This window comes from Kogia breviceps, chromosome 13 (assembly GCF_026419965.1).
Source record: "Kogia breviceps isolate mKogBre1 chromosome 13, mKogBre1 haplotype 1, whole genome shotgun sequence".
Classification (NCBI taxonomy): domain Eukaryota; kingdom Metazoa; phylum Chordata; class Mammalia; order Artiodactyla; family Physeteridae; genus Kogia; species Kogia breviceps.
This window is the reverse complement of record NC_081322.1, coordinates 59,385,918-59,674,275: the sequence shown is the minus strand read 5'-3', so window position 1 is coordinate 59,674,275 and position 288,358 is coordinate 59,385,918. Positions and strand designations below refer to the sequence as shown.

The window sequence follows — 288,358 nt, the reverse complement described above, 5'->3', positions numbered from 1 at the left end:
TTAATTTATTTCCTAGTGTTAAACAAGTCCAACTTTAGTGGGTTAAGCCTAACTTATTCATATCTGTTATCTTTTTAAAGATTTTGTAACTATGTTCATGAGTGGAATTGACCTTTAATTTTCCTTTCTGGTAGTGTGCTGGTCAGGTTTTTCTATGAAGGTTATGTTAGCATACTAAAATGATCTTGGGGGGGGGGGCTTCCCTGGTGGTGCAGTGGTTGAGAGTCCACCTGCCGATGCAGGGGACACGGGTTCGTGCCCCGGTCTGGGAAGATCCTACATGCCGCGGAGCGGCTGGGCCCGTGAGTCATGGCCACTGGGCCTGCGCGTCCGGAGCCTGTGCTCCGCAACGGGAGAGGCCACAACAGTGAGAGGCCCGCGTAACACACACACACACACACACACACACACACACACACACACAAATTATTTGGGGAATCTTTCTCATATGTAAAATTATGTTTAAGAAGATAAGAACTTCAAATATTTGATAAACTCACATTTGGAGTCATACAGATCTGGAGATTTTTTTGGTGTGGAAAATTCTTTAGTGATTCAAATTCCTTAGAACTATGTGAGAACTATTTTAGTTTTCTATTTCTTCTCTAGTCAATTTTAATAAGATGCATTTTTTTCTAGGAATTTGTATAAAATTTCAAATTTATCAGCATAAAATTGTTTATATTTTCTTATTAACTTTTTAATACATCTAGTAATATGTCCCTCTTCATTCCTGATAGTAATAATTTAATTCCTTCTCTCTTTCTGTCACACACAAGCGTGCGTGCACACACACACACACACTCACATTCAGTAATAATAGAATTTTGACAGTTTAATTAAACTTCTTGAAGAAACAACTTTTGGCAGAGTTTGTCCTCTTTATTGTGTTTTCTATTTAATTAGTTTCTGTTCTTATCTTTATTATTTTCTTCCTCTTTTGAATTTATTTTGCTGGGTTTTTTCTATCTTCTTGTAATAGTCTTAATTCATTAAATTTCAGCCACTATTTTTCTAATATATACATTTAATTTTATACATTTTCTTCTAAGAACTACTTTATATTCTATAAGAATTAATTAGAAGTGACCCATGGGTTTGTTTGAAGCATATTTCTTAATTTATAAGCATGGGAATATTTCAAATACTCTTTAAAAAATGATTCCTAGTTTAACTGGATGTGATTAGAAAATGTACTTTAAATTATTTCAGTCCTTTGAAATGCGATGAAACTTATTTACGGCTCAATATATGGTCAATTTTTGAAAATATTTCATTTGTTCTTAAAAAGACTGTATTAAACAATGGTTAAATTTTTGTTTCTTAGGTCAATTTTACTAATCTTATTTTCCAAATCTTATATGATCATATTTGTATTTTTTATCAATTGCTGAGAGAAGTGTGTTAAAATCATGTGGTATAATTGTTGATTTCTCTCTTTATTTTATTTAATTATGGTTTATGAATAATAGAGTTTGAAGCACTATTATTAGGTGAAGACAAATATAAAATTGTTATATCATCCTGGTAAGTGAAACCTCTTAATAAATATGAAGTAGTGATCTTCTCTCTAGTAATGTATTTTGCTTTAAAATTTGTATTATAAATGCTTCCATGGTATTTCTTTTTGCATCCCTTCATTTTTAATCTTTTGTATACATGAGCTATGTTTTTTACCAACATCATGCAGTTGTATTTTTTATTCTTTCTGACAATCTCTGTCCTTTAAAATGGCTCATGTAGTCTACTTACATTTGATATAACTACTGTAGATATACCTGGTGTAAATTTAGCATCTTATTTTGTACTTTCTATTTGTCTCACATATTGTGTTTATTTTTCCTTTTCTTTGTTTTTTTGAAATCGATTGTGTGGGAATGTGTATTTAAATCACTTTGTACTCTTTTTGTAACTTGAGATTTATTCACTCTTTTCCTTTTCTTTTAGTGGTTACCTCAGAAATTTTAAACTGTGTACTTAATATCAACAAAAAAGTAATCACTACTTTTACCTTCCTTACAGACAATATAAGACCCTTAGAACATTTTAAACTGTTTACTTCATCCTGATTCACATATTTTAGTTGTCATTTTTTTTACATTTACCTTTAGAAATTGCAGTATTATTATTATTATTACAGTTATACTTTCAATACTCATGTAGATTTATTCACATATTTACCATTATCTACATTCTTCATTCTTTTCAGTACCTAGGCCTACTTTCCTTATGCTGAAGTACATCCTTTAGAGTTTTCTTTAGCAAACGTATACTGGTAGCAAGCTTGCACTGCATTTGTCTGAAAATGAACTTATTTTGCCTTTGCTCTTAAAAATCTATTTTCATTGGGCTTAAGTTGGTAGTCACTTTCTTTCAGCGTATTAAAAATATCATTTCACTATTTTTCAGCTTCTGTTAATTCTATTGAAAAATCAGTCTACCATTGATCTTTTGAAAATAACCTAATTGTATTGGGTTTAATGGTGTTCCTTAAAGGTTCATGTTCATCCAGAACCTCAAAATGTGACCTTATTTGGAAAGACGGTTTTGCAGTTGTAATAAATTCAGGATCTCAAGACAAAATCATCCTATATTGGGGGTGGACCCTAAATCTAGTGACTTTTGCCCTTAGAAGAAGAGGAGAGGACACACAGAGCCACAGAGAGGCAGATGCCATGTGAAGCAGGAGGCAAGGATTGGAGTGATGCAGCTGCAAGCCAAGGAATGCCACAAATTGCTAGCTACCTCGGGGAGCTAGGAGAGGGGCACCAAACAACTTCTTTCTTGGTGCTTCGAGAAAAAAGTCAACCCTGCCAACACCTTAATTTCAGACTTCTGGTCTCCAGAATTTTTGGAACTGTGATGGAATAAATTTTTGTTGTTTTAAGCCACTCAGTGTGTGTCAATGTGTTATGGCAGCCCTAAGAAAACGAATACGCTTTTATTTTTATGATTGCTTTAAGAATTATTTTTGTCTTCAGTATTCTGCAGCTTCACTGTGTTATATCTAACTATGGGCTTCTTTTGATTTATCCTGCTTGGAATTTATTGAGTTACTTCTCAGGGTTCCCATTTTTTATTTGGTTTTGGTCTGGAAGTTTCATATTCCGTTATTTTCCTTTCAGCTTTAAAGAGATTGTAAAAGATATTTTTTCTAGATGTTTTGACTGTTTTTAGTGGGAGAGTTGGTGTAATTATGGAAGAGAAGTCTGCCAGAGTGATTTTTTTTTTTTTTTTCGGTACGCGGGCCTCTCATTGTTGTGGCCTCTCCCGTTGCGGAGCACAGGCTCCGGACGCGCAGGCTCAGCAGCCATGGCTCACGGGCCCAGCCACTCCGCGGCATGTGGGATCTTCCCGGACCGGGGCACGAACCCGTGTCCCCTGCATCGGCAGGTGGACTCTCAACCACTGCGCCACCAGGGAAACCCCAGAGTGATCTTTTAATAACCAAATCAGATCATGTCAATATTCTGCTTAATAGTCTCTAGTGGCTACTTATTATGTTTATGCTCAAACCCCAAATCCCACCCCAGATCCTGGTGATCATGGTGGGGGCAAGTTCTTCCTTCTCCTCCTCGAACATTCTCTCCCCGGCAAGCTCTGCTCCCTGCCATGTTCCTGTAATATCTACAGTGTGGCTGCAGAGGCTGTTCCCAGTGTAGGGAATCATTTCTGCTCTCTCTGTTATTATTTTCCCAGCTAAATCTTAATCATATTTCATTTTTTAATAGTAGGATTCCAGGAGAAACAAAAGCTTTTATCAAAGGAATTAAGAATAACTGGTAGAGTTAATATTCACGTCAGAAAAGTTTCTCTATCTCTCACATCACGCCATGCAAATATAATTGTTTCTACCTCATTCAGTAAGTTAATTTCAATACATATTTATTGAGCACCTCTATATAACAAGTATTGTGCAGGAACTGGGGGTTCAAAGATGAATACAAAATGACTCTTTCACTTCAAGGGCTTCACAGTTTGTTGGGAAAGACAGATGATAAGCAAATAATTTTAATAACTTTTTGTTCAATAAAGGTCTGCAGAGAGAGTTATGGATGCCCAGGAGAGGGGAAATTAGCCAGCTTGGAGTTTTAGGGAAGAATTTCTCAATACCTTTCCACTAGGTCCTGTGCAGTTCAACATCCCTGGAGTCTAGAGATGAGTTTGTTCTGACTATACTGGGTAACAGGAAAGGTAATTTTAGAACTAAAGATGGTTTTGTCCTTTGGCAAGAACATAATCATTTATATTACTTAATTTAACCAAGAGCTTTATTTTTACACACAATAACTAATGAGTTGTCCATCCTGTCTCAACAGAGCAACTTATAAAATAATGATATTATTAGGTCTATTGACTGGAAAGTGGACTTTGATAAACTTGTAAAGCAAAGTCCCCTCCATCTATCTCAGAAAAGAATTACTCTGCTGACAATAGACTGATCTTCAAATTGGAGTCTGTGTGCACCTGGGAGCACCTGGAAACTTTCCAAGGCCCAGGAATAGAACTGTGATTTTTAAGGAAATCAGTTTCCAGATCTTCAACTTCCATATGTATGCTCTCCAAAAACTCTGCTAAAACTGTCTCTGTGCTTTCCCATTTTCCATGTCTCCTTTTATCTTCCCCTTCTCACACTTTCTGAAAGAAAAGTAAAGGACTCAACCTTTCCTGAATTGAAGTTTTCTCTATTGTATTTTTCTTGGCTGAAAAACTTCACCAATAGAAAAGGAAGGGACAATTCCAAATACTGGTGAAAAGGTAAATAACTCAAATGATTGGTTAACAAATCTGTGTAAATAGAAGTTTCCTTAAAAAACTTTTTTCATCAAAATTAAATGAGACTCTAACAGAGTTCCTAATCAATAGATCATTAAAAAGTAATTTTTGATGATAGATCATTATGGATACAGTATATTATGTAACTCACGAGTTCAAAGAATTGAATAACAGGGCCATAACAAATTCCCTTCCAGTTCTGTCTACTTACTTAACTGAACTGTGTTTCTCAGTGCTTACATCTATAAAAATGAAAACTGGAAATATAAATTTTCCATTTTAATAATAAGTAATATTCATACATATATATGACCTCATTTATCTCATTAAAAGATGTATTTCTGAGAAATTTTTAATGTTTAATGCATATTTATCAAAATTTATAGTAAATGTTGTTTTGATCATTTGAACACTAATAATCAGAATGATAACTCAATACAGATGGAATTTTTAACACTTAGAGTTTCTGTTCACAAAATTTTAAAATGCAAACTATACACATAAAGTGTTATAGACTAATAAAAGAATTCCAAGTATAAATATGCATCATAAATATATATGTTAAAGTTCTCATGAGGGAATTAGAAATATGTTTTGGAAGAGAAAAAGGAAAAAAACTAGATCTCTCACACTTAAGGAACACTTTGTTTATATTTTTTTACATTTATATGGGTAGACAAAATTGCTTTGGCAAAAAATATTCCAATTAAAAGAGCAAAGTTTTTTAACTTTGCAGAGCAAAGTTAAAAAAGTTAAAAGTTAACTTTTAACAGAGCAAACTGTTTTATTTTAAAAGGTCAGTGATCTCATATGAATACTATATCCTCTGCACTTTAAAAAATTTTTTAAAAAATTATTTTATTTATTTTTGGCTGCGTTGGGTCTTCGCTGCAGCACATGGGCTTTCTCTAGTTGTGGTGAGCAGGGGCCACTCTTCATTGCCGTGCATGGGCCTATTGTGGTGGCTTCTCTTGTTGCAGAGCACAGGCTCTAGGAACGTGGGACCAGCAGATGTGGCTTGCCGGCTCTATAGCACAGGCTCAGCAGTTGGAGCAACTAAACACGGGCTTAGTTGCTCCGTGGCATGTGGGATCTTCCCGGACCAGGGCTCGAAGCCATGTCCCCTGCATTGGCAAGCAGATTCTTAACCACTGAGCCACCAGGGAAGCCTTGTCTTGTACCTTTGAAAGTAGCTATGAGAGTAGATCTTAAAAGTTCTCATCACAAGAGAAAAAAATTGTTAACAATGTATGGTAATGGATGTTAACTAGACGTACTGTGGTGATCATTTTACCATACATACAAATATTGAATCATTATGTTGTACGCTTGAAACCATAATGTTGCATGTCAATTACATCTCAGTTAAAAATGAAAATAAAAATAAAGTAGAAGAAAAACTGAAAAAAAGAGAGGAGGGAGAAAATGTTCACTCTCTTGATAGTGTTTATGGTTTTTAGCAGGATATGCATATGGGGAAACTTGTCAAAAGGGATACTTTAAGCATACACAGTTTATTGTATGACAATTATATCTCCATAAAGCTGCTAGAAAGAAAACTAAATAAAAACTTATTGACAAAATAAATAAATAAATAAATGTATTTGAGAGGATAGAAATATTTTCAAAATCGGCTAAGGACATCCATGAACAAAAACTTTGAAGTCCCTGGAGTAAATGATGCCTCCTGACATGTTCCCTGCTTCACCTTGAGAAAGTCAAGCTTTCCAGGTACTGAAACTAGGTGCTGTATACAGTTCTCATCTTTTCAATATCTGAAAACTCTTTTGGTTAATAAAATGAAGTGTTTCTGCTTGTCTTTATACTAAGTATCAAATCCTGGAGGAAACAGATAGGAAGGTCAAGGGAACCAGTTTTTCAAGAAAGTGTAACTCAGATCCAGTTTATATTTTAGTATGTGCTTATTTCTGACATAGAAATAAAAGACAATCAATACGTTCTTTAAATCTACTCTATTATTCTAGGCTGAAAACATTTAATGCTACAAATATATCTGCACTTTAAATTACTTAGTGGTAATGCAGGTAAGACCTCACAAATATCAGTGTTTAAGGGAAATAGAAATTAAAAACAGAGTAAAGGATTATTTGGAGAAATGTCTATTTAGGTCTTCTGCCCATTTTTTGATTGGGTTGTTTGTTTTTTTGTTATTGAGTCTAATAATTCATTTTTATTGTATTTCCTGAAAGTATTAGCCCATGACTCATTAGGGGGAAAAACACACCAAGAAAAAAGGTCCTTAGCCACAAATGATTTGAAATCACTGAATTAAGAGATTTCCTGAGCCTCAGTCTCCTCTCCTATGAAATAGGAACCTCAATACTTTAGAAATATATTGTATGATTAAATAAAATCATAAGTAAAACCTTCTTAGACTATAGTAGTCATTCAATAAATGAAAGCTTTTTGTACATACATTTAGACTATTTTAATAATGATGTCTAACCACTATGATGCAATGTACTGTTCTATATTCTTTATATTTATTAACTCATTTAATTCCCCAAGCCCTCTGAGAAGGGTAATGTTATTGGCTTCATTTTATAGGTGAAGAGACTGAGACCCAAAGTCATTGTAAGAGTCAGTTTTCACTGGGTAATGTTGTGATAACAAACAACCTCAAAATTTCAGTAGCTTAAACAATACCTACTTATATCTCACTAATATTATATTCTGCCAGAATATAGACATTTTCCTTAGCTCTTCTTATGAGTCTTCTCAGTCCAGACCCTGAGCTGAAGGAGTAGCCAGTTCTTACTGAGGACACATCATTTTCTTGGTAGAGGGAAAGATCAAGGGAAATGGTGGAAACCTACAACAGCTTTTAAAGCTGCTTGCTAGATATGATATGCATCATGTTTCCTCACATTCATGGTCAATCCCGAGATCAACAGTGTGAGGAATGTATTATCCTCTTACAGAAAGGGGAAATTATTCTTTTTTTTTTTTTTTTTTTTTTTTTTTTTTACATCTTTATTGGAGTATAATTGTTTTACAATAGTGTGTTAGTTTTCCCTCTACAACAAACTAAATCAGTTATACATACACACATGCTCCCACATCTCCTCCCTCTTGCATCACCCTCTCTCCCACCCTCCCTATCCCACCCCCCCAGGCGGTCACACAGCACAGAGGTGATCTCCCTGTGGGGGAAATTATTCTTTAAGGATAATACAATCTACCACAGTTATACAACTTGTAGGTAGTTGTGCTAATATCCAAACCTGACAGTCTAGCACCAGAGTCTGCATTCTTCAGCATAACATCATATTTCTTATTTCTAAGAGGGTCAAATCAAATGGAGAAATAAAAACCCTAGGAGTACTTTTCTCCTTCTGTATTCAACATGCTATAGACATTGATAATCATATAGAATACATGAAGCCAGGCAAGAAGCCCTAGGACAAGTTCAAGGTCACTCAGGGCTATAGTGTTTTATCATTAATGTATCTTCAACCATAGAGAAGTGCCTTACTTGGAGAGCACAGATAAGGTAACAGTATATGCCCGTGTGCCAATTCCACAACAATGACAAATGTTAGGTTTTAAGACCAAATATCTGCTATCTTCATTGTTCAAAAAAAAAAGATTTCACTTAAGACAAAAGAAAGCTCAATTTCTCAGCAAGTGCATTTGTCACTCTTTGTACCATTAGGCTTATGCTTCCTTAATACATAGATGATATTGTATTAACCAGATATTTTGCACTGTCTAGTGTAATATGCATATATGATATAGTGTATTTATAATTTTCTCTTTTGTATTATTCTATGTGTAGATTGTTTGCCACCTCGTGGCAGTTGTTTTCAATTCAAACGTTAATATTCATGACCAATTTTAATTAGTTTGGCAATGTGCTTTTTTTTTTTTTTTTAAGGAAAGATCCCAAAGTCATAAAATGATTAAAAATGTTGACAATGACATTATTCTGCTCTAGCAAACTTAAAAAAATACCTTGCAAATTTGGTTCATATTTAATCCTTGACAATGACAGATGAGGCAGTGTATTCAGAAGTCATTTCCTGTTGCAAGAAGAATGTAGAGAATGATAAAATGAACATTTCAATTTTTAGTAAATAATACTAAGATGTTCTTTGGATGTGGTGGTTTTCTGTTTTGCATTCAACATTGCTTAACAAAATATACACACACAGTTGCAAAATTCATTGATTTATCACATGCACATTTTGACCTATGTAACTCTAAGGATTTAATAATTGCTCCTGGTGGTCATGTTTAAACTTTTAATATTTTATTAAAAGTTATTATGCAGTCAAAATCTCATACAATCCTGGGCATTAGGGTTAGAATAATTCTCAAAAAATTGCAAATAAAAATAAGATATTAATTCATATCAATCAGACTAGTAAATGTTAGTATCTGGCTAGTGAAAAATGTTGTGCATTGCTGGTAGAAATGTAGATCAGTGCAGACATTCAAGCCAGCAAAATAACAACACTTAAGTATATGTTTATTCTAGCTTTTGCACAGCAAAGGAAACCATAAACAAAAAGAAAAAAAAACCTACAGACCACGAGAAAATGTTTGTAAACAATGTGACTGACAAGGGATTTCCAAAATATACAAACAGCTCATAAACTCAATAACAAAACAACCCAATCAAAAAATGGGAAGAAGACCTAAATAGACATTTCTCCAAAGAAGACATCCAGATGGCCAATAAGCACATGAAAAGATGCTCAACATGACTAATTATTAGAGAAATGCAAATCAAAACTACAATGAAGTATTACCTCATACCGGTCAAAATGGCCATCATTGAAGTCTATGAACAATAAATGCCAGAGAGGATATGAAGCAAAGGGAATCCTCCTACACTGTTGGTAGACATATAAATTGATGGAGCCACTATGGAAAACAGTATAGAGGCTCCTTAAAAAACTATTACCGTATGATCCAGCAATCCCATTCCTGGGCATATATCCAGAGAAAACTCTAACTCAGTAAGATACATGCACCCCAATGATCATGGCAGCACTATTGACAATAATCAAGACATGGAAGCAACCTAAATGTCCATCGACAGATGAATGGATGAAGATGTGTGGCATATATATGCAATGGAGTACTACTTAGCCATAAAAAGAATGAACTAATGCCATTTGCAACAACGTGGATGGACCTAAAGATTACCATACTAAGTGAAGTAAGTCAGACAAAGACAAGGAAATACCATATGATACCGTTTAAATGTGCAATCTAAAATACGATACAAATGAACTTATTCACAAAACAGAAAGAGACTCACAGACATAGAAAACAAATTTATGGTTACCAAAGGGGAAAGGGGGTGGAGGAGGGACAAATTAGGAGTTTGGGATTAGCAGATACAGACCACTACATATAAAATAGATAAACAACAAGGTCCTACTGTATAGCACAGTGAACTGTATTTTTTTTTTTTTTTTTTTTTTTTTTTTTTTTTTTTTTTTCGGTACGCTGGCCTCTCACTTTTGTGGCCTCTCCCATTGCGGAGCACAGGCTCCGGACGCGCAGGCTCAGCGGCCATGGCTCACGGGCCCAGCCGCTCCGCGGCATGTGGGATCTTCCCGGACCGGGGCATGAACCTGCGTCCCCTGCATCGGCAGGCGGACTCTCAACCACTGCGCCACCAGGGAAGCCCAGAGAACTGTATTTAATCTATTTAAGTAGAATAGAATAGTTGGGAAAAGGAGATGGAATTGGGAAATGGATATAAAAAGGAACAAGTGAAGGGATGAATTAATAACTCAACTAATAGGAAAGGGCCTTGCAGGGATCAGTGATGATAATGTGATCTTAAACTGAGAACCAGTGATGATGAAGATCAACTCAGTCTCTGAACATGAGGTCAAAATAATAATGATGCTTGTGTCAAATTTAAGATCAAATTTAAAAGCAGTTGTTTAAAAAACAAAATTTTCTCTTCTAAGCAAAGGAGATATTTCTCTCAAGTAGAAGTGATATTTATTTTAGCTGGATGATTTTTGTTTTGGGTTAATTGTAGACACCTGAAGCTATTTATATTTTAAGTTCACTGGGCATTGAGATTTTGAATATAGTTATTAAATGAACAAAGTTTTGAGCTTAAGAGTAACAGTCTGATACAAACACTTGGTGGGGTATAGTGGGAAGAGAATAAAAGGGAACAGAGATTTTTAAAATAGAGATATTGGGCTTTCCTGGTGGCGCAGTGGTTGAGAGTCCGCCTGCCGATGCAGGGGACACAGGTTCGTGCCCCGGTCCAGAAAGATCCCACATGCTGCGGAGCGGCTGGGCCCGTGAGCCACGGCCGCTGAGCCTGCGCGTTCAGAGCCTGTGCTCCGCAACGGGAGAGGCCACAACAGTGAGAGGCCCGCGTACCGCAAAAAAAAAAAAAAAAAAAAAGAGATATTTAAGGAGAGAAATAGTTTAGGTCAGCATTTCTCAAAATTTGAGAGTCCTCTCTCGAGTGGAAAACCAATGCTGGCCTCGCTCTATAGAAAAAGATGGTGTTGTCAGAACTACATTTACTCTCTGCTTTGCAGACTCACAGGGAACAGGAGCACATTAAAGCTGCAAAGATATCCTGTGTTAAACAAATAAACCTGTTGACTTCACCTAACTTCGTGCTTCTCAGACCTACTTGACTAAGTCATCTGTTTCTACGAAAGAAAGCCATTAACATCTGCCAGATGTGCCTTGCATGGCCACTTGGGAAAACACTAGCTTAAGCAAACTGCCTACCACTATCCCTTCATTTTAACCTATATTTTCCAGTTCACCAGTCTTTGTAATGCTTATAACTTATACCGGCTTCCTTACAAATACACACACACAATGGTAAAAGTACATGCTTATTGAAAATGTTTAAACAATAGAGAAGTAGATTTTGTCTCAAAAATGAGATCATACCATACAGCCGGAGCTGTATTTCCCTTTTTCCGTTCAGTAGTAGATCCTTGTCAGTATATTCACACCCCGTATTTTGTGCTTTTTTAACAGCCACAGAATGTTCCAGAGTAGGGATGTAAATGACCCGAGGGCAGGTTTTAGTACCACGACGGGGAACGGGGCAAACCCAGCTCATACAGATAGCCCTTTAGGGTAAGGACCTGACGAAAGCTGCATCAGGCTAAGGGACATGTGGCCCTGGACAGCGAGAGAGAGTCACGAGGCAGCTTTAAACAGGAGCGGGGGGGGGGGGGGTAAAGCTGTGAAAAAGGCAGTGAAATGAGAAGCCATGGATATTAGGAGTAGACCAGGGAGGAAAATGATACATGTATAGAAGCAAAACAACATTAAATATAGTTTTTGAATATTTGCAGTATACCAGGTACTAGGCTAGGTGCTTTACATATATATTTTTTCTTCACTCTTCAGCACTCCCCCCTCAACCACATCTTGTGAGATAGGTATTAATATCTCCATTATACCTGTGAGGAAACCAAGGATTCGAAAATTCAAGCAAGTCGGTGGAGGTCGTGATGCTAGCAAATGGCAGGCAGAGGTGACTCCCGAGTCTGTCCGACTTGAGCAGGCAGGACCCCACTTATTACCGTGTAGCTCAGCACACACACACCAGGGGAGATGAGGCTTTAACTGCTCCTTCTTGGTGGGGAGGGGCTGGAGCCACAGCTCAGGACCGCACACGAGATGAGGGTGAGGGGTGTAAATAACAAGGTGGGAAAAATGCCTCGATGCCTCTTCCTGCGCCTAGAGGTGGTTTTCTAATCTCTTTCCGTCCAAAGCCAGCTGCAGAATGTTACAAAACCATGTGGCTTGAAACTCTTTAAACTTACATTCTTCCAGTGTCTTCTCTACACACCCTCACCAGCTTTCTCACCCTTCCGCAAAAAATAAGTCACCGGCCCTCTAGCTTCAGGAGGGGGCTTTCCCTTCTCCAGCTTCCCACCGCGTGGAGCTCTCAGCTGCACCATCGGCATGGCCCCTAAGCATCTTCATCTCGTTAAACGGTGAGCTCCTGGAGAGCGGAAAGAGCGACCTACTTTGTGCACGTAGGTGCAGTGCTTCACCCTTGCTCGGCTTGGCACAGTGAGTGGGACAAGGGCAGGGGCTCAGAAATGATTGTTGAATGGACGGTAAGACACCTGGCCACATTCAAGGGGGGAGGGGAAACAGGTGTGTAAGATGCACTTCCTTGGTTTTCATGGGAATGACATGAATGCGAAAGGCAAAATGATAGGAATGGACATAATGCTAAGATAAAGCAGCTAGAACGTGTGCAGCTCACTTTACAGAGTGAAAGAAAAATAACTGCATTTGTCTATTTTCAAATGTTTTACTCAATGTTAGCCATCAGCAGGTCAGGTATAAAGTAAAAATGCAACCATATACCTTTTATATATACATACATGCATTTGTACACAAATACACATAAAAATACATATGCATATACATTTTATCTTACAAATGTCATAACTATATATAAATATCTATATTTAAACACCTATATAGAATATACTTTTTTTTTTTTTTTTTTTTTTTTTTTTTTTTTTTTTTGCGGTACGCGGGCCTCTCACTGCTGTGGCCTCTCCCTTCGCGGAGCACAGGCTCCGGACGCGCAGGCTCAGTGGCCATGGCTCACGGGCCCAGCCGCTCCGCGGCATGTGGGATCTTCCCGGACCGGGGCACGAACCCGTGTCCCCTGCATCGACAGGTGGACTCTCAACCACTGCGCCACCAGGGAAGCCCTAAACACCTATATAGAATATACTTTATAGGCCTCTAAGAAGCTTAATCATCTGTGTAGAAAAATCTAGCTCTAACTCGTATATATGGTTATAGTCATTGACATATCATGGTTTTATTTTATGAAACACTTCATCATAAATTAGTCCCTTCCATATTGAGGGAAGATTTCCCACATTGGTGACTCATGCTACTCTGGTTTTATAACCTTTTGAGTAATATTATAATAGTAATGCTTAATTTGCATGTGCCTCTACAGACTTCTGAAAATCACCTAGGCAGTGTGGAACAGCAAATAGAGGCTTCTGAATTTTAATTCTAGCTATACTACTTCTGAAGTATGTGCATTTGGGTAAGTGCTAAGCTTTCATCTCTCTCTCTGTGTAAAGTATCTACCTTAAAACAGCCATTTTGAGGATTAAAGCAGGTAATCAACCAAAGAACCATACTATGCTCTCAAATGTTACAGGTATTTCTATCCTCCTGCTTTTCTTCTCAATGACAATGAAAGTTTTAGGAACTAGGCATTGACATTCAATTAAGTTAAACCATGGATTTATATATTTTGGCCTATTTTTATTGATTAGCAAAGTGAAGCTAAGATCGGTCGCCCAATTAGATGGTCTGTGTTGAAGTCAAGACTTGAATTTGTGTTTATTGTCGAGGGTCTTCTGTGCTGTATACTCTGACATTCAGCCTTCCCTGCGAGGAGAGGTGAGGAGAGGATGAAAGCAAGAAGCATTTTGAGCCCTGACATCTCACGACATATTTGGGGGTAGATCATATTGTGTAGATGATAAAAGCAAGGCACAGAGAAGTCAAGTTAACTTGCCCGAGGTTATAACAAAGTTGGAAAGCACGAGTGGATAAAATTGGAAAGCCAGTTCTTTATGTTCCAAAACGCTCTGTGGCTTCCTGTTATTGTAGTGACTTGTTTGACTTCCTATGGTTTGTATGCTGTAGCGATTTGCAACAATCCAGGGAAGATAAATTGAAGGCCTATCTGTGCCAACCTCCAAATATTTCAATTCAACCAACATTTCCTGAGCCCAAACAGCAAATGTTAACTCCCATTGTTTCCTCTAGTCTACTCAATGCTCCCCTTACTCTTCTTCCTGATTACTGAAAATCTACCACTGGAAATTTAAACTTTGGATTAATGGTTAGCTCTTTGTTAAAATGCAGACATTTTTTTCCCACATCAGTATCTATTTTTTTTTCCCACCGTATCAGTAATTTGTGCCTTAAAGTGAATTAGCTTGCCAGATCCTTGCCTGCATTTTATAATGACAAGAAAGGAATGCCACAGGCCAGAAAAAATGAAAAGGAAGGTTGTGGAAACATTGTACAGGTCTGCCTCAAAGGACACCCTGACTTGATTCTCTGCCCAACTAGGCCTGTGTAGTCCCATAAAACATTTCGAGACGGCTTCCCTGGTGGCACAGTGGTTGAGAGTCCGTCTGCTGATGCAGGGGACACGGGTTTGTGCCCCGGTCCGGGAGGATCCGCAGAGCGGCTGGGCCTGTGAGCCATGGCCGCTGAGCCTGCGCGTCCGGAGCCTGTGCTCCGCAACGGGAGAGGCCACGACACTGAGAGGCCTGCGTACCGCAATAAAAAAAAAAAAAAAAAAACATTTCAAGAAAGGATGTGGTGTGTGTACTTGGTAGAACATTGTGCAGTTGTTAAAATCATATTTTCAAAGAAAACTTAATGAAATGATAGAACACTCCTAATTATATCATTAACTTAAAGGAATAGAATCAAAAAATTGTGTTTACCACATGATCATAATTTTGTAACATATGTGTATGTGTGTGCACATGTGTGTCTGGGCATGTCAGTGTATGTGAACATGTGTGTGTGTGTGTGTGTGTGTGTTAGTATTTTGGCTGAGTCAGAGAAGAGACGATGTGAGCTTGGCTTGCAGTGTTCAACCCACCACCACCTGGCAGAAGTCCTCTGTGAGTTCAGGGCAAACCAGTCTTCTGCCTGTCATGAAATCTTCCAGGAGCTGTTGCTGATGAAATAGAAATAAAAGAACTCGAAACTGTACAGATGAGTGAAGATTAAAGGGTTCTGAGACCATCTACCTCCTTTCCAAATCCCAGAGGTAAACTCAACATTTCTTGGGGTGGCTTCCAGAAATGTATCCTCATGCAAGTATGGATCACACCCCTATCATTTTTTTTAGGTACATGGAATTACACTGTTCTGCATCATTTTACTTTCTACTCCATGGACTCATGGACTTTAATTTTTCATATCTGTATTTGTTTTATTTCACAAACATTTATATAATGCTTTCTATGTGCCAACCCATCACCTAAGCACTCTGCAAACATTGAATCATTTAATCCTCATAACAACCTATGAGATGGGTACTGTTCTTGTGTCCATTTCACAGACAAGCAAAGTGAGACATATAGGGATTATGATACCTGCTATAGATAACTTCAGGTGTAAATGGTGGGGTCAGGTTTCAAACCCAGGTATGGTTCCACAGTCTGCACTGAGGCTCCAGAATCTATTTCTAATCACTAAGCTAAGCCTCTCTTTGGTATGCACAGTGTAAATAAATCTTGGTGTATATATAGATGTCATCCTTCTTAACAACTGGGTGATATTTCATTGCATGAAAAACCACAATCTATAAATCTAATCTCCTATTTATAAGTACTTGAGTTGTCTTCAGATTTTTATTATTATAAAAAGTGTTACCAAAAAATCATTGCATTTATCATCTATCTCTGTATAAACATGCAACACAGCCTCAGGATAAATCGTTGGCAGTGATGTTGCAGAATCAAAAGGCAAATTGTTTAAACATTTGATAAATAATACCAAATTATTTCAGAAAAATTTGTTATCAATTTTTCTCTTATTAAGTCTATGAGGGACTTCCCTGGTGGCGTAGTGGTTAAGAATTCGCCTGCCAATGCAGAGGACACAGGTTTGAGCCCTGGTCCAGGAAGATCCCACATGCCGTGGAGCAACTAAGCCCATGTGCCACAACTACTGAGCCTGTGCTCTAGAGCTTGAGAGCCACAACTACTCAGCCCGTGTGCCACAACTACTGAAGCCCACGTGCCTAGAGCCTGTGCTCCGCAAGAAAGAGAAGCCACCACACTGCTACTCTTCGCAGCAATGAAGAGTAGTCCCCACATGACTCAACTAGAGAAAGCCAGCATGCAGCAACAAAGACCCAACACAGCCAAAAATAAATAAGTAAATTTATTAAAAAAAAAAAAAGTCTATGAGAATGCTCATTTTCTTCACACCCAAATGCTTTGGTTGCCAGTTTATCAACAAGGAAGGGTGGAAGCTGAGATTGGTTTCTCACTATTTGTACTTGCATTTTAAAAATTACAAGTGAGCTGGGCATATTTTGTATTTTTATGGAACAGATAATATTTTTCTTTCTATGAACTGCCTTTTATGCATTTTATCCTTTGACAATTTCTCCAGTAAGTTCTTTTCTTATTGAGTATCAACTGCTTTTTGTTTCTGAAGGCTATTAGCCTTTGTCTGTCATACATAGTGCATATATATTTACCCAGGTTGGAGGAAATCAGTGTCAGCCAAGTGAACATTGTGGAATCAGTAGTTTGAACACTTCCAGCAACATGGCATCAAGATGGGCAGTAACATATAATGAAGAAGTCATGGTAGCCCCTAGCATGTAAAAGTGCAGAGCTGAATATGTGCAGCAAGGCATCATGCCCAACCCTCCCAGAAGTTCCCAGAGGGGCTATGTCAGAGTTTCACCTGAGGAAAAGACTGAGCTTCCAACTAATCAAGTACGTTGAAAGAGGTTTAAGTACACTGAACATAGAAGGGTTTCTAACAAATGTGAAACTTGTTCTCAATGGTAGCACAGAGCAGTGGCAAGACACATACTTTCAAGTCAGTCTGCCTAGACTGAAACAAGAGCTTACATATGATTAGCTCTGGGCCACTTATATAGTCTCTCTGTGTCTCAGTTTCTTCACTCATGGTTGGTGGGTGGAGGGTAGTTCCCACCCCTAGATGTGAAGATGATGTGATAGTGTATGGGAACTGCCCAGGTCAGGGCCTGTACCTTGGAAGTACTCAGTAAAGGACGGCAGATGGCAGCAGGGTAGGCCAAGAGGTCCATCTGATGCATGGAGACAAGCTATTAAGGAGAATGACACCAAAAGGTTAACAGCAGGTGTCTCCGGCTACTGGGATTGTGGGAATTCCATTTTCTTTTTTTAACTTGTCTGCATTTTCATTAATGAATAAACATATACTTTTATCATCTGCATAAAATATTACTCTTAATAACCTTTTCCCTCCCAGTAGACTGTTTATTGACCTCAATCAACTCTGATTCCTACCATGTTCCTCAGATTTATCAATCATATCTAGCTAGCTAGCTGCCTCTCCAGCCATGACCTTTGTCTACAAATAATTTCTTAAATTCTAAACTGAAAACAGGTCCAGGGGAGGAAAAAAAGAGAATACAATGAAAAATACATGTAAGTATGCCCTAAGATCCAACAGAGCTGTTATATTTTGAGAACAGTTTTGGCTCTGAGCTCCCAGGAAGACAAAGCAAAAAAAAGAAAAAAAAAAAGATTTTATTGTCTTTAGAGGAGAAAAAAAAAGTTCCCTGGGGAACTTTTCCCAGTTGAAGAGGCAGTAGGAGATAAAGCAGTCACTATTTTCAGAAATGGCAGTTCATACTAGTATTTCTTGAAATGTCTCTCAGTGAAAAGCAACGTAACAACAAAACCCAGTTAAGACAATTTGGTAAGTCAATAAAATAGCATGGCCCAAGAACATGGCTTTTGGATAGTCAGAAATGATTAGAATTAGACTATATAGTGACATGGAGACATTGCTTGTCCTTCAAAGAAACCCACGTAATTAGCATATTGCAACTCCTTCACCATAACGCTTTCATCTTTCTAGTTTTGAGATATTGGCTTGAACCATAAATTTCATATATGTATGAATTACCTTGAGAACAAAATTATATTTTCTATTTTTGTTTTGTTATACCACACATAATACATTCAGCAATTTATATCTCACTAACTGCTTTGATCCAGCATCATATATATATTCCTTTTCATCTTTAGCTGTTGATATATGAATTTCAAACAGTTTATTTTTAGTTTTGATAGAATCAATTTGACAGTTTGAATCACATAAAGCTTTATGAGAAAATGTTACAGGTAAGGTCCTTTTATTGCATGAAATTCAGAAACGCTTTACTATCAAAAATTGGGATTGAAATGTTCCTTTAACTTATGTCTTTTAATCACTTTGCATATTAGAAAACACTTCAAATTGATGAGGTGCTGTCCTCATCAGATGTTTGATGTTAAAATTTAGTTATTGCTCTGATTTCCCTACATTGTGTGTTTTAAATCTGCAATTTAAAATAATCCTCAAGTTTACTTAGATATGATAAAAAGGGAGTTAAAAATACACAAAATCACCCCTTTTTACTTTCAGTTTGAAGCAAATAATCGTAAATTACAGCCACTTCAGTAACTCACTTCAGTAATGAACATTACAATATTTTGAAGAAAAATCTATTCTTCCCTAACCAAGTAGGGGAAGGGAGGATTGATTTTTTTTCCAGGAATGGTTTTATTTCTTTATCTTGTTGATATAAATCCAAAAAACCCCCCACAACTTCCTAAAATACCGCAAATTTGGGAGAGTGACAGATTATCTTTTTATCTCTGGTATAATTAGATAGATAATGATAGAAGATAGATAGATAGAGGTGAAAGAAAGACGAAAGACATAAAGAAAGAAAGAAAGAAAAAAGAGATTTATTTTGTATCTATTTTATTAATTGCCACTCCTTCATCAACTCAAATAATGGAGCCTTTTAAGGCCTTATATTATGGTTTTCTTTTTTTCCAAATAGGTCTTTAATCAGCTCTCTAAGATGTAGAAAGAAAGTTACAACAATGTACTACAACTAGTAAATACTTATTTGGTTTGTTAGTGCCTTGTATTGTTTTAACATATTTCCTCTTGACTGGAAGACTATTCCACCATCAGAATACTATAACCTGTGCAGGGCCGTATCTGAATTTATATTGACAGCTTGTTACTTAATTTGACTTTTATCCCATGAGAACTGAAGTAATTTAAGAGGTGGTATTAAATTTTGGATACTAATACAAATTCTTTTTACATTAACAAAAATTCTTTTTTACACCAAAGCCTTGCTTCTTAGTCCAAGTGCCCTCTGAGAACAGCTAAGGGACCCCTTCAGGGTGAATCATGTTGTAATGAGGCTTCTCTGCCTTTCTTGACAACTAACCTCCCTTGGAGGCTGACCCAAATGTAGTCACATAATGTTAAATTTCACTGCAGTAGATTGTGTAGTCTACATTGTTATTAACAAAATGTCTGATATGAATCAAAGTAATTTTTTAAAACTAAGGTACACGTTTTAGGCTCTCATGAAATTTGAAGCATGTTTTAAAAGCTAATTGAAGAGTTGTCTCATTAATACACGCAACTTTTTCAGTGTTTTTCGGAAAGCAGCTCTGAAACAAAACAAAGATGAAATGAAGGTCTCTCTAGGTAGAAAAAGTTAGAAAATGAAGCAAATTTAACAAGACATCAACAAATCATTACTGCTAGTAAAGATACCAAGCTAGACTAAATAGCTCTCAAATAGATGCAATAATAACAGTAGTCCAAATAATTCCTAAACTAGACGAATTGAAGGGTCTCATATAATAAATTTCTACCACACTATGATGAGTATATACTATTGACAGCTAACGGTTAGTGGGTGTTTGCCAGATGACACACAAGCCATATCATTGAATTCTCACGTAAACTCTCAGAGGTAGATGCTATTATATTCATGTTATATGGGTGAGGAGACTGACATACAGAGAGGTTAAGCAAATTTCCCAAAGTTACGTGGCTATTAAGTGGTATACAGCCAGGATTTGAACCTGTAATCAGGCATCATCGTCAAATATCTTAATCACCATATAGGCTAACCTGGCTCCTATCTATATATTTTTTTTTTTTTTTTTTTTTGCGGTACGCGGGCCTCTCACTGTTGTGGCCTCTCCCGTTGCGGAGCACAGGCTCCGGACGCGCAGGCCCAGTGGCCATGGCTCACGGGCCCAGCCGCTCCACGGCATGTGGGATCCTCCCGGACCGGGGCACGAACCCGTGTCCCCTGCATCGGCAGGCGGATTCTCAACCACTGCGCCACCAGGGAAGCCCCTCCTATCTGTATTAATTAGTGGTATTTGCTTGCTGTAAACATAAGTTACTACATGACAAACTAAGTAACTGTGGACCAGAAAGGTTAAGGGAATCATCCCAAGTCTTTTGATTAGTTAGTAGCAAAGCCAAGCATCCTGGTTTCCCTGTTCAGTGTGCTCCTCAAAACTGTGCTGCCTCCCAGTTATGTATGTGAAGAAAGCCAGAAAGTAAATTTAGAAAGATAATCTGTAAAATGACCACAGGATAATTCAACATCACCAAAGTGATTCAATCGAATCCGCACCCAGGTTTTCTATTCATCAGGGCATTTTTAAAAGCCTCAAGACACTGATCTGACTTAATTTCTTAGACATGTGTCATTCTGCCACCGTCCTGAGTTATGGCCATGGAGCGGACACAGTTGCAGCTCACTCATGAATGATTTTCTTAGAAGCATGTTATTGTTTGGATCATAGAGTAAGAAGGTAGGAGGAGCCTTCCGAGCTACTTATCTGACATCTTTTAATAATTTTAAATTAACCTAGAAATTAAAGTGAGTTGCTTTTACTAGAAAGAAACATTGGTTTGGTAATTATCTGAATAGTCACTGGCTTGTGTTTTATTCTCAGATCGTGGCTTGAGTTGCTTATATAACCTTCAGAAAGTCGATAAATCTCTCCTGGTCTAAAGATGAAAATTATGAAGTTAAATTTCATCCTGCTTTCGGCCACTTAGCACTGCCCAACAGTTCTCCTGTGTGTAATGTGTTCCCCTTATCAGATGATATGGGATAAGCAGAGAAATCTGAGGAAGCATGATTGCACGCAAGTTTAGCTGGGCTTTCCCCTTTCCACCCCAAATTCTAGGCCTTGGGTACTGTCCCTTTAAGACCCAGTGAGGCACAATTACAAGGAATGGGGCTGAGACCTTGAAAAAAGACCCACCTTGCTACACTGTTGGTTATCAGTAACATAATCTTTCTATGATTATATGATTATGATCTAGATTTAAATGTGCAAACCCACAGGCCTAGCAATTCCACTTTTAGTAAGTCACCGTATACAAAGATTTATTCACAATCATAAAAGAATTCAAATCACAGCACCAGTTAAAATAGTAGAAGAGCAACAATTCCAACCAAATCTGTATATGGCAAAAGTCTAGCAATAAAGGATTTAAGTAAAATGGTACTTCCATACTATGCAGTATTTTATAGCCATTTTAAATATAGAATAGTTGTTGGCACATAAAAATGGCAATAAATAGTTCACAAAATATCATCTCTATTTTTATAAATGTTATATTCATACTCTGAAATTTAATGAACATTATAGTTGAGGGGTAAAATTATTGGTAGATTTTGCTTCCTTCTTTGTGAATTTCCATATTCCCTTAATTTTCCTAAATGAATCTGACATATTTCCCACTCTTATCTCTAAGTACTAACTGAGTTACCACTAAATTCAGTTCATTTCTTGTCTAGATTCCCATCCTGGCCAGGTGCTACTGCCATGACATCTGTCACAGGTAATGGTGACCCATCGCTCTTTCCTGGTCTCAGTTTGGCCTGTTTTGTTTGGGTTTGGTTTTGGTTGCCATTGCTTTGTCAATGTTCTCTTGGTAAGGTCAACGGGAAGGCCTGATTGAAACCTTTTTTCATTTCAGTAATTCCTGAGCGTCTTACTCACCACTGTGAGTTAAGCGATTAATAATTTATCCAAAGCAAAACTTTGGAGTAACAAAACAGGAGAAATCTTTCTCAATCAATATTACTAACGTTATGTATGTCAGAGTACATCATGTCACAGGGATGATCAGGCCTGTGAATGAATATTTATATAAACATTGACAAAGAAAGTGGTGTGTATAATATGATGACTTCCTCCAAAGTCTCCTTCTTACATAATAAATGTGCTCCCCAAGCTAAGCAAGCATAAACAACAAATTGTGACCTTGTAATTGCAAGAAGGGACAAAAAGCTTCTTACAAGACAAATATCCATTTGTAAAGTTTCTGACTGATAAGTTTAAGTCTCACATATACTAAACATTTAATGTCTTAGAGAAGGGTACAGGAGAGCTCTCTTGGAAGAAACTGTTTATCTGAATAGCTTCAGTTTTGCATCGGTTCAGTTTCATGCAGTCAGGTTTCACTTCCTGTAATAGATTGTTATTTTTTTAACCCATGATGAAAAAACTATGTCAGTTTATATCACAGCAATTTGTTCAAGCTAGCCTAATTTAATTAACATATCAGACCTGATCACACCTGGGGTTTTTATGCAGAACTTCAGATCGTCCAGGAATGTCATTGCTATGTGCAAACATAAATGTCCTGTGTTGGCACAAAACTTTCTATGTAAATTTGTGTATATTCAACTGTGCTCAAGAGCTATTATGATTGAATTTCACAAGAACACCAGGCTGGAAATGCAAATACAGAACTTGTGGACCTATTTATGGAACACCTGTCTGCTACGTGGCTGTCTCCAACAGTATTATTGAATGGTTCTTTTCATAAATTTTGAATATGCTCAATTCTGTAAGATAGTATCTATGATAAATCCAGTAGTAGTTTGGGCTCATTTATTTCCAGGTAGTTTTCAAATGCTTCAAATTTGGTAAAACTCAAAAGAACTTCACCAAACATCCCCTACTCCCACCCATCTGGAAATACTCTTACCTCGAAGGGTAGCTGAATCCTTCTACAGATACTTGCTAAATTTGTAATCAAGTTATCAGGGTGTTGTTTTAGCTGCACTATTAATTTCTAAGAAGCTGCAGAACTTATTTCTCAAACTGCTGCTGCTCTTTCTCTTCCTCTCCTTCTTTCAAACTACTGGCAAGATGTTCTCCCCAGTGCTAGGCAAAGCAAAATCTGGAGAGATCTGGAAAATTTGCTTTATTCTGAACTTAGATTCCATGAGGTTTTGCATGGGCCTACATTTGGTCAAACCTGTTCTCTCATTCCTACCGTCAGCTTGTTTCAGAGTCATCTGGACTTGATTTTCAGAGAAGAACCTGGAGATCAAAATTCAGCTGCACAACTTATGGTCAACCCAGTGCTTTACAGGGTTGTGCATATGCATGTGGTATGTGTGTGTGTGTGTGTGTGTGTGTGTGTGTGTGTGTGTGTGTACATGCTAGGATGTGTCTTTAAATCAAAAACTATACATTAAAACTAGTGATTATTCAAATCAAGTTTTAAGGCTCCTATCCCACCTTCCTTACTAACTCTGGGTTTGCACTGGAAGGAACAGTGGAAAACTGTCAGGAAATGGGTCTAAATGTTCCAAAAGTTTTTTTGGAACTATTTTTTAAGGCAGCAATCTATGCAGAGTCATTCCTTTCTGTAATTTCTTGGTCAAAGCACCAATACCTTTACTGGCCTAAGTTACTTTTGAAAAGAGGATGACAAAAATCATTTCTTCACAGCTACTTTTGCAGTACTATGCATATAGCAGTTATTCAAGAAATTTTAGTAAAATGAATGTTTGGCTAAATGAATGAATGACCTTGTCTAAAAAGATACCTGGAATTTTTTATGATTAGTACAATTTTGTATTCCTGTATATAATTAGACATTTTGATTTTAAAAATAAAATTTTATTTAAAATTTAAAAAAATTATACAAAATATTTTTCAAATTATATTATTGATTGCTACAAGTGATTCATTTTCCTTAACTTTAGTCATGGAAAAAATTTTTTTTGGTCCTTGGGTATCCTCTAAGCATGTTATCTACCCCAAATGCTAATATTTAATGATATTTGCATTAGCAAGCCTCCAAAATGGCCCACAATCATCCACATCCCCTGGTATTCACATCCTTGGGTCATCTTCTCTTACAATGAATCCAGGCTGGCCCTGTATCACCAACAGAGTTCAGAAGTGACAGTGTATACCTCTCAAGGTTGTCTGATCTCTTGGATCACTCACTCTGGGGGAAGCTAGCCACATATTATGAGGACACCAAAGCAGCCCTGTGGAGAGGCCCATATGGAGAGGAACTAAAGCACCTGATCAACTTGTCACACCTGTGAGGGAGCCACCTTGGAAGTAGGTCCTCAAGCCACTGTGAAGCCTTCAGATGACTGTTGCCCCAATCTGACTCCAGTTACAAAAGAGCTCTAAGTGAGATCTAACCAACAGTGCCTTTCTTGAATTACTGACCTAGAATTTGTGAGCATAATAAATCATTATTTTATGCCATTAACTTTTGTGGTAATCTGTTATACTGTCATAGTAACTGGAACAATATTTAAATGTATACATATTCAGCAAATTTATAGATTTAATTTTCTCTTTTAAGAGTATAGAAAACCAACAGAATTTCCAAGATCAAGCATGCACTTTAATCTTCCAACAATCTTCTATCAAATTTCTCTTCTTAGAAAAGTTTCTATAGGAAATGTATTCAATTCTGGACCATTTAAGTTCCTGGATGGGCTTTTCTAACCTTTAACTGCTTTGGTGGACTTACGTCTTATCCCTTTCTGAAGACATGCCCCTTTTTCCATCAATATCTATTGGCGCCCTTGGGTTTGATGAACTACATCTACTGAGTGAATGAATAAACGGATTAGTGGATAATGGGTGATAATATATAAACCAATGAGCAGATCTGGGTTCCCAATATGTGTCAGGTACGGTGTTAAATGTTTCACATATTATGTTCCATGTTTCCACTTCCATTACCCTTTTGTATATGTGCAGTCATTTTTGCAGTATTTCACATGTACTTTACCTTTCCAATAATCCAATGTATTCAGGGAACAAAAAATACTCTCATGGACAAAGGGAGTTTGTTAGCATTTAGAATCTCCCTGACATGATTTTCTTTTTAAGGATGTAATCAGCTTTTGGTTTGTGGAAAGAAAATCTGAGAACTACCCGTTAACCAATAGCTTCCACTTCCCCAAGAGACACAGGCTCCTTCTCTCAAAGAGCTTCATGCTTATGAGGAGACTGACAAATCAACAACCAAAAGGAAAATTAGTACAGAGCGATGACTTCCATGCAGAGATGCAAAAGAAGAGGGATGGTTGCGTTAGAGGACAGGGAGCCTGAGATCTGAAAAAAAATGTTGGCATTAGTGACAAAAAGCATGGATCTCTTTAAAATGATATCTCGAGACAAAGATGGATATCATTAGGCATGCTGACAGCAACAAGTTTTAGCCTCAATGGTTTCTCAATGAAATCTAAAGCAGTCAACGGTGTATTCAACATTGAGAATACAAGAGAATTAAAGACTGTATTAAATGGATTAATGTACAGTTGAAAATTCTTTCTGAGAAAAAAAGAGGAAAAGAAAACATTACAGGCAGGAGGGGCACAGCATTAAGACCGCCAGGTAGGGAAGAGCTTGGCGTATTGCGGACAAAATGAAGACCAACAGGAAAGACAAGGGTGCACAAGGATGGTGTAAGATGAGGTCGGAGAGGTAGGCTGGCCCAGTCAGGGAGGCCTCTGTGCAACAGAATAAGAAATCAGAATCTTTTTTTCTGAAAACAATGAAAAGCCAATGAGGACTTTTAAGCCAATGACATATTTCTAAAATATCCTTCTGGCTGCTCTGTGGTAAATGGGATACTCTGCGGGGGTGGGGGGGGGCAAAAATCAAAGCAGGGGTTGTTAGAGGAGACTCGTATAGCAGGATCAGGAGGGATGATGGTGGCTTGACCGTGGAGGCTGTAACACGGAGGAAAAGAAGTTGATCTATGCGAGGCATGCTTTGGAAAAAGATTCCGAGGAACTAGCTGATGGATTGCATGTGGGGGTCTATTGCTGCCTGCCAAACCTCAGCTGTTTTGGCACCATCACCTTTCTGGCCTCTACAGCACTGTTTGTACAATCATTTAAAGCTTCACTAACCTTTCCCTTATTATTTTGTAAAAGAAAAATTGGAAAAAAATGAAAAATGTTGGTATTAGTGATAAAAAGCATGCATCTCTTTAATGTGATATCTCGAGACCAAGATGGATATCATTAGGCATGCTGACAGCAACAAGTTTTACTCTCAACTGGTTTCTCAATGAAATCTAAAGCAGTCAACAGTGTATTCAATGTTGAGGAATACAAAAAAATTAAAGATTTGTATGAAGTGGATTAATGTATTCTTGAAAATTGTTTCCAAAAGAAAAGGTACACTTGTACTTTTTTGACCTCTCGATCATGTTTAAGTCCATTGCTCAACATTTGTACATTCTTGATAGCATTCATGTTTTCATGCTTTCAAATCTACATAGCCCTTTAGTAAATATCACATCCTAGTAAAAGACTATATATATTGAGTGTTACCCAAATACATTTATTCATGTATTAAAACATACTGAGTTTCTGCCTTGTCCTGGGCACTTTTCTATGTACTTCAGTTATAGACATGAATAAACGAGGTCAAACACAGTCCTTGCCTTCATGGGGCTTATAATCTATAGGATATAAAAATAAGTAAACAGGCAATCACAATGGAAAGTGGCAAGAGCGGTGATGGGCAATGTTCAGGTTGCCGTAGGAACACGGGTAGAAGCATAAACTAAGAAGGTGGGCGACTTGGGGTAGGAGAAAGTATTGGAAAATCCCCCTAGAGGAGGTGACCTCCACGCTGCAACCCCAGTTCTCATCAGTAAGAACTGGTCACCTCCCTAAGAATGAGCCCAGCCATTCATTCAGCAGCCACAACTCCATGTAGCATCTTTTCTTCCTCTAACATGGCACATGCAGGAAATCATGTCAGACACTGCTAACATGGGAAAGAGACAAAAAAATCTATTTATTTTTAAAAACAGGCCCTGGAAAGAAAGTCAATTGTCAAGGCCAAAGATGGAGGTGCAGATGGAGCAAACTGGTATAAGAAATTCATGGCTTTTAGCCAAGACAGAGAAATCTCTGCTATATTGAAAAGTGGTATATTGGGGTTCGCAATGGCTCTGCTCTACAAGGCAACTGAGTTCCCTGTTGAGCGCTACATGGAAACACATAAAAGCAGACTGTAAAACGGATTCAGAAAGTACCAGAAACATAAAATGTACTTATCAAGTGAGAGAGATAAATCACTATGTGTCTGAAAAGGTACATAGATGTTCACTTGTGGGTTTGCTTTTGTTTTGTGGGAAAATAGTATATTATGGTAGAATTTGCAAATTTTGACATTCACAGAGGGCTCAGGCTCTCCTCCTTGGAACCAAAAGGCCTTTATCCCTTTCAACTGGACATGATATTTTCCCTAAAGAAAGACTTACAGAAACCCAGCATTTGCATCTTCGGTCTCTCTTCCATCTTCTGAGTGAATCTACCTACTTTTGCACTGTTTGTCATCTCCAAGTTTCCCTTCCCTGCATATGATATGATAGTACTAGAGTTAAGCCAGAGGGACTGACTTTCAAATATTTCAAATGTTATTTATACAACTAATTTAGTTTCCCTAAGTAATAATGTACACACCCAGCAGGATCTGCTCTGTAAATGACTCCCCAGTTCACGTTTGGATCCCACTTAAAAGCTGCCCTTATTACTAGCTTATTAGTCAGAAAGTGAAGAGCTTATGATAGATTTTATTATGCTCACAGGAGCTTTCCTTCTGGGGAGTTAGAACCCATCTGCAAAGTAAGAAGAAGTGAGTGTACTTACCCGGGGTCAAGAGCAAATCTGGAGGAAGTGAAGGTTTCTAATGTCCTTGCTTGTTTCCATAGTGTAAGTTTAAATTTTAGGTCCGTGGATTAAATACCACAAAGATTATCATCCTTTCTGGTCTCCATACCCATAAAAGCTCTCACTATGCATTCTATTCCTCTTCTTTACCTCTCTTTACAACTAAACATTGAATATTTAGAAAATGTCTGTCTTTATATAGTACTTACTTCCTAAGCTATTATATGAATGTAGTTATTGAATAGGATCTTATATGAGTCCTGTATGAATGGGATGTTAGGATTTGATCCTCCAGAAAAAGGCACGGGGAAAAAAATGTTACACTAAGAACTTTGATAAGGCTGAAAAATATTTCATACAATGAAAACGACAGAACTGAGATTTTTTAAAACGTATTTTCCTCGTAAATCATTTTGTTGATGACTTTAAATGCTTATAAAGCAACTTGAAGCTTATTTTGACTTGTTAAAGTGCCAAAGTTTATATAAATCTGGCTCTGTCTTACCTGATAGTAGAAGTGCCAGAAGGCTCTTAACAGCGATCTCAGTCACAGAGTATCAGTTTACCGACATGCTGTGTAAGAAAAAACCAAAAAAACCAAATAAACAAAAAGCTAGTAATGCATACAAACAGGCATCACTGTGTGTTTTTCTTAAAATAGTATTTTAGTCGTTGTTGTTGATCTTAATTTCCTTTAGGTGAGTGAGAAAAATGGCCAGCAAATAATACATTCCCTCCACAGCCTCAGCCTGTGCTCTGGCTATATCTGTGGGCCTAGAGCATTTGTAGTCTGCAGAACTATTGCTCCTGTTTGATGGAGATTTGTTCTTAAACACCCATAGCCTGATCTCTTAAAAAGCTGGTGCTTATCTGCAGAGCTTGCTAGTTGCTGTACAAGCAGTATCCCATGTCTTTGTTAAATTACAGTTAGGTCATTTTCTTTTCTTTTCTTTTCTTTTATTGTAGTGCAGTTTATAAAAATGAAAGAATTTGGCACTGTTTTGTGTCTACCAAAGCACCTCAGATTATTTCTTGAATGTTTTTGGTTGGATAAAATCTCAAATGTATCTTGCCAAGTGCCCTTTTCTCCATGACTTCCAAATCCATGCAAATTTCAGGGAAAATTTAATCCGTATGTTTCTGATTCATTCACTCTTAACTCATCATATTGTTGTTTTCAAAAAACAATTTTATGTCCAAAAAACTCTAGGGGCATTTTTTTATATATATATATAATCTGTTTTTAGTCAAATTTCTCCCCAATTAGAGCATGGAAGTTGTGTATTTTCAAGTATTAAGTATTGAACTTGAACTTCCCTCCACCCCCATTTTAACTTCAAATTATTCTTGTAAGAGGTAAGTTGCAATCAGAATATGGAGAATGTGAAATGACTGCACATTTCTGCCAGCAGCTGCCTTGCCAGAACCGAGCTGACTCAATCAGCCAGAGCCTGCTGAACAAAGCCAAGTTCACCCCTTAAGTCTCAGGCGAAATTCCCTCTGCTGAGTCACCCCTTAAAGAGTTGCACTTGTGGATCTGAACCTGCCATTTTGTAAAAAGTGCGAGCTTAGGCACGTCTGAACCCTTTTGGAACAATGGAGTATCATATTTGGTAACCATTATCTCTGGAAGAGGGAAAAAGTCTTTCTATAAATCATGTACTCTGCGTCTACCACAGTATTGTTTGTTTACTTTTTTACACACCATTTTAGGGTCATCAAATCACAGTACAGAGGACTTTAGGTTTCATGCAAAAACACCAAAATGCTGAACACAGTAACAAGTAAATAACAAATACATGTTTATGCATTGGCTTCTAGTTGAAGCAATCTGTTTGGCATTTTCTCAAGGGAGTTATTTAAATTTTAAATGGAACAACATCTCATTTAGATTTCTGCAAATATGCGAGGGCACAGAAGTAATTTATATGTACATGAAACTCTTCACTGAAGCACCTGGGTACTTGACAATAATTAAAATACAAAGTAGACTTATTAACTTTTCCTTTTAACTTTCTACCTTTTTGCTTCTTCGGGGAGAGTGAAAGGAAATTTCTAGAGTAGTCTGTCAAGTACCTAGAGGTCCTTTTTCCTACCACCACATAATGCCTGATGGCATTTTGCTCCTACATCTCTTTCTGTTTCATCCTTCAAAAGCCCTGCTCTGATCTTCCCTTATACACCCACTGTCTATTTTCAGAACCAGTTTTTTATTTCTTAAGCTATCAGTCCCTTTTCCCCAACTGCCAGAGACTGAACATTTACTTCACTTTAATGTCAGCAATATAATTAAGACAACAGATGAGAGAGGGTATAAAAATGATGGAAAGTGCTATAAATCAGAAATTTCCACAGCATAGTTTTTCAACAATGACCTGGGTATGGATAATTCCCATACTTATATTGTTGGCCTCAGACCTCCACCCTTACCTCCATCATCATTAATTGTCTATGAGGATATGCCTTACAGAAGTGGTTCCCAAAGTGCAGTACCCAGAAACACAAACACTGGGTTCATCCCCAACCTGTGGAATCAGAAACTCTGGGAGTGGGTTCCGGCAATCTGTGTTTTATTACCAAGACTTCCATGTGATTCTGATGCTTGCTGAAGTTTGAACTGGCCCTGAAACTTAATGTGTTGAATCTAACAGTTTGCTTCTCATTTCCTATTTTCTTAACCTCACCATTTTTACCAATAGTATCACAATCACCTTAATTTGTTGCCATCAAAATCTTGAAGTCATTTTTACTTTTTCATTTTGCCTTCTTTTCTAGTCCTCTATCATGAAGATGACCCACTTCTGTACCCAAGGTATTTTTAAAAATCTATTCCTTCTCACTTCTTCTAGGCCCACAAAAACCAAATCCCAAGCCTTCTGCAACAAGCTAACCAACATCCTCTCTGTGGTCTTTTATTCTATACTGCTATTAAAGTAATTTTCCTCATATGATGATTTCATCTGTCACATGACTGCTCAAGAACACGGCTATTTTATTTTGAACCAAAATATAATTCTCTTGTCTGTCTTTTGAGGCCTCCACCAATAAGCGGTCCTCCACTACCTTAGTCTCATTCCTCAGTTTCTAGCAAAGCAGATCTCACTGGCTTGTTCTCACTTCCCTTGTGTTTTACATTTCTCTTATCTGGAATGTTCTCCCTCTCTTTCCCACCACTCTGTGTTCTGTTCGTATTGGAAATCCAATGCGCATTCTTTGAAACAGGACTCTAACTTTATCATTCAGTATTTATTTTTACTCTGTGATCATTGTATTAAATTTGCCCTAACTTGTATGTTTCTTTCCCAGGCATTGCTTCAATTTGATATGATGTATATACTCTTCAGCTCTTTTCTATAACCTCTTCATGTTTTTCCACCCTGTACTGCCCATTTCAGGCCCCAAACTGTGGCTAACTGGATTAAAAGTAGGTAAAGTGAGATACTAAAACTCAAGTGTCCACATTTGCAGTTATTAGTAGCCCTGGCTTAGGTTCATGGGAGGGAGCGTGAAAGTTACCATCTAATAAGGGTTTAAATATTCATAACTAATTGCCCATGCCAACTGTTTTTGATTCTGTGTCATTACTGTTTAGATGTACTGTCCCTTATTGTGACTTTATCTTTCAAGACATAATTTGTTACTCCATAAACCTGAAACAATGAAATCAGTGTGTACTTATATGTGTAGACATAGATTTTCTTTTCAACATGGACCCAAACCTAAAGGAAACTCCATTAAGGCTATAAACAGAAAAAATTCACCTCAGTTTTGATTGGTATTTCCATGGCTCCCTGAAATAAAATAGAGCCTGTGTGTTCTTAATATTTTTTATGATTTAGTGATATCCTGGAGAGTACCATATTTTAATTTCAAAAAGGCAGTGAACAACAGATATGGTAGAAGGCCAGGAAAGGGAGAAATGGGTTAAAAGAAGCAGTCAAAACTAAAAATACACAGCACTGGGCTTCCAAAGCAAAGCCAACTATAATAAGAGGAACAGAAAGCATTAGTGGAAACCGGTTTCATTCAACCCTGGCACAAGAGGCAAAGAATTTTACTTTTTACTTCTTACTGATAATTTGACTTTGTTAAAGCACAACTTCATCTTCATCATATCATTTAAAATTTTATTTGGAGTTCTATCATCAACACCAATCTTCAGATTCTTATGATTAAATTTGTACAACTCCACAGTTTGTTAGCTATAGAGCCAAAAATCTAAAAAGTTCTGAAAGCTAATTATTTTTCCAACTCTTACGGTGGTAGAAAATTACCTGACCTGAATTAATTTGGTGGCAAAACCTTACCTGAACTGACATAAAATTATTTACTCTTTTTATTTATCCCGCTTGAAGTGAATATTCATACATTTTGCTGCTCAAACAATGCATATGAATACAGAGTGAATCTCCAGTCCTCTTGGGAGTGTGATGTAATATATTATATGGATACTATTATCTGCCTAAAATTCAAATTTTTCTAAATTTGGAAACATATCTGGCCCCAGAGACTTAGGATTGGTGATTGCAAACCTGAACTAATTTTCTCTTCTGAATTTCTCCTCTGATTTTCTCAGGAAGAAGTTTTAAATTATTTACTATTATTTTGAGAATATCTCTTTAATACCTTGGTTTTTTTTTTAATGTCTCTGCTATGAAGGACGTAGCTAAATTAGGTTTTAACAAAGGAGAACTCTGGATACAAGTTATACAAAGGGACTAAAAACACTTTAAAACAAGATCAAATGTCAAGGGGCACAATTTAGAACCCAAGAGTGTAAAGAGTTTTCCATATTTTATTTCTTAACTTCCATATGGGTGTGCTGAATGAAAAGAAATATACATATGCACATGTACATATATACACACATACATATACACATACAATAGGTACACATGCATATATTTTATCAATCTAATGGCAGACTTGAAAAACAGAATTAGAGCTATTAAATGTGTATGTATGTGCATCTACATAATGCCATATTCTCATGATAGATCATATCAGTAGTTCAAATAAAAGATATTTATTGTTGCAAATGCAACCACACACACACACACACACACAGTTTCCATACAATGTACTCTATTGGTCACTTAATTTTTCTAGTATAAATTTCTTGTAAAAAATTAGTACTTTTCAATATTTTATCCAGTGGGATGGTTATAATAAAATTAGTATTGGTTCCCAATGTATAGTGCCAACTTCCTGGGGGCATACGTTTGGGGTGGATACTACTGAACTAAATATTCCGATGGAGTCTGAGTTGTACACAAAACATTCTGAATGTGTTGGGAGGAGAGCAAGTGAACACAGGGCCTTTGCTCTGTACTGGGTTATGACTCCCTGCCCTCTTTAGGGAGAAAGGCTGGCTGGCTGCTGTTACAAACAGGGCAAAGCTCTGGATTCAAACAGTGAATCAACATTTACTGAAAGTCCACCATTTGTCAAAATCTGAAGCAGACAGTGGGAGCTGTTCCAAAGTTACCAGCAGGCAGAAGAGCCTTTCTCTGCAAGAACTCACAATGTAAGTAGAGATGCAGGGCAGCCACATATTAAAGGAATCATCTAAGGCATATTAATAAGAGAGCACTGATAGTGTTATTAATATGCATTATGAGAGTCAAACTTAAAACATTTCCAGAAGAAAAATATCAAGTACTGGGCTTGCTAAAGATACTCTTTTCACCTTTACCAGAGCCATACTTCTATGTATGGGGATATGTATTGCATAATGTGATCTATACAGAGGTTAAAAAGATACTGCAATGGGAAAAGAACTACAGAACACAGTTGAATTCCCATCTACAAGTGACCGCCAATCAAAAGATGGAGGGATGAAACGTGGTAAATGCAGGACTGGTTCTGGAGCTTTGGGGCACAGAGAGACATGGAGTTCTAGTACTGACTGCATCTTGGCAGTTCTTAAAAACATTTCACTGACTGTATAAAAGCCATTATTTTGGAGCACAAAATTCCTTCTTGCTCCCAACAGAAAGTGAGAATTTTTATACTGCTTTGTCATGATGTGAAAGGGAGTAATGATTTCTTTCTCCATCAGTCTCTGATCTTTGCAAATGAAACAGAGAGGACAGGTCATGCTTTAACACGGAAGGCAGCAGCCTCCTCTGGATTCAACCTCAGGACTTCCTAAGTGAAAAGCCATGTCTCTAATTTAAGTATGAGACAGTAATTACTCTCACAGCCAGGGAGAATTTCAAGTCCCTACCTATTTGCAGCACTGTCTAAAAACAATCGACTCCCCTTTCAAACTTGACCAAACTACAAATGGTATGAGAACTCAGTCGCTTAATAAAGATGTTCATTTTGGCACTCAGCAGCTTATGCGTGGCTCACAGATGGCTTCTGTCTCATTTTTTTGTGTAATCCAATCATCCTGAACTACTGCGTCTCACAGTCTACAGTAGTAATTGCAAAGCTCACCGTGACAACTGTCTCTCCTTCCAGATGTCGTTGATATAAGGAGTGTGGCTTTCACCACCTCTTTGACACAGAATGTGTACATGGCTCTCCAGGTCAGAGTGGCACCCGGCAAGGTAAAGAGAAATGACGACTTTGCATTGCCTTTGAGTTACTGCCTAGCACTGGTATGAGCAAATATGTTCTATAAATGGCCTCTCTGTCTGTAGGCAACTTGTTTCGCTTTTGGCTGAGTACCATGCAGAAAACACTCTGCAGTACCGCTCGCATTGTGTGGTAATGGTGGCAATATAGAGGCACCCGTGCCCAAGAAAAGATTCAAAAACATTTAAATAGGGGCTGTTTCGGAGGTACCATTTTACTCACAGGCAAACTTTCTAGTATTAACACCTGCACTTCCTGCTATCATTTTCTGAAATCATGACAGTTTGTCCTCAGTCTTTTTTTGGCAGGGGGTGGCTTTTACTTTTCCAACTTCTAAAGGATGTACAAGATTTTAAAGGCAAAATATTGAAACATTTTAAGCTGTAGGTTTGTTAGTTTCTTTTTCCCTTGAGGCTGGTGTTAATAGTTGTGTTTTATTTCAGTATAAAAATGCCCCTTTAAAAAAAAATCAAAGCACCTAAAACAAGGAAATATGCAAAGCCTCAAAACAGCTGTGTAAATTCACATAGGCTTTGGGCCTATAAACATTCAGCCTTAAGGGAATGACACTCTGGAAAGTCTGATATTTACTTAAAAATTGAATTATGATTATGAATTAGTGCTACATTCATTTTAGTAAAATATCAGCACTGTGTGTATTTCCTTAAGCTTTTTCTGCTTACTGCCATCATCACAACATAGATCATCAGTAAGAAATGTTAAGTGTGGCAACAGCTAAGAAAAATTTTCTACGTCAGTAAAAACAATATTTTAGGCAAAATATTTTCTAAAAACTTATTTTTAAGAGTATTTTAAACTGTTCATAATTTATGCATAGTTTTGGATTTGAACTAGCAATAATAACTTTGCTGTAGAGATAAAAATTAAGACAATATCCTTTCCCTTAAGTAGCTTACATAATGAATGAAGACTCTATATTTAGTCTGGGCTTACACACACACACACACACACACACACACACACATTCTCTCTCTCTCTCTCTCTCTCTCTTTCTCTCTCTCTCTCTCTCTCTCTCTCTCTCTCTTTCCAGTGGAAATATCCAGGTAATTGCTGCAGTTATTCACTCTTTTAGAATCCCAGAGCTTTATACATAGAATCACGGCCTTAGAACATTAAACCAATAGTGAATACGTTCAAAATGGGAGAGTTGTTGAAAATCTGAATTCTCATCATAGATTCCTGTAAATTATGAGTTAACTTTTCTTAAGTCCTTGTTCACTGTCAATATTATCAGCACAGGAATTACTGATATGCTCATAAATTAATAGTAATAGCAAAAGTGACCTTCGTCTAAAGAGAATTCCAAATCTCAACAGACTTTTATGGAGTGCATGCAATGTGCCAAGCATTGGGCTAATTAAATCCCTCCTATCTCTACACTTTATATGAGAGAAAAGCTGACTCAAGGGAAAGAGTTATGGCCAAAGGCCATTTAATTAATTTGTTGTCTGGGGAAATAGCACAGGAACTGGGAAGAAAGCCCAGGTATGAGAACTGCTAAGTTGTTGTTCAGGATACACACATTGTTTTTCAGGACTCTAGTGGAAGACACATTTCAAAACTATATTCAGCTAATGTAAAACTACAATTCTAAAACAAACGTTGCACATAAAAAATCTCAGAGGTACAACACATGCCTGCATTTCCTTATGGTTGTTGACCTCAATTGGAGAATTTCATCCCTACACACATTTTCAGAGTGAACTACCATCAATAGGCTGGAAACTGTGCTTTGATACTACAAACAAGAGATACTACAGACAAGAGAGAAATCTCGTGATTTCTCTAGGAATTTTCCAAAGAGCCAAGCAGCAGGCTTTCACATGGGGACAAGTTGAGCACATATAGTACTTAATGCTAGGAATCTTACTTGTGTTCTGAATACAAAACCCCTATGAGATTTTACCTATATTTTACAGATGAGTAGAACAAAACAGAGTAACTGGCCAATGTTACATACATGCCAGTGAGAAACTGGAAAAGAACCCAGGTGTATTTGATCCTAGAGTCTACTGCTTCCCACTGAAGTGGGCTTTCATTGTTTTTTTTTTTTCCTTTTCTTCATTCATTATTATTCAAAATATATTTCTTGAACACTTACCAAGAGCTAAGCAATATTTTGTGGCTGAAGGATCAAACATGATTAAATTAGTGTCTCTGTCTTTGAGAGTCTAGAGACGTGGTCACCTCCATAAATAAGTATGCTACAACACGTGATCAAATCTGTAAGACATATGCATAATGCTATGGATGTAAAAGAAATAAGGAAGGGACTTCCTTCGTGGCGCCGTGGTTAAGAACCTGCCTGCCAATGCAGGGGCACGGGTTTGATCCCTGGTCCGGGAAGATCCCGCATACCGCGGAGCAACTAAGCCCGTGCGCTACAGCTACTGAGTCTGCACTCTAGAGCCCGCAAGCCACAACTACTGAGCCCGTGTGCTGCAACTACTGAAGTCCGCACACCTAGAGCCCGTGCTCCCCAACAAGAGAAGCCACCGCAATGAGGAGCCCGCACACCACAACAAAGAGTAGCCCCTGCTCACCGCAACTGGAGAAAGCCCGCACGCAGCAACGAAGACCCAACGCAGGCAAAAATAATAAATAAATAATTTTTTTAAATAAATAAATAAATAAGGAGGGATTGATTCTGTCCTTGAATGAAGGGTGGAGTGTGAATATGATATATGAGCGAGACCTTGAAGAATACATAAGACATTTGCTTTGTAAAGCTGCTGGTTGGTTGGAACATTCTGCTTTGTAGAATCACATAACGTCTTCCAGTTTTCATAGAATAAATGGGGAAGGTTATTATAAAAGGACTAGGCCCAGTATTCACAAGGGAATCCTCCCAAATCTGCAAAGATAGTATACTCTCAACTTACTTAAATTATTTCTGAGTATAGAAAAAGAAGAAAAGCCACAAGATATTTTTATGAAACAAGAATCATATTGTCTTCTAAACCTTATAAAGAGAGCACAAAAAATAAACTACAGATCAATCTCACTTATGAGTATGGAAGTAAAAATCTAAATAACATATGAGCAAATAGAATCCAAGAATTCATCATAAAAATTAAATAGCATGACCAGGTGATATTATTCCAAAAATCTAAGAGGAAAGTCATATGATAATCTTCACAGATGTTAAAGTGGCCTTTGACAAAAATTAACAACCATTCCTGATTATAAAAACTTTGAATAAAATGTTGAATAGGAGCTGAACAATTTCTTCTTTAGTGTTAATATATGATTATAACTACACACACACACACACACACACACACACACACACAATGCAGTCCTAAAGTCAGTATGTTACTTACTAGCGAAGACTAGAGGCATTCACATTAAGGCCAAAAACAAGGCATGGGTACCCACTAACACCACTACTATTTAAAAATATATTAGAGGTGGCTGGTGTGTGTGTGTATGGCGGGGGCGGGGAATCAGTGCACCGCTTTGGTGGACACCGGAGCCCTGGGTCGGGTTGCTTCCCAGGCGGCTCGTAGGCGTCCAGCAAGGAAGGAGGAAGAAGAGACTAGCACCAACCTCTGCGCCTTTGTAGGAGCAGCGACTCCGGCCTGGCTGCGTGCTCGGCTCCGCACCGACCCTCCTTCCTCCAGGGGCCTGAAGGCGGCGCCCTGGGCCTTGCGTGCCTTTTACACGCGGTAAACAGAGGCTCGGAGCGCAGGTCAGCCGAGGTCACGCCCCGACCAGCGCCAAACGAATGGGGAGTCCACTAAGCTTGAAGGCCCCGCCCCGGTCCCGCCCACTTCACAGGGTTGGCGGGCTACAGTGAGCTGGAAGCTGGTGAGTGGGTGGGCTTCGGGCTACCAGCCACTGGGACCCTCGTCCTACTAGCCTCCGGGCCCGGATGTAGAGGATGCTGTCGTCCTAGGACTTTTCGCCTTCCACTCTCTCTGCACTAGAGTTTGGGGTACCGAGAGGTGAGTCATTCTTGGCCCATGGTCCTCCTTAATCGAGACCATGGATTGTGTGGAGCGCTTCTAATTTCTGGAACCCGACAGTAGGATGAGGTAAGGAAGGGTTTCCAGGCACAAGAACTAGCATGTGCCTGGGCTTGGATGTCATACTGAACCGGGAAAGTTCTTGAAACTGCAAGTCTAACTGTGTCTCTTGGGACCAAAGAGCAGGTGGGCGGGCATCAGCTGTGGAATGGCACCTGAGGAGCTGGGCCTTCTGAAGGTGGTGGGAGCCATAGAAAGTTTATTACTGAGGAGGGAGGTGGCCCAACTCAGGTCTTTACAGGCTCTCTCTGGCTGCAGAGAGGAAAACAGACTGTGGGAGTGAGAGCTGATTGTTTCCCTAGTGTTCACTCAGCCATTTTTTCCTCTAACAAAATTCAATGATGCATATTTTATTATTTTTATTATTTATTATTTTTTCGGGATTTAATTTGCTATATATTTTGTTAAGAACTTTTTCACCTGTATTAATTAAGACTATAGTCCTGTACTTACTATTTTTTGTATTCATTAAAATTTTATATCAGTAAATAAATAATAATAAATAAAAGTGTAGTAGAGGCACTAGTCAGTGCAATCAGACTCAAACAACAGAGCCATGAGAATTGGAATAGAAGTGAAACTATCTCTATTTACAGATGATATTGCAGTATATTTGGAAAAATACAAGACTGAAAACACTAATATAATTTTTAGAAATTCAGTAAAAGTAACAGAATATTAAACTAAAAACAAACATCATAAGCCTTTTTATACGTAAACAATAGCTGATTAGGTGATGTAACAGAAGAAAAACCTTCAGTTTACATTAGTAGCAAAAGGAGAATTCATTTAAAATAACTTAATAGAAAATGTGTAAAATCTATGTCAGGAAAAATTAAAATACTTCTGAAAAATATAAAATAATTTGCATAAATTTGGGGATTTTTCTTGTTTTTGGATAGCATGAGTAAACATTATAAAGCTATCATTTATTCCCACCTTATTGATAAATCTAGCATGATCATAATAAGAAAAACAAAAGATTATGTAGCTATTCAAGTAGATTTTTGAAGTTTATATGGAAAAATAAACATAAAAATAGCCATGAGAAAAATGAACAATGAGGGATGACTTTATTAAAACATACTATAAGCTTCTGTAATTAAAACTGTGATATTGATTCTTGAATAGATAGAAGGAGAAAGTAATGGGAGAGAATAGAAAGCTCACAGGTAGATGAAAAATCACATGGAAATATAGTAATGATAAAGGCAGTATCTCATTGGAATGTCAGATTGTGAAGGAAAGCAAAGAAGTACAAAGAAAATGATGGGGATACATAAAATGAACACTGGAGATATAGGTGCTCAAAGTGGTCAATTTGGGACAATTTTGGCATCAACAAAAATCATGGTATTAATGCATTTTTGAAAATATAAAAAAGAACATGTTACCAAAAATAGATGAATAATAAATACATAAGTTCAAGGGTAAGAAGGGAAGTTATAGACAAGTGTGTACTAATATGTAGAGGAAAAAAATAAAATGAGAAAATCACTATTTTACAATACCAGTGTAAATAATTGATTCAGACAAGGTCTGTCAATAGATGTGAAAAACTAATGGGTAAAAGTTTTGAAGAAGCAAGGCATTCACATAGTCTCAAGTGTGGCCTTACAGATTACTTATCAAATGCAAAAGATTAACTGTACAATTGAAATAGGGAGATCTGGCAGACATCACCTTTACCACGTGATCAAATTGACCACCACTAATAATGAGACAAAGTGATATTATGTATCTCCTCATGAGACACTTGGGAAATACACAATGTTACCTGTGTAGAATTCTTCCCCAGAGACTCTAATCATGAGGAAACTATCAGACAAATTCAGAATATGAAACTAAAGAGCTATGGCAACCAAATGTAACATGTGAAAGTTCAGTTGATTCTAGGTTCTTCAGATTTTGAGGACAATTGGCGAAAGTTCAATGTGGACTCTATATGAATCATATTTTGTATCCATGTAAAATTTCTTGTGTATGATAATAGTTTTGTGGCTATATAGGAAATGTCCTTGCTCATCTGAGAGTTTGGGAAAAAAATACTTAAATTCTTTGAAAATTTTATTTTTACTTTTTACCATTGAGAAATAAATGTTTCAATTTCACTTTATCCTCACATATTAGCCCTAGTCATCTTTTTTGCAAAGGCTATAGTTAAGTTTTGAGCCATTTAAAGGGGAAGATATGAATATTAATATAAAAATAGATTTATTTTGAAAATATATTTTTGTGTGAAACACAAAATACCTTGGTATAATATAGTTTGAGATCTTTGTGCATAGATGAATGTTGCGCTACACCCCAGTACCTATTGTTTAGCATCTGAAATATCCGTATCAGGAATCTGCACTTGAAGAGGTTATCAGGCAGTTCAAAAATTACTATTAAAACCTATCCCAAAGACTTTGTTAATGAAAATAAGAACAAGTTATTTTTTTCCACTGGCGAAATGAGTGTTGTCAAAATATGCAAAATTGAGCAGGCCTCGCTATCCTTACCTGAACAAGGTAATGGAATCTGGGAAGCTCAGTAACCTAAATACCATCAGAGAAGCACCAAGATCTAGAGCTCCATGTTCTTGCATGGAAGTACCCCTACTTCCTGGAGGAATCTGTCAACTGATCTGGCCAGGGTAGGTATTCTGGCTTCAAGATGTCACTGTGACTGCCTCAGAGTAAAGCTGACAAATCCAAGGTGTTTGTCAAAGAGACAGAGAGTGGAACTTCCCCAAGTTTTCAAAACAGGTTGCATAAATATTTTTTGTTTGTTTGCTAATAAATGCCAGTATATTTGGCACAGTTTTAAGAAGGACTTGCTATTATTGTAACATACAGAAATCTGGGTTTTCTCTTTCATTAGAAATTTATGAAATACAGAAAAGGGAGAAGGGAATACCCATGATTTCCACATCTAAAGACAAACACCATTAAGACATTCACGTTTCCTATCAGATTTATAGTTTCTAGATACTGAATTGAGGTTATGGGAGAGAGGCCTAAGGCCTCCACTGACTTCCAATCGCTGTAAGCTACAGATGTTGACCAAAAGAATTGATAGCAATTTGTTGTTGAATAGCAGTTTAACCTAGATTTGTCTGAATCATGAATTATGGGGTTTTTTTTGTTTTTTTGCTTCATGTTATTGTTTTCCAAATTTCCCACAATGACTCTTAGGTTGACAGTCAGATTTGTTTATATTTTTATTTTTTTACCAAATACTTTGGGGACTGAATTAATGAATGTATATTATTTAAATAATCGCTAGAAGTTAGAAAATCAAAGAGGCAGCTGGGGCCTCTTTCGTATTTTAGAACTTTTTGAACTTTAGAAGCTAGGAAAGAAATTGTGAAGACCTGAATTGACTGAAAAAACTGCTAACCAGTACATGAAAACAAGAGAATTTACTTCATCTTCCCCTACCCCCCAGAACTACCTCAATCTTGATAACCAACACCATCATATAGTTTTGTGTTTTTGTTTTTTTTGCGGTACGCGGGCCTCTCACCGCTGCGGCCCCACCCCCCTGGCACGCCGCGGAGCACAGGCTCCGGACGCGCAGGCCCAGTGGCCATGGCTCATGGGTCCAGCCGCTCCGCGGCACGCGGGATCCTCCCAGACCGGGGCACGAACCCGCGTCCCCCGCATCGGCAGGCGGACTGTCAACCACTGCACCACCAGGGAAGCCCATCATATAGATTTTTAAAAGTCAATATCTAACCTTGTTTTCCAGATGTTTGACTTACTAATAGTTTAACAGCAGCAAATACATGAGAGGCCTGCTGGTTACTCTGCCAATTTCTGGGAAGTGTTCTAGGTACTGTCCCCATTTGTGGGGTACCTATTACATAGGTTGCCATGCTTCGTATGACGTGAACTCTATAATTGGACATGCCTGTTTGCTTTAGAGAAGTTCATTTGACTCAAAGACAGTCCCATCCACAGCCCAGCCAACTACCCACTGTCCGTCAGCACCTGCTGATAACGCTCAATCCAACCAGGCTCTGCCAAAGATCAGATAGTGATTGGTTTATCTAGTCAGATTCTCTCTCTTTCTTTTTTTTTTTTTTTTTTTCGTATTTCCATGAGAGGGAGTTGATTAGTTGAGAGAAGAGTTAAAAGGAAAAACACAGAGAGAAACAGAGACCAGAAGAGTTTAGTCCTAAGCATGTACTGGGTCTCCAGTGCCACTATGTGCTTATCTTCTGAGTTGCTGTAGGTCCTGAATGATGGCAAAGTATAGTTGAGCAGCTACTAAAAGTTTTCTCAATTGATTCTGAAATTTTTTCAATTATCACTATTAAGAGGGCATGCTCTTTCTGTTCCCTACAACTAGAGAAAGAGCCTAATGAACATAATGAAATTTGAAATATAATTTAAAATACTATCCTACAAATAATATTTATATAGCTTGCAGCATTTGCCATAGTTGTTTATATGATAAGTACGTTGATGCTTTCTTTAGTTCTTCAATGGGGATGGAGATGATCTCTCCCCTACAGAATTTTAAATGCACTTAAATGATGCCTGTATAGTTAGAATTATCCTTCAAGATTAGGAATTCTTAATCTGGGATCCACAGTGGGCTTCTGAGGTTCTTAACAACATTGAATTTGCACACATTTTTTGTGTATACGTGAGCATATTTATTTTTCTGTATAGTCCATAGTTTACATTAGCTCTTCAACAAGATAATGAGTGCAAAAGGGTTAAAAACACCACTGCCTAATTTTACAGATAAAAATATCACTGAGAAATTTGCCACAATCTAGCAATCTGTAACTGCTAGAGACTAGGTTTCTTTCATTCTTTCATTTAAAATTTATAAAATACAGTAATAAAAGAAGAAATGCTTTTACCATGTAAAGACAAACACCATTCAGACTTTTTGTTTCTTACCAGAAATATATATTTGGGTTCAGAATCACAGTATGTATTTTGAAAATACCTATTGATATGTTGCTTTCTAATAGACTTGCACTAAATTCCACTCACATCAGCAGTCTAGAACAGTGAAGGTTTTATTCACCAGAACAAGTTATTCTTTTTCAAAAAAGAAAACTATTTTGGCTGACTTGGTAGGAGCTCAGTATTGTCTCATTGTTTTCGTGTGCGTTTTTTTATTAGTAGTGAAGTAAAAGATTTTATTTTTTTATTTCCATTGGAAATTTGTCTCTTGGCCATCTTGTCCATTTACCTCAGGAACCCAGTTTTCTTAGCTGTCCATCCAATTCCCATTAAGAAATCCTGCCTCAGGAAGAAACTACAGGAGAAAGCTAGGTTTCTATTTATCACCTGGACTCATGCCTATGTCCTCAGTAGATCTTTGCATTGGGATCATCTGAGAGATTTGTTAAAATGCATCTTTGCATTGGGATCATCTGAGAGATTTGTTAAAATGCAAACACCTGGGTCCTATCCACTATCTACAGAATCCGAATATATAAGGTATGGGGTATGAGGAATTTGTACTTTTCACATGCAAACACTTTGTATTTCTTAAGAACAATACAATTTGAGGACCACTTAAAGGACAGGTAGGCTGATATTAAATATGAAGAGTGTGGACCATTATGATTCTTACAGTCTATATCTTTATGAAACCTAGGTTATCTCTCTTCTGTGAGGTAGTTTTGCCCTTATAATCATAACCATAAAGTTTAATTTCTGCCTCAGAGTTAATAAACTTGATATAAAATCGCAACTCTACCAGTGACCAGCTTTGTGAATATCCTTAATTTCTCTGAACCTCTCTTTATCTATAAGATTATAATCCTACTTCATGTGTTTATTTTGAAGGGTGAGCTAATCTATACAGTACAAGTATACTTTAAAGGGTCATATATTGGATATATTTGCTTGTTCTGAGTGTTTACTGTATGATAATTTTGTCTGCTTCACTTCCTTTGTAATGCCAGAATGTCTGAAACAGCTTTGGGCACAATATCAACACTTGATAATTATCTGCTGATTGATTACTATCTCGTTGTACTCAAAGATTGCTTTTATATGAGGTGGTGTTCTTTGCGGTCTGAGCTCTGACTAATAATAATGGATACTCCTTAAACAACTTGTGTGCAGACTGGAAATCAGCCATGCTTCTATTAACCCTAAGACCGTAATGAGTCGTTCATTTTATTTCCTTGAGTACCTACTATGTGCCAGGTACCATGGCAAACACTAAAAATACATTAGTGAGTACAATGGACACATCCCTTCCCTCCCAGTCCCTCCTAGATGAAATGGGGTATTGTAGAGCAATTAGGTAGCATATCTTTTAGCAATTCCTTGAAGAAATTCCATAAAACAGCATGTGGAAGACATCCCATCAGAGTGTTATCAAATGGACAATAAGAGAAATTTAAGAGACAAATGAAGAGAAGAGTGAAAGGTGGCTATCAGTCGGAAGGATGGAATGAGTAGGTTTTCTTTTTTGAATTATTCCCAGTCAAACCAGTATAGGATCTGGCAAGACAGTTGAGTGAGTTATATGCAGTTAGAGCATTCAGGCTCCACTAAAGTTCTGAGTCCTCAGGGAACCACCTGCACATGCTCTGCCTGGTCCCACTCTAGTCCTTACAAAGACGCTGGCCCTGGCAGGATTCTGAAACCTCAAATGAATACAACTTTCCTCTGATAAATCCCCAGGTACAATCAATTGCTACCCATATTCACACTAATGAGGGCTATGTTAGGGACAAAGGAGTGTTAGAGAGCACCCAACACAGAATAATAAGCCAGGGAAAGCTTTTTGGAGGAAGTGAGGTCTCAGCTGAGACCTGACAAGATGAGTGGGAGTTAGCTTTCCAAAGAGAGGAGGAGTTAATTTTAGACCAGGGGATATCATTGGACTTCCCTAGGAACAGAAGGTATCCATACTTAAGTATGGCTAGAGTGCCAAAGAGGAGGTGAACACAAAGGAAACAGCAGTACCTAAGAGTGACCTTCACAAAGGTACAAGACAATATTGAGAAATGTGTGTGTGTGTGTGTGTGTGAAACTGAAGAATTAGGTTTGCTGTAGCAGGAATGCAATCACAAGGAACATACAACGTTTAGCTAAATGCCTCCTCATTGCCTTGGACAATCCAACAGAACGACATGCCCTCCAGTCCCTGGGACTTTGCTGAGTCTGCGGAACTTCCCAGTGACCCTCTTCCCCACGTCTCAATGGTCCAGAGTACATTCTCATAAACCCCCTGAAACCGTGGTGTCCTTGACCCCAGAGGGGCACACAAGGCAAAGTGCCAGCATTTTTTTTCTTACCATAAATTATGGATAAGACTTCCTATTGGGCAGTGTTGTGAGGATTAAAGGAAACGAGGTTTGCAAAGCCACTAGCTCGGCTTCTGGCACATATAGATATTAAACAAGGGTGACCCCCTACACCATCCCCTAGGGAATAGGGATGTTCCTCAATTTTTTTATTAATAAAATCATATTTTAAAAGTCTGTATAGATGTTCACTGGTTAAATAAATTTATTGAGAACTTTTTACAAAATTATTATGAACAAATAGGTGTATTCATGCAAATGTAAAAATAGAATGAATTCCCTTTATCCGTCACCAAGCTTCACAGTTATCAACCAAATTCAATCTCGTTACATCTACATCCCCACCTATTCTCCCATCTTTTACTTCGAAGCTAACTCGGAAATCATATTATTTCATCTGCAAGTATTTGTGTATATACCTCTAAAAATAAGGACTCAATAAATAATCACAATACCATGATAACACTTTAAAATATTAACAAGAATTCTTTAACATTATCAAATATCCAGTCAACTTCAAATAGCCCAAAGTCACATAAATATATTTTTAATAGTTTGATTCAGGATCCAAATATATATTTTAAAAGAATAAATAGGGCTTCCCTGGTGGCGCAGTGGTTGAGAGTCCGCCTGCCGATGCAGGGGACACGGGTTCGTGCCCCGGTCCGGGAGGATCCCACGTGCCGCGGAGCGGCTGGGCCCGTGAGCCATGGCCGCTGAGCCTGCGCGTCCGGAGCCTGTGCTCTGCAACGGGAGAGGCCACAACAGTGAGAGGCCTGCGTACCGCAAAAAAAAAAAAAAAAAAAAGAATAAATAAAAATTTTGGCACTAGCTATATATTGAGACTGCTACAAATTCTGGTTCTTATATATTGGATTTTCCTAAAGTGCACTAATGATATTTGTATCAGAATGAAGTTATGTGTTCGGTCATTTGGGCAGCACTATTAAGTGCCTTTCCTTTGGTAATTCAATACCATTTTTTTCCTATCCCACCTCTGGCACTAAATAATGGTATGACCTTGGGCCATTCACTCAACCTATCCAAGTCTCAGTTTCCATAATTTTAAAAAGAAAGTGTTGAACTAGAATTGATTATTCAGCATGCTTTTATTTCAAGCCTACCATGTGGAAGGCAAGACAGCCCAGGGTGAAGAGAGTTCTGATACCCAGCAAATCTGGACTGGAGCCCTGACACATACAGGCTACATGAGCTGGGGTAAATTTAACCTCTCTTTGCCTCAGTTTCTAAATCTGTGAAATACAGATGATAGTTACCCAAATCCATAATGGTGGGGTAGGGGGAGGGGTGGATAAAATGAGAAAATATGGGTACAGTGCTTGGCACATACTAATCCCACAATAAATAGTAAGTGCAGTTAGACTCTCAAGTGTTTGGGGCAGGGTTGAGGGGATAAGGCTGGAAGGAAAGGCAATGGTTAGAGCCACATTGTCTAATACAGTACCGACTGGCTACACATCGCTATGGAGCACTTGAAAAGTGACTAGTTCAAGTTGAGATGTGTTGTAAGTAAAATCCACTCCGGGATTCTAAGATGTACTGTGAACAAACAAATATCTCAGTAATAACTTTTAATATTTAAAATATGTTGAAATATGTTGGATATATCGGGTTAAGTAAAATTTTATTCAGATTAGTTCCATCCTTTTTTACTTTTATGAAAGTGGCTAATAGAAAAATTTAAATGACAAACGTGGCTTGCATTATAATATCTATTTATTTATGGAATATGTATGATTTATTTATAGAAATCTGTTGGATAGAATGGGGCTAGATCGACTGCCCCTCTCCCTTAACCTCCACAACCTGGTGATTCTCTTTCCTCACTAGCTCGCACATTTGTCTTCTTCTCCATCTCCACCACTGGCTTAGAGTATTACAAACCCATTTACTTTATTTTATGTTTTGCATTTTTAATCGAGATATAATTGGCATGCAACACTGTGTTAGTTTAAGAGGCACAACAAGTTGATTTGATATATTTATATACTGCAATATGATTACCACCGGAGCATTAGCTAACACCTCTATCATGTCACAAAGCTATCATTTCTTTCAGTGCTTAATGTCCGCTCTCCAGTCTATACTGCTCCTTCTTAAATCTTTCACAGTCTCCCCTTGGCCTTCAGAGACATTGGAAGTTCCTCATCACGGCATAAAATTCCCTTCATGATCTGACCCCAACTCTTTAAACTCTCTCCCTACCCTCCCCACCACCACCTCTTTGCAGGTACTTCTCCTGCCTCAAACAGAACCCCTCGCCCTCATCCCAGCATAATTGTGAAGAGTTAGAGAGCAGGCTTTGAATCCCAGCCCTGCAATTTACTGACAAACTTTGAAAAAGTAACTAGACCTCCCTGAGCCTCATGATTCTTCTCTAAAAAAAAAAAAATAATAATAATAGACTTGAACTAAATGAATAGACTTGCCTTTCAGAATTTTTATGAGGATTATATGAGAATGCATAGATGGTGCCAGGTACATAGCAAGCCCTCAGTGAACATTACTGCTGAACGTGTTCTCCTGGAGAAGTATTCCTTGCCATCCTGCCTCCACACATACTCGTCTCTCCCTAGGGTTTCCACAGTACTGTGTACACTCCTCACCCCTAACGTTTCTCTCAGTGTTGTAGCTGTTCACCGTTCTTGCCTCTAGATCAGTGGTCCTCAAAGCTTCATCCTAGAAGCAGCAGTGCTAGCAACCCCTGGGACGTTGTTAGAAATGCAAATTCCTGGAGCCCACCCCAGAACTACTGACTCAGAAACTCTGGGGCTAGGGCCCAGAAATCTGTTTTAACAGGCCCTCAAGGTGAGTCTGATATTTATACATTTGAAAAACACTGCTACACTGGGTATGTATGCCTAGGACCACATCCAATTCATCTTACATTGCCACCCAGTCCAGTGACTATTTGTCAAATGAAAAAAATGGATGAATGAATCCTGATGACAGGGTGAAGCCATCCAAGGATAGCCAGCAGGGGAATGTCATGGTCTGATTGCGTTTTAGCAAGTTACTTTTGTAGGCTGTACAGAGTACAGATTATAGGCAGAGGCAATTGCCTATACTGGCTCTTGTAACCAGAGGCAATTGAATTTGCTTATAGAAAAATTATGATTTGAAAATCTAGATTTATTATTCAGGCAGAAAAAATAATTATTTACAAAAAGAGTGCCTTGTTTTTCAAAATATTCCTTTCAAAACAATTTTAAAATGCATTATTATATCATTCTATTTATATATAGTATTTTATAAATTTGTTGGGAAAAGTAGGTACATCTATATGTTGAATTTGTCAATAAATACATTCTCCCACAAATTATGATTTCATTTAAAAAAATAGTTCCAAATATCTTACACATATTTAGTATTTGTGGGTTTTCAGAGTATGTAGCACAATCCTCTTCTTGGATTATGAAAGCAAAATTCTATAGCAAGTGAGTATATTTAAAGATTAAAAATGTTATTTAAATTTCAGTATTAACATAGAAATAAGAATAGTTTCATGTTTGACCGTATATTAGTATAGAGATATGTATTATTTATCTTAGTTTGCATGGAAATGCAGTAAGCAATCATCTAGAAATATTTCAACTAGAGGCTATTAATGCCCAAATTAAAAGAAAAACAAATTGATATTAATGTACAGAATAAAGAGTAAAGCAAACCAAAGACGTGTGACCCTCCAGAAAATTATAAGGCTGCAAAAGCCCCAAGGTTGCTCCCTGTCATAATACCATATTCCTTCAGCAGATTCTCATCTCAATAATTGGGCAGGAATTCATCCAACTTAAATATGGGCACCGTATCTGGACTTTCAACTCAGGTAAAACTTTCATATTTTCTCTTGACCTCTAAATCATCTTCTGTACAAGTGAGGGCTTTTTGTTATTTCCATTTTGATTCCTCTGCCTGGAGGACACTGTTTGTTGCCCACCCCACAGCACACCCCTCTTTTCTTTCTTCTTCTTTGCTAAAAGAACTAATTTTTATTAAGGCAGTAGGTGCCTATCTCTGAGAGCAAAGTTCCCACGTTCGAAGCCTATCATGGTAAACTGCTTTTCGCTTTGCCTGTGGTAGTTCAGGAAGGGAGCACATGATGAAGTGGAGGTCACTGAGACATCACGGAACATCTGATGGGGGCTTCTAGGAAAGATTTTTTATCCTCCAATGAAAGACAGAGAGCTGTGGGAAGAAGGTCTCCTTTACACTCATTCTTTTACTTCTTCCCTTAAAAAGCGTTGTGTCAGCTATCATGAAACCACAAGGCTATCCAGGTCTTAAAAAATAAATGAGGTATTGTTTAAGGGTACACATTTACAGCTAATAGTAAATAAGTCCTAGAGATCTAATGCGCAGGAGAGTGAATATAGCATCATATTGTATTATAATTGTCATACTTGAAAAGAGACCAGATATTAATTATTCCAGCTACACACACAGAACTGATAATTATCTAACATGATAGAGGTGCTAATTATCACTACAATGGCAATCACATTACAGTATGTAAATGTATCACATCAACACGTATACACCTTAAATGTACACACGGTTAAATGTCAAATATATTTCAAGAAAAATAATAGTAAAATAAACTTTAAAAGGAAAGAATGAGGAGAAGAGGAGACTAAGAATCATGAGGGAGGAAGGAATAGGGACAAGGAGTGGGAAATACTAAAGAGCAAAGAGAGGATGAGAATACTGGGCAGAGAGAGAAGGGACTTGCTGAGCAAAGGGGAATCTACAGGCAAAGGGTAGGAGGGGCTGAGAATGACGTGGGGATGGCGAGAGTAGGAGTAGGATTCTGAAGGTCTCAGAACCCTGGAGTCTGGGTTTCTTATGGCCCTCTTAGGCCTAAGAGACAACCCATTTTTAGATAGTTGGAAGAAGTGAGTTCTTGGTAAATCTGTAAATTTAGTCCATTCAGCCAGTTGGTTGTGGTGTACTCTGTGCTAACTTTCTTCTCTTCTGGCCTTTAGTGGAGGGCTCCTTCTGTACCCCGGCCAATTAAAAGACTTGGTAAAGTTGGTGAATCGGTTATTCAGAGAAAATGAATAATCATAAAGTGTTGACTAAACAAGATGACTTTTTAAAAGATTCAAAAGGAAAAAGAGGGCTTCCCTGGTGGCGCAGTGGTTGAGAGTCCGCCTGCGGATGCAGGGGACACGGGTTCGTGCCCCGGTCCGGGAAGATCCCACATGCCGCAGAGCGGCTGGGCCCGTGGCCGCTGAGCCTGCGCGTCTGGAGCCTGTGCTCCGCAATGCGAGAGGCCACGGCAGTGAGAGGCCCGCGTACCACCAAAAAAAAAAAAAAAAAAAAAGGAAAAAGAATAAACTGAAAAATTCCGATGTGAAATGCTAACATATTTATTATATTCACAAGACTGTATTTTTAAAAGATTAATAGGTCCAACACATTTTCAATTGCTCATTGGCTTTTAAAATGTTTATTCTCATGAACTGCCTATTTATATACTTTGTCACTTTTTTCATTGGTTTGTCTTTTTTATATTCATATGTGTTTATATATTGTATTGAATAGATATCAATCCTTTGCCTGTGATATATTTTCAGGCAGATATTTTCTCCTGTTCTGTTTCTTGGCATTTAAGCCTTAAATTCATTTGAGGTTTATTTTGGTGTCTCATGCAAGACTGGAATCTAATGGGATTTTTCTATCTAGAAGTTAAACAATTTTCACAACACTATTTGTTGAATAATTCCTCTGTTCCCCATTCATCTGCGAGGTCTCCTTCTTCAGTCTCATATGTGGTAAGATCCATTTCAGGACCATCTATTGTGCTTTAGCCAATTAGTCTGTAAATGCTTGCACGGGAGTTTAACTGTTGCTGTGTAATTTTATGTTTATACTTTTCAAAATTTCTTAGCTGTTCTCATATTTTTACTATCATGGCAGCTGAGATTTAGAATCATTTGGTCAAGTAAAAATATAAATATTGGCACTTAGGAACTTTGTTGTGGTAGATGGAGAGCAGGTGGTGTGGATTTATGTACTGCATTAATCCTTGCTACAAATATGTACTATGCCAGCCTCTCCCGTCAGCAACACTTTCATTGTGTACTTTGAAGTCCTTCCCACCCCGTGGGTCTCCAAGCAAAACAAGCCTAGCCAGCGCTATCGAGCAGTCATTCATCGTCTTCTGTTTGTCAGACTCATTACCAACAACCATGTGAAAAAGCCCAGGCTTTTGGAGCTCACCCCTGTGTTCTCTTCAGGTTGTTTTGCAGAACCTTCTCATATGTGTCATCCTCTTCTACACTGTGTACTATGTAGCTCTGGGCATGTACTACATGATGCTCAAGTAAGTAGCACATCGCCTTCAAGCAATTCAGAAGTTCAGATCCAATATGAAAGGAGTTCATACTGAATACTCAACATGTCTTTATGGAATAAATGATGCAAAATGTTTTAATGGTATATTTTCTTAATTTGTTTTTCAAAGTAAAATAAGCAAATGTGTCCCCTTTGAAAATGGTAAAAGTAACAATCATGAAATGGAGTGAATAGAACCAGGCAGGATTGTTCCTCTTACTTCTGGAGGATGATCATAGAAAGAAAGTGAAGCTATTACTCCCTGGGCTGATGTTGAATTAGAGGACGTTTGAACCAGAAGGGAATTTAGAGATAATCTACATCCAATTTAAATATTTTCTGATATATATTGGAAATAGCTTTGGACTGTGAGTCAGGAGATCTTGGGCTTCCCTGGTGGCGCAGTGGTTGAGAATCCGCCTGCCGATGCAGGGGACACAGGTTCGTGCCCCGGTCCGGGAAGATCCCACATGCCGCGGAGCGGCTGGGCTCGTGAGCCATGGCCGCCGAGCCTGCGCGTTCGGAGCCTGTGCTCCGCAAGAGATCTGCGTTCCGGCCCAGGTTCTTACTAATTTCCTGGATTATCGTGACTAAGCCAGAGAGCTTCTCTTACTTCAGTTATCTTCATTTGTCAAAATGGAGGTAATAATCCAAAAGAGGGTTATCATGAGGACAAAGTAATACATGTATTTTAAAAGATATTTTTATGTAAGTGTGAGGCATGTTTACAGGTAATTTTTCTTGTCTTGCTATGGGTGAATTTTATCTTTACAAATTTAGCCTGCCAATATGTTGATTTCCTTGAAATACATTATGTATAGCTACAAAGAGTTTCCTAGCAGTTGATTGTTTATACAACTGAATGTTATTGTGTAAGCAGGGAATTGGGGCCTTTCAATTTCAATGTGCAAATTGGGGCCCAGAAATGATGATACAGACTTTCGCAATGGGAATAATGTTATGAAGCTTGCTTACAGGCAAACCCACTGAGGAGGAGTCTGGTTTTCACCCACAGTTTCAGCCATTGCCTGGGACTGGAGATGGCGAAGACAGTACCCAGAGCAGGGAGGGGCTGAGAATATTCAGGGTTCTCTGAACGTGGGATTTCAAGGGTTTGTAGTTAATGGGAATCAGAGGTGAGGAATTTGAAGTAATCGGGCCTTAAAGCTCCAGGAGGCAGCTGACTGACCAGCTGCATGCAACTACAAACTTGGGCAAGGTAGGAGATGTGTAGTTTACAGATTCAGATTTAATTTTCATTTTCCTCCATTCTTAAATCGTTTTATTTATTTTTTTATTGAAGTATATAAAGTTGATTCACAATGTTGAGTTAGCTTCTTGTGTACAGCAAAGTGATTCAGACATATATATTTTTTTCAAATACTTTTCCAATATAGGTTATTACAAGATATTGAATATAGCTCCCTGTGCTATACAGTAGTAGGTCCTTGTTGTTTATTTTATACATAGTGTGTGTATCTGCTAATCCCAAGCTCCTAATTTATCCCTCCCCCACACTTTCCCCTCTGTTAACTATAAATTTGTTTGCTACGTCTGTGTAGACTCAGATTTTAGAACAGGAAGGGATCTCAGAGATCAGTTGCTTCAAGTTATAGATAAGAAACTGAAGCCCAGAGAGGTTAAGCAACCTGCCCAAGTTCATAGTTAACAGCACTTGTCAGGATTAGAACCCGGATCCTGTTGCTTCCCAGTCTATGCCCTCATCAAAGTATTAGTTTTTTCTCCCACATTTGATAGAAGGTCCCTCCAAGACTACAGCTGAGACCTCAGATACAATGAAGTCCACTTGGAGAACAAAGTAGACTTAATTGGACAAAGAAGACAATGTGGGTAAAGAGGTTATTTGGCTGCCATTCAGGTCGGCCAGTTTTCAAATGTGCCACAAAATGATTAAAGCTGATGACTTACCCTTGTGTGGGAAGACTCGCCATGCAAAACCTTGACATGCAAAGTTGTGAGCTGCCTCCTCCAGAGTAAACTGTGTTCATTTGTAACATCTTCAGGGTGTATGAGTTGGATGTCCTGGCACCGTCTGATTTCAAAACAAATCCCTCATGGCTCAACACAAATTATAAAGGTAATTGGTTTTAGTTTTCCATCTTTGTTCGTTAGTGAACTAAATGCCTCCAAAAATCAAAATAGTTTTTGTTTTATAAAAATTTTAAAAATATCAGGCCTTCTTCTCAGCCATCTGTATCCTATATCTGACTCCAAAAGTGTGGAAACCTGCCATCAAAATTTTTTAAGTGACTATTCCTAAAAGATGGAATAGGATGAAATAAATGGATAGTTTTACTCTATGAATTTTTATTTAGTGATATTATGGGTAAATTTTTGGTGCTTTAAACATTTTTCAAAGGAAAGGAGGAAGAATGGCTTAATATACTGATGTAGAAAGATATTTGTGAGATATGAAATGGAAAATGAAGACTATGAGACACTTCGTGTAGTATAATTATTCATTTTTGTAGAGTAGAGTAAAATACATCATGTCAGTGGTAAGAAATCTGGAGAATTATGCAACAAACTGTTATCTCCCAGCTGGAATGACAGAGGACTTTCATTTTCTGCTTTGTATATTTCTGCTTAGTTTGATTTTTTTTCCTTCCCCAAAATAGTATAAAACTTGTTGCAAAGGAAAAATGATAAGAAAGAATATACTAGGAAAAAATTAATCTCTTTTAAATTTACCATTTTGTTGAAGAAATAATTATTCTTAACATTCTGTTAAATTTCTTCCCACCTTTTTAAAAATGAATTTGTGGATTCTTCAAACTGTGCAATTCTTTAGAAAACCACTGGGCATCATTTTTTGGAACAAATATGCAAATATACAAAAATTGCCTGAAGCCAAATGTGACTTGTATAGGAAACTTGGTCAGCTAAAACTACTGAATTTAAATAAAAAGCTTCAGAACAGCCTCCTCAAATGGGTAACCTTGTTTTGTGCCATTATTGATTCAATTTGGGACAGACGAAGAGTATGTTAGGACAAGAAACTTTCCTTCTAAGGAGATACAAGAGTTCTAACATTCTATCTTAAATTTCTCTTCATGCATTTCCCTATTGAAGATTGAATTAACTTTTCTCTTTCAAGCCTATTCACAAATGATAAAGAAATAGTCACAGGAGAGAGTTAAGTGTGGGTTGTGTGTGTGTTTGGGGTAGAGGGACAGATTTTAAATCCAACTGTTATTATTTAACTCTTGCCTTTGAGTCAGTCAATGAAAGATAGGACAATGACACAGGCTTATTGGAGAAAGCTGTGTTTTGACATAGCAGAGATTAGTGAAGAACCTCAGGATGCCTGGCGCAGTTTATATCGTTCTTTCCTCTCTCAAAACAACTAACATTTGTACAAAGATATCAATAAACCCTTAGCCTATTAGATCTTTAGTTTTGGGCTTGAAGAGATAAGTGCCATAACTCTTCAAAGTTATTACTTTGAGAATCCAGACTTGTTTAATCTTGGAGATAAAATGTAAGAGTAATCTCAAAGCCTTGGGCATGTATTGAGGGTCAGGGCTCTTGTCTGTTTCAACAATTTTGTTACCCTGGAGATCAGGCTTAGCAAGGACACTGGAAAGTATGAGTCCAGTTAGGACATTTGACTACTAATATCTTTCCCGTGCATCACAGAGAATAGATTAAAAACTGCTTTCATCTTAAAATAAAATCCTCTCAACAATTTTTTGAGGTAGATGAGATAGTACTCCATTTCCCAATTTATAGAGGAAGAATCAGACTAACCCAAAGGTTAAAATCTGCTCAAGGTCATATCATTTAAGCTATAAGGTGAGACTAGAACACTGCTATCCTGACTTCAAATTTTGTACTACGTCCTTTAAATCGTGCTGTCTCTCATATCATAGACAAAGCATAATGCTTCTCTATCAATATATGCAAATACAGCTTGTTCAAGATTTGTTCGCTATCTCTAAGTAGCTTCAAGTTAACCTATAAAATCTGTAAATACTGGTAAAGGAGGCATCTCTATTTCCCTATAATAACATGGAAGCTCTGTGAACCACTGGTGGAAGCAGGAGTGGAGATGTGAGGGGAAGAGCTGGTGTCAATACGATACTGCCGTATAATTCCTTCCACAGCCTTGATTTAGAGGGCGGACATACTGAAATTGTATTTCCATATGGTAGAAAAGGAGCTAGTATGATTTCTCCATTCAACTTTTGAAACCTGTTGAGTTGAATTGAATAGAATTGAAGAGGAATAAGTGTGAGGTCTTTTAAAAGGCTGGCACCTGAGACTTGCTTACTTGCTTCATGTCTTGCTCACCCACTAGGCAATTGCTGGCATGCCATTCATAAATTACTTATGCACAATTAAACATAACGTGACTATTTTACTTTTTGCTTTGAAAAGTATGGAGTTTGCCTGCCTAGATTGATCAATTCCTAAATTATATGAACATACCAATCATTTGCTGTGTTTTAAAAGGAAAGAAAGGTAATTTTTATGGAAAGTGATATCATTATAAAGGGACCTTGGTGTTATATCACATGTATTTGTCATTTTAAAATTTGATGGATCTCATCTTTGGAACCACCATAGCCTTAAAGATCCGTATCAAAGTACATGACTCTTCACATGTTCAAGGCTCTTAGAGATCTGTGGCACTGACCTGTAAAGAACTAACTCAGGGACAGCACTCTGAAACAAATGACTCACATGAGTCATTTATGAAACGTTCTTTCATCCATGGTTATCCGTTATGTTTCCCAGATGACTATCTGAACATACCACTTGATCACAAAGACACAAAGGAACTCATTTCCAAGTTAGGCAATAACTGGTACCAAAGAAACGTTATTGTTCCATAAACTCTTAACATTTTTCTTCTGAAAACACAGAGCTGAATTTTTCATTAGTTCTTAATATATCTTCAAATGAGATTTGCAATCTAGTTACAGATCGGCGTGCATTGATTACATTGTAACTTTTCTTTATTGTATGTTACCTTCTAAAATGCTAAGTATAAAGAATATAAAACAGAAATTATGTACTGTTATTTTTCTATAAGTTCAACAATTATTCAGAGATGGAATATTTTAAAAGTTCTTATTCAGGTATGAGGAATGTTAAGAGATGGAACATTAAACATTTCTTACGAAAATATTTTTGCAGAATAGGTTGTAGTGGTTCTGTTATTAATTATATTCAGAATTATTAGTAGCTCTAATCCCAAATAATTCTATCCTTCCTTTTATTGCACTTCTTTTAGTCTCATCAGAGGTCACCTACTTTGTTTCCGGATTGCTTTTTGTTCTGGTGGTAGAAGAATGGGTTTGGGATTATGGTATTTCAGTAACTATTCTTCCTGTTACCATCACTTCAACTGGTAAGCAAAATAAAATAAAGGAAACAAAATGTATTCAATCTGGATGTTATATCTAAATCGATTCATAAGAGTAGAGCTTTGTTGTATGCGTGTACTCAATCTGGATGTTGTACCTAAATCGATTCATAAGAGTAGAACTTTGTTGTATGCGTAGTGTCCTCTGATGGCTAAATAATAAAAACGAAAGATGCAAGTTCTTCAGCTACTCCCGTCACTCCTTCTCCCCCACCAAGTTCTTCTACCCTTTCCTCAGAGAGATTTTAATTAGCTACATCTTCCAATTCAGAAGTGTGCTGAAATGTAGCAGTTTACTATTCTCCTTTCTCATTCAACTCATCATCAGTTGTACAGGGTTTGCCTCTGTTAGAATGCTTTCCCTCCAAATCCTTTCTTGAGGCAGAAATTGGCCTAAGACTGAGAACTGGGACCTGAGGAAACGTGTATTTACAGGCTTGCAAACTTCCCAACAACTGTTTTAACAAGAATATCAGGTTCTAAGACTAAAGCGTTTTTGTTTCTACTTGCGATCTTTGGAGTCAGAATAAAATGGATTCAAATTGCAGTCCTAACTTTTTATCAGGTGTGTAGTCTAAGGCAAGGCACAGCATCCCTTCCATTAGTTACCTCCTCTGCAAACTGAGGCATACCTAGTGAAATTTCAATGAGAGTGAGGAAGTGTCTGACACGGTGTCTAGCCTGTAATAATTACTGACTAACAGATAGTTTCATCCATTCCTTCATCCATTTATTCAAAATTTACCCTTCTATTGTAACTTTTTCTCTCTTACTGAATTCCATTATTAAAAAAAAACTAGTCAACCTATAGGTGGTAATCAAGCACAAGTTATAATTCAAAGTTATTATTTATTAACTACTTAAATATCACTCATATTTTCAGTGCCTGGATCTATTGATGGGTATAATCAGTCTCCAACTTAAGAACACACAGTTTTCAAATAAATTGCCACGTCTCAACATCAATGCTATTAGAAAATGCTGGTGTATCAGTCTCCTAGCATCAGTTTCCTCAGACACAAACACTTTTAGTAGCTTGGAGAACCACTTAACCCCATCTCAAATTCTCGATTTTACTTTGGGGCTTAAGTATTCCTGGAAGACAGCCATGGGATAGTTGCAAAAAGGTTTGGGAGCCTACTGTGGCTCTGTCTTCAAGGTCAAGATAGGCAGTAGGTTTTCTGGATCCAGAAAAGTTACAACTTGATTGTCTAACACCTGGCACATAGAAAACGCTTAACAAGTATTGCTCAATAGATCTGATATCAGAGTGAAGTCGCTGAGAGCTCCAAAGAGAGCCAGGCACTGAGGATTCAGGGCGGTGTTAGGATTATTCCTGCTGCATATTACTTCAAGCCGACTTTGTGAGCTGATCTGAGAACCTGACAATTCATGACCTCATTCCTAGGAGAGGAGTTTCAAATACCTAACTTAACAAATGACCTTTCTAGACAATGACTTAGGTACAACTTCGGAGCCACTTGATTTCATGAATATGGGTAAGATTTCTCTTTGTTATAGAGATATGAATTGACCAAACATAAGTATTTCTTCATGAGTAAAACAATAATATATGTTTCAAAAATGAACAAGACCTTTTTTAAATTTTCTACTGCAGTTATGTTGGAATTCCCTTTGATATCACATTGGTGGGCTGCTTTAGGTGTATATGTATGATATCCATATGTGTTATACATATATATGTATATATGATACTTATTTAATATGAATATATATTTATATATAAACTGGGGGCATAAAAATATTTTTATGTGGATCAGATAATTGGGCCAGAAGACTACTCAAGGGTTTTATCATTCTAAAATTATAGGGAATGATACACTGGATATATATTTGTGACATATTCTTTTGGTTCTCTTTCTACATGAATAGTATTACTGTCTTTATAGTAGTACAAGAAGAAGGGAAACTATTTTATTTCATTCACTCTTTTCTGTCCACCAGTTGAACAACTGAATTCATCAATCACATATGTAGTAAGAAAATTAACCAAGTGAAAGTAGGCTTTTCTAAAGCTTTTTCTTTAGATTAAGCCAGACACTGACCACAAAATATTTTTAGATTTCCTCTTTTCAGTAAACTTGGCAGTAGTTTTTATCTAATTATTGTCATGCTTAGTGATGAGAAATGGAAATGCAGCACTTTACCACATTCTTTTCCTAAAGTCGAGTTATCTGTTTTTAGTACCAGTATTATTTATATTACTTACTACCCCCCTTCACTCGAGTTTAATTCTCCACTTACCTTGCATATCCATAATTCTCCAATATTGTTTAGTGCATACAGAAAACACTTGTGAAAGTAGATGTTTTATATTGCATAAGCCTTCCCAAGATGTTGATTTTTAATAAATCAGAAAAGTGATACTAAAGAAATGCTTTATGAGCCCAAGTGGAAATCATCTTTTCTCTATGAAAAACAAAACTTCTCTCTTTTGGGTTTTATTTACAATACCACAAAATTTATTGAGGCCTAGGCAACTAAGTCACATATCAAATGCAACCCTGATGACAAGGCAAGTCAACTTTGGCATAATGAAGTAGCTAATAGAATTTGCTAAAATAGTTGGGTAACAATTTCAGTTTCAGTAATCAGGTTTGGATTCCTCAGAGGACAGTTGCCAAATGATATCTGAGGTAGCCGCCTTTGATTTTTTTTTTGAGTTAACAATTTAAAAATAAGAGAATAGTGGCTAAACATCTTGGAAATTCCATCTTGTGGTGTCACATTGGATGTGCGTCTTTGTGTGAGGAAGTGGTCCTGTCAGGCCTGATTCACTAAGGGCTCTTACCTCAGGGACTTTTATCTTTCATGGGAGTTATGCAGTTACTACCATGCAAGGAGCAACAGATTTATGGAAGCCCTGTAAGGCCTGACTAATATTTTAAACAAGAATCATTGGGCCAATGAAATCAGCGCTAAAGGCATTTTTTATAAAACCAAATAGCTCAGGTAGGTGGAATTCTTGTTTTCAAAATTTTTCGATACTCAGAAATATTTTCCACATTAGTAAGCATGTTTTCCTTTTATAATTAGAGGGGGAAAATTAGTAAGCATGTTTTCCTTTTATAATTAGAGGGGGAAATACCTTATAAAGAATATTTTTAAATAGCAACAACACAAACAAATGGCAGGTCTCAGGGGCTAAAAGAATTGAAAATTGTAAATTCCTTGGCATGTGCTTTGACTCCTTGCCTTTGAATTTCTGAGTTTTAAGAGCTCCTTACTATTTGAGAGAACCATGCACCTATTCCCGAAGGAAGTTTTGAATTTCAATAATTTACCAGCACAGAATATATACCTACTCTCTTTTAGCTGAATCTATAAACTCCTCTATTTCAAATGCTATGTCAGTTTCAGGGACATTATTTTAGTCATGATGATTGTTCTTATTCATAATCTCACCAATGAATTATTCATTATTAGTAGTTAACCAAAACTTCCCTTTCATTACTTGCAGGATTTGGCTTAATTTCAATGATATGTGGAGGCCAGATTTTAGCATACTGTTTGTTCAAAGATAATCTTATCTATCCAGATCTGGATGATTTTTAACAGAACAGCTGATTCTGTCTATGTTATTACATACATTGTGTCCAAGTTAAATTGTATTTTTTGTTCATACCTATGTTCGAGGTTGAATTTATTCTGGATACTTTTTAACTATAAAAAGAAACAAGAGCAATTAATGGAGAGCAGAAGAATCCTAGTAAAGAATTCATGAGCAAAGTCATAAAATCCAGTGTATCCCAAAGTGTGTTCCATAGAACCCTAGTTCTAAACAATGTGGGGAGTGCCATGTAAAGTAAAAGTTACATGTCGAAGTATTTTAGTAAAACAGACTTATTTATTTAGGACTTCTTAGAATCTTTAACATACTATTGTGAACGTGTCATCTCTGAGCAAGTAGTATACCCCGTGTGCTGTTTCTCAAAACATATTTGACCAGAGACACACTTTAGAAAATGGATGTATCGTGTGGAAACTATAACATAGAAAAGGGCAGATTCGAAACTACTGCAAATCCCTGTAACCAGAATTAGATTTTATTATTGTTCCAGAGTATTTGTTAGAGCTTCTCTTATGAAATTACTGCCTTTTAAAAAATATTAGTATCTGTCTTTCCTTATATTATGGTGTTTTAACATAGTATTTCTTAAAATTTAATGTGCACTCGAATCACCTGGGGATTTTGTTACAATGTGGATTTTGGTTTAGAAGGGCTGGAGTGGAGCCTGAAATGATGTATTTCTAACAGTTCCTGGGAAATGCCTGTGCTGCTGGTCCACGGACCACACTTTAAGTAGCAAGGTCTAAGTGGTTGGAGTGATATATTTTTTAAGGTTGTATAGCTCTGTACTGCCAGTCCTATGTTTTTTTATATCATGGTTATTCAATAAATGCCTGTTGAACGGTGTTAAAACTGAGGTGAGTTAAATTTATATAACTGTCTTAAATATTTCCCACTTTTTAGTATAGATAAAATATCTCCAGATATAAAAGAAATGCACAGCATGGTTACAACTAAAATATAAGTATAGGAAAAACGACAGGAAAGTGCAACTCTCCCTTCCCCTCCCACCCTACCCACAACACACGCACGATCCCACACAAATATTTTGGGAAACAGAAACTATCTCTAGAATTTTTTCCGAACTGAATCTTTTTATCGTAAAAGTCTATTTCTCCATAAAGACGTGCATTCAACCACTAAGAAATGTTACGCTAATTGTATGTATTCCAGGTAACCTTCCCAAAACTACTTTGTGTTGATCAGTTACTGGTTAGATAATTTAAGCTTCTTGTGCGCATGTATGAAAATAATGGTGCTGTCTCCCTTGCTTCTGTCTCACATTTACTTATTCACACAAACTTTTGTTTTCCATCCATTATTCCCATTCTCCTGTTAATTTCCTTCAACATGTTTGGTTATAGAAGTATCAAAATCTGTAACTCATTTAAATCAGCCAAGGGACTGTAGATTTCAATTACCAGTAACGATTTTTTTCGTCTTTAAAGGAAGGCAGGATAGGGTAGCTAGGAAATGGTCAGCATTATGATATTTGATTCCCCGATTAAAACCCCATCGACAAGCACAAAGAAAGAGTATCTTGTTAGTGATACAAAAAACAATCTTGCTCTGTGAAAAATGCAAGTATCGAACAAACCATAAATACACTGATGAAAAAGACGGCCCCATATTAGCCCACACTTGGAAGAAACTTACAGAAACATTAAAACTGCCTAAGTAAATTTGATAATTAAAAAAGATTTGGTTGATTAAGCACTTTTTTTTTTTTTTTTTTGCGGTACGCGGGCCTCTCGCTGTTGTGGCCTCTCCCATTGCCGAGCACAGGCTCCGGACGCTCAGGCTCAGCGGCCATGGCTCACGGGCCCAGCCGCTCTGCGGCATGTGGGATCTTCCCGGACAGGGGCACGAACCCGTGTCCCCTGCATCGGCAGGCAGACTGTCAACCACTGCGCCACCAGGGAAGCCCTATTAAGCACTTCTTAATATAATGAGAATTAAGTTACACTAGTAAATTGGAATAAGGATGTCTCCAGATTCAGAGGACCCTAATATCTTGTCATTCTGTAGTGTAGCTTAATTACCATGTTTATTTCTAGGATTAGGAATCCATCTGCTCAGGTAATTACTATTATGTTAATCTTTCTCTTTTTTTTTTCTCCTGATCACAAGAATAATCTGTGGTTTTCTTCTTTTACTCATGAAAATGATTCTCATTATCTATTTGACAACACCACTTAACACAAAAAAATTAAAAATACAATTAGGATGCGTATGTTAGTTGAAAATACTATGCATCTGACATATCAACTAAATGTTCACTTTAGTTTTTATTGCTTTATACTATATATAAATTTCTCAGAGGTCAAGAGTCATACTCATTTTCTTCTCCAGTGTTCCACATAGAATCACAAGTTGGTAGAATCCTATCTTATATTTTGATGCATATTTTTCAGGCAAGACTGATACTATTTTCATATTTTAAATAAAATATTTTCTTATAACATTTTCATAAATGTGCTCTAAAGTTATTATACCATGGTGATATCTTATAAATTAATTCACATGTTTTAAAATAATGTTTGACTTAAAAGAATTATTTCTTAAATGAATGAAACTATCTTTACTTTTGCTGACAGTGATCCCAAAATATATATGAGGACTAGTTTCACATCTGCAGTCTAAAGATTAAACTCCTATCTAAAATGTTATGGGTTTTGTTCAACTGATTTACCTTAGTAGCTGAACTGATAAATTCAAAAGCTGTTTGGTATCACTGTAAAGCTGCAGAGATTATCCTATAGAAGTGAGAACACATATACTGTATGATAGAGAATTGTATAACAAGCATCTTAAGGTAAAATAAGGGCACTTCCTAAAGTTGTTGCTTCATAAACTTTATATACCTGAATTGCCAGGTAAGTAAATCTGTAACGAAAGCATCCATACATGCTTTTTGTAAAAGTTATCAGAAAAGAGAGGAAATACAATTTGGTTCATATGAAGATAATGTATTCTTCTATAGGTTTCTACTACAGAAAAAGGTCTCATAAAAGATGTAACATTTGGGAATATTCCACATTTTTAACAGAGGACAATACAGTTATAACTTTTCCAAGTACTATGCCTTAACTTATGTTAGCTCTTTCGTTTCGATTTGCCTTTATTCTATTTAAATGTTCCTGATAGTTTAGTAAAACTATCTCTAACTAAATCTTCTTTAAAAACAGAGATAATTACCATCTGACATTCTTCTTGGTGAAGAATATTCACCCTTCCCCATGTGCTCAATACTTCGAACAGGAAGGAAATATTATTCCAATAACTATCTTAAATGACAACTGCACGAAATATCGGTTTATTAATCTAGCCAGTATTTTCAAAGCTGGTATCATATTTGGTTGATTATCACAATAATATGTTTAAACATGTTGTTAATGGTTGTATATATCTCTGTAATATAAATGCATTACAACTTATTTAACCATTTCCATTTATTGATGCTTAAGTTTGTATAATTTTTTCTCACATTAAGTAGGTAGACATTAGATAGCTCTTCAGATTCTCAGATAAAATGGATCACTAGAAGTGAAATTATTAGGCCATATGGTATCAATATCTTTTAATTATTGAAAAATATTTCCATATTGCTGTCTACAATGTTTGACCCAAAGTATTCACCCAACAAAAGTATGAGAGTACCCATTTTACCATACCCTCCAACACTAAGAACTATCATTTTTACACTGTTAATATGCATCTATTAAAATGATAATTTTATAGCACATATCAACTCCTAGGCACTAGGAATGTTCAAGTGTAACCTAGGTAAAGCATCATACCTAGTAGTTGTTTTATCTCTAACTAGCTGTTGTTGAGTAGATATTGTTGGGTAGGACATTAAAGGGTAAGGGATTTAAGCTATTTGAAAGCAGGGATATGGTTTTGTTCAATGCTATATAACCAGCTCCTAGAACAGTGTCTGGGTTGTATCAGACATATCAGATGCACAATTAAATGAGGAGGAAAAGCAAATACATTTTTTTTCTTGCTTCAAAGCAGTTGGCTACACTCCTTCAAATTAGTTGCACATTGGAAGACTCCCCTGGCACACCTGGAAAGGGATTGATTGTTGTACTGATCCATCCAAAGTCTTTAGTATCATAAGGAAAAGAGGAAGCATAGATTGCCCCTGGAGAAAGAGGATACCCAGTAACAAGGGAGTAAAATGTTAAACTGCATATAATTGGACACATTGTACCTTCATCATACTCATATTGAGAGCAGACTCAGCAAAAACATTTTCAGCTCCCAAAGCACTGGTGAGTAACGCATATTTTACACAAGATTTTTAGAGGAAATAGAGGAGAGGGTTGCATTGCACTCACCGCAACACACTTATCTCCTTGTCTCCTCACTAGACATCCTGGCTTTCTTCTCTAGCTGCTGCCAACAGCCGGGTCTCTGTTCTCTTCCTCACTTTCTCTCTATACAGCCTCTAAAAATACCCTATATGTTCCCAGCGAATCAGATTCTGACCACAGCTAATATATACTAGTAATCTAAACAAAATCCTTACATTGCCTGAAGGACACCCATTCTTTGTTCTCCAATTATGTCCCTTCAGGGTATCACCCTAACCTATCCCAAATAACTTTCCAAAAATATTTACCTCATCAAAAGATATCTAGTCTCTTCTCAGAGCTAAATTTTGCCACTGGAATGGAAATAACTTTTTGTATGTATTTCTATCCAATAGAACTTTCTGCAATGATGAAGGTGTTTTGTATCTGTGCTGTCCTATACAGTAGCCACTAGCTATATGTGGCTGTTGAGCTCTTGAAATGTGGTTACCATGATTGAGGAACTGAATTTTAATTTAACATTAACTTAAATTTAAAACTAGCGGCTACTGTATTGGACAATAGGGGAAGATCTCCTCATTTACCAGGGAAAAATGGTACCACCTGCAGATATTATAATTCAGCCCATCAGGCTGAGTTACTTAGTGCAAAAAAGATCCACCCTCAAGGGAAGGAAAAAGTGCGTAGAAAACCCAGAGATTGTCATCCTGGCCATGATGCATAAAGGCTGTGTGTACATTGTCTAGTAATGCACAACATGTTGGTGTCTTTATTTTTTTCACATAAAAAAATGTAACTTCTATCTTAGAGCTATGACTGAAACTTGATTTATCTTCCCTTCTTGAGTGTCTAGTATCAGCAGATCTTAAATGTGAAAATGTGCTAGTCATGCCTTAAAAAAAAAAAAAAAGAAAGAAAAAAAGAAAATTTTAATCTTGAAACCTAGCCAAAATTTTGCTCATGGGACTCTGAGAGGGTGCTTAGTAGTTGGATATGGGATTAGAATATTTAATTCATTAAAATGGACCGTGAGTCATGAAGGTGTCTCACAGTGTAGGGTTTTAATAGAAATTAGCTAATAGAAGAATACTGAGGCAATTAGTGACATAACAAATTATATTGCAGATACTATTTGGGGGACTTGTTAAAGGTGGTTTGAGATTAGAAAATTTCAAGTTGAAAGTGCAGGTGACAATACTAAACGTTGTCAAGGATGTGGCGAAAAGAGATTGCTCAAACACTACTGGTAGGAATTAAATAGGCACAACTTCTTTGGGAAGCAATATCTAGGAAGTGTGTCTGTGTGAGATCCAATAACCCGGCAAGTTAAGTTGCATGTGGATACCTAGAGAAACTCATGCACAAGAATAAGTGTACTAAATTATACACTGCAACATTGTTTATAATAAAGTAGAAGAAACATAAATGTCCATCAATGAGTATTGATTTTTAAAAAAATTATTAAATGGTGAAATACTATGTAGCCCTTTAAAGAAACTAATAAGAGTTTGATAAGTGAACATGATAGATCTCAAAAATGTTTGTGAAAATAATAAAAGTACATGTTGATTCCCTTGTGTAGATTTTTAACATGCACACAGATATTACTACGTATTATATATGGGTGCATATATATATGACAGGAATGATGTAGTGATTCACATCAAATTCAGGATACCAATTGCCTGGACATAGGGTTATGGTGTCTAGGAATGGAACATGGAGAGAAAGATTAGTTTAAGTATTGGGCATGTTAATTTTGAGCTAAAAAATAGGATTTTCAAGCAGAAATATCCATTTGGAAGTTGGACATATGAAACTAAGTCTCAGGCAGCCTATTCCAAAAATTCTAACATGTTTGTGAACCTAAAGTTAATGAGTGATCAAACTATTATAATAAAAAGACAATTTGCAGATGTCTATCATAATTTGAAAACTTACTAAGGTTATAAATTCATTGAAGATTCTAATCCTTAGGAATTTCAGTTCCAAATGTAGAAAATATTATAATACAAATACGATAAATTATATATAATATTGTTTAAAATAAACATAGGTGAGATTCATTTTCTGAAGTGCGAACATCACCACGTGATTCTTTTTTACTGTGAGGATTAATGCGCTGTTGACCAGTGTACTTTATTCTATAAAGTCAGTCTTAAACACACTTCCAATTTTTACAGAATATTTTTGTATAATAAGAAGGTGTAATAATTTTTATGCTCAGCTATTTTTCTTACCACTTATAAAATCCAAACAATCTGATTTGATAATTATATGAAAGTTGAACTCACTGTGTTCATTTTTCTTTTTTGTGCTTTTATTTATATAGTGAAAAGGACAGCAAGTGGTGCAAAATTTTGATTTTGTCATTTGGACTGGTAATGTGAATTCATTTTTGTAGTTATTAACTGATGTTTTACCTACAAATGAGTCCTGCTAGTCACAAGGGAAATGGTCTCTGAGAAATATTGGACTAGCACATGTTGATGCTCAAAAAAGATTTTTTGAGCTGAGTGAGTGAATAAATTGTCATTTGTAGAAGACTACTAGAAAAATAAATCCAAAACCATATTAATGGTAGTTCAGTTCTACAGTTTTTCTGTATGAATAACTATGTATCAGTGGCATTGTAGATGCTCAGTAAGTGTGTACTGAATGAATAAATGAATGGATACGTTGTACTATGTTTATATTTTTCATTAAAGCTCAATTAATGATTTTTTAGCCCACCTCTTTACTACCAATGAGGTACATCAGATATATATATAGCACTACCTAAATTATATCAGTTAGGACCTTTGATTGAAAATGACAGAAACTGATCTTAAGAATAAAGGCATTTATTGACTTACGTGTTTGAAAAATCCAGAGCTATGTTTGTTTCAAGTGAGGTATAAAATGACAGCTCAAGATTTGGTTTGTTTCTATTTTCCAATCTGCTCCCTTGTATAGGTTCATTCCCAGCAGGTTTCACCTTTTGTGTTTTCTGTTTGGTTGCTCATGTTCCTTGTTAGGTCCAGTGGGAAAAAGCAAGGATGTCTCTTTCCCAGAAGCCTCCAGTCTTATTAGCTCACTCTGGGCCCTGAGCCAATCATTATGGCCAGAGCAATGGGATATACTGACTGGCCTGAGACAATCTGAGCTCTCCCTTTCTGGAGGGTAGGAGGGTGGAAGAGATTGCCAGCTTCCCTTGAAACTCATGAGCTACTTGAAGGAAGTAGAACATAAGAATAAAAATTGGGTTTCTGTCAGTAAGAAGTCTGAACAGCAAATGTGTACTCTACCTATCAAAAGGAGCTACTGTTTCAATAGTGATGCTGGGAGGACTGGACAGCTACATGTAAAAGAATGAAATTAGAACACTACCTAACACCATACATAAAAATAAACTCCAAATGGATTAAAGACCTAAATGTAAGACCAGACACTGTAAAACTCTTAGAGGAAAACAGGAAAAACACTCTTTGACATAAACCACAGCAAGATCTTTTTTGACCCACCTCCTAGACTAATGAAAATAAAAACAAAAATAATCAAATGAGACGTAATTAAACTAAAGAGCTTTTGTGCAGCAAAGGAAACCATAAACAAGAAGAAAAGACAGCCCTCAGAATGGGGGGAAATATTTGCAAGTGAAATAACAGACAAAGGATTAATCTCCAAAATATACAAACAGCTCATGGAGCTCAATATCAAAACAACAACCCAATTAAAAAGTGGGCAGAAGACCTAAATAGACATTTCACCAAAGAAGACATACAGATGGCCAAGAGGCACATGAAAAGCTGCTCAACATCACTAATTATTAGAGAAATGCAAATCAAAACTACAATGAGGTATCCCCTCACACTGGTCAGAATGACCATTATCTAAAAATCTAGAAACAATAAATGCTGGAAAGGATGTGGTGAAAAGAGAACCCTCCAGCACTGTTGTTGGGAATGTAAAGTGAATGTAAAGTTCTCCACAGCCACTGTGGAGAACAGTATGGAGGTTCTTTAAAAAAACTGAAAATAGGGCTTCCCTGGTGGCGCAGTGGTTGAGAGTCCGCCTGCCGATGCAGGAGACACGGGTTCGTGCCCTGGTCCGGGAGGATCCCACATGCCGCGGAGCGACTAAGCCCGTGAGCCATGGCCACTGGGCCTGTGCGTCCGGAGCCTGTGCTCCGCAACGGGAGAGGCCACAACAGTGAGAGGCCCGCATACCGCAAAAAAAAAAAAAAAAAAAAAAAAAAAAAAAAAAAAAAAACTGAAAATAGACCTATCACATGACCCAGCAATCCCACTAATGGACATATACCCTGAGAAAACCATAATTCAAAAAGAGACATGCACCCCAATGTTCATTGCAGCTCTACTTACAATAGCCAGGGCATGGAAGCAACCTAAATGTCTGTCGACAGATGAATGGATAAAGAAGATGTGGCACATATATACAATGGAATATTACTCAGCCATAAAAAGGAACGAAATTGAGTTATTTGTAGTGAGGTGGATGGACCTAGAGTCTGTAATACAGAGTGAAATAAGTCAAAGAGAAAAACAAATACTGTATGCTAACATACATATGGAATCTAAAAAAAAATACTGATGAATCTAGGGGCAGGGCAGGAATAAAGATGAAGATATAGAGAATGGACTTGAGGACACAGGGCTGGGGGAAGGGTAAGCTGGGACAAAGTGAGAGAGCAGCATGGACATATATACACTACCAAATGTAAAACAGATAGCTAGTGGGAAGCAGCTGCATAGCACAGGGAGATCAGCTCAGTGCTTTGTGACCACCTAGAGGGGTGGGATAGGGAGAGTGGGAGGGAGGCTCAAGAGGGAGTGTATATGGGGATATATGTATGCATATGGCTGATTCACTTTTGTTGTACAACAGAAACTAACACAGCATTGTGAAGCAATTATACTCCAAAAAAGATATATTAAAAAATACTCAGATCAAAGTTTTAAAATTTTTAATAAACAATTCTTAAATTATATTTTTAAAGGAGCTACTGTTTATTTGTAAAGAAAAACATAAATGAAACAACAAGTGGACAATATGGTGTTATACAAAACAACACTACACATTGGAAATAATTATTTAATTATATACACAAAAATAATAGAGGAACAGAAGGAAGTGCAAAAGAAACAAAAATTTATTGTGGCTTTGTATCACCAGAAACTGTGCCGAATATATATCAACTGTTCCCATTTCTGTGCTGGGCTCTGTCACTTACTTGTGAAGTCATTGCCCTCTCTGACCTTAAGATGCAAATAGCACCAATCTATATTCCCTAAAGAATCAAATTAATTCATATATGTAAAAGTGTCAACTGTATATCACTACTGTATATCATGAAATTAGTAAATTTTAAAATCATGAGCTTTAAATCTTTACGAATGCTCTTTCCTTTACCTGGAATATTTACTTCTTAGTTCAGTAAAATCCTATTCCTTATTTGAAACTGAACTAAAGGATAATTTCTATGAAACCTTCTTAGGTATCTGTCGCTTTTCCAATTGAGGCAGATTTACTTACCCATTCTGCCACACATTTTGTTCTTACCTGAATTGTAATAATTAACATATAACGAGTGATGTGCTATTTGTAAAGCATTTCCAAGTCCATCAACTCAATTGATTTCACAACTTCCTGGGAAGGACATATTGTAACTGTTCTCATTTTATGCTAAAGAGCTGAAAATCACTATCAAAACTTCAGATATCCCACGGTCCCAATGCTCCGTTGTTAACATGTTACAGAGCATTGAAAAGGAAGGAAAACATCCTAATAGTTTATGAAGCAAGTTTAACAATACTTAACCCTGTTAAAGACTGTACAAAAAGAGAAAATTGCAACTCAGTGTCACTTATGAATATTGATACAAAGGTGGTACATATTAGCAAAAGAATCTATTCCAATTTTTATAAAATACAGCATGACCGAGTAAGATTTATTTCAGGAATGCAAGGTTACTTCAAAAGTAGAAAAATTAATTACTATAATATGCCATGTTAAAAACTGTAAGAAGAAAAATTGTATACATGATTATCTCCATCAGTGCTGGGAAAAAATGCTCTTGAAAAAAGTCAACACCCTTTCCTGATAAAAATGCTTAAGATAATAACATACCTTCTTAACATGATAATATATACATTCCTTAGTTCTAAAGCCAGTATCTTACTTAATGGCAAGACACTAAAGAAGAGGAACAAAGCAAAAGTTGGCCATTGTTTCCATTACCATCAATATTGTACTGGCAATGTCAACCAAGCAATTAGTCAAAAGAAATCAGAGGCATAGGAACTGGAAAAGAAGAGAATTATCTCTATTTGCAGACGTTATGATCTTATACTTGGAAAACCCTAGAGAGTCAATGATAAAACTCAAACAATCATCAAAGTATTGTAGCAGGCCTTAAAACTAACATGTAGAAATCAATAGCAGTTAGTTACAAAATGATAACAGAGAACAAAATGGTATTATAAACCCCATTTACATTAGCAACAAAGAAGATGAAGTACTGGGAGTGGCCAAGCTCGTGGAGTAGGAAGACCCTGACCTCACCTCCTCCCACAGGCATGGCAAAACTGCAACTATTTACAGAGCGACTAGTGATGAGAACAGCCTGAAGACTAGCCGAAGAAAACATCCTCTACAACTAAGGATATAAAGAAGGAACTCGAGTTCCTTTAAGTGACTTGTCCATACAAAAGAGGCAAAGAAGGTGTCTGGGGTTCAAACTCCTGCTGTTTTCACCACACCTCCCTCTCTCCATGACAACTTTTTTTGCATTGTAGTAATGCACGTTTAGAAGAGGGAATGATTCCTAGAGAACTTTCTTGAACACTTCTATGAGTCCTGCTGGGATTCTGAGGCAACCAGCACAGGAGGCAGTAGAGTGGCCTGTGCTAGAGACACTGTCTTAGCAGCATGCCTTGGCCTCTAAGAACTTGTCTAGCTGTCCAAGATATGATGTCTAATAAGGAACAGCTGGACTGTCATTCTTCTCTCTAAGAACTCTGATCTGCTAGAAGCACCTACCTTTGATAGGAGCAATATCCACTCATGGTCATGATGGTGGCAGTGCCTTGACTGAAGAGGAGTTCCAGATAATGGTTTGGGGTAGAATGACATGGTTCATCTATAGGTAGAGAGGAATAGCAAAGATTGACAGGTTGGCAGGCAGTTTGAGCTCAGGCTGCGCCCCAGCGCTATTTGGGAACCAGAATACAAACCAAGAACCCCAGGCTGAAGAAGGTGTCCCCCTTCTGTGCTTCCTGTGCAATTTCTTATAATTGTACTTGCCACATTGCACCACAGGTGTCAGTGTATACGCTCGTCTTGTACACACGATTCAAGCAACTTAAAGGCAGAGTCTGTGTCATTCATTGGACAAAAATCTATTGAGACCTGCAGTGTGCCAGGCACTGTTTTCAGTGCTGGGAATAATACATCAGTGAACAATTTTTAGACAAAAATCTGCATCCTTATGAAATGTACTTCCAACATCACATATTCAGCACCTAGAACAGTACCTGGAACATAGTAGGTGCCCAGCAATAAACAAGAAGATGTTCAGTTATAATGGGAGTTGTGGTGATTAGCCTCGGGCATTTAGGGATCTGTGGATCTCAACTCAGACACCTTGGAAACTAGGCATAGGTTAGAAGACTAATTCCTGTCCCCACTCTGGAGGTGATGCAGTTCCTGGGTCTGATATATTTGTAACTGTCTCTGAATCTGGAAGCTGAGTGTCTAGAGAATGAAATTTTTACCACCAGTAGTTGGGCAGAGCTCCAAGAAAAAAGGAATTGAGGGACAGTACTCAATATATAATAGGATTGCTGTAGTTTGCAGAGTTGAATGTGAAGGACAGGAGGGGGTTTTCAAAAACATATGGTCAGTCCTTTCCTCCTCCATTCCCCCCCCGCCGCCATGTTATTTTTTACTCTCCCTTGCAATAGCTGTTGTGTTCATTTCAGTCATACCTATGACAGGGATCTCACAATTTACTGACACAAGCATTCCATTCTGAGGAGCTGTCATCATTAACAAATTCCTCCGAAAGTCAAGCCAAACTTAATCTTCCTCTAGTTTCCTCATTGGTCCTGTTTCTGTCCTTTGAGACAACTCAAGAATTCTAATTGCTCTTTCTTATAATTTAGATATCAGAAAATTATTCTCTAATAGGTTAAGATGAGCCTAAATTTACTCTTTATGAAAACATAAATGTATCCATCCTTTCCTCCTTTCTTTCTCTTGCAATGGAGCAAGTTTTCCTTTCCCACCTCTGCGGTTCACCCTTCCACTTGTCCTCTGAATTTCATCCCTTCCCACTGGACTCAGTCCCCAGTTACTTTTCAGCCTATTCAGGTCACATTTCCGCCCGCATCACACTCTTGAAACTACTCTAGGGAAACTCAAGACCTCCTAAAGTTGTACACTCAAGAGACATTTTTAGCGATGGTTTTATTTCAGCCTTCCATGGCATGGCATGGCATGGTATGGCAGAGGCGCTGCTGACCACGTCCTCACACTTGGCTGCCTTTCCTGTTCCTTCCCCAGCAGCTCCTCTTCAGCCTCATGGTGGGCACCTCTTCTTTTAGTCCTTGCATAAGTATTGACTTCTTCAGGGTGCTGTCCTAAACCCTCTTCCCACTCTACTCTCTCCCTGGGGGACTGTATTCTCTCGCCTCACTTTGCTTCACACTCAATGAGTATAAGCTAATGACTCATAAATCTCTGTCTTTCAAATTACTTTCTGGTGCTCCAGATCTATTTATGCACCTATTTTTTAGACCTCTCCAAAAGAACACCCTACAAATGCTCAAACTCAACACTTGCAGGATGGAAGCCTCCTGTGTTCCTTGTCAAGCCGGGAATCCAGGTGTCATTCTGGATTCTTCTCTCTTCTTGCCATCCCCTGCCCCACAGATCCACTCATCACCAGCCCTATCAAGCATGGGAGCTAAACATCTTGTCAGGCCATTCCACCACGATGGCTCTAGCTTTGATTCCTGCAATAGTCTCCAGTGTTGTTTCTTCTCATTGGTCCTCCACTTTCTGTACAGAGCAATTCTTGTAAATGTGAATGGGGCTTCACCCCAGACCTACTGGGGTGTCTCTGCCTGGATGGGAGAATAAAGAGGAAATGCCTTCCTAGGAACAGCAGTACCCCTTAAGACCTTCAGCCTCATTTCCTTCCATTTTTCCATAGCATTTTGTGCTTTATCCATGGTAGTTTCCCAAATGTATCCTAATGTCTCACTTCTAGGTCTTTAGAAATGATGTTCCTTCTACCAGAATGATTCTCAACAAGCCATGCCTCTTATCTTTACCCCACCCCTTCCTAGGCAGCTACGAAGGCTTCTCCTTACTCTGCTTGGTCTGAGCTTGGCTGTTCCTTCAGAAAGATATCTTTTATGCCTTCCTCATATCAGGTCACTGACAGTATCCCTTCTGCGAATCCACACAGTTCCCTAGTCCTTTGCCATCAGAGCATCTGTCACATTCCATTGGAAGTGGCTATTTTCCTTACCATTCTATAACCTGTGAGGGCAGGAATAAGTCTGCCTTGTTTATAGCTGTGTTCTGGAGTCTAGTACAGTAGTGACCTTAAATAGGTACCGATAATTACTACTAATTGAAAAATACATTTTTTAAAGATCCAATTTATGAATACATTCTCAAATCGCAGAGTAAAGCTTATTTAATTTTCTAAAGGAGTAGTTTTCAGTTTACTTCTTGGAACACTGAGGGTTCCATGAAGATGCTTAAGGACTGTGACAGTGGGAGAACATGGGAGGTGGAGTGGTCAACTCAACTTTTTACTGCTTTGTGTACTAAAGAATTTTTGATTTTCTAAAGCTATGCTCTCATATATTCCAATACAGGGTATGCGCCCATGTAGCTGAACCCTCATTTGGGATACATGGTTGATGTATTAGTTTCCTGTTACTGCTGTAACAAATTACCACAAACTTAGTGGTTTAAAACAACACAAATTCATTATCTTGGCTCTGGAGGTGAGAAGTCTGAGATGAGTCTCACTGGACGTCTTTGGAGGGCCATTGTTCAGTCTATCATAGATGGACTTACTCTAAATGGATATGCGCACATGCGTCTTCTGGATTGTACATTGTCAGAAAGATGAAAGTCTACATCTTTCAGAAATTATCAAAGAAAGTCATGGGCCCTGCTAAAACATAAGTCACATCTCTAGTGAATTTAACTTAAAGAATATATTTCAAATAACTTATTTACATACACGTTTTTCAGGACCATATCCAAATGCATAACATACTACTAGAGTAAATCAGTGTAAACTTTTGGGAAGGTAATTTGGAAAAAAGTATCAAAGTAGAAAACACATGTATACTTCAATTCAGAAATTCTACTGCTAGGACTTTTTCTTACAGACATAATAGTAAAGTCAAAAACTGCAAAAGAAGATCAGTTATATGACTCATAGTACATTTATACAATGAGACATGACACAGTTATTATAAAGAATGAGGGTGATATATAGGTTTGCATAGAGAAAGACACTCAAGATAAGTTAAATGACAAAAGAGCAAGACAGGGTGCAAAGTCTCATCTGTCTGTGTAGTTTCAGACAGGATTGTGTATATGCTAGTTCCCAAACTAATTTGGGGGCAGAACACAAGAGAAACCATTGATAGAGAGGGGAGATGGCAGAGGCAAGGAAAGAAGGCTCTTCAATTTATGCTTCTCCACCAACTAAATTTTTTTTTGTTGGTATGTATTACTTTATTTCATAAAAGAAGGTCAGAGGCAGTTAATACTAATAAATGATAATAACAGTGGAATCAGTAATATGTTGCCAAGCTTGTCTATGTGCTTCACACAGTTATAAGCACCATACACAGATCATTTTATTTAATTCTCACACCTCTATGAGATAGGAACCATTATTATACCCACGTGGCAGATGAGGAAATTCAGGCTCATGCAGATTAAGAAAATTGTTCAATGTCACACAGCTAGTAAAGGGAGAGCTCAGACTGAACTGAGGTCTATATGACGTAAACCAGTGCTCTCAACTGTTACCCCTGTTTTCACTTTCTTGCTTATATTTTTTCATGTTAAAATAAAAATCCTATTAAGTATTATCACATATGTTTTAACACAGGTAAAAACTTTCTCAAGTGTCCAAATGAAAAACTATCCTTTTCCCTAACATGTTGGACATCAAAACAGAAATCACTGTATCACAAAGACCCCAGATTTTTGAGGCTTAATTATGTTCAGAATGTGAAAAATACTTGAAAATTTTTAATGAGAAGCATTACTCAAAATGACAACATGGATAAACACTTATAAGAAGGACAATACAAAGAAATAAAGAGGGGGGGAAATGTAAACAGGGAGAAGAATAGAAAAAGAATGAGAAGAACATTTAAGAGATTGTACTAACACTGGTGATTTACAGCTTTAAGGAAATGTGTTATAAAAGTAGTCTAGGCTATCATTTCTGACAGCTGTAATTTTTTTCCATTATATGCACTAAAGAAATACTCTATTTCCATTACAGACAGAATGAGGTTGGGGTGTTTTTCAATGAGAAGATGATGCTGCTAAGTCGTATACAGCATGCTTTATTACAATTGCTTCCACCCACCAGCACCACTATCACTTTTTAGGGAAAATAATAATGAAAATAAATAAGCAACTCATTACCACTCCAGATTTGCATATAATCAAAAATAATTTGCCCAAACCTTTTCCAGGTGAAATTTTTAACTATCTCTGCCCACTCTATTCAATGTTTCATGAAGTTTCCAGTGTGAGCCAGTGTTTAGAGATCATTTTACTTACATGTGCCCTTCCTTTCTGATTTCTTCTACCCTGGCTGAATCTCTTAGGTTAATTTGCTTGCATTGTTGCTTTCCAAATGATCCCAGTGGGGTTTTAAGGGTGGTTATCAGGTAGCTCTCCGGAATCCCTTGGTTAAATTAAGTCTACGGGTGGTTAAGTTAATGGGTTCTGATTTAACAGTTGTTGACTAGTCCATGGTTAGCTACTAAAGAGTCTGTGGGAGGAAAACAAATGGTGACCCATATACCACATAACACAACATTTAAACAATAAAATCTATCAAACTGTTAAATAAAATGTTTATCCCCCATCTTGACAAAAATATCTTAACGATAAGATTTTTACAAACATGTAAAACATGGCTTTTATATACCTGAAGAGAACAAGATTTCAAGAAAATGTAATTTTATTATTATTGTACAAGTTTGGGTGCTTCATTGATTGAGCTGGTGATGTTTCAGTGAGTAATGAAATGGAGATGCTCCATAATTATAAATTATTATATAATTATTCCATACAATTTATTTTTCATGTCTTTATTTCAGGAAGAAAAATGCCAATTATGTTGTTAAAATCAGGATTTTCTTACAATTTGTATTCTATTAACAGTAATGTCAAATTGAGTCGCTGCAGTTCCATGACTACATTTAATTAATTTAAATTTGGAGAAACTACCCAGTGAAAAATAGCAAAATAAATTAATAAAATGTACAATATACATACTTAGGAATGAAACAAAAATATTACAAAATTTAAACATTATTAAAGAAAATTTTATGAAGTATTTCATTTTCATCATATGACTTATGCAATGACTTTCACCATCTCTTATAGTAATATTTTCATTAAATTTTAATTTATATAAAATTGCTGAGATTTTATTTGATTTGTTCAAAGTAAATCTAATAAAAATAATTTTATTTCATTTTCAATGTTTTGGTCAGTAATTAAATCTTTATTCAGTAAAGAATTTATAATGTCCTGTTTGCAAATTTTATGTGGGTCGTTGTCAATAAAATCTCACTTTTATTTTGTCTTTAAAAATTTAAGCAAGCTGCCTCTTTGAACATTTTCTTTTTTTATTATTTTATTTTTAAAATGTATTTATTTTTTAATTTATTTTTGGCTGCATTGGGTCTTCATTGCTGCACACAGACTTTCTCTAGTTGCGGTGAGCAAGGACTACTCTTCGTTGCGGTGTGTGGGCTTCTCATTGCGGTGGCTTCTCTTGTTGCGGAGCATGGGCTCTAGGCGTGCAGGCTTCAGTAGTTGTGGAGTGTGGGCTCAGCAGTTGTGGCTCACGGGCTCTAGAGCGCAGGCTCAGTAGTTGTGGCGCATGGGCTTAGTTGTTCTGCGGCATGTGGGATCTCCCAGGACCAGGGCTTGAACCGTGTCCCCTGCATTGGCAGGCAGATTTTTAACCACTGCGCCACCAGGGAAGTCCCTGAACATTTTCTATTTCTTTATGCTTTTCACCCTAAGTTCTACTTTTGTATTTTCTATTTCTAGCATACTAGAAACATAAACTCATTCTCACTAGCCTAAAGGATTAAGAAATAAAATGTTATTATATTCAAACTAAACTCAGCTTGACTTGTTTTCATTAGAAGTGTAAATTAAAATTTTTTCTATACATTTTCAAAAATGTTATGTTATAAAGTATTCAGAATGGCATATAAAAACTAAAATGCAATATAAAATTTTAATGATTAATACAAAGTTTAGTATAAAATTATTTAAATGAGCCTGAAATTATTTATTTGGGGGAAAATTAACAAAATCGCATTTAATACTTTCACGGGGCTTCCCTGGTGGCGCAGTGGTTGAGAATCCGCCTGCCGATGCAGGGGACACGGGTTCGTGCCCCGGTCTGGGAAGATCCCACATGCCGCGGAGCGGCTGGGCCCGTGAGCCATGGCCGCTGAGCCTGAGCGTCCGGAGCCTGTGCTCCGCAACGGGAGAGGCCACAACAGTGAGGCCCGCATACCACAAAAAAAAAAAAAAAAAAAAAAAAAAAATACTTTCACGAAAACCAGACTATTTGCAGTTGCAGCTTTTAACGTTCATCTAGTCATCATTTTAAAAATTTAGATTATGCTTTACTCATGTTCTGTCTAGACTTATGTATATGTAGATATAGATACGTACACAAACAAATATAAGAGTGATATAGACTGTTTAATACTGCAGAATGTTCCCCGGGTGCCACATGCAATAGTGAATGTAGATGAGGAAAGCAAGAGCATGGATGCTTGATACCACTGGGAAGGACTGTTTCATTCTGCAAGAGTCTAATTCAATAATCTTATTTGAGAGGAAGGATTTAACAAATTGGTTAATTTGCCTTTTCTATTTTCTACCTGCTTCCACATCCCAAATCCTCCCCGCACTCAGAAGCAGTGTCAGCGACACGACCCACAAACCTTGACAGTGTTCAGCAGTAGCCAGCATTTGTCTAGAGGATATAGGAAAAGAAATGTGCAGTGTTTCTCTGAGGATGAAAAGTGTTACTTCCAAGAGCAGATGTTTAGGAGTATGGGTTCTACCATGTCAGCACTGAGTGCTGCACAGATGGCAAGTGACAGAAGTGCACATGCGCTCGTTCACAGAAGTCTGTGAAGTGCCAGGCCGAGGCCTTTCTTGCCCAAGTCCTAGGGGAGGATGGCTGGAAATCCTGTGCCCATGGTCTGACCCAACCATCACTGTGTCCCTAGGGCCTTTGTCAGGGCCGCTGCCCCCAGAGGTACACCAATCATCACGTAGAAAGTGTTTAGGACCAGATGCGATGACACGAGTAGCTCTTTCATAGTGAAAAGGGCTTGACTGGGTTTACGTGTGTCTCTGACACACCAGAAATCATGCTTTTTCTATTATGGTAACAGTCTGTCTGCTGTTTCCTGCTGAGAGACCTCGGACAAGTTAGTAATGCTCCAGTCTTGGTTTCCTCAGCTATAAAATGAGTTCAGTAAAACTCCTTCCTAGAGTTGTTGTGAAGATTAGATTCGTTGATGAATAATAAATTGTCCATTGCCTCATAAATACCTATTTTTATTACTCCCAATATAGAATGTATCCCTCTACTCTCCACCCCACTGTTCAACCAATAAACTCCATCAATTCTCCCTGAAATACCCTCGGATAAGAAAACGAGATGGGTTGTTTTCTAAAGAAAGAAAACCTATGCCCCAAAATGTCACTCTGTTTCTCCCAACTCTATAGGGAACAGTGACTGCCATTCTATGTCAATCCTAGACAAACTCAGCTTTCCCTCCCTGCCTGCACCCATGCTATCCCCTCACTGCTTGAGCAACGCCTTCCACTCTGCAGGGTACACCCATTTACATTCCTGGACACAACCTGATCTAGGCCCTCAACCCCACCGAACAATCCAGTGTTATTTCACGTGCTGGCCCAGTGACTATTTCAGGTCTTGCCTGCCTCTCTCAAATGTTCCACATCTCCTTATTCCCAGCAGATGACCCTGCTTCTTATTTCACAGTGAAAATACATTCGTAAGATAGGAACTCTCTCAACCAAGCCTATTAAGTCAATTTCACTGTATCCATCGACATGGCCACCTTCTCTCTTCCTATTTAAGGGCACTCCTCCCCAGTGCCTCTGGTCCCATCTCCCTCAGTACCTCGTGGATTTCCCATGATAAATTATTAGACTTCTCTACTTCAATGTCTCCCCTTTCACTAGGTCCTTTTCATCAGTATTTAATTATACTCATGCTTCTCTTTTCTTAAAACTGAAAAAAGAAAAAGAAACTTTCCCTAGACCCGTGCCCTGGTAGCTTCTATGTGATCTCTCCTCTTCTACAAACTCTAATTCTTGAATGATTTGTCTCCATTTATTGTCTCAGTTTCTCCAGCTCCCACACATTTTCCAAGCCATTTCTACCAGGTTTCACTTCACTAAAACTGCTCTCACCAACATCTTCAAGGTCAGCCAACTTTTCAAGGTGTTGATTGACCTTGGGCAGTGTTAATATTGTGGATTCCTTTCTGCTTCTGGGAACACAGTCTTCTTATGACTGTCATGGCTTTTCCTTTCCTTTTTTTTTTTTTTTTTTTCCTCTATATACCCAACAGTTTCTTCTCTGTCTCCCCTGCTGGCTCCTCCTCTGCTCACAGTTGTGAGGCATGTAAGGTACTCTTCTAGATACTTTCTCTATCTACCCCTCACACTCTGAAATGGCAAACTTATCCACGTCCACTCACAAGACAGAACACTGTCAGGGGCAATCCGGACCATCTTAGGAAGGGAAATTATTGGCTCACATAAATGGGGAATTCAGAGAATGAAACTTGGCTCAATCCAAGAAGGTGACTAATCATAGTAAGAATCTGTCCTGTTTTCTCTGTCCCTTAGCCCTGCTTTATACTGTGTTGTCTTCATTCTCAGCCAGGCTCTCTCTCTGAACAGCCAAGAGAGCCACAGGCAGCTCCAGACTTTCCTGGCCCAGAATTCTAGAACATTCTTCTCATATCCATTCCCACTTTTTCTAAAAGGCATCTGATAAACTCACCTCAGTTTACATGTTCATCCTGAACCAAGCACTATGGCCATAGTGAGGGGGTATTTAGAGGGTCGATCGGGGTCCCATCCTTGCAGTGGCAGTAGAGCAGAGTGAGTCCCAGCCAAGACACATGAATGTCCTCACAGGAACTCTGAGGAAGGGAAGGAGTTATTGGGCAAGGAAACAAAATACATATCCATGGCCTTATTTATCACTTCATCATTTTTTTGGTCTATAATTCCTAGCTTAATTATGGGTCTTGAGCTCTAGAACTTCATACCCAACAACCTCTCAGGCCATAGGCAAATTAAATGAAACAGTTCTAAAAGCGAACTCAGTATTTTCTCCCCTAAAATTTGCTCCTCCTCCTCAATCTTCTCCTTCAGCAAATGGCACCCCCATCTATCCACTTGCTCAAGCCAGATACCTAGTGTTCATCCTGGATGCCTCATGCTCTCCAGTTGGATATCCATATCTAACTTATTTTCAGATGCTGTGACTTAAATAGTTTATCTGTTGAAATCATATCAAAGCATCTTTTCTGACCACAATGGCAGAAATCAATTAAATAGTCCATCTGTCCACTTCTTTCAATTTCCTCTACCATGATCCTAATTCAAGACTTCATCATTTTTGCATAGACTTCAAAAAAGTTTTATAAATGATATGCCATTTTTGGCTCCTTTTTATACCCCCACCTTTTTAAATTTAAAAAATGTTGAAGTTATACATGTACATAAAGTAGCAAAAGATTTCACAAAATTTGTTATGAAAAACAACACTAGTCCCCTATTCATCCTTCCTTCATTTCCCTAGAGGGAGCAACCATCAACAATTTTAGCTGATCATTTAGGTGTTTAACTACTAAATAATAAGCTGTATTGCTACTTTTTGATGTTTTCAATTTTTGGCATTTCCTATTGACTTTCCCCTGGAAACGGTGAGGACTTTCCTTCTCTCTCTCTCTCTCTCTCTCTCTCTCTCTCTCTCTCTCTCTCTCTCTCTCTCTCTCTCTCTCTCTCCCTCTCTCTCTCCCTCCCTCTCTCTCTCTCTCTCTCTCTCTCTCTCTCTCTCTCTCTCTCTCTATATATATATATATATATATATATATATATATATATATATATATATATGCCTGTGTCATCCCCCTTTTTTCCAGTATAGTTGTATCATAATTTTGGCTTCACAGCTGAAGATATTAATGATAGGGTTTTTTTTCCTTCTTTCTAGTTAATATAGGTCTTTCCTAAGTGGCTTCTTTCTGTTTTTCTTTTTTCTTTTCTTTCTTTTTTTTGGGGGGGTCTATATCTTTCATATTAGAGGCTCTTCTGAGATGCCTGTTAATGTCTGCTTGTCCATGTGTATTGAAAAGGGAGGGATGATTGGAAGCTCTGGGTCTGTGAGTGGGGCTTGTTATCTGTGAGATTCACTGTCAGGTGATCTGAGTGGGCCATTTAATTGTGTAGTCACTGATGCTGGTATTTTTAGGACTTTCCCCTGGGCCTGGGAATTTTCCCAAAGGAAACCATTCTGCTTTCCTGCCTTAGGAAGAAAGGCAGGCCTGGCTTTCAGCATCCTAGGAGCAGAGAATAAAGTCTCCAGGTTTCAGTTGCCAGTCTGCTTACATCTTCTAATTGGCCCATTTTTTGTAGGTCAGGCCTTCTTCCAGACACCCATACATGGGTGTCTCCCAGTCAGGAAACTTCTCTCCAGAGAACAAGCCTGTAGTCTTTTCCTGGGTGGGTGAGTTGCCCAGCTACGTGAAATGGAGGTGTGGATTTGACAGCTTCTTAAATAGATGTTAGACTAGTCCTTCAGTTTATTGAAGGAACAAATGCCACTTGCAGCTAGGGAAAGTACAGCAAAGGGCTAGCCTGAACTGGGAGGGGTAACCCTGAGGAGAACATAATAAATCAAGACAAACTTATGACAGCAAAATATAAAGGTGTGCCAAAGTTCTGAGTCAGGAGAGATGAAACTGATTGAGAAACACAGGGACAAAGTTACAGGATGAATAGCAAGTTTGTCAGATGGGGAGAGAGAATGTCCTAAGACTCAAGACACGGAATGGGTTAAGTATTTGCATTCTGCTGCAAGAAGGGTCATATATCTACTTTGGAGGAGTGTGTGATAGTTACAGATCGTGTCTACAGCCTGTTTTACATTTGGGGTTTTTAATAAATTGTAGTATTATATCATTTTTAGTTAAGATGTTACCCTATTCATATTTTTTTTTTGGAAATGAGCATATTTTTATATTACAACCAAGAGGAACACATCTGGAAAGTATTTATGAAGGGAGATATGTGCTCCTGGAAACAGATACTAATAATAATACATTTTAGTGGGAACTCATGGACATCTGTATCTGAAATGAATCATGTGCTTCTTTTCCTATGTGTTGTATATCCACTGCAGATTCAAACCCCAGGCAGGGAAAGGCTAGATAGTTTGGGTTTCAGTGCCCACCAAAAACAAGATAGCTCCCCAAATAATAATAATAACAACAACAACAAAAATAATAGTAATCGTAATCATAATATGCACCCTAATGCTCCATACATAGATTAACACCTACAAATGTAACATCAATAAAATGTAAATAAAAAATAAAAGTGCAAATTTAAAAACAGTGCTACAACTGTGTTTCTTTTAGATGGGAATTCTCTTAATTACTACTAGAAACTCTGAGTCATCTCAAGCCAGTGTTTCTGTGCTTTATTTGCAAGTCATAGTCTAGATAATAGTTCTCAAGGGCCTGAAGAAAATGTCTTTGTGAAATTCACACTCCTTCCCTGATGTTACACATGACATTAGATGGGAAGGATACCCTAAATGGTTTCCTAAGGCACCAGACAACTCTCACCTGTAGGCACAGGGAAATTCTTCACATAGGACCTTGTGCCACCTCAGTTTGAGGGCAATTTGTCTTTGGACTCATAGCCATAAAACGTCGGTTGCTATTTTCTTATACTATATTACTTTAGCATGACGAGCCAATGCCTTGTTTACCATTTAGCACGTAATGCCTTAATAAATAATTATCTCATTTCACCTACTCTAGAGAAGTTTATTTAAACATCTGTTAATGAATAGAGAAATGTGCTAATTTTGTAAGTGTTCAATAAATCAGTTATAATACTTATTTCAGCCAAACAAAAAATCATAGAAATCAAATTACATATTTTTTTTTTAAAAAAGGAAAAATGCCAGGTCATGATGGTGTTGAGGGCCAGTACACTATCTCCGTTCTCTACTTTAGCTGCAATTGTTGTCGTCTATATCTAAGTTCTACTCTTTTAAAATTTATATCAATTTTATTAATAAAAATAATTGGGTTCTACTGAATTTTATGAGTTTTTAATGCATTATTATACATTTCTGATTTTTACACCCAGACACCACTGACCCCTTCTATGGAAACAGAAGAAAGCTATATAATCAGGAATAGCATTCTTTTGTCAGATGATATAAATGTATTTTTAAGATCTTGTTACATATTTCCTTCTTGGTCGTTAGAAAAAATGCACCCATTTACATTACCATCAGCCATAAAAGCATTTACCCTTTTCCTTGCAGCCCTGCCAACATTGAGCTAAATCATTTTTATGTCTCTAAGAACTGATGAACAGTAAACATCCAGAACCATTAATTTGCATACTAGACTTTCAAATTTCTATGCCAGTTTTCTTGTTGGAATTAAGATCTCTTAATACAGGATTTTGCCTGAGAAGAATTCAAGTTATTTACACAATTATACCACTCTGACCATTTCTGTATTCACTGTTTTCTTTAAAAGAAACCATTTGCAAAAATTCTAGATTACTACATTGTTTATTAACCTTTTCTCAGGTTTTTAGTCTTTTCACATGAACCATTTATTGGCCACGTTGTATAATTTTGTCCTGATCTGAAGCTAGTAAAATACCTTCAAGATTAATATCAAAATATTTTTAAAGAGTTTGCAAAGATGTAGACAAATTAATGTGTTTTAATATCATCTTAAAAAAGAAAAGGTTTTCTTAAAATAGGGCAGTAACAAAATCTTTTTGATACAAAATTATAGAAATGATAAATAAAAGATAGCAAACATCATTTTAACATACACAGCTATACCCACAAGAAAGTGAGGGAAGTCTCCAGAGGACAAAAAGGAAAGGAAGGAAACAATACAAAAAGAATGTAAGTTGATACTTCAGCTTTCTTAGAGGGGTATGTGAATCCTGATGAACCAGAGGCTTGGAAATTAACTGAGCATAAATCCATGCTGACATGGCATGTAGGGAATTGAGCCTACAAAAAGATAAGAAGTTAGAAATTATATACACATATGGGAAAGGGTAGACTAAAAGTTATCTCTCCCTAACATAGGTAGGTGACAATGAAAATTTTTGGTCTTGGCCAAGGCTCTAGTTGAAAATAGTTAATAATTCCTTGTAAATTTATAATCATTGACCTGATCACACAATTTTGAGGTTTAAATTGACATCACCTCTGTAGTCTGGGAACTACGTACCAATAAATTAACATAAATATGCTCCTAGACTTGTTATAATCCTAGGATACCTGAAATCAAGTCCCATATGATTGCCATACATAAATCCTGGGAAGATAAGCTCACATTCTAAAGTTATAAGACACACATGGAAAAAGTCTACCATGAAAAAGATCAGCAGAGAAAAAGATATGACCAGACCCCACCCCCAAGAACAGGATTATCAGACACAAGAATAAAATAAACATGTTAAATGATTAAAGTAGTATAAACTAAACAAACAAGAACATGAGAAAGATATGTTACTATGAAAATTGTCAAGCAGATTTTAAAAAGAAAAAATAAATTTGTAGAAAAGAAATATATAGTCACTAGAATTTAATAGTTATTGAATATATTAAACATAAGATTATATGAACATAGAGTGTTAGTGAATTGGTAGATTTTAATAAGAAAACTATCCTGAGAGCAACATGATAAAAAATAATGTGAAAGAGAAATGAACAGACATGAAGGATAGAATGAGGAGGTTCAACATATGTGTAACTGGTACACCATGGGAAGACATTAGTGAGAATAGAAGAGAGGCAAATTTTGTAAATGATATGAACATGGAACTCTTTAGAATTTAATAAAGGTAGGAATCTAAGATTCAAAGTAAAAGCAAGTAATCAGGAGGATAACAAAACTGCATACTTAAACTACTGAATCTCAGAAATAAAAAGAAGATATTAAGCAATGGGGCACAAAAAAACCCAGACTTATAAATAGCATCGATAACAGCAAGAAGACAATGGAATAATGTAGTCAAAATGTTCAGAAAAAATAACTGAGAATCTAGATTTTATACCCAGATAAACTATCATTTAAATATGGTCTATTAGGATAATCAAGAGGAAATTTAGTTAACAAATACTGCTGAATGAACTATTAAGGAAAGTACTGCAGGGAGAACAGTAATTGCAGAAAGAAATGAGAGGAAAGAAGGAAAAAAACTTTTTAACATATTGGTAAATCTTAAAAAGTGGAGATTGAATATAAAAAAGAATAAGAAATATGATGACCATTTCGTAGCTATAAAATTAAGGTGATATGATTGTACTGGGCAATATTAGCATGTAAGATATGAGGTAGATTGTTGTAGTTAAATCATTCTTCAGAAGGAGGAAAGAATAAGTTTTAAAAGTATTTTTAATATTTATTTTTAATTTACACAACAAATTCACTCTATTTGCTGTATATTATGAGTTTTGACAAACACACAGAGTCACGCAGCCAAACAACCATCAAGACAGAACAGAAGAGTTTCATTTCTCAAAAAATTCCATCATGACCCTCCTTTGTAGTCCGTTCTTTCCCATACTCCTAACCACTGGCAACCATAGATCTGTTCACCATCCCTGTAGTTTTGCCTCTTCCAGACTTCCATATAAATGGAATCACAGAGAATGTACCCTATTGCGTATGTAACATATACAATTGAGATTCATCCACATTGTTGCATACATCATTCTTCCAGTCTTTTTTATTCCTGAGTAGTAGTTTTGATAATTCCAACATCTGGTTGACTCGGGGTTGGCATCTGTTGATTATCTTTTCCGTTAAGTATTGGTCATATTTTTCTGGTATTTTTTTATAAATTCAAATGTACCATGGGCATTTTGAATATTATGTTGTGAGAATTTGGGTCCTGTTAAAATCCTGTGGAGAATGTTGACTGATGTTAGCAATCAGGCCACATTCAAACGGAAAGTTCTATCTTGCAATCAGTTGACTGTGGTTGCATTGTCAGTTCAATTTTCAAAGCTTTGCTATGCTGTGTTGTGTCTGAACTGCACATGCACCTCTCATGGGCCAATCTTGGAATTGTGTACTGTTGTATATTATAGTTAAGTTCTCAAACTCTTTGCCGTTGCTCCTTTTTCCTGTTCTGTACATGCACAGATCAGGTGTAAGCTTGGTTTGTTTCAGATCACACATATAATTAGGGAGTCCCTTTCCCCAGCTCTTTCATTTCAGGGATTTCTCCCATATTCTCAGGCTCCTAAGGTCCCCATCTCTCAGTTCCTTTGGCCAGAAAAGATGGCTCTACTAGGCTTCTACCAAGACAATCACGTTTGTTTTATATTTTTGTCCTTTGACCTATTATTGGAATTAAACATATTTCCTAATATTGACCTATTTTTGTATTCATCCAATGAACTCCACCTGGTTATAATATTTTATAGCATTAATACTGTTAAATTCTACATGTTAATATTTTCTTTAGGATTTTTACATTAATATTTTATCTCTCAATACACACACACAAATTGCTATGGATTGAAAATGCACCCCCAAAATTCATATGTCTAAGCACCAACTCTCAATATGATGGTATTTAAAGATGGGCCTTTGGAAAGTAATTAGGGTGGGGCCCTCATGACGAGATTAGTGCCCTTATAACAAGAGACACCAGAGAACTTGCTCTACCATGTGAGAACACAGTGAGAAGGTGGCCATCTGCAAGCTAGGATGAGAGCCCTCACCAAAACCTGACCATGCTGGCACCCTGATCTCTGCCTTCTAGCCTCCTGTTTGTTAAGCCATCCAGTCTATGGTATTTTGTTATGGCAGTATGAGCTAATATACACATCCTATTGGTTCCGTTTCTCTGGAGAACCCTGACTGATACAGAGGCCTTCCTTCTATCTCTATGTTCTGAAACAATTTAAATTACATTGAAATTCTCTGTATTCTGAAAATTTGAAAAAAAATCATCCGAAAAACCACTTTTTATTTGGGATTTCTTTGATTACTTCTGGGGTTTCTTATGTGGCTGTTCATCTGTTTAGGTTTTATATCTCTTCTGGAGTAAACTATTTTTAAATTTCTGTAAAATCATCTGTTTCACTCAGGTTTTCAAATTCATTTGCATAGTTATGGAAAATATTGTCGTATAATATCTTATGCTTTCTTTTCAATTGTGGTTATTTCTGTCATTACTTTACCCCTTCAAAATGAGTGTATCACAGTGTGATTTCTAAATAATTTCAACTTGCATCTCTGTTCCTGCTCTTCATATCTTTGATTTACCCCAGATGACATCTTTCAAACATTAATGATGTTACTGTCCTTCCTCCAAGGCTGTTGGTATACTTTTTGCTATTGTTTAATAATTTTGTGTTTCAAATTAAGTTTTGTACCTCTGTTCCTACTCAGCTATATTTCTCCAGAAATTTCTTTTGTTTCTTTCTTTTTTTTCCCCATTTTTTTCATGTGTGTGTTTATTTCTTGGCATATTAGCTACCAATTTGTTTTTTAAAGGTGAATGGTTTTCATCTTTTTAGCAGCCTATATATTAATTTAATAAAACAAGGTAATAGAACCTGTGAAGGCTGACCTTGATCCTGTCTAACCACTTAACATATTCAGAATAATTAACACTATTTTATAGCCAATATTAATCATTATTATTATAGAATATTCAGCATATTCCTAAATAAAAAATAATTAAAATTTTTGCTTAGTATTAAATATCTCAGATTAGAGAATCTTTGTGTAGTAGAGCCTGCTAACTTTCCCTCAGTATCTCTTCTTCCTCTTTTTTAATAATAAAAACCCCTATCAATTAGAGGCACATTTCCCATTTTAACTTGCAGTAAGTTGTGCCCATGTGACTATGTTCTAGCCAATGGGATTGAGTGGAAGTGCAACCTCAACATCATTTCCTGCAAAGGGAATTACTTACGCTCTGCTTTCTTCCTTTTTTTATGTGGGCTGGAACTGAGAGGTGCTGCTCAAAGCAAAACTAGCATAGAGTGTCTCTGTTGAAATTGAAAAAGATGACCACTCCAGGAAGATAAAGATGTCCTTGCTTTGCCATTGGATTTGATTAAAACAGTCACTTGGACAGATGATTCACAACTTCAGACAAACTCATGACCAAAGCTGCCGTTTCTTCCCCTTATCCCTAAGCCAATGCTACAGCAGAGTTTGGGCTAAATTTTGCCAGTGAGCTGTCTTCTACCATGGGGACAAGATGACACTCTAAGGAATGCCCAAGCAACAAGAAAGCAGAAACCTGAGTCCCCGGAAGACTTTATGAAGCAGAGCCTACCTCACAGATGTAACATGAGAAAGAAATCAATTTATATCTTTTTTGAGCCACTGTATTTTGGGGTCTTATTGTTGTAGTAGCTAAGCCTATACTTTATACTTTGATTTTTCTTCTTCATGAAGCGTTGATTTGATACTTGATATCGACTAAATAAATTCATCTCTTTATTCAACTCCCAAACTCATTCAGTGCAGATAATACCTTCACCAAGAGATGAAATTCAGTCTTTGTCAGAATGTCACAGAAATGGATCTTGTGGACGCACAGGGAAGCACACACCTCCTGTTATATATCTGAGTCATTTTTATTTTGTTTTGTTTTTTCATTTTACTAAAATCTATGTGAAATGGGCATTATTCAGCTTACTAGAATAATTGCTTTTTTTTCTCAATGTATTTCTGAGTAGAATATTCTTCCTCTCAAAAGAAGGGAGGATTTTTTGCCCTAGTGATTCATGGAGGATTTCTAGTCAGTCAACCCCAAGCAAAATTCCAAGGGACTACAAAAAGTTCATTTTTAGGAAATAGTGACTCTACAGATGTACAACGTGTCAGTTGCCACTGTTGCAATATTCCTTTGTGCAAATGATGAAAATAACAGAAATAACTCCCTTCATGCCAACTAAATTTGAGCACACCTAGGGCTTGCAGACCAAGTGAGTTCTTTCAGTGCAGGATGCAATATTTATGTACCTGCAGTACCCCATTTTGATACATGTTTGTTAAATACATACTATGAGCCAAACACTACGCTACACATAAAATATAAAGATTATGCTTACCTTTGAAACACTTACACATCATCTGCTAGTGGAAGAGACGAATGAGTAAAGAGATAATTTTAATATAAAGTAGTTATTTTGACAAAAGCACTGTGCCTATCAGTTATTAATTTATTGCCTCTCAGCTCCAAATCCATCGTTCTTTGCCTGCTTGTGATACTGAAATCTTTCTTTCCAGATAGCATGATGTTAAGCTTCGTCAGTAGAGGGCGCTGGAGGGACACTGCAGGAGGTAGGGATGCCTCTTCCTGGTTCCTGTGTGCATTCCAGCATTCGTGCTCCTGCAATGCTGGGCTAACGTCCAGGATGTTCAGTGGAGCTCACCTTCAGTGAGTTTCAGCCACACCCCTGTAGAAGTCTTTTCAGTGAGTTCCAAAAGTGCCCCAATAGGATTTCCAGCAGTAAGTGCAGCAGTACCCCCGAAGGCTGTTTGCAGGTAAGTTCTGGAGTCATCTTAGCTGAGTTTACGCATCTTCCCATCTCCAGGCAGCAGCATCTGGAGAGTTCTACAGTCACTCCAGCTTCACATCAGTAAGTTCAGTGGCACATCCTCACGGCTGGATTCAGCTGGGTTCTGTGTGTGCCCAGAGAGTTCAACAAAAGCTCTTTAAAAAAAAAAAATTGTATTGGGGTAGAATTGATATACAATGTTGTTAGTTTCAGGTGTACAGCAAAGTGAATCTGTTATACAAATACATATATCTACTCTTTTTTAGATTCTTTCAACAATACCTCTTGCATGTGACTCCCTGGCAATTTTTTGGCAAGTCCAGCCAGTATCTAGCCAGCTTCCCAGCCAGTACAACAGTGGCTTCCACAGGCAGCCTCCCAGCAAATCTCATCAGCACCCCAGCAGGCAATGTGCTACCGACTAGCCTCAGCCCTCTAGCATCACTGCAAAAGCCTTCCGCCTTGAGAGTCACAGCCCCCCACAGCCCATGCCTGCAAGCCTCAGCTTGCTGACTGTGGACAAGCGCTGTAAACTTCTCCACCATCCAGTGGGCAGCAAGCACTTCAAAGAGGGCTAACTCCCAGCCCTGGGGAGAGCCTCCTTCCTTGGATACTTCTTCAGCCTTGGGGTATTCTTTAGAGTTCTCTTTATTCCCTTTTGGTAGTTTTCTCTGAAAATAGTTAATAATTCTTTATTTTAAGCCATCTCTTTTCAAATTGCTCTGGGGTTTCCATCTCCTTGCTGGGCTCTGACTTAAAAACACTATTATTATATCTTACCCATAAATACACTGATTGACACTAACAATGATACATAGCAATTCTTGCTGTTAATGAATAAAGCTCATCTTTGCTGGAGAAATATCTGGCAGTCTGTTTGTTTTAGGTCAACACATATCACCTGAAAATGAATGCTGAGAAAATAGTGTATCATGCAAGAGAAAATTATTTTCCCTGTCAAGAACTGAAGTACATTATAAATTAAACTCAAAAGCACGATAATCCACTGGCCTTGGGGATTAAGTCTGTGGAGAATGGAGTATTAAACAGTCAATGCTCAACTTTACTGCCTGACACTGGACACTGAAGTTTCAGAATAGAACTTCTGTGTGGAAACACACAGGCCCACAGGAGTGAGACGGAATTAATTCTTTTTATTTTTTAAAAATTATTTTAAAAATGGGAATCATGGAATAGTACTTTACATCTTCCAGAAGCAAGTTCTCATTGAATTGAGGAGGGCATTATCCCTATTACTTTTGTAAGGAGTTACTAATGCAAACGTTTGAGGTCACACATTCCAGAATTCAGCTCAGTAACACAGCAAATCTCCACTTGGATCCTACAATGTGAAACATAATATGGGACACAAAGATGAATCCAATTCCTGCCTTTAAGGAGTTTATCATCAGTAAGGAAGAGACTCACGTATACGACAAATAGATCTTAGGAGAAAATGCAGGATGAAGGCAGAGTGGACTGTGGGATAGCAAAGGATATAGTTAGAGCAAGGAGTCCAGCTCAGCCAGAATGTAAAATGCATGACAGAGTATAATGGGAGGCAAAGGTACAAACACAAATGGGTCAGGAGAAAGTTCTCAAGTGCTATGCTAAGAAATTGAGTTAATTCATGGACTTCCCTGGTGGCACAGTGGTTAAGAATCGGCCTGCCAATGCAGGAGACAGGTTCAGTCCCTGGTCTGGGAAGATCCCATATGCCAGGAGCAGCTAAGCCTGTGCACCACAACTACTGAGCCTGCACTCTAGAGCCCGTGAGCCACAACTACTGAGCCCAGGTGCCACAACTACTGAAGCCTGCATGCCTAGAGCCCGTGCTCCGCAACGAGAAGCCACCGCAGTGAGAAGCCCACACACCACAACGAAGAGTAGTCCCCGCTCGCCGCAACTAGAGAAAGCCCGCGTGCGGCAATGAAGACCCAATGCAGCCAAAAATAAAATAATAAATAAATAAATTTATTTTAAAAAAAGAAATTGAGTTAATTCTTAATCATTTTAACATTTTGATTAAGAAAGTGAAGAAAGCTTATCTCAGGAAGCTTTTGACTGCAAAGAAAACCCTATTTATTTATTTGCTGCATTGGGTCTTTGTTGCTGCACACGGGCTTTCTCTAGCTGTGGCGAGCGGGGACTACTCTTCATTGCAGTGCTCGGGCTTCTCATTGTGGTGGCTTCTCTTGTTGCGGAGTATGGGCTCTAGAGCGCAGGCTCAGCAGTTGTGGCACATAGGCTTAGCTGCTTCGTGGCATGTGGGATCTTCCCGGACCAGGAATTGAACCCGTGTCCCTGCATTGGCAGGTGGATTCTTAACCACTGTGTCACCAGGAAAGTCCCAGGAAAACCCAATTTAAAGTGACTTTAATCAGATTTCATTAGCTCACATTCCAAAAAGTGAGGTAAGGTAGGCATCTGGGTAAATGCGTCAATTCAATGATATTCACCAAAGACCCATGTTTTCCATCTCTGCTCTTCACTTTGTACAACGTTGGCTTCTTTAACAGGCTGATCTTCTCAAGGTTGAGTCTTTCTGCCTCCTTTTGGGCTCTGCTATCTTAACAGGGCGTGATGGCTCCAGAGGAGTGGCTGCAGTCTCCACTGGTGAAGCACTGATGCACTTTGACACTTGATGGTCAGACTTCAAACCTAGCTCCACCTATTAGCTCTATTATCTTGAGCTCTCAAAGCCTTGGTTTCATCATCAGACATGATAATATTCTATTCATATTCATGACCAATTATTGTTTGTGCCTGTTTTCTTTTGACGTCAGCAAACATACACTGTAAATACAAAGTATAAAATTGTGATAAGTGCTATTAAAAGATGCTTCTTGTGGCAATGAAATGCAGTGTTTGTAAAGAATTTAGCTGTGCCTGGCAGAGAATAAGGTGCCAAAGAAATGATAGCTATGATTTTGTCATCAAAACAGAAATTCTTGGCTTTGATGATTTGGACATCCTGGGTAACCTTTGAGAACCAGCTTTACTGCAATTAATGAATAGCAAAAATTTGTAGGAGGTGAAGGAGGGCAATGGTATAAGGAAATCTCTGCTATGAAATAAAATGAGTGGGTCCAGAGGGCCCATGGCAAGGGCAGATGTGCTTCCTTTTCTGTTTCTATTTCTATTCCGGTCAGAGATGCAGGGATTAAAGACCATCTGTTTGCTCCACCCTGATTATTTGTACTTATTTGTACTTATTTATACTTATCAGGTTTGTACAAAAAGGTCTGCATCTTCCTTTCCAGTTATGAAATGTCCCTAAATTAACTCCACCAATTTTCTAATTGGTCACCCCAATTAGGACTCCCACCTGTGCCTTAATCTAAACTGAAAACAAGTGAAAACCAGTAATCGTGCAGATGTATACAATTGTATAGCCAGTGTTGTCTGTATGCTTAAGGAATTCACAGCTGGTGGTAGGTGGGACCTGATTTAGTTAAAGACAATCCAGAAAGTGTAACGATAAAAGTATGCTCTGGAGAGGCATGGGGGAGGGGAGCCAGGAAGGGCTCTGGATTCCAGCAGCACCTGAGTCTTCAAGGGAGTGTGGAGGGTAGTCAGAGAATGGAGGAAGAGAGGGAGAGGGAGAGGAAGGGAAAGGGGGAGAGAGACAGATATGGGGTGGTGGGGAGAGAAAGAAATTTCCTGACCTAAGGGATTGGATCAACGGGCCAAGGTGGCACCTGGTAAGGATTCAAGAAACGCCTGACTCCTAGCTCACCCATGTTTCTTGTCCGGACTCTCACAGGCCCAGCTTTCAGGCTATAGCTCCATTTCAGCCATGAAATCCTCTTGGATTCATCCTCCACAGACTTGGGAGAATTGACTTGCTAGAAGTTTTTCAAAACGAAATAACTGTGTTATCTGCAAACCATGGAGAGTCAATGTCCCTGATTTCAACAGTAGCAGAGAGAACATGCTCTGGATTTGGCTCACCTTGGCAAACAGCATCTTAGGAGGGCTGCAAGAGAGGAAAAGTGGATGGACACACACAGCACACAAAAATTTAAATCCTATTTAAAAGCCAATTTGCTTATGCACTGGACACTTACGACAAAAAAATGAGCGTCATTGGGCCCCAAATGCAAAACTGAGGTCAAGTTAGAATTAAGGTTCATATCAAAATTCAAGAACTGCAGCCTTCCTGTAAATGCCATTTCCAGATTAACTAACAAACCCACAATTCACTGTCACACGAGCATTTATGAGCACTTGCCATTCACCAAGCCCAGGAAAAAGGATTTGACTTTACAGTTCACGAATAAGCAACGTTCGTGCTTTCACTGAGCTTGCCATCTGAAAGATTTAAATTTCTAAATGTTATTATAATATAGGTTAACATTTAAATTTTGAAAATTCCACAGTTTTATAAAAGACTTGTTTTTCTTAAAGTAATTATCTCTAGGCAAATTTCACTTGTGTAGATATCAATTAATTCATAGCACTTTGCTAGACTTTCAAATATTGGCAAATCCATACCTAATTTTTGAGCTACAGCGATTTGCTGAGATTGAAACCCTTTTACTACCTAGACCACATACTTGACCCCAGAGTCAACTAAATTGTGCAGGGAGAGAGTTAAAGACTAAACATTACTGATAGCATCCAAACATCTCCATCAACCTATCAATCAAAACTATTTGCTAAGTGCGATGTGTTTTTCTTTTCTTTTCTTTTTTCTTTTCTTTTTTTTTTTTTTTTGGAAGGGGGAAGGTGGGGGGGAGGTCATCTCCCTGTTCTAGAAATTACCTCCGCTAAATCTCACCCTCGGCCCACCTGTCGGTTCTCCCTTTCTCAGATCAGGAAAAGAAGTTACCACGTGCAAGGCCTAGTCGGAGCCTCGGCAGCCGAGCATGCTCAGTAGCTGGGACCGCTCTGCGCTCACGGCCGCGTTTGGCTCGTGGTGGGCTGGGCAAGCGTGGAGGCTCTTGCGGCAGCTGATCCTTGCTCCTGAAAAGCTGACCTTCTCTGCCCAGTAACGTGCGGCTGTCCGAGCCTCAGCTGCGGCTGCGCAGCCGCGGGCTCCCTGGGAGTGCCCGCTGCAGCCGCTCTGCCGGCTCAGCAGCGCTGGTCTCGTGCTCGCGCTTCAGCCGGATGCTTCTAGCAGCTGCTGGATGGTTGAGCAGAAATGACAGGCTGTGGTTCACCGTAAAGGGAGAGTGAGAGCTGCTTCTCTTCGGAGCCAGAGAGAGGAGGTGTGTCAGGGCACCAGCGCCCTGGGAAGATTCTCGCCGCGGCTCAACATCATCGCTTCATTCTAAACACTTCTTGACATCCAGGCGTTCCGTGCTCTTGACCTGGGAAAGATGGTTATAATAGTAACGAAGCTGGTGCACTGCTTTCATCTCAGGTAAGGAGAGCAGCTTTGAGTGCTTTTCTCTTTCCACTGCATTTAGTATTAGCTCTGAAACCCACAGCTGGGAAAGGTCTTTTAACTACTAGCCTTGTTCTCACGTTACAAGTTAGTTTTTAACGAAGTCTGGGAAGAAAGAGTTTTTGTGTGATTTTAAAAATCCTTTCGGGTTGAAGTTGAAAATAAGCATTAGTGTTCTTTCTTACCCTGTCCCTGACCTGTTGGTAAAATTTAAGCCTCTATTTGCAAGATGAGGTTAAGGGTACTTTTTTTTTCCTTTTAAAGATGCCTGGGATATTCTAGGGAAGGGTACTTTCCATATAGGCAAACGGATATTTTAATTGGTAGTCTTTTCGGGATGATTATGATTTCAGTTACAGCCAAGAGAGAATAATTAATGATATTAAAATTGAACATCAACTTTGATCAGCATTGAACTTAAGCTGACTAGAGGAAATATTCATACTATGCACAGTTCCCTGGTTATTTGTAAAAACAAAACAGGTGTTTGGGGTTTACGCTTGAGAAATAAATAGGAGCCCACAAATTTAAAGAAAAACAAAAAATTAGCACCCCTCCTATTCTTTGTTGAGCAGGAGAGCGTCTCTACAGAATCGTCAGTTCAAAAGTAAAGAAACATTTTCAAAGTGTAGCTTTGTGGTTGCAAATTAACGTTTTTGCTGTAAACTGTGGAGCTTCAGGTGGCTCTTCATAGAAAAAATAGAGGAGGTTTTCAAATGTAAACCCAAAACATTCAAATAAATGTATTTAACTCAGTGCTACCAAAGAAAAACTATCCGAAATGCCATGTAATAATAGCTAGTTTCAATTTATGTTAATTTAGCTGGAGGTTTTGAGAGAAAGGGTCACTTTTCCAAGACAATCCCAAATTAATAAGTTAAAAGTAGGTCTACAAGTATTGCCTAACATTTAGCAATTATAATCAAATGGGGCAGAAGAATGTTTTCTTTATAATCTGGTGTCAGATTTCTTTATTTCCTGCTTAATCTAAAGATAAACTTATTAATAACAATTCATTTAAAACAGTATATGCTATTTTTCTAAGACATCAAAGGACTTTTTCTTATCAAAACTAAAACCCCCAAATTACAAATCTTGCAGTGATAAAGAGGAAGAAAAGACAAGGAAATACTTGATATTGAGTGGTAAATGCTTAACTGAAAAATAGTTGGAATCTCTGGACAGATTATTGCTTAAAAAGTCTTTTTAACATAGCTTAGCATTTGTGATGCATTCCCTTGTGGGCCCATTTAACTGTGAACAAGTAAGCAGCCTCTAGGAAGAAAGGGTGAGGATTCAGGCTTGGGCAGAGCTAAAACTTTCTATTTCTAGTTTATTCTGGAGGGACAGGAACCCAGCTGTGTTCAGTCAACTGACTTTGTTCTACGAATGGAACCAGGTTCTTTAAAGTCTCATTATTAGCCTGGGAGCTGGGAGAAATCCATTCCTTTCTCCCATTTTGATGTGAATATCCTGACTGTATGCATTCCTAGCACCCCAAGTTCTGAGCTCTCAGCTGACCTGTGACAAGACGTAATCTACCTGGGAACTCTCATGCTAATAGTCTGCTTTCTGACCTTTAGCTGCTCATGCTCGCTGAGTTTGCAGATCATCAACCCAGGGGTCCCTCGGTGGAATTAACATAAGAAGCACCATTTTTAGAAGCTCCCAGGGACCCAGGATTTTACTGAGAAAAACTCTCCTAAGGCCTACCGCTGTTCTTGGTCTATTTCAATGGATGGCTTCTGGGAAGTCCCCCCCTTCCCCCATTATCAGCAGTGATTATTCCTGTTCTAGTTAGACATTAAGTTTGTTCTAATGCTAAGAACCCCAATCAGCAGCTGCCTAGAATTATGCCTTAATGATCGAACAGTTTGAAGAAGAGGAAAACAGGAGAAAAGCCATTCCAACATTTGGATTTTGAGGAATAAGGAGACAGTTCTGTTCCTTTCTCAGCTTCTCTCCTCTTGCATCCAATTATGACACACAAGGAGTAAAAGTCTCTTCCAGTGTAAAGTGAGGATGGTGCTGGGGCCATGGCATCCTCTGTGTCTGTCACTATCCTGTCCCAGCCCCACTATCCACCGCTGCTGTCTCTTCATATGAGATAGAAAAATAAATGTGAGTTTTACAAACTGCTTTAGAGTGAGTTGGTCTGTGAAGCAAATGCTTGAAATATAATAAATTTCATTTTCCCTTTTAACAGTTGAATAGTTCTAGACCTTCAGTCCTAATACATATGTTTCCTTGTCTTTTCCTTTATTAAGGAAGAACATGTGTCTGCCTCTATTTCTACCACTGTTTTTGAGGTAGACCCAACTAGTGTTTAGGATTAGAACATGGCTCAGCTGTAGTTCATTCTCAAAGCCTAGATCCGTATATACCCCACATACTTTTCACTAGAGGGACTACATGATCAGAAATGTCTTATTTTAATAATAATATAGAACTTTTCCATCTCTCCCCCATCAGATTTTTTGTAGCAGTTTAAAAAGAGCTAATCAACTATCTTGTATAGCATAAAAGGTGTTAGTCCTGGTCACTGGTTACTTTTGATTTAATAAATGAATTCCATTAATTAGGATGACTCTTAGCTTTGGTTTTAGCATCTTAAGGAGAGGAAAATTGTACCTATAGAGAACTAGAAATACTCAAACATTAACTGGAGTCTGGGCAAGAAGGCAGAAATATCAAACTTCTGGAGTTGATATATTCGTGTCCAAAATTCCAGGGATTCTGTGTCATCTTCAAGGGCATAGTTAGTTTTCAGCCCAGCCAGCAACTTTCAGATTGTCACTTCTAGAAATCCAATTTGGGAACATAGGTACCTCCTAAGGTTTGAGGGTAATATTGTTTCTCTGTGACATATTTTCTGCGGAATTGCTCAGCATTGTGGGGGGAGGATGGGCAGGGAGGAGGGAAGGGGGGAGTCTCTGCTGATATCTTTTCAAAGGTGCAAGCCTAGTTGGCCTCTGAATATCTTGGAACAAATCAGTCTATTTTCCACTCCTTTCTCCTACATCTTTAAGCTGCTTATATTATGGTGTTTGAATGTCTTGCTTTTATCAATTTTTAAAAAGTTGTAAAAGTTGTAAATTTTTAAAAAGTTGCAGAGTTAACCTGATGAATCTCGTAGAAACCTTCAGTTCTAAGAAGTCACCCAATAAAGGCATTCAAAAGAAGAGATGTAACTAAATCCCTATTTTCTGCTTCTACTACCGTATATCACACAAACTGGCGGTGGTGATGCCATGGCATGCTGAGAAGGAAAATGCACAATCTTAATCACTTCCTCAAGCACATTATAAAATAAACTTGAAGGCAATGTTCAGATAAAAGCTTTCCAGCTGATAACTTTTTCCCTCCTCCCTTAGGAAAGGTTTATTGATCACCTATATGATGAGTGATACTCAGGATACTCATGTGATACTCATGTCCCCAAAGATAGTAAATCATAATCCCACCACCCAGACTTAATCACTTTAATATTTTTGGTATTTATCCAGTAGGAAATTTAGAAAATACAGGGACCTGTCCCCAGAAAAAATAAAATATTCCATAATCTTATCGCTTAAATTTACAGATAATATTTTTGGTATCCTACAAACTTTTTGAAGCCAATATATTATTTTTAGAAAACTAGTTTATTCTGGATATGCTGGCAAAAATATCTCTTTTTGGCTTTAATCAACCAGAAAATGTCTGCTTTAAGTCTGGATGGAAAAACAAGTTCATGTGCCACAGGGTCACCTTATTAATTCATTACATATTTTCCTGCACATCAGGGACTGGGGGTTTTATGACCTGTGGTCTATGCTCTCTGAATAAACTGTCCCCTCCCATATCCCACATGTGTACCACCACATTCCTTGAGGTTAGCAAGGCTGCATTTGACCCTCCGACCTAATATGTGCGTTGTATTGTTCACTATACCTGCTTTTACAAAGACTTGGGTACTAGATCTCTCTTGTGTCATTTTTGGAGTCTTTCACTAAGGGTAGCCCAGTGAAAGGCTAAAACTGATAAGCTTGCCCTGGCCTGGAGAGGACCTAGAGAAATCCTGGGGCTGGGAGGACCAAACGTTTATTTTTTCTAAGTTTTGCCCTTAGGCCTTCAACTTTACAGAGGTACTTATCAGTAAGGGAAGAACTGGGCTTCCTCCAGGCTGTGGACACCAGAAACATGAAAGGGAGAGATCTTGCAGTGGTCTCCAATGAATCCCTGAGAATGTGCTCATTGCACCTCTTACTCTGGTTTCAGAATACATTTTATAGGTGTGTCATGTCTCAGTTATCAAAACTATTAGTACTTTTTGTTTGCATTGTATTTTCAAACTTTCAGAGTGCTATCATATAGGTTACTCTATTAAATAAACATTTGAGAACTATACTTCTTTATCTTATCCCAAACACCTGAAATTCGACATAGACACAACAGACTAACGTTTATCTTTGCATTCCAAGCTTGCTTCTCCTGCTGTAATTCCTGACTTTATCTGGTCTAAAGTCTCCCAAATGAGAAAGGGGAGAATCTCCTTTAGCTCTTTCTTCTCCATCTGATGGGAAATAATGTCTATGCAAGTTCAGAAAAGCCTCTCAAATCTTTTCCTCCCATCCATTTTACTGGTCTCTGTTGTGGTTCAATCAATTCCTTCCATCTTTCCCTGGGTCTGTTAAGCATTCTCCTGTAAGACTCCCCTCTTTGGTCCTCTGTGCTGCAGCCAGAGTGATGTATTGGGGCTTTTAAAAAATGTAGGTGTTTGACCATGATGGTTTGCAGATTGTATGATACAGTGTTACATATCCGGATCATCTGTGAATTTCTCAGACATACAAGGTACATCTCAGTTTGCCTTCATTTTCTAAGTTTGTCTCCTTCCCTTTCTCATTGTTTTACCCCATGGTCTAGCTATGTTGATCTTTTCTTTGTTTCTTTAATGTGTTAATCTTGAGCCTTATACCTGTGCGCCTGCTGTGTCCTCTACTGCAGTATCTTTCTCCTTCCTCTCCAAGTGGTGTATCCTATTCATTCCTGAAGATGCAGACCTAATTTATCTGTTTCTTAGCTTCTCCTGAAACATCTTAGCTTCTCCTGTGAAACAATCTGATTAATGTTAAAGCTGTTTCTTGTTTTTCAGTGGCCACTCAATTAATGGTAGTTTATTCATTTCGTGTTAGTACATAATATATATTGTGTGCCTTCCACTTGCCAGATACTACATTAGTTCTTGAAGATACAGGAATGAAAAAAGATATGGACATGCTCTCCATGAATGTACAGTCTAATGGCAAGACACCTCCAAAGTGAGAGACTCGACAGGGTCAAAGCAGGATTCTGTTTGGGGTCATTATTACTATTGTTATTACAGAGTTTGGTCCTTCTTTAGACCAGGCTTCTTTCTTCAGACCTGTAGGCAATTAGTCTACTTAATCCTGAAACCGTCTGTAGAGGTCAGTGAATTAAAGGGCCAGAGAGTGTGACTTATTGGAATAGAGCCATCATGATTGGAACAACAATATAGTATCAGATGTCTCGCTGGCATTATTTTTACATTCTAAGATTGCTCAACCATTAGTTCTGTCAGATCTCTTTTCTCATTACCTGCATAGGGAAGACTGTTTGTGTTTGTTTGTTTTAATAGACTTTCTTTTAGAGTACTTTTAGGTTCATAGTAAAATTGAGATGATGATACAGCCATTTATTTCCCATGTACTTCCTGCCCTGGCACATACACAGCCTCTCCCATTATCAGCATCCCCCCTTCAGAGTGGTACATTTGTTACAATCGATGAACCTACATTGATACATCATAATCACCCAGAGTCCATACTTTGCAATAGGGTTCACTCTTGGTGTTCTACTTTCTATGGGTTTGGACAATGTATAATGACACACATCTTATTATGATATCATCCAGAGTATTTTCGCAGCCCGAAAAGTACTCTGTGCTCTGCTTATTCATCCCTTTCTTCCCTCCCACCAACCCTTGGCAACCACTGATGCTTTTACTGTCTCTAGAATTTTGCCTCTTCCAGAATGTCATATAGTTGGAATCATATAGTATGTAGTCTTTTCAGATTGGCTTCTTTCATTTAGTAATATGCATTTGTTTCCCATTGTCTTTGCAGGACCTAAGCTCATTCTTTTTAGTGATGAATAATATTCCATTGTCTGGCTGTACCACAGTGCATTGTTTCTTTCTAATTATTTTTATTTTTTTCTTTTGTCGGACTTGAGGGCGAGGGCTTTGATGTTTGGGTCCAGGCACATACTGTGCACCTAATTAATGGTTACTGTGTGAATAAGTGATAGGCCCAAACTTTCCTCTTTCTCTCCTTTTCCTCATAGTATGTCCTTCACCTGGAAGCAGCTTTCAGACTGGATGAGTTTTGTGCTCTTGGGAGAGAGTGCATTTCATTCTGCTTTTTCTCACCTAGTCTGCCATCACTTCTTAAACCCAGCAGTCAGCAAAGTATAGCTCTTGGGCCAAATGTGGCCTGATACCCGTTTTTGTAAATAAAGTTTTAATGGAACCCAACCACACCCATTCATTTGTGTACTGTGAATGGCAGAGGAGTGGTTGAGACAGAGACCGTTTGACCTGCTGTGCAAAAAACATTTACCATCTGGCCTATTATAGCAAAAGTTCTCTGACCTCTGTGCTCACCCTGGAAGGAGCTGGTGGCTGAGATCAGGGTGGCAAAAGTGATGGCTTGTAGGAACTTTTCCAAAGTATCAGCTGTTAGATCCTTATATGGAGTAATATGTTTCTGAGATTTATTTCGACTTGTGTGTTGAAGGTAGAAACTTAAAAAAAGAAGTCTGGTGATAGGTCTGGTAGCTTTTAGTAATCACAAGACAGATGGTTTTGACCTAAGCAATTGTTGGATTAAACAGCTATCCTTAAACTTTAGCGTGAATCAAAATCACCTGGAGGGCTTGTTAAACTGCAGAGTGTTTCCCCTCCCCCAGTGAATTCCTAATTCAGTAGGTCTGGGTGATGTTCCAGAAACTGCGATGAAACAGGTGCCCAGATTTTGCTAATGCTGCTGGTCTGGGGACCATACTTGGAGAACCATTAGTTTAGAGCAATATGGTTCTGAGCCTTAGTTGCATCTCAGAACCACCTAGGGAGGTTAGAGATTTTTATCTTAAAAATAAAACATGCTTGGGCCTCACCCCAGACTTACCAAGTCAGAATTTCCAGAGCTGGTCTGTATTTCAAAAAGAATAATTCTGAAGACTACTTAATTGTCTTTCTTTTAGAACTGTCATGTGGGCTTTGCCGGTTAAGGTGTACATGAGGTGTTTTGATAATAACATAAACTTATTTGACAGTAAGTTTAAAACGGCAATTAAATATAGATGTTACATTCTTAGTTTTAAGTAAAACCATAAACTGGAATGTTGTATATGTATTACATTTGTCAGTGGACTGCAGAAAAACGGTAGTCCAAAATGTACACTGAATTCAGCAAAATTCTTTTTTTTCTTAGTAAATTTGGAAAGTATTTGTAAATTTTGTTTTTTTCACTGTGTAAAATTAATTGTAATTCTATACTTGATAATCTCCCTTTTCACTTCTCTTAAAAGTGAGTGGGGATAACCAGCAAGGACCTACTGTATAGCACAGAGAACTATACTCAATATTTTAATAACCTATAAGGGAAAAGAATCTGAAAAGAATATATATATATATGAAACACTTTGTATATAAAGCTGAATCACTTTGCTGTACACCTGAAACTAACAACATTGTAAATCAACTACACTTCAGTTTTGGGTGGGGAGTCCTGAACAGCTCACATTCTACCATTCCTTCCATGGTTTCACTGTAGCAAATTTGAATGTTCAAGCGCCTTCTAAAAATGGCTAGAGAAAGCACAAGAGAGGTCTCCTTTCCTGGCTTTTCCTCCTCTGTCTTCAGAGAGAGCACATCACTTACCATCTAGGTAGGTATCTTATAAACAAAATAAAGCCCTGTTACTCTGTACATGCTTTTGTTTAGAGATTTCGATTCCCCTCTACCGCCATTTCTGCATACTCTAGAGCCGTGTTCATTTTAATTTTGTTGATTGCTATTTGTAATGTTCTGAAGCTGAGTGTTATGTCAGAATACAAATAAGGCAAAACAACCATGAAACAGTAAATGTCTAAGAACCACATCTTTGGCACTTTGACTGCTAATGTAGTAGCCTCGACAATCAGGAGCCACACAAAGAACTCTTAAGCCCTGTGTTTAGGAAGTGCAAGCATTTCAGTCATGCTTTTGGTCTGCACTTAAAAAAAAAAAAAATTCTTTGGCCTTAAAAGGATAGGAATAAATACCAAGATTCGGATTTATAGATCCCCAAATACATACAACAAAATAGCCATCAACTTCTTTTTTTTAATTGAAGTATAGTTGATTCACAATGTTGTACCAATCTCTGCTGTACAGCAAATTGACTCAGTCATACACATATATACATTCTTTTTTTGTATTCTTTTCCATTACGGTTTATCACAGGATACTGAATACATTTTCCAGTGCTATACATTAGGACCTTGTTGTTTATCCATTCTAAATGTAATAGTTTGCGTCTAACAACCCCAAACCCCCAGTCCATCCCTCTCCCTACCCCCACCCCTTGGCAACCACGAGTCTGATCTCTGTGTCTATGAGTTTGTTTCTGTTTTGTAGGTAGGTTCATTTGTGCCATGTTTTAGATTCCACATATAAGTGATATCATATGGTATTTGTCTTTCTCTTTCTGACTTTTTACTTAGTATGATAATCTCTAGTTGCATCCACGCTGCAAATGGCATTATTTCATTCTTTTTTATGGCTGAGTAGTATTCCATTGTGTGTGTGTGTGTGTGTGTGTGTGTGTGTGTGTATACACCCCACATCTTCTTTATCCATTCATCGACAGATGAATGGATAAATAACTTTTTTCTGTTGATGGACATTTAGGTTGTTTCCATGTTTTGGCTATTGTGAACAGTGCTGCTATGAACATAGGGGTGCGTGTATCTTTTTGAATTATAGTTTTGTCTGGGTACAGTCAACTTCCTAAATTACATAATTCTATATTATGGAATCATGATGATTACTAACATGAAGTGTCAGAATATGAATGTGACAAATGGCTTAGCAAGAATCATGTTCTGAGGTGTGGAAGAGCTCATTTATTAAGGGCATGTGGATTAATTTAAGTTTGAAGTCAGCTGTCTTAAGTGAAAGTTTTCACACTTTTTTTTTCCCATTTCATTAGAAGATTAGGATACTTAGGAGCCATTGTGAGTTACGTAGAAATGAAGAACTTTTATTCTTTCCTTTTCATGAAGCCATGGATGTCACTTGCTTATGCCTCAGTCATCTCTACAAAGCGGGCTTTTATTTGTAAGGACTCATTGTTACAGCCTCTAGAAGGCAATAGGATCCAGGAAAGCCCCAAAGTAATAAAGAATGTTAATTCATCATTCTGTGTTGTTCTTATTTAAGCACAGTCATTGGAAGAGCAAGGGCTAGTTATTCAACTAGAAAAATTGATTGAAATAGAGACTCTTAATGATATATTTTTTTTATTACCTCATTACTTTTTGCCTTTTTGAACTTCATTTCTCAAGTGGAAATGTTCTAGATTCCTGCTTTTATACATAAGCAGGGCCACTGTCATGGGCGTAGCTGAGGGCTCTCCTTGTTTTGAGAGCAAAACAAAGTACTTCTTGTTGCTTTTTGTTCTTGTTCATAGGAGTGTTGTTTAGGTCAGTCGGCTCCCAAAATGAACACGCTTTGCCCACGCTTAGATGGGCCCTGTGCTTGGTTTAATGCTCTGCTGTCACCGTCTTGAAGTGCTTCATATTTTCTGAGCAAGGGGCCCCATGCTTTTATTTTGCACTGGATCCCATAACTAACGTAGTCATTCCTGGCAACAGGAACTGTAACTTATTCATCTTTTATTTCCCTGCAGATTTGCAGCATTGTGCTGCTGGATGCACAGATGAGTAAATGAATGAATGAATGAATGAATGAGTACTCCCTTTGTTCTGAGAGGAAAACAAAGTAGTTCTTGTTTCTTTTTGCATTGCTGATAGGAATGTGGTTTAGGTAAGTCGGTTCCCAAAGTGAATCTGCTTCAGACGTTGTGAGGGGGATGTTTGAGGGGCTGGCAGAAGTGACAGTAGTGAATAAACTTTTAAAGAATACAGATTCTCTGGACTCACTCTTCATCTTCCTGAATCAAAATTTCCTGAGAATAAAGGCCAGGAATCTGTGCATTTAAAAAACTCCTCAGGGGCTTCCCTGGTGGCGCAGTGGTTGAGAATCCGCCTGCCGATGCAGGGGACACGGGTTCGTGCCCCGGTCTGGGAAGATCCCACATGCCGCGGAGCGGCTGGGCCCGTGAGCCATGGCCGCTGAGCCTGCGCGTCCGGAGCCTGTGCTCCGCAAGGGAGAGGCCGCAACAGTGAGGCCCGCGTACCGCAAAAACAAAACAAAACAAAAAAAAAAACTCCTCAGGTGCTCTCATACCTGGCATGGACTGTGGTCTTCTCCCAAGGCTCTGCAAGGCCTGTAGGTCTGTGCCCAGTCGTGGATGTGGGTTTCTGGTTTGTCAAGGCTGTCAAGAAAAAGGCCTGTTTCAAGCGACATCAAGTATCAATACAATTTAGGAGACAGTGGAGGATAAACCAGGCTAAGAATTAGCACAACACACCCAAGCTCAGGATGATACTGTGTGATAGCAGCAGGGCTACCATTTGTCCCATTGCTTATGCCCCCATTGGAAGGGGCATGAGAGTCTGTGAGGTTAACGCTCACCAAAGCATGAGGTGAAGGTTGGTATTACAAACCGCGCCGTAGCATAAAGGACCAGCCTGCCACAGCCTGCTGGCCTTCTCTCAGGTTTGGCAAGATGAGATCTACTTCCAAGTAGAGGTAATCAGGTGAATGCAGTATGGAAAGGCCAAAGTAATGGTCAGTCCAGTGCCTTCATGTGCACTTTGGACGTGGGCCTGCCCAGAACTACTGTAGCTTTGGGAAGGGGGTTGTAGGGGTGGAGCAGAGGGTGTCTAAAGGGAGCTGTGGTTGTAGGCTTGTCCATCCCTCACAGTATTAAATGCTTCCCAGGTTTTTATTTAGAAGGCAAGGCTTCAGTGCAAGAATGCATCTTGTGGATGTCGTGATCAGAATGGGGCAGATGGGCTTCCCTGGTGGCGCAGCGGTTAAGAATCCGCCTGCCAATGCAGGGGACACGGGTTCAAGCCGTGGTCCGGGAAGATCCCACATGCTGCGGAGCAACTAAGCCCATGCACCACAACTACTGAGCCTGCGCTCTAGAGCACGCAAGCCACAACTACTGAGCCCGCGCGCCTAGAGCCCGTGCTCCACGACAAGAGAAGCCACCGCAATGAGAAGTCCGCGCACCACAATTAGAGAAAAGCCCGCGCTCAGCAACAAAGACCCAACGCAGCCAAAAATAAATAAATTTAGAATGGGAGAGATGAGATGCATCTCGTAATGAAAGATGAAGTTGCTTACAAGACACAAGTCTCTCAATACGGAAAGAACCTTGTAACTCCAGACATGATGGAGATGTACAAAGCTCGTGTTGCTGAATGAGAGCATCTAGTCTATGAAAAAACTCCTAAGAAAGAAGTTTCAAGAGGAGAGGTAAAAGGTGAAGTGTCTCCTGCCCAGGAGGAAAGTGGTGCCCTTTAAGAGCAAGCATCCTCAGAACTCAGGGGAGACCCTTAACAGCTCAACATCAAACCGTCCCTGTCTGCCCTTGACTATGAAGGGCTTTCAGATTGAGATAATTGTTAGCTGAGGCAGGAGGAGATTGGTTATAGTGGGTGGAGCGGTGGACAAGACAACTACTAACAGCAAGCGATTAGGGATAAAAATTATCCAGAAAGAGAAAGTCATTTTTCAACTGCCTGCATAATTTATTTTTATTACTTAGTAAATATATTTTCCCAGCACCTATTTTGTGTCAGATACTCTTCCAGGCACTAGGATACGGGAGTGAGAAGAAGGGTTAATTCTTGGTGTCATGGAACCTGAATTCTGATGGGGTAAGAGAGACAGTTACTAAACATGTCAGCGTCGTGAGTGCTGTGAAGAGAAAGTGAATGATGTGGGTGGAAGATTACAGACCTCACGATGGGTGGGCAGGGATGTGGGTGTGTCCTCCTCTCCCTTCTATGCCACATGTAGTTGCTACACTAATGTGTTAACTTATCAAGAGCTCAGTTCCCTTATCTTAGGAGCTAAGATGGAATTCACCTTCAATGGCCAGGCCATTGAACAGTTTGGTTGTACAGGATGATTTATGGGGCCTTAGACTGACTTTAGTGCTATCATGTCAGTACCATGATAACAAGTACCTTTCCAGTTGTTGGATGTGTGTTAATTGAGTGCTAAGAATGAAAAAGTGAACTACTATTACTGTCTTCCTTTTTCTAATAAATACGTCTGGCTGACTTGAGGAAAATAAAAACAAAAAGCCAAGCAGGTGATGTTTTTGTCTGCTAATATTTAGTCTGATTTTTGGCAGATTTCTCTCTCTTTTTTTTTTTGAGTGGCCTCTCCCGTTGCGGAGCACAGGCTCCAGACGCGCAGGCTCAGCAGCCATGGCTCACGGGCCCAGCCGCTCCGCGGCATGTGGAATCTTCCCCGACCGGGGCACAAACCCGTGTCCCCTGCATGGGCAGGCGGACCCCCAACCACTGCGCCACCAGGGAAGCCCATTTCTCTCTTGTTTTATATTTACTGAAATACAGAAATTGAGACTGGCCAATGAGTAAATGGTTAAAGTGATGACATTTTTAACATTAAACATTTAAATATTATAGGCTAAGAGAATATGTAGAATTAATCAACAAGCGAGTTTTATAATATTGGATATTTTTGTTACAGATTTAAAGCATTGTATACTTTTATTGAGAAGTTAGACCCCGTGGGATGATTTTTTTCTTTACTCTAGACTTGTAGAAAATTTAAGCATCATTAAAATGACCAAACAGAATTGATATGTACATAAGAAGAGATATTTTTTATAGCTCTTGAATAGAGAATTAGATAATACCAAAGCAAACTTTTGTTTATATGTAGATGATTTATTTGTAATTTTAAAAATTATAGATGATATGGATGATTTATAATTTTTAGAACACTAAATAATTAGAGAATGCAACAGAAAATTCATGAGTAGATGTATTTTAAATTTTTAAAAAATCCCTAGATTTACCAACAGGATTCATGAAGTGGAAATATTTGTTTTAAATTCTAGAGTTTTTAGTATCTTGTACCATCTGATCTGATCTGATCACTCTCATTTTATATCTAGGGAAAACTGAGACTTAGGTTAAACAGTTTTAACCTAAGTCTGGGGACTATTTCACTTTGAAGTGTTTACAGGACATGGTTTCAACCATTTGTAAGTGGAGAGGCCATTTAATATAGTAGTTAGAAACATTCCTGGATTGGGATTCTGGTTATTGTGGTTGTCTTTTTGTACATGTTAGCTCTGTGAACTTGGGTAAGTTACTTAATTTCTCTAAGGCTTCAGTTCCTCATCTGTATAGTTGGGAAAAATGGGGCATGCCCTCCTTCCTTGGGATTAGGTGACAGAATGGCCACAAGTACACATCACAGTACGGGGCTTAGAGAAAGAAAGCAGGGGAAATTGTTGTTATTGGTTAAACTAAAACAGAAATACTTCTATCAAAAAGGATCTTTCCGAAAGGTGACATTTTAAAATAATATATATTAGAAACACCTAAAATATAGACATTTTCCTAGTTTTTTCTGATTAAGGAAATCAACTGTTATATTGTAGCAGTCTTTTTCTTGAAAATTTAGGTTTATTTGAGTATCAGTTAGTAGATCTACAAGTGTTATTAGTACTTAGGCCAAGTGGTTGACTTTTGCTTTAAATTGCAGCTAATACTTAAATAACAGGTAAATTATATAGCATTTGCTATGTGCCAGGTACATATATCAACATATTTAATCCCCACAAAAAAACCCCAATGAGATGGGTAATTATCATGATCCCTATGTGACAAATGTTGAAACTTCACCCCAGAGAAGTCAAGCGGGAAGTCTGGGGTCACTGGGCTCTATGTGGAGAAGCTGGGGTTTGAGCCCCACCTATTGGCACTAGGGTCACTACTCTCACCCATCACACTGTGAGCACATCACAGGAGGAGGATTGCTAGTAAGGAGAAAGCAAGGGTACTCCAGTTATTGTACAAATCTGTGTTTGATTTGCCCAGGTGGGTTCTTATACAACCAAGTATTGACTTCTGAGAGCTCCATTCTGTGGGGATACTCATACAACATTAAAAGTGGCTGCCGTTAATTGACTGCCTACACGGTTCATAAACTCTAATAGGGACTTTACATATTTCTTTTTTTAAAAAATCCGTAACAGCCCCCTGAGATAGATATGATGATGATACATGTGATGGTGCCCATTTTACAGATGATGAAACAGAGTATGGGTGAAGTATATAATTTTCTCCAAATCACAGCTATTTGTCTCACTCCAAAGCCACTGTAATACTTAAGTTTCCATGATGAATATTGTGTAGACCTCAGTTCTATGTCCCTGAAACTGTTAGTAAATGATGATGATTATGAACAGTAAATAGAGTAAGTCAGCAGGGTGTTATGGAGAATGTCCCCCACTATCCCAGAATAATATATAATCCCATATCTAAGGATGTTCAGTAATTATCTGTGTTACCTCCAGAAAGCAACGAGTCGGCTTCATGTGAAAAATGAGGGCAGGGCTTTGGACTAGATGATCTCTTTCCAGAGTAAGCCTTTCATCTTCCCAGCCAGGATGAGAATTTAGCTAAATATTCCCTTAAGTAACACTAGACGGCGCATGAGAACAAAAGAGTTGGGAGCCATTTATAGGATGCATGTAATCCTTATTTTGAAATAGAACAGAATTTATTTTCTGAAGTGAATCATTGATGATTTCAGTCTACCGATACCTCATGTAAGGAACACCTGACCTGATATTCTGCCAATATAACACTCTATCTTGTCTACAATTTGGAGTAGAACTTTGATAAATCTAAGCAGGAAGCCAGTTCTTTATTTTCGGCAGAACATTAACCAAACAGATCTCCTGGCATTATTTCTATAAAGTAATTCTGGCCCTACCATAGCAAATTAAAGTAAATTGAATATCTGAAAGAGATGATACAGTCAAGGAATATTCCTATGAGCTCTATAAAATGAATTTTTATGCTTTCTTGGACATTGCAATGTATGTCACCAGGAGTGCAGGCTTGTGACGTCATGCAAGACACAAAGAAAAAGCCAAAAAGGGTACACATTTATTCTCTAGAGGTATTTGTTTTTAGGTCATGAAACTTCCATACTTTGGGCTCTATTAACTCAATTTATTTGTTTTCAACTATTATTCATAATCTTTTTTTTTTAAATTTCTTTTTCTGGTCATTGTGCTTTCTTTGAGGAGTTACAGAGCCTAGTGAGACAGAGTAAAGCAAAAGGTAGAAAACAAAGGAAAGAAACTACAAGGGTGGAGACAAAGGATTCAGTATTCAGATGAAAAGCTCTAATGCAACCCAGGTCAATATAATTTCACATCATTTTCTGAATGTCTCTGAAAAAATAAAAAATAATCGTGGATAGATGTGTTAGTTTAAGCCCAGTACTTTCAAATTAAAAAAAAAAAAAATTGAAAGCGACATACTAGCCTATGTTAATTTTTAAAAACAGCTTTCCAGGAGAGAAGAAAATAGCATCCTTAAGGAAATGCCTCATGAGTATCTTTGCTCTTCACAACTGCATAAACCATTAAGAGCTAACCAGCTGATGTAAAGACAGGTCAGTTGTTTTGAAGCAAGTTTAAGAGTTAATTGATTGAGTGCTTACTGTGTGCTTAGCGTTAGCTGCTGCTTATTTGTATTATCTCATTTAATTTTCCCAACTGTTCTTTGAGGGGGGATTCATTTACAATCCTCACTTTGGGGATGAAAAGACTGAGGCTTAAGGGGGTAAGGGAATAAGCCCCAGGGTCTTGTGGCTACTGATTGGAGGAGCCTGGTCTGTCTGATTCTTAAGGTCCAACTTTGCTGTTCCCTGGTGGCGCAGTGGTTAAAGATCCACCTGCCAATGCAGGGAACACGAATTCGATCCCTGGTCCGGGAAGATCCCATGTGATGTGGAGCAACTAAACCCATGCACCACGACTACTGAGCCTGCACTCTAGAGCCTGCAAGCCACAACTACTGAGCCTGCGTGCTGCAACTACTGAAGCCAGTGTGCCTAGAGCCCGTGCTCCACAACATGAGGAGTCACCGCAACCAAGAGTAGCCCCCATTCACCTCAACGATTGAAAGCCCGCGCGCAGCAAGGAAGACCCAATGCAGCCAAAACTAAATAAATAAAATAAAAAAATTTATATAGATATAAAAATGATAGATACAAGTATATAAAATCAGGGCATGAACATGACTTGATAAATTAAGTAGACTTAATTTCAGTGCTGTTAGAAGAGGGACCAATTCAAATTCTCACCATTTGTTTCACACTCACACTTCAAGGGCATTTACGATCTCTCAAAACTGTTCAGTTTTGTGCAAGTAAACCATGTTTCTTTTTAAAAGACTTGTGGGGCTTCCCTGGTGGCGCAGTGGTTGAGAGTCCGCCTGCCGATGCAGGGGACGCATGTTCGTGCCCCGGTCTGGGAGGATCCCACATGCCGCGGAGCAGCTGGGCCCATGAGCCATGGCCGCTGAGCCTGCGCGTCCAGAGCCTGTGCTCCGCAATGCGAGAGGCCACGGCAGTGAGAGGCCCGCCTAGCACACACAAAAAAAGACGTGTGCACTTGCCCAGGCTCAAAGATATTAAAATCTAGCACATAAAGCCCATTAGTAGAGGTAGAAATATAGGCAATATACTACTACAGCAACAGCCATCAATTACAGCTAAGAATTTTTCTGTAACCACCAAATGGATAATCAAATATTGTAACAACTCAAGTATTACCGAGCAAAGTGCATTTCTACAGTATTCAGTGTTGCTATTCCGTTTCTAACTTAAAACAGCCTATGGTAACTGGCAGCAAAGAAAGTCCTTGCAGTAGACTGCCTCTGCTTGAGAACTTATGATGTAAGTATTGCATGCTGCTAATATACCATCCATCTAAACATGTTAGTATGGTCTTCCCTTGAGAAAAGTGTGGCATGAGAGCCAGACTTATGCCATATTGTGAATTGATTGAAATATTCTTTAGATATCCTCTCCATGTTCTCTTCTTTCTCAGTCATACTCCAGTGTCTTCACCACCCCCGCAGCACAGGCCCACTGTGTCCCAGAGGAGCTTAGGCACCATGGGTCACTTAAAAGCCATTTCACCAGTGATTGTGATCCCTTGCAGGTAACATGATGCTTGAACTCAGGTTCGAATGTTACTAGCCAGATAAAGTGAACTTCCTTTCGATGTTTCAGGACTGCTTTCTTGGATTTGAACACAGTTCATTTTATTTTGTCTTTTAAATGAAAGGTTTATTTTATTATTTATTGATTTTATTTATTTTTGGCCATGTTGGGTCTTCGTTGCCGCGTGCAGGCTTTCGCTAGCCGTAGCAAGCTGCTCTTCGATGCGGTGGTGCGCGGGCCTCTCATTGCGGTGGCTTCTCTTGTTGAGGAGCACGGGCTCTAGGCGTGTGGGCTTCAGTAGTTGTGGTGCGTGGGCTCGGTAGTTGTGGGTCTCGGGCTTAGTTGCTCTGCGGCATGTGGGATCTTCCCGGATCAGGGCTCGAACCCGTGTCTCCTGCATTGGCAGGCGGACCCTCGACCACTGCACCGCCAGGAAAGCCCACACTGTTCATTTTATTCAACTCCAAAATTGTATGCAGCTCTCATGTATTGGTGATTAACCTAATCTTGATTACCTTAATTTTGAGAGGATGACATAAATATAAAAAATCTCAGGAAGGAAAATATATTTTGCTTAGGCTCCCAGATCACCCATGATATGGCAGCGGAGGCATGCCCACCAACATGCTGGCCTTGTGTCTAAGAAAGTTATCCATAAATTAAAGTTTTTAAGTCACTTAGGGGGTGAATAGGTAGAAGATTATTACGAAATATGTTATTTTGGCACAAGCTCAAGGGAGGCCTCAGAGAACAGGATGTGGTTCATTGTATGCTAAATCTGCTTTGAGATTAGCTAGGTGAAATCATGCAAGTCTCTTAAGCTCTGTAGTCTCAGAACCTCATCTGTAAAAGGTGAGGTGTGGGGTTTGATGTGCTTAACATCTTTCTCAACTCTAACCTTCTAGGATTTTTTTAGGCTCCACACTTGAAGAGAGTAATCAAAAGTAGGGCACGCGATTTTAATCAAAGCCCCCAATTATTTCAGGACAGTGTTGTTATAATTAATATTCAGAAGTTCTTAGAGATACTTAGATGAAAGCTCAAAAGGAAAAATGATCATGGTTTAGCAAATTCAGTGAGTAATTAATTGCAGATGACTAACGCTCTTCTTCCTGCTCTCCTTCCCCTTCAGGGGCACAGGAATAGGATAAGCAATAAAAGGGACTCAAATTCTTCCTGGCATGCCTGAAAGAGCCGAAGGAAATTTCTGACATGATTTAGCATGTGTAGTCTTCTATCCTTGTTAATTATTGTGAAATAGAATCTGCTTAATATCGAACAGTCCTTCTAACCTCATTTGTAATTCTGAACAGTCTAATAACATCCTTTGTCAACAGTGTCAAACAACCACAAATTTCATTTCACAGAGAAGTTGATAGAACTCCATCTCTCCTGCTTCCTCAGTTCTTTATGGCGTCTGTATGATCTCACTTTTATGTGGAATCTAAAAAAGATGGAACTCATAGAAACAGACCAGATTTGTGGTTGCCTGAGGGGAGGGAAATGGGTGAAGGGGGTCAAAAGGTACTAACTTCCCTGTATAAGATAAGTAAGTCCTAGAGATGTAATGTGCAGCATGGTGGCTATACTTAATAATAGTGTATTGTATACACTATTGTCCTAACAACTTTAAAGTTGTTAGGACAGTAGATCTTAAAAGTTCTCATCTTAAGAAAAAAATTGTAACTGTCAGGCAGTGGATGTTAACTTATTATGGTGATCATATACGTGTATCAAATCATTATGTTGTATACCATAAACTAATACAATGTTGTATGTCGGTTCTATCTCAACAAAACCAGGGACAAATTAGAGCAGTTGTTTGCTCAGTCTTATAACAATGCGATCTTCTTTTTCTAATAGGGGTGCTAGACAATGACAACAAAAATTCACACTTAATCCCAGTAAAAGTTTTAAGGAGAGCAGCACCGTCATAGGCCGGATCAGTGGGTCCAAAATGGAAACTAGAATGAGAGGGGATTGGACTGGAAGAGGTCTTAGCGGTTATTTGTTCATCTTTCTTTTCTTTTCACATATAAGGAAACTAAGACCAGAGAAGTTAGGCATTTGTTTATGGTCACGTGACAGGTTAGTGTTAGAGCCAGAACGAGAACCTGGGATTCCTGACACCAAAGTTGATGATTCCCCTTCCACACTGTATTGACTCTCTTTGCAGTAACTGGCTATAGAGAAGAAAAATGGAAAGCAGATGATTTGCAAATTCTTTAATCCTGCTGAACTAGATGATTTTCGTGTTTGATTGCTGCTTTCAAAATCATAAGACTTAGGGCTTCCCTGGTGGCGCAGTGGTTGAGAATCCGCCTGCCGATGCAGGGAACATGGGTTCGTGCCCCAGTCCGGGAAGATCCCACATGCCGCGGAGCGGCTGGGCCCGTGAACCATGGCCTCTGAGCCTGCGCGTCCGGAGCCTGTGCTCCGCAACGGGAGAGGCCACAACAGTGAGAGGCCCGCGTACCGCAAAAAAAAAAAACGAAAAAATCGTAAGACTTAAAGGTCTGGTTTTGTGTGTTACAGTGTGTATAGCATCTGAGTAATCTAATTATTACTTTCAGGAGAAATGATGTATGGAATTAACCATATTTTCTTCCTCGTGAGAAATAATTGCATTTTTAGACTTAGAATACTTGATGTTGACCTTAATATTAAATAGATTAGATTAATAACTTCTAGTGATACATTGGTGTGGTATGTGTGTTTGTGTGTAAGTGAAAGTAAAACCAAATGAATTATTAAGACAGGATGAGAACAGCCATGAAGTGAGACAGGCAGGATCAGTGTCAGGACTCTAGCATAAGCCAAAGGCAGCAGTGCTGAGATGCACTCCAATTTCTACCTCCAGGCAACTTTTAATAAAACGGGAAACAGCGTCCGTTATAGTCTGGTATGAACTATAGGACCACATGAGGAAGGTTTCTTCTTAGTCACCATGTTTTTAACTCAGAGTGGATGGATGAGTTTTTGCAGTGGACCTGGTAAATTGGTGTCAGTCGGCAATAGCGTGAGAATACTCTGTTTTTATCTCTCAACTCATCCTGGGGAAATTTATAGACAAACAGTTCTAGATCCCAACCAAGGTGATGGAACCACTGCAAGGTAAACCTCATCTTATGGAATCTACCCTAAAGGTAGATTTTCATTAACTAAGCAATTAGCAAAAATGGAGGATTGGAGGACTCATGTCCCTGTCTTGGACACATTGTACCTGCTCTCACCTGGAATACAGGAGGTTCAGATGTGTCTGAATTCCAGTTTTACCACCTACTCTCCATATAGAAATACCCACGTGTTTGGTAACTTCTGTGAGCCTGAATTGCCCCCTCCGTATGAGTTAGGATTAGATAGAGTACCTGATGCACACCATAAATGTAAACCTGTCTAATGAATGATAGAATTAGTAGAGAAGAAAGAATAGACTGTGTAGAGGATGGCCTTTTTTTTTTAAAGCAGTACTGAAGTCTAAGGAATGAGCTTTATTGGAAAAGGGAAAATGTTAGAAAAAAGTGTTCAAGAATATGTGAATGTTCACTTCTCAAGATCTCCAAAGAATTGCTGGAACATAGTAAGAAGAGCTGGATTCTTTCAGGTCCCAGATCTTGTTGAATTATTAGTTTGCACTGTAGCAAAGTTATAATTTCCTTTTCAAGAATTTGTTTCCTATGAAATTTTTCCTTAAGCAGACTTTCTTAAAAAAATCAAGATTTCTTTAGGATTTTTTTCCCCTTGTATATTTGGGACTATATCATTGGAACTTAAAGTCCCCTAACCCTTGCAATTAACACCTTCCGATCTGATGTCCCCTATCTATTGGGAAGCCAAAGGCTAATGTGTTGCCCTTACAAATAAACCATAACCTGTAACATGCGTTGCTTGAATGAAGCACTGGCCCAGAGTTAAATATTGAAAATCCACCAGTAGAAAGGCTGACTAGGAATTATAAGTAAGTCTACAGGACATAGGTATATAAAAGGTGATGCTAATTTTCTGTAAAAACAGTGCAGACAAAGATGGAGAAGAAAGTATGGAAATAAGGCCAAGTGTTGCCAACTGAGAGTATGAGGTTTGAAAACAGCACATCCTTTGACTCCCTGAAGAATGAAACTTTTGGTTATTGAAATCGGGTGGAGCACGGGTAGTTCACTGCAGTCACTCCCCTCTTGTGTAAGAGCAGGTCATCAAGGATCAAAAGTCATTTTCATGCAATGTCTAGTCATTGATTTTTCCCTAAAATTAGTCCCATGGTCTCTTTTCTCTTTTTAATAGTAAAAAAAAAATCAAAAATGAAAAAACTAGTTTCAGTTTTATTGTGATTATGTAAAATACTGCTCATTGTAAAATATTCAAACATAAAGAAATGTATGAAAGCTAAAATTGTTTCAGGATAACCACCATTACTATTTGAATGACCATCCTTTCATGATTCTCTTTATATCTGATGTTCTTTGTTGTGTAACTTTTTTCTCATGGACAATCTTTTTTCCCTCACCTCTCCCCCAAGCCGTAACTGCTTTCGAAACAAAATAATACAAAAACAGGAAACCCATATTTACACCTTTCCATATCTGTCTTCATGCTCATCTAACCATATAGAAACATAATGGGCATAATGTATTTTGAAGTGTATTGTTTTATAAAAGATAAAAATCTTGTAATCCTAGAGCTTAAAACCTCTCCAGACATGAGTGTAGACTGCTAGATTTTTATACATTTCTCTCTAATTTTTTATAGTTGCCTCACTTGCACCCAATTCAACAGCATTTTTCTTGGCAATTTGCCTTTATCAAAGATTCCCAAGGCTTTCAACTTAATTTTCATAGAAACAATTATTTTTGAACTCATATTTTGTCAGTTTGAATAATATATAGTTAAATTACTTAATATAATAGGTCCAATTAGCCTGAATAGCTTCCTTATTCTTAGTAAACATATATCATTCAAATGGTGAGAGAAGAGCTCCATCAGCACAGACAGAAGCCTACAAGTTTCAAACCTTCTGCTTCTACCAGTGCGCTTTACATAGACCTGGGAGAACTATTCTCCCAACATGTTTGGCTTTTGCTGAAATGACAAGAGACCATACATGCTATTCTGTGTCTTCCCCCTAACCCTCACCCCTGTGGTATTATCCAGAGGTTCTATTAAATTTGTGATTATATGAACAAGATTTGTAGAGAACAACCAAACACACTCTATTTACTATTTTCGCATACTTTAAATAACATACAGTGTTCTTTAAATAATGTATAATTATCTGATAGCAGTAACCAATTGCTCTTCACTTACGTTTTGGTGATAAACCTTATTCAGTGGGTCATATATTATAGTTCTATTGAATCTCTTGCATGTTTCATAATTTGCTAATAAGATCTAATCTTTCCCTTGGTATATGTCACTCACTGAATCAGAGTCCTTATGATCTAGTCTGAGTCTTTGGTTATGGCAAATGAATCTGTTCTCCTACCTCCCAAAATAGCTTGAAGCATTACTGCAAAGTAACTTCATACCCATTATTTTGTAGATGATCCAGTCTAGAAATTACAATTAAAGTGGCAGGCCAGGGGTGCCAGTGTCTGGAATTGGGTCAGCTAGAAGGTAGGCCGGTTGGTATCTAAATCTGGCACGTCAGAAGTGGAGTTTGGGGGAATTGGGCTAAGTTGTGAGGGACAGGCTGGGACACAGTCAACTCCAAGAAATCAACAGAAGAATGAGTCAGAACTTCGAGTTTAGAATCCTGTGGAGGGACAGTCTGGGCCCAGGCAAAGAAAACTGCACCGTGAGGAAGCTAGAAGATCATTTTAATGAGCCTATTTTGTCAGAATCTAAGCACTCGGCCTTAGTAGTAAATCAAGTAGCAGCAAAATAACAGCATTTGGTACTTTATTCATTTGGAGAAAATTATGCCCTCATAATGAATGACAGGGCATGGCAAATCATGCAGAATTGTTTAAACAGATTTTACTTTATACTCCTCTCCTTAGTCATTTAGGTACCAGCAGAATTTATCTATTTGGTCCAAATCTTTACAGGAAAAGGAAGCAAGAAACAGAAGTGAGAGGTGTGTTGATGTCCGTTAATGTCTCTCTAGCTCGACTGTTTAGTAATTGCTCAGCGGGATAAAGAGGAAGCAGCTGATGGCTGCTCAGCTGCACTGGCTCATTCTAGATGAACTGGCTTCTTCTAATTTATGATCCTGGATTATCTGTCTACAAAAAGTGAGGGGAAAAAAATAGATCCATTAACTCGGTGTAGCCTATAACAGATCGTGGGGTAAAGTTTAAAAGTACAAAAATTTTTGGCCTTAGTTTCAATAAAACTAAGGTGATAGAAAATACTACATTTATTGTCTCCTGCCAAATCATGATAGTAAATGGATAATACTTTTTTCTTTATCCTTTTCACATTTGATTAACAAAAACAATAGCTATAAGATACGAACAGAGAAAATTGTTGTGTTTGTTTTAGAAAGTTGTTATTAATGCTGTTTACCTGCTATGCTGTACCTGTTTCTAGGAAAGTATCTTTTCTGTTTTAGGTATTAATTTCTTCTTCTTTGATCATTTTTCATCATAGTTACATGCTGCCTTACTTAAAAGGGAAACCTGGAAAATCTTAGTTAAGCTAATTTAAAAAATGCTTTAAGTTTAAGGGTGACAAAGATAAAAGTACCAGAATGTACTGGTCCATGTATTTATAAGTCATGTGAATGATGGATCAAGTTTGAATGTAGTTGGTTTTTCGGCATATCTTATAAATACCAGAGCTTTTGATTGAGGATCTAGAATAAAGAAGCAGCTTGCCTATAAAGTTACGACTACAGATTATTCTAAAATAAACCAGAAATGTTGTCCCCTTTGAAGAAAATTTATGAGGAGTAAATGCCTTAGGGACCTGTTGTTACAAGCATCTCTCATGGATCAGAGTCCACTAGGAACCCCTCTACTGGGATATCTTTAGGAATAGGCTTATGAGCTACATAAACATCTCTCTCACAGACAGTTCTTCTGTGGTATGAGAATGTGTTTTATTGTAAAACCAGTTAACTAACTTTATAGTCACTTGTGAGCTGTAAGCTGTCCCTTGCAATTTAAGTGGTACTAATGGGGATGTAATTTGCAGCAATGCTTCTCTATTATCTCTAATTAAGGGACTCTGTGTTTCAATTTCATAATAAACACACGTGTCTTTTATAACTTTTTTCACTTGTTTACTTTTTTTTACGCTCAGTTTTGTTTTCAGTTTCAGCTCAGCACATTTTAAAATTGCTGGTCTGTTCAAAGCAATTGGTTTAAAAAGATTGTAGGTATGGTATTACTCTACTGTGCCTCCCCCCACCCGCCAGCAATCAGAAAAAAACAAAAAAAAAAACCTTCAAATGTTTCTTGTTTCCATTTGCTTTTTAAAAATTGTGGCAAAATATACATAATATAAAATGTATCATGTTAAACATTTTTAAGTGTACAATTCAGGGGCATTAAGTCCATTTGCTTTTTCACCTGGTAACAAATGGAGAAATCTGGAGTCATTCAGGAATATACTTTTAGTAAGAATTCTAATACCGTAGATTTGTGGATAAGATAAGAAAATGGGTATCTTAATTTAACGGGTATTCCGTTTTGGCTCACCTCCCTGAGAAGTGCTTATATTATTTATTCATTCATTTAACCATTATGTGTTAAGAATCTCCCATCTGCTAGTCTACCTTAGTGCAAGACCAAAAGGAAAAAGTCCTACCCTCCAGAGATCTCACTTAGACCTGTGTAGGGAGTCACAGAAGAAGACAATCATAATATATTGAGGAAATGTCTAGAATGGATAAGATTGGAATGTAAATGGAAGCCCTAGAGGCAGGTTTGCTCAAGCTTCCCCAGCAGAGCAGGTTTTACTCTAACGTAAAGGATGAGTAGGCACTGACCAGCTAGGGGGGCCAAAGACAGCAAGGGTATTTATGCTGAGGAAACAGCATGTGCCACGGCATGGAGCCCGAGAGCCACCAGGGCGTCTACGGGGATGGCAGTGGGCTTGCTGTGGTGGCAGACGGGTGTGTGTGTGGCAGAACGCAGAGGTAGGATTCGAGGGCTGATGGGGACAGTCATGAAGGGCGCTGATCAGCTGATCTGCACGTGTTTCCAAAGAGTGGTCTCAGTTTGAGATGTTCTTAGTTGTTACTTGAGTTGGGAGTAGAAGGAGAGGGGCTTAGGTAGCCAAATCAGTTTGGGAAATGTTCAGTAAAAAAACACGGTTTTTGTTTTCCATTTTAGGGCTTAGAGCATTACTTTACTATGTGAATTCTGATTTTCCTAGGGTAAGAAATGGCATGTCCTGTTTCCTAAATACACGGACCATAGAACAACTGACCCCTCCCCGACCCTTCATTGGGAAATGTTGCTGTAGTCCTTGGGGACCCATTAGAACACTTCATTATTTAGACTGAATCTGTTTCCACCCCACTTTTTCTGTAAGGCTATGGATCCTTCATGTATTGACTATTTCCAAAAACCAGTGACTAAAATCAGGGATGCTCAAGGCTAAACACCCCCATCAGACTTAGTTATATTTTTCATTGTGTTTGAAATGTATTTTATAATTGTTGCACAGATCCATATTCCCTTTATTTCTTGAAAAAAATCATCAAAAATGTGTCTCAGTTGAGTTTCTTGTTTTATTGTTCATTTTGTTTTTTAATGAAAGATGAATTGATTAGAATGGAATATTTTCTATGTTAAAGTGATCCTAGAATTTATGCTTAGAAACTCCTTGTTAAGTTGGACACAGCTCAGTAGTAGAACAAATAAGTTATTTAGCCAATATAGAAAGAAAATATTCTCTGTGGTTGGATTAGGGATAATTAATTTTTTTGTGCTTATTTGGCATTTCTACATTTTTCTGCAATGAACAGTTACTGCATGTGTATTAATACACATTAAGCTGTAATAAAAACTAGAAGTCAACAAGGAGCGTTTCTGCAAGGTTGCCATTCAAATTATGTCACTAGCCATATATTTTACTTTGGTCAAAAGAAGTTTGCAATCACAGTATGTTATTCATTTTACTCTTTATCACACAGTGTTTTCTTTACTGCTTTATCTTCAGTACCTGATAGTAGACTTTCTTATGAAAATGATGCAGGTTTTTTTCCTTTAACTTTTTAAGGCATAATTTATCTATGGAAAAATGTAAATGTGTTAAGTGCACAGCTTGATGAATGTATACACATGTATACATACACCTGTGTACCTATCAATCTGGATCAAGATAAAGTATATACCCCTCATCCCAGAAAGTTCCCCTGTGCCCTTTTCAGATCCTGGTCCCATATCCCCACTATTCTGACTTCTATCGCCATATATTATTTTTGTCTATTATTAAACTTTATTTAAAATGAAATACATGTTTGCTTTTGTGTCTGGCTTGTTTTTTGTATCTGGCTTTTTTTGTTTTTTGTATCTGGCTAGTATATGTTGCTTTTGAGATTCACCTGTATTGTTTCATGTATCAATAGATAATTTTTTTTTTTTTTTTTTTACTGTTCATCGTGTGGAAATACCACAGTTTGTCCATTTCTCTGTAACTGGGCATTTGGATGGTTTCCAGGTTTCAGCTGATATAAATAAAATGAGGGTCTCATCTAGATTTAGATTATTCAAGAAAGAAAAAAGACAATCAAAAGGAAATATCAGAGGCAAAAATTTTTTTCATTCACTCAGCTGATTTCTCAAGGATGAATGTAGTTTTAGAGGGTAAGGGTTTTTGGATACAAAGTGAATTATATAATTTCAACACATATTTTTGAGAAACTATTTTCATACTGCATGAAAACTTTATACAAATTTATTGTCTAGTATAGATAAGGCTAGTATACCAAACATCCATAATGTAAAATGCATGATAAATGCAATAAAAGAAACATTCCGTTAAGGATTTAGAGAAGGAAACAGTCATATTTCTTAAGAAAATGGTTATATCATTTACTAAGATAGTGAAGTTGGGGGAAAATGGGGAATAGGGAAAAGATTATTAATTTGTTTTTATTATAAAATAGAGTGAGAAAGAGCAGGAGTGAGGTGGGGAGAGAAGAAAACATAAGAATAAGAATTGAGTAAACAGGATTTAGTGAGCTATAGGTGAGAACAGCATCATAGCACCTTCTGGAAGGTTGACCTCTGATTAGACTATCTGAAGCAGAGGTTCTTTGCATATGGTCCAGAAACCTGAACCCTTTACTGGATGGAATTCAGTGCGTCTGTGACCATGGACAGAAAAAATTAAAAATTTATTTTCACTAATGTCTCACTGAAATTGAATGATTTTTAAAAATTTATTACTTTATATTTTTTATTTTTGGCCGTGTTGGGTTTTCGTTGCTGCGCGGGGGCTACTCTTCGTGACGGTGCGTGGGCTTGTCATTGCAGTGGCTTCTCTTGTTGCGGAGCACAGGCTCTAGGCACGCGGGCTTCAGTAGTTGTGGCGTACAGCCTCAGTAGTTGTGGCTCGCGGGCTCCAGGGCACAGGCTCAGTAGTTATGGCACACGGGCTTAGTTGCTCCGCGGCATGTGGGATCTTCCCAGACCAGGGCTCGAACCCATGTCTCCTGCATTGGCAGGTGGATTCTTAACCACTGCGCCACCAGGGATGTCTGAATGATTCTTTTAATGAAGAATGGAAGTAATAAATTATAGTAGTGTTAGTAGAACCTGTTATTTTGTCACCAGTAGATATGGCAGGTATTTTCATATCACATAACTGTTGCAAATATCTGAAAGCTTTTTGTGCTTATCATTACTTTTAAATTATAGAGATTGTAAGAGCCATCATTAGATCTTGTTATTGAATGTACTGGTAAAGAAACAATTGTTACAATATCACAATTCTTTTTAACATTTTGATAATGATATTTTAAAGGGATTGATTTCATTTGTTATCCTGTTTATTTTATGTATTTAAAAACATTATTGTGAGACAGTATCCAGAGATTTCATCATACTGACAGAGGGGTTCAAGGGTACAAAGTTTGAGGACCTCTGATTCAGAGACCATTCCTTGTGGGTACTTAGAGACCATTGTACTTTCAGAGCCTAATTTACTCTAAATGACACTCATGGAAGACTGAAGTAAAGATCAGAATGCCAGTTCATTAATTTGCAATGAGGGATAGCTACCATGTAAAATTTACAGGGTTACAAGGAGAAATGTACAAATCTACAACCATTGTGGGAGCTTTTAACGTATCTCTCTGGGTAACTAATAGAATAAGCAGAGAGAGAAGAAACAAAAACCAAACCAGAATACCTAGTAAAAATGTAGAGACTTTGAACAGCATGATTAGCAAACCTGCCTGAACAAGCATATATGGTGCCCAGCAACAACAGCATACACCTTCTTCTCAGCATATGCAAAACATTTGTTAAAGCTGACTATATACTGGGTAAAGGAGACATTTCAACAAATTTCAAAAGATTGAAATCCTACAGAGTAAGATCTCTGATCACGATTCAAATAAGCTAGAAATTAACAACAACAAAGGGAACCCTCTTACACTGTTGGTGGGAATATAAATTGATACAGCCACTATGGAGAACAGTATGGAGGTTCCTTAAAAAACTAAAAATAGAATTATCATATGACCCAGCAATCCCACTACTGGGCATATACCCAGAGAAAACCATAATTCAGAAAGATACATGCACCCCAATGTTCATTGCAGCACTGTTTACAATAGCCAGGTCATGGAAGCAACCTAAATGGCTATTGACAGATGAATGGATAAGGAAGTTGTGGTACATATATACAATGGAATATTACTCAGCCATAAAAAGGAACGAAATTGGGTCATTTGTAGAGACGTGGATGAATCTAGAGACTGTCATACAGAGTGAAGTAAGTCAGAAAGAGAAAAACAAATATCATATTAACGCATGTATGTGGAACCTAGAAAAATGGTACAGATGAACCAGTTTGCAGGGCAGAAATTGAGACACAGATGTAGAGAACTAATGTATGGACACAAGGGGGGAAAGCAGCGGCAGGTGTGGGTGGTGGTGTGATGAATTGGGAGATTGGGATTGACATGTATGCACTGATGGGTATAAAATGGATGACTAATAAGAACCTGCTGTATAAATAAATAAAAAAAAAATTTTAAAAAAAACTAGGAAAATCCCTATGGTTGGAAATAAATACATTTCTAAGTAATTCTTGGATCTAATCTAAAATCAGGTAATACTTTGTACTGAATAATAATAAAAATACTGCATATTACTATTTGTGAGATGCAGTTAAACCTAAGGCCTGTTTAGAAGGAAACGTATGGCTTGGTATGCATATGTTAGAATAGAAGAAAGTCTGAATTTCAATGAGCTAAGCATCCCATGTGACATACTGGAAAAAGACTAGCAAATTTAGCCTAAAAACATAGAAGGAAAAATAGAGGATAACAGAAATTAATGGCATAAAATATAAAAGTACAATAAAGAACAATCATATATCCTAAAGTAGATTCTTTAAAGGATAAATGAAATGGATAACCTCTTGGTGAGTCTAAGATTAAGAAAAGAGAAGGCACAAATAATCAATATCAAAGAAAATATGACATAACTATAAATCTTAAAGGTATTATAAATATAAGGGGATATCATGAATAACATTATACAAATTGAAAATTTAGTTGAAATTAACATATTCCTAATAAATGTAACTTCACAAAAGAAATAGGATATTGTCATCATCCTATGATTATCAAATAAGTTGAATTTGCAACTAAAACCTTTATACAAAGTATACCTTTAGCCCAGATAGCTTCATTGATGAATTCTATAAAATACTTAAGAAAAAAAATTACACGTGAATTTTTCTAGCTCTTGAGACAGTAGAAAAGGAGGAACACTTGACATTTTTTATTAGATCAAAATTACCTTGATATCAAATGCTGAGAAGTTTATTACAAGAAATTGATATGATAATTTCTTTGCTTTTCTTTGTAGAATTGCCACCTAAGCACATGTGATAGTTTTCTACTGTGACTAACTAATTACAATGAGTTTAGTGGCTTAAAACAACACAAATTTATTATCTTACAGTTCTGTAGGTTAGAAATCCAATACAGGTCTCACTAGCTTACAATCAATGTGTTAGTGGCTACATTGCTTTCCCAAGCTCTAGGGGAGAAACTGTCTTTTCCAGCTTCTAGAGGCTGTCAGCATTCCTTAGCTCTTGGCCCTGTTCCTGCTCCTCCGAAGCTGGTCAACTACAGCAACAGAATCGTTATCCACTGTGTCATTCTGACATCCTCTTATGCCTCCTTCTTCCACTTTTAAGGACCTTTGTGGCTCCAGTGGGCCTACCTAGATAATCAAGGATATTCTCTGTATTTGAAGGTCAGCTGATTAGCAAGTTTAATTCCTTCTGCAGCCTTAATTTCCCTTTGCCGTGTAATGTAACATATTCCCAGATTCCAAGGATTAGGACACAGACTTTTTAGGAGGAGGATGTTCTTCTGCCTACCACCGCATACATTCTTATCTGATTTATGACACTCAATACAAATGTCCTTGACAAAAATGCCAGCACACCAAGTCTGGCAACATATGAAAAGGATAATGTGTAACAATCAAGTTGGGCTTACTCTAGAGATGTAACAGTGGTTTACCATTTAAAAACAGTCAATCATTATAACTTACTACATTAACAGAAAAAAGGAGAAAAATTACTTGATTGTCTGTATTGGATAAAACTCAGCTCTATGATTTTCAAAGTTCTTTTCACCTAGCAGAGTCCAGATGACTGACCATACCAAGTGTTGCCAATAGTGTGGAACAGTGGGAACTCACCTATACTGCTGAGGGAAGGTAGAGGTAGAAGACCTTTGGTGAAATGTCTGTCTGACATTATCTAAGTTGAAGATAGGCATGTCCATGACCCAGAAAAATATACAAAACAAGAATCTATTCCTCTGTGATTTATCACAATGCAAACATTCAAGTAACCACTACCGCGGTTAATAAATAGGATACTGCTGGCCCCCAGAAACCCTGAGCCCTTTCCTTCTCACTCACCACCCGCTACTTGCTAGCGGGTGGTGAGTGAGAAGGAAATTCATTGCTTTTTTGGGGGTAGAACTGCCATCTAAGCATACATCCTTAAAACCATGGTACAGTTTTACCTTTTCTTCTGAACTTTCTATGAATGTAAAGATGCAATATGTATTCTGTAATGCCTGGCTTTTATTTTTTATTTTTTTGCTTATAATTTATGCTCACCAGATTCATCCACATTGTTCAAATAAGTGTAGTTTATTCATTTTCATTGATGTATAGTGTTCCATTTTATGGAGAAACATAATTTATCCACTCTACTGTAAATAGAAGTTAGGGCTGTTTTCAATTTTTACCCATACAAATAATGTCTACGGATATTCTTGTATGTCTCCTGGTTCACTTGTGAACACATTTCAATTGAGTATATTTTTCTTATGTGTATTATATTTGACTTGTTACAGGAACTGGAGTTTTTAGTAGACATGATCAATTCATACTCTGTAAAGGCAACTCAGAAACCATTTAACTGGGATGTTATTTGGGATCAGTGACACAGAAATAGGAAATTATTGAAAGTCTGATTAACACAGTATCTCCTGGGCAGACCAACATGTGAAGCCATGCGAAAAGGTTCGTCAGCCAAAACAAGGGGGGCTAGAAGCATTAGGCTCGGGATGTCTCTCTATGTGATGAAGTCTAGCCAACCTCCATGGTCAGTTGGTAAGGCTCTAGGTCCCCTGAATATCATTTGGATAGAAACTGCCATTTCTTATGCATCTGTCAGCTCCACCTGCTTTGCTCAAGCCTCTCCTCTCTCACTCCTTTGATCATTCTTTAGATATGTTAATAGGATTATAAATTTGTCCCACTGGCAGGGTCCTGCTGTCCTGAGGTTACTTTGGATCAGCAGACTTCTTGTTGCTGTCATTTTTTAGTCCTTTGAGACACCTTTCTGTAATCTTCACAGACTGATAGCATTGACACATGGAGTTAAGATGTTGAAGGGATGCCCCAAAGAGATAGATATCCAGCAGCAGCCAGAATGCAAGACTGGCATATTAAAATGGAGAGAAATTGAGACTAGAAATCAAGACTGCATGTCATCTCTACAGAAGTGATGATTTAATTTTTAGAGTAGAATGGCTACAACATGGCTTTTCTATCAGTGTCTTTAACTTTTTAAAATCATAATCTTAGTTTGACAGAAAAACAATTTGCCATGTAAAACTTTTATATTTGAGAATGGATTATTCTAATATTGTTACCGTGAAATTTTTTGTTGGTTATGGATGTTTTAAAACATTTTTCATTAGCACTGTCAAATTATAGTGTAAACTATTTCAAATCACTAAAATTAGTTTAGTGTTTAGGGGACTCAGAATTTTACTAGTTCTTTTGAAGGACACTGCCTTGAATATAGGGGGGCAAAGAACCAAAGGTACACAGTATAATTTTAGAATTTTATTTTATTATAAAAGTTGAATTCTGAGTCTACTTTTGGCCCTACTCTACGATTAGTAGTAGTATATCAAAATACAGCTAAAATGGAGATGTATTCAACACTGAATGAGTGAATTTGAGATCTATGTTTTCATTCACATATTCTCTTATTCTGCAAATCTCCATTTTATTCTTGAGCAGTGCCAGAAAAATGCATATATTATAGACAGTCTCTCAGTAATCACATTCATTCTAGTTCTGTCATCTGGAGCAACACAAAATTCATCCTCTGTTCAATAAACTTTCAAATATTTGGAGTTATGTAATTTGAGCTATAAGAAAATTTAGTGGTCATTCCAACTCTTGTTTTGCAGATGACAGAAGAGTGATGCACTGAGATGATATTTTACCTAAAATCATATTCTCAGGTAGTGGCAGCCAACTGCTGCCAGAACCCCAGCCTCTACAATAGAGGCTGGGCTGTAGTCTCTTACACTGAGGCCACTGTAGCAGACTGAATAAGGTGTTAGGCTTTAAATGTAAGGCAGACCTGCAGAATGGTTTTACCTTCCCCATTGTCAACTAATAATCTTGGGTGAGTATTTCCAGTCTTTGGTTTCTTTGTCTGTAAAATATAATATTACTTACCTCAAATGGTGGTTGTAAAGATTAAATGAGATAATGCACATAAATTATTTAGCACAATGCCTGGTATATAATACACATTTGGTAAATGCCATTATTATTTTTTTGTTTTATTGAGATATAATTGACATAGCATTGTGGAAGTTTAAGGTGTACAGAGTAATGACTGCTATTTCTGGATGTTTTTGTCCTTCTGAGGACAAACATCCCTATTTCCTTCCACATTTTCTCGTATGATCTATTTTGGGAATTTCATACCATCCCAATCCTCTCTGGATACACATTTTTCTTGAAAGGTGATATTAGCTAAATGTGATGTTTAGCTCAGGGACAGAGCATGATGTATCTATCTTTAAGTCTTTAAGCTACTGGCAATGATTATAAAGTATTTTAGAACAATGAAAATTATAACTCACTTGTAAAATTCTCTGTGGAGTCACCTATATTTCCCAGTGTATGCTTTTCCTTTCTCCACTTGCATTTTTCTTTTTCTTCTTTTCATAGTCCTAATAAAGGAAAACAAACATATCATGCTCTGGTTAAAAAAAAAAAAAAAAAAAGAAAGAAAGAAAGAAAGAAAAAGAAAAACATGGAGCCATACAAGTATTAATGTCCTGAGAAATGGAGTAAAAAGAATCAAAGAAAAAAATTTGTCAAAATTTTTTAGGTCTATTCATGGGTTACCATTAGCCATGATTTTGTGTCTTTCTCATTCTGGACAGGGTAATTTCCAGATCTGTCTATCTCATTATTCCCACTACCTTAGTGTCAGTATTTTGTTTGATTAGTGGTAAATACTAGTTATATTTTCCAATTATGGCTGTTTTAGTTGAATGTGAGATGTGCTTATTAAATAATAATGGTGATTCCTCCTAAAACTTCTAGGTAAAACTTCATCTGAGGGTAATGATTTTGTGTAGGTGTTAATTCCACAGGATGTATGGAGTGGATTGTAACTCGTGTGTCTTTCCAATTGACTCCAGAATGTAAAACTGCCCTTTGAATTTGCCCCAGAAATTGATGATCATTCTAATTTGATAAACCATGTACATCCTGTAAATGGGAGTTCACATGCTTCTTCAGAGCGTAGAGGCTGAGATGTCTAGTTGATCACTCTCTTCACCTACAGAATTGTAACTTTGTGTCAGGTCTCTCTTGGAGGCTGGGCATCCAAGACAGAAGAGGAGTTAGTTCACAGATGGACGGCTCTGGAAGTCACCCAGAGCCTCTAAGCAACCTCGCTTGGAATACGCCCGCTCTGTAGTCATCGCTGCTACAGATTCTGTTCCCAATAACCTGACCTTGAACTTCCTTAGGTGACACAGATAAATATTCTTTCTGCTCGTTGTATTCTGTATGCTTGATGTTGTACCATCATTGTTATTTTCAGAGGCAACATGATGGTAGTAGTTGAGAACTGGACTACTGGTTAGAGAGCAAGTTCCACTTCTGGCTACTTGATTGTGCAACATCTGATAAGTTAACTGACCTTTCTGTTCCTGATCTTCTTTGAAATGAGGGCAATCATACTTCTTTTAGAGGCTGCACAGCCTGGTCTTTAAATATCTGAACTGTGGAGCAAAGTGCGTGGGTTTGAACACCACCAGTTTAATCACTTAAGAGATCTGTGTGGTTTGAGGCAAATTGTTTACCATTCCATGATGGATAAAAGGGAGATTAAAGAGACCAGTTATCTCATACCATTATATGAAGATTAAGCACTTTACGTATATTAACTAACTTAGAACAGTGTCTGGTACACAGTTATCACTCAAACACTAGCCATTGTTCTTTTCAATGATAGTGCCTCTCAGAGACAAAAGAAGATGGTGGCTGAGAAAGGGGCTTTGAGTACTGAAGCTTTTGCCTTTTTTTTTTTTTTTTTTTTTTTTTTTGCGGTACGCGGGCCTCTCACTGTTGTGGCCTCTCCCGTTGCAGAGCACAGGCTCCGGACGCGCAGGCTCAGCGGCCATGGCTCACGGGCCCAGCCGCTCCGCGGCATGTGGGATCTTCCCGGACCGGGGCACGAACCCGTGTCCCCTGCATCGGCAGGCGGACTCTCAACCCCTGCTCCACCAGGGAAGCCGTGAAACTTTTGCTTTTATACTGGTGTCTGGCCAACTAGATTGTGGGCTCCTTGAGGCCAGGAGCTGGGCTGTGTCTGTGCCACACAGGCACCCAGTACACTGGTGTCCATGAAGAGATGGGCGCGCAGGTGAGCGTTTCCTAAATGGACCAAAGACAAATACCCAACCCTCCTTTTTTCAAATTTTTTTGCTGAAGGGCTGAATGTTTGAACTTTTAATGTAAAATGTATTATTATTTTTGAACCCCTGAAGTTGCTTTTATTGATGGCTGTCACGGCATTCTCCTTTTCCCTTATTTTGACTAATCATTGATGCTCTTCTTGCCAAATTTATGAAGTATTTATCTGGCTTGTCTCTGCGTAACTTGTGAACTACCAGGAAGGCTTTGTGGCTCTCGGTGGTGAGCTGTAGCTCTGCTCCTAAGCCTCAACCCAGCAGCCTCTTCTGTGCAGTGTAAGATTACTCAGACGTACCATGGTCGAGAAGAATCATGGGGTAATGGGAAGAGTATGCATTGATGATGATGAACCAGGTCTGGGTGAGACCTGGTTTTGAATTCGTGGCCACTTTTTGGTTGTGGAGTCTGAAGCCAGTTAAAATGGTGTTACTGATATTTAGGTCAGTCACGTTGTTTGGGGCTGATTAAATGGAATGGTATATATGAAGTACCTAACGCAGTACCTGGCAAAAAATAGACACATTAAATACTGTTTCCCTTCTGCTCTAGAAATTAACCTGATGTCACCCAGACTTGCTTTGCTGATGATAAAGAATTCATTTGTTTCCGTTTGTCCTTCTGTGCTTCCAAGCTTCCTGTGCTGCAGAGGGAAGTTTTTTTGTCTTTTAGCCAGCAGGTGGCAATCAAATTAAAGCTAAAAGTTCACCTCATTTTGGTAACTGGTAAGAATATTGCCTCTTCATATTAATGCTTAATGGAAATGACATGTGGATGGAAAACATTTGGCTCTGGAGTCACTCCTGGTGAAGGCATTTTTAACGCGAGGCCTCAGATCTAGAAGAATCGTTTTCTTTTTTTCTTTTTCTTTTTTTTTTTGCAGTACGCGGGCCTCTCACTGTCGTGGCCTCTCCCGTTGCGGAGCACAGGCTCCGGACGCGCAGGCTCAGCGGCCATGGCTCACAGGCCCAGCCTCTCCGCGGCACGTGGGATCTTCCCGGACCGGGGCACGAACCCACGTCCCCTGCATCGGCAGGCGGACTCTCAACCACTGCGCCACCAGGGAAGCCCTAGAAGAATCGTTTTCTTAAGGCTGCTTTTGATTTGAGTACCAGAGTACTACGGTCATACACCTCCTCAGAGGCTTGTCGGAGGAATCATCCAGATTTATGCAATATTGTGTTGAAAATAATGAATCTCTTCACTCGATTTGGCAGTTTAAAAAGCAGAGTAAAAAGCAAAGCCATCAATTGATAAAATAGAGCGGTTGTAAAAAGTCTACTTCATTTTATTTTTAATCGAGTTTTATGTGAATTTTGGGGGGTTTGCCCACTGTGAATTTGTGTGATTTTTAAATAAAGCACACCTTTTGACTAAAAAGACATGAAAAGGTATAAGCAGGATAGAACCCTTTGTAAATCCTGTCTGAGTGTTTGGTTTTGTTTTACCTATAAAGTGGGGGTAAAATTGTCATCACATATTGTTGGAAGGATTAAAGTAGAGGATGTATGAAAAGCACTTAGTAGGGTGCATGGCACACTGTAGGCAAGCATAATAAATGGTGCTACTGGGAATTCTCTGGTGGTCCAGTAGTTAGGACTTGGTGCTTTCACTGCAGGGGCCCAGGTTCGATCCCTGGTCGGGGAACTAAGATCCCACAAACCTCGAAGCATGGCCAAAAAAAAGATACTATTTATGATTTATGTCATTATCACAGAATCACTAAAGGTAGAAGGGATCTGAGGCCCCCTGTGATCTAACTAACCTTTTCTTTATATGGTGAGGAAACTGAGGCATAGAAAAGGTACCATGCCCAAAGCCACAGAGATAATTAGCATTAACATCAGTTCTGGAAACCAGATCTCCTGAAGGCACTGTTTGTTTGTTTTTTTTTTGCGGTACGCGGGCTTCTCACTGGTTGTGACATCTCCCGTTGCGGAGCACAGGCTCCAGACGTGCAGGCTCAGCGGCCATGGCTCACGGACTCTGCGGCATGTGGGATCTTGCCGGACCAGGGCACGAACCTGCGTCCCCTGCATCAGCAGGTGGACTCTCAACCACTGCGCCACCAGGGAAGCCCGAAGGCACTGTTTTTAACACTGATCGCTAGGTGAGACATTAGCTCGTTCCAGCTGGACATGGATGCTGTAGAGAATGGCTGTCTAGGATGAGTTACTTCTTTTCTAGGGGTTGTGGGCAGGGTAGTGGGCATGGCAGATTGTGTGATGGACTGCCTTTACAAGAGAGGTCATGATCAAAGCACTGTCACGTGATACATGCCGCTGCTATCCTTTGAGATAAAGTCGACTGTAAACAGTAAGATAAACCCCTAATACCAGCTTCCTTTTCCAAAGCAAGTCCCTGCTGTGCCCACTTTCTCTCAACAGGAAGACCAGATGTACTGGCCATTGTCTTTGATGCATGTTCAGCCTCCTGGGATTGTCAGGAATGGCTAAGTGTCACCACCACCACCTGTGTTCCAGGAAAAAGAGTTAGTGACACTAGTGGCTAAAGCTGCTATCCTGTGGCTCCCCTTAATGATTTGCAGTTTCCTGTAGAAGGTCTTTCAAGCAGTAGACAGAGGGGCAAACATCTGCCCCCTTATTTAGCTTTCTGCTCACCACTCTCAGCCATCTAGCATCTCTAGAGGTCAGGGATTTGGGGACACTGTGCCTTGAATCAGTTGGTAGCTGTCACCATCGTATCTGTATAATCTGCCAATGTGGGAAGTGTGATCCGTCACACTGTCGGGGAAGTTCACGACATGATGTACCCTAGACCAATCGTGTTGGGGCTGGAGGGAGCACAGAGGTCCCCACGTGCCATGCAGCCCTTCGTTTTCTAAATCAGAAAATTCAGCAGTACTTCACTGGGCTGTCACATCCAGAATGACTGCAATTGTTTCTCCGTCCTTTTTTTTTCCACCAGTCCTTATACCTGGCAAAGATAATACTTTGGGCATCTTAATTCTAGTTGGAGATGTTCAAAACCCAACCAAAACATAAATGATGGTGCTTCAGAGCTGGCAGTAAGGGGCTTAAGTACTCTGTCATGCACTTCTACATATTCTGTAGTGGACTTGTTTCTTCCTTTTCCCTGACATTTTTCCCATTTCAGGGCTGTCCCTCATTCAGATTTTTGTTAAACTGACGGAGCTTGGATTTACCACATTTCCTGAGACTATTCATATCAAAAATCACACCAAGACCACAGGGGAACAAGTAAAAGAAAATTTGAAACCCATGGGGATGTTACAGTTATAAGTAGAAGAGAGATTTGGGTGGGTAGCATACAGTTACCTTCTCAGAGATGCTCAACTCACAATACCAAATGGATTTTTGCCCCTGATCCCTATAGACCTGAGGAAAGGATCCTGACTAGTGTAGTGTTTCTAGGCCAGATTCATGAGGCAAGAATGCATGAAGGATGTTTCTGGCTCAGGAATAATTTGAAATAGCTAAGTGAACAACATCTCTAGTGTCTAGGCTTTATAAAGCAAAGGTCTTCTAAAATTAGATACTTGTAATTTATAATTAGGCTTAATTATAGTTGTTGATTAGTGATGCCAGTGGTAGTTTAGTGCTGTGGGGGAATTACAGACTTTGTGCTCTTCTCTTGACGTGTTTTTCTTATGTAACCTGATGCTCAGTAAGATAAAGACAGATTGAGACTGTTGACAAATTAGTCAATTCTAGTATGATAGTGATTCTGGTTTCTTTAGGAAAGGGGAGGTGAAAGAGCAGAGTGAAAATGATTATTTTTCCTTCCTATTTCAGAATGCATAGTTGACACTGCTTCACAGGTGATATAGGGTTGTATTAACAATGATAGATTCAGTAGAATAGCTTATTCTTACCACAGCATTTATCTTACCAGCCAAGAAACTGTTCTAGCAGGGATCTAGATCTACTGCATTTCTCAATTATGCTGTTCTCAGGGTTTGCACTGACCTACCTATCCATCCTCATCTGTGGGGAAGCAGGACTCTTGAGGCTTTTGTGTCCTTAGCCAGACCAGTGGCTTTGACATGGGTACTTCGGCATATTCAGTCAGTAAATACTAATGAGTGACTGTGTCCAGACATTATATTGAAAGTATAGAGATGGTTAGAACTTTTTGCCCTCAAGGACCATATAGTCTTATGGAGTCTTTGTGTGTGTTGCGTGTGTGTGTGTGTGTGTGTGTGTGTGTGTGTTGGGAGTGGGGGGTAAGGGGGAGTTACCAGAAATAACTTCAGTATAACAGGATGAGAGTTAGAATAGAGGACCAAGCATATTCTATGGGAACATGTTATTGGTGAAATTATCACATGTTGAAGTGTTGTTCATACTTCAGTAATTCAGCCTTTCTTTAGAATGTCCAAGGGAGATCTAAGTTAATGCCTAGAACTTCCTTGTGAGAAATAAAGCCTTTCACTCTTTAAAATGCTTGGCAAGTGTGTGTCTTAATGGTGCACATTTAACTAAAATGCCTGAAAATAACAGCCTCAAATCCCTCTTATAGTGGGACAGGGTACAGAGAGAAAAGGAAAGTAAGCAAGTAGGGCAAATGCTTTGCTACATAGCTGACTCTGATCCAGAGGGATTTAGTCATTGGCACCAAGTACTATCTCACTGTAAGAGTAAGTCACCTTTGGCACCAAGTACTATCTCACTGTAAGAGTAAGTCACCTTTGGAACAATCCTTTGTTATGAACCTAGAATTCATTATAATAAGATTCCAATGACTATATTATAACTTTAACACATACAAAGGCTGAGAAATATTAGTGGCTTAACTTTTCCCTGGAAAGAATAAGACTAGCTCACTACAGGCGGAATGTGTACAGCACTTGTATGATGAACTATGGGACCATGGTATTTCTCTTTCCAATGAAAATAAATGTGAGGGCGTCTTGTCTATTTAATTGTTAGACATAATAGTGTTCAGAGGACTATAGCTCTGGTACTATGCTCAGCTGCTAGTAACTTGTGCTCCAGGTTTCCATTAATGACACAATGCTCAAATTGACACAGCACAAATCTGCTTGAGATTGGAACTTCTAACTGCACCATGATATTCCTTTTGACAGATGCCATGAGCAATATGCCTTAGTATAAAAAGACTGTATGATTGATTTAAAGTCAGGAGACATGGGTTCAAATGTGAACCCTGCTGGTTCTCTCTCTTGTAAATTCCTTACTCTTTCTAACTAATCTTTCAGTTTCCTCATTTGTCAAACAGAGGCAAAGAAATGAGGATTAATGGAGAAGGAGTAAAATAGCACAGAGGAGCATGTAAGTGGCATTTAATAAATGCATTTTTTTTTTTTTTTTGCTGGGGGAATCTAAGAATTTGCGCCCAATAGCTTTTTGTAAGTTCCTTATTTCATTCTTATTTATCAATTTATTACCATCAACTACTACAGTGCCTGGCACTAGTAAGTGCATGGCAAAAGTTTTTGCCAAATGAATAAACTGATGAGTATCCAATGAACATAGTCCCACAGAAAAATAAACCAATGAACTGACAATAATTATGCCATGAGTGATTTTTTTTTCCATCCCCACCCCCCACCTCCCACCGCTGCTGTCCCCCCTTGGTGTCCACACACTTGTTCTGTACATCAGTGTCTCAATTTCTGCCCTGCAAACCGGTTCATCTGTACCATTTTTCTACGTTCCACATATATGCGTTAATATACAATATTTGTTTTTCTCTTTCTGACTTATTTCACTCTGTGTGACAGTCTCTAGATCCATCCACGTCTCAACAAATGACCCAATTTTGTTCCTTTTTCTGGCTGAGAAATATTCCACTGTATATATGTACCACATCTTCTTTTTCCATTTGTCTGTCGATGGGCATTTAGGTTGCTTCCATGACCTGGCTATTGTAAATAGTGCTGCAATGAACATTGGGGTGCATGTGTCTTTTAAAAATATGGTTTTCTCTGGGTGTATGCCCAGTAGTGGGGTTGCTGGATCATATGGTAATTCTATTTTTAGTTTTTTAAGGAACCTCCATACTGTTCTCCATAGTGGCTGTATCAATTTACATTCTCACCAACAATGCAAGAGGGTTCCCTTTCTCCACACCCTTTCCAGCATTTGTTGTTTGTAGATTTTCTAATGATGCCCATTCTGACTGGTGTGAGGTGATACCTCATGGTAGTTTTGGTTTGCATTTCTCTAATAATTAGTGATGCTGAGCAGCTTTTCATGTGCTTCTTGGCCATCTGTATGTCTTCTTTGGAAAAATGTCTATTTAGGTCTTCTGCCCATTTTTGGATTGGGTTGTTTGTTTCTTTAATATTGAGCTGCATGAGCTGTTTATATGTTTTGGAGATTAATCCTTTGTTGATTCGTTTGCAAATATGTTCTCCCATTCTGAGGGTTGTCTTTTCTTCTTGTTTATGGTTTTCTTTGCTGTGCAAAAGCTTTGAAGTTTCATTACATCCCATTTTGTTTATTTTTGTTTTATTTTGTTTTTTCCATTACTCTAGGAGGTGGATCAAAAAAGCTCTTGCTGTGATTTATGTCAAAGAGTGTTCTTCCTATGTTTTTCTCTGAGAGTTTTAAGTGTCCGGTCTTACATTTAGGTCTTGAATCCATTTTGAGTTTATTTTTGTGTATGGTGTTAGGGAGTGTTGTAATTTCATTCTTTTACATGTAGCTGTCCAGTTTTCCCAGCACCACTTATTGAAGAGACTGTCTTTTCTCCATTGTATATCCTTGCCTCCTTTGTCATAGATTAGTTGACCATAGGTGCGTGGATTTATCTCTGGGTTTTCTATCCTGTTCCATTGATCTGTATTTCTGTTTTTGTGCCAGTACCATATTGTCTTGATTACTGTAGCTTTCAGTATAGTCTGAAGTCAGGGAGTCTGATTCCTCTAGCTCCGTTTTTTTCCCTCAAGACTGCTTTGGCTATTTGGGGTCTTTTGTGTCTCCATACAAATTTTAAGATGATTTGTTCTAGTTCTGTAAAAAATCCCATTGGTAGTTTGATAGGGATTGCATTGAATCTGTAGATTGCTTTGGGTAGTATAGTCATTTTCACAATATTGATTCTTCCAATCCAAAAACATGGTATATCTCTCCATCTGTTTGTATCATCTTTAATTTCTTTCATCAGTGTCTTATACTTTTCTGCATAAAGGTCTTTTGTCTCCCTACGTAGGTTTATTCCTAGGTATGTTATTCTTTTTGTTGCAATGGTAAATGGGAGTGTTTCCATAATTTTTCAGATTTTTCATCATTAGTGTATAGGAATGCAAGAGATTTCTGTGCATTAATTTTGTATCCTGCTACTTTACCAAATTCATTGATTGGCTCTAGTAGTTTTCTGGTGGCATTTTTAGGATTCTCTATGTATGGTATCACATCATCTGCAAACAGTGACAGTTTTACTTCTTCTTTTCCAGTTTGTATTCCTTTTATTTCTTTTTCTTCTCTGATTGCTGGGGCTAGGACTTCCAAAACTATGTTGAATAATAGTGGTGAGAGTGCACATCGTTGTCTTTTTCCTGATCTTAGAGGAAATGCTTTCAGGTTTTCACCATTGAGAATGAAGATTGCTGTGGGTTTGTTGTATATGGCCTTTATTATGTTGAGGTAGGTTCCCTCCATGCCCACTTTCTGGAGAGTTTTTATCATAAATGGGTATTGAATTTTGTCAGAAGCTTTTTCTGCATCTATTGATATGATCATATGGTTTTTATTCTTCATTTTGTTAATATGGTGTATCACATTGATTGATTTGCGAAGATTGAAGAATCCTTGCATCCCTGGGATAAATCCCACTTGATCATGGTGTATGATCCTTTTAATGTGTTGTTGGATTCTGTTTGCTAGTATTTTGTTGAGGTTTCTTGCATCTATATTCACCAGTGATATTGGTCTTTAATTTTCTTTTTCTGTAGTATCTTTGTCTGGTTTTGGTATCAGGGTGATGGTGGCTTCACAGAATGAGTTTGGGAGTTTTCCTTACTCTGCCGTTTTTTGGAAGAGTTTGAGAAGGATGGATGTTAGTTCTTTTCTAAATGTTTGATAGAATTCACCTGTGAAGCCATCTGGTCCTGGACTTTTGTTTGTTGGAAGAATTTTAATCACAGTTTCGATTTCATTACTTGTGATCGGTCTGTTCATGTTTTCTATTTCTTCCTTGTTCAGTCTTGGAAGGTTATACATTTCTTAGAATGTGTCCATTTCTTCCAGGTTGTCCATTTTATTGATATAGAGTTGCTTGTAGTAGTCTCTTAGGATGCTTTGTATTTCTGCATTGTCTGTTGTAACTTCTCCTTTTTCATTTCTAATTTTATTGATTTGAGTCTTCTCCCTCTTTTTCTTGATGAGTTGGCTAATGGTTTATCAACTTTTTTTATCTTCTCAAAGGACCAGCTTTTAGTTTTATTGATCTGTGCTATTGTTTTCTTCGTTTCTATTTTATTTCTGCTCTGATCTTTATGCTTTCTTTCCTTCTGCTAACTTTGGGTTTTGTTTGTTCTTCTTTCTCTAGTTCCTTTAGGTGTAAGGTTAGATTGTTTATTTGAGATTTTTCTTGTTTCTTGAGGTAGGTTTGTATAGCTATAAACTTCCCACTTAGAACTGCTTATGCTGCATCCCATAGGTTTTGGATCATTGTGTTTTCACTGTCATTTGTCCCTAGGTATTTTTTGATTTCCTCTTTGATTTCTTCAGTGATCTCTTGGTTATTTAGTAATGTATTGTTTAGCCTCCATGTTTTTGTGGTTTTTTTACGTTTTTTTTTTTTCCCTGTAATTTATTTCTAATCTCATAGAAGTGTGGTCAGAAAAGATGCTTGATATGATTTCAATTTCTTAAATTTACTGAGGCTTGATTTGTGACCCAAGATGTGATCTATCCTGGAGAATGTTGCATGCGCCCTTGAGAAGAAAGTGTAATCTGCTGTTTTGGGACGGAATGTTCTATAAATATCAGTTAAATCTATCTTGTCTATTGTGTCATTGAAAGCTTCTGTTTCCTTATTTATTTTCATTTAGGATGATTTCTCCATTGGTGTAAGTGAGGTGTTAACGTCCCCAACTATTATTGTGTTACTGTCGATTTCCTATTTTAGAGCTGTTAGCAGTTGCCTTATGTATTGAGGTGCTTCTATGTTGGGTGCATATATATTATAATTGTTATATCTTCTTCTTGGATTGATCCCTTGATCATTACGTGATGTCCTTCCTTGTCTCTTGTAACATTATTTTAAAGTCTATTTTATCTGATATGAGTATAGCTACTCCAGCTTTCTTTTGATTTCCATTTGCATGGAATATATTTTTCCATCCCCTCATTTTCAGTCTGTATATGTCCCTAGGTCTGAAGTGGGTCTCTTGTAGACAGCATATATATGGGTCTTGTTTTTGCATCCATTCAGTAAGCCTGTGTCTTTTGGTTAGAGCATTTAATCCATTCACGTTTAAGGTAATTATCAATATGTATGTTCCTATGACCATTTTCTTAATTGTTTCAGGTTTGTTTTTGTAGGTCCTTTTATTTTCTTGTAATTCCCACTTAGAGAAGTTCCTGTAGCATTTGTTGTACAGCTGATTTGGTGGTGCTGAATTCTCTTAGCTTTTGCTTGTCTGTAAAGCTTTTGATTTCTCCATCAAATCTGAATGAGATCCTTGTTGGGTAGAGTAATCTTGGTTGTAGGCTCTTCCCTTTCACCACTTTAAGTATATCATGCCACTCCCTTCTGGCTTGTAGAGTTTCTGCTGAGAAATCAACTGTTAACCTTATGAGAGTTCCCTTGTATGTTATTTGTCATTTTTCCCTTGCTGCTTTCAGTAATTTTTCTTTGTCTTTAAGTTTTGCCAATTTGATTACTATGTGTCTCAGCATGTTTCTCCTTGGGTTTATCCTGTATGGGACTCGCTGCGCTTCCTGGACTTGGGTGGCTATTTCCTTTCCCATGTTAGGGAAGTTTTCGACTATAGTCCCTTCAAATATTTTCTCAGGTCCTTTCTCTCTCTCTTCTCCTTCTGGGACCCCTATATTGCAAATGTTGTTGTGTTTAATGTTGTCCCAGAGGTCTCTTAGGCTGTCTGCATTTCTTTTCATTCTTTTTTCTTTATTTTGTTCTGCAGCAGTGAATTCCACCATTCTGTCTTCCAGGTCACTTATCCTTTCTTCTGCCTCAATTATTCTGCTATTGATTCCTTCTAGTATATTTTTCATTTCAGTTATTGTATTGTTCATCTCTGTTTGGTTTTTAATTCTTCTAGGTCTTTGTTAAACATTTATTGCATTTTCTCGATCTTTGCCTCCATTCTTTTTCTTAGGTCCTGGATCATCTTCACTATCATTATTCTGAATTCTTTTTCTGGAAAGTTGCCTATCTCCACTTCATTTAGTTGTTTTTTGGGGGTTTTGTCTTGTTCTTCCATCTGGTACATAGCCCTCTGCCTTTTCATCTTGTCTGTTTTTCTGTGAATGTGGTTTTTGTTCCACAGGCTGCAGGATTGTGCCATGAGTGATCTTTTAGGGCCAGTCTAGTGACACTCACATTAATTCAGGAAGTGAATAGTTAAGAGAGAATTTCTCAACTATCAAAATATAGTTAGTTAGATTTTTACAAAATGAAATCTTGCCATTTGCACCAACATGAATGAACCTGGAGAGCATTATGCTAAGTGAAATAAGTCAGACAGAGAAAGACCAATACTATATGTTATGACAACATATGACAATTTTTATGACAACATTTAAAAAACAAAACAAACAAATGTAATGAAACAGAAATAGGCTCACAGTTACAGAGAACAAAATAGTGGTTGCCAGAGGAGAGAGGGGGTAGAGGGAGGGGTGATGAAATAGGTGAAGAGGATTAAGAGGAACAAACTACCAGTTATAAAATAGATGAGTCACAAGGTTGTAATGTATGGCACAGGAAACATAGCCAGTATTTTATCATAACTTTTGTGTGTAATGTATCAAAATATTGAATCACTAAGTTGTGTACCTGAAACTAATATAATATTGTAAGTTGACTATACTTCAATTAAAAATAAAGGTAGTTAGGAATTTTCTTCTTATATTAATTAATTTAAAGTTTGCTGTGTCAATTAACAGGAGAGGTAATTGGCTTTGGTGTTAAGAAAGGGATGACTGTGTTTCTACCAAAAATCTGTCAGGCTACAATAAGTTCACTGGCTGGTATGAAACAGAAGTCTGAAAGAAAGTAAACCGTGTCCGGGACTTCCCTGGTGGTCCAGTGGTTAGCACTCAGTTCTTTCACTGCAGTGGCCTGAGTTCAGTCCCTGGTTGGGGAGCTAAGATTTGCAAGCTGCACAGTGCAGCCAAAAAAAAAAAAAAAAAAAGTAAGCCATGTCCTTGCCATATTACCCAGGGCACATCAGGTGGTTGCCAGGACTTCCCTGGGGGTTCATGCGTACTCATAGAGAACATGGAACCCTGTTCCAACAGGACGGACTCAGTGACAGTGCTGGGGTGTGGGTCAACCAAAAGGCGATCCCAAAGCCTTTCCAGGAGCCCAGAAACCAAACCAGGAACATGACAGGTGTAGGAGGTGACATGCAAAGTCTGGAAGACTCCAGGGTAGGCTGGGGCAGGTTCCAATTAAACCATGCCCCATTGCAAGGACTTCTATGCCACTGTGAAAGGCCACAAGTCTTCTTTTTAAAGATGAAGAAGGATAAACAGATAACTCCGACTCTAGATTTCTTTATTTGGTTTTCTTATTAAAGTTGGGAGCTTTGCATTTGAAGGCAGTCATTTGTAAGAGAGACAAGAGGTAACCACTGCAACTAACCAGCCTTTGTGTTCTGCAGAAGAGACTTAGGACTTGTCTCTGGAAGAACTGACTACTCCTTGCTTTGTGTTGCCTCCTGCCTTTGCAGTCTTCTGTCCTCATACCCAGAGCACGCACTTGATTGATATTTTTGTTGTTGTCAACATTGATATATTTTCTGGTAACACGTTTAGTGACTTGATTGTTAGTTTTTGATAACATGGCCTTGAGAGTTGAGGCAGTGTTAAGCACATAGTAGTTAAATAAATATGTAATTTATTGACTGAATAAATGTATCAGTATCATTAAAGTTTTGAAATACTTGGCAAATCTTAAAGGAATCAAATTTGTGACCTTTTTGGTGAAATTTCAAAAATGGTTCTATGAAATTGGATCATTTGTAAAGATGTGGATGGACCTAGAGAATGTCATACAGAGTGAAGCCAGAAGGAGAAAAACAAATATCGTATATTAACGCATATATGTGGAATCTAGAAAAATGGTACAGATGAACCAGTTTACAAGGCAGAAATAGACACACAGATGTAGAGAACAAACGTATGGACACCAATGGGGGAAAGTGGGCCGGGGGCAAGGAGTCGGTGAGGGGGGGCAATGGTGGGATTAAAAAAAAATGGTTCTACTTGGTCGTTCTATTTCTGTACTTGATTCAAGCTGTATATTTGTTTCATTTCATTCACATTTGAACATCTCTGAAATTCTGATGCAACTTACAGTTGGAGGTTTTCATAATATTATTAGCAGTATTTTTGTTTACTAGTGGTTTGCAAAATAATGAATGATGAATCTAAAAAGGAATATATTTCTTAGATTTGGTAAACTATAAAAATAATATATAAACTCATCTTAATAATGCATGTGCTGCCATATGCCCAGGATAAAATAATGGAAAAATAGGAGGAGAATGGATTTTATGTCAAAGGAATTTTATTGTGAATCCTGGATTTGCCTTTTTAAAAAATCTGAGCAAAGAGTTTTCCCTGACTTAATCTTTGAGTTGCAGTGTTCTCATCTGTGCGATGGGAATAATGCATTCATATTAGGGTTCTGTGCTAAATATATATTCAATGAACAAATTCAGCAAATTCTTCCTTTTTTCTCTCAACCTCCTCCACCAGCTTATTTGTGCTTTAGAACATCCCTGTCAGGTAGGAACATGTAACTTCCATTAAACTGGTTCAGAGACACAGGCTTAGCAGCATGAGTGAGTTAAAAGAAAGACCTCCCTGGAGCCTTTGATTTCCCACTATCTCTCAGTGCTCCATCAGACTTCTCACAGGTGACTATCCACATAGGTGAGAGCTTAGCTACTTTTTTGATAAATTTCCTTAGACAGCCTGTGTAACAGTTTTACACAATACCTTAATAACAATATCACACACTACTTCCTTTTTGGAAGGGATTTTACCTCTTGCCCTCATCCTGTAAACAAGGGTAGGCCTCTATTTAAAGAAGAGGAAAAGGAAGAGGGAAAAGGATATTATATCACCTGGCCTAGCAATTTTTGAGTCAGATGTTTTCCTCATCTCATTGTTCACAGAAAATTGGTTCAAGATGGTATAAACTACATATGCAAAAATTCTGTGATTCATAAATCAATTCATACTATTCTTTTGTTTGGATCGAGCAAACCTATGAGGATAGATTGAAATTAAAGATCAGTACCAGAACCTCAGGGCTTGGTGCAAAACACAAAGCAAGTTATCAGGACTGTACTATGATAGACCAATAGACTAATAGCCAATGGATATTAGACCTTCAGGCCTTAAATGATCCAGGCTGGAGGGCTTCCCTGGTGGCGCAGTGGTTGAGAGTCTGCTTGCCGATGCAGTGGATGCGGGTTCGTGCCCCGGTCCGGGAAGATCCCACATACCGCGGAGCGGCTGGTCCCGTGAGCCATGGCCGCTGAGCCTGTGCGTCCGGAGCCTGTGCTCCACAACAGGAGAGGCCACAGCGCTGAGAGGCCCGCGTACCGCAAAAAAAAAAAAAAAAAAAAAAAAAGGTGGAATCACTGGTAGGAGCTGTGGAAATTGCTTTTATATTTTCTCAGTTTGGTCTGAAAAATATTTTTATTTACATTGCAAATGGATCAAATAACAAGGAAATTGACTTAGTTCGGTAATAAAATGTTATCAAACCTAAATGAAAAGAATGTTGTGAGTGCCTTTTGTTTGAAATTGCAGTCAGGTTTCTGAGTGAGCCTAGCCTGCTTCCAGACTCTACCAAGGGCTAGCTCTGTGACTTGGGACACAGCTCTGATGCATCTTAAACCTTTAGTACCCCTGTGTATAAGTTGGCAGATTAAGAGAGAAAGTATTTGAAAGGGCCTAACAAGTACCTGAAACTTGATAGTTGCTCAGAAAATTCACCTTTCCCATCTTTCTTCTTCCTTTTTAATCCCTCACTCTTTTTTTTTTTTTTTTTTTTTTTTCAGTACGCGGGCCTCTCACTTTCCCTCACCTCCCAGCTGCCACCAGTTACTTCATAATCGCATGTTGCCTGAGGCCGTCCTGCTGTGGGGACCTGTCAGAGCTGTCCTCTAAACAACTTTGTTTTTAACCATTTGTATCTAATATCTAGTCTCCATTCATCTAGATTAGAACCCATAGGGTAATTTGGGACCCCTTCCTCTATCATTCCCACTTCCACGTATCCACCGGTTCCTAATTCTACTGCTGCAGTGTCTGTGCATTGCCACTGTTATAGGTGACACGGGTTAAGAGAGAACATGAAGAACAGATAGGTCTGTCACTGCTGTAATACTACAGCACCCTCCTAACTGATAAGCTCTACTATAATGACCTCGTGGATCTCTCTCTCCATCTTTTCCCTCCCATCCCTGCTATTTACAGCTACCACAATGTTCTTCCTTCTAGTATAGGTGATTTCGAAACTCTCTCAGTAACCTTTGATTAATCCCCACTGCCTATGGGATATAGACTAACTAGTTGCAAGGCACTGGAAGTCCCTAAACATCTGGTGGGAATTTATATATTTTTGTGTTTAATCTTCCTATCCTGTCTCCCTTTTCCCATTTGCATTCTTCACAGCACTTGGGCTATGAACACACCTTGACTTTGTACAAGCAGTCATCCAGGACCTGTGCCTTCGCCTCTTTTGTTCTATCTCCTTGTAAAAAGCCATGTTTCAATCCACCCTAATTCAGGACCTAATGGGTTGTTATTACTTGATGTGTGTTTAATACTATTTTCTTTGATTGTAAAATAATCAATGTTTAATACAGAAAGCTTGGGGGAAAATTACATGTGCACATTAATTGTGCCCTCTTCTTTGAAACCTTAATAGAGCTTGTAATTATTTACCTCCTATGAGTTGTTCCCTTAGCATTTGGGTATGCTTTATTTTTGCATTTACTATAGAGTACACATTTGTCCATCCTAGCTAAAAATGAACTCCTGGGGGCTGGGTTGTGTCTGACTCATTTATACCTCTCTTAGTTTATCTATTTGAAGGCAGCCAGTGTCCATGCAATATAACCCCGCATGTGACTTTAGTGGTGAAACCATGGGCTGTTGGAGAATTATATTTCTTTTAGAGGCAGGCCTGCTAGTCTTCTTCAAAGTACCCCAGCAGGCCATTGCTGGTGTCTAGTACCTGCTCTTGGGACATTTGAGGAGTCTCTGTTGGGCTCATTTTCTGCCTCTAGTTCACATGGAGGTGGTAGAATGTCTGCTCTGGACTAAAACCTTTGAAAAAGTCTTTTTAAGTGTTTGATGGTACCCCTATCAAGTTTCTTTTTATTATCCTCTAATATATGAATGCTTATAACAGACTGCATGACAGTCTCTCTTGAAAGAAGACAAATCCTAGAAGGCTCTAACCATTTCGCTTTGTTTTCTCTAAGTGTTTACTTGTTCACCACAGCTTTATTTTGATGATCTTTGCAAGTATTACTTTTGAGAGGGACAGACTGGCAGTAAGGAGAATTCTGATACATGTCTCATTTTTGTTACCCAAATGTGACTCTGTTGCCTCGACTTGAATGCTTGATAACTTACAGTGGTAGAAATTTCAAGAGCATCACAGAGTGTGATTTAAACTCAAGTCTTGGAAGGTTATATTCAGCTTCTGGAAAAATAAAAAAACATTACTTCTGTTTAAGAGGAAAAGGTAGTGTGATATAGGGTGTGTTAGAAAGAATAACCTACCTTTGCCACACTCTCTTCCTGCTTGTCTTCTGGCATGCCAGTTTGTAATAAAAGCTGTTCTTCACGAATATAGGCAGTCTACAGTGTTTGTGGGCATTTGATGTATATGTAAAATGTATTGTGACATACTTGGAAGGATGATGACTGGAGGGAACTTTATTATATTTATTGTTACTTATTAATCCTTACCTGCAGGAATGTGACATATCTAATATTAAACATCTGATTTCACTACGGGAAAGAAAGAATATGTATCTTACATACTTTTAAAGAAAAATACAAAAATGAAATATAGTTAGCAGGAAGACAGGTTGATGATGGAAAATAATGTATTTTCTTTTTTTTTTTTTTTTTTTTTTTTTTTTTTTTTGTGGTATGCGGGCCTCTCACTGTTGTGGCCTCTCCCATTGCGGAGCGCAGGCTCCGGACGCACAGGCTCAGCGGCCATGGATCACGGGCCCAGCCGCTCTGCGGCATGTGGGATCTTCCCGGACCGGGGCACGGACCCGTGTCCCCTGCATCGGCAGGCGGATTCTCAACCACTGCGCCACCAGGGAAGCCCCTGTATTTTCTACTTTATGTAGTAGAATTCACATTTTTTCACTCTTTGAATTGTAGAGAACCTTTTGGATTTTGGGGGGTGGGCAGGTGGGATAGAAATTTTAAAGACATTATTTAGGAGTAATTCACAAGAACAGATGTCAGTTCTTATAATGGACTTTTTTTTTTTTTTTTTTTGCATTACGCAGGCCTCTCACTGTTGTGGCCTCTCCCGTTGCGGAGCACAGGCTCTGGATGCGCAGGCCCAGCAGCCATGGCTCACAGGCCCAGTTGCTCCGCGGCATGTGGGATCTTCCCGGACCAGGGCACGAACCCGTGTCCCCTGCATCGGCAGGCGGACTCTCAACCACTGTGCCACCAGGGAAGCCCTATAATTGACATTTTGATTGAGCCAGGAACTCTGTGTTGAGGCAGTGTCTGAACTTGAGCAGTTTATACTGTAAGAAATACATACTCTGGTGGCAGGATATGGAGTTTTCCTCGACTGTTAAGAGTCCTGAGTCTGTAACCATCTGCCTGACAGCTTTTGCCTAACCTTTTGTTCCATAGCAGCTGCTTTTATAACAGATGTAGTTTGTAGTAGCTATAGATAACCTCTGGACAGCCTCAACACTGTAATTTTGAGTCTGTTTTAAAATTTCAGAAAGCCCAAATCCGCATGATTATAGCTATGTTCTTTGAGCCTTTGTAACAAGTCAGCTAGCCAAACTATTAAATAGAATGAAGGCAAATAACTCTCTTAGATATTTTCAGATCATATTTCAGGAGCAAATAGAATGAAGGCAAATAACTCTCTTAGATATTTTCAGATCATATTTCAGGAGCACAAACAATTTGGGTCTAGGATATTATGTGAGTAGCGCTTTCTCAATTAGCATTTGGATGAAAATCATTTATAGTAATGTGTAGAGCAATGGTTCTTCATCTTTTCTGGAGGCATATTGAGAATTCTGGAGGTATATGGACTCTGGTTCCCCCCCCCAAAAAAAATCAGTATACACAATTATACTACAGTTGTTTTAAATAATTTACTTATTTCATTGGAAATTTATTCTTTCACAGCGAAATAAATTTCCAATGAAATAAGCAAATTATAACCAACAAAGCAAATTCATTAAACCCAATGAAGTCAGTATATTATACCATAATTTTGCAGAGACAGAATGCTTTATTTCAATGATTCTAGATTGCATTAAGTGTAAAACAAATCAAGTTAATAGTTTTTTCTTTTTTTGGAAATGTCTTGTCACCATATAAAAAGTCTGATTTCAAGGTAATACTCGTTTTAAAATGTTAAAATCTGTTTCTTAAAATTGAGGGAATATGGTCTCAACTTTTTTTAACCAGGAACTATGACTCACTTATTTGAAAAAAAATTAATGGTTATTTCCAAAAAGCAAAAACAAAATTGCAACTGGTCAAAGAAGAAACAAAGCAAATTCTTCCCAAAATAAATTTTAATAAAAAGGCTGCTTTTCTACAAAGTAATGCACATAATTTCTTTTATATATAATTCCTTTGATTTTATTTTGATAACAATTCCCGAAAACTCTGGTTCTCAAAGGCATGTGGTAGCAGCATAGAAAATTAGAATTCATATAACTTGCTTTGCTGGACACAGGCCTGTGTCAAGATAGGCCTATCGAGAATCCTCTGAGACCCTGAGTTGAAGTCGTGTTAGGAAGTCAAGAATTGTTAACTCTCTGATTCATCTGAGTAGAAGTAACTTGAAAAAGAGTTCTCCTGAGATTTTTTGCTTGTTGAGAAATTGAGACGTTGTTGTCCTTCTCTGTATCAGCATTCAATTATGGCATTCAAAAATTTGTCTAGTATTTCAATTTCCGACTCTGTGGACATGGTGGCTACTTGTCCAAAACAGCTCTGCTTGTTCTACAGCTTTAAAAATGAAAATATTTGCTCATTCAACTGACCAGAGGTAATTACTTTTAAATGAGCCAAACTCCGTGATTAAATTCCTCTATGAGATTATCTTGAGGGTTTTCCTTTTCTCTTAAAACAAAACAAAACAAAGAAAAACTTCCCCATGAAATACAGTCAAACATACCTAGACATTGTTTGGAAAACTAGTGAAACCCTGTGTAATCAAAAGGATGGTAATATTTCTCTATTATTTCTTGACACCCCCTTTTGAAAAGTTAGTGGGCAATGTCCACGCTCTGGTGATGTGGACATTTTACATGGTTCTAGAATAGTTTTTGCCACCATTGCGTGCACATGTAGAGATCACTCATCCATATTGACATATGAATCTAATTTCTTCACCCCAGAAAGCAAAACCAGGGGTGTTGCCCAACATTCCATGTGCTCCTTCTGTAAACTGATCAATAGGACTTTTTTTTTCCCAGTAAAATTATGCTTTACCATTTTTGGAGATATTTCTAACCTTAGAAATTTCCCACAGGGCTTACAAAATAGAAAATTCTTCTTTGATAGCATCTGTCTGTGCAGTTTTAGCAAGTATTTTGGTCAATAAAGAGAATATAATACTCCAGGACCTACTCTAAAACTTTAAAAAATAAAATTAAGACAGTAGTTTTAGTTAAAATAAAAACTAAAACTTCAATAGAACTATAGTGCTTTCCTTAGATATTCAGCTTCCTTAAGTCTTCCCCAGTCATTATGACTTCTTTTACTTGACAAGGAGATAAACATTCTTTGTAATCTACTTCAGGACAAGGCTTTTGTACTGGGGCAAGTCTAAGTACTGCTATACTTCTAGATATTTCAAATTGAGTCTTGTTAATAAGCAAAATACTACCTTTCCAGGATGTACCTACCTCCAGAATACACTTCACTCTTCTTGACTCGGTGCTCCTAAATGCAAGTGTTTGCAACACGGGTCCCATTGTATTCAGCAATGAAGAGAAAACCAAAGGAAAGTTTAGGGTTATTGCTTTTACTTATCGTGGCTCATTTCCAATTGAGGCTAGTTTTGACGTGAGGTGGATTTACCATGGAGCTAAATGAAGTTAAACCTCCAGTCTTGCTCTTGCAAACACCCTTCCAAAGCCCCGTGTCTAAGAAATTCTATAACTTTAGGGCCTATAAACCTAGATCTGTCTTCGCCTTAAAAAATTTATTTAATTAAAAGATAAAGGATATTTATAATCATAACGTCCAGAGGACTTTCATTTCTGTCAGTGGAAACAGTTTTAGATATGATAGCATAATGGTGATGACCTTGTACAGTAGGATGTGTACTGTGTCAAAGTCCTCTAGTAATTTGACATAAAAAAGAAGTTTCAAAGTACCAGGAAAAAACTAATATGTTTGAGTCTGCCTGAATGTTCATCTCCGCAGCATTGCAGTTACATCAGTATTCCATTTGGTTAAACACTTCACATGTGCTGTAGATGATTTTACCTGCTTAATTACCCATGTGGACTTTTTCATAAACAAAATAGAGTCCCTTCCAGGACACCTGTGACCTTTACAGTGTTTAAGCCCTCAGGCTCAATGGTCATATAAACTCAGGTTTACGCGTCCTAGTTCTGCCACCTACTAGTGGGGTGACCTCACGTTTCTCATCTCTAACGTGGGCAGAATTCTAATACCTATCTCTCAGGCTTGTTGTGACAATTAAATGAGAGACTGTGTGTACCACGTCTAGCAAAGAGCAAGCATAAGAACGTTAGGTAGTATTATTTATTGGTAGTAAACTCGTAAGTGGAGGATCTTTTCCAGATGTTTGCCAAGAAGCCTAAATTAGCCTCTGGCAATAGCAGTTAGAAATCATTCCAGGCATGGCTAGTATTTTCTCCCTGGAGGAATAGTTAAGAAAATAACTTTGAGAATAACGCAGAAATTTTTAGAGCTGTCCAGAGAGAGGGAAAAGGCTTTTTCCTTGTTGCTCTAGAGACAGAATTAGTAACAATGAAGGCAATTTCCAAGGGAGTAAGTTTACATTCTGTGTACAGAATAATTCTCCGTCACAGCTTCTTAGTACAGAATTGGCTTACTTGAAAGCTCACGGAATTATTCCTACAAAAGCTTGATATAACATCAGGTAGGAGGTATTAGAACACTCCCTCTTCATTAGTTAATGCTGCTGTATGAATCTAGGTTTTATCACCTATGTAAAACTTTAACTTCACAGTTGATGATTAAGTTATCCAAGTTCTTGTTATATTATTGTAAGTGGAGTTTAGCTTTGCCGATTGAAAGGTCAGTTTTCACATTGCACTGTGTCCCTATACAGGCTTCCAATGATCTTATAGTGTTTGAGTATAAACATTCTCCTTAGTTAATTCCATTTAAAGTGACAGAAACCAATTAAGAAAATATTAGATAAATACATTCATCTGTTGCAGTTTTGGTACCCTGCAAATATAATTCCATACTACTAACTAGGTTCCTAAGTCAAAATATGAAAACTAGTTAATACATTCTTTGATACTACTAGCTCTGAGGCTAAGAATTTTTTTTTTTCCACTCTTTTTGAACATGGCTGTCAAATTATCTGAGGCTGCAGTGCTATCTCCACCCTATTTTTAACAACGGATTTGGGTATGTAAATTACAGCTTCCTTTTTCCTCCCTAGGTCATGCATTAGTCCCATTTGAAGGGAATGAATGAAATGAATGTTTAAACTGTCTTGATGTTGTTAATTACTTTGTGAGATGTTTCATAACAGGAAAGTCTTTGGCATGCAGTGAGTAGCTTGGAATATTAACATCTTCAAGGACATTAGGTTCCCAGCGTTTGTTTAAAGTGGTTGCAGAAGAGGATAAAATTATAAATATTTTTTGGTTTTTTTCATAAAATGTATCTCTATGAGGAAGGGTATGAGGGACAGACTAGCAAATTCCTGGTAGGGTTTTAGGTCTGAAACAGGAGTAGCCTTTCAAGAAAGCATTAAAAAAATTAATTTATATATTTTATTTAATTTATTTTTGGCTGCATTGGGTTTTCGTCACTGCGCGTGGGGCTTTCTCTAGTTGCAGCGAGCAGGAGCTGCTCTTCTTTGCGGTGCACAGGCTTCTCATTGCAGTGGCTTCTCTTGTTGTGGAGCTCGGGCTCTAGGGGCGCGGGCTTCAGTAGTTGTGGCTTGAAGGCTCAGCAGTTGTGGCTCGTGGGCTCTAGAGTGCAGGCTCAGTAGTTGTGGCGCACGGACTTAGTTGCACCGCGGCATGTGGGATCCTTCCGGACCAGGGCTCAAACCCGTGTCCCCTGCATTGGCAGGCGGACTCTTAACCACTGCACCACCAGGGAAGCCCCTCAAGAAAGCATTTTGGTAGTAAGGTTTGCATCCGTGATGGTCATAAGAAAATTCTGAAAGTGGTTTTTCAACTATTGAATACTTGAGCCTATATTTGAAGCTAAGTACAGCAGGGTACAAGCCTGCCAGCTGTCTCCCTGTGACAGGCAACATTCTCAGACCAGTAACAACTGGGCTTATTAGGAGGAAAGGAGGAGGAGTCCAGAGGATTTCCATGTACCTGAAAGTTAAATTAGCAGGATTCAAATTTTATGTACCAAGCTATGTAAATCAATTTGTGCCACATTTTATTTTATGCCTCACAAAAATTAAAAAGCTTGGCTACTGTGAACCCAAATATTACTTTGAGCTAGTAAAATAGTTTTGTTTTGATTTACACATTGTGATTTATTTGTTATTAAACAAATGGAGAGACTATAGTCAGGCAAAGATAACTTAATCATCATTTTGGTTAAGACTGGACAAAAGCTCCCTGTATCATAAATTGTCTCATGAGAGCAGGCAGCGCTCATGGCTGTCAATGGGCATGTGTGACACTGACTGAGGATACAGCAAAGGAAGAAGGAAAAATAGAAAAATAAAGAAGATAAAAAGGAAGTCCAGGGAAGTAAGGGAAAGGATGGTATGGGATGGAGAGAAAAACAGAGAAGTAAAGAGTTTGTAAAAGCTAGAGTGTATGGCCTACCAATAATTGTAGAAGGTAGCAATTCTTGGTTTTGTTTTGTTTTTTTAAATCTCAGAGCAGCTACATAAAAAAGAAGGGTGAATGTGGAACGTTAATCATTTTTCCACATAAAGACATTAAAAAGAAATCATACACTCCAGTCAACTTACCTTTTGCCTCTCTTCCTGTGCTTTTCATCTTGCCTGAACTGGTAAACATCCCATCATAGGATCATACTGGTATATCCGTGGGGATCACTTGTCTAATATTACCAATTTAACTAAAAAAAAAATTACTTTCTAAGGACACATTAAATTCATTCAGTTCTTTACCAATCAGCATTCGCTGAACACCCACTTCGTGGAAGGTAAGTTAGATGTGGAAGGCCTAGAAAGGAATGACGGGGACCAGAGAGAATGGTGTCTGGCAGAAGAGATGGAGAGACTTGTGTGGGTAAGGGAGCAAGAATGTTCAGTACTGTACACAAAGGTTTGGAACTGGTTCTGTTAGCAACGGGGAACCAGTGGAAGTTTTAAGGGGAGACATCAGTAGGGCTGTGCTTGGGTGTGCTAATAATGTGCCATCTAATTTAGAGGAGGAAGCAAGAAAATGAGTTAAAGGGTTGTTGTAAGATTGGAGTTAAGATCTAATTACAGGGTACAGAGAGGACTTAGGTCGTGGGGACAGAAAGGAGACAATGGGTAGAGCCCAGTGGAGGTATTAGTTGATATGCAAAGGTTGACCAGCTAACTGTGGAGTGGGGAGGGAGGAAACTGTAATAAACTCTTTTTTAGGAAGACTTGTAAATGGGAGTTCACAGCAGGTACCAGATGATTTAAAAATAATAATTTTTTGTTACTTTAAGAGTGTGTAAATATGAATAAGGTATTTATTTCTCATGATCATTTTAAATAATAAAAATAGTGCAAACAGTATGTTTGTGGAATCATGACGTTGAAAACTTATTTACGGGGAAGTTTAGATACAAATACTGATAGACCGTAAAAACCACCAACAAAAACCACTTCCATTCAGGCTACTAGATAGAGGAGTGTAGAATTTTTTAGAGGAGGAAGGACAGAAACATCTCTTATATTTTTCATAACTTTTGCTCTTGTTTCCTTATCTGCAGGACAAAGAACAGGATGGTGGTTAAAAAGAATGGAATTTAGCCTAGAATTCTGGGCAAATCTAGCTTCTGGCACAGAACAATTGTGTTATCTTAGACAAGCTGCCCCTCGGCCTCACTTGCCTGCAGATGAGAATGATACCCGTGTTATAAGGTGTGTTTGTGTGTGAGAGAAACAGATGGAGGGGGGAGGGGGAGAGGAAGGAGGAAGAGGGAAGGGAGGAAGAGAGAGAGAGAATTGAACTGAATTGAATGAGATAATACACATAAAACACCTGTCACAGAGAGAGCCTGGCATATAGTAACTGCTCAACAAATAATAGTAAGTACTTTTTAAAAAAAATTCTCGGCAGTGCCATTTAACAGTTTTGGTAGATGGGTCTCTTTTTGGTACTGAAGGGCATTTTGTTAAAACAAAAGGTAAACTTGGCATTGGCTGTGTGAAAGAAGATGGTATTCTAGGTACACATCTTTTTTTTATGAAGACATTTTAAACTCGACACAACAGGTAGCCTTTCTCTCTCTCTCTCTCTTTTTTAAAAAAAAATATTATTTAGGCTGTGCCGGGTCTTCCTTGCGGAGCGCGGGCTTAGTTGTGGTATGTGGGATCTTAGTTCCCTGCCCAGATTGAACCTGGGCCCCTGGCCTTGGGAGCTCAGAGTCCTAACCACTGGACCACCAGGGAAGTCCCCAGGAAGCCTTTCTTGTCACCTGTATGGCACAGTTTTTCTGGACAGGTTGATTGGGTTTTGCTATGGTTAATTTTAACGCTGACCTTGAAGGGGCTAAGAAGAGCCCTTACTCCCGTTACATGAAGTAGCAGAAATTACCAGATGGAAACAGGAACTAAGAAGGGAAAAAAAGGCTCTGCAGTAATTCATTGTTTCCTAACCAGGACGGCTTGTGCTTACAACGTTGAGAGGCGGCTACAACGTTTAATCAGCCGTTTAATCAGATCAGAATAACTCGGGGGTGGGAGCAACTAGTACCCCCGCCACCCCCCACCCCTTAACTGCAGCCTCTCGGACTGGGGTTGTCCCCGGGCTGCGGCCACGCTCTGAGTCACCAGTCTCCCCCTTGGAGAGTCGGCGGCCCAGCGCCGGAGAGGCCCCGCCCCTCCCATGTGAATCGCTGGCCTTGGTGGGAGGAGCCGGCCGATGCTAATGAGCCGAGTTGCCGGGAGAGCCAGGAACTTCTTTCCCCTCCTCTGTGTCAGGATCGCAGAAATTATGCCCCTTCTCTCACCATGAGCTGGCTCTCCAGTTCCCAGGGAGTTGTGCTCACTGCTTACCACCCCAGCGGCAAGGACCAGGCCCTGGGGGGGAACCATGGCAAGGGAGGGGAGGAAGCCACCACGAGGTAAGCCCGGGCACCCGAAAGCTAGAGAACAAAACAAAGCCCTCTTACCTGCTCCGGGGAAAAAAGTGACAGGGAAGTTAGTGTGGGGAGAAAGGAACCAAAAGTCACAGGTCGCGCCTCACCTCGTGCAGCAGCAGAAATCTTTGGCTGGGCTTTTCTGTACTTTGCACCTCACCTAATCCTGAAACCGCCTCTAAGATGACTGGTGAAGACGGATAGGAAGGAACTGGGGCGATGGCTGTCAGGCTTCTTGCTCAGCAGGTGCATTTGCAAATGCTGAAAGATCAAATAACTATATTTGAAACACTTCCTGTGAGATGGAATTCTTGAATGGGCTCAAGGCCCAGCCACTGGAACTGCTGCTTGGGAACAGCGCCAACAAGCAGGAGGGCTGTTCGCTGTATTCTACAATCTGCTGCTGTTACAGTGTGATTCTTTTCCCCCTTCTGGCTGAAAGCAAACTTCTTAGGCAGAAAGCCCAAGACACTGGCCTGGGGCAGTAGGTTTCACATTCTTTGGCGTATGTAGATTGTTTTGTTGGTGGGGGAGCTTTCAAAAAGGTTTTGTCAGGAAGTAGTACTCTGCTGCTAGAGTGACCTGTGGTTAATGTTAAATCACTTTATAGGCAGACAGGGTGAATGTTCTATAGACCACTGAGGCTCAAAGAGTACCGTCTATCTGTGTACTTTGTTCTGTTTTTCCAAGCCTCCCCCCTCCTTCCTTTCCTTAATGACCTTCTCACTAGTTGAACATTTTTACCTCCTGTCTTAGATATAAATTGTAAATATTGGCCTAGAAGCTTGCAAACAGCAAATGCTAACCTAATAGGGTAGGATACTAAATTAGTTATCAGTAAGCACGTTTCCTCCTTGATGTTTAATGTGATAATAAAACTTTCTTTGTTCTTTTGTGACTTAATGCTTATGCCATAAGCTGGAATAATGCCTTCTTTCATTTGTTTTAAAATCCCCAGATGTGGAGGAGGGGAATAAAAATCAAAGGAATGGCTGTAATACTCTGCGCTAGATTCCCAGGCTAACCAGAATTTTTCCTCACATTGCAACCACCATATGTATTCCATTGACTTAATTCATTTCCAAAGATAAAAGGGATTTGCTGCTTGTGCTTTGGATGTGTTATCATTTTATTTTGTGTGAGAGGTCATAAAGTGTTTTCATCCATTTTTCTGTAGCACACTAACGAGATAGTAACCTTTCAGCAGTAAGCAGACTGCAACGCCAACCCCTTACTGTCTGTAACTTGGACTCCACTTGACGGTCAAAATGGCCAGAATTGTGCAGACTTAGCACATTCTCCAGACACTTTACTCTGGGATGGCCTGAGGATCTGAATTTTGGATCTTGACTGTGAGAGTGAAAAGAACCTTAGGGGACTTTGAGTCCTGATCTCTCATTTTTACCTTGAGGACTCAAACCCCAGGGATTAGGCTGCTGCAAGGTCTGTTGCGGTAGCGCTTTGCCTGGGGCTGCATATTGAGATATGGAGCCGTTATCCGATGTTTGCGGGTTTTGCAGCCTGTTGTGGGTGGCGTATACTTGAGTGGGTTGAGAGAACAAAAGAGAGAAACAGGTCACTCTCAGCCTTGGCCAGAGCAGGATCATTCTCAACCTAGGCTAGGGCAAAATCGAGAGGGTGTAAGGTGGGCAGCTGCTCATACAGTGGGCGCACTGCATGGAGCGGTAGCGCCAGACCTCTTCCCAAGTGCCTCCCCCACTGGGGAGCAATGAGCAAGCAATATGCTTGCTCATACTGGCTCCAAATTCCTACCACTGAATTAGAGTCCTAAGCTGGAGAAGATGGGAGCCTTGGTTTGAGGGCTGAGGGGGAAGGAGAGAAAAGGGACAGTCCTTATTGGCTTTTACCCTTAAGCATGGAATCATTTATCAGATAAGCTTAGTGTTTCTTTGGGAGGCACCTTCTTTAGCCTGGAGAGGTTGAGATATTGCTATGGGGGTGGGGGTGGTGGGAGGAGCGATTTGAGGGTGGGTTGGGATCCAGAGCCATCCTTTAAAGATGGTGGTGAGGGGGGCACAGGGCCTTGGCTCTGGCCCGAGGTTGTCAGCTTGTACTTGAAGCATTGGCAAGCTGCCCCGATGTTCAAGTTTGGTGGTTGATGCCTATTTTAAAAAGCTCTTCAAAAGTCAAAAGCAAACTAAAACAAACAAACTGTGAAAAAGAGACAAAAGTTAGACTCTTGTGTTCCCATCCACCTATTTAGCAGTTGTTGAAGGGAGCACAGAAGTCTAATTTGGCTTATTGCAAGACTTTGTCTCCTAAGTAATATGCACTTTGATAAACTACTTAATCAAATGTTTACTTCAATAAGATGAACTCATGTATATGCCATTTGAAAAGTGTAAAGGATTATGTATAGGATTTAGGATATTTATAGAAAGCATTTGTGTTTTAGCCCTATGTTACCAGGTCCTTTTTTTAATTGTTGTTTTGGTCTTTGGGGAAACTGCAGTAGTAGGGAATTAATATTTTTGTAAGTTATCTGTTAGCCTAAAATTCCCTCCATTCCATTCCATTATTCCTCTTTATCAGGACACATTCATTGGATACCTGATTAAGGAATTCTTCCTACTCATGGTTAGACCCTCTCAAATATTTACAGAATTCTGTTTTCAATTTTTTTGGTTATAGTTCTTCTTGAAAACATTAGGATTTGAAGAAATATGCTAACATTAGTTGTTCTGACTGACTTGTACATAGTCACATGTTTCCAGAGGAAACCACTTTTTATGAGTAACTATATTTATAAGACTTTACTTACTTGCTAATTTTCAAGTAGGTTTCTTTTTTAAAAAAAAATTTATTTATTTATTTATTTTTGGCTGCGTTGGGTCTTCGTTGCTGCGCGGGCTTTTCTCTAGTTGCAAAGAGCGGGGGCTACTCTCTGTTGCGGTGCGCGGGCTTCTCATTGCGGTGGCCTCTCTTGTTGCAGAGCACGGGCTCTAGGGCTTCAGTAGTTGTGGTACGCGGGCTCAGTAGTTGTGGCTCGTGGACTCTAGAGCTCAGGCTCAGTAGTTGTGGCGCACGGGCTTAGTTGCTCCGTGGCATGTGGGATCTTCCCGGACCAGGGCTCGAACCCGTGTCCCCTACATTGACAGGCGGATTCTTAACCACTGCGCCAACAGGGAAGCCCTCAAGTAGGTTTCTTAATGTTTACTTTTGCAAAGCACTTTTTTGAAGAATACCGCATTTTGTCTATTCTTACTGTTTTCCCTTGACTTTCTTGTCATTTTAAGAAAAACTATTCTGTTTGCTTCTTATCAGTTTTTGCTAATATTTGATAAATATTAATGTCAAATGGTATTTTTCTTCTTATTAAACCTTTTAACTCGTTTCATCTGAGATATTTTTATGTCTTCTATCAGGAAATGTATAACATTCATCATGTAAGATCTTGTTTTGTTGACCCCATTTGTCATTGGTGTTGGGCAAGGAGAACCAAGGGGCACTAGGTCATGATGACACAAACCCTGAAAATCTGGGCTCGGGGGCCAGCCTGCGTGGGGTCACATCCCGATGGATTCTCCCACTCGTTCTCAGTGTGGCCTTGGAAAGGTTATTGAAATCTCTGCCTGTAAATTGAACTTCATATTAGTGCTTACTTCACTGAGACGATTAAGTGGACTGATCCACGTAAAGCCCATAGAACAGCGCCTGGTTTATGGCTAGCTGCTGCTTGCTTTCACACTAGATACAGAAAAGGAAAGAACTTATCGAGCTTTGTGGCATATAACATATTCTTCCTTATTTCAGAAGCATTTTCACAAATATCATTTTGTCACATGTTAAGAAACATGGGCATGATCCTTATGCTTAACTAAAAATGGCATAACTGAAAATTAACCATTATGTAAAAGTTCAGGCCTGGAAGAGGGCTGCCATCTTCGAATGTCTTTCTTTTACGTGAATTTACAGCATTTAAAAAAACCCATGTACTGTATCATGAATAGAGTTCTTTCCTTCTGAATTTGTGTTGTCTGAAATTATATATATTTTTGGTGAAGGAAGGATGGTGAAGAGTTGTTGTATTGCAATTATGTCATAAGGGAACGACTGTTTCTTTTTATTTCTCCTAGCCTTATCATTGAAGGCGTGATTCCTCATTCTAATTTTGCAGGAGTTAGTGACCAAATGCATTTTTAACCTGTCCATATGGATAATTGTTTTCTAGATCAATCTAGTCCTCCGTGTGCTGGCATAAGAGTACTTTCTAAAAACTGATTTTCTTTACTGTGTTGTTTAGGAGCCCTATTCATAATTTTCTCTTGAAATGTTAAAAGACACACCCAGTATTCTAGCTGGGCAGGTCTTACCTTTAGAGTTATGTGATATTTGTCTTTTAACCGCCCTCATCTGTGAGGCATGTGATTTTTGTGGGCCTGTTTAATTATCTTCATGGGACTTACATTAGGTGTACGCCTTTCAAGTATAAGGATTTATAAGTCCCAAGAATCCCACCTTCTTAAAAAAAAAAAAAAAAAACCTGCTGAAAACTTTCCTTGTCTTTCATGGTACACTTCTTTCATCGTCCACCTTTGTTTTTCTTTTCTAATGGGGGCTAGTGCTTATTTGAAGGTTTATGATTGCTCTTTTGTTGTTTAAGTTCTTATTAGTACTTGTCTTGTTTTGGGGAGTGTTGCCGCATAACGAACTCACAAAAATTGATGCGTTTAACAGTGCACATGATGGCTTCTGGATTGCCTGGTAATTAGGCCTAAAGAGTTTTTAATAATTGGCCCACCAAAATGAATTATTTTTTTTCTCTTGTTTTAAAATTCCTCATTATCTGTACACCTGAGTATCATTTACAGGTTAGAAAAAGGACCCAGCATCCTAGAGGCCAAGGCCTCTAGGCCTTGTGTCTAGTGGAATTTCCCTTTGCTCCATGGTCATGGATCTGTGAGGTCTCACTCCCTTTGGTGGCCTTTGCTCTCCTGCATCTTCTTGATTTGAATGCTGCCCAAAAGTCCTGAGAAGCCTCTCTACTTGTCACCCTAGTGGTGTCCCTGTGAGGGAGCTTGGAACAGCAGAAACTTGAGGCCTCCAGGCTGTTGCTTGGGTGGTGATGGGGTAGAGGATGGGGGTGGGCGGAGTTAGCAGCATGGCCTCCAAGCTTGGTTTGGGGAAGAAGGTGTGCTAGGCCGGGTGTGACGCCGGTCCTTTCTTGAACTCTCTCCTTTAGGTGATTAATGTGCTGACCTAAACCTTTCATTTCATACAAATAATCCGAGATGAAATGGTTTGTTGTCAAAGTTTTAGTCAGTATTCATCTTTAATGACTTTGTTTTACTTTTGATAGGAGGAGACAGAAAATAAGAGGTTTTCCTATTTGAGGAGAGTGGGGATAAGTAAAGGTGTTGGGCGCAGATTACCGCAGAGGGAGTGGAAGGGATGATATCTGGATAATTCTGAAGACACATTCTTTTGACTTCTGTGTTTGTTGCTGTGAGCTGGCCAAGTTTATCCCTTTTTTTGCAAGAAGTAAACAGAAACCATGGAGATCTGTGTGGCCAGTTACTACATCTGGAGTCTTTACTCAAGCCCACTAAGTATCTGAATTTCTGTGTTGGAAAAAATTGTGAAACGTCATCCCCTTGACACATGCTCTTTCGGTAGTTGCTTTTGCAAAGAACACGTGTGTCTTTAGGGAAAATGAGGTGTATTGCAGGCATCTGAGTCATAAGGAAAAGACCACATCCCCTGTCTACTTCCCTCAGGACTGGTCACGTGGCACGTTGCTCTCTTTTTGGGACTCTCTTCTTTTCTGTCCACTGGCTTTATAATCTCGTTTCGAGCTTGAGATTGGCTCTCAACGGATGCCCCACCCTTGTCGCCCTCTATCATCTTACATCTCAGAGCAAACGGACGGACTAATTTCAAATTTTTGAAAGGGGATCAGGTTTGCCCAGTTAATTTTTTTGAACTGTCCCAGGAAAACTGTGATTTGACCATTTGGGGTCTTTTTAGAGAAGCAGATTCTGTAGGCGGGGCAGTTTCCCTCCAAAGGCGACGTGGCATCGTTGCTAAGCTGTTCAGAACTTTATTTGATTCCTCATCTATGAAATGAGTGTAATACTGCTCAGCTTCGCAAGGTTAATTTTAAAGATCAAATGTGTAGCTTTTGAAAGTATTCAAAAAAATGTGAACATCAGGAATATTATTGCTAAATCCTTTTTTCAATACAATATCTTATCTTTTCCCTGGACATTTTGCTGAACCAGAATTGTCACATCGAACTTTGGGGTTTAATTTGTACTTTCCTTTTTTGCTGTGCATTAAAGTGTAAGTTCCTTGAGGATGGAGATCTTGCCTGATTTTGTCTCTTTACCTGGATTTAGCAAAGTGCTCGACCTATTCCAGGCAGGTAATAAAAGTTTGAATGAATGAGTGTGAGAGTGATTACACCTACTTTGTGTAATCACTTTGGAACTGGACTGTCTGGGTCAGAGTCCTGGTTCTGTCATTTAATAGCTGTGTGATCTTGAGCAAGTTATATAATGTCATAGAGCCTCAGTTTTTTCGTTTCCTTCTGCAAACTGGGCATAGTAATACCTAACTCAAGAATTATTATGAGGATTGAATGAGTTAGTATGTGTAACGTACTTGAAAGAGTGCTTGACCTAAAGCACTGTGATTGTCTATGATGATTCAGGGCCGTCAAAGACCTGTGGGTGAATTAATTTGGAAATACTGTTAGAAAGCATTTTTGAAATTGCTTTGTAAGTGGTTCGGGAAAAGAATGCTTACTTTAATACATATGCGGTATAACTACTTAATTTGAAAAATAATATTTGTGGAATAAGTTTAAGATATTTATAAAAATATCTCAGATTATATTAATGTTAATAACTACTAAGAATACCAACACAGTATCTTAAAAAGGGCTTAAAGGTATTGAACCCCTGTTAGGCACAGGTGACTGTCTTAAACAGCTTTTTGTAGTTGGGGTGGAGGTAAATTTCTAAATCATTTGTTACTCTTAATAAGATGGAAAATCATCTTGTTTAGATCAAGGAAAAGTTATTTGTCATGTTCCTCAAAGACCGAATTGACTTTAGGTTATTTGAATACTCGTAGGTAAAAGTACTAGTATATCACCATACCTAAAGTTTTTGAAGACAGGATCATTTTTATGCTTTTTCTCCCTTAAAATATATTTGTGTAGTTTCTGAACAACTCTCTCTCCCTTTTTTTTTTTTTTTTTTTTTTTTCTTTTGACCATGCCCTGTGGCTTTTGGGATCTTAGTTCCCTGACCAGGGATTGAAACTGGTTGGGAAACTGCCCCCTGCATTGGAAGCGTGGAGTCCTAACCACTGGACAACCAGGGAAGTCCCTGAACATCTCTTGATCTTATAACCTAAAAGTGATGTTTCATGGAGCAGAGCTAAGCTGAGGGTGTGATATCCATGGTCCAGATCACCACCCAGTTCCCCCTGAGCCCCACCCCCTTTCTCATTTAGTGCACACATTTAAAGACTTTACTGTTGGTTTTTCTCTTCATCTTTATTATGCATAATACATTACCTTTAAATGCCTACTGCGCACTGGGCCTAGGCTAGGAAACTCTGTCCCCTTAGCCAGTTCTTCTCAAATCCCTCTCATACCTGCCTTTCAAATTGCTATTAGCTCAGTAGCACCTGCTTACACAGGAGCAGGCCGTTTTGCTTCCACCTCTAAGAGACTGGGGATTTTTTTTGGTGGGAGTGGGAGTAACTGGAGGGAAGAAAGAGATAGTGAACTGGAGGGAGGAGGGAGATGAATACCAGTGAGTAATGCAGAAGCCATTTTCCATAGGGAGAAAAACAGCATACGTGGTAATCAAATCCCAGAGAGCTGTAAATTCTCCAGTCATGCCATTTTCTGGATTCGCAGAGTTCTTTTCACCTGCTGGAAAACTCAAAGCACCATATATTTGTGGCATTGTTGCTATGGGAGAATGTGTCCCGAGTTCCCAACAACAGGTTTTGAAATACATTTTTCAAACCTAAATAAACTTTTCAAGTAACTTGGAGGTGACTGTTCTCTGTTGCCTCTTAGGATCTTTGTGAATTGAGACGTGACAGTGATGCTTTTTTCTGCTGCCATTAGTTTCGTCTTAACTCTAGTACGCTGTCCTTCTCAAGGTACGTGGGAGCACTGCACATGCCGACACGGTATGTCTTAACACAGCTCCTGAACATGTGCCTGTCTTCCTTTAGTGGGTGTGCACTTGTCTAAGTTTGTCATTTATTTGGAAGATTTAGGAACATGGAAATTGATATATGTTCTTGTGACACTAGTTGAATCAGATTAGAACTGTAAAATGTAATTAACTTAATAAACTGGGAAATGCTTTAACATCATGCTGCTGTGAAACTGAAGCTGTGTAGAAAAATATTGGAATTCACAGTAACAAAAAGTTTTGAAGTTTGGGGGGGTTGGCTGTAGAAATCTGGTTTATTTCTGAATGCTAACGTCTGTCAGATATCATCTGTATTTTGAGAAAAAGAGTAAGAATTACTTATTGTTGATGAGCAGCATAAAATAGAAATCCTACCTAGAACGAAATTTGGGTAACTCAGAAAGGCATTAAAAATATGTAAATGTAGAATGTCTTAAAATTTAAATTATTTAAAATAGTCCTAATATGTATTTTAATAAACAACCATGAAGATTTTTACAGGGTGTATATGATAAGCCTAGAATAAAATAAATGTAAGAATTCCTGCCCTGAAGGAGCTTGCATTATAATTCAGATGGATACTGAAACAATGTTTTCAGTATCATATTTAGGAAGCCATGGCATGGTTCCCTCTTTTGAGGTATAAAACTTTAAAATAATTTGTTATTGAATAATTAAGATTTGGTTTGAGTAAGAAAAGGTGAGCTGGCAACTGAAAGTTGAAAGGAACTTTGGCTATTTATAGGTGGTCTAGAAAACATGTAACTCGATCAGCTTATTCTATAATTAATGTTTTGACTAGAGTTACTAAGTGTGTGTCTTTTCATTTCTCTCTGGTCCAAATAATACTGTCAAAGCTATGGCCCGTCATCTTGATAGAAGTTATTTAGATCAAGGTAGAAGTAAATTTGTATGATGTCTTTATTTATTTTTAAGTAAATCATTGATTGTTATTTTTAAAATTTATCATTGGAAATGGGGATATATATGCTTCAGTATATCCAGGCTAAAATTCTTTTGATTTATGGCATTTTTGAATCATTCTGGATTATAGTATAACTATATAATGTCATCAGACTGGATATATTTAGGTAATTGTATAAGTGTTTTAATCCCTTACTCCCATTTTTTAGGGAAAGGTTTCTATACTTAAGGATCAATAAGGGCCTGGCAGGTTATATAAGCGAAGTGGATGATTGGAAAGTGCAGGCCTCAGAAGAATGTGGGTTTTGTTAGAAAATGTTAGCTAGAATTTTAAAAATACTGAGTAAGCCCCCCAAAATCCTGTCTGCAGGTTTGATCTGGCCCAGTTACCACCATTTGTGACCCCTATCCTGAAGGTCAAAGTGACTGTTTCAGTCGGCTGTTGCTGTGTAACATACCACCCAAAACTTAGTGACTTAAAATAACAATTTTCCCTCTTGATTCTGGAGGATCACAATCAAGTTCTTTCTTGGGGTCCGTCAAGCAAGATGGTCTGAGACATGGGGATCATCAGAGGCTTCTTCACGCACAGGTTTGACACCTGGGCTGGTGGGTCATCTTTCTCCTTGTGCAGCTTTGCCCCACGACTGGCTTGGACTTCCTCATAGCATGGCAGAATCAGAGTAGTCAGACTTCCTACATCCTCGCTGGCTTACCCCAGAGTGAGCATTCTAAGAAGTCTAGGTGGAAACTGCCAGGTTTCTTGGGGTCTGGCCTCAGAAGTTACTCAGTGCCACTTGGCCATGTTCTGTTCGCAAATTAATCATAGCCCAGCTCAAATTCAAGAGCATGGAGGAATAGGCTTCACCTCTCAGTGAGGGAATGGCTTACACAGCTTGGGAAAGAGGTCATCTTTGTCAATAAGCTACTCAGTTATCATTCCAGGCTCTCTGTATCTGGCCCTACCTGCCTTTTCTGGTCTTATTGCCAACTCCTCTTAGGCAGAAACCTCTCTTCCCTGGAGCTTGACTTTAAAATTCTCCACTAGTACGTGTACACATCCTATGTGCGTTTATCCTTCTGCCTTGCTTTATTAGGCAAGTTTGTGTTGTAGAAATTTTTCTGTTTGCTAAGAACATAAATGCCTTAAGGGTGGGCTTGATTTTTTTTTTTTTTTTTTAATCCTAAGCACTAGATGGATTCAATACCCTGTATATAATAGAAATTCAACTATATCTGTGCATTGATGGGTATTTTATATTTTGGAATGGTTGGGTTTTATGTTTGCAGGACAATGTAGTATAGAGTCTTTTTTTCTTTTCACCAGAAACAAAAAAATAAACAAAAAACCCCTTGATTCTCAAAAATGTTTTTCACAAAGGTGCCAAATTTGAATTTGATTTTAGGCACAAGCGAATTTGAATTTGGAAAGAATAGAGTCCTGAGAAATGAGATCTTCCTTGTATAGAACATGTTCCCTCTATTTGATAGCAGCAGAGTTGCCAAAGGCCCTTGTTTGTTTACATCCAGTGATATTTACTCTAAGGGACTATTGGACACAGATGTAGTATTTTGGAGTACGTAATATTTTTGAGATCACATAGTACATACGGAAAACATCCCAGAGGCTATATAAAAATTAATTGCCAGTATTTGAGTTGCTTGCTTTTTCTACTCCCAGAACGTTAGTTAAATTTAGCAGTCTTCCAGTAATTCTTATCATCGCGCCTTAGCATACCTAAATAGCATCACTGTAGGGTATCCTTTCTTTCTTGTTTAGAGACATTGCTTTACTATACCAATTACTTAAATGGATTTGTCTCTTGCCACACTTCCTTCAAAGCAAAGAGGAAAATAAGTGGCTAGGATACCCTCTGAACTCTTCGTGGAGGTGGGGGGAGTGTTTTTCCCTTAAAGGAGGGAAATTTTTTAAAAATAGTACTTGAAGATTAGAATATGTATCTGTTTCTTTAAAAATACTTTGTATCTCCAGCTTAGAGCTGCCACTGTTTTTGTGAGAACCTGCTGCATAAATTTTAGTTATTTGTCTATAGCAATGATGGTCATGTTTTATTCATCAGGTCACTTAATTCCTAAGATTTTAAGGTCATTTAAGAAACACATTTACACCAATTTTCCCATCCCTATACTATTGATTGGAAATCATATCATCTCCATTTTGCAGGTAAAGGAAAGAGACTAATCCCTTTTGAGGTTAGTTTGAAGCTTGAAGCTTGAAAGCCAAGGCCAGGCTATGTGTCTTTAAAATGAAAGGCTTGTTCTAATAGCTTTTTACACATTTCAGGAGAGATTAATACTTTGTTAATCTGCTTAAAGCAAAATTTCTTTAATAAATAAGTCAAAGGAATAGAGCTCTGTTTCCCAGATTGTGTGTGGAATATTGTTACTAGGTGTTCTGTTGAAAAGGAGTTCCATGGTCTAATAATTTAGTGTAAATAAAGTTTACTGCAAGACGCCTTGTAGCAGATAATATTTTAGCTCGTATTTATGAATTGCTAAAAAAAACCTGGTAGCAAGAAGCATATTATAAATATTCTAAAGTTATTTGACCTAGGAGCCTTTTTTATTTTTTTATAACACTTGTTACCAATGTTCCAGAGAACACAATTTGTGAAATCCCAAAATATTGCTGTTTCTTTATAAGTGGAAAAATGTTCAAAAATTGTATACTTTGGAGTTAGGGACATATTTTGGGCTTTTTCTGTTGTGGTAGTAGTAGTGGTAGTAATAGGTTTTTAAAAATTACCCTTCTTCTGTGGCCACTATCTGTTTTACTGATAAAGCATACCTGTAAAAATCTCCCCTTGGTGAACATACTTCCACAGTAAGAATGTTTATTGCTTTTTACTACCCAAGCTTTATAGAATATACATCTTTTAATACAACATTTTTTAACTCATGTTTTTATAGGGAAAATTTATACGTATGCCTCCAAACCCAATAACGGCATTTTAAACACAAATGTGGGGGAAATAGCTCGAGTTACATTTTTAGTATAATGGGGACATCTTGAAAAACATACCCAGTGTCACTCAAGAGGATATATGCCATGTCACTGCCTGGAAACAACACTTAATCTTACTAATGGTTTTATCTTCAGTAAACAGCACTTAAGCATTTTACATTCAACATGATAGTTTGTTAATTGTGTATTGGAGTATTGCTGTTTGTGTTTTGTTTTGGAAAACGGGTTGAGGGTCTGGGGTAGATGTGTTATATGTTATTTTTTCTACTTGAAAGAAGAGGACAACGCCAGTGTTTTTTTTTTTTTTAGGGAGGGATTGCTGCCACTAAATTAGAGAGGCTTTCTTAACTTATTTAACAACCCAAGCAGGTAGGTGATATTACTCCCAGGTTACAAATGGAGAAATGAAGGTGGGGAATGGTAGAGAACCTCACCTGAGGTCCTTAGAGCTGAGTGGCAGGACTGGGATTTGAACCTGGGCAATCTGCTATCAGGGTCTTCACCACTGTGGTGTTCATAGAAATTATTTGTTTCCAACTTTTGTAAGCTGAATATGGTTTCTAGAAGTATATGCAGAGTAAGTTAAATTACAACAGAATGTTTGATTGTCTGGTAGTTTGTGTGTGTGTTTATATATATTTATATAATAAAACTCTGCTCTCTTCATATTGAGAGAAGCTTATGTGAATCTGGATTCTCAGCAATTCACCTAGGAGTAAAATAGGCACTTTGGGAGACAACCTTAACTACTTTCAAACCCCAAGATACTGTTTACTGCAATGAAATAGTAAATAGTTTTACTAAGTTCTGCCATTTAAGCAAATAATTTTGTGTGGCCTTGAGGTATCTCCTGGCATTTTATTTGGTCAGCTATTCATGTAACTGAGGCAAATGGTATCACAGAGGAAAAGAAAAACAAATATTTATTGAGTACCCTCTGTGTTCAAAACCCTTTAAAATGGACTTTGTTTAATCTTCGTGAAAGCTCACGTGCACAGAATAACTGGTCTGAGATCGTACAGCTTGTATATAGATCAATTCTGATTTGAACCTTGGTCATTTTCATCCTACTGACTGGTATAGAATAAGGGCCATTATCGTTTTTCTCCCTTCCAAGCACATGTGTCTGAATGACAGTGGGACCTTAGTTCAAGGGCAGGATGTGTTCTGTGGCAGGCCCTGATCTGGGTCTTTCAGAGCAGCAGTCTGGACATGCCGTGCTGCATAGGGGGCCGCAGGAGCCATGGGGAAGTAAAGGAGAAAGCCCCAGGCTGGGACCTCTCTTCTCTCTCCATCAGTAGGCATTTGTAAACTGGAGACTCTCTTCACATGCATTGAAAATCTCCTGGCACCAGCATGACACAGTAATAAGATGTACTTTTAAAATACTGCCACCAAGACTTCCTGGGCAGCGCAGTGGTTAAGAATCTGCCTGCCAATGCAGGGGACATGGGTTTGAGCCCTGGTCCGGGAAGATCCCACATGCCACGGAGCAACTAAGCCCTTGTGCCGCAACTACTGAGCCTGCGCTCTAGAGCCTGTGAGCCACAGCTACTGAGCCCGCGTGCCTAGAGCCCATGCCCCACAACAAGAGAAGCCACCGCAATGAGAAGTCCGCACACCGCAACGAAGAGTCGCCCCCCACTCGCTGCAACTAGAGAAAGCCCGCACGCAGCAACGAAGACCCAACGCAGCCAAAAATAAATAAATAAAATTAAAAATAAATAAATTAATAAAATACTGCCACCATCACCACTGCCATTGCTATTAGCTGGTTGTATTTTTCTATAAGGGCTCAATAATCAGATTTTCCTTAGTGCTAGAAAAGTAAGACAGTAAGAAAGCTGTGAGGCTACATTGTCTCCAGGTCTTCCCCAACAATCTAGGTGGTCTCAATACCCTTTCTGTCACATGAGAATTTTCCACTGAAATCCAAAGGAGCCATTTTCTTTAGCTGGGAAAGTGTGGAAATGTCGCAGTTGCTAATGAACAGCTCCTTTTCACTTAGTAAAGTCATCCAAACGCTTCAGGGGGCTGCAAGGACATTAAAGTCTTGGCCTACCACAGACCCAAAAGTCTCAAAATAAAATTACCTATTTGGTGTGTCAGAAGCGCTTTTGATTAAATTACTGAAAATAAGGTGGTGAGGGCTGGCTGACTGGACAGCATATACTTAGAACTACCTTCTGGCCATGGATATTTTTTGTAGCAAATATATTTTCTTAGTTTATAACTACTAACCAAGTGATCAGCTCAACCACAGCTCTTTCTGGAGCTTCTCCACGTTTAGGCAAAGTAATTTGAAACTTGTCCGAAAGCCAAAGGTTGGGGATTACCTTATTCTTGGTTCTAAACCTAGACCTGTTCTATAAATAGATTTTGACTTCCAGGCCAAGCTGTCCCTGCATGACATGTCCCCATAAATGTCCTGTTGCCACAAATTGCTAATCTTAGCAAAAATAGAATTCTTTGTCCACTCAGAGCTTTCCTAGGATGCCATCCCAGTGTTGCTTTACCACATAGGAAAGCATGCACACATCACCCAAAGAAATTGATTTGTCTCCTAAGATTCTCTGCCTTTTAAAGCTGTCAGTACTTGACATTGTATCCTTTCTCTGTACCCAGGCAAATGGTTTGCATGGAGCGATCTTCCAAAGCAGCCAAGTCTGCAGACCCAGTGCAGGGAGGAGAGGAAAGGGGGAAGGAAAATACGAACGCTGTGCTGCTGAGGAAACCAAGCATGATGGGATAGTCTTGAGAAAGGGGCCTGCCCAGGCAAGCTTAGCTCCATGGGCAACCTGCCTCTTTGGGGAGAAGGAAGGAAGGAAGGAAGGGAGCATGCATTTTGAAAAGAGTAAACCATTTCACAGTGTGAAAATTTGCCAGAGAAGCCCAGGCTGCCTAGCCCTTGTCTCAGGCTAGTGGGTCCAGAGGCCTCAGGCTAGGGAAGGAGGGGTGCCCTGGGCTTCAGGGTCAAGAAGAGAAAACTGGGCCTAGGCCTGGAAGAGGAGGAGAGCAGTTATGGAAGTAAGGGGCGATTGCTCCTGTGGCCTTACAGAGGTGCTGGCTGGCAATAGAGTTGGCCTGCAGGAGCAGCCAAGAACCCAGAAGGCCACGTGGGCTAACCAGGAGTGGGAGACTTAGGCTGGTGGGCAAAGCAGTTACCAGGGCTCTTGGCCACAGGGAGGTGTGTATGCAGCCTCTCAGCAGCCTTTTGGGCAGAAAACAGACTATGGGCAGGAGATTCCTGCAGTGACACGGGCCAGGTATTCACCAGAGACTATTTATTTGTGCCTTTGTAGGGTAATTCACATCTCCTCAATTATGCTTCCTGGGGACGTGGCCAGGGAAGTGTCTCTTCAGGTATACATTTTTTTTTTTTTTTGTGCAGTACACGAGCCCTCTCACTGTTGTGGCTTCTCCCGTTGCGGAGCACAGGCCCCGGACGCGCAGGCTCAGCAGCCATGGCTCACGGGCCTAACTGCTCCACGGCATGTGGGATCTTCCCGGACCGGGGCACGAACCCGCGTCCCCTGCATCGGCAGGTGGACTCTCAACCACTGCACCACCAGGGAAGCCCCCTTTTATTTTTAATTCATAGTACTGAAATTTTAAACTATCTCATAACATTGTGTTCTGTGAAACTGTAGCCAGTCAGTTTTAAAACTTGGAGAGAGTTGGTCTTTAAATTTCCACCTGAAATCCTAATAGTCCAAGCATCTTGAAGAAGTGATCGAAAGAGTGAATTTCATTAGGACAGACTAGCTTCCTGAGCCGAATGTTAAAATGCACAAAATTCATTGAAGGTTAGATAGATCTTTCCATGGAGATGGCTAAAACAGAGATCTGCCTGACTGTGTCTCCCCGCCCTGCTCCCGTCCCTATCTGCTTGCTCTTTTTTTAAAACATCTTTATTGGAGTATGATTGCTTTACAATGGTGTGTTAGTTTCTGCTGTATAACAAAGTGAATCAGTTATACATATACATATGTTCCCGTATCTCTTCCCTCTTGCATTTCCCTCCCTCCCTATCCCACCCCTCTAGGTGGTCTTTAAGGGGAGTTCCCCAGGCTTCTAAGGACCCCATGCTGATAAGAGATGTGGCCGAAGTCTCTTTAAGGATGTAGTCCTTTGTCAAGGACTGGTTTAGGGAAAGTTTTAGTATATTTGTGTTGCAGGTGACCATTTCTGGGTCATTCACTCCCTTCTCTCTCCCTCACATACTTGCTACTTCTTTACTCATCTCATTTTTATTAATGAACTAAACTAAGGATTAAATAACCTGTTAAATTGTGAGGATTTTGTGCACTGCTGTAACATGCCTTATGTTACTCATCAAAGAACAGCTTAAACTGAGCCCCATCTATAAATGACCAAGATGTAATGCAATTGTTACACTGCGTTTTCATGTACCACTGGCATCTTTTTGCAGTCATTCAAGTAATTTGTATTGCAATAAATGATGATAGCATTGAAGTGAATTTACAATTTCAGAGATTTTAAGAAAATGTCCAAATATTGTGAAGCATGTAAGATTTATTTGATCTATCATGAATCTTCTAACTTGCGACGTATGTCTTTAAGCTCATGAAATCATAGCATGCAAAGTTTTCCTTCTTTTTCAGAAGAATATTAAATGCTACAAATCTACATAATGCTGTGTTCTTGATATATCTCCTGGGACTTCCCTGGGGTTCCAGGGTTAAGACTCTGAGCTTCCATTGCAGGGACGTGGGTTCGATCCCTGGTCGGGGAACTAAAATCCCACATGGTATGTAGCGTGGCCAAAAAAAAAAAAAAGAAAGAAAAGAAAAATATATATATATCCTCTTCTCTATGCATGAACATTTTAAAAATATATAGACTTATTTATTTATTTTTGGCTGCGTTGGGTCTTCGTTGCTGCTTGTGGGCTTTCTCTGGTTGTGGCGAGCAGGGGCTACTCTTTGTTGCAGTGCGTGGGCTTCTTATTGCACTGGCTTCTCTTGTTGCGGAGCACGGGCTGTAGGCACGCAGGCTCAGTAGTTGTGGCTTGCGAGCTCTAGAGTGCAGGCTCAGTAGTTGCGGTGCACAGGCTTAGTTGCTCCACGGCATGTGGGATCTTTCCGGGCCAGGGCTCGAACCCGTGTACCCTGCACTGGCAGGCAGATTCTTAACCACTGTGACACCAGGGAAGTCCCTATGCATGAGCATTTTAGTGTTTATACTATTTAATATTTTATTTGCATTACATCTTGGATAAAAAGTAAATAAGGACTGTATTAATTATTTGTTTGAAAGCAAACCTTATCTATAGATTCTAAAATTATACTTGTGAGTAATATAAACAATCAACTGTTTCTTTACTGTCTGAATTATCATCATTTTATTATATTTAGAACATGAGTTCTTTTACACTTGGAGAATTTTATATGTTGTATGTAACGACAGGTGATTTGAGCCGAGGGTAAAATCTACCACTTTTGCTCAATCCACGGCAGATATTTAAGAGTTTTCCATTTTAAGTATAACATTTACGGGAATATATCTGATAAGCATGTATTTAGTTCAGCAGTGATTTTATGCATGTTAATGGCATGTACCACTTTAGACATTGCACGTATATGAAGATAATATTAGTGCTTCATGAATTAGTCATTTGGTTAGTTTTTACTTATAATTTCCATATCAGTCATTTCACATACACACATACACATGGGTTTACGTGGGCAGGAAATTTGTATTGATTTTGTGATTAATAAAATGTTATTAGGGACTTCCCTGGTGGCACAGTGGTTAAGAAACCTGCCAATGCAGGGGACACGGCTTTGAGCCCTGGTCCGGGAAGATCCCACATGCCGCGGAGCAACTAAGCCCGTGTGCCACAACTACTGAGCCTGCGCTCTAGAGCCCGCAACCCACAACTGCTGAGCCCGTGTGCCACAACTACTGAAGCCCACGAGCCTAGAGCCTGTGTTCCGCAACAAGAGAAGCCACCGCAATGAGAAGCCCGCGCACCTTAACGAAGAGTAGCCCCCGCTCACTGCAACTAGAGAAAACCCGTGGACAGCAACGAAGACCCAATGCAGCCAAAAATAAATAAATAAAATTTCTTTTCAAAAATAAATAAATAAATAAATAAAATGTTATTGATTGGACTGTTTAGCCAAAGCAGTCTGGTATGTTTGCTTATTAACATTAGATTCATAATTTAAATTTATGAAATTATTTTAAAAACAGAAATTAACTGGCCCCCTTTTAAGATTAAATGACAAGTTGACTTAAATGGTCAAAACTTCTTTGTAGTTTCAGAATTCAGAATGAAAATATGAGGGCTGGGATGACAGGAGTGAGGGCGGTAGAAAAAGAATTGTTTCTCCAGGGATGCTGTTTTCTCAGGTCCTCACAAAAAGCAAATGGAAAAATGTATGCTTTTTCCAAGTGATGAAAAAGAGGAATAGAAAGATGTCTGTATGTATATATTTTGCTTTCACACTTGCACTGATTTCTGAAGTTACTCCAAAAGGACATCTTAATGCAAAATAATGTATAAGTGGATTATCATTCCTGTATCTTTCATGGAAGTACTCTGGTGAACGTTTCAAATGCAAAAACAATAGCTGACCCTTTCTCCTTCCTGGGAGGAAGCTCCTATCTTCATCTGAGAGGAGACTTGTTGCCTCTCACTGCCAGGTTTCTCCTTGTCTTTCATGCTAGAGATTGATAAATTTGTCCTAAGCTGCTGATGAGGCCTCAGAGGTCTGGCTGGGGAGCCATCATTAGTGATAACAACTATTAATTCCTCTAGAAATTTAAAATTAGCCCCCTTGGTTGTGTTTGTTCAATAAATTTTAGACAAAGAAGGGTGACAGCAAGTACATTTTTGGATGTTGAAGAATTAGAATCTGCATCTTCTTGACCTTGTGACATTGAGATCCTCAAGGAGATAGAAGGAAAATAGAAATTTTTATATTAGACAGTACGTAGATGCAGCACACTTAGAGTCAGTTTCCGGAATCTCCAAAAGATGGGATCATTGTCACTGGTAGCAGCTCTTTTTGTTTTCATTACCCAGTGTAGCAGCTGTCAATGATGAGACATCTTTAAAAACAAACACAAAAATCCGTACTATGTTAACTCTTCTATGAAGTCTGTTGAGCAGGTACTGTGTTCTGTCCTATGCTGGGTACAGTGTGCTATTCAGAGATAAACCCCTGTTGCTGAGTTTTCAAATTTCTGCTAAGGATGACGAGCCGTGTCACATGTTACAATCACTGTAGGAAGTTACAGTCACTATAATAGAGGTTAAAACCAACCAACCAACCAATAACCCTGCTATGGATGTCTGCAGAAGGAGAACATCTTACGTTCAACTAAGGATCCAAGAGAGTTTCAGGTTTCATCTTGTTGGAATGGTTGGGTAGGATTTGGCTTTGGGGGAAGAAAGTAAATATATTATAAGGAGAGGGGGGTTCAGATGGGCGTTAGTTCTATGAGGATTCTAGTTTGGCTAGAGGACAGGAGGTGGAAGGAAAGGCAAGGAGGGGAGGTTGAGACCAATTTGTGGCAAGCCTTAAGGGTCAACCATGACTGGGGAGCTGGGATTACTTTCAGTCAGTGGCTGCGTATAACCTGCCCACTTTTCAGAATAGCCAACTGCTCCAATATGGACCCTTGGTTCCCTTGAGCTAGGACAGATGGAATGGAATGGTACTGTGGTGAAAGAGGGAGCTCTGGATTGTGAGACGGCGTGGTTTCATACCTTGAACCCATCACTTGCTAATTATGTGACCTTGGGCACGTTAACTACACCTCGCTGTGTTTCAGTGGCAGTATGAGGGTTAGATGAGGTTAAACCACAGAAAGCACAAAGACCCATTGCAGATAACCGGGGGAAAAAAATAAAAGAAGAAGTTTGGTCGCCACTGAACCTCTTATGGCATCTTAGACAGTCTCCTCCCCTGTCTGTCCTATTATGAGCATAGCTCACAATAAGTCTGTCAGTGAATCCAGAGAGAGACAAAATATGATGAGATGGGGAAATGGTCAACACAGGTAAGATGTAGGTAAGAGGAAAGTATGGCATTTTGTCTGAAGTATAAGTAGTTACCTTTAGGTTCATTTCCTATAGTGAAGTCTGACTTCCTAGAACAAAGATGCTTGCCTATCTCCTTCCCATATTCAGGGAAGAGAATGAAAGAAGTATCCTCAGGCTAGGGCTGCTTTGGTGGGCTTTGAGCCTGAGCTCGAATGTCCTGGTGAGTCCTGCTTGATGCCTGGGAGGAGATAGAGGTTATGGCTTGTCAGCCCTAGACAATCAGAAAACACTTTCTTGACTGTGGGATGAGGTCTCAGCTACAAGCTGTCAGTAGGTCCTCAGACCCCTAGTGTTTCCAGAACTAACGTCTGTAGTGTCTGTCGCTTGCAGTAACTTGGACGGTTGGAAACTGTGGTTGTTTAGTTTCTCTGAGATCCACGAACCGGAGTTGCAAGTCCCGAAGGTATGGTGTATAGAAGCCAGGCTCTGACAAGAGGGGCAAATACCTGCCCGGCACCTGCAGCCAATCGTCATGAAGTGACGAAGCTGTGTGCTTATAAAGAATAGTTTTTTTGGGAGATAGTTTAGTGAAAGTTGGCATGGTTGACTCCCCTGACTTCTGAAAGAAATGTAAATATGGAGAAAGCCTGAAGTCTGTAGAAATATTTCTGTGGTTGCAATTCTGAGGCTTTTGGAAGCGTTCAGCTCATATCCAGGTGGTTGGCTTCCTTAGTATCCCAGAGAAGAGGCTGAGCTTGGAAGACACTAGCTCCCTGACAGGGGCCAAAGGAATTCTGCATGAGCCTCTGGCACTTGTCAGCTTACCTGACAGGGAACCTTTGGCCTGGCATCTTACTGGTGGAGTGCCAGGCTAGAAGCTGCTGTCATTGGCCAGATTTTGAGGTGGGGTGGGCTTTCTAGGGCTCCCTGATAATCACGTGTGCACCGCTCAGGGAGCCTCGTGTGAATGGCTGAGGAGAGACAAGCTCACTAGGAGATGAGCAGGCCAGGCTGCAGAGGGCAAGTGCAAATGACAGACAGAAACAACCACTGGTAGTGGGGTTTGGCTTTAGTGGGAGTTAGTATTTCAGTTTGTGATGGCACTTAATACACAAATGGACAAGATTCATTATCTAGAGAGGTGACTTGAAGAAACACTCAAGAGTTGAATTCTGAGAGGCTGCATTGCTCTGCAGGAGAGCTGGTTATTATAGCTTTTTGTAAAATATATGTTTACTTAATTTTCCTTTAGCACAGACTTTTTTTTTTTTTTTTTTAAAACAGTGAGTCAACTTGTTTTTCATTTTGAAAGTTGTTGCCAGCATACTGGATTGTTGAGTCAAAGACGTTTCCTTGGTTTCCTAGGGAAAGGCTTGAGCAGAGAAGAGCATGACACAGTGGGGAGGAAAACATCTCGGCCTCTCACTCTTGGGTTACTGTTAGTTTTGAGGAATTCTAGTATGGGCTCTATTAATCTTTGTATATAGGTCAGGGAAGGAATGAGAGAAAGTGGGAAGGAAAAAAGCAACTTTGTATTTTTGAATATGGCCTAACTGTATCAAAGGATCACCATACATGATTAGCACAGTTTATGGTTGCATATAAGTGTAATTCTTGAGAAGGCAGAGCTTTTTCAACATATTTCAATAATATTTATTATGAAAAAGAAATAAATAGCCGACCTTCCCACGGTGCCCTGTGTTTGCCTAGTGCTGTCCTATCTACTTTACAATATCCTATATGTGAATGTTGACTCCTCTGTACTTCACAGGACTGTGAGGGTCAGTATAATTTTATCTCTATTTTACAGTGGAAGAAGCTGAGGCACAGAGGCTCAGAAACTTGCTTGAGATGACACGCTAGGAACGTAGTAGAGCAGAGCTGGGTTCAAAACATCCTGGCCGGGGCTTCCCTGGTGGCGCAGTGGTTGAGAGTCCGCCTGCCGATGCAGGGGAAATGGGTTCGTGCCCCGGCCCGGGAAGATCCCACGTGCCGCGGAGCGGCTGGGCCCGTGAGCCATGGCCGCTGAGCCTGCGTGTCCGGAGCCTGTGCCCCGCAACTGGAGAGGCCACAACATGAGAGGCCCACATACCACAAAAAAACAACAACAACAACAACAACAAAACATCCTGGCCGTCTGGTTTCCAGAGTTTGTTCTCTTAGTGACTGCACGGTGTCCAACTGTCCACAGACTGAGTTTGAAGCAGGAATAATGATTATTCTCTAGTCCCCTGCATACTGGATTTGCCCAATTTACTTTGGAAGTACCCATTCTGCTTCTTTATGACCATAAAGTGCCTTATTTAATACTAGAAAAATCTTAGTGCTGATTTCCTCTGTACCTCTAAGGAGTACCTTTTACAGATCTCAGTGAAAAATGCCTCGCAATAGTAGCTCTTGGCATTGGCAGGCATTAGGTTGAATATTAGGCTGACACTTCTTGGCTTTCGTGATGAGCTTTGGCTGAAGTGAGACCAATCTATGTGCTGTATGTTAACTGTGAAAGTCACCAGATGGCAGGATGTCCCTCCGTTGGGTATGTGAGTATCATGGGTGTGTGAGTGATAATTTGGAGTTCCCCTAGTATGCTAAATCCTCCATAATGCTTCAAGTAGGTGGACATGTTTTGTGTGTGTTGCATCTGTGCCCGTGAAGCTTATAAAGGAGCACAGCATGCTAACATGTTCAGTTACGAAACCTCAAAAATTCTTCCAACAAAATAGCATTCTCCTTAGAGGAAACTTGGAAAGATAAATACGAGTGCGAAGAAGGAAATAAAGGTCACTTATACAACTACTCCAGAGCCAGCCACTATTGAAATTTACTTTCCTTCTTTTTTTTTTTTTTTTCCTACACATGCATTCCTAGACATGCTCCCTTAAAGCAACAGTTTGGGTCTTTAATGTGTTGTTATTCCCCCAGTTAAATCTTAACCAAGGTGTAGAACACAGGATGTTTCGCACGTGCATTTTTGCTGGAGAAACCACCGCTACGTGACTATTTATAGTGTTTCTTAACTATCTCATGCATCATTTCCTCTGGTGCTTCCTCAGTGTCACTGGCAGCCCTGCTGCTGGTCTGTCTGTTCTCCACTCGTGACATCTGAGTCATCACTGACATCCCTCTCCCCAGGCTTCCTCATGGAGCCTGTTATTGAGCTTGGTTATTTTTCTTCTCCCTGAAATTTCTCAGATCTGTACTTTATTTTTCAACTGCTGCCCCCGCAGCCAGCCGTCTCAGTGCTGTCCAGTGCCTGTTTCTGGGCCTCAAGCTGCTTCTCTTTTCAATCCACACTTTAAAGTAATTTTCTCATAACTGTTTGCTCAGCATCCTTTTCTTAGCAAAACTGCCCCATGGTAACACCTCTCTATTACTTTCTGGTTGTCTCTACATCGTTTTCAGATTCTCGGTGACATCCTCCTTCACCTCATCCACTCCGTGCCAGGCAAAGACATACCTTGGTCCTTTGTTATTGCATTGTTCAAGGTAGACTGTGCTGGCCCTAGTGACAATTGTGAAATAAGCCAAGTCTTTGCCGTCTCCAACCTCTATTTTCCATTACATTTCTGACCCATAAAGGTTTTTCTTTCCTCCTATTTTTCTTTTGGTTTTTCTTCTTGTTCTGTAATTCACAGTTCTAGTCAGATATGAAAGGATCTGATATTGGTGGTTGATACTTGAGTGAATGTGATCACATATTCTTTTGTGTGATCAAGTGTCTTTAATGAAATAAAGCTAGTGCAAGTAGATATCGTTTATTTAAAAAAATGTACTTGGCTAATAAAAAGTTTGCAACTCTTTGTTGATACTCTCCACCCCAAATTTTAAAAAAAGATTTTTTTCTAGTATACAAGTCTGGGAATAACTACTTTAAGCTATAGCAGTAAAAAAGAAAAGAGAAGTGGAAGAGAGAGAGATAAAGAAATAAGACAGCCAGTAAGAGATAATAATATTAGCAAACTATGTCCTTTGATAAAAGTGCATTATTATGAGTATGTTTTTCTTTGATAAAAATGCATGATGTGTGCTAATTTTAAAAAAACATATTCTCTTTGTGTTTTATTGTGTAGTCCTTCATTTCTTTCTTTTTTTTTTAAAACATCTTTATTGGAGTATAATTGCTTTACATTGGTCCTTTCTTTCTTCTCAGCTACCTGTGTATATTTACTGTATCCATCTTAGAATAATAACCATAACAGCATTGAGCCTGTTGTTTTCTTTATCCCTGAGTATCAACGTCTAGTTAAGGCCAGGCATTCTGTGTACAGTCAATAAATGATTGCTGATTATACGACAGTGTTTTAGGACAAAATAATCTTTCTTTGTATCTCCAGTGTTTTAGTTTATTTTTACCCAACAGAACGAAAGGGTTTGACTCTGTAACACCCATATCGGAAATCCGTGTTTCAACAACTACCTACAGAAAATGGCCCCCAGTTGTTCACGATTTCATTTGCAACCCGTATTGACGGCAGCTAGGGGTTGGTTCCTCTTGTTCTGATACTTGGCTTTAAGAAGTCATCTTTTGCTTTGGGGACGGGGCTGAAAAGGGAGCTAGCCTGAGACCACATGAAATGTGCTTCAGCGGTCATGTCAGTGTGCTGGCTTGGCAAAGAGAAATTGCATGGGTGGCTTTATATTCCAAAGCTGGAAGTATCTCTTCTGTGTCCCTGGCATGCCTTCATACCCATAGACACCAATATTGTCCTTTCCTTGGTTCAGCCAAAACTGGGGAAGTGGGGAGAGGGGTGGAAGGACTTTTGTTTAGAAAGTATGTTGGGGGTTGAGGCAATGTCTGCTTTCAAATCCTGGATCTTCAGTGACCCTTTCTTTTAAACATTCTGCGATTCTATAATTATATTGTGCTCTATCGATACAGTTGTTGCATTATACATTTAATAAGTTAAAATGATTTCTGTAAGAGAATATAGGGTTTTCACTGTAGTGGAAGGAGATTGTATGATAAGACAGTGGAGAAGTAACAATAGATGTATTATGTAGCTGCCTGGAACATCTACTTCCTGAAGGCAAGCCAGTAAATGAGGAAGGATAACAGATTGCCAACCCATGGGCTTTGCCCACTATGCTCTTGGAAAACAAGAAGGTGAAATTCAATGTTTTATGTCTTTGGATTGTCCCACAGTGATTGCCCTGCATCAGACAACACTTGACTAATAAATATCCTGTGGGTTTTAGTTTGTTATTCATTTTACATTTGCTTTCATGTTGTTGTATTTTAAGCCAATGCAACAATGAAATGAATTGTTTGATTTATTCTGTTTATAAAAGCAAACAATGTGTCAATAGCTCAAATAAAATGAAAATATGTTTGTAATGGCATCATAGCATATAAGGTGGTGTTTTTATTTTTGCTCCAGAGGCTAAGGATTGTATTTATACACTAGTGCAGATCTGGAGTGAGAAGCAAGTAGGTGGAGCTTGTATATAAGCAATTGTGGTTCATGTTAAATTTTCTACATCAGGATGTTTTCATTTTTAGAGGCCACTCTTATTTATTAACAGTATTAAGAAATACTACTGAAGGAAAAAAATAACAAAACAAAACAGAAAATATAAAAACAAACAAAAAAAATACTTCTGAGTAAGAATTTTAGCTAAGAATCACCACTTAGTGGACTCTGGAAGAGTAGAAATTCTCCATATCCAGGTCACTAGAGAATGAGACAGGTCAGGATTATGATGGTCTATGATAGGGTTCTACTCAAATAGCTTGGTCAGGAAAGCAATGATGTGGACTATCCTCTGTTACTGCAACTGCTGAAGTGCAAAAGGCAGAAAGGTTCTTCAGTGATTTGACTGGAACTCTTGAGTTTCTCTGGACCATTCATTCTTCTTGTCCATACAGTTTTGGCCTTAGACTTCTCAGCGTCTCTAGTCAAGACTTACTTTTGTAATTAGGGAAAAGTGACTAAGTAGATTGTCCCCAGAATGAATTGCCATGCCACTTTTCCCATTCTAGAGACTAGAAAGGTTCCAGCTCCAGAGTTCCACCAGACCAGGCTTTGACTTTGCCCAGGCTCACTTCTGGTCCTGCAGACTCCTGAGAACCAGCCCTGTGTTGTGTTGCCTTACTGAACTTTTTTGGGCTCTTTCTTCCCATACTCTGTGTAGTAAAAAATCAAGCCAGGTCCTGAAATGGGTAAGTGAAAGGTACAGGAGCTGTTTTGTAAGGCTATTTGAGGTTGTGGCTGAGGAGGCAGAAGAGAGGGGAAAAAAACCTAATATTACTTTCAATTTGTCTGGTACTTTCTAATCTCATTTAATTAAATTCTCACCATACACAGGTACATGTAGCAGAAGAGTAAACCATCTTAATTTAGGGACCTGTACAGAAGCAGGTAAACTTGTTATCTAGATATGTTTGGAGCAGATCTGTAAATGCTCTGGTTTAGTCAAGTTGGCTTTGTTGCTTGTTGTGCTTTTTCACTCTTAGGCTTTCTAGGTAGGTGTGGTAGTCTGATAATGGCTCCCGAAGATTTATGGTCTTAATTCCTGGAATCTGTGAACTTAAAAAAAAAAATATTTATTTGGTTGCGCCAGGTCTTAGTTGTGGCAGGTGGGCTCCTTAGTTGTGGCAGGTGGGCTCCTTAGTTGTGGCATGCATGTGGAATCTAGTTCCTTGACCAGGGAGTGAACCCGGGCCCCCTGCATTGGGAGTGTGGAGTCTTAACCACTGTGCCACGAGGGAAGTCCCAGGAATCTGTGAATCTTAATCTGTGAATCTTATTTAGGAAAAGGGTCTTTGGAGATGAAATTAAGTGAAGGATCTTGACATGGGAGATTATTCCAGATTATTCAGTTGGGCCCCAAATGCAATCACAACCATCCTTATGAAAGACAGAGGGAGATTTCATGCACACACACACACACACACACACCCACACACACGGCATGTGAAAATGGAGGCAGAGATTGGAGCCAACAAGGCCACAAGCAAAGGAATGCTTGTCCCAACAGATGCTGGAAGAGGGGAGGAACAGATCCCCTAGAGGCTCTGGTGGGAGTTCGTCTCCATTGACACCTTGACCCCAGTGATCCTGATTTTGAACTTCTAGCCTCTAGAATTATGAGAGAGTAAATTGCTGTTACTTTAAGCCACCAAGTTTGTAGTAATTAGCAGCCACAAGAAACTGATACAGTAGGGAAAGGACATATAAATGAAATGGAAAGCAACATGGTCAGGACTATACCATCAAATTTAATTTTTAGAAAGGATCCCCTTTTATTACTTATGCATAATATACACTTTAAATGCAGACCTGGTCTAGTTTATTTTAATCCTGCTCATCAGATTAGCTTTGCAAAAACAATGCTCTAATTGTGTCATGCTTGCTTGTCTGTATTCCCAACATGATTATCAATTTGGGATCCGGTTTGGCTTGTTTATAATTATTTCCACATTGCTTGACACATAGTAGTTTCTTAGTAAATATTTTCCAAATGAGTACATGCTTAAGTATGAGTATCTTTCTAATTAGGGCTCCAATCTGCTTTTCTGGCTATATTTCTCCCCCTCCCTCCCTCTCTCCCTCTCTCTCTCTCTCCCTCTCTCTCTCTCTCTCTCCCTCTCTCTCTCTCTCTCTCTCTCTCTCTCTCTCTCTCTCTCTCTCTGTGTGTGTGTGTGTGTGTGTGTGTGTTGTGTGTATTACCAGGAAAAAAAGCAAGTTGGGGAGATATAAATAATGAATAATAACTACAGTTTCCCTTATGAATAATAACTGTCCAGATGACAGATGGCACTGAAATAGACTGATTGTACAATATTAGTTGGAATGTTTTATTTCATCTTTAGGAGAAGGAGGCAAATTAGGACAAATCAAATGTATACTAAGGATTTATTTTAAAAATATACTTTAAAGTATGTTTAAATAAATAGATATAACCCCATGTATCCTATGCCTGCAGCATAGATAAAACCCCATGTATCCTGTGCCTGCAGCATTCTGCATAAGCAATGAATGTTCAGAATAATGTCAGTGAGGCACTGTTCTTTCAAAGATAGGATGGTTTTAAAACATTTAAAAATAAACATTGAAACAAAGGTTTAGAGTAAAACTGTTGTACTAAGTTGAAATTAAAAATTCACTTGGTGAATTCTGAAACATTGCCCATCATCTGAAAGTAGTTTCCTGCTTATAAATTGTTGAATTTCATACTCAGGACCACATCCTGTCTAAGACGATCAAGTGGACTAGATGATTGATTTTGTTTCCTCAAATTTTACTGCAAAAAATTTAAGCACTTAGAACTGTTTTAAAATGGATGATGGATACACGTAAATCTAACATCCGGATTCAAAGTTTTAATTTAAAAAAGTTTAAAATTCCGAAGCTCAGGCCACACTCCAGACTAATTAAATCTCAATCCCTGGATGGCTCAGAGATGCCAATAATTTTTTTTTTTAAGCTCCCAGGTGATTCCAGTATGCAGACAAGTTTGAAAACTACTGTAAGATAATTATAGTCTAATATATGATCTATATTAAGGTTTCCACGGTGTTTCCCTGGATGCCTCATATAGCTGTTTCTGTTTCTAAACTGTGATGTATTTGGTTGCAGTGTCTCTGCAAGGACAGGAATTTTTGTCTGTTCTGTTAATTGTATCCCCAGTGCCTGGAAGAGAGACTGGGCAAAACAGGTCACTGAGAAATATTTGTAGATTGCATGAGCTTAATCCATGGCTCCTGTGTTTGGCTGGGCATCCGTTGAGTGTGTTGTATATGACGGAGCGATGTCTTTACCTGTCTGGTTTTGTTTGAGCAAAAATGTGTCACACTGGATTTAGAAAAAGATTAATGGACCCATTTGGGTCCCTGGGGTTCAGTGGGGCACAGTTTGAATAAAAACCCAGCTGCCCCTCCCTCGGGGTGAGTTCATATTCTTGTATGCAGATAATCACCTTTCTTTCTTTCTTGTTTTTTTTCCCCTGTACCAATGGGTTTAATTCATCTCTGTGAAAACTTGAAGCGAACATGGTAAAGACAATATGGATGGCACTCAGTCCACAAGTTTTATTTTTGACCTTTCAGCTATTGCTATCTTGCATTCCCTTTCCCCTTCACACATCAAAATTACTCATAGGTTTGGTGGTGGTAGTATTACTGTGTGGGAAGCTTAAATTCTGGCTGATGGTAAAAGTAGTGAAATTTGGAAGCATAGGTTTTTGCAAGGACAAGGAAAACATGATGATACTTGGAAGAAGCTACTTGTGAATGGCATTAATAACAGACCAGAAGATCGGGGATGTGTGTCGAGGGAAAAAGCCAGTAAACTTTTTAATGTACTCCTAGTGGTAACACAATTCTAAGAAATATTTTAACCATTGTTATTTTGTGTCTGCCGTGGAGTATTCCGCAAGCATCAACGTTCAGTTTTAGGACAGTCCTGGGAGTTTGACAAATAGCACACCAAAGTCTAATCTAATCAAGAGGTAGAATCTAACTGGCTTGAAAATGGTACCTCATTTCTTTTAGAGCCAGAATTCTAAGTTGTCATGCTTCATGAAAGTAAGAGTTCACCAAACTGCCTAAAACTAGCTACTAATCATAAGCAAGTATGATTTTTATGAGCAACAGCAAAAAAGCAGTGAAGACTATATGTCAACAAAAGTAACTTTTTCTTTAAACTTGACCTTTGGCACTAGGACCCTGACACTCTCTTAATTTGCAGTTTTATTTTATTTTATTTTATATTTTGGCCACAACTCACGGCATGTGGGAATCTTAGTTCCCCGACCATGGATTGAACCCACGCCCTCTGCAGTGGAAGTGCGTAGTCTTAATCACTGGACCGCCAGGGAAGTCCCTTAATTTGCAGTTTTAGATCTGGCGTTGTGATTTACTTATTTAGGTTCAACGATATAAGAATTCAATGGTGTTATTCTCTCTGAATATCCTGTTTTCCTTTTTTTTGGAAAAATATATAAGCAACTCTTCATCTGTTTTCAGATAAATCACTGATTCTTAGATAATTGTCGAGACTAGTACTTTTACCTTGTAATCACAGAGTTTTGTGTTTAAGGGAATTCAAGTGTCATTTGGTCTAAACTCTTTCTTTTACACGTGAGGAGATGGAGGTCAGGAGAGGTAAACCCACAGCCAGCTGGTGATGGAACCCAGAACAGAGCCTAGAATCACCGATGGATGTTCAGTGGATGCTGAAGGTTTCCAGCTGGTGGTGGAAGGAACGGAGGCTGGAATCCCTGATGAACTTTGTTTTCCATGCGTTTGAAAGAGTATTATTGCAACAATCTAATATTGAAGTTCTACAAAGTGTAGCATTTATATTTTAGCATTTATATATGGATGGGTAGAATGTTTTCATTCCATCTTCATGAAGGATGGAAAAGGAACGTTTTTAGCGTGAGCTCTAACAGTAGAGATGCTAAGGGTACGGAAGCTCATAAACCATGCAGCGTGCATGGTACACACACCCCTTCTTAAAGGGTCATTGGTTGGTTTTGGATAGTTTGGTGGTTTCATAAACTTGGGAAAATTCGATGATTAATACTTTTAGCTGTATTTAACGGATTACCCAGTGATGTAGGTGCTATGGTGTTATTTGACCTTTTGCCCCCTCTGCAGTTGCTGGGAGTCATTTAACCTTTATGAGTGGTCAGAAAGCAAAAGTAACAGTCCTTACCACTTTCACTTGTTAGAAGACATTGACTGCGTTTGCCACAGATTTATTACTTTCCTGTCTACTACCGGGACACTGACCAGCTGAGTCAGATGTGAGGACTCTTGGCCAACATCTGCTCTCCCCATTCCCTGCCACTTTTCTCACCATTCCGTAGCCTCTTCTGAAAGATAGCCAGGAAAGAGTCAGAGTTGAGTACTTGATGTTCTAGGTCAAGTGCCTGATCCCAATGACACTAACCAGGGTTTCTTCAGTGGCTCTGCTTTACATTTTCTGCAGAAATAAGAGCTGGCATTTAAAATGATCCCTGGCCACTTGTTGGTCAGTCCTTCCACGGGATACAGTTGCTCCTCCAGTTGCGGGCAGGCATGAACGGAGTGGGGTGGAGTAGGGCGATGTGAGGTGACTCTTGGTCGAAGGTGGAGTGGGAGTTGGGCTGGAATTGAGCTCTGTTTGATTGGCAGCACAGGTAGGCAAGGGACGGAGGGAGGGGAATTGATTACATGCCTCGTCCAAGGAACAAGGGGTGGGGAAAAGCAGCTGAGCCTCTCTTTCTTATTCTTTCTGAAATACTTTCTCATATCTCTTATGGCTTTGAACCAAGGCTGTTTCCTTGGTTATAGATTGATTTCTGAGAAGTAGGTCAGAGGGCAGGTGACTGTGCTATAAGAGATGCTGCAGAGAGACATGCCAGTCTTTTTAGATGTCTGTGTAAATATTTGTGCGGATTTTCTAGATTATAAAACCAGATATCGGAATGCCAAAGCTGCTCGAACAGCCATTCTCATGGTAGATGTGGCAAATGAGTTCCAGAGGAATGGATCTGGTTAGTGTCAGACTGAACTAACTTTCATATTGTGGCTCAGCCTCTTATTTCAAGGTTGTAAGGTGAAGGCGTTAGCCACCCGAGTGAGCCGGGGGGATCGCCTGGCATCCAGATCCAGCTCTCCAACCTGTGGTGTCATCTTGTCAAGTTACTTAACGGCTTTGTCCCTCTGTTTCTCAACTGACAAATCAGTAGCTAAGGTGGTTGTGAGGAGTAAATGCACAAACACCTGTGCAGATGTTTAAACAAGTTCCTGGCTGATGGTGATGGCTCAGTGAGTGCAAGCTACTGGGATTGTTGTTACTGTTATTCGTTATTGGCTATTTGACTCTTACTAGCAATTTTGTCACCATTTAAAAAATGAAAAGTAGAAGTGACATCTTATGAAAATAAAACTTATGAATTATTTATAGCTTCAGTTGGCCACACATAATATGTGATAATGAGACTATGTTATAAACAAAAGGGATTCGTAGTTTAGGTCTTAGGCAGTGCCTTTACTGAGGGCCAACTGTGTGTGTGTGTGTGTGTGTGTATATATATAAATACATATATTTAAGAAAAACATATTTTCTTCATTTAGGTATGTTATAGAAAAATGTCAATATATTATTTTGTAATTTCCTAGAACCATAAAACTTAAAAACTTAAATAGATACTTTGTTCGCATTCTCTACTCCCTTGATTTACAAGGAAGGAAGTAGTCCAGAGACAGAAGTGCCATATTCAAGATTACATAGTTAATAATACAGGCAGGCAGGCAGGCAGGCAGGCAGTTTCTGGCCTCTCTCCTTTAAGTCATAGACATGTGTTACAGATCTTCACGTGTATCACTTGCCTAGCTAATATCTTACACTGCTTCAATATTGGATGGTTGTAATAATGAGAATTTTACTGAACACTTTTCATGGAGATAAAAATAGTTAATTGAAATTTTTAGACAGTTTATAAAATACTTCAACAAGGTATATTTCTTTAATGATGAAGGAGAGATTAAAAGCTTGAGGCAGAGATGGGAACAAGCTAGAAACAGATCAGTGACTAACACCTTTTTCAAAGAGAGGAGTGTGTGTGTGTGTGTGTGTGTGTGTGTGTGTGTGTGTGTGTGTGTGTGAGTGAGAGAGAGAGAGAGAGAGAGAGAGAGAATTACTCTATGGGTCTAGAGATTAAGATACTGAGCCAGTATCTTTGAAACCTTTCCCTATTTTGCATTCAGGTGAATGGCTTTGGGAGAATATCTGCTTCCTTTTTCCACATTTTGATTGTGTTTAAAATAGAGTATAAAGTAACTTCAAAGGAGAGAAGTTTTTCAAAGGATAGAAACATCAGATTTTCAAGGCTGGTGAAGTGCGTTCAGTACAGTAGTGTATATGCAGGTATGAGTTGGTATTCTGGATTCTGACTCTGGTCTTCTCTTCAGATACCATTAAAAAGAATCAAAGATAACATTAAAAAGAGTCCAGTGGTGGTACATTAATGTAAATGAAGCAGATAGTAAAAATAAGTGTATGAAAAGAGTGTAAATAATCTAATCTGGTGATTTAAGACATTTACCACCCAAAAATGAATTTACCACCTAAATGATTGAGGACTGAGAAATTGCAAGACGACAGATAACATGAGCTTGAAGACTGTGTGAATCATTGCTGACTAATTAACAATAGTTAAGGCATGTACGGCACACTTCAGAAGTGTAAGAAATGATTTCAAAGTAAATATTGTGATTTTTAGTTACTCTGTCCTTTTATATAGTCATAAAATAAAAATGAAAACCACTTGTAAAGTAAACCTGATTTGAAACCGAAATGCTATAAAACTTAAAAAGCTTCATTTGAGAAGTTTATTTGGTGGCGCCATTTAAGGCTTTTTGGCAAGGCTAGAAAGCAAACTGGAGATGGTTATTGACTGAAAAAAACCTGAAATGAACAAGGGAAATAGGAACTGGATATTTGCATTACATTTCCATTTAGTATGAAAATATGTTGCAAATAAAACATTTCCATTTTTACCTACTGAATGAATGACAATATGAAGCATAGTAGAATTCTCCTTCTAACATTTGTCCAAAAGCATGTTTTTCAGTATTATCAAAAGCATGTTTGTAAATGTTATCAAATTACTCACTGGGCAGGAAGAGAGAGACCTGAGTTGCAGCCTTGTCTGTAACCAGTTATATGACCAGAGACTCTTTCCTTGCTTCTCTGAATTTCAATTCGTTCATCTGTAAAGTAAAATGATTTGGCTAGGTCATCTAAAGATTTCTTTCATTTCTGTAAATCTATCATTGTTAATAGTTTGAGAATTCAAAGATCAATATGGGCCAAGAGCTTGAAAGCTTTGTTGAGGATATTAACAGGAACCAGATTTTGGAGGAAAGATAAAACTTGGTTTTTCAGAAAGAGCAGTCCACTTGGACGTGCAGCATGAACAGAGACGTGATTGGAAGGAGCATCTTCATAATTTACTGCCTGATTATTATAAAAGCAGAATAGGTGGGTTGAATCAGGGATTGACTCAGCAGATTTGGAACAGCCATGGAAAGAACTTTTTAAGCAGCTAGAAGAAACTACATTGAATAGAATTATATTGTAGTTGATGAATATGAAATAACACAGGTCTGCTTAGATATGGAATTTAACATACTTACACTTCTGTGCAGCAAGGATTAAGGAAAAAGCTGACAGTGGGGCATTAAACCAAGACTTAACAGATGTATGATGGGCAGTGCTGAGAGAGCAGTGTCGAAAGTGTTCTGGTTGCTGGGAGAATGAGGTGTGTGGACGGAGGGACTGACATAATGGACTGGTTGGGAACTGGAAGGTCCCAAAGACAGTCAGGAGGTTGGTTATGGTCCAAGAAGGGGAACACTGAGCATGTTCCTTGTGATGTGCGTTAATAAGACTCAGACTGTGACCATGCTAATGAGACTTGATGTGCAATGGGAAAGTCAGCATACACGATTTAGGAAGAATGCAAGAGGTGTGGGGTCAGAGTAACACCGATGTTTCAATTCTAAGGGTGATGATTGCAGAGGGCAGGGGCTAGGAGCTAGGAGTGGAAGGGGCAGGGTGTGTGTGTGTGTGTGTGTGTGTGTGTGTGTGTGTGTGTGTGTGTGTGTGTTGATTATGAGTCTCATTTCTTTTTTTAAAAATTATTTTCTTATTAGTCATCAGTTTTAACTGATGACTAGTTATCAGCTTTAACACATCAATGTATATATGTCAATCCCAATCTCCCAATTCATCCACCCCCCCGCCCCGCTTCCCCCCCTTGGTGTCCATACGTTTGTTCTCTACATCTGTGTCTATTTCTGCCCTGCAAACCAGATCATCTGTAACATTTTTCTAGGTTCCACATATATGCGTTAATATACGATATTTGTTTTTCTCTTTCTGACTTACTTCACTATGTATGAGAGTCTCTAGATGCATCCACGTCTCTAAAAAATGACCCAAGTTTGTTCCTCTTTATGGCTGAGTAACATTCCATTGTATATATGTACCACATCTTCTTTATCCATTCGTCTATCGATGGGCATTTAGGTTGCTTCCATGTCCTGGCTATTGTAAATAGTGCTGCAATGAACATTGGGGTGCATGTGTCTTTTTGAATTATGGTTTTCTCTGGGTATATGCCCAGTAGTGGGATTGCTGGGTCATATGGTAATTCTATTTTTAGTTTTTTAAGGAACCTTCATACTGTTCTCCATAGTGGCTGTATCAATTTACATTCCCATCAGCAGTGCAAGAGGGTTCCCTTTTCTCCACACCCTCTCTAGCATTTGTTGTTTGTAGATTTTCTGATGATGCCCATTCTAACTGGTGTGAGGTGATACCTCATTGTAGTTTTGATTTGCATTTTCTCTAATAATTAGTGATGTTGAGCAGCTTTTCATGTGCATCTTGGCCATCTGTTTGTCTTCTTTGGACAAATATCTATTTAGGTCTTCTGCCCATTTTTGGATTGGGTTGTTTGTTTTTTTGATATTGAGCTGCATGAACTGTTTATATATTTTGGAGATTAACCCTTTGTCTGATGATTTATTTGCAAATATTTTCTCCCATTCTGAGGGTTGTCTTTTGTCTTGTTTATGGTTTTCTTTGCTGTACAAAAACTTTGAAGTGTCATTAGGTCCCATTTTTTAATTTTTGTTTTTATTTCCATTACTCTAGGAGGTGGATCAAAAAAGATCTTGCTGTGATTTATGTCAAAGAGTGTTCTTCCTATGTTTTCCTCTAAGAGTTTTATAGTACCCGGCCTTACATTTAGGTCTCTAATCAATTTTGAGTTTATTTTTGTGATGGTGTTAGGGAGTGTAGCTGTCCAGTTTTCCCAGCACCATTTATTGAAGAGACTGTCTTTTCTCCATTGTATATCCTTGCCTCCTTTGTCATAGATTAGTTGACCATAGGTGTGCGTGGATTTATCTCTGGGCTTTCTATCCTGTTCCATTGATCTATATTTCTGTTTTTGTGCCAGTACCATATTGTCTTGATTACTGTAGCTTTGTAGTATAATCTGAAGTCAGGGAGTCTGATTCCTCCAGCTCCGTTTTTTTCCCTCAAGACTGCATTGGCTATTCGGGGTCTTTTGTGTCTTTATACAAATTTTAAGATTTTTTTGTTCTAGTTCTGTAAAAAATGCCATTGGTAATTTGATAGGGATTGCATTGAATCTGTAGATTGCTTTGGGTAGTGTAGTCATTTTCACAATATTGATTCTTCCAATCCAAGAACATGGTATATCTCTCCATCTGTTTGTATCATCTTTAATTTCTTTCATCAGTGTCTTATAGTTTTCTGCATACAGGTCTTTTGTCTCCCTAGGTAGGTTTATTCCTAGGTATTTTTTTTTTTTTTTTTTGCCGTATGCGGGCCTCTCACTGTTGTGGCCTCTCCCATTGCGGAGCACAGGCTCCGGACGCGCAGGCCCAGCGGCCATGGCTCACGGGCTCAGTCGCTCCGCGGCATGTGGGATCTTCCCGGACCAGGGCACGAACCCGTGTCTCCTGCATCGGCAGGCGGATTCTCAACCGCTGCGCCACCAGGGAAGCCCTATTCCTAGGTATTTTATTCTTTTTGTTGCAGTGGTAAATGGGAGTGTTTCCTTAGTTTCTCTTTCAGATTTTTCATCATTAGTGTATAGGAATGCAAGAGAGTTCTGTGCATTAATTTTGTATCCTGCTACTTTACCAAATTCATTGACTAGCTCTAGTAGTTTTCTGGTGTCATCTTTAGGATTCTGTATGTATAGTATCGTGTCATCTGCAAACAGTGATAGCTTTACTTCTTCTTTTCCAATTTGTATTCTTTTTATTTCTTTTTCTTCTCTGATTGCTGTGGCTAGGACTTCCAAAACTATGTTGAATAATAGTGGTGAGAGTACACATCGTTGTCTTGTTCCTGATCTTAGAGGAAATGCTTTCAGTTTTTCACCATTGAGAATGATGTTTGCTGTGGGTTTGTCATATATGGCCTTTATTATGTTGAAGTAGGTTCCGTCTATGCCCACTTTCTGGAGAGTTTTTAATCATAAATGGGTGTTGAATTTTGTCAAAAGCTTTTTCTGCATCTATTGATATGATCATATGGTTTTTATTCTTCAATTTGTTAATATGGTGTATCACATCGATTGATTTGCAAATATTGAAGAATCCTTGCATCCCTGGGATAAATCCCACTTGATCATGGTGTATGATCCTTTTAATGTGTTGTTGGATTCTGTTTGCTAGTATTTTGTTGAGGTTTCTTGCATCTATATTCATCAGTGATGTTGGTCTTTAATTTTCTTTTTCTGTAGTATCTTTGTCTGGTTTTGGTATCGGGGTGATGGTGGCCTCATAGAATGAGTTTGGGAGTTTCCCTTCCTTTGCAGTTTTTGGAAGAGTTTGAGAAGGATGGGTGTTAGTTCTTTTCTAAATGTTTGATAGAATTCACCTGTGAAGTCATCTGGTCCTGGACTTTTGTTTGTTGGAAGATTTTTAATTACAGTTTCAATTTCATTACTTGTGATCCGTCTGTTCATGTTTTCTATTTCTTCCTTGTTCAGTCTTGGAAGGTTATACCTTTCTAAGAATGTGTCCATTTCTTCCAGGTTGTCCATTTTATTGGTATAGAGTTGCTTGTAGTAGTCTCTTAGGATGCTTTGTATTTCTGCCTTGTCTGTTTTAACTTCTTCTTTTTCATTTCAAATTTTATTGATTTGAGTCCTCTCCCCCTTTTTCTTGATGAGTCTGGCTAATGGTTTATCAATTTTATCTTCTCAAGGGACCAGCTTTTAGTTTTATTGATCTTTGCTATTATTTTCTTTGTTTCTATTTCATTTATTTCTGCTCTGATCTTTATGATTCCTTTCCTTCTGCTAACTTTGGGTTTTGTTTGTTCTTCTTTCTCTAGTTCCTTTAGGTGTAAGGTTAGATTGTTTATTTGAGAATTTTCTTGTTTCTTGAGGTAGGTTTGTATAGCTATAAACGTCCCTCTTAGAACTGCTTATGCTGCATCCCATAGGTTTTGGATCATCATGTTTTCATTGACATTTGTGTCTAGGTATTTTTTGATTTCCTGTTTGATTTCTTCAGTGATCTCTTGGTTATTTAGTAACGTATTGTTTAGCCTCCACGTGTTTGTGTTTTTTAATGTTTTTTTCCCTGTAATTCATTTCTAATCTCACAGCGTTGTGGTCAGAAATGATGCTTGATATGATTTCAATTTTCTTAAATTTACTGAGGCTTGATTTGTGACCCAAGATGTGATCTATCCTGGAGAATGTTCCTTGTGCACTTGAGAAGAAAGTTTATTCTACCCCTTTTGGGATGGAATGTCCTATAAGTATCAATTAAATCTATCTGGTCTGTTGTGTCATTTAAAGCTTCTGTTTCCTTCTTAATTTTCTGTTTGGATGATCTTTCCATTGGTGTAAGTGAGGTGTTAAAGTCCGCCACTATTATTGTGTTACTGTTGATTTCTTCTTTTAGAGCTGTTAGCAGTTGCCTTATGTATTGAGGTGTTCCTGTGATGGATGCATATATATTTATAATTGTTATATCTTCTTCTTGGATTGATCCATTGATCATTATGTAATGTCCTTCCTTGTCTCTTGTAACATTCTTTATTTTAAAGTCTATTTTATCTGATATGAGTATTGCTACTCCAGCTTTCTTTTGATTTCCATTTGCGTGGAATATCTTTTTCCATCCCCTACTTTCAGTCTGTATGTGTCCCTCGGTCTGAAGTGGGTCTCTTGTAGACAGCATATATATGGGTCTTGTTTTTGTATCCATTCAGCAAGCCTTTGTCTTTTGGAGCATTTAATCCATTCACGTTTAAGGTAATTATCGATATGTATGTTCCTATGACCATTTTCTTAATTGTTTCGGGTTTGTTTTTGTAGGTCCTTTTATTCTCTTGTGCTTCCAACTTAGAGAAGTTCCTGTAGCATTTGTTGTACAGCTCATTTGGTGGTGCTGAATTCTCTTAGCTTTTGCTTGTCTGTAAAGCTTTTGATTTCTCCATCGAATCTGAATGAGATCCTTGCTGGGTAGAGTAATCTTGGTTGTAGGTCCTTCCCTTTCGTCAGGTTAGGTGTATCCTGCCACTGGCTTCTGGCTTGTAGAGTTTCTGCTGAGAAATCAGCTGTTAACCCTATGGGAGTTCCCTTGTGTGTCATTTTGTCATTTTCCCTTGCTGCTTTCAGTAATTTTTCTTTGTCTTTAAGTTTTGCCAATTTGATTACTATGTGTCTCAGCATATATCTCCTTGGGTTTATCCTGTATGGGACTTGCTGCGCTTCCTGGACTTTGGTGGTTATTTCCTTTCCCATGTTAGGGGAGTTTTCGACTATAACCTCTTCAAATATTTTCTTGGGTCCTTTCTCTCTCTTCTCCTTCTGGGACCCCTATAATGTGAATGTTGTTGTGTTTAACGTTGTCCCAGACGTCTCTTAGGCTGTCTGCATTTCTTTTCATTCTTTTTTCTTTATTTTGTTCTGCAGCAGTGAATTCCGCCATTCTGTCTTCCTGGTCAGTTATCTGTTCTTCTGCCTGAGTTATTCTGCTATTGATTCCTTCTAGTGTATTTTTCATTTCAGTTACTGTATTGTTCATCTCTGTTTGTTTGTTCTTTAATTCTTCTAGATCTTTGTTAGACATTTCTTGCATCTTCTTGATCTTTGCCTCCATTATTTTTCCGAGGTCCTGGATCATCTTCACTATCATTATTCTGAATTCTTTTTCTGGAAGATTGCCTATCTCCATTTCATTTAGTTTTTTTGGGGGGCGGTTATCTTGTTTCTTCGTCTGGTATATAGCCCTCTGCCTTTTCATCTTGTCTGTCTTTCTGTGAATGTGGTTTTTGTTCCACAGGGTGTATGATTGTAGTTCTTCTTGCTTCTGCTGATGAGTCTCATTTCTGAAACCAGCTTTGTCATTGTCAGTAACCTGCTGGGAGTGTAATCACTTAACCTCTCAGGGCCTCTGTATTGTCAAAGGCAAAATGAGGGGGAACAGTAGAACTGTGTCAGTACTTCTCAGTGGGGGCAGTATTGCTCTTTTAAGGACGTTTTGCAAATTTGTGAGGGTGTTTTATGTTGTCTCATTGTTTGTGCGGCAGGTTCCAGTTGTGTCCGACATTATACAGTTTCAGGACAGTCCGGCCAAACAAGGAATTACGTGGTGTCCGTCATTCCTTTATAATGACCCAGTTGGCATTCCTGAAGGATGTCATGTAAAAAAGTCTCATCTCTGCTTATCTTAGAAGGGTGAGTGGCTTAGCCACAGCTGAGCGGAGCAGTGGGGGGAATGTATGAAAAAGTAGAAATTATAACTTCACGCTCATTGTTCTTAGCTGCATCTGGATGATTCTCCTTTTGATGGGAAGTAGGTGGTATAGGAGGCTTTTCAAACAATTTAGCTACGCACCAATGTGTCCCTCTCTTCTAGAAGTTTATTTTGTTGTCAAATTATGACACAGTGCCATCACCCATCATTCGTGTGAATGTCCTCTATCAGAATACAAGAAAAATTGACCCATGATGCGCGACCTTCCTTTTTTATTTCAATAGGTTCACTGTTGCCACTTCAGTTTTTAATTGGAGAGTAGCTCTATCTTCCACTTGTAAGCTTATCTAATATATTAAAGCATATTGAAAATATTAAATCTGAAGTGATTATAGACATCTGCCATATGAGAAAATATGAATGTCAAAATAATGAGACAACCTTTAAAATGTAATGTGGGATTTCTTAGGTTTACATATTTTTAAATTTATTTTAAAGTTGGTTTTGGACCTGAGAAAGTTTGAACTTAACATCCAATATTAATTCTCACTATGGTCACAAATGAAATTCTGAGGGCATATTTTGGAGTCAAATTGAAGGGGAATTTTCATAAAAACTGTCCTTATTTCAGCCTAGAAAAAGGTGCTTTATTGGAAGCATTATTGCTTAAGGAGAAAAATTAGACAAAGTTTGAAAGCGAGATGTAAAATCAAGTGAAAAGTTGTTAATGTAACTTCTAATTGTGGTGCGTAATGGGGATTGAGACTAAAATTTTGGTGAGATATTGAATACATTTGGCATAACTTTAATAATATTTGTTCAGTCCAGAAAATTTAGTTAATATTGGAAAGCACAAATAAAAAAGCCCGATAAATTGCCTATGAAACCAGTGCCTGAAGATAGTTATGCTAACATTTTGGTGTGTATTATTTTAGTCGTTTTTTTGTTTTGTTTTGTTTTTTTTTGCTGTACACGGGCCTCTCACTGTTGTGGCCTCTCCCGTTGTGGAGCACAGGCTCCGGAAGCGCAGGCTCAGCGGCCATGGCTCACGGGCCCAGCCGCTCCACAGCATGTGGGATCTTCCCGGACCAGGGCACGAACCCGTGTCTCCTGCATCGGCAGGCGAATTCTCAACCACTGCGCCACCAGGGAAGCCCAGTTTTTTTTTTTTTTTTATTGCTCTTTATAAACTGCCAGTTAAACATGAAGCCCAGTAGGCGGGCTCCTGGGGGAGAGGAAGGATTGGACCCTGCTCTCCAGGAGCCCACAGCTGGTACTGCAGCCCCTCGTGTATTGCTTTATTTCTCTGGACTTGAGACACTCGCGGTGGTGGTGGTGGTGGTGGTGCTGCTGCTGCTGCTGCTAATTGTGGAATCATAGTCGTCGTTTCTTGAATATCTACTCCATAGTATTCGGCCCTTTATGTAAGTATTTCCAATCCTTATAATAGCCCTGCAAGGTACGTATTGTTATTTCATTTTACAGATAAGGAAAGGGATGTTCCAAAAGGTTAGGTGGTTTGGCCAAGGCTGTTCATGCAGTGAATGGCAGGGTTTAGACTCAAAGCCTTCATTTGTCCCTGCAGCGCCAGGCTCTCAGGGCAGGGGTCCCATCAGAGTTGAAGACTGCATCGGGCTTCCCTGGTGGCGCAGTGGTTGAGAATCCGCCTGCGGATGCAGGGGACACGGGTTCGTGCCCCGGTCCGGGAAGATCCCACATGCCGCAGAGCGGCTGGTCCCGTGAGCCATGGCCGCTGAGCCTGTGCGTCCGGAGCCTGTGCTCTGCAATGGGAGATGCCACAGCAGTGAGAGGCCCGCGTACCACCAAAAAAAAAAAAAAAAAAGACTGCATCATTTGCTGGTGGGCCTTAGGGAAGGTAGGGAGGGTGTGAGTTTGGGTGGGGACTATGCAGATGAGGCTTTTGGGGCAGGAAATGTGCCTGGGCTGAGGTGGGCTTGGCAAGCCAGTAGTGTTAGGATGGGTTGGGTCCCTGATGACAGATGTAGGAGATGGGCCTGAGGCCAGGTGGGGAAGGCAGATGGGGCAGAGCTCAGAGGTTCTTGAGTGACAGCCTGGAGGGCCTGGGGACCTAATGAACCAGGCTGCTCCTGTACTGACTGATTTTAATGGCTTACGAAGAGATTTAAAGGAGAATTTGGAGGTGATGAGACCTGTTGAATTCACAGAAGGTTTTTGTATATTTATTGGTGAATATTTGGATAAACTCATGGTTGGGGACTAACGGTGAAAGGTGCTGCTACATTTACACTTGCACACGCAGTGATAACCTTCTTCAACAAAAAAGGTGGTTCTGAAATAAATGACCGCTGAAAACAGTGGGTTGATACCACATCACGGCTTGGGAAGCACGATTCTCTGTTTCTAGTAAAAGGCTATTTGAATGACAGAAAATGAATAGAAGCAACACCAAATAAGCTTGTCACACAATGATAATTCCAAAAGGAAGGAAGCTAGTGACAAGGGAACTTGACATATCTGTGGTATTCATAAGTTGCGGACTTGCTTGAATTCCCAAGGTGCATATGAAGTACATTGGAGAAAAGAGATGGGCACTGTTCTAAGCCTCTTTCATCATATTTCGCTTTTACTTCTTTTTGATAGATGTCAGTGCCCTTCCTTCTTCTTGATGGAAAGGATACCCCTGACGCTCTTCCTCCTCTTGCTTTTCCATTGTTTCCATTGTTCTGTCGTCTCACCACCCTCCTCTCCCTTCTTGTTTCCAACTCGTTCACACTCGCATAGTTCTGACGGCCTGCTAACCTTCCTTCTCTTGGCTGAGAGCCCAGGCAGCATTATCAGCCTCCCCAGCTTCGCCAGGAGCCTGCCGGGAACCACTGAGGTTCTTGACAGCTTCTCGTGCCCTTCACATATGTATTGCCTTCCGCTTGGCTGATCCTGACCAGGGGATAACAGCCTATACAGTGCTAGATACTCTGGATCTCAATAACTGTTTCCTGAAGGAGTTCATTCCTCACTGGGAGAAGAGAACCCTTCATGGGAGGACTTCCTCTATAGGTATCTCTGGATTCAAAAAAATATCTGTATATGTATATTTTTCATTTCTTTTTCTGTAGACCTGGTTGATGCCTGGACTCAATATTGTAGGCTTATAATTATTTTAAATTTACAAGTGTTCTGTGCAGAAAGCATTTATTAAAGACATATTAAGACTTTCGGCTATGGGCCAAATAGGGTTATAGTTCAATTCTGTCTATCCCTGAACAGTATTAAGAGATATCAGAGATATGGGCTTCCCTGGTGGCGCAGTGGTTAAGAATCCGTCTGCCAACGCAGGGGACATGGGTTCGAGCCCTGGTCCGCGAAGGTCCCACATGCTGTGGAGCAGCTAAGTCTCTGCGCCACAACTACTGAGCCTCCGCTCTATAGCCTGCGAGCCACAACTACTGAGCCCGTGCGCCTAGAGCCGGTGCTCTACAACAAGAGAAGCCACCGCAATGAGAAGTCTGTGCACCGCAACGAAGAGTAGCTGCTGCTCACCACGACTAGAGAGAGCCCGTGCACAGCAACGGAGACCCAATGCAATCAAAAATAAATAAATAAAATAAATTAAGGAAAAAAAAAATTGGAGATATCAGAGTTCTGAAAACGTCACCATGAGTTTTGAAAACATTGAGCAGTAGTGCCCACAAGACGGGGATGTTATTACATGGTGGGGGGAGAACCAGCTTTTTTTTTTTTCTTGGTAAAATTGGGGTAGTGTGGGATTCCCCACTTTTCGAAGTAGGAAGATAGTGTTGTGTTTTTTTTAAATCTGAAAATAAGGAACAATAATGATTCTATAAGATGATTATTTTAATTTGTAAGTGCTTCAGTATTTTGTGAAATTTGTTGGCACTGGTAACTTTCCCCATTCTGTATGGGAGTTTGAATCTGTTTTTTTTTTTTTTTTTTTTTTTTTGCGGTATGCGGGCCTCTCACTGTTGTGGCCTCTCCCATTGCGGAGCGCAGGCTCCGGACGCGCAGGCTCAGCGGCCATGGCTCACGGGACCAGCCGCTCTGCGGCATGTGGGATCTTCCCGGACCGGGGCACGAACCCGTGTCCCCTGCATCGGCAGGCGGATTCTGAACCACTGCGCCACCAGGGAAGCCCTGTTTTTTTTTAACAAAGGAATATTTGTAGATGAATTAGGTATTTGACCCGCAATATAAAAACTATGTGTCATCCATGATTTAAGGGAAAAGGTATTAAGCGTTGGCAAAGAACAGGAAATAGGCTTCTAACAGGTATGAGAGAAAAGGATGGTGTTCCCTGTCAACAAGGAGTTATAACCCCATTTGTGGGTTGAGATATACACACATGAAATGATTAGTGAACCAGGCAGTGTTATTTATAACCATATATGCATTTGTTTTTAATCTCTACCCTGTGGATTCTGCAAAGGATTTGTGTCTGTTTGTATATGAGTATGTATAGCCGGTGTGTAAATCAATTTGTAATGAGGTGCCTTGTAAGAGAATTAGCGGGAGAAGGGAGGAAGCAGGCATTGGAGTCAGGGGGGAAAGCTTCCCAGAGCAGGGAGCCTCCAGGTTGGGGCTGAACTGCCTGGAGAGGGCTGGGGCCTTCTTGGTGAGGGAAGACACATGAGCAAACTAGTAGATGCTCCAACAGATATATATATATATATATATATATATATATATATATATATATATATATATATATATATATACAGGTGACCCTTGAACAACACAAGTTTGAATTGTGTGGGTGGATTTTTTCAATGGTAAATACTACCTGATCTGCATTTGGTTGAATCCAAAGAAACAGAACCATGGTTACAGAGGAACCGCAGATACGGAGGGCTGACTATAAGCTGTACACAGATTTTTGATTGCTCGGAGGATCAACCCCTGCTGTTGTTCAAGGGTCAACTGTACAGTAGTAGTGGTGCGGTTGGACACCTGTCATTCTTTTGGCTGCCTGACATCTGAGTTCCTGTCTGGTTTGGGAAATTCTTTGCTTTCTGAGCTTCGCTTGGAGGCAGAGCCCACCTCTCGCTAAAAATTAGGGCAGTGCCTAGTGCTGCAGGCTTTGGTGATGTGAGCTGCGTGGTCTGCTCTTGCACAGTGTCCCTGGGCCACTCCACGGCATGATTTGGGGCATTATTCCTGGCTGTTGCTCATTCTGGGAGCCACCTACTGGGTGACTTTTCTTTTTTTTTTTTTTTTTTTGCGGTACGCGGGCCTCTCACTGTTGTGGCATCTCCCGTTGCGCAGCACAGGCTCCCGACGCGCAGGCTCAGCGGCCATGGCTCACGGGCCCAGCCGCTCCGCGGCATGTGAGATCTTCCCGGACCGGGGCACGAACCTGTGTCCCCTGCATCGGCAGGCAGACTCTCAACCACTGCGCCACCAGGGAAGCCCTACTGGGTGACTTTTAATAAAATTCTCTTCTGCTTTGTCAGAGTTGATGTCTGTAACTTGCAATCAGAAGCCCAGATAGAAATATGCACACATCACTGGGCACTTCCCTTTGTGCCAAGAGAGTTTCATGTGTTTTGTGGACATTCAGGTCTCGCCACAACTCTGGAAGGAGATGATGTTGGTCCCCAATTATAGCTGAAAAACTTTAGATTCAGAGAGGCTAAGTAACTTGACCAAGGTCACAAGTCAAGGTAACAAGCAGAGAGCTGGGATGTGATCCAGGCTTTTCTGACACAGAGATCTTAACCTCTGTGATCTGTCTCCCACCCTCTGAGGAAAGCAGATCATAACCCTTAACTACCTGTATGTATTTTGGAGTACTCTGTTACGAAAAGATCTTCCTCACAGCACAGTTGAGGAAGGATTTGTCTCTCTTACCTGAGTATCAAAAATAGGATTTGACAGGTATGAATCGTCATTGGTTAGAACATGGGATTAGAAGTGAGGTTTTCTCACCCTCGGTCTGCTTTGCTTTGAGATGTTTGGTACTGATATCAGGGCAGAGGGCAGACAGTAGATCCTGAAGAGCACGCGTGTTTGGAGGAGGGACACGGGGAGGGACGGGGTGGAGAGGAAAGAAGCTTATCGCAAAGACTCTGTTAGGATTTCTGCTTGTCACATCTTTAACTTTTTATAACTGCTGGGTATTCTGCCTGGAACAACCTGTACCCAGATATCTGCATGGCTAAACCTCCTCTACCCGCCACTTATTTCAGGTCTCAGTTCAAGTGTCTTAGAGAGATCTTCTCCTCCCATCTCAAATAATCTGACCTCCCCTCCCTCATCCTCTTAACCCACTTAATTTATTTTCATAGCACTCATCACCTGACAGATTACACATATTTTTATTTTCTCTCTCCTAACTGCTAAATTGTAAGCTCCATGAGAGCAGGGTCTTTGTTTTGCTCACTGCTGGATCTCCAGAATTTAGAAGGTACCTGACATATAGTAGGTGCTGAATAAATCATTTTGAGTAAATGAGTGAATGTGAGGAAACTGAGGCTTTGAGAGTTTTATATAACTGGCCTAAGATCTCATGGAAAATGATGGAACCATGTATTAAATTCTAGTCTATGTGACTCCTGAAACCCCTCATGTTCCTTCGTTTGCTAATGACTTTTGCTAATCTGGGAAGATGCCTATATTTCTACATGATTGAGGAAAGAGACATTGCACAGGATTTTTTAGTTAACAGAGAAAATCTTAAGTAGCTAGCCAACTTTCCTGTTTTACAAATGAAGAAATGACCATGATCCATTGAGACATGGTGACATGATCAAAGTAATTCCACTATTTACTGATGGAGAAAGACCAGAGTCAAGATACCCAATCTCCTTGTTCAGTCCTATCCCCCTACACCCGCCTGCAGCATTCATTTTCTTCTTGATAAAGTGAGCCCTAGTTTGATGCAGAATTCAGATATCATTCATTGGTGATGGGTGTGAAATAGTGGGTCATGTTAATTTAATGCCATAATATTAACACAGTAAAGCAGAGACTGCAAACCAGATGCCCACAGGGACCAGCAAACAGCGTAACAGTCAAGTGGGACTGGTGGGAACTATGGCAAACTCCCTGCCCAGAGAAACATGTTACAAGAGAAAAAGGGTGGTAAACCAATCTAAAAATGTTTGAAACACCCTGCTGGCCAAACAGAACATTTCTGCCAGCCAGATCTAGCCTGTGGGCTCCCGGTTTGTGACTGCTGAAGTTTTAGTGTAAACAGCTCTTTTCTTTCCAAAGGAGTAAGTTTCAGTAAGTGGGGCGATGTAGATGTCGGAGAATATGTGAAGTGGTGTCACTGTGGTTAATTGTTCTTAAGCCTAGCCAAAGGATCAGTGGGTTGGGCCGTCAGAGTTCACAGAGGGAAAATAAATATCAATAAAGGAGTAGTTATTGCCCGTCTTTATTACCCTGGTGATAAAGTTGAAGAGTAATGTGTTTCTCTGTCATAAGACCATCTGTCCTAATGGAAGGTACTTGGTTTTGCTATTTACTGATTGAGAATCAGGAAATCTTCTTAGTGATTTGGCAGGGCTGTGAACTAGTACCTGTATGTCACTGGGCAGATCACCCACTTTTCTACTTTTTCTATTCAGTATTCACGTCTGAATAATTAAGGGCTGGACTTTATAAGGCCTAGGAAACAAAGAATTCAGAAGATTTCATGCAGGACTTAAACCCAGTTCTTTATCTTTGTCTCTAAAACAAACAAGAAACAACAACAGCAACAAAAAGCAGTGTTGTAAGAGAGACAAGAGAGACAAGGATTGGATGGTTTGTATCTATCACTTATATCTTTAAGCACACTGATCATAGCAGGGGGTTTGCTGTGGTTCCTCTCACTTGCCGGCTGTGAAGCTCAGACAGGTTGAGAATGATTTCACTTGGTGATCTGTAGGGTCATTTCAGCTCTAAACTCCATCATAACTTGAATTAATGTTCCTGAGGACAGGTTTCAAAGGCTTCTACCATGGAGAGCATGGGTTCTGGAGCCACATGGCCTAGGTTGCAATTTCTCGAAGCCTCAGTTTCCTCATCCTTAAAATGGGGATAATAATGGTGACTATCTCATAGTCTTGCTGTTGTGATCATTGTTCTGGCAAATTATCAAATGCTCCTTTTATTCTTACCATGGAGCAACTGTATGGTGTGGATAATAAAAATCAAATTTCATTAACATTTACACTTGAAAGAAAGCATAAGAATGTCCCCCTTTTCCCAGCAGATTTAGGGCTTTTAAATTTCTTGGTAGAAACTGAGATGTGTTGGAATTAAAAGTTGGCAAGGTTGTTTGAACCTTGATATGGAGGGCAGTGTGGGTGTCAGCTCTCAGTATTTGATTGGTACCAATTGATTCAGGCACAGAGATAAAGATGAATGAATCTTGTATAAGATGGGGGTAGGTCCTGATGTTAACAAAAGAGTTAACTTTTGGATGTGTGGCTGGGTAGATGTGCCAGTGACCCCTTGCACAGTGAAACAGAAGGAAGGCTGGCACATGTGAATTTGGTACCCATCTCAAAGGAGATCATCTGATGCAACTTTGCAGTGAAGGGATGAGTTTATTACAGGAGAAGATGTTTTGGTAGCTTTCATGTGCTAATGTGAAGGGCCTCTGCACTGGAAGAACAAATACACCTCTCCAGATCCACACTGGAGCGTAATTCAGGCAAGAAGATGACAATAGACAAATTGCCTCTACTTCAAAAGGAGAGTGCGGGTTTACAGTGAGTATTTGTTCCAAGGAGCCAAGAAGCAGGCATCGTGCCCTGACGGTCCTTCATATCGGGCTGCCCTGGCTGCTAAAAGAGCAGTCTGTCCTCATCTGCCGCACTTTCGTCTTCTGCCATGTTTGTATTCATGTGCACAGTCCCCCACGTAAAAGCACAGCTTGTTATTCCCGGCTTTGCTTCTGTGACCTGCGGTAAAACCGGATTAGAAAAATATATATATATATTGTAAGGCTTTTACTTGGAATGGTAGTTACGCACCCCGGTTTTGAATCGTTCGGCATCTAGGAAGAAGCCTTCCGGAGGGTCTTCCACCTCAGGGAACAGCCGTCTGCGCTGGGTTTGAGAGGGACTCTCTTGGTTGCGGGCCTGGGTATGCTGGTCCTGTATGTGGCAACACCAGGCAGCGACGTCAGCGTCGCCTGGGAAACAGAGGACACAGCAGACCTTGTGGTGGACTTGAAGTCAGCTCTAAACAGCGGTTGGATTCTGAACAAAAGTTCAGGAAACTTGTTAGTATCTTATTCTCAAGCCCCCTCCTTACACAGCTGAGGAGACCGCGGCAAGTAGAGGGGAGACGTCCTGCCTGGTGTGAGGCCAGCCTAGAATCCAAGCCCTCGGCTTCTGTCCCAGGTTCTGGTCACCTCTGCCCCAGCAAGCAGTGGCCCCGAAGTTTCCAGTGAGTTCTGCTTCCACTCAGGTCAAATTTGTTTTTCAACATCCCTGAATATTAAGGAACATCATTGCTAATTTATCTGAATCATAAATAGAAGTTCTTTATAGCTTTACTGTGGATTCCCCATTGTGGATCTTTCGTTGCTTTTAAAGGTTTTGTTTCCTTTTTCTCTTCCTCCTCTTCCTCTTGAAGGTTCAGTTTTTATTTAATGTATTTAACAAGAGAGAACCATTGTTTACCTTTATGGCAAATCTTTATTTTAATTCCAAACGTACAGCCTCCTCCTCACCACACAAGACTCTTATCCTGTTTAAAGTTCTTTGTTTTCTGAGAGTAAGCTCTCTTTCACTCCCATAGTCTTAACTCTCATCTATATGCTGATGACTTCTAAAATTATCTTGCCTTCAGTCAGTACCTCTTTCATGAGCTACTAATCTAGATTTTCAAATACTTTCAGCAGTTCTTTTCTTTTCTTTTTTTTTTTTTTGCGGTACGCAGGCCTCTCACTATTGTGGCCTCTCCCTCTCCCGTTGCAGAGCTCAGGCTCCGGACACGTAGGCCCAGCGGCCATGGCTCACGGGCCTCGCCGTTCCGCGGTACGTGGGATCTTCCCGGACCGGGGCACGAACCCATGTCCCCTGCATGGGCAGGCGGACTCTCAACCACTGCGCCACCAGGGAAGCCCCCATGCAGTTCCTTTATAATTTGAATGTGCAAAAGGGTCACCTGGGAATCTTGGTAAAATGTGCATTGGGATTCAGCAGGCCTGGGGTAGGGTCTGAGATTCTGCCTTTCTGACAAGGTTGATGCCAGTGCAACTAGTCCCAAGAACACACTTTATACCCAAAGGGTCATTGGTTAAGGCACAGAGGTAAAGACAAATGAATCTAGTATAAGGTGGCTGTGAGCTCTAGGTGTACAATGTCACCCAGGCGTCTCTAACACATTTCAGATTTAGTGGGTCCAAAGTGAACTCATCACATTCTCTGTCCGACCTGCTCTGTGTTCTGTATTCCCTCTCTCAGTTAATGATCGTCATCTGGCCATCCAAGAACAAACTGTGGAATCAGCTTGGTTTCTTCTGTGTCCTCCATCCTCTTTATCTGACTGGTCACCAAGGTCATCTGAGTCTACTTGAGAAAAGCGTCTTAAATTTGTCCTTTCGCTTCTGTTGATATCAGTGCCCTCTGGATTCAGATCCTTATCATCTCTCAGGAATCCCCTCACTCCTGAGCGTCACAGCTCCAGGCTGTCTTACTATTTATTCTTCTTAAAAGTATGTTTCTTAAACACTAATTTGGAGTGACATTTGCTTGTTTAAAAACCTTCCCCTGTCACATTCCCAGTGTTTCAATATGACAGGCAAGGTCCAGCACAGTTTGGCTGCCTGCAATGCCTAACGCCATCTCCCCCCGCCCCCAGCTGGTTGCAGGTCCCTGGAAGTCAATGTAATCTGTCTGTATCAATCCACTCACAGTTCCCCAGGCTCACCGTGTATCTTTGCTCATATGGTTGCCACTGCCTTGAATGCCTTTCTCATCACGTTCTACCTAGCAGAATCCTGCTCAGCCTTCAAGCTCCAGCTCTTACCACTCTTCTATGAAGTCTTGACCAAGTCTCCTCCTTAGAGCTTGTGACTTTTCTAATCTCTGCTTCCATAGCAGTTACCACTTGTAATATTGTGTTGGAGTTCATTGCACAGGTCTTTGTTGCCTGCTAAGTCCTAGGCCTACCTTGTCTGAAATACATCTACATTCCATAGTTTAGCATAGTGTGGAATAAAGTAGGTTTTCCCTAAATGTTTGCTGAGTCACCGAAGCAGCAAATATCCTGTAGACAGACATGAAATTTTTCATGTTGGAAGTAGGAGGGAATTACATCACTCATACATATTGGGCTGTTTGCGGAGAACCTGCCTGCTGCCTCATTCTTCTGTAGCTGCGCTGTCAGTACAGTAGCCACTGTATTGTGACGACTGAGCACTTGAAATGTGGTTGGTCCAAACTGAGCTGTGATACGGGCATAAGTTACAGGCTTTTGGAGACTTAGAATGAAAAAAAAGCAAAAGATCTCATTAACAGTTTTTATGTTGATTACAGGTTGCAATGATAATATTTTGGGTATATTGGGTTAAATAAAGCATACCATTAAAATTATTTTTACCTGTTTCTTTTTGCTTTTTTAATGTGGCCACTAGAAAAATTTAAATTACCATTGTGGCTTGCCTTTTATTTCAATTAGATAGCACTGTTGTAAAAATAACAATCTATTGTCACATTCAAAACAACTCAGGAAGGTTTCCTGCCACCCCCTCCCGGCGAACTGTGCTTTTTATTTTTTTTAAACATCTTTATTGGAGTATAATTGCTTTACAATGGTGTGTTCGTTTCTGCTTTATAACAAAGTGAATCAGCTATACGTATACATATATCCCCATATCTCCTCCCTCTTGCATCTCCCTCCCACCTTCCCTATCAATTGTGCTTTTTAATATTCCGTCAAGTATTTAATATTTATGGTTAAGTTTTCAATTATGAGTTATTGATTTAAAAATAAAATCATTTTGATGAAACTACTACCACTGAGTTCAGTTTTCCAAGTTGTAATGTCTTTTGAGATGATTCTTTTGATTCTTACTGAGCTACTAAACTAAACCTCAGGAACTTTACCATATCTCACCTATGTTAATGTCACCAATCAATTAAAAACTCAGAATGTTTATTTATTTATTTACCATGACCTATGGAGTAATAAGAAATGGAAAATGAGAAAGTTTATTATAAAATTTGTAATCCATGTCTTTAACACTACTGCCTGCATAGTTTCTCAGTACCTTTGCTGGTTCAAAATCACATCCCTTACCATCATAAAAACCTTCTGCTTAATTAATTTTTCAGCGTTTAAAGTTTAAGGATTCCATAAAAGTTTTTTTTTTTTTAACTTGAGATGCCTAAAGCACTTGTTATTCTAATTTTCTGTAGCCATAGAATCCTTTTCCAGTACCTTCTTAAATGGATCCTCCAAATAACGTATTTCTCAAAGTTTCTGTGGTTGAGGGGAGGGGTAAGTGGGGAACCCAGAGAGGCCCTTTTCCATCACCTTAGTTTCTCCTTCTTTAAAAAAATGCAACTCTGGGAGTTCCCTGGTGGTCTAGTGGTTAGGATTTGGCGCTTTCACTCGGGTTCAATCCCTGGTCAGCAAACTGAGATCCCGCAAGCTGCAAGGTGTGGCCAAAAAAAAAAAAAACAAACAAAAAGACGGCAACTCCAAGGCAAAGTGGCTGGCTAAATTAAGACATCATACATGAAAAATCAGTGTGAACAGATGAATAGATTAAAAATATGTAATTTTTAGAATTGGAAGAGACTTGAGGTATTCTTCTTGTTATAGGGTGAATTTTATGTGATGCTTACACAGTGAATAGTAGGGCTGGAGGTAGGCCAACTTCTTCTGTCTTCCAATAGAATCTTCTTTTCTATGCTACTCTGCGATATTAACCTAAGAAATACTCATTCCTGGGACATTAGTATGGCCAAACAGCGATGATAGCACCTGAGGTGGAGGGTAGGAACCTGTTGGAGATAAAGTGAGGGCATATATACCATGATTTCACAGAGCGGTAGCCCAAAGTGAGGATTAGGTGACCGCTTAGGAGGTAGCCAGTAAATGTCAGTCTCCCCTCTGTACTCATTCCATAGCCTCTTGCAATTCACTGATTAGCGTTTAAAATGGCGCAATGAATTATGCAAAAGCTGTTTCTGCAGGAGGGACTGTCTTGCAGCCTAATGCAGCACAGATGGAAAGATCCTCTTTTAATCATTGTTCCCACAACACGTGGAAGCTTTTTGAGGAATAAGCACTCAGAAGTGGAAGTGAATGGGCTTCAACAGTAAATGAATTCCTTCTGCAGAGAGGAACTGAAATGTATTTATGATGCAGAAGGTGGCCCTGTGTTTGAATGCTCATCCTTGTCATCTGAGATTCATGCTTAGAAGCCAGACGTCTCTTGAAATACTTGGGTTTGAGATGCTTCCGCTGGAGGAATTACTTCTCCCCAGGCTGGCCCAACGTGTATTATTATTTTTCTTCAGAAATGGTGGCGAGTATTTAAATGCCACTTCCCTCCGTTCATGAAAATATGCAAATTACCTCTCTCTTTCTGATCCTTAGTTACTCCTGAAGAGACTGAATTAGTTAGCATCCCCTTACTTTTATTAGCATAATATTAATGCAAATCATTAGCAAAGGCTTTTGAAAAAAGAAAGCAGAACCATCCGTGGGAAGCAATTCACATGGAAAGCAACAGTGGTTAAGTCCTCAGCGAGGAAGAAGAAACATTTATGATTAGGTTTCTAACTTTGGTATCTGTGCCAAGGGCCACCCACCACAGCGCAAACAGGTACTTGCTTCTAAAATCAGCATCACCTTGGAGGTTTCACTTGCAGAGCAAGAACCAATTGGAAAAAGCCCAAAGGGAAAATTTCAGAACCAAGGTGATACACAGTTACCTGTATTATGATTCAGATACCATTAAGAATGCGTACTATAGAGTATATTTCTAAGACACTGCTTTTTAAAATATAGGAGGAAAAAGTAAATGAATGTTACTCATTGGCCAATTCAAGATATGGTAAAGGACCGACTTAAAACTATTCCCAGCAAAGGGGTTAATATAAAGAGGACACTGATTAATTCCTTCTTTGCTCAGAGGAAATGGGCTTAAATTAGAGGGAAGTAAAGTTGAATCAAATAACAGGAAGACATTGTTGGCTCTGGGGAGAGCTTTATAAAATTAGAATGAGGTATATAGAAAGAGCCTGGAATCTCCCTTCTTACCTCCTGTTACTGTGTTACAAACATTTTGTACCCTTTCTGGCAACCGTGTCTGCCTGTGTCTAACTGGAGTGAGTGCTACAGCACCTGCTGTCTGCACCACTCATTTGCATGGAGCCAGTGCTGCCCTAGATTGTTGTTTTCCTACGTGTTGTATGTCTTCTCATACCATGTAAACTCTCAGGGATCAGAGTCGAGGCCCTGTGCTGCTTTGGATACCAACACGTATAGTACCTTGCAGTTAATGAGCAGCCAGTATTTGTTGAATGAATGTATGAATCACAACTTGGTTATCTGTTTATTATTATCAAGCAAGAACCTAAGCTCTGTAGCATCATTCCACCAAAACACTGAAGTGTGGACTTCATCCCAATTCCACTGTTTTTTCCAGTGTCCACTTCATTACTTGAAATGGAAAATATACTTCATTATGTAGGTTAATTTCATTGTGAAACTATAACCTCAATGATTTTTTTTTTTTTGTGGTACGCGGGCCTCTCACTGCTGTGGCCTCTCCCTTCGCGGAGCACAGGCTCCGGACGCGCAGGCTCAGCGGCCATGGCTCACGGGCCCAGCCACTCCGCGGCATGTGGGATCTTCCCGGACCGGGGCACGAACCCGTGTCCCCTGCATCGGCAGGCGGATTCTCAACCACTGCGCCACCAGGGAAGCCCCTATAACCTCAATGATTTTTTAAAAAATAAAATTTAAGTAGGAAATTCTACCCAATATCGTAATGAAGACTGAGGATTAAATGTAGGTGTTGTTCACTGAAACTTTCTATTCACAAAGCTATTGGATTAAGAAATTTATATTCCTGTATTAGATTGGTTGGCATATGCTTAGAGTTTCACAGTATTTCTAATAAAAGCTGCAGATTTTACTTTATAGAACCAGCTTCAGCAAAACTAAAGTCCTTTATGAGGTGGGAACCCTTAAGAGTTGGCCCTCAAACACCTGAGTTGAAAAAGAAAAACAAAGAACAAGAAAAAGTTCTAAGTCTTGGATCTTTACTGTGGAGTATCTGACAACCTAGGTCTTTCTGACAACTTACCCTGACAAGATAGTAAAGGAAGTTCATCTTTAAAAAAAAAATTGTTTATTATTTTATTTATTTATTATTTATTTTTTTGTGGTACGTGGGCCTCTCGCTGTTGTGGCCTCTCCCGTTGCGGAGCACAGGCTCCGGACCTGCAGGCTCAGTGGCCATGGCTCACGGGCCCAGCCGCTCCGCAGCATGTGGGATCCTTCTGGACTGGGGCACAAACCCGTGTTCCCTGCATCGGCAGGTGGATTCTCAACCACTGCGCCACCAGGGAAGCCCTATTTATTTTTTAAAAAACATCTTTATTGGAGTATAATTGCTTTACAATGTTGTGTTTCTGCTGTATAGCAAATAAAGGAAGTTCATCTTTGATCCCATCATCCTGCCTGGCTACCATGCCCTTGGTGCCCTGCACAAATACCACCTTCTGCCTTAGGGACACTATATCATCTTTAGTCCTTTCATCTTCTCCTTGTAGTACTTACTCAGATTCTGTTCTTGTCTCAAGAGGCTCTGTTCTCTAGTCAGTGGCCCAATGGCTAATCTCTTCTGCAGTGTTAGCTTCCTGAGACAACAACTCTTTCTTCCACCTCTTCTTTCCTGGCAAGGAAGGGTATGGGTGATACACTTGGCTGGGATGTGAGTTCCTGGGAGCCTTGGCCAGTTCAAAATGTGGGATTCAGAATGTGGGAGTCAGGAAGGCAACTCAGCAGGTGACCTTTGGGAACGAATTAGATATCACTCTGTCTGGATTGTTTCTTTGCTGGGACTGGGCAGAAAGGAGAATCCATGTAGAGCAGTGGGGATAGCAGTAGAGAGCAAGAGGGATGGCAGTGGAAAACTGGAGGTGGACGTCCTTGAGCTGGACCTTGATTTAGCATCAGCTTTTTATAGAGAGCCAACAACCTGGGTCGTGGCTAGGGAGGGAACTCTCAGGGACACTGGCTTCTTGTGGACGTCTTAGCTTGTTTCAAATTCCCACGTGGAATGGCATTTTGGAACTGGATGCCATATTGCTTTTGGCTAAGTGCTAATATTGCTTCCCCATGTAAGTAACAGGTCAGTAGTAGGCTAGCATAAGCTTGGTGATAAGCTGGAGACTCAGGAGCTTCCTCAGAGGACCAAGATAGGAATGCAACTAGGACAGGTTCATAAACTTCCAATTTGGAGGATTTAATCCTCCCAGAATTTGATGTCCTGTGGTTCGCGTTTACCAGATCTCAGCGTGCCCGTAACTATGCCAGATGATGTGGTAATGCTAAGGAATAGCATTAGTTATGTTTTCTTATTAATATCTTTTCTTTCCCTTCTGCATTTCCTCCCCTCATTGCCTGTATGTTCCCATAATTCCTTCCCATAAAGCCCTTGCCCATCCCTCATGGTCACCTTAGGTCTCTTTGTCCTCTGAGACCTGTTCCTGTCCTCCAAACAGAGCTCGGTGGCTTTGAGTGAAAATACTTGTTTTTGTGGGATTTTTGTTTTTCCTTCAAAAGTTAAGGTTAAAGCCCCCACCCCCAGGGAGTACTTTACCATTGGAAATTGCCTTTAGTTTCCCATGTTTTATTTTATATTTCATTTCTCTTTTAGGCTACTTATGTTCATATCTGACTTGTGTTGGCTCAGCTCAGATTCTAAAGCATACTAAGAAAAAAGAGGTCTCAGATAATCTCATTTAAAAAGGAAAATGTATCCTGTAATATTCACATAGTCTACTTTGTAACTGACTTCTGAAGACATTTAGTGGGAAATGTTACAGATGGATTGTTTCTAAGCTTGGCTAAATTATTTGAAAAGCCGGAAATTATTTCTTCACCACCCCCCCTCCATCTCCTCAGTAGAGCTGCCTTTTAGGACCTGGCTTATAAAAAAAATACTTCCTGGCCTTCAGTACTTATCGGTGGAGCATTATAGTCTTTGAAGGTCATTCGGAGCTATCCATAAAATTACACTTTGCAGCCTAAGTGAAGCAGCTTTCTTTTTTCCTACCCAGGTATTTGCCACAATGTTGCTGCTGTTTTAAATTGTTCTGCTATTACTACTCACCAGCATTACTTTGAAATGATGTAGAAGTATGTATCCTCTCCCTTTTCATTGTGTAACATAAACACAGACATCCTTTCACTTTTAACATTTTTTTCCAGTGTTTGTCTATAGCAGTTCCTTATGCTGTCTGGTGGAAGCTTGGTTTCATGCCCCTGTAGCCCCACTGAGATAGATGATTTCGCTACCTTATTGTAACAAATAATCACAAAGAACCAAAAAGAGTTTAATAATAATGCCCGCGTCTTTTCCAAAGTATATGCCCATGCATTTAGCTTCAGTTATTATCAAAAGGTTTTTTTTTAAAATCTAACTTTGCCTTGTGTCCACGTTTTTATTGGCATAGGAAAGTTGATATTACTATGTATATAAAGTCTTACAGAAGGGCAAGAGGTTGGCCCATAGAAATAAGTAAAACCAATATTTTATTCAACACTATTCCAATATTAAATTTAAAAAATATTAATGTTCATAGTTTTGTGTTTTATCAACAAATATTTTATTAGTACCTATATGTGGTAGGTATTATGAATCAATAGCAACCTACTTTATGATTGGAGGGGGATATCAGAAAACTGTAATTTGTCAATCTTTAGTCAGTCAGCGCCCAGAATGAGATTCCTGGCCAACATCTGTCCTGGATCCCAGACCCTGAAGTATATTGTTATGTCTTGTATGTGAGAGAGTTGCACATTGATGAAAATTTATCTGTTTGTATTAATGTATTTTTAAGGCATACTGGTGAACTGTAATGCTGAGACTCTAAGCTAATAGAAGGCATGATGGGGACTTTTGAATGACGAGTTCAAGTGTATTAGAGAAGATGGGAAGACTTTTGGTCTTCATTAGGGAATCCCTTTCTTCATTTCACCTCTGAAAATGTGTTGAGAACTTGATGGATTCCTCAGAAAGAAAAAAGCACAGCCCTGAAACCAAAAAGACAAAAATTGGATTTGTCAAAAGCAAAAAAAAAAAAAGGATAAAAGATTGATGACAATTTTGGGTGCTGATAGCTACCTTTGAAGCCTCATGACTCTTGTGAAACAAGAACCAGGCATTAGATGATTGTGGTGAGAAAGCGAGACTCTATCTCAGGAAAGAACAGCCTCAATTTTGGACCAGTGAGTGAGCTGCAGACAAATCGAGGAGGACTGTGACGAACAGTCACGGGGAGAAGGAGGGATCCCAGGATGCGCTGTGGAGGTAACCTCCGATTGTTGAGCTGAATCTGTGGAAATGGTTGTTTGGGTGGAGGGTGAGCTGGAGGTGAGTGGGTAGGGACAGAGAGGAAAGGAAATTTTTTTTTTTTTTTTTTTTTTTTTTTTGCGGTACGCGGGCCTCTCACTGTTGTGGCCTCTCCTGTTGCGGAGCACAGGCTCCGGACGCACAGGCTCAGCGGCCACGGCTCACGGTCCCAGCCGCTCCACGGCATGTGGGATCTTCCCGGACCGGGGCACGAACCCGCGTCCCCTGCATCGGCAGGCGGATTCTCAACCACTGCGCCACGGGAAGCCCAGGAAATTGTTTCTGAGGAAGGAATGGTGAACCACAGCAGGGCCTAAAGAGTGTTAGAGACAATGCTAAAGCATAGGTCATGACCCAGAGGCCCATGCTGCAGAGTTGTCTGGGCCGCTGGTTCAGTGAGGAACTGGAAAATTCCACGCATGCCTAGTTCCAGTGTCATTTATAATCTTTTTCAAGATAAAGGCTTGAGTAGGTTGGTTGAACAGACATCTCTGATAAGGTGCCCAACATACACCAGGCAAATATTTTAAAATTTATTTTAGAGTTTAAGTTGACAGGATGAAACCAGGGAATGTGGTGTGCTTAACAAACTGTATGCCAGTGCTTGTTTGTGACTTAATATTAGGTACAGTATGATATGAAATGGGCCCTTCTTTTGTATGTTTTTATTCCCTCATAAGGAAGGCTGCTTTCATATTAAACACCCAAGAGTTACAGAAGCATAGAACAATTACCTGTTAATTACCTTTTAGGGTTTCCTGATGACTGATTTCTTTACTGTCTACTTTTCATGTCCCTGTTTTATTCCTTTGTAATTTTGCACAATTAAATGAGAAACACCTTAGAAATTAAAAGGATGTTGTTGTTTCAGAAGCGGCCATAAATCAGTAATTAATAATTGAACAGTTCCCAAGCCTCTGCTATGGCAAATGGATGGCAAAACCCAGGGATACCCAGATGAGAAAACAAACAAACAAACCCCCCCAAACAAACAAACAAAAAACTCTGCAGATCCTTGCAGCAAGGAATATACAGTGTAGTGGTAGAGATACAAGCATGAGTATCACAGTGTAGGATGTGGTCAGGATTGTGGGGAGACTGAAGGAGCGTGGAAATGTCTTTCTTTATTCCAACCCCCATGGAGAAAGACACCAAGATATGAAATTGAGTAATGACAGCTGGAAAACAGATCCAGCTGGAGAGCCTATGCTCCGAATGCAGAGTGGCTGCTGGTGTTGAATCTCCAGATGGCTTGAAACTAACCAGAACAAGGAAAGGAGAGCGTTCTGGAGAAGAGCTGTGTCAGGTACATCCAAGTGTCAGGTAGATACAAGTCTTGGTGGTGGAGAATTGAGGGAGTGCATATGCAAACTCAGTTCAATATGCTTTGAACCAATCTTCCAAGATCTTAATATTTCATGTCAAGTTCCACTGCTGACCTCTTTATCCTCGTCTTGGAAAATGACTTAGACATTCAGATCCCTGGCTACCGTTTGGCTACTTGTTGAGTCTTGTTGCCAATGGAGGAGCAAAAACTGCCTCCTGGGAGAGACTGGGGGAGCTCAAAACAAAGAGGATCTCACTTCTACCTAGAGCCAGTGCTTGAAAATAAGAAAGACCTGTGTCTGGTGGCCGGTGTTAGCCCGTAACTTCCCCTTTACATACCCTACGTCTGTACTTAAAAGGGAAGGGAGTTTTTCCAATTCGCTTTGGCTGCCTCATGACTCTCCCACATGCCCTTCTGTCTTGTGCCTTTTCTCCTTTCTTTCTACTAGACTTGGTGGTAGTCGCTGCTGCCTATACCCCTATTTTTATTATTATTATTTTTTAATTTTTTTAACATCTTTATTGGAGTATAATTGCTTTACAATGGTGTGTTAGTTTCTGCTTTATAACAAAGTGAATCAGTTATACATATGTTCCCATATCTCTTCCCTCTTGCGTCTCTCTCCCTCCCACCCTCCATATCCCACCCCTCTAGGTGCTCACAAACCACCTAGCTGATCTCCCTGTGCTATGCGGCTGCTTCCCACTAGCTATCGATTTTAAGTTTGGTAGTGTATATATGTCCATGCCACTCTCTCACTTTGTCCCAGCTTACCCTTCCCCCTCCCCTTATCCTCAAGTCCATGCTCTAGTAGCTGTGTCTTTATTCCCGTCTTACCCCTAGGTACTTCATGACCTTTTTTTTTTTTCCTTAGATTCCATATATATGTGTTAGCATACGGTATTTGTTTTTCTCTTTCTGACTTACTTCACTCTGTATGACAGACTCTAGGTCCATCCACCTCACTTACAAATAACTCAATTTCATTTCTTTTTATGGCTGAGTAATATTCCATTGTATATATGTGCCACATCTTGTTTATCCATCCATTCATCTGTTGATGGACACTTAGGTTGCTTCCATGTCCGGGCTATTGTAAATAGAGCTGCAATGAACATTGTGGTACATGACTCTTTTTGAATTATGGTTTTCTCAGGGTATATGCCCAGTAGTGGGATTGCTGGGTCATATGGTAGTTCTATTTGTAGTTTTTTAAGGAACCTCCATACTGTTCTCCATAGTGGCTGTATCAATTTACATTCCCACCACCAGTGCAAGAGTGTTCCCTCCCCTGTTCTTTTAGTGATGTTCACATATGAATTGGTTCTACCATAGTTTTCTGTAAAAGTGAGAAAGCCAAGTTTTCAAAGCTCTCTCTCAGCAGCGTCACTAATGGGCTTCTCTTCTCAGCTTGACTTAGGCAAAGCTAAGTAAGTAGAGCATCATCAGTTCATTTGCTCATTGTTTTGCTGTGTGTGTCCAAATTGGGTGGACGCTATGTGAAGGCTACAGCAATGTGCTAGACATATGTTAAGTGACGTTTATTTTTAAAGAAAAAGCTGAAAGGAATAATGGGTAAGTTTTATTCTTCCCCCACATGAAAGGGGTAAAATACGCAAAGGGTAAAAGGAAGTTTACTTGAAATGTGAAAACTAACTAATATATTTAAAAAATAATAGCAATTGGGTCAGGTAGAAGATGTGAGGAATCCTTTCCCTGGGCTCTGAAGGCTGCCTGGGAGTGGGGGGAGGCCAGTGTGGGATTGCTTTCCAATCAACTTCTTACTGCCTTAAGGCACTGTCAGTGTTCTTTCTTTCTGGTGTCAGAGCCACTTCTAATAATTACTGCTTTCAGCTAAACAATAGTAGGCATTCACTTCCCAGGGAAAAATGACTGGGGTCATTCATAGGCTGCAGCTCTCCATAGTCACTCAAATTAGCTTCACCATATCATGATGGCAGTGATTACTTCTTTAATATCACTGACAAAATAAAAGAGAAAGACCTACACATCAGAAACACTTTTTTACCCCCAGCCTAGAGATAATGTAGCTAGAGAGACAGAGGGAATTTTTTAAACATGAAAAAAAAAAAATTAAACATCTTCAAAACAAAGCTTTTTAAAAAATGGGTATATTTGAAGTCGTTCCCCAGCGTGGCACAAACCACTCTTTATAAAATTCATTGGAAAAGAATTCTCATGCATTTTAAAGAGGTGTGATTTGATTGTTAAATGTATTTTTCTCTAGATAAGTGTAGTGGTCATTTTAAAATGTTAATTATAGACTGTGTGAACAAGATCACTTTTGGTTTTGCTGTGTGCAATATAAACTCACAAAGAATGGAGCATCAGATGTGAAAAAAAGTAAATTCTACCCTTTCTAGTCTATTTGGTATAATAGACCGAAGAAGAAACGAGGACACTAATTTTGGTTCAACCATCACTTTACTGAGATTCTGAAGAAGACTTAACCCTGGTGCCTCATTACCTCATATAGAAAATGATGGGATAGGTTTAAATCTCTAAGGTCCAATACCATTCTAAAGTTTACACTTCAATAAATATGGCTTTGTCTAAAATATACTTGGTCATCATGGTTGATAAGTCATGATCTCAATAAGAACTTTTTTTTGGCACATTAAAAACAGAACAAAAAAACAAAACAAAAATAACCTTATTCTCTTATATCTCTCAACCCAGTCACTTCTTTTCCTGTGGTGGAAGTAAAAGTCGAATAAGGAGCATGAAAGAGAGTATACCTCTTTTAGAAAGGATCTTGTAAGAAAAGAAAACAAATAAACAAAACCAAGTCCTAACATCAAAGGACTTCACGAAAGCAGACTTTGGGCCACAAAAATGCCCTGGAAGGAGCAGGAGACAGGCTGAATATGAAGTGTAGCAATATGATTTTTTTTTTTTTTTTTTTTGCCATACGCGGGCCTCTCACTGTTGTGGCCTCTCCCGTTGCAGAGCACAGGCTCCGGACGCGCAGGCTCAGCGGCCATGGCTCACGGGCCCAGCCGCTCCGCGGCATGTGGGATCTTCCCAGACCGGGGCACGAACCCATGTCCCCTGCATCGGCAGGCGGATTCTCAACCACTGTACCACCGGGGAAGCCTGCAATATGATTCTTGATGGGGTAGGGTACAAAAAGTAGAGATTGGATCAGATAGTTAAATATGAGTTCAAAGAAATGTCCTAGTTCCAAATAAATGTCTTGAGATAATTGCAGGAAGAGGTACAGATGGATGACAAAGGAGCATTAAAGAAAATACACATTTTCAAATACACCAGGCAAAAGGGGAAGCTTAGAGAGGATTTCTGCCCATTGTACATGGCGGATAAAAGCAAATGATGGGGGACTTCCCTGGTGGTGCAGTGCTTAAGAATCTGCCTGTCAACGCAGGAGACACAGGTTCGAGCCCTGGTCTGGGAAGATCCCACATGCTGCAGAGCAACTAAACCCATGCTCCACAACTATTGACCTCACCTACCACAACTACTGAAGCCTGGGCACCTAGAGCCCATGCTCCGCAACAGGAGAAGCCACTGCAGTGGGAAGCCCACGCACCTCAACGAAGAGTAGCCCCCGCTCGCCACAACTAGGGAAAGCCCGCACGCAGCAACAAAGACCCAACACGGCCAAAAATAAATAAATAAAATAAATAAATTTCTAAAAAAAAAAAAGCAAATGATGGAAGACATTGGCAAGGAGGTAGGGGTTTTTAAATAATGCTTTTATTCTTTGTCATTGTAGTATGAATTAAATATGGATATATCATTGGAATAAGTCCCAGTCTTGAAAGGCTGTAAAACTAAACTAAAATAAACAAAAAAGTAGGTCAAAGGTCACTAGGAAAGCATGTCTGTTTCTTTCAGTAAGGCTTTCTGGAGTGTTGCCCACAGGATTGAAAAGTGCTTTTTCAGATCCATTCAGTGTTTTTGAGAAATCCTGGAGCAGTGTTTTCAAAGTGTGGTCGTGGAACACCTGAGGCTCTTGAGACCCTTTCAGGGGTCTGGGAGATCAGAACTATTTTCATAATAATGCCAAGACGTTACTGGCCTTTTTCATTCTCATTCTCTTCTGAGAATACAGTGGAGTTTCCCAGAAACTACATGACTTACAATATCTCCGAAGAGTAAATGCAGAGGCAGATGTGAGAATCCAGATGTCTTCTATTAAGCCACACATTAAAGACAGTTTCAAAAATGTAAAACAATGCTACTTATCTCACTATTTTTTTTTCTTGGTTTGGAAAATATAGGGCTTCCCCCCTGCCCCAAATGTTATTTAAGATATTTATTCTTCTTATTCTTAAATTAATTAGTGTTTACATTTTTTTTTGTTTTAATATCTAATAGTGTCCATATCAGTGGATATAATCTATCTCAAAAACACTCTGGAAGCCCTTGAAAATTTTTAAGTGTGTAGAGGAGTTCTGAGACCAAAGGTTTAAGAATGACTGTCCCTAGAGGATAAGTAATTTCTCTGAACTTTAGAAGAGGGCAAAGGTGACCTTATTAAACTATGGGAGTGGCAGTTATCTGTAGTTAGCAGTTAGACAAATGATAGCAGTGATACTGACTTGAGTGCCTTCGTCTTGGTTACCTCTGAGACACTTTAATAGGAATTCTTATTTGATAACTCACAACTAACAAAGCAGTCAAGGCTGTTGGCCTTCTTTCCATTTTATAGATAGGGACGTGTTAGAATCAGAGAAGTGATTTTCCAAGGATCATGAAAAAAAGTTGAGCTGGAACCATTTGGTACTTATGAATCCTAGTCCTATATGTTTCCCCGTTGTTTCACTGACTGCATTGGTACTAGCACGAATCAAGCAATTTTCTTCTAGTGGAACTCAGCATGGTGCATGGCAAACTCTTAACTCCTTGTGGAGGACAGCTTGTGTCAGATCACTTTAAGATCCTCTACGACAGAAAAAATAACAGGTATCCCTAACACCCTGATGATATCAGTACGTTTGAAATTCACTGGTCAAGTGGAAAAAATATTACAGAAAAATGGGATAAAATATACCTGGGGAAAATATAAGGAAACAAAACTCCAGTTTTTATCAACACAGCACAAGGACATGCCAGCAAGATAACACACCATGAAGGCCCACTGGGAGTCTGTAAAGTTGAGTATTTGCTGGTGATGTTATAGTGCCCATGGCAAAAAAGCCCAAGTGATAATACTGTGATGTATTAGAGCAAGAGTTGTACAGTGGACTAGGAAGCATCTTCTCTTAGAGGACAGTGTCTAGTTCTGTAGTTATAGTTGTAAAAGGTGAGAAATGGGGGAGTTTTGGAAGAGTGGTCATGGATGTTTAGCACATGGGATTCTGGATGGGGGGTGAGGAAAAGTGAACCGGGAACCATCATTTGCCGGTAAGTCAGGCGGAGGTAATTAGTAGTTGCCTGTGGGGCAAAGCGTGTGTTTCTCTGATTTGAGCACCATGTGTTGCCTGGGATCTTTTGGAAATACACAGTATTTCTGCTCCATACTTCATTATGTCTAGCAGATGTTGCTTTTATGTTTTTGAGCCCAATTTGCAGAATGAACGTGGTGTCGTAAAACATACTCCTAAAAACAGAAGAGAGGAAACTAGTTAACTGGCCTCTTACCAGGACGGTTTTAAGAAGGGCCAGGCTTTTAGCCGTGGCCGGTCTGGAGTACAAAAGTGAGACTATTCTAAGAAGAAAAGCAATGTCATGACATGTTTATTGATGTAAACTGTGAATAAAGAATGTTCAGTCACATTTTTAGAGAAAATGTAAACTATTCGGCAGTTGACCAAGGAGGGGACTGTCACTGGACGGTTGCCTCCTACCTACACTCCATCCCCTAATATTTAAAAAAATTGTTTTCTTGCAACATTTGCCAGTGATCCAAAAAGAGAAAAAAAAAAAAATCCTGCTTTTCATGACTCAGTATCTTCAGGTTGTTACAACAAACCTGTTCAGCTTTTGAATCTTACTAAAGTCAAAATATTGAGTCAATTCATCAGCACTAAGCGATTAAATTTTCGCTTTATGCGTGTTTTGAAAGCAGGGCTTGCTATAGAAGGTATATTTACATAACAACCATGTTGCTCAATGCCCTTGCATTTTTCTGCACATGCTCTTATCTTAATGGAAATTTACTGGAAAATTCTTGCCAGAATAAACACATTCCTTCAGGAGTAAAAGGCTTAATGTACTTTTCGTTCAACGGCACCACTTTCCTGTGAGCAGATAAACCAAATTATTTGGCATTAGTCATTATACTTCACACATTCCACAGTTCTCATCATGATCTCCCGTGGGGCTAAGGGTTGTCGAAAATAGCAGTAAAGTAGACAATCTTACATTATAATGAGAGATAGAACAAAAGTAAGGAAGGGCGTCTATATATTTGACATGAAATAAACCAAAAATGAATCTGGCAAACACTGTAAATTAGCTTTAGCTATCTTGATAAAGCAGGATTAAGGAATATGAACCAGAGATCAGTTGAGCTGGTGATCACAGAAATAAAAAATATAATTTACTTTTCATTTTTAAGAGAAAAGAGAGCTTTCTCATTCACATTGTAATTTAAGAATCAGGAGTGTAAACCCTAAACTGAGAACACCAAAGGTATCATGACCACAGGGTGGGATACAAGGATGTAAACAGGAGTTGGGGCAGGGAGGGAGGAAGTGTCCTTTGAATTAAGGGATGGGGGGCGGCAAACAATGGACAATGGAGGCTAGAGGAAAGAGATTCACACAAACATGTCTAGACTTCCTCTTGTTGGCCCACATTCTGAAGCCCACCCGTCACCACGCCAGGTTTGCTGCTGGGGTGAGATTATAGGGATTGTTCCATCATTCATGCAACCAGCATTAATAAAGTATGTAATCAAGGCAGAGAGAACCATCTTTAAAGGGATAAAACTGGCCGATTAGCGCATTACAGTTAAGTAGTCAGTTATATTGCATTTATTTGCAGCAATAGGTAATTAAGTTCTTTGACTTTTACTAAGAAGTCAGTTGGAATCAGACTGCTGGGTAGATTTGACCAGAGTTTAGTGACCTTCTTCCTTGTGCTGTATTAAAATCCTTACTGTTTTAAGTAACTATGGGAAAGGCCAGTTTAAATGTGAAAATGTTCACACACTATTAAAGAATTTTGTTTTGTCGCATTTCTTTTTATTTTCTCTATGTGCAGTAAGTAAAACCAGTCTAGCAGAGTATTACTTCCTAATGTCTTCTTGGGAGATAAAAAAGCAATTTGATATTAGAATAACAAAACACTCATTCACCAGTTATTGTCTCCACTCAAATTGTATTTCTGAAAAATTATTGAATATAAAGGGGAAAAACCGTAGCTGAAAAATTTCCTCCTTCAAGTAACAAGGCTTTTCCCTCTCTATCTCAATATAAACAGTAATGAAACAATTTAATATTTCTATTCTGTATGGGTTTTTTAAATTATTAGGCCCTTTAATTCAGTGTTAGTAGTAGGTAGGATATGACTTATGAAGAAAAAAATATAGTTGAAGTCATTAAAAAATTTATTCACTAATCCTTTTCTTCATAGATTATATTTAACCAAATGTTTACAAGGTAATTCCTAACTACTTATTCAGAATTGCCAATAAATACATTTTTTACCACATTTTAAAATATATGTAAGTAATAGGTACATTTATAAGTGTAAATATTAAAAGTTGCTTTCTAAAATAGAGTGTAACAGCAAACTTAATATACCATCCTTCTATTCATGTTCTGGTTCCAAAAAACAAAATGAAAATTCAAATGGTACCTCATTCATTGATTGCAGATATTTGCTATGTAAGGGTTGATTGAGTTTGATTTATAGGTATCAATGATAAATATGAAATACTGTGTAAAATTCAATCCCAATTTAATTAACCTCTAAACAAGATTTAACCTGTTGCTTTCTAAGAACAAATTTTCAGGTTTAAAGAAGCCTTAAAATAATTTAAGTGAAATGGAAATGGAAAAATATTTATCACATTGCTGTTTGTTCTTTGCCATGCTTTTCCATAGAGGATAAAACTGTTCATTCTACAAGTGTATTATAATCAGTAGCCTCTCAAGGTAAACAGTTTCAAAATACACATCTCTTTGGTTTTGTTAAGGAGAACTTGAGTTTCCAAATTCTCCAGCTCAGTCCTGTGATATTTTAGAAAGTGTACTACTTCCTCATGTACTAAGATGAACCGTGTTTTCTTTTGAATTTATAGTCGCAGATATGGCCAGTATACTATGAACCAGGAAATCACCAAAGTTATGGAAAGGCCTCCATTTGATCGATCAAGTTCCCAGGATTCTTTGGATGAACTATCTATGGAAGATTATTGGACCGAACTAGAAAATATCAAGAAATCCAGTGAAAACAGACAAGAAGATCAAGAGGTGGTGGTTGTCAAAGAGCCTGATGGTAATAATGAAATTAATAAAACTTTTTTTTCTTTTTTTCTCTCTCTTTTTTAAAATATGTATTGATGGGAAATGAATATATGGAAAGGAAGAGGAGGGAAAAATAATTAAAGCTAGGAAAACCAGAAAAAGATAAATGGTAGCTGCCTTTCAACTTGAAAATGACTTAATTGTGGCAGATTTATAGATGCAACTGACAAATTTTAAGTGGCATACGTAAATTCACTTAGGTTTGGATGTGGCTAGAATCTTGTTGGCTAAGCTTGCTGTATCATAGACTCTTAGAGTTAGACTAGAATTTTGAAATCATCTAAGCTTTATTTAAATTCCTTCTATGGTATCCTAGCCACACGGCCATTTGGCCTCTAGTGAGTATAGATGCTGATGATGCTGATGCTTTTCCGTCAGCTTGAGCTGTTTCGGTGTTCTTTATTTTATTGATTTACAATCTGCTCTACACTACCTTTTACTCACTTATTGTAGATCTGCCTTCTGGAAGATCAGAACAAGTCTGTTTTATTTTTTGCATGATAGCCTTTCAAATGGTTGAGGATAGTTATCTTGTTACTAGCCAAGTAACTTTTTCTAGAAGGAAAGATTCACATAAATCAATCCTTGTTGGTGGTTTGCAGACCTATCTCAGTCCTGGTCATCTTATCTTTCAAAGTATCATCCTCCAGATTGGCAGCAGTGCCACAGTTTAGCCAGCTAAGCTCAGGGTACAGATTTGGACAGTGGAAGATGGTATTAGCATTCTTAGCCTCTATGTTTACTTCTTGTATTTGGTTCATCATTTCCCTCAAGTCTCTTTCTAGCTGCATTTCCCACAGTCTCCACTACTGTATTTGATATTCTGGAAGAAATATGTAAAATTTCATTTTTTTCCCCTTAAATTTCATGCTTTTCTGGGGGGGCTAATTTATTAAATTAATCTATTAATTAATTTATTAAATTAATCTATTAATTTAAATAGATTAAATTAATCTATTTAATCTATTAAATTAATCTATTAAATTAAAGTAGACACTAGGTTTGTGATGCCCAACTCTGGCATCTATTATATTCGGATTCTTTCTATGCCTTGTGCCATCTATAAGTTTATAAGTAAGTCTTTGGTGTATAAGTTGATACAAATGCCAAAAAAGTAAGAGCCACAGTTAGTACCTTGGGACCCACTGCTAGTAGTGACGTGTTTTTAAACAGAAGACTTGTTTTTAATATATTTATTTATTTATTTATTTATTTTTGACTGTGTTGGGTCTCTGTTGCTGCGTGTGGGCTTTCTCTCGTTGCGGGAGTGGGGACTATTCTTCGTTGTGGTGCATGGGCTTCTCATTGCGGTGGCTTCTCTTATTGTGGAGCACAGGCTCTAGGTGCGTGGTCTTCAGTAGTTGTGGCTCGTGGGCTCTAGAGCACAGGCTCAGTAGTTGTGGCACACAGGCTTAGTAGCTCCACGGCATGTGGGATCTTCCCAGACCGGGACTCGAACCCCGGTCCCCTGCATTGGCAGGCGGATTCTTAACCACTGCACCACCAGGGAGGCTCTCAACAGAAGACTTCTTAGTGATGCTAAATGACTTAGCATCAAGTTGTTTAGTACTGAAATCTATCAATACATAAATAGGCTTTTCTCCTTTGCTATAACATTTGTTGAAAAAAAGCGACCAATAATACTTGAAAAAGAAAAGTTAGTGATTTTCCTTAATTTAACACTGATTTGTAAAAGAAAATTATAACCAACTCATTCTTTTATTTGGGTTCTCTTTCATTTTACTCTCATTCCTTCTCACTTTACCAATCCAGTTGAGCTTTTTTGTGGTAATAGTGTCTCCCAACTTTTCTGTCTCAATGTTTCAAGATGGCAGCAGCATACCAGCAGCCTGCTGAGTAAGAGAAAACATTCTGCAGAAAGCAGCACTCAAGCCTGATACATAGGCATGTGTCTTTAGCTATTTCATAATTTGCCAAGACTAAAATGGATTTGTAGAGTGTTGTTCATGATGTGATTATCAAGAAGAATTGAGAATGTTTCTATACACCCATGCCTTTTCTTTGACTTTAAATTGTTCGAATTTTACCTCTACTTTTTAATGGAACAAGTCACTCTATATTGTAATCTTGTTTACTTCCTTTATCATGGCAATATCAGCTTTTTTCTGGCCATTTGGTTTTATACACGTATACTGAGTTCTACCTTAACAGCATTAATAATCGTGGCTGACTTTTTATGTCAGTAAACAGTTTTTGTTGCCTGGCATGCAGAATGCCTGGCACTGCCTTATGTTTCTTGAAGCCAAGGTTATTAATACTTTATTTCTGCCCTCATGGAGTTTAGATAGTAGAGAAGGATAGATGGGCACATCAGTCAGTGCTCCATCATGTGATATGGACTATAACAGAGCTCTGCAAAGTTCTTCCCGTGTGACATTCTCACATTTGGTTATGAGGCAGCCAGGGCAGCTGTGGTTTAGTTTACAGATGAGAAAACAGAGTCAGCTTGAGGCTAAGTGACATGGACATCAAGGTGCAGAAATGGGGTATGGACACAGGTCTTTTTTGTCTCAAGTCCTTGGTCTTTCAATTTCCTCTATAAACATGGAGCTTGGAGTGAATCTATTGTAGTTATCATTCAGTTTTAGTTTTTCTGTTAATCATCAACAGATCTTCCTTTTTTTTTTTGGCTGCACTGCCTGGCAAATGGGATCTTAGTTGCCTGATCAGGGATCGAACCCGTGCCCCTGCAGTGGGAGTGCAGAGTCTTAAGCACTGGACTGCCAGGGAAGACCCGAATCATCAATAGATCGTATACAACATTTGCTTTACTGTTTACTTCCTTTCAGTGTTTTGAATGGATTCAGTTGTTTAACTAGTTTCCTATAATAAGCTATTTTGGTCTTTTGGCTGAAAAGAGTGTGCTTTTAAAAAAAATTTGTAAAAAACATGACTTTGATGTGCTGACCTGGGGGTTAAAAAAATTAATTTGAAATTGATTAGTTCCTGATGTCCAGATGCTCTTTACTTCTTTGCCACACTCCCTGTCAGCTATAGCGAGCAGAGAAAACAAGCCTTTCCATCAGTTAGGGTTGGCCTCTGGGGTAGTGCTGAATTTAAGCCAAGAAACAGGGCTTTTATGGCCATCCCCAGCATCGACTTCCTTCTGTAACTTGATGGAAGTAAGTTATCTTTTCATGGCTTGCTCATCTCTGGAAAGGGAACAGTATTATCTTCCCCTAGTTAATCTGCAGGGAAGTTATAGAGGTTAATCACATGTGAAGTCATTTAAAAATTTTAATTGAGTATATATGAAATGGATCTAAAATTTGATATCTTTATGGCTGGAGTTTATGGAAGTTGTCCAAGTTTCAGATACTGATTCTTAGCACTGCGGTTTGGTTGTGATATAAGAGTTTCAGTAAGAGTTTTTAAGCAGCTTTAAAAAATGTAGAAGTTCTCATATTTTGTGATTTAAATACTATTTTTCTCTATTGTCTTAGAGGGAGAACTGGAAGAAGAGTGGCTTAAGGAGGCCGGTTTGTCCAACCTCTTTGGAGAGGCTGCTGGAGATCCCCAAGAAAGCATGGTGTTTTTATCAACACTGACCCGGACGCAGGCGGCAGCTGTTCAGAAACGAGTCGAGACTGTTTCCCAGACCTTGAGGAAAAAAAACAAACAGTACCAGGTTCCTGACGTCAGAGACATATTTGCTCAACAGAGAGGGTCAAAAGAAAGGGAGGTAGGTTTTCTGTTTTGATAAAGCAAAGGAATAATTGCTTAGAATCAATTGAACCCATCCAGTTTAATTCAGATCATTAAAAACTTAATGGGCATGTATATGCAAGGCGCTAAAGCTCCATGCTGACCATGATCAAGAGGGACTTGATCCCTGTTCTTCTAGAAGTTATACTGATGGGGCAGAAAATGAAACAAGTTACATTTCTCTGTGATAATCCCTGTGTTAGGTGTCCTTGGAGCTTTAGGAATGGCTCCAACCCCCTAGACAATATGACTGCTAATTGTTACTTACAGAAAAGTCAGAGGCAGAGGATTCTTCCTTCTATATTAACTCTTGTAGGAAAATTTGCTTTTTTCCTAGACTTATGTGGGGATGAATGGAAGTGGAATGTGAAGGAGCTAATTGTAGCTGAATTACAAAACAGGAACCCTGAACATGAAATAACTTCCCCTTTGCATCTAGCACCTAGCACGGTGCCTAACACATAGAAGATTTGAGTAGATATTTGCTAAGATGATGAATTTATTAGTGGAAGCTGTTGGAGTCTGGTAGAGACTCTGGGGCTGATGGCTATCAGGGAAGGCATGGTACAAGGAGGAGATCTGTATGGCGTAGAACAGTGCTGCTCAGTACAGCCAGTCGGTAGGCTGCTCGTGGCTTGTCCAGGAGGACCTCAGGAGCTTGCACAAGATGTAAATTAATATCATCTGCTCCTTCAACAAGGAAGTCTTGCTACAAAGAAGAAAAACAAGGTCAGCTGAACTTAATGATGTCCTTAGGGTCAAAGTTGATTTACACTCTGGACTGTTCTCAGATGAAGTTGGAATAGCTCTGGTCTAGAAGACCCAGTTGGATGGTTGGAGTGAGAACGAACAGAACGGATGTTGAACCAGTGATTGCAGTGATAATTATAGCAGTTATATTTGCTGCTACCACTACTGAACACCTACTGTGCCGACTACTTTCCATGCCACATCCCATTTCTTCCTTAGAGCTGTCCTGTGAGTGAGGTATCGTCATTTCCAATCTACAGGCTCATAGACTTTAAGTCACTTGCTCAGTGGTCCTGTAAGAGAGTAAACCCAAATTTGTCAGACTCTAAATAAGTGCTTTTAACCACTGTGCATCCTGCTGTGTTTGGGTTTACATATATGATTCTGATATTAAGTAGTCTCAGTAAATACATGAGATGTATTTACACCATAAACAAAAGGGTAACAAAAAGCTTTTTTAAAAATGAGGGACTAAATGGCCTTATATTTAAGGTATCTTTCTGTCATATAGAGGTTTTTTGCTTTTCGTAGACATTTCATTCTTCCAAGAAATCCTTTATAGCTACAGGTTCCTACTCTTATTTGCATGGTCAACTGTAGATCAAATCCAGTCCATTTTATAGGAGTTTTGGGGTGACTGGATTGCTCTAGGTAGGTCTCTGGCTGCTGTGAGGCAGTGACACGCTTGCATGCCACCCAGTCGTTATTTGGGACATCCACTGGGGTTGAAGGACTGGGCTTGGTTTCTAGCTGTAGAAAAATGAATAGTAAGGAAATATAGTATTATGACATTTCCTTCCCAATTAAAGAGCCCTCCCTGAGGGAGTTAAGAGGAAACAAAAGGGGGGAGGGGGCAGAGAGCTGAGCCTAAGCAAACCATATACTGTGGGATTCCTGCCAGTCTCTAAGAGGATGTTGCTACTCAATGCTTCAAGCAGCATTTTCCAGCAAATTCTTGGTAATGTCTAAACCACATGGTTTGAGTTCAAGGTAATTGGTGAGTTGTATCATCTGATGGCGTCAATAAGGGAGAAATAGCACAAGTAAATTAAAATAATGTTAACCTGCTTACACTTTATGCCTTTAATCGGAACACTGCCACCCATTAGAAATATGTCCCCCATCCCTCAAGCAAACATACGCCAGCTCTCTGTACTTGCAGTTCTTCTATTCTCAAATAAGTACAGTGGGCCCTCCGTATCCCTGGGTTCTGCACCTGTGGATACGGAGGCCCAACTGTACTATGCCATTTTTTTTTTATAAGGGACTTGAGCATCCTCCAGTGTTGATATCCTCAAGGGCAGGGGTGGGGGGTGTCCTGGAACCAGTCTCTCACAGATACTGAGAGGTGACTGTCCATATTCAGCTCTTCTGTTTCAAATGCTTCCTCATGAAGCCCTTGCTGACACTGGGAAATATAATACAGAAATGAATACCATCTGCACTGTTATCTTCAATTGCTTGGGAAAACAATTCCAACCACATGCTCCAAAATATGTGTTCATATGTAAGATTAGAATCACTCACTGTGTGCCCTGTGCCATGGAGTGCTGGCCGTCTGCAGGCTCGTGTGCGGAGGGAGGAGCATCGTATTGCTCTGCCTGAGGGGGACTGAAGTAGTGGCAGGACTCTCGTACCACTTCTGTGATTGGTAATCACTCTACGCTGACCTGGGTACCTCTAATCTCTTAAGTAGAGCACCTCTGCCTACCTGCTCCGGTGCTTTTCTAGACTCTTCTTGGACTGCAGGTGGAGAGGGGAGTTCTCCTCTGCTAACACCTGAGTTGAAGTATGTGGGGAGGGGACTACGAAGTCTGTCTTCTTTTGTATAGAGATGAAAATCCAATGGAATGAGTATTTTAAGGACAGTTCATTCAAGTAGACCTCTGTGTGTGATTGACCTAGACTCCCCTTCCTGATTCCTGAATTCCTCCTGAAACCTTACTTGCAAAGGAGGAAGTACGGCCTGGACACGCTTACTGGTGAGAGGAGCCAGCCATGTTTTCCTGTGTCCATAAACCCTTGGAGGGCTGCATTCTTCAGGTGTCACTTCCCCAACCCCTCAAAAAAGGAGTTCCTTTGAATATCTAAGCTCTGATTACCTCCTTGGTAATTTAGTTGTAGTTGATCTCACGTTTATTACTAGCTTTTTAAAAAAATATGACGAATTCTATTTTATTACCTACATGTCAACTTATAATTTTATTTTATAACAGCATTAGTGAGAGATAATTCACCAAGTCGCCCACTTAAAGTTTACAATTCAGAGGTTTTTTTGTGTAGTCACAGATTCGCAACCATCCTCACAATCCATTTTAGCACCTTTTCATCATCTCCAAAAGAAAACCCACACCCATTAGCAGTCATTCCTCATATTCCTCTCCTTACCCCCTAGGCAACCACTAATTTACTTTCTGTCTCTATGACTTTCCTATTCAGAAGATTTCGTAGAAATGAAATCACACAATATGTGGTCCTTGTGACTGCTTCCTTTCACTTAGTATAATGTTTTCCAGATTCATCCATGTTGTAGCATGTACCTGTACTTTGTTTCCTTTTATTGCAGAATAATATTTCATTGTGTGGGTAGCTCACATTTTGTTTATCTACTCATCTGTTAATGGGTATTGTTAACTTTTAGATATGTTTTCTTTTCCCTTCAGTTAATAGCAGCATTCTTGATGGCAGGGGCACTCTTGATGTTGCCCTTATTCCCCACAGGGCTTAGCAGTGTGTCTTACAAGTTGTGGGTGATCACATGTTTATTGGATGATTGCTTGTTGATTATACCTGTAGTCCTTTTTTCAGTGATTGATATAATTCTGAGTGCATTTCTTGTACTCTGAAGCTTAGTAATAGAGTTATTTTACAGTACCGTTTCTCTGGTTGTGAGGTGGAGATGACTCAGTGGCCCATGTTCTATCTTTAGCCTCCAGATGGTACAGAATCACAATCAGTCAGAACAGAAGAAAACAAATACAAAGGAAAAGATGGTAAGTTGGACCCGTTCTCTTGTATTTTCTCATTTATTAGTATAACAAACAGATAAGACCTTTTAAAACATTCGTCTTCAATTCTGGTAAGCAAATTCTATTCAAATACTCATATAAAGTACCCAAATAGATAATTACATAAGACTGAGCATATAGTTGGCCTTTGATTTTTTTAAAATACTTGTCTATCTCTGCCTGTTCTAACATCTCTGTACATAGTCAGTTTTCCCAAATGCTTATTACCATGTGCCAGGTACTATGCAGAGATATTTACCTAATTTAATATACTCAGGGACTCTATGTAGTAAATATTGTTCTTAACCCATTCTACAAATGAGAGAAGTGAGGTTTAGAGATGTAAAGTTACTTTCCCAAGGCCACACAGCTAGTAAGGGGAGCCAGTGAATTTGGAACCTCATTTTCAGATCTGAAGTTCTTCGCTCATAAATGGATTGCTTTTCAGAAAGATTAGAAAAACTTTTTTTTTTAAGTTAAGATTTTTTTGGGGGGAGGAGCATTGATTACAACTCTCCTTTTCATTTTTCTGTATCTGTTATTTCAGAAATGGATGAGAAATTCAAGGCATCGATGAAAATAAATAGTAAGACTTTATTAGTACTTATCAAGAAAGAATTTAAAGCTATTTCAAGGATTTACAAAAAGGAAAAAGTTCTAAATTAAGGTCACAGATTTAATCCTCAGTGTGCTGTTACTTAAAAACTATAGCAAAGGTTGTTGGTGGCTGCCTGAGTCCTGCTTGGGACGTTTCTTTTGTTTATGTCCTTAAGACCTGGCACCTGGAGTGTTCATGGCATTACTAGTGTGTGTTTGGATTGGGAGTAATGGAGGAAGAGTATCAGGTAGACTGTGGAGGCCTGGGAAGTGTTCCCAACCTTCCTATAAAAATCAAAGGTTAGTCCAAAATTACTGTATACGGGACATTTTGGAGTCTTGGAGCATCTAGTATCTTTATCCTTCCTTCCATACTTTTCTCAGAACTTCTCTCCTGCACCCCTGCCTTAAAATATACACACACACACGTGCATATATAAGTGTGTGCATGTGTGTGTATAGACACATACGTGTCTATATATTTATGTCTCTAAAAGCACTTGCCTTTTACTGTTCCGTGGAGATTTCTTTAGTTACATGTTTTATATCAGAATGAAATTACTGGGTGTTTCCCTAAGTCTGTGTGCCAGTAGACAGTGAAGTGGCAAGCAGGCTGGACTAGCCAGTGCAGGCGGGCTAGAGAGCTGGGTCGTTAAGAGAGACAGATGAACCTTTTGTGCCAATATCAGTATGCTTTGGGCTTTGGGGAAGAGCGACTGGCAATTGCTAAATGAATACTGAGGAAAACATTGTCCTTTCTTGGTGTTTTCCTCCTTTGCCAGAGATGGTGATGTAGGCTATATAAACAGAAGTTCTGGAAGACAAGTTCATTATAGCAGTCCCTTCCAGCCTAGCTTGCGGCAGCCGAGTGGAATGTGACAAACTTGCTGCCTGATTTACATCTGCTTTTGCTGGAATGTTATGAAGTGGGCATAGAGCCTCCAGTCAGAATAATAAGAGAATGTGTATAATGCCATCCAAGTCACTGAGTATTTACTACTGCACCTGTTCTGGCCAATGCCATGCTCTTTTGCTAGCCAGTGAATTAACCAGTGTTATGCAAACATTGAAAGGTTCTGAATGAAATGCATGGAAAATATTGTCTGGAGTTCAAAAGTGGAGCTCTTTCCACTTGAAATCTGTAAGTGTGAGCTACGTAGTCTATTTTAAATGTTTTCCCTACACTTAGGCTTTTATGCATGTTCAATCAAAGTTACGTATTCTAAATGAAAAATAAAATTTTAATATTGCAAGCATTGTTGCATTTCAAATTAATCTACTGCTAAATATCAATCTTAACTTTTCATCAGATTATACAGCTCTGTGTATATGAAAGGCCAGTGTTTAATACATACATTTAGAAATACTGATAATGCCCAAATAATTTTTAAAACTTTCGTGTTATGTATATTTTCTTTTCCGAGTTCCAAGGAGGAGCGGAAATTATTTTTTAAAATAAAGATATGGATTGTTTGGGACAATTGAAAAACTTTGAGTTTTGTAAAATATTTGTAACTCAATGCTATTACCCACTTAAAAACCGAAGGAGAATAGATTAAATAAATTATATTATTTACACTTTGGGGTTTTAAGAGCCAAAAGGTTTATCTCAGCATTCTGTTAACGTTTCTCTTTGAGAGTAGATAATTGATTCATAGATGCTTTTATTAATCAGTTAACTATCTATTTCTTTTAGCAGTGCTTCTTTATCACCCCTGAAACTGTTTTTCCTGCTATCTGCCTTAACTGGAGTTACCATTTGATCCTTAAGCCTTTTCTATATTGTGTTTTTTATTTTTGCCAATTTTTGGAGGAATTTCATATGTTTTAAATGTATTCTAACTTAATTATAATTCTTCTCCTCAGTTTTGAATTCAGCACAGAACATTTGTTTGTGTGTGTAGGGAGGTGGTATTTACTGCAGCTCTGACATGGGGCTGTTAAGGAGAAAAGGGAGTCATTTTAACATTCTTGTCCATAAACACTCAGCTTTTAGAAAGGTAGCTTCTAATTTAAGAAAATGGCTAATCAGTTTTTTTCTGTTAGAATGGTTTCCTAGGAAACCAACATACATATTCACAGTAAAACATAAAGCAGTGTAAACCAATGGGAATATAAAACTCAAATTGTGCTTTGACATTTAAGTTAATACTTTAAAAATTAATCGGAGAGAGGTCTAGTTATCCTAATTAAAAAAAAAAATTGTCACAGGCTGTTGGAAAAGCATAATGTGGCATAGATGGCAGCAGATAAATGCAATCAAAGAGCTTAAAATTTTCTCTTATTTTTGGAATTCACATGGGTCGATTTTACGTACTTTCTTAACTGTGAGATGTGACCAGGGCCAGCTATGTAATTTGCAAGGCCCAGTGAAAACTGAAAATGTAGGGCTTCTTGTTCAAATTGCGAGACGGCAACAGTAGAGCATTAAACCCAGCTTGGGGCCCCACCGAGCACTACCCAAGTCCTACAACCATGAAGCCCGCACTGCTTATTGAATGAGAGGGAAAAAGTCTAGATTTAGATTTATCCGTATTTTCTTTTGAGCAAAACAATTTTTCTGTGTGTTTTTGACTTAAATGACTATAAGTATAGAAAATATATAGAAGATAATACAAATACATTTTCTGAAGGCATCAGACTTTTAATAATATACGTATATATGACATATTTATTAAATTTTAAAATTTACTTTACCCTCCATCACCTTGCTGTGTTAGTATATAAGCCTTTGAATGTACTATATAAGCTTACTGATGTAATCCAGAGCTGCCCACCATGAATTAAAGGTCTGCAATGAGAAAATAACAGTAATCCTGTCATTGATGCCAGGTTTTTTTCTAGTGTGAGTTGTGTTAAAAACCAAAAACTTATCAAATAGCCAAATTTAGAAGTATTTTCTTCCAAGCTTAAAGCTGACATTTTCAGCAAATAAGTTTTCAGGTGTTAATTTTTTTCCTGGAGGATTAACAACAAACAAACCAAGAAAAACATGTTAAATTTATTATAAACTGTTGATGTAAATACATGGAACTTATTTCACTAGATTTATAGCTGTAAGAGAGCTATTATAATCTTTGTAATAATCTGGTGCAAAACCTGTTGGTTCTGGTACCAGGTACCTCCAGAGCTGACTGCCACAGTGCACATTGTCGATGCTGACTTTTGTTTGGGAATTTTTACTATGATATGTAGGTAATATTCCAGAAAGGACATGCAGGGCAGGGAAGAAATCTTTTTCAGGAATCTGTTCCACTATGAGGAAATTAAATGGTGTATCATAGTTTTAAGAGAGAGTAAAACTAACCTCATTCTCTCCTTTTTTTGCTTTTACTCTCCCAGTATAAAATAAAGCAAGATTAAGTCTACTAAATTTTTGTGAGGTTTTTCATTCAGAGCTTGAGATCACCCATCAATGTTTTGGAACTGGACTCAGTCTAAGAATTGTGACCTCAGGGAAAGATTCCACAGTTCAACTCTGGCTTTCTCGTCACCACCTTCCCTCCTCTACGCCTCCATGCACCATTGGTCAAATTCCTTGAGTATACTTTTTACTATTAAAATAACTGTTAATTATTGCTTATAGTAAATAGTACTTTTCCCAAAGGTTTATATGGTTGAATGTATTAGAAGTTAAAAAAAGAAGTAGCCAAAGCACATGAATTGAATCTTTTGTCTTTTTCCCAGATCAGGCATCTAGCCTAGTTGTTGGCAAAAAGGAGCTGACCCCACTGGTGCCTGAAGAGGCACCTGCCTCTGAAACAGACATCAACCTGGAGGTATCATTTGCAGAGCAAGCTGTCAATCAGAAAGAGAGCTCCAGAGAGAAAATCCAGAGGAGCAAAGGAGATGATGCCCTGTTACCTGTACGTAATACACTATTCAGATGTCATTCATTATCAGAGTGTATTTTTCATCAGCTTTTTCTTTGGAAAATTTTAGGTCCTTAGAAAAGTTGAAAGAATAGTATAGCATACACTCCTACAGCCTTCCTGTAGATCCATTTAACATTGTACAACCTTTACTTTCTTTCTACATCTATCTATCTATCTATGTATAGGTTATACTATAGACATATACTCACTTATTTTTTTTAGCCTAACAAGGGCATGCAAAACAAAACACAGTTATAATGCTTAAGAAATTGAACATTAAAACAATAATTATATTTTAATATATGATCATATTAAAATGTTCCCAATTGTCAATATTGTCCTTAATATCAATAGCTTCTCCCTTACTCCCACCTGGGATTCAAACGAGGGTCATGTGTTGCATTTAATGTCATATTTTTTTGGTTTCTTAAATCTAAATCAGATCGCTTGATTTTTCTTTAATATTTTGAAGAGTCTAAATCAAATTTCTGATTTTGTCTGTTCTTGGTGACTGAATTCACATTAAACATTTTTGGTCACACCACTGCCTAGATGATGTTTATGCCTCTCATTACATCATCAGAAGAGGGGCATGACATCACATGGTCCCTTTACTGGAGATGGAATTTTGACCACTTGGTTAAGGAGACATTCACCAGATCTCCCCATCATAAAGATACCTTTTCCTATGTACAATTAATACTCATTTGCGATCCTTGAGACTGAGGGAATATCCTGTCAGTAATAACCTACCGCCCAGTGGCTTCACCATGCATTTGTAATCCTTGCCTGAAACAATAATTAGACTGGTGTTTGAGAAATGGTGATTTTCTCATTCTGTTATTTCTTCTATATTGATTGGCTGGCAATCTTCCATAATAGTGCTTTTCCTCCCTTTTCCTCTTTTTGTTTTTGAATATCACTATTCAAAAACTTCCTTTTTTCATTCAGTGTGTTATAACTCATTATTGTTTTTCTTTGACGTTTAAATTTACCCAGATTTGACAAAAGGGAGCCCCCTTCAAGCTGGTTCCTACGCCATTTTAACATGTCCTCCTTCTTTTACTCCTTTGCTTTCTAGTACAAGATGTTCCAGGCTCACCTTGTACTTTTCTCCCCTCAGATTAGAAGGAATCTGTTTCTTCAAGGAGTCCTTGTTTTTTCAGTAGCAGACTGTGTTTAGAAACCAACTTCTGTGTACTGAGTGTTCTCATTGCTACCGAATGTCTTATATTTAAAAAAAAAACAAAACATTTACTGGTATAGATGAACTGGTTTGCAGGGCAGAAATTGAGACACAGATGTAGAGAACAATGTATGGACACCACGTGGGGAAAGCGGAGGGGTGGTGGTGGTGGTGGTGGTGTGATGAATTGGGAGATTGGGATTGACATGTATACTCTGATGTGTATTAAATGGATGACTAATAAGAAAAAAAAATACATTTACTTATTTTGTAGGATTTCACCACACAAAAGTTAAAAAGCATAGTATAATGAACTCCCCAATACTCACCACTTAGCCCCAACATTCATTTTACCATGACTAGTCCTGTCCTATACATACCCCCAACCAGTTCCCTACTCTGTGTTATTTTGAAACACATCTCTGAATTATATTTTGCCATCTATAAATATTTCAGTATGTGTTTCAAAAAGGTAAATAGGGTTTTGTTTTTTTTTTGTTTTTTTTTTTTTGGTGGTACGCGGGCCTCTCACTGTTGTGGCCTCTCCCGTTGCGGAGCACAGGCTCCGGACGCGCAGGCTCAGCGGCCATGGCTCACGGGCCCAGCCGCTCCGCGTCATGTGGGATCTTCCCGGACCGGGGCGCAAACCCGTGTCCCCTGAATCGGCAGGCAGACCCTCAACCACTGCGCCACCAGGGAAGGCCAAGATGGTTTTTAAAAAAGCCTATCCAGGGCTTACCTGGTGGCGCAGTGGTTAAGAATCCGCCTGCAAATGCAGGGCACACGGGTTCAAGCCCTGGTCCGGGAAGATCCACATGCCGCAGAGCAGCTAAGCCTGTGCGCCACAGCTACCGAAGCCCATGCTCCCTAGTGCCTGTGCTCCGCAACAAAAGAGGCCACTGCAATGAGAAGCCCGCACACCGCAACAAAAGTAGCCCCCGTTCGCCACAACTAGAAAAAGCCCACGCGCAGCAACAAAGACCCAACGCAGCCAAAAGTAAATAAATAAAATAAATGAAAAAAAAAAACCCCTAAAAATATATATCCATATTACTTTTATTGTACCTTAAAAATTGCTAATAATTCTTAATTTCAAATATCAGTGTTCAAATTTCAAATTGAATCGCAAATTTCATGATTTTTTTTTCCAGTTTGTTTGAATCAGGATCCAGATAAGGTTCATACATTGCAGTTGGTTGATAATGCCTTTCAAGACTTGTAATCCCTTCCTCCCTCCCTCCTCCTGTCTCTGTGTCTCTCTCTTTCTCTGCCTCCTTCCCTTCCCCCTCTCCCTTATTTCATTACTCTCCCTCTTTTTCCTTATCCTTTCTTCCATTCCTCCCTTTCTCCCTCCCTCAAAATTTGTTTGTTGAAGAAACCTGGCTATTAAGTTTCTTCTTCTGTCCCCATGTTCTTCTGCTTCTCGTAAATTGGTTGACTCTAGATTGATCAGACTCAGGCTCCTTTTTTGGTCAAGACTACTTCATATGTGATCATGTATCAAGAGATTAAAAATATCTGGTTGTCTTTCTCTTTTGTGAAATAGCAGCTGCTGCTGATCAAAGCTTGGATCCATTTGTTTATGAATGGTTACAAAATGATGTTCTAATTTCTTTTTTTCCTTTATTAATTTGAGTACTTCTATTAAGAAAAATGTTCTCGAATGGGTTACTTCTTACTTTCATTTACCAGTTTTCAATTTTTTTGTTGTTGTTCCCTAGCATCTTTCATTAGTGACCAATTAGTGTTGTTTTATTTTACTTTTCTTATAAAAATAGTATCTTAACTCATGGATGTAGACGTATATGACATGACCCTAGAGAAAATTTCTCATGTGTTTCTGGTATATTTTCTGCTTAAGACCTGGAATTGTCTATTTCTGCAAGAAACTCTGATTCCATTTAGTAGAAATACACTTTTGTGACTATGTTCAAGACACTAGGAATGTTCCCTTCTCTGAGTTGGTCATAGCTTAAAGCCTTTTCAGAGGACAGAAGTACATCTGTGTCTTCTTTCTTCCGTGCTAAGAATAGTGGTTTTCAGGATACAGCAGATAATATAATTAGAATATCACATAATTATTTATGTGTTTTATACTCCATTAGTGCACAGCATATCAACAATGTGATTATTAAAAAACACTTTAAACTTGTTTTTCTTTTCCTCAGTTGGTTGTATCCTTGGGGTACATCCCCAAAGGACTGTAATAATCAAATTACTCTGCTTTAGGTTGTTTAGGATAGTGATTCTCCATATGGTTATGTCACCAACTGCATACCTGGTTGGGTTAATTAGTTTCATTTCATATTCAATGTTTAGAGATTGCTGTTTTGAAACTTAATTTTATTCTGTAAACATGTAAATTATTTGAGTGGTCCAAAAGTCAGAATTAAAAACAAGGTGTATCAGAAGTCTCACCTCTATACTTGAGCCATCACCCTCTTCTCTCCCTGCCCTTTACAGGTAAATTTACCTTACAGGTAAATTTCTGTTAATTTTATGGTTTATCCTTCCATTCTTAGATAAATGGTAGCCCACTGCACGCCACACTTGATTGTTTGTTTATTTATATTTGACTTAGTATGTCTTGGAGATCACTCCATAGTAGTAGAGAGAAATAGTTCTTATTCTTTTTTATTTATACATTGTACCCCACTGTGAGGATGTATCACCATTTATTTAACCAGCCACCTGATGGTGGACATCTAGGTGGTTTCCAGGCTTTATCATATATTTTTAAGAATCTATTTTTACGCCTAGTGGGGAAAGTAAAGGAGTATGCATGCATCATGTGGCCTAAAGAGATGATCCAGGCTCCAGACCATCCTTAGCTAAAGTATCTTTTAAAAGTGCTGGTCTTATATCTATATCTCATATCTATATCTTACATCTATATCTCTGTATCTCAACAGATGGAAGGGGGTTTATGTGAAGGATGGTAGAGTCTAATTAAACAAGATGAAGACTTTGTTGACTTCTAAGTAGTTGATTCAAACAGTGGAATAAACTAGGAATTTAATTCAGAAACTTAAAGACAAAACTTCCTCTCTCATTTTATTCTTTAACAAACTCATTTTTGCTCACCTACTTTCTAGATTTTATTCACGTTGTGCCCCAAGCTTAAAATGACCTTCCCATTTCTACCCCTCTGTTGTTCCGTGTTTATCAAGGAAGCCTTATCCCATGCTTTGGGGTCTAGCTCAGTATCTAGCTTTACTGTTAGTACTTTCCTGTTTGTGAACTTACATTAGATAAAATTTATAAAATCATTCTTTAAACTGTTAAGATGCCATGCTTTTGATAGTTATTGTCAATGTATCCATGTATTTGTTTGTTTTAATTTTTTTTTAATTTAATTTTTATTTATTTATTTTGGCTGTGTTGGGTCTTCGTTGCTGTGTGTGGGCTTTCTTTAGTTGTGGCAAGTGGGGGCTACCCTTCGTTGCGGTGTGCAGGCTTCTCATTGCGGTGGCTTCTCTTGTTGCGGAGCATGGGCTCTAGGCGTGCAGGCTTTAGTAGTTGTGGCACGCTGGCTCAGTAGTTGTGGTGCACAGGCTTAGTTGCTCCATGGCGTGTGGGATCTCCCTGGACCAGGGTTCGAACCCATGTCCCCTGCATTGGCAGGCGGATTCTTAACCACTGCACCACCAGGGAAGCCCCTCCATGTATTTATTTATGCATATATGCTTCAGTTCATCTATACAACCATTTATTTATTTGTATATCTTCTAGAAGGCATGCACGTACTGTAAGCTTTCTACAGGTCATCAGCATGATTGGTGAAGTAAATATTTATATTTGTCACTGAGGTGAGAGTCTAAGCAGATAAAACCTCAAATTCCATTTCTACTCCATGCTCTCCTGCTTCTGTAAATAAGCAGTAGGCTTTATGTAATACATTGTTCTCTGTTGACCTCATTTTACATTCACTTCCTTTTTCTTATGGCATTGAGCAGTCTTTGTTAATTCTTTATGATCTCTCACAGCAGATTCAAATTTCTCCTCTTAAATTTGGAGATCAGGTTTTATAACCTTTAATGTGTGTTAAGATGAAAATTTAGCTGTTACTTATTGTTTTTTGTGTACCCATGATATCTTAGAAAGTATTCTCTGTAATTATTTCATTCATTTATCAAATGATCTCTATGAGGTAGATATTATGATTCTTTTTCATACAAAAAACAGGTTAGAGAGATTACATGGCATGCTAAGGCTTGGCTTCAGTGACTAAGCTTTTGAAGCTGGAGTTTTTTCTGGAAGATCATGATGACATGTGCCCGCAAGGTATATGAGCATTTAATTTAGGTGTGAGTTTAAGTGTCCTTGTATCGGTGCTACTGACAACTTCTTCAGGATAGCTTGGATGTTATACAAATAAGATTCTGGTTTGTTGAGTCCTTCATATACAATAGAAATTTAATAGCACTCCTTTATCCTATCTTGGGAGACTAAAAACAGTAAGGCTTTTTTTAGCAGTTTTTAAGATCATAGCTTTGAAATGATAACTATGGTGAAGCCTATATTCTAGATGCATGCCTATATTTTCTGAAGTCTTTATTTAGTGTCTTTTGGATTCTTACTGAATTATGTTTAATTTAAGTAAATTCATGTTTTATGGCAACTTTGGTTGTCTGGTAACAAAGCTCAGTGCATGTTGAAGGCTAAAAACTTGCATGGAGGCTCAGGTTGGGAGTTTGTCAGAAAATGGAACATCTCTGGAGGAAGCAGGAGGGCAGTAAAAGAAATGTTAGTTTAGGACAGGGTGAGGAGGCTGAAAACCTGAGGCAGACACGCATTTGTACACAATGCAAAAACAGGTGTGTAGGATCATGATCCCGAATTGCCACGAAAAGTTTAAATTATGATTCTTGCTCTCTATTTTAAAAAGTAAAGAAATTTTAAAAACTGTAAATTTGAAGTTCTCTAAAACTTCATTTATCTAGAAAAGTAGTCAGTCCCTAGGATGACAATGACTGAAACACTAATAAAATCACATGTTTACACATGGATGAATCTTAGATAAGAAATGAATTTCCTAGCAGATGATAAGAAGTCATCTGTGGAAATTGACCAAGTAAGAGGAGATTCTCTTGCTTTCTGAATTGAAGCTGGAGTGACTTGATGAGTGAAGAAGTCAAGTCCATCATTACTGGTAAAGTGTCTAACGGGCCCCTCGTACCTCAAGGCCTACAGAAGAGGGGTGCAGCCTGGGTGAGCTGCCTGATTAATTTATGGTAATGCATGGGAGCCAAGGACCTTACATTTTTTGAAAATTTTTATTTCATTCCTTTTTTAAAGCACATTTTTCAAAAGGTGAAGAGCTTTTCTTCTGCTGAAATCGCATTGCCTTCTCTTAGCCAACGAACTGAACCATCCAGTCTATTAACTAAACAAAAACGATGTGAAACTTCATAAATATTTAAAGCCGCTGCTATGAATTAAACATTGGGATAAAGAACTAACTCCTTTCATTAAGCACAATGTTAAATAAATAAATAAATAAAGCTCATGACATATTGCTAGGTAAATCCAATGTTTGAACTAATAATATTTCAGGTTTCTTTACACATTTACTTTGGGTAATGCTTTAAATAATTACATTACATGTGTTTGACTTATTACAGCAAAAGCAACTGATTTTAATGCAGCATTTAGGGCTTTTTTAAAATTAATAAATGGTTGGTAAATGGGATTGGTTCAGCCCTTCAGAAAACAAAAGCAATTAGCAGAACTCTGGGGCCAGGCGAGAAAATAATGGGAAGAGTTTTGTGTGATTTTAAAAGTGAAGCTCTGTACAAATCACAGAAAATTGGGGGGGCATCAGGCCAGTAACCCTGTACCTCACTGAGCTTGATTCTGTGCTTTCCTCCCTGTCTAGTGTGTGTCTTCATTCATTGAATACACTGGGACAGAACACCCACAGTGTGTCAGGGCTGTGGTATAGCAGGGATACAGAGGTGATTAAGACATGGTTCCTGTCCCTGCGGGGTTCACAGCCCTACATCAACACCGATCAACCTAGATTCCTCCCTGCCTGCTGTGGGGGGCAGGGAACGTGGAGCAGAGAAGAATGGCCACTGAATTTAGGATTTAGAAGGTCTGAATTTGCCTTCTTATAACACTGGCTATGTGGGCATTTTTAGTCTCTTAAGGAACCTCAGTTTCCCAACCTGGAATATACTGTAATAATATTTATCCTGTTGGAACTTTTGCAGAATAGAATGACAAACCATTTATCAAAGATGAGTATTATTTTTGTCTTACCTTGCAATAAAAGTTAAACGTCAAAGGCTGTGATATCTGGCTGCACGTTCTCATTCTCAACCCCTATGCACTGAACCATTAATGCTGGAAATTTTGCTGGAAATTCACTTTGGTTGCATATTAATGATATCTACTGCTGTTCTTTTAATATTCTCGTAGGGAAAAATATTACAAAAAGCTAAGAAAGATTTCTTTTCTCCTATAGTGGACTCTCTTGAGACTATAGCAGATTCCAAAGAAGGTTCTGTAGGAGGTTCTGTGGAGAACTTTAGAAGATTCTCTCTTGGAGCTGAGTTTGCTTGAAAGGAATTAGCTGCCCAACTGCCAAAAGTTGTAGGTTTTAGGAAATGCTCTAGGACAGTGACTCTCAGACATTTAGGTCCTATAACCCCTTTAGGCTCTTAAAAATTGTTGAGGACCTCGAAAAGCTTTTGTCTTATCAGTCAGGAAGGATGTTGGTGTTGAGGAGAATAACTGCCACAGCTTCCAGCGCTCTGATGAAACCTCAGACACATGGCTTTCTGGCCAAGAATGTGGTTTCATTACTGTTGGAGCATTCGCTGTCTCCCTGGGGACTGCAGCTCTCTGTGTTTGCTCTGGCTGACCCAAGAAAGAAGGCATACACAGATTTCTACGGAAGCTACGATCCCATGGAAGATTTTGAGGAGACGATGAAGGCTGGTACAAAGTGATTTTGGAATGTAAAGAATTTCTTTGGGTTGAGTTCCATGGAAGTTGGTCACTGACCTGTGTTCCTGAGCTATGAAACCTGAATAAGTAGACTAAGGAAAAGTTTCTCTTGATAAATAATTAAAAATACTGTGTATGTGAGGCGGGAGAGCTTTTCTTTATGTCAGTTATACCCATGGATATTTACCATATGAGAAATTAAAATTGCAAAAATTTTAAACTGTTAACCCATTTAAAATATATTAGTATTATGGTGAACATAAATAACATTTTAATGCAAAATAGGCATATTTTCTAAAACAAATTATTAAGAAGTGTGCCATGGTTTTTCGTTTGAGTAACTCTCTCATGTCTGGCTTGAGTTGACGTTAGTTGGATTCTCATATCTACTTCTGCGTTCAGTCTGTTGGCAATAACATGTCTTGTAAAAACTCTGGAAAACTCCACTGTGCATCATAAGAGAATGAGAGTGAAAAAGGCAAATAATGTCTTAGTATTAATTATTAAAATAGTGTTGACCTCTTAGATGCCTTGAAAAAAGTGTTGGGCACCTCTCTGGCTCCCTGGAGCACACCTTGAGAACCGCTACTTTAGGACACGTCTTTTGCAATAGTTTTTAGACTATGAAGTGTTAATGATATGGCACAAAAATGAGCAAAGTAAAGGGAATAAAAGGGAATCAGTTGAATATCCTTGGCCAGTAAATTAGGAAATCAAAGACAAACCCAAGAGATGTAACCTTCATCATAAGATTTTTATCAAACTATTAGAGAATGATCGTTATTTTAGTAATTGGTAAATACAATGGGACTGTCATTTGTAGTAAATACGTTAGAGAAATTCATGTTCTTATTTTGTTTTTCTTATTTTAATATATTTAAAATTAAAAGAGGCTGAATATGTAGTAGCTAATATTTGAGAAAGGCACAAAACAACAAAAACACCACTTATTTGCCTGTGATAATGGTATATCTAAGTCTCAGTTTATTTATTCAGTGGTGAAAGTAATAGTAGCAGCAATCACATAGAAGTGTTTGGGAAGTGCCAGGCATTTAAACCTCACAACAGCCCTCTGAATTAGGTGGCCTTTCCCCTCCCCCTCCCCCTCCCCCTCCCCCTCCCCCTCCCCCTCCCCCTCCCCCTCCCCCTCCCCCCTTCCTTCCCCTCTTCCCCTCACGCCTTTCCCTCCCCTTCCCCTTCTCCTTCCATTTCCCCCTTCCCTTCTCTCTTTCTCCTCCCCCTCCCCCAGCTCCCTCCCCCTTTCTTCCTCCCATTTTACAGAAAGGATGGTTAAAGAATTGCCAGAAGTCACACACAGCTAGGCAGTAGCTAGATGACTGGTGGGCATCCTGGCTCTAAAGTCCTGCTTTCAGTCTCCCCTCTGCTCTCCCCCTCTCCTCAGTGCTATACAGCCCTTCTTCGGTACCTGCGTTATTTGGATTTTTATGACAATATTACTATATATATCATATATCTGCATATATAATATTGTATGTATAATGCCATATATTACGTATATAACAGTGAATAACAATGTATATGAAGGGTACCTGGCACACACTAGTGGTTGCTCCTACTTTTTCTCATCTCCCCACCTCCTCTCCCTCTTCCTCCTCATGGTTTGTCTTGACTTCTAATCTTTCTTGGCTCTTGAAGGTCAGTTAACTCGAGTTTTTTTTTTTTTTTTCTCCTTTGGTTTTTATCGTCTCTTGTTCTCTTGGCCACTGGTATTCACACTCCTAGTACATGATCTGGTTCGTCGTTTGTCAGACTTCACATATTGACTCCCTGCAGGTTTAGGAATCATCATTACAACAGGATTGTTCTTCATTCTACCTGGAGCAATTCTGCCAATTTCATTGTCACCACTCTGAGGATAACTTCTTTCTATAGTTAACAATTTTGTTGTGTTTCATTAAAAAATGGGTTAGATACTGTAAATCCTTCCTATATTAATGGTATTTATTTTAGAGTTTCAGATTGCCAAAAGACAAAACAGGCACCACCAAGATTGGTGACCTGGCGCCCCAGGACATGAAGAAAGTTTGCCATTTAGCCTTAATTGAGCTGACCGCCCTCTATGATGTATTGGGTGTTGAACTGAAACAACTAAAAGCTGTGAAGATCAAAACAAAAGGTAATTTTGAAATGAAAAACAGTTGGGTTTACTCCTGAAGTAGTAAGAATGAGCTTGGCTTTTTAGAAGTATTCTTCTGGGGAGTGGGAAATGCCTACAAAATAAACCAACACATGAATACATCTGAAGTTCAGATTCTAAAACATTCCCTTCAAAATTTTTGTAACTTGATAAAAATGCACTGTCTCCTTGATTATAGAAAATAAAGACATAATCAAATATTTAATTATCATAGAAGGAAATTAGAAGGAAATTCTGAATCAAGGATTCTTAACTCAAATGCTCTCTCCTTTTAAAACTGTATTTAAAAACATCTGGTACATACACTTACTTATTTCTAAAACTGGATCTTGAAAAATGACTTTAAGATGGTTAATCCTGATTGATTACTTTTGCTTATTTATTTGGTGGCAAATACATAGGCAGTTAGTAGTCTGTCCCTTTGTTCATTTGCATTCTACTTTTAACTATTCTGCAAAAAATATTCTTCTGTCTATTAAGAAAATAATGTGACTGTGACACACAATATCACTAAATTGTGCTCCTCACAGGTATGTGTAGTTTTTTTTTCCTTTGTAAGCAGCTTGCTTTACCCATTATATAAATAGACTTTATTTTTTATAATAAGATAGAGAACAGACACCTTCTCAGTTTCTGATTTCTCCAAGATTTTATTTGTCTGGAAATGCAGATAATTTTCTATTGACAAAGCTTTTCTGTTTAGGAATCTCTGACATCTCATTTAACTTCAAAGGTATCTCTTAAAGAGAAACCAAGAATGGGGATTATTGAGTTGCTATGGTAACAATAGCAAAGACAAGTATTCACCTGGTTTAAGTTTTAGAGGCAATTTCTCTGTAGGATTGAAGTGTACCTTCCCTTCAGGTCCTCTCTCCCATGCTGGGCCCCAGAAGACCTCATTCTGTGTTCTGTTCCTTTGAGTGAGTATTTTAGCTTAAGGCTTGGGATGGTGAATTTCTGAGTCAAACAGTTCTGGTTTTCCACAAGTCCATTTTAGATAATGAAGACTTCAGATGCGTTTTCAGAAGCTCATCACAAAGTCTTCCAGATACAAAATAGAAATATAACTTAAATAGTTGTGACTCAGTGTTCAAGACTTTAAAAGTGGCTTAAAGAGGTCTTTTAATTTTATGTTTTAGAATTGCCTCCTAGCAGAGAGAGAAATATTTAGCCATTCCCATTAAAAGTATCACTATTAATATAATAGATTTTCTTTCCATCTTTTTTATATTTTTGTATTCTATCTAAGATATTTATCTTACATTATAAACTAGACTTGACATTCTTAAAGATCACATTTTTCTTAGTTCCTAAACTAAAAGTTATTTACTGGATTACTAGCATTCTGCTGAATGTCATCTCTATTGAGTGTCACAGTTTCCAATGTCTATTTTCACATCACAGGATAATCCCCCGTTCCATATTCACAAATGATTTATATCTCCCCTGATTATGTGTGTTACACTTCTGAGCTAACTATTCACTCAGTGATGGGTGTTGGGTAGGAGGATCTGGGGAGAAGCTATGCTCACATCAGACTGAAGGCATATAATTTTAATTTAGAAAAATTATAAATTATTACCTGTCATTTCTTCTGGAGTTATTCCCAAATATATAAAACTACAAATTTAAATTCACAAAGACCAAGTATCTACTGTATTTTCTAAAGGAAAACATTTGTAGAAGAAGCTCATAATGTTGGCTGATTTCTCAAAAAGCAAATATTTATATTTTGCTGTATTGTATTCAATAGAATGTTGAATGTCAGTTAAGTATGGAAGAGATGAGTGATACTTGTTTTAAGCCAGAACTTTTAATTTGATTACATTTAGTAAATTATTTGCATATTTTGCATACTCCCACAGCACTCCATTTCTCATATGTAACAGTTTATACTTTTCTAATTATTTTGATGATGATTTGTAATCATTTGTTTAGTTGTCTTTACTTGCTAGATTGCTTTATAAGGCAGGGCCAGAATTTTCCAGTTAGGTTGTGTTCACCTAATTGGTAGACAGTGTCACTCAGTCATTCACTTAGGTGCTCAACAAATAGTGGTTGGATCGAGTGACAATATCAGGAATCTGAAGCCTTAACATTTTTGCATTAATATTTTATAGGTTGATGAAAGTGAAGAAATTTTTTTTTTCTGTTGCAGATTCTGGCCTTTTTTATGTTCCATTGACAGTACTGTTAGAACAAGATCAGAAGAAAGTACCAGGAACTCGAATACCCTTGATATTTCAAAAAGTAAGTAGGCCTGAATGGGTCAGCATAGAGAGAACATACTTGAGCTAATAGTGTTTTGTTTTTGTTTTTTTTCCTTTTTGCATTCATACTAATATAGTTTTCCAGTTGATATGCTCTTTTATTTTATACTTTGATTTTTCTATTCAGGAAACAAATTTGTTTCAAGGGCTTATACTTTTTATTTCATGGTGATGGTTTCAGTGTTATTACTTGTAACTGTGATTACCTGGCATCATTTTTCTGTCTTATATTAGCTGGCTTTGTATAATTGAGATTTCAGTTCTATAATACATAGGAGTGGGAACTGCTGGTAAATTTCTAGGGAATTGAATCTTCATGAATATTTCACGCCTGTATGTCTTTTCTAAGCTTTCCTATTTACAATGAGGAGGTCCAATTCAATTTACTAGTGCCTACTTCGAAAGTAGGCAAAGAAACCATAAAGTAGAATTAGAAAATGATTGCTAAACTGTGAATTCACTTGTGTAGTCAACACTCAGTTATTCATAAGACAGTTATCTATGACAATATAAAAACTTCAGTCTAACCTCTGAGCCATCACTGTTTAGAAGCACAGATTCCATTTGATAAAAGACAGAGCATGCCCATGAGGAAGGTAGATCAAATCAGTTGGGGGCTACCCAAGATGTGGATTTTTGCAGCAGCCCAGGCATCTCACAGTTTCTGAAAGTTCTGGGGTAGCAAGAATGGTGGTGGGAACTTTCACTGTTGTTTGGCTCAGCAAACTCATTCAATACTCAAGCTCAGTCTGCCTGGCACTAATTCTTCCATTATTCCAAGACGGTCATTTACTGTCTTACCTACTAAGCTCTGACTTCTTCATTCCTCATATTCGCCATTACATCCAAACCTGTGTCTCGGTGTTTCTCCTGATGGACTTTGTTCTACACAGCTTGTTCTGCTTAACAGCTTCTGCCAGTCATTGCCTGCAGAACCTGTGTCTGTGTGGATAGTTGTCAGTGGTGTCTGTGAAAACAGAGAGATGCTAGCAAACGTAGGCCATATATTCAAATTCTTTTAATGGCGGTAAAAGGTGCGAGTTACTTATACAACATGGACAAAGCAGGGATCTCAGTGGGATCCTTTCCAAGTGTATTTGGGTTCTCCAGAGAAACAGAACCAATAGGAGATTTTATCTCTGTCTGTCTGTCTGTCTGCCTCTCTCTCTATCTATCTAGAGAGGTTTATCTTAAAGAATTGAGTTCTGTAGTTGTGGGACCTGGCAAGTCTGAATTATGTAGAGCAGGCCAGCAGGCTGGAAACACGGGCAAGGGTTAATGTTTCAGTGTCGAGTCCAGAACCTGCAGGCTGGAAACTCCTGTAGGGTTTCTGCGTTACAGTCTTGAGGCAGAATTGCTTCTTCTTTGGGGAACCTCAGTCTGTGTTCTTACAGCCTTCAGCTGACTGCGTGAGGCCCACCCACGTTATGGAAAGTAGTTTGCTTTACTCAAAGTCTACTGATTAAACGTTAATCACATCTAAAAATACCTTCACAGCAACATCTAGACTGGTGTTTGACTGGTATTTGACAACCGGGCACTGTAGCCCAGCCAGGTTGACACATCAGATTCACTGTCACATCAGCGAAGAGTAAGCTTTGGTCTTAACAGAAGTCACTGTTGCCTCCTGATCAGGCCCAGGATTGGATCCAGCCCCTTATCATTTTCTCTTGAAATTGTTTTCGTTTTTATTTAGTTAGTTATTTTACACGTTTGGTTGCTTCAGCGTTCTGGAGGCGCAGACTGCCCACTAGTTTGAAGTCATTGGATAAGAGCCTTAAAGGTTTTTGGTTCATATAAAAAATAAAAGGGAACATACAGAGTTTTCTATTAGATAACACTCATCTGTTTGCATTCCCTCTGAACTATAAGCAAAAAAATCAGTGATCTATCATGAAAAATATTTTTTGATTTATCAGCTGACAACTCAATTAGGTATTCCGTTAACTTTGTAGAAAGGAAAGAATTGGAAACCACTGATTTGCAAAAATTCTTTTTTTTTTTTTTTTTTTTTGTGGTACGCGGGCCTCTCACTGTTGTGGCCTCTCCTGTTGCAGAGCACAGGCTCCGGACGCGCAGGCTCAGCGGCCATGGCTCACGGGCCCAGCCGCTCTGCGGCATGTGGGATCTTCCCGGACCGGGGCACGAACCCATGTCCCCTGCATCAGCAGGCGGATTCTCAACCACTGCGCCACCAGGGAAGCCCCTGCAAAAATTCTTATTACCATTCTTTAGAGGATTACATTTTCTCAGTTATTGAGAAATATACCTCAAAAGGGCTTTTACAAAGCTTATCTAAAATCTGTAAATGATATGTTTCTTTTTTTCCCTACTTAGAGGCACATTGTTTAAACCATATTCTCAGAAAGGGTTGGGGAAAAAGAAATATTCTTAATTTTTATCTATGGCAAAATTCTGCCAAATTAGCAAATCCTATTTTCACCGTCAAACTAATCAGCCAAATCAAAGATACTTTGTATCAAAAATGTCTGACTTCAATTCATTAGTTCATAAATTCATGTAAGTATGTATTATCTATTTGGGGAAAGCCTATGAACATTACTGATAAATTTTACAGTGTATCTTATAAGATAAATTACTAAAAGCAGCATGATTAAAATGTATAGATCATTATAGTTATTCTCCATTTTTAAGTCTTAAAAATAAAAAGAAAGCTGTAAAGCATTATTTGTATTTTAATAGTGGCAATATAATGTGGTAGCAAAAAATATATTATTTTCAAAGTGAGAAATATGAGAAAACACCTGGCATTCCTTTAGACAACGTGTGTATATATATATATATATATATATATATAGAGAGAGAGAGAGAGAGAGAGAGAGAGAATGCTGGTATTCAGCATTAGAGAATAATAAAAAGAATTCAAATATAAGAATGCAGAAATTACTCTCATTCAGTTATTTAGAAATCATCAAATTTTCTGTGTATTTAATAAAAGCAAAATTCATATACTGCTAAAAACTAATTTGGTCCAGCTACTAGCTAGCATACGATTTTATTTTTTGTTAATATAACATTTTAAACATTTTATAAGATGAAATAAAACAAAAATTACATGTACATTGAATAAATGTTGCTTGGTATTTGATAAATTTGGTTTTAAATACTTTATTAAATAATGCTCATCTAATCTAAAATAATTCATGTAAAGATTTTTGCTGTGGGTTTTTATCCAGTGTAACTTGAAAAATGTCTTAGAAATCATTCCAATTGAATGTTTTAAAATCATGTACTGCTTTGGTCAAAGATGCTTCTTTTTTCAGTTAATAATAAATCTTTGGGAGAATTTTCAGACTACTCTTTGCTTTACTCTTACCTGACTCCCTCAAGATCAGTGCATTCTTTGGCCCTAATGCAGGGATAGAAGACGTGGGGTCATTAAAGAAAAATTGCCCTGTCTTCCAGTGCCTATGTGCTGGAAGAGCCTTGGTAAATCATTAAAGGAGGTTTCCCTGAAAAAAAAAAAAAATTAAAATTTTACATTATTTTGGCACTCTGGAAGATTTTATGCCTTAGAATATGCAGAGAGTATTATAGTAAGTTTGGGGCTGAGTGAAGAGTAGGTTTGTCTTTCTGAAGAAGGCAATTGTGAAAGGAGGGGAATGGGTGATAGGAAGGAAAACCTATATGATGCTAGGAAATCCTATATTTAAACTGAGGACAAAGAAATTGATTTCTTTAAAATAGCAGAGTGCCCCCTAAAAAGCCTTTGTGTACTGCCCAGGGAATGCACATTCCAGTTGGAAGTCTGCCAAGAAACTGACCACTTCTTTTATTATCTTCCTGGCATGCAGTGTTATTTCATTGTAGTTTCTCCATTTGCCTCTTCTTGTGTGTTTCTGCTTTGTTTTAAAACAAACAAACAAACAACCTTTGTTATTTTAATGGGGTTCTGGAGATAGAGAGATCTGTAGGTATTCATCAGGCATTGGCTATGATTTAGAAGCCCTATACAAGAACTGTATTTTTAATTTAAGTTTACCACCAAAAGCTTAAAGCCTAAAAAGGAATATTTGCAAAGTTTTTTCCTTCATGTCATAAATAATTCTTTCTTTGAACAAACTAAAAAAGGGATGTAAATACGCAAATACTAGAATTTCCTAAGATTTATTTGATTGCAGAACGTGTGTTTCTGAAAAAGCAGAAGAAATGCATGGTCTTAGTTGCTTTGAAACAATGAACGTGGGTCAGTGTCTGTTTGGGATAGCACAGCTGTTGTGTGAAATTATACACTTTTCTTCCAAAGGACCCAACTTTTTCTAAATTACGACTAGAGTGTTGGCATGCATTGGCTTAAAGGATGGGTAGTGGTAGTGCAATAGCATTCAAAACTTCGTGAAATCCAGTTTACGTGTCACTGTAATCAGTTTTCCTTTATTTATATATGAAATAGTTGTTAAATTTGGCACTGTACCTGTTAAGAATGCCAAACTCAGAACGTTCTTCTGTTTATACGCAGCTGATTTCTCGCATTGAAGAGGGAGGTTTGGAAACCGAAGGCCTCTTAAGGATACCTGGAGCTGCTGTTCGAATCAAGGTAATTTCTTGGTTCCACTCATCTAAAACTTGTTTGTTTAATTATATTTTTGTATTTTAAAAGCCAACTTGTCCTCCTTGCCCCGTCTTCCCATTTTAGAAGACAAAATGGACCAAAACCCTCTTAATATTCAGTTTATATTTAGTTTTTTTCTACAGGCTCTTCTGATTTTTGTAAGTTTTGATTTTTTTTTCAAAATCACCCTATTACCTGTAATATTACTGTGATAAATAAAGAGACATGATTTTAATCTCTCTACTGTGTAGATGTAAAATAGGAACAAAAGTAAACAAGCAAAAGACAAGGGTAGTTCTGTCCTTCTGATGAAAAGAGAACATGGTGAGTCAAAACATTAAGGGCGGGCTGGTGACTGATTTAGTCAGCATGAGTAACAGCAATTGAGTTTTGTGTTTTTTTTTTTTTTTTTTTTTAAAGGGCAGGATGATAAACTCCACCAGGTGAGCAGAGTAGGAGACTTGACATTAGTCCCCCTACATTATCAGTCTTAGTGAGCTGGCAAAATGAGACTGTTTAAACCACTCTCCTGACTGTTACAGTTCTTTGGCTCACTGGATCCAAGGGTAGCCTGAGTCCGGCTTGTGAAAGAGACAAGGGGATTCCCAGCCTTCCCAGTTGGAGTCCCCTATCTCCCTCCCCTGCTTTCTTTTCTCTGAGGATATGGGGAGGGGGAAGGGTAAGCTGTGACGAAGTGAGAGAGGGGCAGGGACATATACACGCTATCAAATGTAAATTAGATAGCTAGTGGGAAGCTGCCGCATAGCACGGGGAGTTCACCTCTGTGCTCTGTGACCACCTAGAGGGGTGGGATAGGGAGGGTGGGAGGGAGGGTGATGCAAGAGGGAAGAGATATGGGAACATATGTATATGCATAACTGATTCACTTTGTTGTAAAGGAGAAACTAACACACCATTGTAAAACAGTTATACTCCAATGAAGATGTTAAAAAAAATAAAATAAAATAGATCAACAACAAGGACCTACTGTACAACACAGGGAGCTATACTCCATCTTGACCTATAATGGAAAATAATCTAAAAAAGAACCTAATTTATACATATATGCATAACAATCATTTTGCTGTACACATGAAACTAACACAACATTGTAAATCAACTATACTTCAATAATAAATAAATAAAATAAAATTTATTTAAAAAAAAAAAGATGACATTTCCTTCCCACTGTCCATAGATGCTGTGTACCTTCCTCCTTTCTCTGCTCCCCAACTCCTGGGAATAAAGTATCCAATGAACGCATGGTACAAGTAGAATTACCCCACAGATGATGCATACTTCGTATGCCTCCACAGGGTTTTGCATTGTACAGGGGCCACATACTTGGAATTGTAGCTCTATCTGGAAAATTTATCCAGGGAAACTTTTTGGTTAGCGGTCATTAACAACCTCCTTTACCCTTATCTTCCAAATTCAGCTCCAGCTCTACAAAGATAACACTCATTGCTGCCCACATCCAATATTTTGTCGTCCTGGATTTGTAAATCCAAGAAAAAATAGGATGGGGGAAGAGATATTCTCTGTTGATTTCCTTAAGATATATTGTGTATGACATCTTTAGAGCTGGACTGGGAAGAAATGACTCTTGGTGGTTGTACACTCTCCTCGCCTGTGACTGTGGCTGTGATGCGTCCAGGACTGGATTACTGTTCATAGGTTCCACAGTTTGCATCACCTGCTGATTTCAATAAGCTTCCTCAATTTAGGTGGACAGTTTCAGCCTACTTGCCTCTTACTACATAGTGATCTCAGTTTAATAGGATTTGAGTAACCTGATATATACCCTGCTCACAAATGTCATTCAGCTTGTGTCCCCTGGGTCTGCTGTCTGGTGCACAGAGGTCCCTGAAACTGTTTTCGTGCTCTTGTAAGTTTGATACGTGGCCACTGTCTTACTTCATTTGCTGATACCTGCGGCAGTTTCACCACCAGTCCATCAGGGACATTGTGTGTGATTGGGAGACGAGTTCTGTTGAGAAGTACATTCTCTTACAGAGCAAGAGTCCCTCAGAAACCAGGAACGTGACTTCATATTACCCATCTCAGCAAGAATACCACCTCTCAGGTCACTGTTCATGGCCCACATTAGCAGAATGTGACGGCCAACTCACAAGAGTCATAAGCACGTTTACTTTGCCATACAAGAGTGGATATAATGGGGATTTTACATTTTGACCAGATAGCTGGCAGGAATGAGTTCAACTCTGTGTACTTTCTTAGAAGGTCAATTAAGTGGATCCATCTGGCTCAACTCTTCAACACAGCCTCTTGTCACAGACTGAATGATGCAGCAGCTGGTCTGTTATAAATAATTTAAAGATAATGTGCAAAATTTTGGGTTGTCTTTCTTCTCCCCTCCCCACCACATTTCTTGGACTCTCCTCCCTCCCTCCCCCTCTCCCCTCCCCCTCTGTCCTCCTCTCCTTCCCCCTCCCTTCTCTTTGCTCTTTCCCCTCTCCTTCCTTCTCTCTCCCCGTTTCCCCTTCTCCCTTTTCCTCAGGCCTTCTCTCCTTTCCTTCCTTCCTTCCCTCCCTCCCCCCACATCTTCTCGCATCCCTCTCTCCTTCCACCTTTCTTTTCCCTACCCCCAATTTCTGGGTCCACCTTTTGTATTTCAACAATTACAAAAGTAATTGGGGTAGAGGATGGAATTGTGTTGGGAAGGGAAAGCGTAATAAGTTAACCTTACAGGAAAAACAAAGAATGTTCCTTGGGAGAAGTTTCAAATATTAGAAGGAAGTGACAGAAACTTGGAAGGATTTCTAACATAATAGGATTTATGCCACAGTGAAAAAGCATATAGAAGATAGTAATTATGAAACGAAATTGATTTATTATTAATAATTTGTCTGGAAAATTTTGTAGAGTCCTTGAGGTAAATAAACTAGGTATTTCTAATTCTGCAAGGACTCCAGCTGCTTTTGGCAGCGGGCAGCAGCATGGCTGGATCACTGACAGCCTGTGCATTTAAGACAGGTATACTGATGTGTTTTCGTGCCTCATTTGCTATAGAACTTGGTTTTCCATTTCCCAGAGGTGGCCTTCTGCTTTAGGTCCAGAGATTGATTATGTATTTTGTTATTTAACATACTTCTAAATAATTTAAAACATAGACTTGTTTTCTTAATGATGTTTTAAAAGTTGGTGAAAAATTATAGTATCTAAGTAAAGCCCCCAAATGTAAAGGCTGTTTTAACTAATCTTTTAATTCAGCCTTTACTGCTTAAGGTTTGTTGCATGTCCAGGAAAATGTGTAAAGTTTCAGAATTTGGGGCCTTAGGGATCATTTTCATTGGTGAAGTACACTTGGGGTGGGAGGAGTAGTATTTTTCTGAGTAATAGAGAAGTGCTGGCCTTTAGTATTTTCAGATGTCTTTTCAAAAGAGTAGAATCTCTTATAAAGTGGGAAGTATATCAGTCTCAGCAGGAAAAAAAAAAAAAACACGCACTTACTGGTAGTTTTTTTTTCTCTCTCACTTCTGCCTTTCAGAATCTTTGCCAAGAACTGGAAGCAAAGTTTTATGAAGGGACTTTTAATTGGGAAAGTGTGAAGCAGCATGATGCCGCCAGCCTGCTGAAGCTCTTCATCCGGGAGCTGCCCCAGCCACTGCTCAGTGTAGAATATCTCAAAGCCTTTCAGGCTGTCCAGAGTAAGTGCCATCTCTCTTTGAAGGGGTCCTTGTGCTGGTGCCACCCGTATTAATTGCTTTAATGATATTTTGCATTGCAAAGGTATATTTGGATAGACATATTTACTCACTGATGTCAGTGAGTACTCAAATGCCACGTGATATTTTCCTTTTCTTTTATAAATATACATCTCTGAGTAAATAGATAATAGAATGTTCTCTTTGCGTACGGATTAATTGCATGCCCTTCAAGCAATACGATATACATATTTTCGTGTTAAAACCTGGAAACTTCACATTTCTTTTTTAATAGAATGAATCATGTAAGCTCTGTGATACATTTTTCTTTCCAAGTGTTAAAAGCAACACTTACTGGAGAAGCTGTGGATTAACAGTTATCATAAAAGCACAAGGAGATATGGCAGAGTCTGTGATTATTTCCTGAAAAATTAACTTCTGAAATTGTCATGCAGAAACATGGAACAAATCATTTGGCTGCCTCATTGGTCAGGGGGCAGCAAATTTCTCATGTCTTTCCATTTTGCGGTCTTAGGCAAGCTCCAAATGAATGTCTCGAGTGGTTCTCAATTCCTTTCCAGTGAACAGAGAGAGCTGATGAGGTTCTTGTACTGGCATAATTATACCTTTTAGTCATAGATACCATCAAAAAAGGGAAGAATGCTGTCACCACATTCTAGTGACCAAACCATACTTTAAGTTCCAAACTGGAACACTTTTGAGAGTAAAAGAGAGGCACTATTAATGATTATGCTGAACTAAAGTGTCAACCAGAACTGTTCCAGGCTATTCTTTTTTTTTAAATTGAGGTATAATTGACATACAATATTATATTCGTTTCATATGTACAACATAATGATTCGATATTTGTATATATTGCAAAATGATCATCATAATGTGTCTACTTAACATCTGTCACCATACATAATTACAGAAAAACTTTTGCTTGTGATGAGAACTTTTAAGATCTACTCTTAGTAACTTTCAAATATGCAATATAGTGTTATTAACTATAGTTGCCATGCTGTACATTATTTCCCCAGGACTTATTTATTTTATAACTGGAAGTTTGTACCTTTTGATTCCCTTCACCCATTTCCCCCCGATCCCCACTACCTATGGTGGTTCAAGTTGTTCCACCAATCTGTTCTCTGTATCTATGAGCTGTTTTGTTTTTGTCTTTGTTTTTGTTTTAGATTCCACATATAAGTGAGATCATAGGGTATTTGTCTTTCTCCATCTTATTTCACTTAGCGTAATCCACTCAAGTTTCATCCATGTTGTTGCAGATGGCAAGATTTCATATTTTTTAAATGGCTGAATGTTATTCCATTATGTTCCAGGCTATTCTTAAAGCATGTCATATTGAGATGTTTCCCATGGGTTATCTCATATCATAGCATTTATTTGGAATTTTTAGGGAAACATGACTGAAATCATCTGTTTAAAATATTTTTTTTAATGGTTAAGTTGTGCTGTTTTGCATATATATTCCTTGGATGTGGATCGAAGGACCAAATTTATACCTGAAAAACAAACGCCAGAATGATTGCAGATATCCATGAGTATTACCTAATGGGGTAAGGGCTACTGAAAATAAGAAGTATCAATGAAAATAATGTACTCTTTCATTGCTGGTTGGTCTTCTAGTTCATTCCACAAACATTTATTGAACAAATATTGTGTTCTAGTCTCTGTTTTACATATTCCTGCTGGAATCGATGGGCTCTTACCATGTACATCACGTAATTTGTTCACTCACCATTATACCAAACAAACTTCACTGTTGCAGGTCCACCCTGACCCCGTATCATAGATGGCCTGATCTCCTATGTCTTTACACTGGGGAATAATTATCATGCGGAAGTTAAAATTACTTCCAAAGCACTGTTGTGTGTCTGCAAACATAAGGCTGCCCGTCATACACTCGTAGTTGGAAGTGAGCATTCTGAGAGAGAGAAAGCTCTATAGCAACAGCTGCTTCTCCTGATCTCCCCCAGACACGCTCCCAACAAGGCTTGCTGCTTAGGCATTGTGTCTCACATTTCACAGTGATGTTTATGCCAAAAAACTTTTTTCTTACAAAATGGAAAAAGAAAGTAAAGAGAAATGTTTGGTAAAGACAAGCGTTCAGATGTATTTAATCTGTCTGCAGATCTTCCAACCAAGAAGCAACAACTACAGGCTTTGAACCTTCTTGTCATCCTCCTGCCCGATGCAAACAGAGACACACTCAAGGTCAGCTGGATTCACTTATGTTAAATATCCCTCAGAACTAAACAGAGTAATTTTTCATTATTTGTGGCAAAACAAAATGATGTTATCGTGGAGATGTTAGTAGTTGTCTATAAGGAAAAGACCTATTTTTAAGGGCAGATGGTGAAACTCTTTAACTCTATTAATTTATTAACCAGGTGAGTCATGTTAATAGTATCATTAGGTGATTTTTTGATTTTTTTTCAACTATAACATTTCTTCTACCAAAACAGATGATTGAGGTTCATTTGTTAATAAAAACATGGGTGCATTTTGGTTTTTTCTTCTTTCTATTTTCCTGCATTTTCCAAATTTTATCTAGTGAGCATATACTAGTAAGGTGAAAATTGAATGTTTAAAAAGAAAATCCTGGGCTTCCCTGGTGGCGCAGTGGTTGAGAGTCCGCCTGCCGATGCAGGGTGCGCGGGTTCGTGCCCCGGTCCGGGAGGATCCCACGTGCCGCGGAGCGGCTGGGCCCGTGAGCCATGGCCGCTGAGCCTGTGCGTCCGGAGCCTGCGCTTCGCAATGGGAGAGGCCACAACAGTGAGAGGCCCGCGAACCACAAAAAAAAAAAAAAGAAAATCCTAAGGCTCATCAAATGTAGCCTACTGTTGCCTAAAAAGGTTACATTTGTTTGTAGTTGCAAGCAGTAGAGTTTGAAATGTTATAATGATGATTTTGAAATGTTTGGTTAGCCAAAAGATAGACCAACTCAAATAAATTCTAGTTATTTCTCTAATGGATTACCCTGAGTTTCTGATTTATATCATCATTTAAAAGTGATTTGGTCTGATATTTGTATGATTAAATACCATTTACTATGTATTGTCAGAGGCTTTCATAATAATCAGTGGATTGTTCCACATTGATTAATTTTCCTTAATGCAACCATTTATAGAGTAGAGAAGGTTTAATTATAAACTTTTGTAAAAGAAAAAGAGAAATTTTAAAAATATAATTTAGAAAGAGCATCTCCCTTACGTTTTGTTGTTGCCTTAAAAAAAATTTTTTTATACAGGTAAGGGTGAAACCCTTGCCCATTTACCCCCTATGGTTCTTTCTATTTAAAATGAAAAAAACCATGTCAAAAAAATTTCCTGTCAAGAAAACAAAACCACCAGTTGGTAAATCTTGGAAATGTCTTTCTGTACCTCATTAAGACTCCCTGAACTGAAGCTAGGTGAGCGAATTCCATGCCCTGGAATGAATGTTAATACTCTACTTTTCTGGCTGAAGCAGTTGATGAGGATTGCTGGAATAAAAACACTGCATTGCTGCAGGAGAACTTCCAAAGAGTTAGTTAGTCCCTTTACTAAGTCAGAAAATAATCTTTCGCTTCACTGGTTAACTGAATGAATAACTGAGAAGGCAGGTTATGTTTGGTTTGGTTTGGTTTTGGGGACAGAGGCCAACTCCAGAAAGGGTTGCATTCAAACACTGTGTGACCAGGGCTGCTGGGTATGGGTGTGTAGACTGTGGCTGAAATAAGGACATCTGGCCCAGGATGAAGCAGGGACCAATTTTCAGTCTGTTCTCTGCTTGCCAGCAGTGCCCTTGACACAGGACATCAACTACCTAGAAAGAGGAATTTAATCCATCTTTTTCTTTTTCACATAAAGGTGCCTGTCTGTTTGATGGCCCTGTGAATGACCAATATAAGATAGAAATTGAAAGACATGATTTACTTAAAATATGCCTGCATTCAAATGAGTTCAAATAAATGTGGGAGGAAAGACTTATTTCGATATGGTTCCTATTGGGTGAGGTTGGTCTAGAACTCGTTCCTGGATTTTGCCTTTAAAGTCCCAATCATAGGGCTTCCCTGGTGGTGCAGTGGTTGAGAATCCGCCTGCCGATGCAGGGGACACGGGTTCGTGCCCCGGTCTGGGAAGATCCCACGTGCTGCAGAGCGGCTGGGCCCGTGAGCCATGGCCGCTGAGCCTGCGCGTCCGGAGCCTGTGCTCCGCAACGGGAGAGTCCACAGCAGTGAGAGGCCCCCGTACCACAAAAAAAATAAAATAAAGTCCCAGGCATATTCTTTTAAGACAAAATCAGTTTAAAAGTGTACTTTTTAGAATTTTAAAGTAGTTTTAATTTTAGCCTATAAGGTTACTGGGAGCACAATTGTATAAATAAGGTAGAAAATACTTTCTTGGGGTAAAAAAATGGAAAATGCCAAACAAGTAATTTTGCTAATTTACTTAAGCTTTAGTAGCTTAATTAGCCAGCTGTGATGAAGGTTTCAAACAAGATTTCTAATAACAGAAACATCAAAACAAGTATACCATATATAAGAGAATAAACCATCTAAATTTAGTTCTCTAAAAGAGAAGGGAAACTTCATCACAAGGTAACTTCAGGAAGCTTAATGTGAACTTCCTCAATTTTTCCAGTCCTATTGCCTCTTTTTCCGTTGCCATTTGGAGGGACGGGATCATATGCATGACTGTGTAGGCTATTTCTACAGCATATCTAAGAGTTTGGAGGGACCATGTTAAATCCCATGTCCTGGTTTAAGTCTAGAGCAATAGGTGTCTTTAGGCAAGCTGCTTGACCAAGATTTTTTTTTAACCTTGGGTTATCGGGCATTTGGACCAATGATCATACCTACCTTTGACTTGGAGGAATAACAAAGACTAATGTTAAGGTATCAGTGGGGAATTCATGTTAATATAATTGTTGGCATGTGTTTATCCTTTTTGTAGTTTTAGGAAGTTCATTGTATACATTTTTTTGCTTAATCCTGGCAGGCTAGGAGATTAGTATTCGCATTTTATGAACGAGAAGACTTTAAAGAACAGGGATGCCGAACGGTTTATCCCAAGATCACACATAGCTAATAAGTAACTGTGCTAAGACTCAAACTGAGTTTTCAGAGAGTGGGTCCAGTGATACTTACATAACACCAGACTGGTGATAGATACTTTCGTGGGGTTTTTTTGGCCACACCTCGTGGCACGTGGGATCTTAGTTCCCAGCCCAGGGATCAAACCCATGCCCCCTGCATTGGAAGCACAGAGTCTTAACCACTGGACAACCAGGGAAGTCCTGGTGATAGATGCTTTTAAGAAAGGACAGTGCTTATAGATCAGATGAAGAGGCAAATATATCCGAAGATGAAGTTCTTTCAGCAAAGGCTAGGTCAACATTTTATTAGTTTCATATCTACATATGCACACACATATTCTAATATCCTGAGAGTAATATTTTGAATAACTTTATTGTATTATGTACCCCACATTTAAGTGGTTTATTACCTAATCTCTGCAATTTATGCTTGTAAAGAAAGAGATACACTGGTCCCTGAATAATTATTCTGGTCTCTGGAACAAAATTAAATATTTTTTCCAAACCTTACCAGTTAATCTTTTGTCCTCATTTGAGAAGGTGTTGTTTCTATATAACCTTATGCTTGGATTACAGTTTAACTTTGTGAGCACTGGGCCAGAAATTGGATACATAAATCTCATTGTTAAATAGTAAGGCTATGCCTTTAGTTTGTTTCAAACTTTGAGGGTCTATATAGTAGCTAAACTGGACTCAAGATCAAGCTGTTAGAGCTTATAGGAATATTTTTTTCCCCTGAAATCCTGTGAGAGATGAACACAGTTTTTTTGTTCTGGTTTTGTTTTTCTATTTTGGCATAGTTTATTTGAACTTTTTCAGGTAGGAATTTTAGGCTAAGTATGATAACATGCTTCTTTTAATAGTTAAGAGTTCAGAAACAAAGCCAGATAGACAGGCAGTTAATAACATTCCTTCTCCACCATGTGCTTGCTCTGTGACCTCTGGTAAGTTACATCTATTCTCTTAGAAGCTGTTTTCTCATCTGTATGATGGGGATCATTACGTCATCTATTTCCAATCAGGATTAAGTGAGGTGATCTCTATGAAGTTCTTAAAACAATGCCTTGCCTGTAGAGATCATTGAATATCTGTGCAGTTATTGTTGTTAATGTTTTGGACCAAAATTGATTCAAGAAAGAAAGGAAAAGAAGAACTTAAAGCTTTATACCCTAGCAGAAGGAGGGTGATCTAAGCTGCCATGGCTTTTGTGGAGGGGCGCTCAGAGGACACGTAAGTGTTGTCCATGGAGGTGGGAAGTGGGGGGCATCAAACTGAGCATAAACTAGCCTGTTCTGGTGAAAAGCTTCTTTTCGTTCGTTCATTTTTTTGAAAAAAATTCTCTTCTCTTTGTCTCTACTTCCCCTCCTCCCCATCCCAGTCTCCGTTCTCTTTGGATTTCAAGTCAGCCAGCTATTGAGTCCCTTTAAAAAAAATGCAACTGAGATTGAACGAGCCTTTTTAATGGATTTTTTTTTTAATATTTAGAGATAAAAGTATAGCACTTCCTGCAGCAAGTGAAGAATACTCGTTTGATATTTTAAACTAGTTTTCAGTGCCCCATGGCTTTGATAGGCAGGCAGTGTGACGCTTCTCCATCCCTCTCCGCACCACCCAGCTCAGATGTGTGTCCTCTTGCCTCATTCCCCATGGCCATAGTCCACAGCGGAAACACAGCACCAGCCCCCGGTGTGTTAACCAATGGAGCAGCTTTGAGGACAAGGCCCACTGGATGTGGCTGGCTGACTGTGGTTATGCACAACTTATTATTTCTTTTAATAAATAAAAATCCCATATGCTGCAGTGCCTTCATCTCTTAAATTCATGTATAACACAGATCTCAAAGCGTTATTTCTGTTTCAGGCCCTGCTTGAATTTCTCCAAAGAGTCGTGGACAATAAAGAGAAAAATAAGATGACGGTCATGAATGTAGCAATGGTCATGGCCCCGAATCTCTTCATGTATCATACATTGGGTTTGAAGTCCAGTGAACAGCGAGAATTTGTAATGGCAGCTGGGATAGCTAATATCATGCACTTATTGATTAAGTATCAAAAACTTCTGTGGACAGTAAGTATATATTTTCAAGTTCTATTAATGAGTGATGATATCTAGATTCTGAAGTCTTTTTATTGTTATAGTCTCTATAAAAAGGTAACCAATATAGGTGATTTCAAATGTGGTTTAAAAAATTGATGTCTACTTTTAAAAGTCTCAGTTTTTAAAATGCCTACACGATTAAGTGTTTCAATTTGGTAACTTCTAAAATATTTTATTTTTGCTAATGGAATTTCTGAGGATTATTTTTTCCTGGATTATTGCTAGGTACCTGTCAGCTCTTGTTTATTGGTGAGTTTTTTCTTTCTCTTTTGACAGGAGAGACTAGCTGTTATTAGAAGGGTATAGGTTAGTTGGAGGCTAGGTTGTAGATAGGTGGCTGCTAAAGGGACCAACTGCTGAGCTCGTGGTGCCTAATGCCTGTCACCTCAGGCAGTCTCCAGTCCTGGCGTAGAAGGTGGTCACTATGTCCTTGAACTTCACCAAACTTCTTTTTAAAAATTAATTAAGGAATATTTTGGCTGCGTTGGGTCTTTGTTGCTGTGTGCGGGCTTTCTCTAGTTGCGGTGAGCAGGGGCTACTCTTCATTGTGATGTGCAGGCTTCTCTTGTTGCAGAGCACGGGCTCTAGGTGCACGGGCTTCAGTAGCTGCAGCACACAGGCTCCCTAGTTGTGGCTCGCGGGCTCTAGGGTGCAGGCTCAGTAGCTGTGGTGCACGGGCTTAGCTGCTCTGTGGCATGTGACATCTTTCCAGACCAGGGCTTGAACCTGTGTCCCCTGCATTGGCAGGTGGATTCTTAACCACTGCGCCACCAGGGAAGCCCCCAGGCTTCTTTTTGAACCTTACACGATGGTAATTTTCATCACCTGGATGCTCTGTACACATGGTAGGTAATATGATGAATTTTTTTCCCACCGATTTAATGAATGGCATAGTCTTATCAAATAGACAGAGCCTTTACTTCTCTCCAAATATAAGAAATAAAGATAATTATTTCTATAGTTTAAAATGGTACTACTACTTTTTCCTCCCCAAACTTAATTTCATTTCTCCATAGATTCCCAAGTTTATTGTCAACCAAGTGAGGAAACAAAACACTGAAAATCATAGAAAAGATAAAAAAGCCATGAAGAAATTGCTGAAGAAGATGGCTTATGACCGGGAAAAATATGAAAAACAAGATAAGAGTGCAAATGATGTAAGAAAAACTTGAAGATATATGTAGTTATATAGATTGCAGTACTGTTTTTAATATCTTATATACAACAAAGAGTTTTGATTGTTTTTGCAGGATGAATTTCTACACACTTAGTCGGCTCTGGTACTATATATAAGTTAAAGGCATCAATAATGGTAGCTACGCTCCTATTAGAATGATTGATATGGATAGTTGCACAGGTCTTGGTGACTCAGCATGTGAGCTGTTGTTAAGGAACAAAGGAAGATAACAAGACAGGAATGTCTCAGCACACACCCACCCACACATAAACACACAGAGGACTCTGGAGATTCCAGTTGCCCACTAAATGTGTAATGTTTAGTAATTGAAGAGTCCCTTGTGTGAACCATTGACCTTTTCTCCTTCAATTTTCTCATCTGTAAAATGGGGGAAAAAACTAACCCAGATGAACAAATAGGTCAATATTGGTGTAGTGCCTGAGATCTTTCCTAGACTTCACTAAGTCCTTAAAGTGTCTTAATTGGAACTTAAGAATTTGGAGAGAGTTATGTTGGAATGCAGAAAATTAAAATATTTCAAATAAGGGATATTTAGCTCTTAGTATTCATAAACTTCTGTAAGAGTATAGTAAGAACTGGGTTTAAAATAATGAAATATACATGAAAACACATTCAGAAGAAGTGAGTTACCAAAGCTCTAACTTAAGATCATGAAATGCAAGGGTTTCTATTGTTCTATTTATGGTGAAGACACCCTTCCACCACCATCGCCACCATAGAGGTTCCTCAGTTACATGCTGACATCTTGTGGAATAATGTGGAAATGCAATTATCAGCCTTTGATTTTTCTGCTTTGGCCTACTTAGGGATCCAGCAATCATACACAACATTTTTTTTTCTCCTTTATTTATAGCTCTCACTCTTACAAAATCGCATTTTCCTGGCATTAAACTTTTTTTGGTCAATTTCAAAGTATCTTTAAAAGCATAAAATTTAGTAAGTGGGAATTGTACATAGTGTTTATATTTTTTGAGAAATACTATACAGGTTAGAAAGGATTTTTGAGATATCAACTGAGAATGTTCTGTTACCTCTAAAGACATTATGAATACGTGAACCTCTTCTCTTTTGTAGCCCTGATTATTCACATTAACTTAGGTGACTTTATATTCTTGTCTTTTTAATAAGACCGTTGTAATGTGATACTCTGAGGAACAGTGTGTATCTAAGAAAACAAAATTTGTGCTGTACCTTTTTAATAGTAAGTCCTTAGACAAAAATTAAAACGTTCCTTTTTTGGAGGTGAAACGTTTAATTTTGTCATTTATAGAAAAAGAGCGTCAACTTGAATTTCTTTAGTTTGTACTTTGGGTTAAATAGAGGAGAGCTGGTCTGAAAATTATGTCTGGACTAGTTAGAAGCTATATTGTCAGTTTAAGGCTTGGGATTTAAGCCTGGATTTAACTCTCAGTTTCATCATGTATTAGGTGTCACTTCATCTCCGAGTTTTGGTGTTCCTTCTGAGAAATTCAGCGATTATTCTGACAAAATACTAGTAAGAGCCTCCTTGGTGCTGAAGCCCCACTTCTGTTAGGTCTTCAGAGGAGATGGGGCTGCTGCTCCCCTACAGGGAGCCAGAGAGGGATGTAGGAGGGTTGAGCTCAGAAGTACTAGAGGTGTGTGATGGAGCCTGACCTGAGGACCCTGAGCTATCATCAGACAGGAAGTGGGCATCAGAGGGGCTTCACCAGAGAGTAGAGCGGAGGTGTGAGAAACACGTGTCAGGTGTTAAGTCTCCCTAGCAAAGGAGCTTCCTGGTAGAGTGGTCACCATTGGTATTGGTGGCCCACAGTGGAGGTCATGTAGCTTGTCATTTCGGTCGAAAAAGTTTCAACAGCCAGAGGTTTCTTCCAAGCTGCTATCATTTTCTTAGGGAGAAAAAATATACCCAGGAAACAATTACAGAACAACAAAGAAAGTAGAAGATAATGTCAAATAGTATGGTTATGTGGTGAGTCACCAACTAATCCGTTTTCTACATAGGCTTCCATCAGTTGCCAGAATATTAACTCGAAAAGATTTAACATGAAAGTCTGGACTTCTGTCTTGACTTGACAGTTTGGAGGTGGTAGCATCCTCATGTCCCCTTGCCGTAGGGGACCTGTTTCCTGCAGGGTAACAATTGCCTGGATCCAAGTAGCAGCTGTTCCCTTTGGGTGGAACATGAACCATCTACGTTTCGATAAACTATCCCCTCCCACACAGTCCCCACATTTTTCTTGTTGGTGTGTGTTTCTTGACTCTCCCCACAGATCATTTTAATGAAACTGGCATGCATGTTTTTTATTTGTTAAGCAACTCTTTGATGTGTGGAATTGACACTTAGATAGGGAAGATCATAATTTCAACCTAGGGCCTGTTGAGTGTGAGGTGTGTGTTGGATATCTAAGTGGGGAGGACTGAGGGTGTTGAGAGGGAAAATTCGGTCTTCCTGCCCAGTGAGGCACATATTCTGTATGTGGCAGGGAACTGCTGAAAGCTGTGACCCCAGCAGTTACATGATTATATTTGCATTTTAGAACAGCTGTTATGATGGCAGGTGAGGGATACATTGGAGGAGTGTGAGAGAGGAGGTTTGGTAGGAGACGCCAGCTAATTTCATTGTTGATGGGAATATATAAACTGGTAGAATCCCTCTGGAGAGCAGTTGGCATGTGGCAAAATCTTGAAAACCATGCTCCTCATTGGACTTAGAAATTCTTTCAGAGGGGATAATCAGATGAGCATGCAAATAGTTATGCTTAAGTTCATTACCATGTTCTGTGTACTGGCCAAAATTAGAAATAATCCAAAAGGATAGAGGTGGTTAGTTATATATGTTATGGCATATCTATATAATGAAATACCATGAAAATGGACAAGTATATATATTGGCATTGGAAGATATTTGTAATATGTTGAAAGAAGAAGTTACAAATCAGTTCATCGCTGTATTTGTAAGGGGTAATAATTATCGTTATTTTGAGTGCTCACCAGAGGTCAGGTATGCTGCTAAACATTTTACCAGCATTTTATTTAATATTCATAGTAGTTTAGTTGGAGTTTATTATTAAAATAGTCTCTCTCTTTTTTTTTTTTAACAGATCAGGAAAGTTAAGTAACTTACTTAAAGTTATCTAGATAGGAAGTGGTGGAGCTGTAATTCGAAACCAAGTCTGTATGACTTTAAATCCAGGTCTCTCTACTGTTATCCTCTCTTTCCCCATAGAGCACAGAAAAACTCCATCCCCAAATCCTGGGCTTATGTATAGTAATAAAATTGAACATGTATTACTGCCATTATTAGATATGTTTAATATATAGCTTTAAAAACAGTTCTGGGTTGAGCTAAGACCCAGCAATGGGAATGGAAAGAAGTGTCGACTGTGAGCCAGTAAGACCCACATGAGTGAGATGGTGAAACGGATTAGATGTAACGAATGTGAAAGAAGGAATCTAGAATGACTTGCTGATTTTACCTTGGGTGATTTTATCATCAAGATAGAACATCCAACAAAAGGAACAGACTTTGATGAGGTAGTCAGTTTTTGGCATTTGGGGTTGACATGCCTTTGTGAAAGGTGGCTACGTGGGCCTGAAGCTCAGAGGGTGGCCAGAGCTGGAGGTGTGCATTTGGGACCAACATAGAGATTGTAGTTGAAGGCACAGACTGGTTCCTGTTACACAAGTGGATATATGGGGTAAGAAATCAAAAAGGCAAAACCACCAATGTTTAAGTAGTGGGCCATGGAAACGGAACTGGTAGAAGAGGCCAAGAAATAATAGGAAGTAAGAGAAAGTTGAAGATTGTAGTGTCTTAGCCCCCCGGGGGGAGAATAAAGTAATGGAGCTTGATCAGTAGTACCAAATGCTACGGAGAGGTTGAGTAAGGTTAGCCTTGGATAAGAGGTCCTCTAGATTTTGCATTCGAAAGGTTAGTTGTGACTTTCTCCAAAGCATTGTCTGTGACTGTTGATGGAAGAAACCATGGTTTCTAGGGATTGAAATGTGAAAGATAAGAGATTATAGATCATGATAATTCATCAAGGCAATATTTTTTTTAAAGCCCTCTGTATGTTATTAATGCTAACGATATATAATTGGGCATTCATGTTATTAAGACATGCTTGACTAGGTAAATTAATAGTTTTAATCAGGTTGTAAGGGACACAATCTACTTAACAAGACCAATGTTTATAATGACTGCAGCATATTAATTATTTGGTACAAATGTGAATTTCTTAAGTACTAATGAGACTTACATCTATTAATTACAGCAAGAGGAAACACTTGATGAAAAATAACATAATTGTAGACTATTTGAAAATAACCATTTTCTGATAGCCTTCAACTTGTAGTTGGGAATGATATCTCTCACACACACACACACACACACACACACACACACGACATCAAACACCAGAAGTCATTTGGCTTGATATAGCCCTAGCTTTGCCATTAACGAGACATTAATGGCAAATCATTTTTTCTGTCTCTGGGTCTCAGTTTATTCTATAAAATGAGAGTAAGACCAGATAATGGTGTTTAACCAGAAATATACAATAGGGGCTTCTGTGGTATTATTTTAAAAAACAAAAAGCAATAAACCATTCCTGGGCTGCTTCCCAGACCCACTGAATCAGAAACTCCCAGAGCAGTACCTGCACATGTGTATTGTATAAAAACTGTCAGGGTAATTTCCCCCCATTTGCTGTATATGTGTTTGTGTGCACATATATTTAATTTTATTATGGAATTTTTCTACATACACAAAGATAGAATAGTAGATGAACCTCCATAAATCCATCACCAACAATCACCCATCTTTTTTTAATCCTGTTCCATCTTGTCTTCCACACACACCTTTTTTCCTTTTAGTATTTTTAAGGAAATCACAGACCTTTCATCATTTTACCCGTAATCACCTCAGACTGCATCTCTGTCTAAAAAGGATCTAGGGCAGCTTTGATGAGCATCTGGTTATGAATTGCTGAATCATGCAGGTTTCAAGTCCATTGTGGACTTAGATCTGGGTGATTTTTCTAATGTCATTTAAGCTTACCTCTGAAAGTAAAAGGAAGCTGTACATTTATGAGAGAGCGTGAGCACAAAGTGGGGCTCTGTGAAATAAGCCAAGCGGCTCACCACATCTGCCCTCATTGTGGAGGGAACAAAGGTTCTCTCTTCCTGGGCTTCCCTGGTGGCGCAGTGGTTGAGAGTCTGCCTGCTGATGCAGGGGGCACGGGTTCGTGCCCCGGTCTGGGAAGATCCCACATGCCGCGCTGGGCCCGTGAGCCCAGCTGAGCCTGCTGGGCCCATGGCCCTGAGCCTGCGCATCCGGAGCCTGTGCTCCGCAATGGGAGAGGTCTCAACAGTGAGAGGCCCGCGTAACGCAAAACAAACAAACAAACAAAAAAACCCACAAAAGTTCTCTCTTCCTAAGGTGAGCTTCAGTGTTAACTCAGGATGATCTGCTGGTCCATACCCTTAATTAACAGTTGAGAGCTTGAGCTTTAGAGAGCTTACATGACTCACTAAAAGTTCCAAAATGATCTGGCAACATTTTTAGGGTTTTGGACATGGAAAAGAAATCTGTTTCTCTCATCTTCTGCCATTCTCCAGAAGAATCCTGGAGTTGGCAGCAGTGCGGTGTAGACTAGGTCGTTTGTGGCCGAGGTTGTGTGTCTAGTCACAGCTCTGTTTAGAATTCCATCTCTGGTTTCACTTAACAACTCTGACCCAGAGCATTGTCGCAGGTACAGTTTCAAGCATCTGCTTTAGGTCTCGAAACAGTGTCTGGATCTACTTGGGGACCCATGTGGAAAATCAAATTACAATATCAAGCACAAATCTTGTTTCTTTTTCAGACATTCTCTGATTTTTTTATAGTACTTAAAAAATACCATATTAAAAGAAAAAATCAGAACTTATTTTATTATCAATTAAGTGATTATTAATTATGGAAGTTACTTCAGGCCCTTCTTTAAAATTCTCTGAATCTGTAAGTTGGATAAAAGTTTAAGCATTTGGATAACAAAAGCCCAGTTATAGTCAGAACAGACAGTTTAAGACAACAGAGAACGACTTCTGTATCTCCACCTCCAAGTGATGAATATGCCATTTTAGTTTAAGATACCCTGCTAAAATGTCCTTGTTACATTTTCAAAGATCTGTGTTATATCTGGCCTTCATTTGAGAAAGTTATATGTCCAGTTTGCCCTTTTGAAGATAAAAGGTTTTTTTGTAGTATTAAAAATGTCAGCTTTACATTTAAATTAGCCTTTAATTTAAAAGAAGAAAGTAACATTTCTCCTAAGGGTCTGACATTAAATTTATGATCTCTAGAGTGTAAAAATATGAGCAACACAGTATTTATCTACACCTTTTGAGAAAATACTTAAATCATTGTTTATTTTACCAGATAGTAAGAACTAAATCCCATTTTTTTTTTTTTTTTTTTGGTGGTACGCGGGCCTCTCACTGTTGTGGCCTCTCCCGTTGCAGAGCACAGGCTCCGGACGCGCAGGCTCAGTGGCCATGGCTCACGGGCCCAGCCGCTCCACGGCATGTGGGATTTTCCCAGACCGCGGCACCAACCCGTGTCCCCTGCATCGGCAGGTGGATTCTCAACCATTGCGCCACCAGGGAAGCCCTAAAATCCCATTTTTTAAATATACTTTAGTTCAATGTGTAAAACATGTGAGGGCCGTATGAGATCATTTTCTCTATTTTAACAGTCTTTGCGTGCCTAAGAAATTAACTAACATTTTTGTAAGTTGTAAAATCCTTTGTGACTAATTTTTAATGGCATGTTAGTCAAATACTGCTCTTCTTCAGTCCTGCTGTACATCATAAAACTTCAGCTCACAAGCACACGAAAGAAATTTAAAAGTAAGGGACAGAGTCACAACTGTTAAGGCAAAATAAAAAAAAAAAAGAAAAAAGTGAAATAGGAAGGTTACAAAGATTTTACTACTCACAGACTTGGTTATTTTTATGGCTCAAGCTAAGAACAGACGGTTTGGCTTAATGATCAGGCATGTTGTGTCTATTCAAAGCTTGGCAGCTCAGTGTAATTAGCATACTAATAGCTTTAGTATTTGATACACCATGATCCTGGAGCTTAATAGTCGTTGTCATACACTATTTAAATGAGAGCTTTGACATCATTTATTGTTTATCATCTTTAGTAAATATCATTTGGCCACCATTGTCAAGAAATCCAGGGAAAACTTTCCAGAAACAACTTTTAAACTGTTCACCTTTAACCATTACACGTTACCGGTTAAACTAATTTCTCCTCCAACAGCAAAGGGCACGGTAGATTCAAGTTGAGTCAGGCTGTTAATCTTTTTATTGTTGTGAGAATTTAGATGGGATGTATTACCACAGAAATAAACACTCTGAGAATTGTTACTATCTCTCTCTCACACACACACACACACACAAACATACACATGCACTGAGGGGAAGGGTGTGGGAAATGTTTAATTTCATAGCCATAAGAAACCTGTACACACGCCACTCCCCATATGCTGGCAAAAGCCAAAATACAGAAATTACCTGACTTTTCACATACGCATGAGGACTCTCAAGTGCCTGCAGAAGCTGGTACCTGGGCCTCTTCCTTCTAAACTAACAATCAGAGAGACTCTGGATTCCTGTGTCAGTTGTGGTGTTATCGGGTACAACCCCTGACACCACCCTGATTTCAGTGTTGTGTTTTACAAGAAATCATGGCCATGCTCTCCAAAGTATGATCCCTGACCTCATTTAGAAAATATAGGCCATGGTCATATTGTTAGGGGTCTTTAGTTGTTCATGAGATGCCTTGGGGGAAAAGTGGCTGCATCCCCAAGCAGGTGCAAGCTAATGTTGGTTACTCTCTGCAGAACCAAATGACTCAATTATCCCTTGTAGCATCTTTAATTCCTTTCTTCTGTTCTCTTTCCCTCCCTGTCATTTCCCAGTAGCAAGGGGAATAGTAGTACCATGTGGTAGATAGAAGCAACTTAACTTGTTTCTTTCAGACAATATTCCTAAGACTATTTTCTGCTATTAAGGAAAATACTCATTGGTATAGTTTATTTTATTCTGGAGAAATTTTACTTTTATTAGCATACCATTTTTAGAGAGAAATTATATATATATATATATATATGGTTTTTTTTGTTTTTTTTTTTGCCGTGCCATGCCGTGCAGCATGCAGGATCTAGTTCCCCAACCTGGGATTGAACCCGTGCCCCCGGCATTGGGAGTGCAGTCTTAACCACTGGACTGCCAGGGAAGTCCTCAGTGAGAAGTATTTTTAGGTGACTCATGTAATCAGTAAACATTGATAGATGGCTGCAGATGTGACTCAGATATGTGGCATGTAACTAGAATACAGGTGTCATATATTAGGATCTCCATCATAAAAGAGATTCAGTGGAAAGAGGAAATTCCTCTTGATTCTATGGAGTCAGAAACCCTCCACTGAGTGTTTCATGACGTTTGAGGTGTGTGAGCTGGGCCTTGAAAAATGGATAGGTAGCAGGGGATATTTCAGAAGGGGAGGAGAGCACATGTAAAGATAGGAAAGCATGGTGTTTGTAGTGAATTTTGACTGTCCTTTTTTATCCAAAGAATGGAATATGCCACAAGAGATAGTGGGGGAGGCAGGGAGCAGAGGAAGGTTGGTATATTCCTGAACTCTTTATGGCAACATATTATTTTTCTGGATCATTTTGCTTGTGTAACTCATTTATTGTAGACCTTCTATATATAAAAACTTAATCATATCAACTTATTTCACTTTAAATGTCAGCATACGTTTGCCTGCCTTTTTTGATATTCTAGGGTTGTATAAGATGTAATTATGGAAACAGTTTTTGCTGCTATTACTTTCACCAAAGAAAGCCTCTATGTAAGGATATTTGGCACTGTGACTTGAGTAGAATTTCCTAACTTTTAAATCAGCATAAAGTAGATGTCGATCTGCAAACCCCAACCTGCTGTTGAGGACCCTCCTATAGTATAATAATAACAATAGACTAACAGAATCCAAAATACTGATACTTGTTTCCCTGAGTAGGCAAGGTGGATTGGATTTTATGAATACAGACTCAGCGCTTCAACTGTTGCTATTACAATTTTCGCTCCGACGTTCCAGTTGTCAGGCCCAGCTTATTGTTTTTCACCTCCTATGAGGAAACAGTTGAGGCCAGGACAGCAGGCAGATGGACACAGCAGGATATAAGCTAGAGGTGAACCCTAAGGGAGAAGTGCGTGTAGCGTAATCCCTGAATTATGAGATACTTCATTGATTGAATAACTGCTTTGGAAAAAGGTAACAACACTACCACGTGAAATGCCCCATCCATTGTAAGAAGCAGCTCATTTTTCAAAATGCTACAAGTGAAAATAAAATCTGTCTTAGAATCAAGGCAAAAGACAAATTAGACCTGTAAACTAGAGGCGAGGTGAAGGTCAGAGACTAAATAAGGTATCAGGCCAAACTACAAGCCCCAGAAATTGGAAGTCAACAAACCAAGCCAAGGGTCCAGGCTGGATGGGAGAGATGGAGCAGGAGTTGAGGGGTCTGGGCACAGGTTGGGATCAGGACGTCCTTTAGGGATTGGATTGAGCTCAGTATCCCCAAGGAGAGGAGTCACACAAGGCTGCTAGGAATGCAGTCCCTCGTCTAGTCTAGCAGGATGGTGAGCGGGCAGAACCACACGCGTTGTCTTTGTCTGGCTTGGAGTGAGTGCACCCTTTGGGGCTTCACCGAGTGGTCAGGTGAGGGCTCAGGCTGTCTCTACAGGTTGAGCATGTGTTTGTAGGCTTCAGGGAACGAAGCCATTGTCATATGCAGCCCTTTTCTCCCTTGATAGTCCAGTGCAGGACCGCTTTTCTTTGTTATTCCCGCACTACATCTCAGATGTTACTGAGAAGCAGTCTTATTATATCTTTTGGGGGCACCTGCGTTTTTATGCAGCCCGATCTAAAAATCATCTTATTTTTGTTAAACGTTGAAAAGAATCACGTTAATTCCATCTGTGATATATTTATACTTTGTTTAAAAAAAAAATTCAAGACCATATACATTTAAAAATGCTATTATGAGCACAAAAATAATCTTGTGCAGCAAAGGACTTGTGTCTTATTTATTTTACTAGGTAAGTAGACTTAGCACAATGCCTGGTACTCAGTAGATGCTTAGTAAATTTTGGTTAAATTAAACAGGGTGTTTGTAGTGTTTAAAGCATTATGTTTAAACATAACTCGTGCATGGTGTTTGGTCTAAGATCTGTTCAAGAACATACGGTTATAAATAATAAATTAGTATTTATTTTAGCAGAACCGTTAGGACTTAATGAAGCCTAATATTTTGAATGCCATAGTTGATATTTTGATATCACAATCCTCAAAATCTTTCTCTGATAACCTTCCAAAAACATAAAATGTTCTGAATGTCTGTGGGCAAAGGATTTAGAAGTTCAAAGTATGCGGTCACAGTGTCTGCTCATCAGCCAAGTGAAGAGCAGACACAATACAAATGTATTAGAAAAGTATGTTTCATTTATTTTAATACTCTCAGGGACAATAATGTTTGTGGAATTTTGTGAATGTGCAGAAATGTTTTTTAAAATGCATACATTGCAATAGCATGCAAAGTAACTTCTTTCTGATTCAATTTCATAAATTGCTACATGAGGAAGCACCCTCTAGTAGATAACACTCAGAAATCAGCACTTAATATGGCAGTAATGGTTATTGCTGTCATTCTTTACATCTTTAAAAATAATTAAGCATTACTGCACAGGCATTATGAAGTTCCCCTATCACCATTAAGAGGATATTTGAGGTTTGATGTAATTTAGCCAATTACATTATATAGTAGTTAAGGTTTTTATGCAGTGAAGTAAAATGCGTAGTAGTTAAGCACACTTACCATATAATGCATTGTACAGAGTTACATGTTCCAGCTGCTAGCCAGCTTTGTTCCAGTGTCATTATTGCTTTGCAGGCTGATGTTCCTCAGGGAGTGATTCGAGTGCAAGCTCCCCATCTTTCGAAAGTTTCCATGGCAATACAGCTAACTGAAGAACTCAGAGCCAGTGATGTACTTGCCAGGTTTCTCAGCCAAGAAAGGTAGAGGCCTGTTTTGTTTTAATTATTCCATGGTATAATTCACTTGCTCTCTCTTTCCCTCCCCTCTTTTTTTTTTTTTTTTTTTTTTTTTTTAAAAACTATGGCTGGTGTGAGGGCTTAAAAATGTTGTCTTCCCGGCAGAAAACAAAAGCAGACTTAACAATTAGACTGTTGGAATGAGTTGAGTTCATTGGGTGTAGTTTGTGTTCAAGTGGAGCCTGTTTCAAGCAGGAGGTCTGCGCACTCCTTCACTGTGCCTGCTGTGGGCTTGATACATGACGCCTCTCAATATTCTCTCCAGAATATGGTGATTGGAGGTTAATTACTGGGTGTAAGCTGTTAGGAAAATCACGAATTACGGTACAGTGGGATTAAAAAAAAACAAAAAAGATACAACGTCTTCTAGGAAATATATGAATACAAAGAAGTGCTTAAATTTTAAAACAGAAGGTATAAAGAATTGAGAGGGGACAGCCGGTGCCTGGAGCTCTGAAAGTTAGCAGGAGAAAGCACACTATCCTCAGTAGGAACGACCAAGCCTTCCCCTCTGTGTGCAGCTGGTGGGTCAGGAGGAGTCCTTTGAAGGTCATTGGCATCCCTCCCACGTACACTTTCAGAGACATTTTGCGCTATCTTTTCTTGAATTTTAGGGGTTCAAACAGGGTATAGGCATTTCAATGTTCAAATTCTTATTTTGAGCTAAAATTATATTTTAATGCTTCCCCCCTCATTTCCACCCATTGAAACAAATCTAATTTTTTTTTTTTTCTTTTAAAGACAGGGACATCAGGGACGTTGGCCTCTTAGCTTCTGTATATTCTGTCTCCCATAGAATTTCATCTCCTCAGTCTAACATTCAACTTTTCTGCCAGAACTTCTCCAATTTTAATACAGAACCACATGTATTTAATACGTGTCTGCTCTGTCTACGGCTCTCTGCTAGATGTTGGAAGGGTTATAAAAAATATTTTAAACTGTCTTCCCTCATGGTTTGTAAATTGGGAGAAGAGATGAGCCCGTGCAGTTAACAGATGGTGATGAAATAAAAGAGTGTCTTCTTGCTAATTCTGGGCTTTCAGTAAGCCAGCATAAACTTCCCTCTCAACCATGCTCTGAAGGAAGTATTATCTTACTTCTGTTATACTGATAAGAAAACCAAGACTTTGCAAGGTCATGCGTTACATAGGTGGTGGAGTAGAGCTGAGCTCTAAATCTGTGGTTTCTGTCCCCCAAGGAGGTCCTTTAACCCCTCTCCATACTGGCTCTAGCGCCTAGAGGCTATCATGAATCTGGGGGCCATTGGTGCAGAGTCTGGGACTAGATGGACTTTGTGGAGATTAAAGTCCTGGGCCAGTTGGAATTCTGGGGGATGAAGTTCTGGGAGCAGTTGGAATATCTTATATGTCTTTGCTCCCTAAAAGTTCTCTCCACTTCAAGGGAGTCAGTCCACTTCCTCTACTGCCTGTGGTGACCAAGTAGATGCCCTTCTTCCCACCAGGGCTGACTTCCCACCCTCTCCCAAAGGGTGTACTTGAAGATCTGGCCAGACTTCAGATATAAGCAGCTCTTCCAGGCTAGACATGGTTTAATTTACAAGGCGTTTACTTGCAGGGCCCAAGCACTCAATTTAATCTATACTTGTGTTCCTCTACTTGTGGACGATGCAAGGTGTGACTCTGAAGTTGTATGATATATTCCACTCTGACTTCAATATTTAGGGTAGAGTAGTATAATAGTAGGCATATTCTTATAAGAAAGCACCAGTTTTGTGACAATTGCCATTTGCATATTTGGATTTTCTGCTTGTGGTGCTTTGCTATACCCTTAAGTGGAATCCCTTCTTCTACCTCCCCCGTTCTTGCCATCCTGCTCCACCCAGAGGGAAGTCTGGTAAGCATCTTGGTCCATTTGCCCTTTCCCCCCAGTCCTCAGCCCTTTCCCTTATGCTTGGGGATGCCAGAAGCAGATGATCTGGATCCAAATACCAGCTTTTCCTGAATCATCTTAGGCTAGTTTTTATAATCTCTCTAAGTCCCAGATTCCTTATTGTAAAAGTGGGCCTACATTATAGCCTTGTGATAATTAACTGGGAAAATGACCGTGAAGCACATAGCATTATCTGTCTGGGCCATCTAATAAGTGAAATTCTCAATAAGTGTTTATATGTATCTTCCTTTCACCACTTTCCCCTCCTCCCATTTGCATTCCACGTGTATCCGGACAGTGGGAAACCCTACTTCCCTCCATCCTTTTCTTCCCCTTCTTTCTCCACTGAAGCCAAGAACACATGAATGACATAAAATAAATGCCCAATGCGTTCACCAGTCTTTGATAACGACTGTTGTCTTTTCTATATGGATTTTTTGATTAGTATTAAGTGAAAGCTCACGTATACCGGGAAATCCAGTTCAGGTTTCTTTAAAGTGGAATAAGAACATAGATACTCAAGAAGCAGTCCGAGAACGATATCTGACTAGAATTCTTTTGTAGTCTGCCAACACATTCCACTTGGTTTTCATGAAATAATGACTCTTTTTGTACTCATAGTTTATTGGGTTATGTACTATATTAAAAATGAAAATATAATTATTACATTATTTAATTTCAAAAATAAGCATTTGCCAGTTTGAAAACTAAGTGAATTGTCTCTTGGTCAGGATACAGCTTAGCAGGGCGGATCTTAAGCATGAGGACCCGCGTAGCGCTGAGCAGTCAGTGTGTCATGGACAGCAGAGTAGATGGAGCTGGATAACCAGATGAGCCATTAAATGGTTGGTTAGGAAAAAAGCCTCTACGTTTTTTTTTTTTTTCCTAACGGTTTGGATAAAAGTCAGACCTGGTTTTCTCTTCTCAATTCCAGGGAGTGTGTCCTCAGGGTCTTCTGTCAGTGGTTCACAAATCTTTCTGTGCATCAGAGGCCCACTAGAGAGCATTTAAAAACCACATTCTCGGGCTTCATGTAGACATATTAAATCAGAGTTTCTAGAGCCCTAGATCTGATTTTTAGCAGGTTTCCCAGATAGAGAGAGTTTTGTAAACCACTGAATTTTACCCGTTTTTATTGTTTGAACCTAATGTTCTGGAGAGTTTATTCTTTGAAGAGTATAAACCTGTACGTGCATCCTCCTTGTAAAGTCTTCGTAATGAGTATTTTTGATTCTATTTTGAGTGTATGTACCTCCCGTATTTGGACGTTCAGCACAGGGAGGTTTATGAACCACGTCCTAGTCTTTTTATTCATCTTGCAGACTATTAGAGTGGTCAGCACAGCAAACCTGTGATAAATACCTATTGAATAAATACACTGTGAAAACTAAGGTGGCAACGTTACTTCTTAGAGTTTTATGAGGACCTTTTTGGCCCCTATGCAAAATAGATGACCCTATTAATAATTTTATTGGCAGCTAAAATGTTACTTTTTAACTTTACAAATTTAGATACTGATTTATTATTTCACCTTCAGATGTACAGTTCCATTTGTTTACTTTAATTTACAGGCGGGACATTTTTATTACCTATTCAGCACATTTAACAGATGGGAAAATACAAACGTGTAGATAATTACAGTATGTCTAAGTTATGAATTTTCCATACAAGCTAGAGTTCCCCAAAGGCATTAAAGTGATTTACTTGCAAGCTGTCTGATGATGCAACTAATCGGTTTGTTTTATCCCTAGTAGTGGGGTTGCCCAGACTCTCAAGAATGGGGAAGTTTTTTTGTATGAAATTGGAGGAAATATTGGTAAGCGCTTTTTTGTTGTTGCTATTTATTTATTTATTTATTATTTTATTTATTTTTGGCTGCATTGGGTCTTCGTTGCTGTGCGCGGGCTTTCTCTAGTTGCGGCGAGCAGGGGCTACTCTTCGTTGCAGTGCGCCGGCTTCTCATTGCAGTGGCTTCTCTTGTGGAGCATGTGCTCTAGGTGCCTGGGCTTTGGCAGTTGCAGCATGCGGGCTCAGTAGTTGCTGCACGCAGGCCCTAAAGCGCACGGGCTTCAGTAGCTGTGGTGCATGGGCTTAGTTGCTCTGCAGCATGTGGGATCTTCCTGGACCAGGGATCGAACCTGTGTCCCCTGCACTGGCAGGTGGATTCTTAACCACTGCACCACCAGGGAAGTCCCGGTAAGCACTTTTTAAAAATCTTGCATTCCATATGCTGATCTGACATTGCCAATGGTTATTATTTATATCTTTGGGAGAGAAAAAGAAATTAGAAGTAAAATATAGCAAGCTGCAGATAGTTGATGAATATTGTGGATTTTTTTTTAGTGGTCTCACCTTTCTGTTCTGGCTCTTTAGAGCTTCTTTGTACAAATGCCCATCTATGTGGAACCTGAGCCAAAGGCAGGTTCCCTAAAACAGGAATAACTTCTAAAATGGTTAATGCAGTTTTTCAAAACTTTTTTCTTTTTTATACACTGATGGCACATCTTAATAAAGGAAGTATTTGAGCTCATTTAAGACCAAGATGACACTTTTATTATGGTACAGTACTAGATCTATTTAGGGAAAGCAGAAGTTATTTTTGCCATTGTTGATTGCCCGCTAAATAATATACATATGCATACATAAACATATTGTTAGCTTATGAAATAGAAATAAGATAAATGGATTAGTTTTGACCGTGTCTCATATTTTATTTTCCCACGTGTAATTATCAATGGGTTGTACTCATCTTCTTATTAAAATTCAAAATAAACTTTTTCTCGTATTTTGACCTTTAAAAAGGTAAGAGTGAAATTGTCCACAAATAAATGAAATGGTGTTTAATTCAAAATGGTAATTGAAAATATTTTAAGATAAGTTTTTAGAATTTTTTTCTAGGACTTAAAAATTTTAGTAAATATTGAAAGTTGAATACAAGAATGTGAAGGCTCCTAAAAATTTAAATAAACCACAACTCCACTAGAACTCTGTATTGTTAACTCTATTAATCAAGATTAAGTATTAGAAAAAATAGATTAAGTATTAGTATATTTGATTTTGCATTTTGCTATTAGATATTGGGAATTAAGCATGGTTTTTTACTTAGGTCAATTCAAAACTGTTGCCACTCTTAATAAAGGTGAATAAGCTTTTAAGGAACCATTTAAAAGCCCATCAGAATTTTCAACTTCCTAAATTAATTTGAAACCTGCACAGAGAAGAACTACTCAATCGACTTTTCCAATATTTGGCCAAGCCTTATAATATTATGGGAGAGAAGAAAAAATGATAACTGTTTCGAAGCGTAAGACTTCAGAGTTAAACCACTAGGCTTAAAGTTAAAATTGCATCCCTATCTCCCCACTGTATTAAACTGATGCAACATCTCTTTACTAGGGGAACGCTGCCTCGATGACGACACTTACATGAAGGACTTATATCAGCTCAACCCCAATGCTGAATGGGTTATAAAGTCAAAGCCATCATAGAAGTCTTAACGCTGCAAATAACCGCAAGGACTCCCTTAGTCATATTTGCTGGGTCAAGAGTGTAAATAAAAGAAACAGTGGGACACTTTTATTATTCAAATGTACCTGACTCTTGAATAGTGACACACTCAAGCTTTAAAAAGTTATAGATTTGTGCTGCTGCCAGATTATGTTAATTATTATTATTCATATTATTATTAGAAAACATCTCTGGAGTGAGAAGAAAGGGGGGGCTTATTTAGCTTGGAGGCTATTTTCATACACTCTGGGGAATGTGTCCAGAAGTGACATCATTTTTTAAAATGTGAAAATATACTCTCTTCCCTCTCTCTTTTTCTCCTAAAATAATACATACAGTAATATATGCTTTTTCACCTTTCCTCCTGACATCTGCCTTCCCCCAAATGGGTTTACTTTTCAACCAAAAAGGTAACAAATGCCAGGTATGGCAAGTTGTAAAGACAGTATCTCTTAAACCAGACTGAATTCAACAGTATTCCTGTCTCTATTGAATGTTAATATTTATCTCTTTGAGTCATTTGTTCAAACAATAGCATCCCACTTCTTTCTGCTTTATCACATGAAGTGATTTGCATTTTTTTTTCAGTTCATCTGACATATGTGCACAGAACTGTATCCACTCTCAAGAAAATAGAACTGTCAGAAACTGCCAATTATTACTGCACCATTTAAGACTTACATACTCAGGATAAATAAAAAATATCCATGTGGAATAACTGGATTATGGATAACAAGAGAGTGAAAGCCAGGTCACTTCACGTATGCTGTAGTCTTCTAAATGAAACTTAAAAAGTCATAGCTGGCTTTACCTGTTGTCATATTAACAGTACAAATATGCATGATTGTATGATACAGTAATTGTTGAGAATGTATTCTGCTGAAAGAGGGATTTTTTTTTTAACTCATAAATAAGTCAACAGTAAGAGTTATTCTTCTGGGTATGACACAGTCATATGAACAAGCTTTTGTTTGTGTCCTTATTTTAAATAATCAGAGCAAATTTATTAAAATGCAGTGGAAAGGACTATTCCCAGGGATTTTAATGCACAAACCATATTGTGAAAAGAGATGAGCCTCTGTACTGTAAATAAGAGGAATGAAGTGAGAGAAATGTTCAATATTTTTTGAGTTTAGAGTGTAGTAAATAAAAGGTGATGTAAATAAATATTGCACAACTGTGTTTATGATACTTTTATTAGGACTTTAGGAAAAATTGCACATTCTCAGAAGCTCTTGATGTCACTCTAATTAGGAGGGAAAAATGCTGCTAATGAGAACAGTCGCAAATTTTAATTACAAGAGCAGCCTGTGGATATGATCACTTAAATATCTTTGTGGTGATTTGTGCCATTGCTTTTTTATTTAAACAATTTTTATAATTAAATGCATTTTTCTAAATTATCTTCTCTTGGAATTATTACTTTTAACCCTATCCGTTCATGAGTATAATAATGGACTACTTTTGTTTTTGTTAAAAGCCATTTCTATTCTTTTACTGTTCCTATTTATTGTTCCTGTGTACTTTTTAAAGTGGGAAGACACGTGGAAGATTTAAACTTGTTTCCTTTCTTTTTTTTTCTTATGCAAATTTCTATTCTTTAGGATTTTTTAAAACACACTGTATTCTGTTTCTGATTTGGACAGTATATATTAATTTCTCAGTAAAATGTTTTATTACTATTTTCATTTAATGAAGACAGTTAACAATGTAAAAGCAAAATCAGGTGCTTAAAGCATTTTAGGGGTGCCCAACTTAAATAAAAGACAGGGGTGAATATGATTTAGATAAATGGCTGCCTAAAGCATGTGTCAACTAATTGTCACCACATTTACTATGCAGGGCAGGGAGTGGGGAGACACAAGAGGCTTTTGATAATGAAAAAGTAGCAGATCTTGGTAAATAAACATGAAAATGCCATTTTATTTGAGTCCTTCTTAGAACTCATGACCTGTGTTCGTTGACATTGAACAGTAAGTACTGCGTTTAAATAACCAAGAAAAACGTCTATCTACACTTATAAAAAAGGAGAAACGTTATAGTATATAGTCTCAAATATAAATGTCCTTGCATTTTTCCAAATGCCTTTTTGGTAATTTTCTTTTTTTCTAGTGAATTTTAAATCTCTGGGTAGATTAGTTTTTATTTGTTTGTATGGGAGGGAAAATAAAAACAACAAATATATTTGCTTTGCCTCTCAAATATCCTAATTCTTAAGTTGCTGGTGAAAAACAGAGAGCTGGTATTTTATAAAAAACTGGTTGCCCTGTTAATGTTTTGGAAGTGCTTCCTCTTTTCTGAAGGGGGTTATTATGAGTCTTTACAATTGCACAATATTTGCTTACTGCTGCTATAGAATTCAGTGTAAACTCCTTGCTAGCACTCTTTGGGAAAAGCAGTTTATTTTACTGACTTTATGGGATTTTTCATCACTATCTTTTCCTACTTTTCAGATTAGACTGGTTTGTACCTTCTTCCTCACTGTCCTGATTTCTCACCTATTGATCAGTAGGTGGCACTATTGGTCAGGAATTCCTTCGCAGCTAAACTTGGAAGTTTGGAAAGTGAACCTGAGTTCAGAGTATGCGGTTAAGACTCCGTGCCAGGCATCTGCAAGACAATTAGGTAAGAACAGCATGGATCTCTCCCAGATCACTGATTGTGAAAATTGTAAATAATAATTTCAAGGTTTCTATGTTCAGTTAGTCTGCTTTTATCCTTAATTTGTTGAGTGGAGAGGTAGGGTGGGAGGAGGGTTCTCTGAGTCACAATTAAATGGTTTTTTAAATTAATTAGTTAATTATTTTTTGGCTACTTTGGGTCTTCGTTGCTGCACGGGCTTTCTCTAGTTGCAGCGAGTTGAGGTTACTCTTCGTTGCGGTGCACAGGCTTCTCATTGCAGTGGCTTCTCTTGTTGCGAATCACCGGCTCTAGGTGCACGGGCTTCAGTAGTTGTGGAGCGTGGGCTCAGTAGTTGTGGCTTGCGGGCTGTAGAGCGCAGGCTCAGTAGTTGTGGTGCACGGGCCTAGTTACTCTGAGGCATGTGGGATCTTCCCAGCCCAGGGCTCAAACCCGTGTCCCCTGCATTGGCAGGCGGATTCTTAACCACTGCGCCACCAGGGAAGTCCCACACAATTAAATGTTTTGGCAGCGTCTATTTCAAGCAGAAGGATCATGATAAGAGGAAGACAGTGAACCAGGAAATTAAAAAGAGAGATGTCTAAGAGGACATAATAACATCTGTCTTTAGTGTATATGTGCCTGTTTCTTCATTCAACAAATATTTATTGGGTACCTACATGTATGTGCCAGGTACACTCTACCCTTGAGGTACATCAGTGAGGAGAAGAGCTCTACTCTTACATTCCAGTGGAGAGAGACAAATAATTAAATAAAATGAATTAATAAGTACAGTCAGCCCTCCATATCCAGAGGTTTCAAGGATCAAAAGTATTTGGATGTTTTCATGAATCCTCTAGATGTTTGAGTCAAGAGAAGGCAAGGAGGCAACTTCGAGAAATCTGCCCTTTTTTATTCAGCATCTGAGGACTGCAGCTGCAGAGGGAAATTACTCAGTAAGGCAGAGGGCGTGTCCTGGCTTAGTAATAAAACAGTTTAGTAGTAAAGGCTCAGATATTCCATACATAAAATACTTCAAGCAAGGTTAATGGGCAAGTGTAGACTCATTCAGCAGTGGACTGTGACTCAGAGCTAAAGG

General features: G+C 38.7%; 2 protein-coding genes and 2 long non-coding RNA genes across 11 annotated transcripts; 2 read left to right on the top strand and 2 right to left on the bottom strand.

Annotated features, from left to right (window-relative positions):
• The first annotated feature begins 51,075 nt into the window (after positions 1-51,075).
• TMEM244 (transmembrane protein 244) lies at positions 51,076-59,696 on the top strand. The gene is made up of 5 exons (XM_067011199.1): positions 51,076-51,084; positions 52,531-52,616; positions 54,652-54,725; positions 57,879-58,004; positions 59,638-59,696. The coding sequence occupies exons 1-5, from the start codon at positions 51,076-51,078 to the stop codon at positions 59,694-59,696; spliced, it is 354 nt and encodes a 117-aa protein (XP_066867300.1).
• Positions 59,697-92,209: 32,513 nt separating this feature from the next.
• On the bottom strand, positions 92,210-97,184 carry LOC136792368 (uncharacterized). The gene is made up of 3 exons (XR_010836041.1): positions 96,953-97,184; positions 96,073-96,097; positions 92,210-92,273 (listed from the first exon to the last, which is right to left on the bottom strand). It is a non-coding gene; the product is annotated as an uncharacterized lncRNA (long non-coding RNA).
• On the top strand, positions 97,004-285,809 carry ARHGAP18 (Rho GTPase activating protein 18). Of its 7 annotated transcripts, none has more exons than XM_067010738.1 (16): positions 97,063-97,486; positions 226,707-226,903; positions 230,397-230,635; positions 234,338-234,401; positions 234,964-235,002; positions 238,701-238,879; positions 249,000-249,165; positions 251,345-251,436; positions 255,937-256,014; positions 259,541-259,700; positions 261,853-261,935; positions 266,661-266,867; positions 267,914-268,054; positions 279,083-279,207; positions 282,885-282,949; positions 284,530-285,809. In XM_067010738.1, exons 1-16 carry the CDS (start codon positions 97,443-97,445, stop codon positions 284,619-284,621), a joined length of 1,971 nt encoding a protein of 656 aa, XP_066866839.1. In that variant the 5' UTR covers positions 97,063-97,442; the 3' UTR covers positions 284,622-285,809. The 7 variants fall into 7 exon arrangements, 6 of the variants coding, with proteins under 6 accessions (XP_066866840.1, XP_066866839.1, XP_058939766.1 ...); XM_067010737.1 differs by lacking the exon at positions 97,063-97,486 and adding an exon at positions 158,057-158,223 and having other exon boundaries at positions 282,888-282,949; XM_067010736.1 differs by lacking the exon at positions 97,063-97,486 and adding an exon at positions 158,057-158,223.
• LOC136792367 (uncharacterized) lies at positions 154,717-158,548 on the bottom strand. Of its 2 annotated transcripts, XR_010836040.1 has the most exons (3): positions 158,346-158,548; positions 155,906-156,015; positions 154,717-155,291 (listed from the first exon to the last, which is right to left on the bottom strand). It is a non-coding gene; the product is annotated as an uncharacterized lncRNA (long non-coding RNA). The 2 variants fall into 2 exon arrangements; XR_010836039.1 differs by lacking the exon at positions 155,906-156,015.
• Positions 285,810-288,358: the final 2,549 nt, after the last annotated feature.

Bases quoted from the DNA above. Each gene is read 5' to 3' on its own strand.
- TMEM244 (XM_067011199.1), top strand. The intron at 54,726-57,878 runs GTAATTGGTTTT...CTTTTATTGCAC, and splicing joins GCTCAACACAAATTATAAAG to TTCTTTTAGTCTCATCAGAG. The intron at 58,005-59,637 runs GTAAGCAAAATA...TTTCTACTGCAG, and splicing joins TGTTACCATCACTTCAACTG to TTATGTTGGAATTCCCTTTG.
- ARHGAP18 (XM_067010736.1), top strand. From the start codon at position 158,111: ATGAGCTGGCTCTCCAGTTCCCAGGGAGTTGTGCTCACTGCTTACCAC. The intron at 226,904-230,396 runs GTAATAATGAAA...CTATTGTCTTAG, and splicing joins GGTTGTCAAAGAGCCTGATG to AGGGAGAACTGGAAGAAGAG. The intron at 279,208-282,884 runs GTAGAGGCCTGT...TTTTATCCCTAG, and splicing joins AGGTTTCTCAGCCAAGAAAG to TAGTGGGGTTGCCCAGACTC.